This window comes from Puntigrus tetrazona, chromosome 7 (genome assembly GCF_018831695.1).
Source record: "Puntigrus tetrazona isolate hp1 chromosome 7, ASM1883169v1, whole genome shotgun sequence".
NCBI lineage: Eukaryota > Metazoa > Chordata > Actinopteri > Cypriniformes > Cyprinidae > Puntigrus > Puntigrus tetrazona.
The window spans coordinates 33,699,360-33,973,497 of NC_056705.1; the positions used below are offsets into that span (position 1 = coordinate 33,699,360).

Genomic DNA, 274,138 nt, shown 5'->3' on the forward strand with positions numbered 1-274,138 from the left:
ACACAGTGAATATTAAAAAACTAATTGTAACTGTTAAATAATGTTTGTATGCTTTCATCAATGTGTTTCATCTTTTTGTTATAAAAATAACCTATTATGGCAAAACTGACCAGTGCATATAGTGCGTCTTGCCTTAAATGAATTGACAGGACCGTTCAGTTCTCTGGTTTCTTGTGTGATCTCTTAAATTCTCCATCATTAATTCATTTAAACTGTATCCTTTCCTTTTCCCTCCCCGCATTTCCTCTGCTCTCCACCTGTTGCTGTTTCTCTTCTCTCCAGGTTGAGCTATGACGGGAATTACTCTTGCTTCCTCGAGGCCCAAAGAGAGCACCCCTAACCCTCTGTTTCAGGAAAAAGAATTGGTCTTTACGCATGGGATTTATTCTGATGTAATGTCTATATGTTTAGTTTTCCTCCCGGTTCTCTGTGAACTTCCTAAGCTTTCTTCAGCTTTTGTTTTCTTCTCATGGCAGTGGCTGTCATCTAAAGCAGCTTTTAAAAAGGACTAGTACTCCTCACACGTATAAGCACTAGGCTACAAGGGACTCACGGGATCTTTTTTGTGTAGATTGCCGCTTTTATCGCCGAGTCACTGCAGAGTTGCGGAGGGCAGGTCATTCCTCCAGCGGGATATTTCCAGAAAGTGGCACAGTATGTACTACTAAGTGCTTGCTCCTCTCCTTCATTGAAATAGTTTTAAGCTTACTTAAAGTTTCTGTCAGGTTCTGCCGCTAATTCAGGACATATGAGTATATAATTTTACCTATAACTGTTCGCCCATTTATAAACACCTTGGATCCAAGTGTGCATTTATGAGACTATTGAAATGTCTTAAAACGCATGCGTCGTGTGAAATATTTTTCCGAAACATACATACATTTGAATTTGTGCACAACCTTTTGCTGCGCCACAGGCATGTGAGAAATGCAGGAGGCATTTTCATTGCTGATGAGGTCCAGGTGGGCTTTGGCAGGGTGGGCACCCACTTCTGGGCCTTCCAGCTGCAGGGAGAAGATTTTGTACCAGATATTGTTACAATGGGCAAACCTATTGGAAACGGCCATCCGATGTCATGTGTGATCACCACCAGAGAGGTCGCCGAAAGCTTCATGTCATCTGGAATGGAGTACTTCAACACAGTGAGAAGAAAATATATATATATATATATATATATATATATATATATATATATATATATATACTTAATACAAATTAAGACCGAAACAACAACAACCGATTTAAAAAAAAAATGATCAGATGAGCAACAGATATGTTCCGTAGATTTTTTGATGATGCTGAAGAATGTGTTTGTGTCCTCTAGTTTGGTGGTAACCCAGTATCATGTGCTATTGGACTGGCGGTGCTGGATGTAATTGAGAGGAAGATCTCCAAGGCAATGCCCTGCACGTCGGAGGTTACCTGACTCAGCTTTTGGATGATCTAAAGAAAAGACACCCTTTGGTGGGTGATGTGAGGTTGGTTAACCTGGTCTTGACTTCTAAAATAATAATAAAACCAGATGGAAGACTATAGTTAGATCATAAATTTGCAGTGTGAATTAAGGCCATGTAAGTGATAATGTCCCACAGTGGAACCTTGAACCTATGTTTGCATAAGTTGAAGTTACCTGGCCTCTTTATGTTGCAAGTTGTGTAAATCATTTCCCCAGGGTTGTTTGTGGCAGTAATATGCGCGCGCAATAGTGCTGATGAAAGTGTGCCGAGAACACACGTTACCGGGTTCAAAGCTGAAGGTCATGTGTGTTGTTTTCTAGGGGGCGTGGCCTGTTTATTGGGTTGGAGCTGGTAAGAAACCGGGATAAGAGGACACCTGCCACAGCTGAAGCTCAAGATGTTATTTACAGGTCAGAGCAAGTCATGCTATAAAAGAGGAATTTCTGAAACTTTTAACAGCAAAAGCAAAGTTTAACAGGTTATTAGCATACCGTATAATATGCAATTTTGTGACTTTTATCTTTCCAAACTTTTTTGTTATTTATGTTACCCTATATATATATATATATATATATATATATATATATATATATATATATATATATAGGCTCCAGGGCCTGTACCACGAAGGTAAATGAACAAATTCAGAGTTACAAGATTAGTTTCAATTTGACAAAACCAAACAACTCCAATCTGGTACTATGATACCATTCTCTTTGATTCTGAGTTTGTGGAGTATGTGCACATGAATGTGTGACATCACTGGTGAACAGCCAATCACACGCCTTGGTTAAAGATTAAGAGACTAAAAAATTTTTTCGTTTAAATTCATCATTCTTCAAAGCATTATCTATTGATTCTATAGCTTATTTATATTACATACAAACTGTATATATTAACGTCTATTTAAAATAGATGCTTTAATAACTGTTAAACTAAAAATGCTTGTGTGTAATGGATTAATAATATAATTATATAAATCACACAAAATAAAGTAATTATCATTAAAGGCAGACCATTTTTTGTACTAGTGGCCTTTAATTTGGAGCAAGTGAAACTGGGGGATTTTTTTTCATGTGTCACACTTTGCTCACATCTGATTGGTCCAATTTCAGTTTGACATCTCTAACATAACTCGCCCCGGAGCATGTTGTTGTGCGATGTAAGTTACTATGGTAATGAGCGCAGCTAAAAACTTTTTAAACTTTTTTTTTTTTTAGACTAAAAGAGCAGCGGATACTGCTCAGTGCTGATGGCCCACACCGCAACGTTCTGAAGTTCAAGCCTCCCATGTGCTTCTCCAGAGAGGATGCTGAACTCGTCGTGGAGAAGATTGACCAAATTCTGACAGGTACTTTTGGTAACTCGAAACTTAGTTTAATACGTTCACGCTCCTCATGGCAATTTGTGTTTTCTTCTTTTATCTTAGACCTAGAAAAGACTTTGGGCCTCCAAATGTCTGAAGCGGTAATCTCAGAGAATGGACACACCAAGAGAAAGGTAATATTGCAGGTTATGTAAAAGCTACAAGAAATCAAAGCAAATCAGACATCTAAGATATTTTTTATTTACATTTTGGTCTCAAGGAACCCAGTGATGAAAACGGCCTCGTTCACCCTTCGAATGGCAGCAGCCACAAGCGCACCGGCACACTACCTCATGACAAAAAAACCAAAAGGCTAAAATCCAAATGAAACGTCAGGGGACAGGCTAACGGTTTTCAATTACAGACTATTTTAATTACATCTGTAACCATTTTTTCCATGTTTTAATGGATCTAAAATACACTGTATAAGGATTGTTTTGCCATATACTGTATTTTAGTGGTGCCAGTCAGAACTGTATCAGTGTTTTTGATTTATGAGTAAAAATGACCTCAGAGCAAAATAAACCTATTCAATATTATCATTAAGAGCTGTTTTAGCTTTTCACGCGTGCTTTTGGAAAGCTATAAAGCACTAAACCATAAGAATTTTTTCTTTACATGGCTTTATCTGTGTTGTGGCCATCGAATTGAAGGACGTATTTTTAGCGCTGAGCGGTTTTGTGGTAATGGTTTGCATGCATCTATGCCAAATCAGGCACTTTAAGTGCACCTTCAACACTGCTTGTTTTGCAGCGGCCTGCTCAACTGTATGCATACCTGAGGAAACGCTCACTCAGCAGGTCCCGCTGATGTCTGCCGCAGTAAAACAGCTAATAGAAAACACTCTACACGACATAAAAGGCAGCACAGTAGGAAGGAGGATGTGGAATCTAATATCTTTTCTTACGATATTTAGAAAAAAAAATGTGGAAGACAACTACACCACGGATACATAACATCAGTGTCACCACATTTAAGCTTCTGGCCTCTAATACATTTCCCATTTCCCAAAAAAACATTTGTTAAAGCGTGATTAGAAACACGACGAGGACATAAAGGCTGTGTTGGGTTATTTGAATTTTGTCACGGAAATTGCGTATAAACCAGTTAAACGTTTTCATGGTCGTACAACGAATTTGTACCCGTGTCGTATCACGCCGTGGACGAGCGCTTTGCTTCGATGGAGGCCTGCGCCATCTTCTGGCAAAACGCGGGAATTCATTCGGCGCGCGACACTCATTATGGGGGCTCTCTAGCCTCGAGTAAATCTGAACCTTTAGCACGTGTACGTCTGCAAAAAGTCTGTTAAAGATCTCATGGTCGGGAAAACACCTGCTGTCTACAGACAACGTGGCAGACATCTTTCAAAAGATTTACATACATTCGAAATCATCTCGAAGGAGAGGTCCAACAGACATATTGCAAATAAGTGAACAACCTAAATAATGTCTTGCAGATGTAAATGCAGACAGCTCCTAGATGTACGTGCGCTGTCAGGGAGTGTATAACGGTTGTACACTCGTTTTTGCAGTGCATTGTGGGATTGTATGAGCGCACTCCAGATAGTCAACTATAGTTTTGGACACCACTTTAAAAAGGCTGTCCTTGCAAATAGGGGGCGATTTCGAATGCATCCCAGGAACATATTCTTGGGTTGGATGAACTCGGATGTGTTTTTGGAACTACATACCTTTAGTAAGGACGGTTTAGGGTTAATCAATCGAAAGTTCAGGGCTGACGGTAAGTTAAGCATGCTTTCTGGAATACACCCCATTCCATCCCAGATCCATCCAGTGAGCTCCCTAACGGTTGAATGTTTTAAAGCATTCCAGGTGACTTCCGGTCTTTGCACTTGTCCGCATATGACATATTACCTGTATTTGTACAAAGCGTCTTAAGTAAGGATGAAGACCTGATGAAATTTACCCGATGGGGCACATGTATACTGTTGTAAAAATGAAAGTGTTATGCAGAATCGAATATCTTTTCTTACAATTTTGAAAAAAATATATACGGTTCTGCATATATATGTGAGAGAGAGCGAGATAGATCATCGGTTTATATTAAAATAATTAAAAACATAACCAAGACCCGGTATAGTTCATCCGTCATGGATCCCACACCTTCAAATGTATTTCAAAGCAAACATAACATCGGGGGCTTTAACTCTACAGTATTCTATGCATTTTTAAATAGGATTTTATTGTAAATAACCAATTTATTTTTGTTATAAAATAAAGTATTTTAAAAAAATAAAAACAAATGGTTTCAAAGTTGTGTGTGTTGTGTGTTTATTATAGAAAAAAACTGCACATCAAGCAGCCATATTTATGAACAGGCCGTCTACAAAATAACAGTTATGCAAAATGGATATCAATACAATATTGACCATCCGGTGGACTTTTTACAAGAAAATGTTTTAACAACGCTGAGAAGGAAATGTAGCACATTTTCATGCACCTGTATGGTGAGGGTCCTTCTAGACAAACGTGTGCACAAAATAAAAAAAAATGAATGAAATTCTGCAGTGGGGAAAAAAAAAAAGATCAGACTTTAAGACTGTAGTCCTTGGCACCGAAACGTTGATTTCTGTAGGTTTTCATTCATCTCATCCTGTAGAATCTGCGATACTGCAGCTTTAACCCATGAGATAACCACTGCAAAACAAACATTCAGATCACCAGAAGAAGAAGAAGAGTGTCCAAACCTCAGTCTGGTAGTGTAATACAATATAAACATAAATAATGTTTAGCGACTTACGGTAGTTTCATTCTCATGAAGACTCTGGCCATAAAGAAGCTCAGAAGCACACTGACGAAGCCGATGAAGAGCAGAAGGAAACGGTTGAGCTTGGGAATGTTGGGCGCATTAGACCGATCCAAAATGATGAAGCCAAGGCCTCCCATGGTGAAGAGGAAGCTGGAAGCCAACCCCTCCATAATGTACTGTCCATTCACTCTTCAAAAGACAACACAAGCATTCAGCGCTACACTTTCACGTTACAGTTAGGAGATATCCTCCAATAACTGGGATGTACGTGTTTCGATCTTGCTTCGGTTATTGTTAAATGTTCTTCAAGCATGATTGTGCTTCAAATTCATCTAAAGCGCCATCATCCGGCAGATATAATGACGGCTCGTATCAAAACATTCACCTGTACGCCAGGAAAGCCACTGGCCTCTGGTGCCCGTGCTCATCCGTCATGGATCCCACACTTGGAGGTTCAACGATCACATCATATATGATGCCTGAAGGAATTAACAGATCACATCGGTTCCATTGATCCCAACCATGTAAAGACTTAAAAGCATTTGTCAAGTTTTACATGAATGAATCATAATAAACAGCTTATTCGCGCTCATGCAGACAGAAGCAAAAGAACAACGAGTCATTCTGTCTACAGTGTGGACAGATCATTTAAATTAATAACGACAACGATCATTTGATTCATTAACCACAACAGCACTGTCACAGAAAGTAAGCTAAGATCATTTAGCAAAACACGAAAGCCCGCGTATATTCGCGTGAAGTTAAACTAATACACAAAAACTGTACGGGAAACTTACACTAGCGGATAAAAGATTATGCTCCGTGCACACACATAAACACAACAGGATAAGAGTTAGCTGAATGCTAGTTCAGCCTGAGATGGGTTTAATATTCTTACCACCGGTAATGAGAAAATATGAAACGATCACGACGGCATATACGGTCATTGCAGAAGGCATATGTAGCCATGAGGGTTTTTTGAGTTTGATGTTCGGACATTCCAGTACGGTGAACGGTAGGCTAAAGAGAGTCTCCATGGTTGAACTGATCCTGGGGCTGCCCGGCTAGTGCCTGCGTCACGTCAGCCGTAAAGCGACGTGTACAGGAAGAGACTGCAGAGACTTACAAACCGGTCCTCTTCGTTTTTCATGCCCTTCTCTCGTCGTCTTCTTCTTCTTTAGGGTTATTGGCAGATCACTTAATAGAGCATTACCGCCATCTACTGTGGGAATTGGATGAGAGACTGAAATCTCGAGGCCAGTCGAGTTTCGCGCCTTGAATACAGCTGCGCGTTCAGCTCCTCCATCTACAGCACAGAGAACAGGAATACTGATATTAGCTTTAATACTATAGTAATAAACCTATCTATATTATCTGTATGAACCGATTCTACTCAGAAACGCTGTTAATAAACTATCCACTCCTGTTAAATTCTTTAACGTTAACTACCCTTCAAAAAGCCTTCAGTTCATCTGCTTTTCTCTTCAGAATATTTATCATAATGTATAAGTAGATTCATCACTGTTCCTCTACTACTACACTCACACAACCCTGTTTCAATATTACTTGCAGTGAATTAGTCAAAAATATTGTAATTTAAGCTTGATTAGTTTTATTGATTTTGAGTGTAAATGCTGGGCTGGTCACAGTTATGACAGTGGTCCAGAAGATGATCACTGGCACCCTCCACAAAGAGGGAATAAAATCCAAGTTTCTCGAAGTCCAGCGTGAAGCTTCTGAGATGATTTGAGGTGCCATATCATCTGCTGGTGTTGGTCCACTGTACTTTGTGTTTGTGTTATGTTAATAAACAATAATAATATGTATAAACTTCTGACAGAACTCTTACAATGAACTGAATTGGGATGATTTTGCATGGTGCAGCTTTCTATATCTATAGGTATGGTTAGGCTGTTACAAAAGTAAAAAACAAACAAACATATATTATAAAGTTATTTGGGGTGGGGATAAATTAAACACGTATTGTATTTTGGAGTGGCCTAAAGTGTGCATATGAGGGAAACAGACTGTCAAAATCGAGGATCGAGGGTCTGTCCGTATAAACTTGCCTCGTCCACTTCGCCAAGTGAAACACTTTCAAAATGGGACCGAGGATTGTCCGAGGGGAAGTGCTTAGGGAAGGTCGCGAGTGCCTGTCTAAAAGTGGAGCGGAACACAGCCAAAGAACGCGCTCTAATGTTGTGATCTTTTCAGGCTGCCGTAGTAAGGAGGATACGTAACCGAGCAAGGTCCCGCCCAAACTGATGGGCGTGTTTAAATACACGCAACACCCTCGAGCTCTCGTATTTTCGTGCACTTAAATGCAGATATATAAACTAAGCGAACAGGCCTTCGCCATTTGCCTCAGCCTATCAAGAGTAGGTATAAATCGGGCTGAAAGGCTGTCCTCACAAAGTTTTGCGACGATTAGCCGCGACTCGCTCAAACAATTTGGCGGTTAGAAGGAAGTTGCTTGTGCTCTTAATACATGTAAACACTTTTCAGTGTGTTTCGTAAGCCTGCCGTATCTAGACCAAACGTTAAAATGATTATCGTGGTGTGATCGGGCTATTGTTGATAGCTTGCGAACTGTTGAGTAAATCTTAAGCGTCTGCTGCTCTACTATGAGAGATGTCTAAATTACAGAAAACAAACGGTAAATACTTGTGGTGGTGTCTCCTGTGCCTCGAGTTCAGACCGGACACAGTTAGCAAAAACATGAAACATCTCAATCTAGGAATGTAAGTGTTATCCTTTTTTTCCCTCTATTAACTGAATAGCTTCTTCTTTATCTCGCAATAACAGAAGTCTGAGGGCTAACTAACACGATTTATTTATACAACAGTTAACATTTATAACAGTCTTAATACACTGATCACGCTGCTTTTTTTTTTCTTATTTCTTTTCTTTTCTTTGCTGTGTCCTGATCAATCTTTGTATAGAACTGAGCCGACTCGTTTCTCAATTAACACAGCAGCAACAATTAATAATATCATTATTGTTGTTGTTATTATTACTGTTGTTCAAATATTTAAATGAGGTGTTCTCATTAGATTTCAGAAATAAAAAAAACATTTTATTAAAATTAAATAAAAATGTAAATTAAACGTGTGTTAATATGTGACACCTAGGGCTATTTTATTTAACTGCACGTTTAATCATAAAAAAAGAAAGCCTCCCTTCATTACTGTTGCTGTGTCCGACAAGCTACACCTTTCTCATGCTCCACAACACAGTGGTTGTACACAGTGAAAAATACATTGAGGGGGGAAGAAATGAACTGATAGCATGCTGACAAAGTGAAAATCCTAAATGTTTTTAAGATTAATGTGTGTGTGTGTGTGTGTGTGTGTGTGGACTAGGAACAGAGTAGTATTGTCTGTAAGTTAGGGTGCAGGTGTATACTGTGCAAAAGTGTTGCTTGTTGAATAACAGCAACAATGACACATGTATCACAATCTAAAAATCAAAGTGCTGAAATGATCTCGGGTGTATTCCAGAAAGCACAATTAACTTATGTGTCTTTTAAAAATACACAATAATAATAATGATGCTAGTAATTTTGGTTATTTGTTTTTGTTTGTTTGACAGGAACATGTTTGATAAACCAAACAAAGAGGCGTTCTACGTTGTCATCCACTTTTTATTTAATAAACTGAATCCCACACGTGCCCAAGAGGTTTTCAGGTAGGAAACATATATTTTTTAAACAAGTTGTAAGTTGAATTGTGTATTTGAAAGTCTTCTTGTGTTTTTAGACACTGCTGGCCAATTTGGGATCGCAAAGGTGATGCTGAGTTTCGAAAGGTGGCTTTTTCATGGCTCCAAGAGATAGCGGTATGTTTGCTTGATGTTTAATACATAACTTTTTGTTACTACTGTGCCTTTTACATTCCAAATTTTTTACATTTGTTTCTGCTTTTAATGTTTTTGTTTTTTTTTAATAAATATGTTTAGAGCGAAGAAGGTAATGCTTTTCCTAAAAGGTGGCCACCTCACATTTACTCTCTGCTTTTGGACCACGGTTTATCAACTTGATGCTCCACTTATCTAAACATGTCATGCTGAAAACACTGAAGACGTTACGACAGGTATGCCATTGTTTTCCTAAACAAAATATTAAAAAAGACGATTTTGAAATGTTGCACGATGTGTCCCCATGAAACAGATGCTAAGAAAAACCTGCCATGTTTCTTCTGCATGCTGTCTTAATAAATTGATAGAATATGATAAATTAAACATTACCTTGTCGTAATAGTGTTTTATAATGTATACAGATAGCTATTATATATGCCAATAAAATAAATATAACAACTATATTAGAATAATATAACCTTATTGTTTATGATACTTATGATATATATATAAAGCACTATATATATATATATATACATGGCTATATTTCATAACTATATTGTAATATATAATTGTGTGCGCTGAAGTGAACTAAAGGTGAAGTGAAGTAACCCTGCTACTGAACAGGTTATCTTCAAGTTACTATGGTTACTTGCCCTGAAAGTAACCTCCTGATTTAGGAGCCAAATACTGAGGCTATTCGTTTCACAGGTATGTCACATAACCTGCTTTCTGGAATACACCCCTGGTAAAACAGTCCACGTGGCATCAGTGGCTCGAGGTGTCAGGTTATCACAGACTTTGTTTGGGTAAAAAAGACCCTCACTAATCAGAATTATTGCTGAATTATTGTGAAATACACAAAGGCTTTATGGACAGGTAAGTTGTGAGCGACTCTTGAAGGACCAGCATCACATCTTCTTGAACCTCTGTATGAAGAATTTATTTTTCAGAATCTGGCAGTAAGTATTAGAAACTGATTTTTAGTTAGAGACAGACTCTCAAAACTTACTGCGACATGGAACAAATGTAGGAACATTGAAAAAAAGCAAAAATAAAGCCCTAGAACATATATAAGGTTCAAAATCATTTGTAAAAAAAAAAAAAAAAAACGACATAATTTTTGAAGCTGCAAAGCCCTGCATTCATTTCAAAGATTGTTTATCATTTTCACATTTTTGATGTTTTAATATTTTAGAAATTTTATTAAAATTATTTCTTAATATTATTATTTTAATAAATATTTGTATTGAAGGAAAAAAATCCATTGAAAAAATGGACATAATTTTGAAAACTACACATTCAGATGGTGTTACTCTGAAATGTTTAATGTAAATGTTCAGTGTAATTAGATTAAATGTTAGCGCACTTGCTCTGCAGCTGCATTAACGTGATCTAGGTCCACTATGAAGATGGGGGTTACAAGGTTGTGATTTTATTGTACAATGAAATGGCCAAGTTTCTTTAGAAAAAATATCATGATTTGATGTTTTAATTAAACAAAAAGGCTACCTGTTATAATTGAGTTCTACCTAGGCTACACAGCACGTTAGCACATCCTCACATCAAAGGAATGACATGTTATCCATGTAGAAACATGTATGTTATTGTTTTGTTAAAATTGGAGCATATTGTCAAATTTATAGCAATTTATAGGGCTCCACATCTCCAGAAAGCCAGACCAGTTCTTATTCTGGTTTTATTCATTCTTTCTCTAATGTTTTCTTTGGACATTTTCCAGAAAGCTCCACAGTGCACTCCACCATCCCTTTTTACAGATTACTGTGAGAGGTCACTCTCAGTCTGACACAGTCTTAGAGTATGCAACAATTTCAAAAGGAATATTTGCTCAAATTAAGTCTGTCCTTGTATATCACCAATGTTTGTGTTGTTTAGGGCTTAGGGCGTTGAGGGTATTCTAATTGATATAACTGTGTTTTATGTGTGCACATTAACAATTAGATGACACTTGGGTCCCTGAAGCTGCTGCTGTTCCAGCGAGTTCAAAGGAGCTGGAGATGAAAAGATTTCACCTGGTGAAGAGACAATTCCAGAGAGTGACTGTAGAGCAGGACGTTTTCATTCAAGACTACCAGAAAAGAGCTAAGTGAGTGGCTGCAAACCTTCTTACCGTTTCCGAGGCACTGTGCATCTTTTGCGTCGTCATCACCATCTTCAGATTCCGTACTTTTCAGGAAGCAATCTTTGTTGCTGTTTCAAATAGTAATTAATTTAGCAATTTACACCGATTGCACAAGCCATTGGTTTTGGTTGTCACAAAACAGCGACTATTGCAGTGGGTAAGGGATGCAGTTTCTGTTGAAGTTAAAGGATTGATAGAATACCGTATTCCCTATATAACACAGATGACACACAACCTTGAGAGACTTGATTTAGCTTGTTTGTGTATTCAAACAGTTGTCACACCTGGGGGTGATCCTACAATGTAATATCTTATTCTCTACTCGGGGAAGAATTACATATGTATACATTTTATCATTATTTATTTTTACATTTCAGAGGTTTGGAGACATCTTTGAGGACCTTGATGCAGAAGATGCCAAATATGATCACTTGCTAAAGTAAATCTCTAAAGAAATTTGATTTGACAGCTCTTTTGAGTAAATTGAAATCGCACAGACTATTGGTTTCATGTTCACTTCACTTAAAACAGTGTTTCTTTTTTGTAGAGAACATGACTGTGACACAGATTTAAAAGAAGACATTCATGCAAAAAACCGAAAGGTTTGCACCAAGTTTATTTTTTTAAGTTTTTCTATCAATTATGAGTTTAATCATACCTACTTGTTACATTTCTGATCATTTACATTCTCAGGTGCGAGGCTTTTGGACTGAGACAGACAGAGTCTTATCCCCCCTTGAAGTAGATCGAAAAGTGGTGGAGAGTGTGATACATGGACAGGTAGACCAGTACATCTTGGGTGCACAGGACTTGAGCGTGAAGATACCTGCGCTTCTGCGTGAGAGGATGGAGAGCTTATCCCACCAGGTGAGAGCTATAGGAAGAAAGGGTAAGGAAAACCTTTTTAACGTGTTACAGAAGGTATGCATTTTAATGAATTTTTCTCAAAGTTTGATAGGTCGGCATGACATTTTGGGGTTGAAACATCTGACAATGAGTTCTGTCTGTGTCCATAGTCTAGTGTTGGTAGCTTATATAAAGGAGGGCAGCCTGTCCTTTTGTGTTTGCTGGCGCTTCTAAATGAGGGATTACACATCCTAAGTGAGGAGAGAGAGAAAATGATAGGCCCCGGTGTACAGCTCCAACACCAAGACCTCCAAGAGCATGCCTTGCTCTTCAGCCGCTCAAAAGAAAACCTCAAGCTTATAAGGTACCATAAATGTGATATTAAACATTACATTGGGTCTTTCACATTTACGATTTTTAAGTGTCATTTAATAAAGTTGTTTGTTAATTATTGCAGTAAAACTCCTGGTTATTTATCATACAAATAATTGGGGATTTTATTTTTTTTTTTTTGTCACTTGCGAGTTAGACTGATGATTAATCAGTGTGTGATTGAATTCATGTGTTGGCAATTTAAATCTGTGACCACTCCCTCTGGGATCAGGCACCTGAAGTATAAAGGCATGTGAAGCGGTGAATGGTTGGGATTAATATGGGGACTTATATTGGTTGTTTACTATTTGATTACAATATTATAGTGTTTCAGTTTGACACTTAAATGTAATTGTTTGTTATATATATATATTTTTCCCTCCCTCCTCCTAGGCGGAAACTAATCAAAGAGAATGCATCAGAGCTGAAGGTCTCCATTAGGAGGCTGGAGGAGGACTGGGAGAACAAGTGGGCAGAATGCTTGAAAAAACATCTCTGATCACTTCTCTTAAAGAGGATCCTGTAAGTGAAGTCATAACAGCTTTTGTTTGGTTTTATAAGGACAGTTCAGCCACTGTTGTTCCAGGCCAGTATGCATTTTTCTCTTTTGCTAAAATGAACATTGGAATAGTAATTTTTTTTGAAGAATGTGGGTAACTAGACATTTGTCACTGGCCCTCGTAATGTGAAAAAAGTACTGTGGAAGTCAATGGCTGATGTCAGCTGAAATTCATACAGGTTTGGAACAACATTCAGGTTGAGTAAGGAAGGCAGTGTTCTTCTATTTAGGTGAGCTATATAAAGTTGTGATTCTATGCAATGAGTTATTTAGCTATTGAAGTTATTTATGTCACACGTTACACATCTCGTTTGATGCAAGTGTTATTCTGTTTTAGTTTGTATGACTGATTTGCTATCTGTAACCTTCAACAGGTTCTTGACTTCGTCTCCCCAATGGCTCCTCTCTCTTTTGAGCCAGCTTCTAAGGCTAGCTTTGAGGCTAGTATCATCTTACAATATCCATATAGACTAGATGGTAAGTTAGCAGCTCGGATGGTTGAATTTATGTAAATTTTTTTTTCTTCTGTAGATATGGTGTAACCTCTGTACTGTCTCTCTTTCTCTCACTTAAGAACTGCCATCACAAAGAAAACTGGAGAAAATGGAGGCAGAAATCCATTTGGAACCAGAAGTCCACATGGAGCCAGAAATGAAAATGTAAAGCACAAATGAAGTGTTTCTAAATGGAGAAAGCCTGAGAAGATAACATTTGTTCCATGTTCATGTAACTTTTTTTTTTTTTTCCTCCAACAGCATTTCTGAGGAAGATGACCATAAAGGGGTCTTGCTGTTCTCTGACAGCTGCTTTTCTCCAAAACCAGTGACTTGTGATGCACCACCATGTGAAACTCCTTTGACCTACCCAATTAAAATGAAGTCTGTGACTCAGACACCCAGTCCAATACAGGTAGTTTTGTATTGCTAAACTTCATACTTTCCTGTTTGTACCTCCCCTTCTTTCTATATTAGACACATCCCTGCTTGCTGTTCATCTCTAGCAACATGGGTTATCGCGCAAATCTAGTTATGCTACATATAGTTAAGTGTATGGATAGGTAATCCAATAATCTCAGGGTTTTTTTTCCAGAAAGCAACTTATTCATGGTAGGTTGTTTTATCATTAGTTTACTTCAAAGATGTCAGTGTATACATGCCCTATTGAAGGGGCTTGCATCATAGTTAAGAGTGATGTGCCCTAGGAATGTAAATAAATACTTTAGAATGAGTTGCTTCTTAGCCTCTGTTTCCATGGTGACTCATAGATCCAGTGCCCTATTGAAAATGTTTTCACTGTGAACATACCCTGAGCTATACAAGGTTACTCCTTGTTGCCTTTAGAGGTTAGTGATGGTAAGTTAACTCTGCTCTTTGAAATAACCCCTGAAGGTCATGCAAATAATGGGAGGTATCCTCAAATTATACCTTATCTGAAAATAGTATAGAAGATGAGGGCAAGTTTGTAAACTGGTCATTATATAATATTACACAAACCCTTTTATACACAGGCTTCCTACAGGAGAAATCTGCATTCTAAGATGAAGACTCGGTCTTAAAGAACAAGGCTGAAATTCTAGATTTGGAGTGTGACAACTTGGCAAGTCAAGTATGTGAATTTTTGCATCCTTATCATTTGATTTTGTATAATTTGCTCTGGGAAACCGATACATGGGTAGTCCTGAGCAGTGCTCTACCCATCACAAGATTTCCCTACATCAAACCTGCTCTCTGATGACCGGTGCATAATTGAGAGAAATCGCCACGGACAGATACGAGCAGACAACTCTCGGTTTAAGGTTATACAAATGCATGTGCAATGTGAAAGGTTTAATTTGTGGGTTTTTGTTTTTAAGTTTGCTGAGGCTGTGATTTTGAGTCCAGTCAATGGAAGGAGTGACGTGGACCTAGGGCAGTTATTAAATGTCATATCAGATCCCTTTTCAGCAAGGGAAACAGCTGTGCCGCACCCCTGAGAGTCTGAGTATGTCTTTTTGATGACGTCTACACTAGTGTTTGAGTTCTAAATGTTGTTTGTGAAACTCGGGTGTATTTAAAATCATTTAATTCTCCTCTAGTCAAAGATGTGAGAAGTTCATGGAGAAAAGCTGTGGAGGAAGGCATGGCTGAGAAGAAACAAGCTACTTGGAATCCACAAGACAGCCTCTCTTGGCTTAAGACGCCCATGGCTGAGGTGACTGGCCCTTGCACCAGACCAAGTCCAGAACCGTCCCTATTATCTTCTGTTACTTTTGCCCATTGCACTCCTCCTGTCCAGCAGGGGTCATCCCTCAACTCAACTGTGCCATGGGACTCCTCACAACTGGAGGCTCTTAACAGCCAAAGGTCAAGTGATGTTATTAACTTCAGCATTGCTCAAGAAGAGCTCCCAGACCTCTTTGAGGATGACTTGTCATTTAATAGTGATTGCTCAGCAGAGGTGCGTAGTAACAAGGGAGCGAGAGGAAGAACTTATCCGGTCTCCTGTTGAATCTGATTCTCTTGATGGAAAAACTGCTCAGGTGTGCAATGAGGCCTCTTTAGATAAATCTCCTTTCTACGACTGTAATATTGAGAAGACCCTGTACATTCGAGGAAGAGCCCAGGCCAGTGGACTGATGAGAGGCTTTTTCTCTTGATTTGGACAAGCTCAGAGTTTTTCCCTCTCGTCCTGCAGGGAACCTCACCCTGCCCAGTTTTAGTGAATGTGACGCTAGATGAATACTAGCATCTTCATGTTCTTTTATACATGCTAATGATTCAAAATGTCCGCCACGAATTTTGACTTGCGGCTTGATGCGCTTTTGATCAGTCTAATTAACGAAGTTAACATTTTTAACATTTGTCTTACGACTTCAGTATGTACAAACTAATTAAGGATAAATATCGAACAAAAATATTGTTTGCGTTCATGTTTTGTAATAAAATATTTTATTTGCAAGAATTTGTGTTTCTTCTGACTTCGCTTCTGTGTACATTTTGCATATGTCGATCAAAAACTCACAAACGTTGATACGCTGAGGAAAAAGTATAATCGTATGTGTTGTGGGTTGAACAGAGTGGGGAAAAAACTATCCCAGCCACCTGTTAAGCACGGTGCGCGCTGGTCTGTGGATACGGGGCGTTGTGATGTGAAGAGGAAATGTGAAACAGCGAGTCATTTATGGGCGGGTCCATCCGCCTCAGCAGTCAGTCCGAGAAACCCGAGAGCGCACCAAAGTAACAAAACACAAACATGGCGCCTACGTACCGCCGTACAGACTAGCGCTGGGCAGAAACAAAGTTTCCAGGAATAAACCCAACGCGCTCGCGTCGCGTGGACGTTTATTTTCGCTCGAGACCGAGTGGACGGCTTGGAAGTTGCAGTTGGCCTACATGTCAACGCGTTTTCTTGGAGTGCTTTGAACAGCTGGTATGTATTGCTGCGTTTGAAGTTGTTTTAATGCAGTCAGACGCCTCGAGCTTGTTACGTTATCCCGGGCTTGTCGTCTCGTAATGTGATATTTTCTCGCTGGTTCTCCGTAGCGCTTATTTGTTTCACGAGCCGCTCGACGTTTGTTGTTAAAACGTGAATTGCGCTTAGCTTTCTGTTGCCTCGGAAAGTAAGTGTGCTGCGGTCGAGCTGTGTGTGAAGTTGCTCGCGAAGATGCAACAGATGCAACGAAGCTCGTCACAGGCCACGTTTGGAGGGTTACTGGCTGTATGTCAGATATAGAGTGCTGTGTACCTAGACAACACTAAGGGCTAAAAGTACTCGCACGTGATGGTTTAACAGGTTGTTCGCTATTTGAAATCTAAGCGTGTAGGTGATATAGGGTGTGTCTGCGTGCAGGTAAACCTCACTAATAAGGGAACCGCCTGTTTGAAGTTACTCAATGACTGAGAAGTTACTGTTCACCTATATATGTGTGTTTATGGAGAGAGTGGAAAAGCGCCAACTCGGTCGTATTAAAATGTTCAAACATTTATAATGTGGGATACATTTATCTGGGGCATTGTTAACCCTTTCGGTGTTAGCTTTGTCTTGGTCAGGGGGTGATTTTTGAGTGCTATGTTTGTTGGTATTGGTTTATAGGTCCTCGTGGTTTGCCGCTCTGTAGCAGAATGCCTGTCTATAATTATACGTAAATACATTGGTAAAGCTAATGTAACATGTCAAAACAGGTAAAAATGTTTATTAGATATATTTACAGAAATTCTAGTGTCAAAACACGTTATATTTGTATGCCATGCAGGTGTTTTATGTCAAGCAGTGGTATCAAAAAATAATATATATATATATATATATATATATATATATATAAACAACATTAAACTGTTTATGAACTAAACATGCTGTACACAAATGGTAACCAGTTATAAAATATATGCATATATATGTATTTGAAATTTTTAATTTAATGTATTTTTTTGGAAAAGAAGTAGGCCTACATGTCCGTTATTTGCTAACAGACTGAGAGAAAGAGACATGCTTTTATAAGACGCTTGTGAAGGCCAGATGGTTTACATTTAGGTGACTGATCAATACGTGTAGTGACCTTGATCTTGTCTAGATTTTACCTTGTGTCTGTGCATTATACTGAATTCTGATCACTAGGTTGAAGGTTTTGTGTGCATCTCTATTTTTGCGTGCATGCGCGCACTGACCTTGTGCCTCATTGCATTTTACTCTGCTGCACTTCAAGGTTGCGTCAGGTGACTGTGCAATCATAAAAGGAGCTGTCCTCAGGAGTGTCAAAGGTAACCGTGAGGCATTATGGGTATGACAAAGGCAGGCCATGTGGCAAGAGGGCAGGGCTGCTCAAGTGAAAGGGAAACCCAAAACCACATGGTTATACTTTTGGTGTGCTCACTCTCCTCTAGTTTAAAAATATTTAGCCTTTGTTGTGTTGGAGATGTGGAATCAATAGTCATGTGGCTGTTATTTTATTATTATTAACTTAAAATAATGTGTCATTTCTTGTGTTATAATATTAATGCTTGGTTGTGGTTGGTCTGTATCTGGTCTGGATCATATTTCACTCAAAACTTCCTCCAATATTGTAAGAAAGCTGAAATAGGATAATAAAAAGCCTGCAGTGTAGTTATGTTTGTGACACTGTTGCCATGACAGTAGGGCTGGGCGATAATTCGATAACGATAATTTTCACGATATAAATTTTCTCGATAACACGATAATGACAGTTCGATAAGCGCTCGATAATGTTTACGCACTATACGCAACGCTGCGCACGCATTTTGCAGCCTGCGCTTCTGGATGCCACACGCAGTGTTAGTACTATACAGCCATACACAGTGTCAGTTGCACGTGTTGGAGGAGTAAGAAAAATGAGCGACAGTGAAGAAAATGCACCGTCCACGACTAGCTCGCAGGTCACAGACTTAGTTGACAAGAAAGGTCACTCAACTTCAGTAGTCTGGAGCTATTTTGGTTTTTGCAATCCGACACAAAACAGAGCGACGTGCACTGCAAACTGTGCAGACGACTCGTGCCATCAAAAACAGGCAACACCACAAACCTCTTTCATCATTTAAAACAACGTCACCCTTCAGAATACGAAGATGCAAAGAAATTACAGACCCAAACAAGTGTTGGTAAACGTCGTGGACCATCTACAAGCATCAGCGCAACTACCCAGCAGAGTCTCATGTCGTCATTTTCAAAGCCGTGCCTTATGAGAAAAAAAAAAAAGACATGGAGACATCACAAAAGCAGTTGCATATTGCATTGCAAAAGACATGCTTCCCATTAGTCTTGTCGAAAATGAAGGATTTAAGAATCTTATCCACGTTCTTGACCCCAGATACGAACTACCGGCCGAAAAACATTTCGCAGACAGCGCTTCCACGGCTATATACTGAGTGTAGGGAGACGGTAGAGCGGCATCTGCAAAATATACAATTCTTCGCTACTACTGCCCGGATATATGGTCCAGTCGCACATCGGAGCCTTATCTGAGCCTTACAGTTCATTTTATAGACGAAGACTGGAATCTTCAGAGCAAATGCCTTCAAACAGCTTATTGTCCTGAAGATCATACAGAGTGAAGTTATTGCCTGGCTGAATGACTGAAGCACTCACCTCCTGGGGGCTGAGTGAAACCAGACAAGTATGTATCACAACTGATAGTGGTGCAAACATGGTAAAAGCTGCATCGCTCAATAAATGGACACGACTTCAGTGTTTTGGACATCGACTACACTTGGCTATTGGTAAGCATTAGTCTCCGTATTCCATCTAATAACAAAAAGTTATAGAAATAATAATAATGATGATGAATTTTAAATCAATATTGTATTTAGGGTTGCAACAACGAATCGATTAAATCGATTAAAATTGATTACTAAAAGTAGTAACTTTTGGGAGTAACGTTAACTTATGAATTTACGTGCTGAATCTTGGCGCTATGTGTTAAAATTTTGAATTAAAACGGAAAAATAAAATAAAAGGGATACATCTGTCATACAGCGTTATTGTGGCTGCGTGTGTCACGTGACAAACATGACGTAGCTATGCCATGGAAACATTAAAGGTGAACGTTCTAAAATTACGGTCGCCTAAAAAAATTCACTCTACACTGCAAAAAAGCTTTTACTTAGTAATTTTTGTCTCGTTTCCAGTCCAAATATATTAAAAAAATCTTAAATCAAGATTACTAGACAAGAAAAAATGGCATGAGAAAATTAAGAGATGCTTAAAACTTCTGTTTGAGATGCTTTAAATTCTTTTTTGGAGTGCACTTTCTAAAGATTTTAGTTCTGTTTGAATAAAAATTAATGCTTTAATTGTTTTTTTTGTTTTTATCCAATTGATCGATTAACCAAAAATAATCGACTGACTAATCGATTATTAGAATAATTGTTAGTTGCAGCCCCAGTTGTATTATTGATGTGTTCTTAAATGTTAATGATTACAAGAAAGAAGCCATATTTAAAACTGAAATGCATAATTTAGCCTAAATATTTAATGTGAGTAGTAGTAGTAATGATGCTGATATAAAAGCTAATTTATATAGTGCTGATGGCCTTGTGCTGCTCAATTGTTGCTACAGTATATTATATATATTTTTCTTTACATATTGTGGATACATTTGAAAAATATTGTGTTGAAAAAGACAAAGTAAGTATCTATTTCATTCCTTCCTCAGAGAAAGCGGGAAGGACAAGAGGGTGGAACGAGCTGTCGGGCTGTGTAAAAGTAGTGGCTGCCTTCTCTTTCTCTTGAAAAAGAAAAGAGACCTTTGTGACTGCTCAGGAAGAACTTAAACTGCCCAGACACAAGATGGTGACAGAATCACCTACCAGGTGGGGCTCACGTCAAAAGATGGTGGCCAGGGTGATTGAACAGCACAAGGCTATCAGTCAGGTACTCACTGCTGACAAGAAAACCAGACACTTGGTGCCTACCTGGCAGGACATTGACGCTTTGGAGTCAATAAATGAGGGCTTGAAACCACTTCTTGAGTTCACAGATTCACTGTCTGGTGAATCTTATGTGAGTGTGTCCTACCTTAAGCTGTGCTGCACCTCTTCAAAACAGAGGTCCTGAAACATTCTGATGATGACACACAGCTCACAAAGGACATAAAGACAGTAGTCATAGACTATCTCAGTGAGAAGTATGATGAGGAGATAACAGATGAACTGCTTGATATGGCATCCTTGGTTGATCCGCGCTTCAAGACTCAATATATCAGGCCAGAGAAAATTGAGGGAATCAAACAAAGAGCAGTTTCTGAGATTCTGAATATGGAAGGAGACCAAGGTCCATCCACTTCACAGGCTTCATACAGAACAGAAGAAATGGAGGCAGAGGGGGAGCTGCTGCAGCTGTTCCTGCCAAGAAGCAGAGGAAGTCACTTGGCAGTTTTTAAGAGGCCATCCCCAGCAACACAGGACTCACTGACATGCAGGTAGTGGAGATGGAGCTGGAGCACTACCTCATGGCTCCAGATGCAGACAGTGAAACAGAACCCTGGATTGGTGGAAGATGTATGACAAAAAATTTCCAAAAAGTAAGCCAACTAGCAAGGCGTTACTTGTGTATCCCTGCTACCAGCTCCCCTTCCGAGAGGCTTTTAGTACTGGAGGAAACATTGTGACCTGTCATAGAGCAGCTTTAAAACCTGAGACTGTAGACAGACTTGTCTTTCTTGCACGTAACTTGTAGGAAATGTCTTTGGCTGTTGAAAACTTGAGCAGTAAATGCTGAAAAATGGTTAAGATTGTTCTTTTGTTTATTATTTTTTTATTTATATTGTCAGACAGCTCAAACATTTTACAAAATGTGTTAAATCAGCTGCACAAAAGGGATTGGCATGCTGAAAAGATTTGTCTATTCTCATTTTTGTTGGAAGATAAATATACTTAATCACTTTAACTCTACATTTACAGTCAGAGCCATGTTACAAATGTTGTATAATTTTACAGTTCTTATTTTTTTATAAAAACGTTTTATATATTCTATTAATATTAATAATATTATTCTATTGATGTTGATGTAACTAGTAATATTCAAATCTGTATCTACCTCAATTGATCATTGTTTGAAAATTATTTGTCATGTTCTGACAATAAACTATAAATAATAATTAATTGTCTGGTTTTCTTTTATTCAGGAGAAAAAAAACCTGCCTTTAAAATCGCTTAGATATAAAGATTTGACATTTATCGTGATAATTATCGATATCGATTGATAATGAAAAAATTCGTGATATTTTTTTTTGCCATATCGCCCAGCCCTACATGACAGTTTATTACAATTATCTTTTCTGTAAAACAAATGGTCCTGTTTTAACATGGCCTACATACAGAGGGTTTTGAAAGTCATGCTCAACATTTTTCCACGTAGTATTAAAACCAACAAAATTCCAAAATTCATTCAGCTGACAAATAGGGATGAGCGATATGGTTACGATATAAAATATATCACAGATATAAAAATCTATCACAGTAATTTCAGGTATTTTTGGCAATAATATTACCAATGACGGTAATTATATATATATATATATATATATATATATATATATATATATATATATATATATATATATATATATACACACACATTTTTTTTTATTATTATTATTATATAAATAAATTATTTTCTTCTGTAATAGCAGATAATTTTCCAAGTCATGTTCCAGCAAACAACAATTACACAATAATAATTAAAAGTTTAAAATATATACACAGATTCTGTATTTATACTCTCAATTTAACTTAAAATAAATAAGTTAGGAAAACAATTTTGGGGCATTTGAGACCCTCTTCTTGAATCAAGAATGCATTTCTTTTTTTACTGTACAAAAGACAATTCTTTGAAAACACTGATAAATATTACAGATCCCAATTTAAACACTACGTGTGACTGTTATAGTAAATGTATTGTAATTATTATTATCGTCATACATTTCTTATTTTATTTTAAAACTGTATAAAAATGTTACCTAGCGGCTGGCGAAGTAACATTCTTTTAGTGCAGCTTTGGACTTTGAACCCTGTCTAACAAGCTCGTGCAGCGCCGCTGTGATAGACTACATCATAGAGGGCTACATGCAGCTCTTGCGTTTATTAGAAAACATAGCGGTCTGCAGTTTAATTGCTAATTGTTTTAGGCCATTTCGCTAATACGGTCATCAACCAGCATGAAAAAGCTGTGACAGGCATGTAAAAGTTTGAACACATGTGGAAGAACAGAGCTTAAATGTGACTTTCTTCTCATATGTTCATCTATATTATTATCAAAAGTACCTCTAAATAAATACAACAAAACATTTTCTATGACCTCTCATGAAATATGACAGTTTATGAGATTAATAGTACACTTTTATTCAAAACTCACTTTAAACTACGACACTTTTAGGGGTGTCCTGACTAAGAATTGTTATAGTCGAATCAGAATTTTCCAGTCTTGCTAATATTCGACTGATCAATCAATCAATCTCATATTTGGGGCCAGGGGCAAAAAATATAGCTGCCAAGATCCTCTGTCGGTCACAGATTATGGAAAGTGAAACCTAAAGGGGTGGTTGGATTCATTCAGGCACGTTGAAATATTTATTTGAAGCTTCTTTCTTTTCAGATTCATATTTACAGCATTATTTTAATAGGCTGTAAGTTAATTTGCAGAGGTAGTTCTAAGTGAAATCAGATATTGAGCACTCCCATATAGCCAAAACGGCATGATCATAACGACCGAATCAGGCTCGTCCTATCGAAGAATATCAGGTCACCCCTAATATATATACATAATATACACACAGACAAAATATATGACAAGAATAAATTTGTGAATTATTCAGCAGCAAAATTGTTCATAATCGTGAGTGTACAATAATTTTAGAAAAAGAATTTACATGTGAAAATACTTTTGTTTTAAATGTTTGGGGCAGGTTTTATATAAGACAGCAACATATATAGATACAGAACTTCTATTGAGTTGTAGGTGCGTGTTAAATCTTAAACTCTGTGTTTCTAGTGTCCTGCGTCGGCTGGTAAATGTCCAAACGTCTTCCTGTTCCTGAGTTTTGTGTGTGAATCGCTGGGTAACTCGCCATACTAAATATAATCATGATACATGCCTCACGATAACAATTATACTATGATAGTTATTATAATCAGTATATTGCAAGACGATTACAATGATACATTATGATCTGTTTAACAGTGAAAACAAAGATGCGAAAATGTGCACGTTTTCTCAATTCAGTTCAAACTGATAGAAAACAGCCTAAAAAGGTGATCTGTAAATCAATTAAAAAAATTTAAGTAAATGTAGCATTTTATTCTTGGGGTATACTTTTCTCTGTGTGAAAACCAACACATTTAATTATATAGCCTGGTACTTTTTAAAATTGACCTGAGTCAAGTCCCTTTTATTTATATATAGTTTTTAACAATACAGATTGTGTCAAAGCACTTAATAGTATCAAATGTGTCAGTAATGTCAAATGAAAAGAATAAAGTTATTTTACTTTAACTTTTCAGTTAAAGGCGTTTCACCATTGAATGCAAAGAGATCGTTGTCCAGCTCAGTTGAGTTTATGTAGTATCTGTGCAATCAAATCGACAATAATCACTGGAAACCAGGTTTCCCCAGATTAGCAAACCAGAGATGACAGCAGCAAAGGAACCAAATCTCTGTTGGTGATAGAATGGAGAAAGAAACCTGGGGAGAGGGCAAGTTCTCCTCTGGCCAGACCAAACCAGCAATTCCAAGCACAGTAAAGTCAGATTGTGTAAAGGATTCACTGGTAAAGGAGTGCTTTCTCAACCTTGTTTCTTATCATAAAAACGGTGCCCTGCACATGAATGCAGGGAGGAATTAACCATTTACGTTGCTTCTTTTGCACGCTGGCTTTGCTACAACACCACTGCTTCAGATCAAACATTTCATCACCTTTTCACAGCGATCGGTTATCATTGGCTGTTTTTTTGGCTCCGTATTTGCATAAAGTCAAGGAATGGCCAAACTTTTTGCCACTCTCAAAGCTTTCTCTGCGCCACTTCCTATCCCATAATGCACCACTCAAGAATTTAAGCTCAACATCTGTAGGAACTGATTGAAAACTCTCACTCTGTTGCGCTCGCTACGTTTCAATGGAAATGTTTAATCACTCATAGTGAGGGAAATCATTCAGTCCTAGCAGAAAGGTTACTCACGGGCCGAATACAAGCTCTGCAATAACTACGTGATCGACACTGATAGCTGTTTCAAGACACTTTTGTTTTTCATACATAGACGTGAACTAATACACTGGCAGTAAATCAGTTTATCCTGCAGGTCCTTGTGCTTCCCCGTCTTATTGTATTAATTAAAAATATAAATATCTGGCCTCAGATACAGATTCCTGTGTCGCATAAAGTAGGACAATATCTATCACCAAATCGATATATTGTCCCACTCCTAGAGCAAGACAGACTGTGAATAATCTTTCATTATTAAAATCTGTTCTAATAAGAATAGCTCCAACTGACACATTGTTTATGTGCATTCGTGCATGAAATGATGAAGTCACAGCATGCAGGCGTTCCAGCTGAAGATTTAAAGGGACACACCGAGCCGACGGTCAGGTCTAGTTTGTTGGGTGTGCGTTCCCCTCGGGGCTCTTGTCAGGCTCACGTCGTCGGGAGTTTGCCCAGTTCAACATTAGGACCGTCGGGAAGGTGACAACTCTGATCGGATGCCTAGTTTTGCGAATGAGTCAGAAGTTAGTCCTACCAAAACTTAAAATTAGTCTTTTACTCACGTTCAAAGCATCCTGGATGCATGTGACTTTCTTCTTTTAGACAGATCCAATCAGAGTTACATTAAAAATTGTCCAGACCCCTCCAAGCCTTTCTGTTGAAATAAGTCGGTGTTTGTTGTCCGTGGCACAGCTCCGGGGGAGTCATTAAAACCCCCCGTAAGTGAATCCATGGATTTTTGTAGGATAAATATCCATGTTTCAAACGTAAAATACACTGTTTTTCCCCTCACTTCTGCTGACTCTGGCAAGAAGAACGTTGCATATGTTATCTTTCAAAACTGCACGGATTTGCTAAAGGGGGCATTATTCAAATTGTATCATTTTTTCTTCACTTCAAATCTCAGCACTGTGTAGTATTCACAGCTTTAGGTAAGATGGGGAACGTATGAGTGGGGTTGTAGTTATGTTTTTAAAAATAATGCAAAAGGAACTATAGTTTAATTTTCAAGTTCATTACTCTGTGTGAGTGTTTTCTCTTTGTTTTGTTGTGTTTAAAGGAGGTTGGTGAATGTCTGACCACTCGCTGTGTGTGACAAGTACATCCTGTATTTTTCATGTCTGAGCTAGGTTGGCCAAATGGAAACCATTACTCATGGAAAAAGAAAGAGAGAAAGAAAGAAGAATAAAAAAAAAGTGTCTACATTTTGCTAAAACTACGTGGCAAAATGGTTTATGGTCTTATAAAACTAAACTGAACTTTTGGGCTATAATTTTAAAAGGTATGGCACAAAAACAAAACTGCTCATCAACCCCCAAAAAACCATATCCATAAAGAAGCAAGGTTGTGCAAGAATCATTTTTTGGGGTCTCTTTAGCTCAAACTGGGTCAAAGCAGAAAAATGACCAGTTCTGTCCTGATTCCATCGAGGGTTCTTCTGCTTTTGCCGAAGCTGCAGTGAAAGGGTTAGACACACATGCGCACTAATATTAAGATACTCCACAGCATTCCGTGCATGTTTATGTATGGGCTTTTTCAGTTACATGGACAAAACAAGCTCACGCTTACTGCCGTACAATCACAAAACGAAGACCACGGAAAAAGTCATGTCCGTAGGCAGAAGGAGGATTTGACCACATGTGCATCTACACTACAACAGAAATCCAATCAGATGCATTTTTGACCACCTCTAGATGTGTTCAAGCTCTAAAGGTTCTACAGATATTACATCTGCTTGTACTTACTTTTTTGTGTAATCAGAAAACAATACTTCTGATTCAGCTTGTCAATGCTTAAATACCATCTGATAAGCACACGTTCTTGTACGTTTTAAAAGTTGTGGCCGCTTGAACCACATCCGCATCTACACTACGAGTGTAATCTGGTCAAATGCATTCTCGAATACTTCTGGAAATGGAGCTCAAAACATTTTTGGACCCTGTTGATACCAAGTCTCTCCTGTGCGGAAATAAAGCTCAATTAAATAAGTTGGTTATTTTCAATAAAAACATATATGTTAGAATGAAATAAACAATAATGGAGGTTTTTGACAGTACTTTAAAAGCTTATATTAGCACGTATTAGATTGTAATCAGAAGTTCTTTCAAACACTTGATGGTGGTTAAAAATAACTGTAAATAAACTATATATCAATTCCAACAGAAAGATGACAATTTCTGAAAATCTTTCAGAGTTTATGATTTGTTTCAAAAAAATTAAACACATTCTACATGTCATGTTTGTAGTTTTTTTTTTCCCATGTAAGCTATAGCTTATGACCTTTAAGTCAAAACATACTCATTATTTTATGATTTCAATTACTAAATGTTAAATGTAATTTATTAGGGCATTAGGACCTGTCGAGGGGTCTGTTTTCACAGATTCAGTGACCCAATCTAATCATCTTTCAGACATAACTTTGTTTCAATGATGAGCCATAGGGCTGGGTATCATTCCAAAAGTTTTATATCAATACTGGTTCCTAAACGATACCTTTTTCGACGCCCATTTTATGAAATCGGTTTCTACACTATCTCAAAAAAATTTTCAGCTTGTTGACATTTATACGCACTCAACGCCTCATCGTCTGAGACACTGCACAATGGAAGAATATATACAATGATAATATACAAAGAAAAACTGATTCTGATCATTTGTATAGAGTTTAGGTGCACTGAGACACATCCACCTAACACTAGATAGCACCATAATAGGAGAATTTATGTTTTGAATCATAACCTTGTGGTCCAAAATATAATACAGATTCTAGATTTATAACTTTTGTCTGTTTTTGTTGGCTTTGATTAGATTAATCTTAGTAGATTCTGTGTCCGATGTTGACAACAATATATATGTTTACATGGACACTTTTTGTATTTTTGGAATTCGTTCTGATTCCAACGAATCAGAACATAGTTATTACGTGAATTTCGTCTTTTGATATGCGTACTCTGCATGATTTTCCTCACTTCCGATTAGACCAGAAGCATCTCATTTAAAAATGTTTTTCCTATTTAAAACTGTTCTGTACTTACAGTGTGTATTAATCCTGACAGAAAACGAGTGGCGGTTTTCTAGGCTGACATGACTAGGAACTATACTCTCATTCCAGCATAATTATCAAGGACCCTTGCTGCTGTACCATAGCCGCAGTAGGCAGAGTGATATCACATTTCAACATGGCACTAAAGCGCTCTCGTACGTTCGAACCATTAGCAGTTTACAAATATCGTAAAGCTTTTGTAATATATGAATATATTTCTAATTCTCATAGGGCACTAAATTATTGCAGAACTTTTCTAAACGTCTCATTGTCTTGTGATTTTGTTTTCTGTTCCAACAAGTTTATTCAAACCCTCATTACTGCTGTTGATGGTTGTAGTGCTGCTGCATTGTGTGTTGTTTTTCGGTGCCATTCCTCTCAGGCCTAGCCTTTCTGAATCGAGCCGTTTCATTCTGGGGCCTATTCTCGGCCCGGGCAAGTGAAAGGCTGTGCATGACACAAAGCTACCAGGTTTCTGTCCAGCCCTCTGCCTCCGTCCTGCAGCAGAAAGCACTCGCTCCTTTTGTTCTAGGAGGAGTTTCTGTGGGGATGATCACAAGGATCTGTAACAGGGTACACGGTATGGAATATTTAGATTAGACAAAAACATTTCCATTCACTGCAGCTCTCCGATATTATTCTTGCTTGCTTTCATACATGCGACAGAAGTTTTATTTCTTCTGTCTTTAATGAAAACATTCTGTACATGCCTTTTAAGATTGGTGTTGAGGCTTTTGAGAGAAAGCTAGGTTTAGAGGTGGAGCTAGACAAACAAAAGTATGACTGACTGAAATGGTGAAGCAGTGCTGATATTGAAATTAATAAAAGGTATTTATAACTTAGTAGATGTGGAAACAATATGGCAGAAAAGGCTTTAGATTTTCCATCTGCCAATGCAAACAACCCAGCAAGAAAAAAAAAAAAGCCATGTAGCTAAATTTGGGGACGTGTGTATGTCTATTCAAATATTATCAAGTCATGTGTTCTTCGGTTCACAGAAGTTGAAAAAATAACACAGAGTAAGTGCGCTTGTTTGTTTGCTTGTTTATATTTACACATAACTCTTTGCTATATAGAAGAAGTCCTGCCTTTGTCTGGAGGTCTGGTGTGCGTATTCTAATGTGGCCAGTACTGGCAAAATAAGATTCAATAAGCCAGTTTCTCATTTTTCTGAAGGTTCCAAAGAAAATCACCTCCTGTTAGTACTAGTGTCCCTTAGGACTCATTACTTGGTCCCTTGCTTCTCAGCATCTATATTTTGTCCTCTTTGTCAGTTGTCAGTACCTCTCGAACATAACCACAATTTTTATTCTGACAGTATGCAGATGTACAATCAAATCTCAAATCTGGGCCAGGATATTTCCCATGTGTCACACTGTCTTTGTGAGATGAAGTTGTCTTTGTTTTATCTTTGAATAGTTAGCTCTGACCTATGCTGTCTTTCTTTGTTGCTGAAAGTTGAATTATTCCTTTGACCTTTTTTAGATTTTTGTAACACCTTATTGGAGTCTCAAAGTCTTGTATTACCAAACTTCAATATTTCCGTTTACATTATAATTCAGCAGCTGGAATTCTGTGAAGGGGCAGGGTTGTTGATCATATTACTCCTGTTTTGGAATATTACTCCAGGTTAGATTCTGCATTGATTGTGAAGTTCTCAAGTTAACATAAAAGGCACTGCATTTTCTGGCTTATCAGTACTTGGCTGAACTTGTAATTCCCTATACTTACTCTATTTTTGGGCTAACCTATTGAATGGTGATTGGGCTAGCCATTAGTATTAGCACAGAATGGTATCTTAATCTTAAAATTATTAGTAGTTTATACTTCTTATACTAGTAAATATAATAGTTTCATGTTGGCTTCGGTTCACTCCACTCATTTTCTATAGGGTTCCTGACAGAGGACTGGGACGTCCATGGCAGAAGCTTCATTTTGTGCCCAGTGACAAATCTTTTGTGATTTTGATTTTGATTTGGATTGTTGTTTTATCCGACCATAGAAGCAAGCACCATTTAAAGATTTAATCGTCTCTGGAAAATGATGCAAAAGAAGCATTTTTCTTGAAACCCTCTGAAAACATGTGGTGATGTAGGGGCTATTTGATTTATTTTTTTTTTTTTAGCTATTCTGACCACAAGACTCAATGAATCTCTTCAATTCTACAGCTGTGGTCCTTGGAGAGTCTTTGGCCACTCAGTCTCTTCACAATTAGAACAATACAAACACACGTCCTCTTCCATGCAGATCTGTAACATTTTAGTTGATTGAACTCTTCTAGCCACTTTCTATTTCATAAAGCTCCAAAATGATGTTCTGCACATCCGAACTGTACTCTTTGGTTTTACTGTTTGCGATGGTTGATTTAAGGGAACATAGCCTAAAGGGAATGTGTTGCTCATATTTCTAATCCTGTGAAACAGGAAGTCATGACTGGACAATTTAATGCTCCTAGTCACGCTGGCGTGCTAAAAAATTATAAATAGTTGAAAGACGGGATGCCATCATTTTGGTGTCCACATCAGATTACATTTCCAAAAGTTATTTTAAATGCACAAAAACTTACCCAATCTCATGAATGTGCTTTACAATGGCACAATATTATGTTTATACATGTTTATTTCATGCTATTTACATGTGGAAACTTAACATTGGTTACATGGTTATATGATATTGGTAATTGATATCAATTAGTAGGTTTAGAGGTGTGGGGTAGGTCCATATTAAATGCAGGGCCACAATACTTGTGTCATATGGATGCAAAAACCTGCTCATTCAGGGCAATGCAAATTCTCTCTTACACCACGGTCTTATACATTACAACCAATTAATGTAATATGCAATTGTAACATCTTATTGATATTACAGAAAAAATAGGATTTTTTCACATTGACAGATGTAAATATAACTGTTAGCTTCTACACAAATAAAATACACACTTCCCACTTGCCTAATACGATCATATGCAACCATATGTAAGCGCCCTCTGCGCTGTGGATAAATATGCTTTGTGAAAACACAGGTTTACTTCCGTTTCAGTATACTATTCTCAGTAAAGTGTAATTCAAGAAGTGCTGGATGTTTATCTGCTTACACCCAGGGCGTCCAAGACATGGGTGCCTTTGTTTCTTCAGTAGAACACAGACAAAGATTTTATCTGTCGTATAACGCAAGTCAATGGGCACACAATCTTGAAGATTTAAAAAAAAAAACTTAAAAATGAAACTCTGCAGCTTGTGATGATGCATTGATGTCATAAGAAACAAAACAATCGATTTGTGCGAGAAACTGAACAGGATTTATATGAAGTTTTACCTCTGATACGCCACAATTGCATTTAATATGCTTTGCAACAGCAGTTTTGTGAACACCCAGCCCTATCAGTAATGACCTTCTGTTACTGTCTTCTGACCACTGCTAAGTCAGCAGTCCTCTCCATTAGTATGGTTTCAAAGAACAAGAGGTACCTGCAATTTATACCGTAGGGATGGAGATTTAACAGAACTCAAGAGTAAATATTCTAATATTTCACTTTCAAGAGCTGTAAACTCAATCATCAAAATGTAAAAAACTTTTGAGGTCTTTTACTGTACAGGTAATACATCTAGAATGTAATGTAAACTTTTTTAAATAGTTTGTTTACTTTTTCTAACTTTTCACAATGCTATATATGTACCTGTGTAAATATATAAGGTATGTAATTTTATAATGCTCACTTTTTATTAGACAGAGGATGTAGGCTTCAGGGAGAAGCAGAAAAAGAAGATAAAACATTGTAGCTCAGTGCACGGAAAGGTTGGAGCTGTTGCTGTGGTAACGGTAAAGGGCCAAACTATTGTGTCAGATTGAATTGGGGATAAGGATGCTGAGTGCTTCAGGGTGAATTATTTTGACACGTTTCATCTCTGTTTGTATGCATTAACATTTTGCACTAAGAAAATAACTAAACATGGTCCATCATTAGACATTGGCTGGTAAACTCACCAGTGATTGAGCTAGCGGTGTTAATGCAGCAGGGATACATTTAGGTTCATATATATCGGGACACTGACACAACTTTCATAAGTTTACTTTGTATGCCACCAGAACAGAATAATAAAAAAAAAAACAATCAAGATGAAATTGAAGTGAAGACTTCAAAGGGCTGAACAGAAAAAACAGGAGTTAGGAATTACAACCAGTTTATACACAGTCCTCATTTTCAGGGGCTCAGATGTAATGAATAATGGCCCTGGATTGTCTCCCAAAGAAGCCCACCACAACTACAGACAGGTGCTACTATCTAACAGTATTACAGCAAGCCTGTCACATTTATGGCAAATGGCATCACAAAACCCATGCTGACAGAAACAATAGAAACCATCACAGAAATTCTAATGATTTTTAATACTAATACCATTAATTACATATAGACATTACAGATCATCAACTTTGAACCATTAAAACCATTACGTAATGATTAAATAGAAGTGAGTTTGGCACATGATTTACTATCTACTCCACTGGTCTTATTGAACAATCACCTTTTGTAGTAACCTTACTAGATTCTGCCACGAAGATACATCTTTCTTTTCATCAAGCTGAATGCAGATTATGTGAACTGATAGTCATCACTTTTCTACTGCACTGTGTTAGGTTACTATGGTCCATATAAACCAGCAGATGTGCTCCAGTAAAAGAGGTCTAGTGACGCCCTGGCTGAGGCTTTTTCACAATGGAGGCAATGTGACACTTCAGGCTCTGAGAGATTGTGTCCAGGAACCTGAGTGACTACTGCAGGCACTGTGCTGTTTATGACGCTGAGTTGGGCGAGAGCGGGTTCCTCCTGAAGTCCACTATAATCTCTACACTTTTGAGCGTGTTCAGCTCCAGGTTGTTGTGACTGCACGGACAGCCAGCTGCTCATGATTTTTGTCCAGATGTTGGAGGATGTACTGCAATCCCATGTTGACTGCATCATCCACAGACCTGTTTGCTCTGTAAGCAAACTGCGGGGGGTCCAGCAAGGGACCAGTAATGTCTTTCAGGCCCAACACAAGCCTCTCAAATGACTTTATCTCCACAGACATTAAAACAACAGTTCTGTAGTCCTTCTGGCTTTTTATCTTTCTTGTCTTTACTTATTCAAGCCTGCAGTAGAACTTGCTCTGAGCTTCAGCCAGCTATTGATTGGGCTGATAATGAGTTTTAAGCATAGTCTTATTCATATAAACTTGGCAAATACAGGTACAAGTTAGGGTTGGGCAGTATGATATAGATTTTGATATGTATTGTTTTGTGCACTTGAAAAATGCATTTAACAGAGACATCAGTAGCAGTATTGCATTTTTGTATAAATACTGGCCATTGTTAATAATAGGCTACTTAGTAAAAAGATGCCATTGAACACATGTAATTTACCATCTTTAAATTGCTTCTGCATTAATTTGGAGGTACAATTAATTACAGTTAACTACAGAAAAAATCTGTGAATAGTTTTTTTTCTTATTTTAATAAATTCACAGACAGCACTAGTGTTAACCTTTTCATGGATGTTGGTGTTGATAATATTAGTTAATTTCTAATTTTACAGGCCTACAAAAGAGATAAAAATGTCATTGAAATTTCAATTTGATTATCCGTCCTTTAAATGAAACTAATTTAATCGCCCTGTGTTAAAGAGTTAATTGCAAAAAGCCTTTCAAAACCCAGGGTATTACCTAATTTTATAGGATTTATTTGTATTCTTGAGTTGTCTGCTTGCCGCAGTGTGATTGATAAGTTGTTGGAGCAGAGACTTACTTCTTTTGACTGAATTGAACAGTCAAATAAACAAGTAATGTAATGCTTTAATAAAGATTCATGTATAATTCATACAGTGAAGACTATCAAAGCGATTACTTTTTTTTTTTTAACAATTCATTATTCGTTTTCTTACTTCAATGCTATTTTTAAATCTATTCTACATAAAAATGTTTGTATTTGTATTGTGTCATAGATTATTATTGTGAATTAAAGACTGTATTTGTAGTCATATAATGTATAGTCCTGACCCTGTTTTTACTTCTTAATGGGGCTTCTTTCATCAGCTTTCACAAATTGTGTAAGCGTTTGGGGACACTGGTGTTTGTGAATACTTGGATGTCCTGTTATCAACTTAGCTGAGAACCTTGTCATGGTGCCAGCTTTTCTTATGTCCTTTGGAGAGCTGCTGAGGAGATGTTCTAATGAGCTTTTCTTGAGACACAGACAGCTGTCAGGTGTCTCTACACATGGAGGTTTTCTGGTATTTGAAAAGGAACTTGACATTGGAGGTCATGGAGGAGGACTATGGGCAGGCAGAGGAATACAGGGAAAAAATGTAGGTGGGAAGAGCCAAGGTGGAGATGGAAGATGCAGCAGTATGGACCAGAGCTATGATATGATGGTCTAAGTTATCCTTTGTGACAAACGAAGGTCTGGAAGGTCACAGTGCTTTGTGGAGCTTAGTGAGGTGAAGGCTTGGGCTTGGCAAACTGGGGTGGAAATAATGGGCATGAGGACCATGACAGAACCGGAGGGAAAGCAAAGCCAGAAGGTTGCAGGTTCATGGGACAATGTCGCAGGTCTATTATGGCTCATCCTACTGAAATGTCCCTTGCCCTGTATCTTACTCCCTCATTGCCTGCAGGTCTTCGCCAATGTCAATTTTGGTGTCCGAAACCATAATGAACATTCTTGAGTGCACTCATTCAATCCCACAATGCACTACAAAAATGACAGTACAACCGATGTACACTCATTAGCTAGAGATTTTAATTTACTGCTTCAGAATGAGTGGACTATTGTAGGGAATAGGGGGCAATTTCAGGTACAGCCACTTTTTGGAAATTTTATGTCTTAACTTACATAACTACAGCATTGCATACTTTTTTCATTTGCACATGCTATGAGTAAAGTATAACGGCTGACAGGACAGGAAAATAAATTTTGTCTCGTATATGGCCTGACAACCACTCATCTGTCCACAGTTCACCGTCGTTCCACTGAAGCTCCCTCATCACCTGTGCCTTTTCCATGTTCATTTGACTGGTGTCTGGTGCTGAGGCAAAGTTTAAGTGCATGTCTGAAAAATATATTTAAAAAATATTTGTATGCGCTGAACTGAAAATTATATTGCATACGTTAATGCCTTAAACTTACAATTGAAAGCGAGTATACATTGAGAAACAAAGAAAAGTGGATGCATTTATCCTGAGGCAATTGAAAGAGGTCTAAGCATTAGCATTATGAACATCTATGATGAACATCTATTGGCATTAGAGCACAGACAAACTTTAATTTAGAGACCCAGTACTGCATTTCAGCTTGTAGTTTTGTACTTTAATGTCCAACTCGCTGCCGTTCCAGAGTTCAAAGGATAAATGTCCCATAGAAAAGTTCATCCTGCGGTCACACTATTTATCACAAAATTATATTTTTGAGAGTCATCCCTCCTGGAGCAAAGTTCACAGTTTTTACTACAGCAACATAGGAACTTTATAATTTAGTTCTGTAGTTGTGTCCAGAAGCAATGCATTTAACCTCATGGTCAAGGCAGGCTAAACCTGGAATTAGTGCTCAGTAAGCTACTGCTACATGGCACTTAACCAAGTAACATCTTATTAGTAAGATGACCTTAAGTTGCACTCAGGTTTGGTAAAATACTGATTGGTCGCTAATTAACTATTAGTTCCTCACGTGCCAAGCTAACCATATTTGTCATAAAATATATTTGGGTCTTTCATAAGCATTGCTAGAACTGAAATTTAATTGTGTACAAATGTGTGAAGCACAGCAGGTTTGTAGTGTATTCTTGATTGCTGCTACCATATACATAATAACCTCAACAGCAAAAATAGGGTTTTTTCACATTGGGGTAACAGTAAGTGTATACTTATACATTTTAATTCAAAACTGTTTGTTCATTTAAGACATGAACGTAAAAATCACAAAAAGATATGAAAGAGAGCTCAATTTAGTGTTCAAGAGCAATCTGAGAGGCTTAAAATAAATTCTAAATTCAATTCAGTTAATTTATTGAATTCATTTGGCATGTTTGTGTGCTGTAATAAGCAGAGTGTATGCAAATCGTGGACCCACTTACAGGTTCATATTAATAACGTACTCTTTAAATAACAACAACATACTGTGCCATTGACTTTAGACCAGGCTTTAGTTGGTCAGTGGCACAGTCTACTTCAGTTCCTCAAAATAGCAACGCCCTAACGATGCACCTGAACACATCTTGTTTTCAGACCAGCACATTTAGAGCGCACAAATGGGCGCAAATGTATTCGCTAATTTAAACAAGGTGGCACAGGACATGAAAACTAGAACTGCATCACACTGAAACTAGCAAAAATAACTGGCCACGTTGCGGCAACTATATTATAGCCCGTAGTGTTCAAATTAGGACGTGGGAGATTTTCTGTTTTAAAAGAGGTCTCTTCTGCTCTGCAAGTCTTCACATGTGGCATGTGCGTTGCCGTGGACTCAAAGGAGAAAAAAAAAATCCATTCATATATAGAATCAAACTTCTGATTTTATTTATGATGTAGCCAGTTTTAGAGAAAATGCGATCTGATAGAGTTGAGGTGGCCTGAATGCAAAGGAGGTGTTTGACTGCAAATATGAGTTTAGGATAGCGGTCACTGCTCACCACAGCTCAGGACTTCTCCAGAGGTCATGACCTACATGACGTTAACTCATGGGAGATTCATATTCAAACATGACTGAGAACAGTTTCGTGGTCTAATAAATATTCATTTAGATTTTATACACGAGTGCTTGCATGTCAAAACAATCATTTATCCCAATTCAGACTTTAGAGTTAAAATAGAGTTCATTCCAAGTAAGTTTACTCGTGTCCAATTGTGAAATAATAATTGCACACTTCCTGACATAGTAAAGCACTTTGTTGGAAATAACAACCACCTCACAAATGTTTGAATTCTTCAGAAGGTAATTTGAGGACAGTGTTCTTAGAGGCATACACCTTTTGGAACGTCAGAATATTTCAATTGGTTTCAATAAAAGCTAGCTTTGAACTAACTAGGAAGTACACAATTCTGTCTACCCTGTTTACAGAAGCATCATATGCTGGTTAGGTAGGTTTTGAAGCTGGATTAAGCCAAGCATCTCATATAATTTTGGTCGCGTGATGATGTACTGCTGTGTTACAATAAAAGTAGATACATTATTTTTTTCTTTAATCCTATGCTGTAGTATACAGAAATTGGTATGAAAAGTTGTGAAATTCAATGTCATATAAAATGTTGCCGCATTCCAACTATATTTACAACAATAATATACTTGTTATATAGATAATTAATTATTATGAATTTTTTGTCAAGTAATCACAATTTCTAATATAAATATTACCAAATGTTAGATTTATTCACACTGATCATGTGTTAATAAATAACTATTAAGACTAAAGATTGATCCAAATGCTCCAAGATGTCTGTGATGAACCACTCGATGAAGGACTGTAAGCAGAACATATCTCTGTAGGTTTCAGTGTTTTAATGTCTTTGGTGGCAGTGTTACAAAATCTAAATGTTCAGCTCTCAGTGGTCCCCATCCTGCACCATTCAGCCAGGATGCTGTAATCAGCTACAGTTTTGGCTATTTGGTTTATTGGTGTCTGCTCAGCTTAGAATCTGTTGTGTATTTTTCTTGATCGTTGACGAACTTTGGTATGACAGTGCATGCTATAATTTTTTTCTGAAATTATATATAATCATATATAAATTCTACATTTAGTGAATGTTTGTAATTAGGTGAATGGCGTAAAAGCGTACAAATATGGTCTGAATCCTATGAACACATAAAAATCAACAGTTTCTTCTCTCTAAACAGGTCTGTCCAGCCATGATTGAGGATAAGGGTCACCGTGTCACAGATTACTTCGTCGTGGCTGGCCTGACAGACAAATCCACACCACTAGAGCAGGATCTGTCTGAAGCCAAGTCCAGTGGGCCCAAGGCACCCATCACAGACCTTGCCGTCATCAACAAGTCTGCAGGAGAAACTGTGCCTGAAGGTTTCACATGCATTGAGAGTACCTACAGTGGCCAGCCGGCCAATCTCAACCATGGCAGCCTCAAGAGCCCGGAACTCTTCCTGTGTTACAAAAGGGCTCGTGGGAAGCCTCCACTCATTGACATCGGGTACGTTTGAATGGGTGTTCCTCTGTTTAGCTGTGCTCTTGAATTATGGCAAACAGAAGTCTGTTTTAAAGTTACTTCAGGTCATAGCCTTACTTTAAAATTAAGATTGATTCCTATTGATGAACATTTTGCTTCTAGCTGGAGGTGTTGAGTTTGTATTAACTAAGGATGTGTGCGTCAATTATTTTTTTCATTTTCAGTCTCCCTGAAACACACCTAAACTTAATAGATGCTCAGGGAGAAAAGCCATAATAAAGTTTTCACAATATTCTTCTTGTATGATCATTTTTTTAGTAAATATAACATTACTACTGTTATTAATGTGGAAGAACACATGATTATAAATCATATGTTGACAGAACGTTATTTCAGACTTCTTTTAGTCCTTTTCACTACATTCCCTCTTTTTAATGTATGTAGTTTATACTGTGAGTCAAAATAAACCCTCTCCCAGGCCTGCCACAGCTGTGTTTTGTCTACTTACTGTGCCACAATATTAAATATCATGATGGTGCAGTGTACTTGCTGGTAAGGCGTTGATAGCACTTAGCTTTTAAAGCTTTACCACGCATCCCATTTGGGCTCACTAGATTTTAGAGATGGAGACTTGAACAGATTTTAGAGATGGAGACCTGAACATCACACCACCTATTATTTAGGACTATAGTGCTACAACAGATTAACATATGTTTTTGAAAAAATACACTAACATTAATATGATTTAAAAGATTCTGAATATAAAAATGACACTTCCATCTCTAAATATGTCTGTGCACTTTTCAGCAACCCAACAACACTTTTCAGAAGGCCATCAGTCAAATGCAATTCACACGACGAATGCTAATACACTCAGTTTAACTGCTTCCCCAAATCTCTTCCACTTGATCCATATAAACACTGGTGTAGCGGTGCCTGGAGAAACGGGGGTACGTTTAATTTATGGACCCTTGGAAGGAAATGTTTACAGGGCTTGGGCTCATCTATTGAACTGTTAACACAAGATTTAAATTTATAGTAGCCATGCATGACTATGATTCTATCAATGAATGAATACATGTCCTTTCGTATGTCCTTCACAGGACTAAAGTGCATCTTAAAATATAAACAGCTATTTTGATTGATTTAATAGTAAAATAAGGGAAGCATTGGTGTTTTGTTATCATACTATTTTCTATTTATTTTTTTGTCAAGTAAATGCAGCCTCAGCTGGCATAAAAAACTTCTTTCTAAAACATTAATTTAAGTTATTTAACCCTCAAGCATTCTTTGAATAGCAGCCCTTAATTTGCCTCTCCAGGGTCATAAATCACTTCAGGTGATGAAAGATTTTTATTGCCATTTATATACAATATCCAATGCGCTTAGATCATTTGTCTCCACATTTCCTCTTCTTTTCACTGTCTTGCCTACAAACCGTTGTACCGCGATTGAACATGTTTACACAAACCTTGATAATGCTAATGTAATCCAATGGCATCGCAAGAAGAACATAAGGGTGCTTGTTAATAGGTTCTCTTCCTTTTTCTGTGGGTCGTTGCTGATCAGTGTTTGTTCTTTGTTGTAGGGTCCTCTACGAGGGTAAGGAGCGTCTTATTCAGGGTTGTGAGGTCATTGAGGCCACACCATTTGGCCGCTGTGCAAATGTCAACAACAGCTCTGCCACATCGCAGCGCATATTCATTACATACCGCCGTGCACCCCCCGTCCAGCCCCAGAACTCGCTGGCTGTGACTGACATCTGTGTCATCATCACAAACAAGGGAGAGACTCCTCCTCACACTTTCTGTAAAGTGGACAAGAACCTCAACTGTGGCTTGGTACGTTCTGCGTGGAAGTCGTGTTCCAAGTAACAGAAAGTGGTTACTTTAGGACGTCTTTGTTATGGTGTAATTATATAAATTACAATATTACTAAATAACTACGTGTACATTATATATTTTAGTTTAGGTATGTAATTCATTTTTGCATGTAATAATGCATAATTAATTTATTAATTATTATAGTAAGTAACGCATAACAAGGACACCTTAAAATCGTGTTACCTATAAATTGTACTTACTGTTGGGTTTCAAGGCTGCTTTACAGATGGACGCAATATAGTTTTAAGTGTTTATGTGTATTAATTCTATGTTAAATCTAACAAAATAATGACCCTGTTTGTGGGGTAATTTCAAGTCAGAATTGATGTGTGATTAATTTGGGATTTAATTGATTCTTTAATCAGCAAATCATGTATTTTCATTAAACATAAAAAGCACTTGACAGCCTACAAATAATAAGTATGTCACAAGAATAGTGACAGTTAGCAACTCAAATATCAGCGTGGTGGCTTTCTCAAGCCAAAACGTATTACTTTGAAGTCTTTGAGCAGTACTTTTAAAGAAACATATAACTGATTTAACTGATTCAGATTAATTTAGTTTTATGTGCTACTAGCTCTTTTATAAACAAGATAAAATTCAGTAATTCAGTTCTTTTTGTTTCTTCTTATTTTTCTTTTTCATGCTCAGTGGGGATCGAGTGTATTTTTGTGTTACAAGAAGTCAGTGTCTGCGTCCAACTCCATTGCTTATAAGGCTGGTAAGTCTCCATCTGCCTACATTATTATTTTTTTATTAATTTCTCTGATCTCAGGTATTTAGATTTTTTTTTCTTGCAGGAACTTTCTAACATCTCAGAGACTTGTAAAAGTCAGCACTTATTTCACAGTGAGCAGCATTTGCTGTCTGCTGAAATTTCCAGAAAATAATCACTGACTCTGCAAACTGATTGGTGCATTTTGCAGTGATTTTTTTTTTTTTTTTTTTTTTTGTCTGTTTGTAAAGCAATTCCAAAAAGGTCCCAGGACTATGTAAAACTGTCTGACGGGAGTCTGTTAATATGTTCACCGCGTCACTGTGCACATAAATAATGCACATAAATAATTGACATTGTTACATTTTTGCCAGCAAACAGTCATGTGACAGGAAGTGATGCAACACGGAGATAGTGTTAATCACTTAGAAACAGCTCAACAACTTCCTCTCCCATCACTTTCAAGAGGATGTTTTTGTTTGGTTGTTTGTTTTAAATAGCAGAATTCAAATGAGACAGGTTGTCAATGATAATAATAGAAACATGGAACACATTTAAACACTATGCTTCTAAGAAACTATTACATTTGCAGGTCTGATCTTTCGCTATCCTGAGGAGGACTATGAATCATTTCCCCTATCTGAGTCTGTACCCCTCTTTTGCCTCCCTATGGGGGCGAAGATTGAGTGTTGGGCTCCTAACACACGCTACCCTTTACCTGTCTTCTCCACATTTGTCCTCACCAACTCCAATGGAGAAAAGGTAAGGTCAATTCTCTTGATGTCAGTTAAAGCCCAATTTATACTTCTGCATCAAACTTACAGTACATTGTACCCTATGCATAAATACACACCGTAGCCTACACCATAACCTGGCTTTCTAAATCTAACATTGTGTCAGTTCCAAGCTCTGTGATTGGTCTGCTAGAACCGCTCCACCTGTATTTATTTTGAGAAAGCCATATGTGTGGTGTGACGTGTGAAAGACAGATAATTCTATCTGGATCCGTTCAGATTTAATGGCTGACATATGCTGAGATTGCAAAAAATGTTTTAAGTAATAATTAAAAAATGATCCTATTTTTGTTCCCCTTTCTGCAGGTGTATGGAGCTGGTATACAGTTCTACGAGCCATATCCTGTGGACGGTCTCAGCGAGAAGCAAAAGATCCAGCTAGGTCTGGTGTCCACTGTGGACAAAAAGGTCATACCCGACCGCACAGTCAACACCAACAAGTGCATCTGCCTGCTCTCCCGCTGGCCTTTCTTTGAGTCCTTCAGGAAGTTCCTAATGTTTCTTTACAAGCTGTCAGCCAATGGAGTCAACCCTCTGCCCATTGAGAAGTACAAAAAGATTCTTACTTCAACTGCACTTTACTAACATTTTTTAAACCATTTCTTTTTTTATTGCAGTAATGCTGTCCCTATTCTTTTAAAGATGTCAGTAACAGTATTTTGCACAATATGAGTCTGTTTCAAAACCTAATAAACTATCTACATAGGCAGCTTCTTCCAAGGCAGCATAATGACCTCCATGGAACCTCATAAGTGACTGATTTGCAAAACTCTACATAGACTTTCATTATATTTGTAATAGTAGTAAATCAACTAGTGTTGTCTTTAATAAAAAGAGGTCATTTTTATATTGTTTCATTGTAATATCAGTCTATGAGTTGGGTTAATATGATTGACTTTTGTTTTTTTTAGACACATATCCCATTTCATGCACAATGTCTCATTCCCTTCTCCTCAGAGGCCAAGAATATTGGTCCAGGTAAGGAGTACAGTTATTTATTTTTTTCTGGATATGCTGGATTTCAAAGTTATACATTTAATACCTGTAAACGTATAGCGATGAGCCAAAAATTATGACCAGACGCAGGTGATGCAAATATTGTTGATCATCTCCTAACAATTAAATATTAAGGTCCGAGTAGATTAGATGGTAAGCAGACAATCAGCTTTCATAATGGATGCAGGAGAGATGGGCAGGAATAAAATCGGTGTATGACCCCTCACCACCATTGACGGTGGGAATCGGCAAGAAGCTGGCGATGCGATGCATATCACGATACATGGGTTGAGATACGATTGTTGCAATATATTGCGAAGCAATAAGCCAATCGAGAATTTGCTACTTAACAGATTCAGAGCTCAGCGACAAATATGTTATATCTCAAGATACGCTTCTTTTACACAGAGCGATCTCGAGATCAACGTAATGAGCGCTAATTCAAAAGAGATAACTATTAATAGCTGCTCCCTGATACGCGAAAATTATATGCAAAATTATACAAAACGAAAAAAAAATTTAAGTATCAATATTGCTCTTTTGAGAATCCATACATTACACCCCTAATCGACAGCAACTACAGCAGGTGCAAGTGTAGGAACTGAACATTGGAGAAGTGGAAGAAGGTTGCTTTTGGAATTGTCTAGCTAGGGAAGTGATGGAACCAGGATGCTCTGAGGGACAATGACAAGACGGCGGAGAGAGCGATGCTGTAAGTAATATTCTTCTGGGAAACTATGTCCGGCACTTCACATGGTGATAAATTTGGCACCTAAATACTATTCCAGACCGGGTGGAAGTTCATGGACCAGTTGGACCTCTTTTAGCAGAATAATGCACCCTGCCACACTGCACACATTGTTCCGGTTTAAAAAAAAAAACTAACTAACAAAAAATAATGGAGCGTTTTAGATATTGGCCTGACCTTCCAATTCCTTTGATCTCATTCAAACTGAGCATGATCTGTGAATGTGCTGGACCAGCGAATTCAATCCATAGTAGCTCTACCTTTCAAACCTAAAGGACTTCACATCATGGTGCAGGATACAATAGTAAACCTTCAAGGGTCCAGTAAAGTTCTTGCCTCGTCAGGGTGTCGCTGTTTTGGCAGCACACGGAGGACCTACAGTATATTTAGGAGGTGTCATAATATTTTGGCTCATCTGTGTTTATCTGAGTTATATAATATGAGTTGTATATTTATGTGACTTGTTTAGACTTAAAGTAATGCCCGATCTATTTTTCCCCCATAAGCTCTCGGCACATGACACCTTAATCCTGTCCCAACCTGTCTGTACACCTTTACCACTAAGGTAAATGATTTCTGTTTAATTAAGGTATGTAGGTGAAGATTCTTTTGTAACAAGTGGCATATAATAAAAGTGAAACTTAAATGTTTCCCACAGTATTTATTGAGACTTTGGACTGACATATTTTAGTATTTAACACTTTTTGTTCGTTATTAAACTGTAGTAGGACATGTTAGACACACACACACACACACACATATATATATATATATACACATATATATATATATATATATATTTATTTGTTTATATATATATATATATATATATATATATATATATATACACTCAAACAACGTTATTTTAGTTTAGTTTTTTTTTTTTTTTTTTTGCACAAGCAGCTGAACTATTGATATTTATTTTGATATTTTTTTAAATGATGTTATTGTATATGTTTTGTTTCCACTGTATATCATTTCATGAATCCAGATATCATAATGTAATTACTTTTATATGTCCTTTTCTATTTTAGAATCTAATTTTTCTCATTCTGGCCAGCAGAGCTGCAGTGCAAGAACAGCTGGTCATTTTTAACATCCATGTAATTTTTTCCATAGGAAATGCTTCCATCTTTTCCTTTCAGTTGGAGTGGTGGTAGTTTTATGAGCTCAGATCAGGGACAGATCACTTTAAACTGCCGTTAAAGGGATAGTCCAACCAACAATGTATTGTGATGTTTCAAGCTTGTACGATTTTTTTGTACAGATTTTTTTTTAAGATATTTAAAAGAATGTTGATAACCAAACTAATTTGGTTCCAACTTCCATGGTACGGGCATAAAATACATGACCTGTCACATAATCTGTCACAAGATCCTCTCTATAGTTATTGCTTGGGTTTCTGGGTCTCTAAAGCATACATTTGGCAGTGTGGCATAATACATCACACATATTTTTCTAGTATTAAGCTATATAGTAAAATAACTTGTAACTTGTGTTACAGTGTCTCTTGGACAATGAATTACTTTGGGATCATGTCCAAACACAGAAATAACCCTGGTAACACTTCATTTTAGAAAATAGTTCCACTGTTAAGGTCTGCTTTAGACAAAGGAAGATAACTATAACAATAACAGTAAATATAAAGTTTTAATGTTCATTTTAATTGCTTGAGAATAGAGAAGTCCTCAGCACATTATACAACTCATAAAAAATCAGTTTACGTTTCTCAAATCTTTCTTAAATTAATATATAATAATAGATTTTAGGCAATACGAAGGAATATTCACCTTTCAGAAGTATAAAACCTTGTAGAGTGTTTTCAGATCAATCAGTCAATATAAAAAGAAATGTCCTACCATGGACTAAAACCACTTCTGTAAAATTCTTTTCACTCTTCCTCTTCTATGCCCTTCAGTGGAGCAGACTACAGCACACTGCTGATGAATCTGGGACCAGAGAATTGCGCCACACTGCTACACTTCATCCTGCTGGAAAGCAAGATCCTGTTGCACTCATTGAGACCAGCTGTACTGACTGGAGTGGCTGAGGCCGTCGTGGCGGTGAGTGTTTTGGTTTGAAAAAAAAAAAAAAAACATTCCTATTCATTCATACAAAACTTTCTACAGATTCAGAACCATGTAAACTGATTCTGTGCAATTTTAATAAATTATGCCAGATTGCGAAAGTCTGCTGCATCCTCTGTAATCAAGATTATACATGGACGATTGCAAAATAGAGATGCACCGAATTTGTGGCTGCTGTAAACGGCATCTGACAAAAGGGTAAAAAAAGGAAAAGATCAAACCGTGCCACATCGATCAACATTGTTCAGTATACAGGTTTCACTCTCCCTCAAGCCGTTGTCATTGCTCGGTGTGACACTCATGGTCATGTACCACTCATGTTCAAATAAAGTGCCAGGACATTTTGTAGTAGTGTAGTACAGCAGTACTGGGCAACACTGGTAAAGTACTGCTAATCTCTTCACAGATTTGTTCCCTGCTATGCTGTGCTCACATGCTCTAATAATAATAGCTTTGTAGTAGAACTATACATTGTTTGGAAAATTGTCAAAATTTTCTGCTGCATATATCTGAATTAAAAAAAAATACATTGCTGTGTATAATTTTCTGTGCATTTTATTGTATTTCAATGAAAGTGTGGTTATTTTATTGGCTTGTGTTTTTTATTATTATTCATGCATTGAAATAAGTCATTTAATTGAAAAAGTCTTACAAAATTACATTGTTATTTAATAACATTATAAATAATTTTTACAAAGCATTTTCAGTTTTGGTTTTCTGTCAAGTGCATAAAGAATTTGGGGGTTTTGGTCCAGAATTTTAAGTTCGGTGCATCCTTGCACAAAATGTATGCTAATGTAAATTGCAAATAGGCTAATTAAAAGTAATGTAAAAGCATTTTCTCATCGTTAAAAGTAGGATGGAAAAAAGTTAAATGATTTGTTATATTAATGAATGGGACGCCATTGTCATTTTCATTTCCTTCTAGATGATCTTCCCATTCCAGTGGCAGTGTCCTTACATCCCTCTTTGCCCTCTGTCTCTGGCGGGGGTCCTCAATGCACCATGTCCCTTCATTGTGGGCGTTGACTCTAGATACTTTGACCTCTACGATCCCCCACCTGATGTGGTTTGTGTGGACTTGGACACCAACACTATATACTTGTGAGCACATTTGTGAATTTATTGCTAGTTGTTATTTATTTCAAAGCATGGAGCTTTATTTATTTTTGGTGATTTAGTCATTAATTAAATTTTTTTTGTGTTTGTTTTGTTTCAGATCTGATGAAAAAAGAAATAGTAACTGGAAGAACCTCCCAAAGAAGCCCTGCAAAAGTCTCATCAACTCTCTAGGAAATCTTCACCACCAGCTTATCACTGGTAAGATCTGCTTTCACAAATGATCCGAATCTCTGAATTTGAAATGTATGACTATGGGTGCATGATTTCTTTTTTTTCCACTACAGTTCGGCGTACAGCTCCAGAAGGCTTGGCGGTAGAGATGACTCCTATTGAGGCAGACTTTACCTGGCATAAGAAAAAGACAGAGCTGGAGATGGAGATTCAAGAGGCGTTCCTGCGCTTTATGGCATCCATACTGAAGGGCTACCGAACCTACCTCAAACCAATCACACAAGCACCTTCTGAGAAAGCCACTGCTGCAGACTCACTCTATGACCTGCAAGGTAACTGTTTCAGCAGAATAGTGGCCCTGTGTAGTGATACGAGATCTTGGTTTCTGTGTCCAATGTCCACAAGACTGTAGGACGTCCCATTACTTATTGTGGCATATTTTTATAATAGCTAGTAGTCTTTAGTTAATATCATCACCATAAACAAGATTTGCTACCTTCTATTGCTAGTCAGGTGGTATCAAGAGACGGACATTTTTATTCTAGAATGTTTATTTCATAACTCATCTTGCGTTCAATTTATCCAACCTCTTTGATCCATTTGTTCACTCAATAAAGGAAAGGTGTTTAAATGTGTTAAGCTTTTAGGACTACACTTGCATACAGCTAGCCTCAAAGCTAACCGACACGGAGGAAAAGTTATAGCAAGGCATGTGCCTTGTATATATGCCTGAATAAAGTGGTATTATTGCCAAAGTATTGAGCTACTGCAACCGATTAGTTGCTGAATAATTCTAATGTCTCTTCATTAGGGTTCTTAAAGAGTAGAGATCGTGCACATCAGAAGTTCTACTCTCAGCTCACCAAGACTCAGATCTTCATCCGCTTCATTGAGGAATGCACATTTGTTAGCGACAAAGACACCAGCTTGGCTTTTTTTGATGACTGCATTGGAAAAGTAAGATTTTGACTGCCTTGTAATGCAGACGCTTGTATTTCTCTCTCTTTTCGTTCAGCTGCTTCCATTTGGGTCATCACAGAATTATCCACACAGTCATTTGGAAAAGGTTTTGGCAAAGGCAAAATTGTTTCTATTTGTTGTGCATGCTAATGTTACTGTTGCTCATACTGCAATTTTTGCCTGGTGGATGATAAAATGCACAGAAGGAAGACCCTGAGCCTCCTCAAGGGATCAGAATATCGTGGTTTGGATGTACTCGTTTGACCTAACAACCACCTAGACACTCTAGCACTGCATATACATTTTCTAAATCTTATTCAAAATACATTAGCAACCATATAGCAATGCCCTGGTTTCTAAACTAGCAACACAAACTCTTAAAATACCCCATAACAACATGGCAACCACTCTGAACAGCCACCGTCATACAGAGAATTTTTCGTAGTGAAACACCGCATTTTTTACAAAATGTAGAGGAAAAAAAGAACTACAAAATTGTAACTTTCTGAAGCACTAATAGGAAGCTTGTATCCCTATGGGAAGAACAACGGATGCAGAGTTTCCTATTATTGAATTTGTTTCCCACGTCTCTCTTTCAGCTTTTTCCTTCCGACAAAGGAACAGAAAAGGGTACAAAGGTGAGCCACTCCTATCAATTAGGTGTTTCTGTGTCATGCCTGATGTCATATTAGTGTTACACCCAAAGTAAGGCAAAGACCCATGATTTACTGGCCACAGATCTGTTTTGCTGTGGCAGCATTAAAGACTTTGATAAAAGACATTTAGTCTTAGACCTGCAATTATGGAGATGTAGGAACAGATGGTTTGTTGGTCTTCATATGCAGAGCAGTTGGTTTAGTGGAGTAAATAATTTACTCTGCCATCTGCTGTTGGGTGCATTGACTCAACATTTATACAAACACTCTTAGCATGGCAGTAATGTGGAGAGAATAATGGAAAGTTCCAGGAACTGTCTGCAAGCTGATGGATATTACAAGCCAGAGTGCTTGCTTTTGTTAAAAATGAAAGCAGCAAAAACAAACAAACCAAAAAAAATAGTTTGTGTTGATTATGTTAGTCAGAATGTGAGTTCTTTAAACTGCCAAGTGCTATTTTAGAATAACGCGTTTGAAAAATTGATGCATTAAGACTATAACTGCATTGCATAGGTTGAAGGCGAGTCATCTGAGGACACCAGGCTGATGGAACTAGATGAGTCACAGAAGAGTGAGCACACAGTCTTCGTCATGCCTCCGGAACCACCCCCAGAAGATGGTCCTGACCCCCCTCTTAAATATAGGTATACACACAAAGCAATATTACGGTTCCATCAATTTAGTAACAATCCTGGTGAAATCCCATGATTCACAATATCAGTTTCAGTACCAGAGCAAAGATTAAGTTAAATATAAAATAACGTACCTTTTAAAGAAAGAAAGCTTGTGAGATCTGGCTCACATTTATTTTTTAAAACATATTTGGTCAAATTTGGGCTTCTAAACATTAGTTCACTTTCGTTGAAATAACTAATTAAAAAATAAATGATCACATAGGAACTGCCTGTAACCATTGCAAACGTTCATCTGCTGATCACCTGCACATGTTTTGGACATGCCCACAGTTGGTTGCTTTTTGGTCAGGTGTATTTTATGTACTCTCTAAAGCTCAACATCAATATAGACCCTGATCCCTTGTTAGCTCTCTTTGGATGACATATTAGACAATTGTATATAAGAGAAGAGTGAGAAGGTTTAATTAGCAGACTAATAGCACCATATTGCGTAAAATATTGTAATGCACACAACATTATGGGTGACATATCAGAGTTCAAAAGAGGACAAATTGTTGGTGCACGTCTTGATGGCGCATCTGTGACACAGACAGCAAGTCTTTGATGTATCAAGAGCCAAGATATCCAAGATAATGTCAGGATACCACCAAGAAGGATGAACCACATCCAACAGGAGGAACTGTGGAACGCAAGAGGAAGCTGTCTGAAAGGGATGTCCGGGGGCTAACTCGGATTGTATCCAAAAAACAGAGTTACGGTGTGGAGAAGCCCCTAAGAAGCATACCACCCAGACTGTTTTGTTCCCAGAGTGAAGCATGGGGGTGGATCAGTGATGGTTTGGGCTCAATATCATGGCATTTCCTAGACTCTATACTTGTGCATCACTGCCAAGGACTACTGAACCGTTCTGGAGGACCATGTGCACCAAATGATTCAAACACTGTATTCCTGAAGGCTGTGCCGTGTATCAGGATGATAATGCACCGATAATGATCGGTTTGATGAACATGAAAGTGAAGCTGAACATCTCCCATGGCCTGCACAGTCACCGCATCTAAATATTATTAAGACACTTTGGGGTGAGCAGTGAGTCAGAAAAGTCCTCCATCAGCATCATGTAGTGACCTGGTCACTATTCTGCAAGAAGAATGTCTCAAAATCCCTCTGGCCACTGTGCAGGACTTGTATCTGTCAATCCCAAGAGGAACTGATGCTGTACTGACCATAAAAGAAGGCCCTACACCATACTAATGAATTATTATTATATTATATATTATTATTATATTATATAGTCTAAAAACATGTATAGAATGCACTCCAAATGATGAGCTTACTTGCTCCTCTACGATTATTCTTTTTGCAGGGAAACTTGTTTATTGAACTGTGTTGCACACACCCACTTTTTCTGGCTGCATTCTCTATCTCCTTTTTCTCCCTCAGCCCTAATCACATCTAAAGCATCTCTATCCATTAGCACAAGGGTATAATAATCAATTCCCATTCTTCCGTTTGGCTCATTTGAGTGCCTGTCCGTTTCTCAAAGTCCAGCCTTGAGAATGCCCAAGCACTTAGCTCACCACTAGCACTTTTTGTGCTATGATAGTCTTTCTGCTTTTCTATCTACAGTATCATTCTTCCAGTCCCACCCTCCCTGAAATAAACCCCATATACAACTTTTTTAGTTTCATTCAAGGCTGTTTTAAGTGGTATTTTGTGTTGAGCTGAGAAGAACACTGACATTTATATTTCATAATGGAGATTGTGAAATGTCTACAAAATGTAAATAAAATATGTTACTTTTAAATAGGAAGATTGCAAAGCAAGAATATAAATCAAAAAAATAAAGTCCTTTTAACCCAACATATCAAGCAGCTAAACCTAAGCAATATATACAACAACATCCAAACTACTTGCATCATATCATACCATCTAATAAAAAATTATTTTCAACTTTATTTTGCACATGGATGAATATTCCATTATATCCACACAGCAGTGTACCTATTTATTCAGTATATTTTCAGATTTTCTTATATTGCTTTCATATATTTATTGTGTATGATAGCAAAGGTCAGTGAACATTTGTCTTTTTATAATCACCATTTAAACTCTTCTATGGTAAGCAAAATGCACCTAGCGAAATCCATTTAGTATATGTGGAACCATGAAAATGACTTGTTCCTGAATCCCCTCAATCATGCCAACTAGTACCTATTCTTAGCACTACTCCTTGCACTCCCCTTGAATCACTAAAAAGCTGTCATTCATCTCAGTTTAGCATAATGCTACGATGTTCTGTTGTACTCTGTGAAGCTCTAAGCTCTACAACACTGCACAATTAATCTTCGTTTTAGTGAGATGAATGCATATGAAGAAAACATATTTTAAGCCATTTTAAATGTGGAATGGATTCTGTCTGAACACCTCTAACTGACTGTTGCATTAAAAAAAACAACAACAGAAATGTTGCTTGTACATGATTGGCTCAACACTGCAAAAACACATTGTAAATCTATGACCAGTGGAGATAATAATCTGAAAGGTCTTGTATTGTGTTTCTGTTTGTACTGTATTGACGAGGCTCGACCATTTGATTGACCACAGACTCATTTTGAGGCTGATTTTATTCTTTGTTCCTCTAATTATAAGTCATCTGTTTTCCCACAGTTATAAAAATTTCCCTAGTTTACGGTTGGAGCTGTTCGATCGTCCGCAAGAGCTGAGACCAGCACTGAGTACAGGAGCCGCAGGGGCCAGTGTGTCCAGCAGCCCTGCCCTGTTAGCCAAGAGAACCAAACAGGTGAGGATTTTTTATGTTTATATACTTTATTTATGACAGCTTTTTCCAAAAACACTAAACAATTCCACATTCTGTGTAAAAAAAGTATGCTATACGTGAAGAATTTCTTACAGAAATTAATGTATGCTGTACTAATGCTGTAATATTGGTATGCTTTCATACCCAGACGTTTCCAGATTATACTGTACATTACAGATTCACATTACATTTACTCAAGAGTCTTAAAAATGTCATTTTGTTTTTAACTTCACACCTTTAACCTCTTAAGACTCTTTGTCCTCATATGAAAAATCTATTTAATTATTTTTAAATGTTTTTAAAAAGGTTTTTGCCTGTCCATGTTCATTCATTTCTTCTAATGTTTTTTTTAAAGAAATCAACCGAGGACATAGCATAACTTATGGATGAAATATCAGTAGAATTTTTTTTTTCACACAATATAGTTAATCCTCTAAACAATTAAAACATTTTTCTCAGGTCTTAAGCAGTTAAAACAGGACTCATATCAAGGTGTGACATAATGACTATAAACTAGAACTTTTAAAATGACCGCAGAAATATTACAACAAAAAAATTCAGTCCGTCTTTATATTATGTAGTCTTATACTATGAAAAAATGTTAATAAAAAAAATGCAAAAAATGTATACAATGCACTTATTGTGTACATTTTATATATAAGTACAAAGGTAAAAACAAGAAATAGTTTCTGTGATTACATTAATAATTACACTGTTGACTCTTCCCTAAAATCTTAACCCACCCTTAAACCTACCCATATCACCAATCCTTGTTTTAACCTTACTTGCATATATTGTACCTATATGTATATTTTACATACATGTACATAGTAGTGAAGGCCACCTAATATACTTTTCTAACTTTTCAGTCTCACTAATCGACTAATCATTTGTTAGATAAGTCCTGAACAAAGAAGAGACAAGAGAAGTATGAACCTGTTCTGTACTGTAATAAATGCTATATTGGTAATCAGTGCATTATAAATTGACTTATCACTTAATCAATCAAAGCATTTCTGTGTAATAGTAATATCTGAATGCATTTTATTGATTTCCTGGCACCTTTGTAAGTTATTTTACTTTGCTGAGACGTATTTAGATTTATAGTGCTCTATAATGGTCACACCACCCTGTTTTTGGTAAATAAATAAATAAATAAATAAACAAACTGATGGAAAATAATAATTGCCTCTAAAGAAAACTGTAGTAAGTAAGTAAGTAAGCTCATCTGTTTTTCTCCAGAGTTTTACCACTTCAAGAAGTATTGACTATAGTTATTATTTTTATGGAAACTGTGATACACTACAAATAAAACTATTTGTTTGGGGTAAGATAAATTGCTATTAATTAAATTAATAATCCATAAATATATTGCAAATGAATGGCAAATAAGACCAGATTAAAGAAAAAGGTTAAACCGATCCCAAAATTGTAACTGGTAGTGTAGGGTCAATAGTAAATTTCTTTATTCCAGAATGTCTGTGTGATAGTCATACCATCAGTTCCTCAAGCACTCTGATTCAAGAAGTGCTGTGCTCTAACTGACTCTGTTCTGCTTGCAGCACTTAAAAAGTAAACAAAGGTCAGCTGATTTTAACAAGCTACAGAATAACTTCCCCAAACACAGCTGTTCTTATTTCTGTTGTCAATGCATGCTGCAGTATCTCCAATTCTCAGTATTAACTCTTTGGTTATTAACTTGATTATTACAGCAATATTGGCTTTTTATTACTTCTTAAAAAGCACATATTAATGTGTTATTGTGAAGGCCTTATTCTAAAACCTAAATCCTGCCCAATTCTTAAACTTTAATTGTCAATTACTACTTTAATAAATATCAATACGCAGTTATTGGTATACTGAGGCAAAGTATAGTTAATTCATTAACTATTAATTCAAAGTTAATACCTGTACCCTAGTCTAAAATGTGACCAGAAAAAAATATGTAGTTATGTATTATTTATTTGAAAGTATGTAAAAAAAAAAATCTATCCTTGAACTTGTTGTGGTTGAGGATTTAAAATCTAATCAAATACTTTTTAGAGCGATGTCTTTTGTAAAGTAATCTAATTACACTGTTGAAGATGTAACTAGTAACTAGTAATTTAGGAGGAACTTAGGTGGGTAAAGTAGGTAGTGTGCATTACAGCTGCATGTAAATGCCCCCCAGTCAGTAGTGAAAATGTGTTCATATTTAAGATCATATATTAAAATAAAACAAGCCACATCAACTTTCAATATCAAGCACCGCAAGCTAGAACCAAAAAATGACAAATGTGCTCCACACCCATTTTTATATAAAGAAAAAGGTGGATAGGCCAGGCCTAGTTTTCTAAACACATATTTACATTCATTTAGCAAATTAAAGTTATAAAACTACGCTGCATTTAGTAATTATATTTTATCAGCAGAATTTTCTGTACACATTCCTGTATTTGTGACAATAATGAAGAAAACGCAAGGAAAGCTCAAACCAGGGTCCTGATAGCAACACTAAAGGAATGTCTTTATAGTATATACAAGCTGTTCTGTTCAATATATTGGAAGTGGATGGTAATTACAGCCGTTGAGTCAAAAGAAAGATGCTGCCCAAGAGCACAAACAGTGGATATAGGCTTGATCTAATAATTGAGACAAAATCGTTTGTTCCACCTGGAATCAGTTTAACAGAGAATACCCTTCAGTACCCCTTTGTGATCTCTGAACCTGAAGCATTACTTTTTTGTTCCACACAGGAAATCAAAATGGCCTACAAGCTGGCAAAGCGTTTCTATTCCAATCCACCCCAGTGGGCAAAGTGTCTGTTTAGTCACTGCTACAGCCTGTGGTTCATCTGTCTTCCTGCCAGTATGCGTACAGCCCAATCCAAGTCTCGCACCATGCAGCAGGCCTTCAATGTTCTGCTCAAGATGAGGAGCTCTGAGGTGGAGGTGCTTGATGAGGTGTGTAGATAGCTTCAACTCTGTTCTTTTTTCATTCTTCATGCAAGTTTTAAGTGAACCTTGAATTTATTAAAACAGTTTCATTAATTAAACACACTTGCATCCCTGACCACCACCAAAGATGGTTTGTGATCAGATTACAATCTCAATCTAGTATGTACGTATTTAGCGCCGTCTATTTGTTTTCAGATCTTAAACAGATGTAAAACAAGGTCATAAGGTTCTAAAACTATAGTTGAGCTTTACACGTTTCTTTAAGTTGCCTCGCGTGACTTGTGTATTCATTCATGTACTTATATGTATGTCAAGAATGTCTGTGGACCTTGGTGACCCTACAGCACAACCATTGTGTTTAACAGGTCTGTTACCGTGTGGTGATGCAGTTGTGTGGTTTGTGGGAGATGCCCGTCATGGCTGTGCGTGTCTTAATGGAGATGAAAAAGGCTGGTGTTGAACCCAATGCGATTACTTACGGATACTACAACAAGGTGATGAACTTTCCCTCACTTAACATGCAAAACAGCACTGAACAACACAGCAATGCAATACAGACCTGGGAAGACCACTGTACCGTGACATATATTTGTATACAATAGCCAACAATAAACTGTATGTGTCAAAATGTTAGATTTTCTTTTTTGACAACGTCATTAGGATATTAAGTAAAGACAATTTACATCAGTGGAACCATTCATCAATGGAAAACATATTCAGCTTTCATGTGATGCATAAATATCAATTTAAAGAAATTGACTGGTTTTGTGGTTCATGGTTCATCACCAAAAGAATGTTTCTGTCAAACAATTGTTTCGTTGATGTTGTTTTTTCCCCTCCCATGCTGATTCCTTAGTCATGAACGAGACAAATACACTTATGTGTTAAATCATAATGGTTTTACTGCTGAATTTGGTGAAGATCATACCAGTGGTCTGGGAGAAGTGCAGTTGGTTTTACACAAAATTGAATGAAGGGATATTATTCTGTAATAAGGGATAATTAGAGGCCAAGTAATGAAGCTGTGCAGGCACGTATTGTAGTCATTAGCTTTCATTCCATCACCCTGGTTTTATTCGCATTTTCAAGTATCGTATCAGAAACGAGTGAAGGAAACACTGAATTTTGAATAAAAACGCCTTAATTAGCAAAAAAAAAAACACGTTTGACTATGAAAAAGGGTTAATGCAAATAATGGGAGATGAAAATGCATTTTGTGAATAAATTCCTCTAATCGCATTAAAAATTCATGTGACTTTCTGCTGTGGGATGGCAAATCCTGACTAAAGAGTGGATGGATCTTTTTCCACAGCATCTGAAATGTTGTTATGATCATTTGGAAATGCACCATGACCATAACTATTAGCATTTCGAAAGGCATGGTGTCACTGACACATAAAGACTTTTGTAGAAAAACAAAATCCCACATTTTACTACAAAGTTCAAAATGATTGACCATTATTTTGGGTCTTTGGAAAAATGCACTATTAAATGCAAATTCTGCATCTAATGTAAGTAGTCTTGTAAGAAGTTTTGTATGCATCTATTTTGACATGATCTTGTCACATTGGTTCAAATTTCATAACTTTTTGCTATTATTGTTCCTTAATTGATCTGTAGACAAAGCTCTGACAGATGAGAGTTTTAGCGCTCACGATTGACTTCTACTTTATAGTTAGGTTTCATTTGCACATAACTGATGTATTTTGCTAGATCTTTTATAACTTGATCTTATTAACAATCTTTGTGTTTTCAGTAGAGCTGCTTATTAACCTTGTTTCCTAGTTAACAAACTTTAGACACTTACTGAACTGAACTGAAGCAACACCGTACTTACTGAATAATGATGTCATCATCATCCTATTCTAATGTCTTTCTTATTTTCTTTCTGTTTGTATCATTGATTCTGAAAAATCTGAATTCAATAGCATTATAAATGTCAATGTCTTATCATTTTGAAAAAAATTGTCATGGTTAATGTTGACACGTAAATGTCTGTGCTCTGTCCAGGCTGTTCTTGAAAGTCCTTGGCCAAGTCGTAACCGTAGCGGACTCTTCATGTGGACCAAAATGCGGAACCTGGTGCGAGGAGTGGTACAGTTTAAACAGGCATTGCGTGGAAATACACTTAAAGGCGGACCTTCTCTGATAACTACAGGTTTGACACCTTTCCTTTTGTATGCTCGTGCATTTGAAATTTTTATACATGGAGAGTTCTGATGCAAAAACCACTAAAAATGAGTGAATGCTCTCCATTGTCTATGTTTATGAAATACTTTCACTTAAAATGTGCTAAATTCCAGCCTCAACCCATTTGGAAGTACCAGTACTTACATAGAAACCTATACATAGTAGCAAGAAAGAAATGCCAATTTTAAAGAAAAATGTCAGATGTACTTCACCTATTTTAGTATAGTCTGGGCTTTGACCCGTAGTCTCTAGCCAGCTGTTTGTTTATTTATTTTTGATTAGCAAATGCAACTTTGAAGTTTAAAAAAAGGTATTATAAATGTAGTACTAATTTTATTTAGATGTGTGATCGAAAAGATTTAATAACATAAAAAACAAGTACTGATATTCACTTGGATCTTACCATTATGAAATGCATGGTGTGTTTTTGTATAGAGCTCTCAGCGAGTGCAGCAGCTGCTGCTGATGGAGACAGACTGAGTCATGGCAGTATAGACAGCTCAAATGAGCCTATTGCAGAGCACATTCTGTTCCCTCACAGCCATATAGTTGAGGACGCTATTGACAGTCACTATATTACAGGTACTGTAGGTGTGACATTAAATATCATTTTACTTATGTTTCTGTTTTGTTTTGGTGATTGAGTATGTTTTGTATTTATGATCTCATAAGCCGGTCAGTCTGATCAGGGTTATGGATCTAAGGACGAGCTGCCCCAGGACCTTACCGATGGACCTGTAACTTCTCCACCTCTCTCCACCAACCACACTAGCAGTAGCAAAGCAACCAAGACCCAAAATGGTACTGTATTGGATTGAAATTTAAAGCTACGCTAATTCCAATAGTATAGTATACAGACTGCCATGTGTAACTAAAATTTTATTCTTATTGCGGTTAATGATAATTAAACCACTGAAACAGAACAAAACAGATATGTTGTTATTTACAGCCCTGCATTGTCTATTACACACTGCTGTCAGGATTGTTTATTTAATATAGTGTCATCTTTTTGTCTCTTTAAAGGGGACGATATTGCTAGTTCTGTGGACAGTGTTGTAGCTGTGACGGAGCCCCCCAGCCCTGCTGAGACAGCACCTTCTGTGGCCAGCATTGTTAAACTATCTACTGAGATCCCCGTTCACTTTGACAGCCCTGCGGACAGGGGAGAAACTGGTCAGTCACTGAAAAGTACTCTTTGATTTAACAAAAAAACTAGGTACAAATTTTTTTACATTTTTTTTCTGCTTTTTGTTTTCACAGAACAGAAACCTGAAACCTAAGCTTACTTAAAATTATAGCATTGTTATTTTTGTTGCCTCACAAGCACTGTATTTTCTCTTTGGACTAAAGCTTCATAAAAAAGTAACATTTGTTTTTGTTTATATATATGTCTCCAGCAGGTGTATGTTCAGCTAAGCTCTTCATACCCCGTAAGAAAAGTGAAGATGTGTCCCTGCCACTGGAGGACGACTCTGCAATCCCAGTTTCACAACTCTCCCAGGCTGGACAGCAGCAGAGGATGAAAGCCTTTGTGGAGCGCAGCTGCAGCTTCAGTGCAGAGAGCAAAGCTGGCATGCTACAAAAGAAGGGCAGTCTGGAGCTCAGTGCTGATCACATGGGCGCAGATGCAAAAATCCTTGCATCCGCCTTCTCCGGCAGTCTGACGCCTCCTCCATTTACAAGCGTCGCTCCCTTTAAAGAGTGTAAGATGGATGTTACGAGCTCTGCACTCCAGCAGGAACATGAAGATATTCAGAAGGAGCGCCAAGCATTCAGTTCTACAGAAGAGAAAGTAGGGAAAAGTAGAGAGCAGAAAGATTCAGTAGACGCACCCCTGGAGAGCGAAGCTGGCCGAACTATAAGCAGTGGCTCTTCCTCCTCTAAAACTGTGGAAAGGGAGGATGTTGAGGTGGGGGCAGATCCTCTTTCACTCTTTGCATCAGAAACTGAGGATGCAACCTCCATTCAGAGCCAGGAGTCCGCACGGCCCTTTCCGCCCGTGGTGTCAAGGAATCTTGCAGATGAAATTGAGATGTACATGAGCCTCCAGAGCCCCTTGAATGGTAAATCTTCCAGCATGGAGTTGCAGCAGGGATTAAACCACAAATCTGTTAACTGTCCAGACTCTCCTGAAATAAAGCAGTCTTTGGAAAGAAGATCGAGCCTTCCGATCGGTCCGGTTAAAATAGCTAGTTTAACAGAGACTCCGAAACGTAGCCCCGCCGTCACGCGCTCCAAGACATTTGCAGTCAAGTCCCCCAAAACCCCAGGCTCTGCTGGTCAAAGGTCATCATCGCTGACTGCGCTTGTGAAGTCATCACAGAGCAGTTCACTGGGATCTGTCATCAACTCCATATCGGGCATCAAGATGGACTCTCTGCTGGTAGGGCCTAAAGTAGATATGCTGAAGTCAGGCATGAAGCAAGCAGCCAATGTGGCCAGCAAAATGTGGGATGCGGTGGCATCAGCGTACTCCTACTCAGATGATGAGGTGAGAGATCTTCATGATAGGAGATAACATAAGCTAAAATATGAGTCACACCAACGTCTCTAGAGAAAAAAAAACTAAAAGAGTAATTAGGTCAACAAACAGCTTTAGTGACAGTCTTCCACTTCACTAACATTCATTTTCATGTTAGAAATGTTCCAAGTAGTCTAAAATATACCAGTACCCCTACCTACTGCTTGTTGCTTTTTTATAATGCAGGAGTTTCCATTAAACACATAGAAATAAAAATAAATTTATACCTATTTTGATTAAAATATCCACTAGTTTCAGTACTAAAACTCCTTGAGTGTGTTTTGTGTCAAAGCTAACCTCTTAAGCATTCCAGTTTTCCCTCATTGTAAATGTTGGCCATATGTTTAGTCTGTATTTTGGATGTCTTTGATTCAGGAGGACAGCTCACAGCCCCGAGACAGTTTCCCTGCTAGGCTGGAAGAGCAGTTGCTCTCTGCAGAAGGAGCAATAGAGAACACATCGCCCAGAGGTCTAATGCCAGGCCTGGCCTCAAACGGGCTCACACACAGCAACACCAGCCTGGGCAGCAGCAGTGGAAGCAGCGATACCAGCCGTGCACAGCTGTCGACACGTAAGACTCATACATACATGTCCACTCCTAAACACACATATCAGCATGAGGCCAATAAAGATAAGTTTCCAATTTGAAGATAATGTGTTGTCATTGCAAGGTTAACTGGCTGTGCACAGTGTTTTGTTTGTTTGAAAATGTCTTTTTTTTTGCCATTCTTTACAGCTTTGACTCCAGGCCGCTCAATGAGAGGTGCAGACTCGGAGAGGTCTGAACATAGTTCCTCTCATCATGCCAGCACCTCCAGCATTTACCAGAATTGTGCTTTAGAGGTGAGAGCAGCGCCCTCTGCTGAAGTACAGTATCACTTCAGAATTAAGTGGTAAAATTGAACTTCACGTTTCTTTTGGTGCAGGTTCTAATGTCCAGCTGCTCTCAGTGTCGGTCTTGTGAAGCTCTGGTGTATGATGAGGAGATCATGGCAGGCTGGACAGCTGATGACTCCAATCTCAACTGTACCTGTCCTTTCTGTCAAATCTCGTTTCTCCCTCTACTCCATGTCGAGTTCCACGACCTGCACTCTACACCAGTTCCTAAACCATGTGATGCTGAATTATACGCTGCAAGTGCATTTTCTCCATGGTTTTTTTTTTCTCCATGTTGTATGCATGGGGTTTTGTTTCCTTGCCGCTGTCACCTTTGGCTTGCTTGGTTGGGGACACTTAACTTCTAGTGATTATCGTTGAATTGACTACAGAACCGTCTCTGCATTTAATAAGAAATTGGTCACGCATTATACATCCCTGTCATTATACTGTACAGTGCTTTGATGCAAACTGTGTTGTTAAAAGAGCTATATAAATAAAAAAAATGATTGATTTTGCTTGCTTTTACAGTGCAGAAAAAAAAGAAAAATGCATTTTTGTAGTATTTTTATAATGACACATTATGCATGCACAACTAGGAAATTAAACTTATATGTGCTTGTTCATATAACTGAGGTCACATAAGTGTCTTGTTTAGTGTTTTCAGTCAGATGCTATTTTGATAATAATCAACTACTGTTGTGTATTTTTGGTTAACAGTTTCTACTTGAAGTCAAGCACATCAGGAGACAGTATTAACAGCTCCAGCACACATCCAGCCACCTCTGGCTCCTCTGAAGTAAAAGTGGGTTGTTCTAGTGACCCTCCAGATCTCATGAGCTTCCCAGAATCTCCTGAGAACAGCAAAGGTCCTGTTGAAATGCCTGTCACTCAAACTGGAACCCCAAAGATGTACGTGAACGCATTCTTGAAATTAATCAAAACCATTTTTTTGTGGTGTATGAGTAAAAATCAAAAGCTTGATTTTTTTTTTTTTGAGATCAGTAGCGATATTAAAAGTTTTTATTGTTAAATGACCACCGAAATATTTTGTTAGTAGGTTAAATGGAAGATTAGTAGGTTAAATGGGGATGTTTGTGTCATAAATCTCGAATCCCATTGTGATTTCTGACTTTGTACCGTAGCCTTGTACCAGAGCCAGTACATTCAGACCCCCTGGGTCTAATGGAGAAACAAGCCGAGAAACGAAACACTTTAACTCGGAGCAACAGCGTGGGCGGCCCATTACAGAGTTTGGACTCGATCCAAAGACCCAATCATGGCATATCCACTACCAGCCTGCCCAACAGCCTGCAAGAGGTAGCGGTGAGTTAAAAACATCCCGTTTTAATATTCTGTAGGCTTTACGCTGCAAAAATGCTTTTTTTATCCTAGATTAAAGCCAATATATCAAAAAAAAATTTAATCTAGATGGATCTTTCAGAAAACAATTATTGTCTTGTTTTCAGAAAAGAGAAGTCAAAATTATGTTTTTACTTGATACAAGCAAAATCATCTGCCAATGACATACACAAAATATTTCTCTTTGATATTTTGGCTGGAAACAAGACTACAACATCTAGGCTAGATGAAGACTTTTTGCAGTGTGTGTATTATGCATATTGCTCACAAGTGATTCATTCTGTATTTTGATGTTCCAGGACACCCTGAGTCAAAAGTGGCCGAACCCAAAACCAGTTTCTGTGCCGTATCTCAGTCCACTGGTCCTTCGCAAAGAGTTGGAATCACTGTTAGAGAATGAAGGGGATCAGGTATTCAAGCTTGACCAGCTTTATATTCATCAACCAGTCACAGTGAATCACAGTGAACCTTCTTTTTGTGTTAGTCTCTAGTTGTGTTAAGTATCCATATGTACAGCCCTTTGCCTTCTATTGTGGTTTTGGCTTTATGTGTAAACCTTATGGTCTCTAATTCACCCATATCCAATATCACAGGTAATCTATACTCATAAGTTCCTCAGTCAGCACCCCATCATCTTCTGGAACCTGGTTTGGTATTTTCGCCGTTTAGACCTGCCCAGCATTCTGCCCGGACTCATTCTCACATCTGAACATTGCAACAATGGAGTGCAGGTCCTTGACATTTATTCACTCTGACTAGTGAAAGAGTTATTCAGACGACTTTTTCCTCAAATTGTGTGTACTGTGATTTCATCCCAATAAGTGTTTGCTAAATGTTGAACTGAACTCGTTTTTCTCTCATAGCTGCCACAGACGTCTCTGTCTCAGGACAGTAAGCTGGTGTATGTGCAGCTGCTGTGGGACAATGTCAACTTACACCAGGAGCCCACAGAGCCCCTCTATCAGCTTTGGAGGACCTTCTGTGAGTACAGCAGGGGCACCTATTCATTTGTTCAATATTGTCCCATTTTTAGAAACAGCAAATGAGAATGTGCCACTTGACTTCATGTGCGACACTGAATGTGAGTGTCCTTGTCGTACAGTGCAAAAGAAGGGCACACTAGCCCCCACTGACCACCAGGAGACTCGGACTCTGCTGAACAGCATTGTACGCAGCATTCAGACCAATGATGTTTACGGCCCCATCAACATGCTCCTCAGGGAGATCAGGAAACGGCCAGAAGTTAAACGGCAGAGGTTAGACATGCATGCGACATCTTGTATATATGACTAGTTTAGGCATGTAGCTCTAAGCCCAAAGGCTTTATAGATAATCTACACGCAATCTTAAATCAATCACATCGTTTGATTGATTTAAGCCTGTTTTGTCTTAATGTTTTGCATTAAACTGCAAGAGCTCACATCACAAGCAAGGAAGAATATGAACAAGCAAGTAACGAATATTTGCAGTGTTGCGAATGTGTTTTAATTATATTTTTGTAAAAAAAAATATTAGTAATATGTAAAAATGACATACTGGTCATCACTTACTAAGTGCATGTAAACTGTTTTCTAAATTTTTATATCAAGCAGTCAGTCACAAAATGCAACATGCCGTGACAAAGTGTGTTTTCTGTGTATTTCTTCAACACCTGTGACTAATCTAAATGCTTGTAATTGGTCACTGCAACCATATGCTCAACAGAAACGTCTGATGTAACGCTGAACACTACAGAAAAAATGTTGATTTAGGTTCATTCAGTGGATTGATTCAGCTAATTCCACTAGTGTGTCATGAGTTAGATCATTTCAGCTAGGTTAGTTTTCTCATCCGACAGTACAGTCAAATTGTATTAACTCGATTTAAGGTGACAGCAGCAAAGAATCCAAAGGTGGCAGATACATCAAGTAACATACATCAGGTGCTATAGGAAGTGTTCCTGGTTACAGTAGACCTAATCAATGCAGTCTAGCAGTGAACTCCGAAATTTACTAGACTGTATGTATGCTAGATTAAAGAGATGGGTCATTAGGTTTAAAGTGTGTCTGCCTCTCATACGGCATTAGGAAGACTGTAAGTATGAAGAATTATAATGTTATAGGAGCTTGCATACACAGTTACATTGTCATTTTCATTTACAAATTCATTTCAGAATTACTGGGTAAGTGAGGTTGTTCCAGTGGCACTCACTTTGTAATGTTGCTCACTTTTCTTCATTTCCAGGAGTATCTACAGGGAAATCATGTTTCTGTCACTTGTTGCCTTAGGAAAGGAGAACATTGATATTGGTAAGCATGAAAGGGCTTTCAATTACTGTTGCTAAATTAATCCAGTACCTATAGGATGGATGTCAGAAAACATGTCAAGAGCATATCAAATGGAATAATAATAATGCATTTTAATAAATAATACATTTAGTAATATTTGAATATTTCATGAAGTATTATGAAGCGTTTCTTAAAGTCATCTGGCAAACTGGTTCTTCTAACTATCTCTGCTCGATGTTTCGTCCACAGAGGCCTTTAATCGTGAATACAGGCTTGCATACAGCGAGCTCAGCACAGAACAGCTGAAAGTCCTGTCCCCCATTGACAGACCACCTAACAACAGCGTGCAGTGGTGCCTCAAGTGCTTCGGAGCCCCCTTCATCTGATCTCGGTGACCGTAAAAGTCAGCGAGAGAATTGTACAGTCATTTAATTCGTTTGCACCGTCACCCGAAATGGTCATTTTTATCATTCACCGGAATAAAAACTGGCTTCTTTTGTTCTGAAATTCCTGAAAGCGTCGTGGCACCAAGCGTACAGCGGTTAGACACTGTATTTCACCGGCGGTTTTCAGATGTTGAACACTGCCTCTTGTGTGTGAGCCCGTTTCAAACTGCAGTGGAAGTAAACGAAAGACTGAAAAATCTATTCACTGTGAGACGTTTCTCTACACTGCCTTCGCTGGCCTTTCTCTTCAGCTGAGTGTGTGTTCTGGAGAGGTGGCAGTGACAATGGTCTTATTTGATGTGCACTTTTAGAAATGGTTGCTTTATCATTCTCCATTGTTGCCATGTCTTTTTATATATATATATATATATATATATATATATATATATATATATATCTCTCTATATTTTTTTTCTATATTGGGATATTTGTTTTTCTCAACTTGAGCGATCTTTGGCTAGATTTTCGCGGAGTCTTAACCCTTTAATGTGGGCTTTGAGCGTCACAGTGCAAGGTGAGAGGTTTGTGTGTGTGTGTGTGTGTGTGTGTGAGAGAGTGTGCGAGAGAGTGTGTATTAGGTAGACCAGACCTTAAAGCGATACACTGTGAGAGAGGACAATCAGATGAATTTCAGAACATTCCAGAAACCATCTCTAATGTCTTTAACAGGCCAGAAACAATACAAGTGATGGTATAGCGATAAACCGTTATTTCTTAAAAATGGACACTTTTATCCTAAATGTAGGATTTTGATGTATCGTGGGAAATATTGTGACATGCATCCAGAATGGAGATGATTTATGAAGTGAAATAACTCCTTATTAATGCATTCGTGCAGTTTTTTCGGTTTAGTACAGACACTTTGATTCATTCGTAATATGTATGCAGAAAAAAAGTCTTTAACACAAAATGGAAAACGTCCGTAGAAACTCAAACAGGAAATACATAGAAATATTTTTAAAACTAGCTTTTTAATCTACTAGATGACTTTAGTTATAGCAAGCTAGTGTCCATTCATTTTATTAAAATCTCGTTCCATTGTACATGCGAATCCAAAGGATGTTCATTTACTGTCGTTAGCGAATGAATCATTGAAGAAATCAAAATAGATCTTGTGCCTTGTTATCAGTTGAAGATAGGACTTGTAAAAGATTTGTAAAATATGCGATTAATTTACTACTAATAAATTAACATGAAGAGTGAAATTGGTCTGATTTTATTTATCATTTTTACTTCCACTCTTACTTTTCTATTTAATTGAAATTGTACATTTTCAGTCGCTTTAAAAGAGGCATCTTATCGTTTCTGGAACTGTTATATCATTACCAAGAAAATATTACTGCATGTGTTGCATGATAGGGCTCTCTTTGACTCCATCGCTGTTCTCTCAAATGATAAAACCTACATATTACAAAACAACAGCACACAAAATACTAGTTTAACCCATTAAATACTGTTATTCTATATCTATACACAGCAGAAGTGGTGGTGTTGTTTTTCTGAGAACGAGACAAGTTTAGTATATCGTGATGATGCAGGAGTTCATGTTTTTTTAGTAGGTGGATATACTGTATGTCATTGTTAGTCTTGGATGCTTGCATTGCATGGTCACATTAAAGAGGAAAAACTCTGATGCACCAAACTGTTTGAGATTTATAACCACCTGGAACTTTATCGTTTTATTTAACTGTTCATCTGAAGTCAATAATGTTTTAGTCGTTTCATGCAGAGAGGATCTGACCCGTAAACAGCAGCCTCGTTCAGCATTAAGTTTCATGTCATGTCCAGGCTAAAACAGAGCCTTGATCTCACTATAAATTCTCAAGTGACGTGAAACCATATATATGGATATCTTAGTTTCCAGCAGGCTGTTCTCTGGTCACACAGGCTGGACTTATCTAATCGTTCAGTGCCTTTAAACCCTGTCCTGCATGCTTATTCTCACCTGCCTCCACTTTTGAATGCAACACCCACAACTCAAAATCAAACACAGATGCATACGACCAAGTCTCACCCTATTTTACGCTACTTCAGTTGCATTGTATTATCCTATCGTAGAACTCCATCCGATCTCAGATATATACGCAATAATATCATTGTACTAGAAAATCTTTACATGTAGATATGTGTGTAGACACTGTTGTGACGGTTCTTACCTGTGGTACTAAAATATACTTGATCACGTGAGTGTGAAAGTGTCAGGTGACTATCCTTCTTTAACTGCAGGGCAATAAGATGTACAATAAAATAAAAAAATAAAATTGTTGAATAAATAAAATGTCAATTGAAGGGAATTTGCCAGCTGTCCCCCTCCCTGCCTGTTTTTGTACTGATTTAAAGGAACTATTATTCGTGAACCCAGTCAGTGTTAGAATGTATGTTTTAAAGCAATATTATGTATGATAAAGAGGTCAGGCCTGGCGGTGTTTAATCTGCTTTTTTTGTGATTACAAATGCAAATAAAGTTGAAAATCGATATGTTCTAATAAGGATAAGAAATGCCACACATTTAGATGCTTTTATTTGACTAATAAGCAAAACATAGTGTGTTCATTTATGTTTAACACGCCGCTTGTGAATATTTTATACAGATGACAAGTGATATTAATGCTGAATCGGTATTTTACATCTATATGAAAAAACAGCTGACTGTTTATGAAGGAAATATTAAGAGATGATCCAATGAAACTTAAAGAGATCATTTTGTGCATGTTGTGTTTTTTATTGCATGCAGATTCGCCATGATTGATCCATACTTTAAATAAACAGTAATCTGTGATTTATTTAACATTTTTTCATAATTCTATTATATAAAAAATCCGGACGAATACAAGTGATTCATTTCAGTTTTATTAATAGTAACGCAGTGAAATATAAAACTAACCAGGGAATCGTTTTTTGGGTGTTGGTTTCCTTCGAGACCACCGCCACCTAGCGGCAGCCGTGGGGGTTTCGAAACAGTAATCACGTGATTTGTCCAATTTGGTACGCGCTACGAACAACGGATTCAAAAATAAAATATTCATAACGTCTTGGAAGCTGAGCGAAGCAGCGTTTGAAAAAGTGACAGGACGCGACGCGACACGTCGCTTGCTCGTGACGACCGGACGCGGCCTGTGGGGATGCCCCTTCTGGACGTCATGACGTCGCTACTTCCGGATACTTCCAGGCTGTGTTTTGTTGTCGGGTGGAGGTGGAGAGACTGTTTTCTTCTTTTATTTTTGATTATTTGACCTGCTCGCTTACACCAGTGTCGACATGAATCGTATCTTCGGACGAGGAAAGGCCAAAGGACCGCCACCGAACCTGACGGACTGTATATCGGGTGTATGTTTGTTTTCTATATAACTTCGGAGAAAGAAACAAAAGGCGGCTGTGCTGAGAGCCGAACGCTTGTCAGTGTTGATTGAGTTTCTCACTGAGTCGTGTTTCTTCATATTATCAGCCTGTGGATTCTTCCTGTTCGTGTTTTGTTCTGAGGGGTGTTGTGTCATGTGGAGAAACGCTGCCTTGATTTTATACTTCTCTCGTTGATGTTAAAGAAGTTTCGTAGTATTGTTGTGTATGACGACGAGACGTGTGATTCTGAACCAGTCTTGCTGGTTTCTTTAGAGTTCAGGGACTGAACACTGGGTGTCATTTTTTCCTATTTTACAATTACAGCTTCTCGTATCCTAAGTAGATGAAGCACGTGTGTGTTTGGGTTTATGTGGCATTCTTTATTTCCCTTAATTCCAGGTTGACTCACGAGCAGAGTCTATCGATAAAAAGGTAGCCAGACTTGATGCTGAACTGATGAAATACAAAGATCAAATGAAGAAAATGAGGGATGGCCCATCAAAGGTAAGAACCGGCTCAAACTTCACCTGGGTAGTGTTGTGTGTCTCTGCCATAGATCACACAGTTTTAAAAAAAAAAAAAAAAAAAAAAAAAAATATATAAATATATATATATAGATATATATATATATATATATATATATATATATATATATAATTTTTATTATTTATTTATTTTTAGGTAAAAGAGGATTAGATGGCAAAAAAAGTTAGTAGATTTGGGCACTTTCATGTGTTTGAAAGACAAAGGCCTTCCAAAGTAATACTTGGTGTATATAACTGATATTCAAAATTCAAAGAAAAAAGTCACGCGTTAATGTCATCATTTCATCCAGCAGGTCTTAAATAGAAATGATTGTAAATCCAGTGGTCAAATGTGAGTGTATGTAAGCATAGGCCTATTTAGAAAGCACAAGTTAAGAGGAATTGGGGAGAATCGGTAAATTATTAATAAATTATTGCTGTTGTGTAAATATTATGTAATCGTGTAATCCATAAAAAGTAAATGTAGCCTGATTAAAAGTATTTTAAATGTAATTGACTTATATTTTGGATTCTGTAAGTCTGATTCCCTAATCCAGATCAGATGTAATGAGGTAATGACCACAGATGATACATGATGGAAATCATTCCCTTTGCTACAGCTCTTAAATTCCATTTATACTGTGTATTTAAACCTGAGGTGTTTTCTGACATTAAACTTGGTGTGACACTCTTATACACTAGATATGAATATCTCCAAATGTTTCAAAGAAAGCTCTTGTGTAGGTTCAGAAGACACGTGCTAGAGCTACAGCTCTCAATTTTCTCTTACTTGATTTTGCCTTGAGTTTTGGTTACTCAAAATAAATACCTTTTTTAGTTTTTTTTGGTTTAATTTGGTTATCTATTTCTTTCTCTCTGGTGTCTGACAGAGCTGACATAATGCAAACAAGACATTGGGGAAAATAAATCAATTCTTCTTGTGTTGTAGAACATGGTGAAACAGAAAGCCATGAGAGTCCTCAAGCAGAAGAGAATGTAAGTGCTCTTGTTTGTAGTAATGCTTAATGTTCACGCATACGATGCGTTTTCACATCGGTGCGCTCTCGGGGGGTTTGAACATCCCTAGCTTCTTAGAAATTCCATTTTATTTTGCTAGGTTGTGTTTAGCTGGATGTTTCTAGCATGTTGTATCAGATGGGTATTACTAACATGCACTTACTGAAGTTATACTAGCATGGTTGTGCGTGTTTATGGCATTTTGCTAACATTTTTTGTGCTTTCTGGTATATTTAGAGCCCAAGCACTGAAAGTGTGAAGTTCCTAATTAAACTACGGCCTCATCCTCGCTTAGTCTAAGTCCTGTCTGTGAAACCAGGGGCATGTTTCCTAAACGTTTTATCAAATAAGCCAGTTTTACTCACTCCTCCTAGGCTGGGTTAATCTTCATCTGATTCAGCAAACAGAAGTGAAGTCATTACACTTGTTCTCCTGAAGAAGCATACTAGTTTTTAACATACGGTTTGAAGCATATTGTTTTGAAGTTATAGTGGGTTTTCTACAAAACATTTTGTGGGCAATTGTCAGAATGCCCTGTTCTCTATAGCAGAATTTTTTTAGAGCTTGGTCATTGTTTTCAGCATAAGTCAGCTTACATATAAATTAAATAGACATGCAATGCCCATTTTTTTATCTTAACATATTAAGTTTAAGCTTTTGAAAGTGTAGGGATGTGTGCTAGGTTTCATGTGAATCAGATGAACAAACTAGAAGGGCGTTTCTTTTTTTTTTTTTTATTGTAGCGCATGGTTCCAGACCCAAACACAGATTGTCTTATATCTAATATACTGTTATATTTATTTGCTTATTTGTTTTGTGACACTGTTAATATGTTGTATGCTGTGTTTTCTTCTTGCAAGCAAGTTTGGTTAAGAGTTATCCAAATGAAGAAATGAAAGTACATAATTGTGTTTACCACAGGGGTGTCTAACCCTTGCTCCTGGAGGACCGCTGTCCTGAGGAGACATAGTGGAGCTAAACTATAGGACGGTGGTCCTTTAAGACCGAGTTTGGACACCACTGTTTGACTAAGAGCACACACACACACACACACACAAGCCGATACAAGCCATTGAGGGATACTGTTATATCTCCAGGTATGAGGGGCAGAGAGATCAGTTGATGCAGCAGTCATTTAACATGGAACAAGCAAACTACACCATCCAGACACTAAAAGACACCAAGACCACTGTAAGAACTCAGTCCTAAGAAAAAAAGCGTCTTATGTTTCAACATTAGCAATATGTAGCAAGCGTACTTCTCTTCTGTGTGTGCATGTCATTTCGAACATAGGTGGACGCAATGAAAATCGGTGCCAAAGAAATGAAAAAAGCATACAAGAATGTTAAAATTGATCAGATCGAGGTAAGATTCCTTTCATGTGAACCACTAAATCGTCTGAACTGATTAAATGATCATCGGTTTTGCTGTTCCTGCTGCAGGATCTACAAGATCAGTTGGAGGACATGATGGAAGATGCTAATGAAGTGCAAGAAGCTCTCAGCCGCAGCTACGGGACACCAGACATCGATGAAGATGACCTGGAAGCAGGTTCGTTCACAGCGTGTCCAGCTAGTTCCGTTTATTTTGTGCATTTAGCAGTTTTTGATATATTACTAATAATTCTGTGTATTTACTTCGTTCACTATGAAATGTTGGTATGGCAACGCATGATTGTTTGTCTGTATCATAAGAACTGGACGCACTCGGTGATGAACTCCTCTTGGACGATGACAACTCCTACCTGGATGAGGCTTCTTCTGCTCCAGCTATACCCGAAGGAGTACCAGGAGACAGAAGCACGAATCGGGTAAACACGGACATTAATCAAAAAAAACAACATATTCATTTAGTGTTTCCTAGAAAATGTGAAAACTTGTTTTATGCAGTTAATGGCAAACGCAGGAAGCAAACAAATCCGCATTCACACAAGTTCTAGTAGTGCTGTCAAAAGTACTGGTGCATCAGTATCAAGCCATTACTTTCATTTGAATCTTAAAAGTGCTTTCAGATGCTCTCAGGTATATTTGTCTGTAAGGATAACGACGGATGGGGTCTGAAGTAGAGTGCTGTGGATCTGACCACTGTTTTATTCACATGCTCTTTGCTTTGAGGAGATGGGAATAACATCCACTGTTACAGAAAATGATTTTTGCAAACTGACATAAGAATTGCATTTGTTCTCTCAAACAGGACGGTGTACTGGTGGATGAGTTTGGCCTTCCTCAGATTCCAGCCACATAATGAAACCAAAGGACAATACATCCTAAACCCTCGAAAGATTCGGACACAAACACTGGGACAGACCTTCAACGTCAAGATGTTATCAGTTTTTAAAATCAGTCTTGATCGATGTATAATCTTTTGCTTCATAAGAAATATATCAATGCTATCTTTCAACATTAATAATTGGGTTCGGAATTTGTTGGTTGGTTTCTTTCTGACCTTGTAGATAGGATTTATGTTCTGAAGGATATACACCAGAAGGTGGTTTACTTTGTACTGCAATACACTTTATTGAAAGCATAAATAAATATAATTTACATACAATCTGTTCACAAATCAATATAATTTCTGTACACAAACTTCTGTATACATATTGATCTACAATTCATTAGTTTTTTTTTATTTGGTAATCTAGAGATCACCAGCTGAGTCTGTAGCTGTGAGGAAAGATCTTCTTGTGCAGATATTCCACGGCCTCTTTTTTATTCTTGAGTGTCTCAAATTCAGAGTATGGAATCTAGAAACAGAGCATACGCAGGTTTTTAACATTGTCATCATACAGGACTGCATTTAAAGGAATAGTTAAAGAAACATTTGTTTTGGGGTTATTTGTTCCCCCTAGACTTGGAGACCACTGGAGTTGTATGTGTAACTTCACACTACATCAGGTTTTTTTTTTCCAGCGCTTGAAATGTTATGAAGCTTTTGGATTGAAAAAACAACAATACTTATATAAAAACATCGTCTTATATTACACCTTGTGAAACCAGCAGGTTTTCTCTCAGGTCTTTGAACATTCTTCATATTTGTAACTTATTAAACGGGGACTTTTTGTTGAAATGCATGTAAAATTATGACCATATTTAAACAAACAAATTTATATTCCACACTGGAACCCAAAAGTGGCGAGTTTGGAACAACAGTAGATTAAATGACTCCTTTTATTTTGGAGAACCATTCCTTGAAATAAATGTTATCTCTTGATTTATAAAACGTGCAAACACACGTGGAAAGGCATGGAAGAACAAATCTATTTTAATGAAGCACAGTCGGTGAATAAAAAGGCAAAGGAAATTGAGTTTGTTTTACCTGGACAACTTCATATCCCAGAATCCTCAGGTGCCGCTGCTTGATGGATTCCTTGCCTAGCAGTTTGTCTGAATTAGCTGCGAAGCGCTTAGACCCATCAATACAGAGAGCAATTCTGATAAACAAATTAATATCAATATCCCAAAACGCATGTGTTCTCAGTCGACGAATCATCACTTCCACCTTTACTTGCAAACAGCAGGAAATGCCTTACCTTTTATAAACCTGATCTCTATGCGAAGCAGGCAAGACGTAGCCTTCTTCATCTAGTTTTATCTCAATGTCTGCACACACACACACAAAACGAGAAAACAGGTTCACACGTGTCGCTGTAAGACATCGACAGCTCTACAGTTTAAGGATCGAACTGGATGCGTGATATGTACCTAGCGTATAACAATACGGTGTGAGTACTCTGGAAGCAAAGAACGACTGAGCCCCGAGCAGATCCACCAGAGCGGACCTCACAGCGTTGTAGAAGTGAGGCTGGACCGGAGTCTCCAAATCCAAAAATGACTTGACTTGAAACTTCTGCGGAAGTCGTGGTCCCTTCGTTTAAAAGGAAGAAATACGTGAAACACGTTTTGTCGACCACAGAACAATTTTGACGCGCAGTTTTAATACTAAAAGTGATTATTATTAGGCTGCAGGTTCACTCACGTCGTAAAACGGACACTCAAGTTTTACAGTCATGTAAAGTTGGGTCAGCTGTTCAAGCACTTTGTGATCTATCCTGCTGCCCTCCTCCCCTTCAACAGAGAGATGGAAACATGACTTCAAAAGTATGTTGCATAGGAATATTAATGATTACTTGCTAAATCAATTTTAGAGGTGGTTTCCCGAACGGGATTTAAATTAAGACAGGAGTAGGTCTGATGTAGATTAGTATAAAAACTAATCTTCTGGTCAACTTTTCATCAAAATCACATTCTGAAATGTCTTTCTCTCTAATGCACACTGAAATTATAAGAAGCGAAATCCCTGAAGATCTATATTCCAGTTGGTATTTACATATACATTTACATTATATATTTTTAAAACGCCAGGGTGACTAGGGATACAAATGATCCAGCCCTGACTTCCTGTTTCACAGGAATAGTAAGGAGGAAGCAAATTGTCTTCGTCATCCATCACAATAAAAAAAAAGGTGTGTCTTGAAAAATTCATTGCTGGAGCAATCATACAAAAGGACCATCAAAATCATAATAATTATTGCAATTTTAGTCTAGGACTAACCATTTCTTTTGTCAGTAAAAATCACAGTTTCTCAACCAATCTGTATTTTCTATATCCCACACTAATCATAGTAACAAATGTAATTATTTCAATGATTAGCTAAATACCAATACTAGCATTCGAGCATATTTAAACTAATGTATAAGTAGGACGTGTGTATATAAACAAGGATAACCCCAAAATATCACCGTACCATATAAATGGTAATGATTAATGAATGAATTAACATTAAAATAAACGATGAATTAATCGCGGACCCAGGTACTATATAGAAAATGTTCCATTGTTTCTTACCCTGTAGCTGCTGCATGAAGTAAGGACTGAAGACTTTTGAGACAAAATTAAGTGGATATCTCTGTAGAAGGGTACAGGCATACAGTAGGTCTAGCAGGGCTCTGGGATGAAATTGGGAAAAGCGGGCATGCAAAACGGACTCCACTTTTTGGAACAACCTCCCGGCATCAGGTGGCAGGTATCCCAACGCTCCCAGAGCGGCGATCTGTTGCGACACCTGGCACGTCGAGTACTCCTCAGCACGATACAAGAAGCTCTCAGCCACCGTGTTAAAAACGGGTGGAGAAAGAATGCGCCATCTCCGGAAAAACTGCATCACCTTGGTAACGGTCTCTGGATGAGCAGTGAAGGCGACCTTGGGCACGTGGCGCTCGAGAGCTACCACCAGAAAGTGGTCATTGTGTCCGTAGTGCATGAGTGCAGACAGCACCACAGTCAGTTCCTCGTCTGCAAAGTTTTTCACGTGATGGACAGCTTGCTTGCAAAGTGCAATTACGAGCGGCAATGCTTTATTATGTCTCGATTTTAATAAAGCGGCTAGAATTTCACTAATCATGCTTGGGCCCATTAGTGGCGCTAACTGACGTGCCCGAGCGTTCATTTTATTTAGAAGCTCCTGATAGCAATCATCTTCACCCAAACCTGTTGAAAGCATCGAGTAAGCAGCGACTAGCTCTGCCATATTCCACTGACCCGTATCTTTACTTTGGATCTGACTCATAGCCTGTTTTAGAACGCCGCTGTTAGGTCCTTCCAACGCAAATAAAGCCCTTGATAACCCACACAGCGTTTCGACGCCGAGCCGCTCCAAATTCAGTCTCTTTCGACTCTCGGACACCAGCTTTAGCACTAGGCTGCTGTGAGGGTCAAGGTAGAGACGCGTACAGCCCAGGAGAGCTCTGACCAATACCTCATCCTGCAATCCTGCTGAATCGTGCTCCAGGGTTTGACAAAGTTTATTAAGGCCCGCATCGGACAGCAGAGCATCTGATAGATCGTGCGTGGAATGGTGCTCCAGGTCCGCGAGCCGGTGAAGTATCGATGCTGCCGTTGCACCTGAGAGGTAAGGGTGAGATCGCAAGAGGCGAAGAACTTGCTGAGACGAAGTACACGAGGCGAGTCGTTTCATAAAAGCGCGGTCTTCGTCAGAAGGCAGGTAGTGCAACAGAGACAGAGCAGTTCCACTGGGGAGGAGCTCCTGGTAAGGGCGAGAAGATCTGGCGGCGAGGAACACCGAGTCTCGTTCTGCGGCGCATGCACCCCTTGGACCGAGGCTGGAACATGAGGAAAAGCAGACGGTAGAGGTTCGGAGATGGGAAGAAGACGGAGGCTTACCAGCACACGCTTTCAGAGACTGAAGGAACCATTCGTCCAAATAGCTCAGGAAATGCTGCCTCAGTGGTAGCGTTCTGGCCATCACCAAAAGCGCCATCATATCCTTAATCTGCAGAACATGAACGTTAACGTTAAACATCATGGTCTACTTAACTAGTGATCACAACTAGTGAAATATTTCTGCTTTTCCTGTTGATGAGTTTTAAAACTAAACAATGCTTTCTTTTTTTCTCCCACTCTCTCCTTCAAGCCTTCAAGGGTTACTCCAATCCAGAAGGAACATTTTGTCATTGGCCTGAATCAGTTTGTTCAAGAATGGGATTTAGAGAAAGAGAAAAAGCTGTGCCTGTTTATAATATACTAAATATACTAAAAGCAGTCACTCTGAACATGTCTTGCTATGGCCACTGCGCAGCTGAAAAAAGCAGCTAGCACTCAAAGACGCTCAAACAGAAGAACTCGGCCTCTCTACACAAACTTGTGACTGAATCATCATGCCTTGGAAGCTTTTTCAAGAAACCAGCTGCTGATCTGAACTGTCTTTCTGACACAAATAAAAACTACTTCTGTAGTCTACTGGAAGACGGTGAGATCAAGGTGAATCAGAATCAGTCCCTAGTATCAGTTGGTTAGCAAAAACCTGCCATAAGATTCGCATCGCCAGCAGTAAGATTTGTTCCCGGTGCATTCTGGACTCTGGCAGGGCTTCAGTATCTTTATGGACTAGATTTCTAAGCGCGGCCAGGGCTTATACCCTCGCATTGAGAAATGAAGCATCACATTTTTATAAACACCTAAAACGAGTGACCTCAACTCCTTACATTTAAAGCCCTTAGAAACCATGAAGTGAACCCTGAAAAGACTCCCTGATTCAGATATTCCTGTTGTAAAAAAAGGCACTGAAACAGCCAGTTCATCATAAAATTTGGAGTAACCAAATTAGAAAAAAGAAAAACACAATATTGTATCTTACCAGCAACAAGAAGCATTAATGTATATCACTAAAAAGAGTCAACATCAGTGCGTCATGTTAGCAGTTCAACTAATCTCTAATAATATGAATGAATAACGGTTACCTCAGAAGCATGGGTTCACTGAAGATTACACACTACTTATAATAATGACAAAATAACTACGGTGCTTACACAAAATAATGTATACAATGTAGCTGAGAGGAACTTAAGTTTCACATCCTCTCGAGTCAAATTTTCTGACATACGCTAAAAATGCAAACCATTTAAAGGGACAGCGGTGAGCTTATACGAGGCAGTGATGCTAGTTATTATTTCTAATAAATTGCTATGAGGTCCACTCAGCCACTAGCCCCGATGAAATGTGGGTTCGACTTTCTCATTCTCGCCATGCTATGCTCTTCTTCGCCTTCTCCAGAGATTTGTGTTCAGGAGCGTGTCGCTGCCCTCTTCCGTTGATCCGATGAACTACGTTTAACCCTATAAGCCCCGAAGAAAGGCGGTTATTTTACGAGTAGCAAACACAAAATACAGACTCGTAACGGTAGCAGGGAGAGATAGAATTGATACAAATGGTAAAGAATTTTCTATATTTTAAGGGAAAATCTTTACATTTGGACATTCTCATGCTGAGATTAGTTTGCTCAAAGGAAATTTTAATTCTCATTTGACATTCAGTATTTAAGGGAAGAAATAAGAAATCTATTTTTTATCTGTAATTTAATATACATAATTTTTGTTCACCAAGTTTCAATGTAACCCAAATATGCAACCTATTATTTTTGCGCCCTGCGTGTGCTTCCGGTTTAGAGTACCACGTGGTACCCCTGTGTCGTCTGCCCTTGCAGTAGCAGTTCTATGCTATAGCGTTTCGATTTATAATGTCTATAACAAAGACAACGGCGGGGAAAACCATCGACATAGTAAAGAATCTACCTCGTATTACCCTCGCAAACCTTCGACCAAACCCGGGGTCGAAAAAAAGATGTAAGTTTCTTTATTTAAGATGTGGAAGATCAGTGGTTTAGCTGTTAGCTGAGGAGCGGCATGACAGTCAGATGAACAGAATGTAGGTTTATAGTGGCCACATCCTACCATTTTCTCAAATCACCGAAGTAGTGTCACAACTGGACGTTATAGGTAGTAAGTCTACTAGTGACAATTGTTAATACTAGCTAGCTAATACCTTGCTTTAAAAAGAGGTTCCCAAATACTATTATAATTTACAGTAAATACTATGGTGTTCTTGAACCGTGAAAGCGTATTATACTGCATATATTACAGTATTTACAACACTTTAATTAATGCTGTAGGATCCTGTTATTAACTGTAGTGAACTGATAAACTGTAAAAATACTGCAGTATACTTTAGGTTTTTAATACAGTAAACTGTAATATATTGTACTATAATATAACCTATAGTTGACAAAAACTATACCATATCAACTATAGAATAACCACGACAAATTAATTCAAGGTTCAAAATCTAATTTTAAGTTGAGCTCCTGTGGTAATGTGTTGACGATGACGATTTGCACATATTATTGATACTTTATACATTTCTTGGAAGATTTATTTGCAGAACAATTATGATTTATATAAACGTAAGCCACTAAATTAGCTAATAAGTGCATTTTACTTTAGCTAATTAGCAAGCTACAGAGCCTGTCACACTGGTAATTGTCAAGTGATTTCATAAGTGTACCGTATTTTATCACTTTCAAGGAAAAGCACAGAGGTCGTGGAATGCATGGAGGCAATAAAAGTGGACGGGGGCACACGGGTGAACGGCAGCGTGGTAATCGACCCCGACTGGGCTTTGAAGGTGGACAGACTCCGTTCTATCTGGTCATTCCAAAATATGGCTACAATGCCAATCACAGGTATTATGGTTCATATCGGCCGAAATATATTGTTACGTGTACATCTTTTACATTCATGGCTAAAAAACGCTATGTGTGTGTTTTATTCATCCAGTCGTCGGCTGCAGTATCCCCCACTATCCCTACGCAGACTCCAGTATCTAATAGATTTAGGTCGTGTTGACCCCATGCAACCCATCGATCTAACCCAACTCGTCAATTGCAGAGGGATTGCAATCCAGCCTATGAAACGAGACTATGGTGTTCAGCTGGTTGATGAGGTGTGTGTGTTAAATGGCTGAATGTTTTGTTGTGAACTCTGTCACATTTGCATTGGTGACAATTGTTAGTAATTGACTGCGTTGATGGACGGGATCTCGCTCTCTTCGTCTATGCCTGCGCTGGCACGTGCTTCTGGGAGTAAATCGGTAAGAAATCTGACTGCAGTAACAAAAGAATTTATTCATAAAAGTCATTTTCATTGGCTCTGTTGCAGGGGGCTGATATATTTCGTGCTAAAGTAAACTTGGAGGTCCAGGTTGCTTCAGAGAAAGCTATTGCTGCAGTTGAGCGAAATGGTGGTGTGATCACAACCAGCTACTATGATCCTCGTAGTCTCCGTAAGTATGCCTGCACTATTCCTGGGCATATCGTGAACCATGACTTCTGTGAAAATCCAATCTAACTCAACAATACAGGGATACTTGAAATATCGTTGGCATTGGGTAATTGTCATAGTAGATAATATCAGTTGCTCAATAAGATTTGTGTGTGTGTGTGTTGTTTTAGAAATCCTCACCAAACCAGTACCCTTTCTCATGTCTGGAGATCCTATACCCAAGCGCCTTCTCCCTGGGGAAGACCTTCTTCCATATTACACAGATGCCAGTAACCGCGGCTACCTCGCAGACCCAGATAAAGTCCGAGCTGCGAGGCTAGGTCTGGCTAAAAAGTATGGCTACACCATACCTGACATCACAACAGACAAAAGTTTTGAAATGCTGGTACAAAGAAAAGATCCTCGTCAGATTTTTTTTGGGTTGTCACCCGGTTGGGTGGTGAATATGGCAGACAAGAAGATCCTCAAACCTACTGATGATAAAGTCTTGCAGTATTATGGCAATGTTAAGTCTTTATAGCTCTTCACATTGTGAATGTCTATGGAAATAAGTTTGTGTATATTTATATAGTGAAAGTTGTAAAAACCTAAATTCAGTGTCTGTTAATAAAAAAAACCTGATTCAACAAATAGTCCTTCTTCATTTATTTATTTTAACTTGAATATAAAGTTGCGGGCTGCTATAGCCAAACCTTTGGAGAGTTACGGTGTGGAGAATCCCCTAAGAAGAGTACCGCCCAGACTGTTTTGTGCCCAGAGTGAAGCATGGAGGTGGATCAGTGATGGTTTGGGCTCAATATCATGGCGTTCCCTAGACTCTATACTTGTGCTAGATGAGCGCATCACTGCCAAGGACTACTGAACCGTTCTGGAGGACCATGTGCACCAAATGATTCAAACACTGTATCCTGAAGGCTGTGCCGTGTATCAGGATGATAATGCACCGATACACACAGCAAGACTGGTGACAGAGCGGTTTGATGAACGTGAAAGTGAAGCTGAACAGCTCCCATGGTGAAGTAGAAAAAAACAAGCCACACACTCTGTTTTTTTTTTATTTTATTTGGTTTTTCTCTGAAGTGTGTCACAATACCGAAGTAAAACTTCCAGTTCACCTGGACACCTTGCTCAACATCAGATTGTAAAGGCTTTGCAAATCTCATAATCTACAGTGCATAACATTATCAGAGATTCAGAGAAACTGGAGGAATCTATGGGACAAGGCCAAAGACCTTTGTTGGGTGCCTGTGGTCTACGGCGTCACTCATTGATGCATGATAACGCTTGATTCTGTTGATGTTACTAAATGGCCCTGGGAATGCTTCATGAAAACATAATTTAGCATCTGAATAGGTCTAAAGACGACAAGAAACTCAGCAGCTGGAAACCTATATCAGGCAAGAATAGGACCAAATCCCAACATCAAAACTCATAACCTCGATACTTAGAGCTGCTTAGAAAGGAAGAGATGCTAAATCATGGTAAACATGCCCCTGTCCCAGCTATATTGAGATCTGGTTTTCAGGTTTTACTATGATAAATGACTTTTTTTTTTCTTCTATATGCAAATGTTGGTACATTGTAGAAAAGGAAAGAACTTTAGAAGATCCCTATCTCAACTACTCAGGTGTATATTTATTATTATAAAGCATCATAGAGTATATTATGCAAAGAGTATATTTCTAAATATGATATTAATGCACAGAAACAAGGACGTATTATATAATGTTATTTAGCGAGAACAGATTTCATAAGGGTTGTTGTCCCCTTTAATTTTGCTCTTTATCTGAGCTTCACACTCCTTCCCAGCAGGTGGCAGGATTTTTCATAAATCTGGTTTAACAACCTCCAGAAAACAAAAGAAGAAGAAAAAGACAGCGTTTACCAATAGTATTGTGTTTTGGTGAGCTGTAGGGCGGGACATCCGGTGTCGAAAGTTTGTTGTGGTGATTTAATACCGTTCCAGGAACAGCTGATCGTGTTTCATATCCATTTTTTAAGACTGTAATCTGACCTGGAATCTGTCACACGTTTAATATGGGTCAGCGTGCTGATTTATGCGATGCAGAATTCAAACACTTTCGCGAGCTGTTGTTATTAAGCTACAGGAACCTCGTTTTCTGTTATTGACTGTAACCTTTAGGTTCTTTTATGTGTGGTAATATCATGTCAGCACCCCTGCCAGTAATCGTGCCAGCCGCTTGTAGAGCCACGGCCGCGGTAAATCATATCAGCTCAATGACACCAACTCCTCATATTTCGGATTTGACATATTTTTTAATTGCATGTGCGGTTTTTTCCCCGCCAGGTGATATTCCTCCATGGCCTAGGGGACACGGGGTAAACGGCAAGTTCGTTATAAGCCATCACACGTTTTGTCAGCTTTTACACTAAAGAGACTTTTTTTCAGGCACGGATGGGCAGAAGCTATGGCTGGGATCAGGACACCTTATGTAAAGTACATTTGCCCTCATGCGTACGTATTGATTTTTTAAAATTATTTTTTGCTTTTGTGTTTGGCCATTTTTTGACTCATTAAATCAAAACCGTAATAATCTTTGATTTAATATTGGAATATTATACTTTAAAAACGGTTTTCAATCCTAGTATTGGGAACCCAGCACACGTTTAGTATGCCTTTCTTCTCTAATACACTTTTTTTTTTAAGTCCGTGAGCTCTCTCCTAATGAACTTAGTTTAGAGTTTAACATTTTAAACCACCTGGGTGGTATTCTAGAAAGCAAGGTTAAACCCTGAACTCTTGGTTGATTATCCCAAACCTTGCTTATGGTTCCAAAAAAGTATTATATTAGTTTTATTGCAGTAACACCAGTAGAGCACACACACACGCATGCACTGCTAGTTCTGAGGTAAACTAACCTTGAAGCAGAACCCATTCCAGAGCAGGTTATCTTCAGAGAGCTTGCTATAATTGGGGAATTACTCCAGTTATTAACAGCTCTTACAGAACGGACATAGTACAATATCCCATAGAAATAACTACAGTTTGTTTTCTTATACGTTCTCTGTTCTCATTTATTTTTGTTCCCTCTTTTTTTTTATGCCTCTGACCCTGAAAGACCAATAATGCCTGTCACCCTCAACATGAACATGGCAATGCCTTCCTGGTGAGTTACAAACACTATCTCCATCCGCTTTCTACAGCGTGAGCTTGCATAAGTCTTCATCTGATACGTATTACGTGGTAAAAGTTTGTTACTTTTAGGTTTGACATAGCTGGTCTCAGTCCTGATGCAGAGGAAGACGAAACTGGAATTAAAAGAGCTTCTGAAAGCAGTGAAGTATTATATGAAACCGCAGTGCATGAATAACAACAGAATCTGCCGTTAAATGAGTAAACTTGTTTTAAATCTGTTTACAGTCAGAGCACTGATTGATCAAGAAGTTAAAAATGGAATTCCGTCTCATAGAATTGTGTTGGGAGGGTTCTCTCAGGTGAGGAAAAGCTCTTCTTTTTTTTCCTCTGTCACTCTATAAAAATTAAACACTGGGTTTAGTATAATAAAATATATTTTTTTAATTAAAATTTTGTGTGTGTGTGTTAAAAGGGTGGAGCCCTCTCCCTCTACACTGCTTTGACCAGTCCTCAGAAGCTGGCAGGTGTGCTCGCTCTCAGCTGCTGGTTGCCGCTCAGGAACTCCCTCTCAAAGGTGCTCGTTCCATCAGACACCTTACAGAAAGTGTCCTATGTCTGTTGAAGAACCATCAAAAGAAAGTGTTAGCATATATTTAGCAGACACGCTACTAATACTGACTAGCTGACATGTAGTTGAAGAGTTGCCGTCTAAAGGGCATCATCAAAATAATAATAATAATAATCAAACTTACATTAAAAAAAAGTCATATTACGCATTCGTCTGATCTGATATCTGCTCTTCTGGCTGTTTGAGAAAAACATAGTACTGTCGTTAGTACTTTAGACTTGTTTTGTCCTTAAAGTGGACAAACACCACTTAAAAGTAATAATAAAGTAACCAAAATGGCAAGATATGAGACTTGCATTATAATTCTAAGAAATGTAATCCATTGTAACTTGATGAATTGTTTATTGCGTTATAAATCACCATACTCGTAAAAGCTATAAGCACAAATAATTAAAACCGTTCTCATGAATATTCATTAGATGATACAACATATTATAAAGTAATTTTTAATAGATTGTGCTTTCGTTATAATGCCTGAAGGATACCCTATAATGGGTAGAAATGGATAGAAGTTGTCCAGCAAATACAACATCGTTTCAAATCTGGTATGAAATGTCCAGTTTCATTGGTTTTAGGTTGATAAGTATTCTTTACTAAGAAATATCAGTATATTTCGGGACATTAGTAATACAGATGATATTCATACATGTTTCCCACTCCCTCTTCTTTCCGCTCTCTTGCTGTCTCTGTTGTGTAGTCAGTGATAAGCAATAAGGACATATCGGTGCTTCAATGCCATGGTGAAGAAGATCCTCTGGTTCCTCTTGTGTTTGGCTGTCTCACAGTAGAGAAACTCAAAGTCCTGCTGAATCCCTCCAATATCACCTTTAAAACATACTCTAGAATGCCTCACAGTGCATGTCCTGAGGTCTGCATTAATCAAGTGTACCGTTTACTCTTGCCATTTTATTTTTAGAATACAGTAGCTCTGTTCCAGAAACAAAGGTGCCTTGCCGTCCACTGCTTAATGTCTACATAGCAAGCTGTTTCCAAACCATCGTTGAACCTCATAAGTGATGGTTAAGCTAATAACGTGGTAATAACTTCAATGTGAGGGCGTATTACTCGCATGGAAGAACAGAGCAAGTATTTGCACTAGGCTTTCTAAGCAGGCATTTCTTTTCTTTCCTGGTTTCCACCAGGACTTAGCGTTAATTAGCCCTGTCTTAAAGATTACACTGGGATAGCTCTATTTTATGTTAGTCTTTTTTATATACATAATGTTCTGAAACATTTTTAACTGATCCCCTCCTTCTTTTCTTTCAACAGGAAATGATGGACATCAAGCAGTTTATCGAGAAGCAGCTCCCCAAAATCAATTAATTGTTTATTTATAATGTAATTTTCATTGAACGAAAAAAGCATACAAAAGATGTTCTTACCTTCTTAGAGTACTTGTTAGCAAAATACAATATTAAAAATATGCTAAAGTGCATGTTGTTAATAATAATTAAATGAAAATGTACTGCTTTCCAAATAGACTGCCCCAGGTGATTCAACCTCCGCTCCTGGAGGGCTACAGCCCTTTAGAGGTTAGATTAAACCTTAATTAAAGAGTATTTTAATTGATGTTGATATTTTGTCCAATTTACACCTGGTATTAAAATGTTTTTCATCAGTCTGATCATAATTGGACAATGACCCCATCTATAAGCTTGTGCTCTTTCGACACCTACTAGGGGTAAGGGAAAACTTATTCGTCCAGATTGCGTTCCTAATGAGGATGCTCATGTGATTGGATGTGTTCCAGCAGCCACTAAGGTCCACCTGTTCTCCAGTGACCTTTTTTATCTGTTAATCAACAAGTTTAAGGAAACGGCAAATAGCTTTTTTTTTTGCTTTATTTTACAATGCCATGTTTTTGTTTTCATTGTGAGTAAAAAAAGGGGTATAATATGTCACCTTTCAAAGTGTAATACTAGTCTCTGGTGTCCCTAGAACGTGTCTGTGACGCTTTAGCACAGATCATTTATTATATAGTTTTGAAAATGCCTGTTTTGAGTGGAAGCATAAACGCTTTGATTTTGGTGCCTGTTTCTTTAAATGCAAATGAGCTGCTACTCCGCCCCCTTAACCTGATTGCATCCCCCTGGTGCTGACACGTGGTGTCTCATTAATGGACATTTGTAGCGTTATGGGTGAGCGACCCCCGACATTCACTGGATTCTATAGCCTCCCGTATCCTCCTGTGTTCTTGACTGAAATAGGTATAAGGTCAGAGAGACTTGGGCTTAGTGTTGACTTGCTACGTCACAAATCATGCTCCAGTTGAGCTCCTCCATCAGCCTCAGCAGCCAGTGAGTGTCTCACACTCAGATGTATCCATGAGAACCAGTTGCAGCTTGTACTTAACACAAATAGAAAGGCAAACATGTAGCATCAAAAGTCATTTATTTTAGTTATTTACTATGATAAATGTATTATTTTTGTAAAGTAATAGAACATTATGGTGATAATACATGGGGCAATTTTTCATCAGCCTTAGGTCATGAATATTGTCTCAAAAGTCATGGAAAATCCTGGAAAGTATTGATAAAAATGTGTATGAATCCTGTACTTTGGGATGAGATGATATTAAAAAAATGAACAGTAATTTTTAACGTTTATGAATAGATGTCTTTGATTCAAAGACTTCCTTAATGTTAAAATTACAAAGCAATTTGCTCCCTTTTCAACATATGACGATCTGATGAAATATTCTTAAAATATATCTTAAAATACATCATATCTGTTACAGTATTTTCAAATTAAAGACTGTAAAACAGATTACTGGGACACAGTTCTGCTTTGCACTTTACAGATATATATATATATATATATATATATATATATATATATATAATATATAATTGTACATTAAATTCATTTATGCATTAAATCATACACAGATGTCACCACAGAGCTGGACTGAGTTGATAATCTATTTGTATTATTTCACATTTAAAATCTAACCCATCTAGACTGAAACTATTTGACAGCACCAGTATTTTAAGCTGTATCATCTTCTAGCTTATCCTAATGTGAGGCAAGGCACAATTACGGCTCTGCTATCTTAAGTGCATATCCATGTTCTGGGAGAATTAATAAAATACATTGTATTTGAAATAAAAATAGAACTAGCGCACCAGTGTACATAGACCCCCAAATTGTAAAAGACTTGTTATTCCAGCCATTTCATCTAAAAAAATGTATATTCAAATATTTAATAACTAAATACAGTAACAGGTGGTCACAGGAGATGCAGTTTAGATGTGTAAATAAAACAGATGTGTATGCCAGTCTTGGCTGACCTGATCACTTGGGATGGATGGTAAGTCTAAACAGAGCCAAAAGGATCCATCTGGTCTTCAACGTAGATTAAGAGGCCTTGTGCATATTCGCTGATGTATGTTAAGACTCGTTGACTTGTTCAAAGCTCTGTATGAGGTCTGCGTACAGGCTAGAGTTCATATATCGTGAGTAGGAGTCTCGCTGCATTAGCGTGTAGATCTGCTGTTGTGCCTCCTCAAACGTGCATGATGAGGGTTCCAGCATGTTCCTGCTGATCACTTCACGTGCACGTGAATCCAGACTTACCTATATATGCAAAGACAGGGTTACACTTTATTTTGACAGTCCACTTAAATATAAGTAACTAACTACGTCAACTACAAATCAACTAATTCTCATTCATTTGCCACTACATGTCTACTAACTCTCAGAGTAGACTGTCAGGGTAGGTTCAGTGTGGAGGCTCGATTGCTCCTGTCTGCTGAGAGGTTGGTTTGTTTGTAGCTGCGCGTGTAGCTTCGCTTTTCAATTTATCACCTCTTCTCTAACGATCAAATATAATTTAACTGTGTACATATCGTTGATACTATTAAATTAATCTAACTAATTAGACTGCTGTTAGTTCGTTCGCTTTAATCTAAAACTCGGCGGTGAGTTAGTACTCGTTAGTGATTCACTTTCGCTCCCACCAGCGTTTCGCGCGCCGATTGTGGGCTTTTTTCCCCGCTCCTGTTCATTTGTTCCTCGCGCTCGTTCGCTCCATTTTCACAAGCTCATCAAAACAAGAGTGGTAAGTGAATCTTACGGTGAGTAAATGGCTTCTCCCTGCATCGTCACTTGCACTGTCTGTCACATGTATAGCTTGTCCTTCTCTGTTAGCGATCAGGATTCACGTGTGATAAATGCAGGGAAATAGCTAGGCTGACAGAGAAGGTTTTAGAATTAGAGACACGTATCCAAACTTTAATTGAGGACAGTAAGAATGCGAGGCTGTAGATACTGCTTTGGATGCGACTAGTACAGTGAATCATGTACATTGTTCGGTTCCAGCTTCAGAGCCCGTGCAGCAGGGCAATTGGGTGACCGTGAGGCGGGCTAGTCGCGGGTCAAAACACCGCTCATCCGCTCCGATCAGAACATCAAACAGGTTCTCCCCACTCAGTGGCACCCACTGAGAAACCTGATCAAAGTGCCCTAGTAATTGGCGATTCTACATACGGAACGTGAAAATAGAGACACCAGCCACCATAGTCCAATGCTTACCGGGAGCCAGAGCGTCTGACATCTTGTCAAATTTAAAAGTGCTGGCTAATGCTAAACGTAAATTTCGTAAGATTGTTATTCACGCCGGCGCTAATGATGTTCGACTTCGCCAGTCGGAGATCACTAAAAATAATATTAAAGAGGTGTGTGAATTTGCAAGCACGATCGGACAATGTAATCTGCTCTGGTCCCCTCCTGCTTACGGGGTGATGAGATTCACAGCAGATTGCTGGGTCTCAATGGCTGGATGTCTAAGTGGTGCCCGCAGAACAACATAGGCTTTATAGACAATTGGATGAGTTTCTGGGGCAGACCTGACCTGTTGAAAAGAGATGGTCTTCACCCCTCTTGGGGTGGTGCCGCTCTTCTATCTAGAAATATGGCATATAGTCTTATGGCTCCAACATGACCAACTAGTGCCCAGGTCAGAAGCAGACAGACCGGCTAAACCGACCGCTCTGCTAGCTGCCTCACGTCACAGAAGGCAGTTAATTCTCAGCACATAGAGACTCTTTCACCTAGATATCACACTATAGAGACTGTGTCTGTTCCCGAATTAGAATATGCAGAGAACGTCCAAACCTAATCAAAAGCAATAATTTAATTAATGTCCAACAAATTAAAACTACCTATAATTCAAATAACAAACGATAAAACTTGCTCAAGCTAAATATTAGATCACTTTCCACAAAAGCACTTTTGTATATGATTTGATCAATGATCAGAAGCTAGATTTGCTTTGTTTGACAGAAACCTGGCTAAAACCAGATGATTATATTACTCTAAATGAATCTACCCCCCAAAATTATTTCTATAAAAATGAGCCACGTTTAAAAGGTAGAGGGGGAGGTGTTGCTACAATTTATAACAATATTCTTAGTACTTCTCAGAGGGCAGGCTTTAAGTATAACTCATTTGAAGTTTTGGTGCTGCATATAACATTATCTACAGAATCATGTGCTAGTGATAAATCTTCTGTCATGTTTGTACTGGCTACTGTATACAGGCCACCAGGACACAGCACAGATTTCATTAAAGAATTTTCTGATTTTCTAAATGAGTTAGTACTACGCAGATAAAGTCTTAATTGTTGGCGATTTTAATATCCATGTTGATAATGAAAAAGACTCATTAGGATCAGCTTTCTTAGACATTTTAAACTCCATTGGGGTTAGACAACACGTCTCTGGACCTACTCATTGTCAAAATCATACTCTAGATCTAATACTGTCACATGGAATAGATGTTAAAATGGTTGAAGTACTGCAGCAAAGTGATGACATTTCAGATCACTATCTAGTCTTGTGTGAACTCTGTATGGTTAAACCTGTAAACTCTGCACCTTATTACAAGTATGGTAGAACCATCACTTCCACCACAAAAGAAAGCTTTCTAAATAACCTTCCTGACTTATCTCAATTCCTTAGTTCATCCAATACGATGCAAAAACTTGATGATGTAACAGAAACTATGCACTCTCTTTTTCTAGCACTTTAGATACAGTTGCTCCTTTGCACTTAAAAAGATAAAAGAAAACAATCTGACTCCATGGTATAATGACAACACACGCACCCTAAAGAGAGCAGCCCGGAAAATGGAGCGCAGGTGGAGAAAAACCAAATTAGAAGTATTTCGTATTGCCTGGCGGGAGAGTATGCTGTCATACAGAAAAGCATTAAAAATAGCAAGATCTGATTATTTTTCATCCCTTTTAGAAGAAAACAAACACAACCCCGGTATTTATTCAGTACAGTGACTAAATTAACAAAAATAAAGCATCAGCAGGTGCTAATATGCCCCAAGAGTATAGCTGCAATGAGTTCATGAATTTCTTTACTTCTAAGATTGATACCATCAGAGATAAAATTGTAACTATGCAGCCGTCAACTACAGTTTCACATCAGATAATGAGCTTTAGATCCCCTAAGGAAAAATTACACTCTTTCTCTATTATAGGAGAAGAAGACTTGTACAAACTTGTTAAATCATCTAAACCAGCAACATGTATGTTAGACCCTATTCCATCTAAACTATTAAAAGATCTGCTTCCAGAAGTCATAGATCCTATTTTGAACATTATTAATTCATCATTGTCATTAGGATATGTTCCCAAAACCTTTAAACTGGCTGTAGTTAAACCTCTCATTAAGAAACCACATCTTGATCCCAAAGACTTAGTAAATTACAGACCAATCTCTAATCTCCCTTTTCTGTCAAAGATACTAGAAAAGGTAGTATCCTCACAACTGTATTCCTTTTTAGAAAAAATGGTGTCTGTGAGGATTTCCAATCAGGTTTTAGACCGTACCATAGTACTGAGACTGCTCTCATTAGAGTTACTAATGACCTGCTTCTATCATCTGATCGTGGTTTTATCTCGTTATTAGTGCTATTAGATCTTAGCGCAGCATTCGATACTATCGATCACAACATTCTCTTGGATAGACTAGAAAACTATGTTGGCATTAGAGGAAGCGCCTTAGCATGGTTTACATCATATCTATCTGACCGCTATCAGTTTGTGGCATTAAATGAGGAGGTATCATATCGATCAAAAGTGAAATATGGAGTTCCTCAAGGCTCAGTGCTAGGACCGTTACTTTTCAACCTGTACATGTTACCTCTGGGAGATATTATCAGGAGTCATGGTGTTAGCTTTCACTGCTATGCTGATGATACTCAGCTCTATATTTCAGCGCAGCCTGGTGATACACACCAAATTGAGAATCTAACAGAATGCATAGTCGATATAAAAAGCTGGATGATGAGTAACTTCTTAATGTTAAATTCTGAAAAAACAGAGGTGCTAATAATTGGACCTAAAACCCCACATATAATAATCTAGAACACAGCCTATCACTTGATGGCTGCTCTGTTAATTCTTCATCATCAGTTAGGAACCTAGGTGTGCTGTTTGACCGCAATCTTTCCTTTGAAAATCATGTTTCTAGCATCTGTAAAACTGCGTTTTTCCATCTTAAAAATATATCTAAATTACGACCTATGCTTTCAACCTCTAATGCAGAAATATTAATTCATGCGTTTATGACCTCAAGGTTAGATTATTGCAATGCTTTATTGGGTGGTTGTTCTGCACGCTTAATAAACAAACTTCAGCTAGTTCAAAACGCAGCAGCCAGAGTCCTTACTAGAACTAGGAAGTATGATCACATTAGCCCAGTTCTGTCAACACTGCACTGGCTCCCTATCAAACATCGAATAGATTTTAAAATCCTATTAATTACCTATAAAGCCCTGAATGGTTTAGCTCCTCACACTTGAGCGAGCTCTTATCACATTATAGTCCTGCACGTCCGCTGCGTTCTCAAAACTCTGGCCATTTGATAATACCTAGAATATCAAAATCAACCATGGCGGCAGATCATTTTCCTATCTAGCTCCTAAACTCTGGAACAATCTCCCTAACTCTGTTCGGGAAGCAGACACACTCTGCCAGTTTAAATCTAGATTAAAGACACATCTTTTTAACTTAGCCTACACATAACACACCAACACACCTTTTATTATTCAAATCCGTTAAAGGATTTTTAGGCTGCATTACTTAGATTTGCTGGAACCAGGAACACTACTTCTAAAATACGATGTACTTGTGACATCGTAAAAAGAATGGCATCTACGCTAATATTAGTCCTGTTTCTTTCTCAATCTGTTTTCACAGTTTGTATCCAGACTAGATGGTGGATCAGCACCCAGAGATTATGTTCATCAGAGACCAGAAAACCTAGATGCGCCCGTGGACAGATCACCAGATCCTGATGCACACACACACACGCACACACTAAGTCATTTACACTACCTGACACAGCTGCGTTTAAAATTGAACTGGAAAGTAAGTGCTGGGCGTCCGGTCAGAGGAGAACTGACCCCAACTGAGTCTGGTTTCTCCCAAGGTTTTTTTTTTCTCCATTCTATATGCATGGGGTTTAGTTTCCTTGCCGCTGTCGCCTCTGGCTTGCTTGGTTGGGGACACTTAACTTCTAGTGACTATCGTTGAATTGACTACAGAGACCGTCTCTGCATTTAATAAGAAATTGGTCACTCGTCGTCACTATATATCCCTGTCATTATACTGTACAGTGCTTTGATGCAACCTGTGTTGTTAAAAGCGCTATATAAATAAAATGATTGATTGATTGATTGAGGAGTCTCAATATGTGATGATTCTATACACACTTCAGACAATCTCCAACTTGGTAGAGATTACCATAGTGTTAGCTATATATGTAGCACTACATTTTCTCCTTGGAGATACATGTCTATATACATAATGGTGAGAAATACACTGCCTTTCCATAAAAAGGAGTACACTATATTATTTGGACTTAAGCTTTGATTATGGTTGTTTGAGAAATAAAAAGCTATGCTCGTCATCAGTTAGGGTTAAAAGAATGGTTCCCAAACATACAGCATGCCAGTGTGAGTAAAATTAAAATGCGGTGCGTGGAACCACGTGAAACCATATACCTCTTTAGGTGACAATACAGAAACGTAGTCCTCATATATTTGTTTCACAGTCTGTTCTACCAAGGTTTTGTTGGTCTCTTTCTTTAGATCCTCACAGGCGAGCCAGAACATCAGGTTTTCTTCACTAAACTCAGTCTTAAGAAACTGTCTGAAGTGCAAACGACCTTGTGCACTTTTTATTAACCGCTCAAATGACTCTCCCCATGCTTGTACCTCGTCCAGAGTGAGCTCGGGCCTATAACATCAGAAAAGAAAGGTTAAATGTATTTCTAAAGCACTGAATAAAATACCAATATTAATCATAGTACTTTACAAACAATAGAGCATTTAGAAAAGATAAAAAAATCTCACACACACATGTACATATAATATATATATATATATATATATATATATATATATATATTAGTGCTGATTAATTGAATCCAAAATAAACGCTTTTGATGTGTACATTGTATATATTTATGTATATATAAATACAAATACATGCACATATATTAAAGAAAAATGCTTATATTTTAAATATATATAATATACATGTGTATAATATTTTATTAATAAATATTGTCAAAATATATACTGTATGTGTGTGTATTTATATATACATAATACACTGTACACATGTAATAAACAATTTTATGGTTTGACAGAACTTGCAAATGTTTTGGTATTCACATGCTTATTTTTGTTTGCAACGACACACAGAAAAAAGTCAAACTTGATCATTTTACACAGAACTCAAAAATGCACTGGACAAAATTTCTGTCAGAACCACTATTGTCTTCATTTGAGTGAAAAGAGATGCTGTGGTAAGAGACCCAGGAGGATACCACTGCTGACACGAAGACATAAAAAAAGCAAGACTGGAGTTTGCCAAAACGTACTATGAACAGATGAGACAAATGTAGAGCTTTTTGGTAAAGGACATTATGTGCTGTAACGGAAGCAGACTCACACATGAGGTAGGTAAAATGATAAAGTTTATTTGAGGAATAACCAGAGGAATCCGGTGAGTGTATAGTTCTATGAAAGTCTTTAGCTGAAATCACAGCGATACCGACTACAGGTCTTACTATTTCCAGAAACCAGGAGTAAAGAGGAGACAAAGGAAATCCTTGGAGCACACACCACAACCACAGAGGACACTGTCAGAGACTCAACTTGGACTTAAGGAGAAACACAAGCGGTAAGACATTCACCAATACTTCAGAGACTTCATACATACAAGCCCAGACACTGACTGAACTGTGGTGTGTGCTTTCATAGTGCTGTAGATGAACGTGCTGATGAGGTGCATGTGTGGCCAGTTAGAGCTCAGGTGAAGGAGATCCATGACAATGGCTTTGTTTACAGAACAAGAAATGAGGCCCTCAAAGAAATGAACAGTCCCTACAGTCAAACACGATGGAGGTTCAAAGATATTTTTGGGGTTGTGTGGTATCTAGCAGTATAACGAATATGTAAAGCAGACGAGACAGTAGTAGCGAACATCTTAGCGCTAACTTCCAACTCACGCTTACGTCACGCTTACTCATGAAAAACATTTTGGTGTAACTGGACAGCAAGAGCATTGGTACAATGACCAGCATGCTCAGCAGGAGTTGTTGTGCATTCTAAGTTTTCCCATCACTAAGAACATATGTGCCCACCCCCAGTTTTTTTTTTATCTTGGAGAGGGTCGGTGAACTTCTTGTGTTCTTTATGAACAAGCAGATGGTTCCAAACTCAAGAAAAATAAAAAAGCAAGAAGTCGACGACAGACCAAGGCGGAGCCGGAGGGATGAAGGAGCCCCGCGGAGCCAGTGGACATATGGGCCATGGCAGAGAAGAGAGAGCTATTGTGGAGTTGCTGGGTCGATGGGCCGAGCCAGAATTCAGGGCTTTTAGGCTGGACGTGGAGGCAAGGAATTTTCCAGCGACGGTGATGATAGAGTATGGCAGACCCGTGGAGCTCACACTGCAGAGATCATGGGCTAAGGATGATGAGCAGAGGGGCTGCCAGACAACAGCAGATGAGGAGAGAGGAGGAAACCAGATCCCTCTCTGGGTGGAAAGTGGGTCACGGTAAGCACACGAGGAGCAAAAACACACACAGACAGTGCAGAACTACCTCCATGGTAAGTTGGGGTGACAAAATATATAAAAATATCCTTAAAAATAGTATGCACACCACCTCTCCTTCTTGTTTTAAAAAATATTAAAAACTGTAAAGTCACTAGAAACTGAAGTTCTCGAAAAAAAAAATCAAAATTTCAAGCTCTGATGAACTTGTTTAAAATAAAGGACTTATTTTAAAATGTATGGATGTTTATCAGTGCAGTCAATCGGACAGTGACAAGCCTCCTGGTTTTCATGTGCATGAAATGTTTTAAAAGCTTCAAGTGTTAGTTTGTGGTCTAATTGTAAATCACTGTACTGGCAGAATCGATGTTGATGATAGATGGGAAAACTGATTTTCTACACTGTAATGACAGCGATATTTTATATTATACAGCATATTTCTGTAAATCTTTGGATTGGCGATAGGAGTGATTCATAAGTAACTTATTTCCCTTTTTGTTTTTCTGTTTGATAATTGTAGTAGTATCTACATTCATGGTTCATGGAGGATGTGTGTCTCATGTAGATTCTGAGCAGGGGTGCTAACCTAAACAGCGAGATGTGAACTTGAGGTCATTTTCGTTGTTTTTTTGGTAATGCCTCTTTTTAACTTTGGTAATTGTGGTAGTGTAGGTATCTACGTTCGCGGTTCATGTCGGTGAATACAGACTCGAAGAGCACTTTGCTTGGTGTAGCGTTGTGGTAGGATTTCAGACTTCCAGCATTTTACAAAGTAAATATAGCAAGTACACACGTTACAGTAGTTTACTGTAAATAAAAATACAGTGATTTTTTTTTAAATACAGTTGTTCACTGTAATCTGAGAATACAGGAAAATGCTCCAAATTAAATTACAGCAATGCTGCTATAAAAATTACAGTATCCCGCTATCAACCCTACTGCCAGCATTTTGCTGTAAAATGAACAGGTTGATTTTTATAGTGTAGATGCCCAGACCAGACATCAGAATGTGTTTACTGATGAATTATTTGATCACAAAACCTTTTTTAACTGACGTTATTCGGATAAAAAGGGAACTGAATGTGGAAATCCACAAGGGAGCTGATTAGAACCAGGTTGTATTACATTTTTATAAATGAATTACATCTGGTTTTTAAAAAGTGATAAATTAACAATGTATGCAGACGATAAAACATCTGCACAAACATTGGTTGAATTAATTTTGAATGAAGAGTATAGAAAAAAGGTAATACTAAATACATCTAAAAGAAAGAGCATAGTATTTGGGTCTAATTATTTTCTGAGATCCAAAACAGAGATGAAATTATATATAAATAAAACAGTTATTTAGCCAGTTAAGGAATCCAAACTATTGGGTATCACCTGGATAATAAATTGTCATGATCAACGCACACCGAAAACACAGTGAAGAGAATGGGAAGGGTGGTAGCTGTGGTAAGGAGATGTAGACAATATTTTATGTTTGATGTAATGAAAATAATATTGGATACTCTCTTCTTCTCACAGCTGGACTATTGTCAGCTAATATGTTCATTGAAAAATCACTTTGGTAAACAGATTCAATAGACTCCACTCACAGAAGTAAATCAAAATTCCAACAATTAGAAAGAAATGTAGGTCGAAGCAAAAAAATAATAAAAATCAAGTAACATTCAAGAAACATATTAAATAATAAAATAATATAAAAGACCCCACTCAAAATTCCTAAAAGAAAAGTTGTTAAAAGTGAATCTCCAACTCACATTTGGTTGGTATCGATGTCCTCTTGTTTTTCAGAGATCGTTGAGAGAATTCTTTCCTCCTTAGCAGAGCGTACTGAAAGACTACACACACATTATGAAAACATGTTTTTTTGTGACGCATGAACATCCACTGTGTGACACTTGTAAGTCTCAGGAGAAGTTTCTAAAGGATAATAGATGAGCACTTCTAAGATCATTCTAATTGGCCTTAATGAAGTTTCCTAGCGCACCTTTAATCTCAAGAGAAAATCTCACAACCATGCTAGAAAAAACAGGAACGATTAACCCAAAATACACTGCAGAACAATTCGAGGGTTCAAAAACCTAGTAACTAACGGAATTTTCATTTTTGGGTAAACCATCTTTTGACAGTTTTCAATTTACTACACTGTTTTACCAATTGTTTCAGGTGTACTCTCAAACCTTTGGCACTACTTTAGTGGTTTTGCACAAAAGTCTTGCTTCATTCTTTAATCTCGAATCAACCGTCTGAACGAATCATTTGAACGCTTGAACGACTCATTAATTAAGATGAGTCATTGAAGATGTTGCCATCTACTGGTGGTTTAGTTTTATAGTTGCCTATTATTTATCAAGTTTTAAATGTATAGCATAAATATGAATGTAATATAATACATAATTGCTCACGGCAATTAAGTTGTTATAATTCTGCATGCATTGTAAATGCATTCATGCTATATTTGGCCATCTGCATCTTATATAATATGGTATAAAAGATGATTTTGGTCTATAAAGCTAATTTTGCCCTTCACAACAACTGTGAGGGGGTTCCAGCTCCAACTACATCCTGCATTTTTGCCCATTTTTTATTATCCAGGAGTGACATGCAGCTGAGATGGCAGTGGCCGTCTCTGCACAGTTTGAGCTTCAAAAACGCTTTCCAGAAGCTTACGGGTGAAGTCACGGAAGCTATGTCCATGTTGTATTTTTTTACAGTATACGGGTTTGGAGAAAGGGGTCCGTGGATCAGCCTTATTAATGGTTACTAGTTACTAGCTCCCTTGAGCTTCATGTCCATCATGTGCTCCACTGGTGTTTTCCATTGGTTTCTTGTCGGGCTGTGTTCATGGCAAAGTAAAACTCTACATAATCAATAATCCCAGACTTTATAATGCTGTCCAATGTATGATGCAATCATATTGGTTTTACAGCGTTACCTTTTGTGAAAATTCTTTCATCGTTCACGCCATTCTAAACCTGAGACAAGTAGCTAAATGTACAGCTACTGCCTTCAGCTGTATGCTAGAATTATACTCTATTGAAGAACATCACAAGGTGCCCTCCAGAATCTGTGGACAGTTTTTCTCTCTTACATATTTTTCCCTCCCAAGAAAAGGCAACACGTGAGAGAAAGAAATGTTTGGTAGCTTAAGTTACATGTGCTTCGTAAGGAAGGGAAAGATAAAGGGAACTGCAATAAATGGAAATTAAGGAAAGTATTAATGACAACGAAACTTTGGGTGTGCTTCAATATCTCAACCAGTGCCCAAACTATTGCAATATATTAATTCATTACCCAATATAATTCATATGTGCATCTTTTATACTCATGTGTGAACATCTCCACATTTCCCCTTTGCTTTGATTTCTCATTTATCCAGTCAGCTGTGTAAGCGTCTTATGCACTATAGCATAATTTTACAAACCTACAAAATTAAAAGTCAAGTGATAATTCAAACAACTGCTCATGCCACATTGCACAGCATCTTTGTTTAGTGAGCTGGGCTATTGAGCTATTAAGAAACCAAGCTCTCTTTCATTTAAAACACTTAAAGATGTTTCTCACCAAGAACAGCTGCAGCAGCAACACCAACAGAAGCAGCAGGCATCTGAGGGGGAGTTAAACAAGCCCACTGTTTGGTTGTTCACACTTCCCAGGACGTGAGAGTTGTGAGGAGTATTCTGCACTTGGGTTGTATTTCCAGCATTCTGTGGTGGACATTTTTCCATCTCCAATTCAGACCCCATTAGCTACAGAGAGAGCTTTCAGTTTACCAGAATACTTTAGACAAGTGAAAGGAAGTACATGAACACAAGTTGCCAGGTCATTCCACAAAACTGATGCCTTTTCCACTTGAAAAAAAAAAAAAAAATCAACATTTTTTAAATGTCCATGAAATGAAGACACCTTAAAATGACAAGAAATTGTATTGTGCCATCTCAGGCTATGTAATGTCTTTTTTTGATAAACCCTGTTATCGACACAAGTTGTGTGTTTTTTTTTTTTTACATCAAGTTAATGACAGGATTGACATCATAGTAACAGGACTGACCAGAGTAACAGGGATGAGAGGACATGTCCTTCAACACACTGCACACATTTGTGTACTGTACAGATATATTGATCTGATTCAGTTATTAGGCAAGGAAGATGATCAAATCTTGGTCTTTGTGATCTCATCTGAAACTAGAACTTTTCTGAACACTGTGAAACTAGGCTGAGGGTCTGCAGTCACCTTGCTGAACTTGTGTGTAATTTAATGTATTGACATCATTGGTAATGAGTTATGGACAAAAATAAATAAATAAATAAAATTATCCTATCCAATCTGTAACAACAACTCTAATAGTAACAGTACCAATAATACTAAATAAAATGGAACTTGTGCTATATGCATGAGCTCAATAATACAGACAGACTTTTAAACATGTTTGCATTTTACACAGACAATCTTTAAAAACAGCACAACACCTAATTTATGTCACCCCTGTTACCCACGTCAAAATCTGTTACCGGTTTGATCACTTAAAAAGATTATAGATTATAGTCAAGTTCACAAAACTTTGAACACTTTAAGAGGAATTTACTTGTAGATACCGAGTATATTAAATGTAAGAAATGTAAATGACCATGGTACCAGTATCGGGTTTTCTAAAGAAGGTAACATGGCTCATATGAAATCACAGAACACAAATAAAATACATAAATGCCTACTTATGCCAAATAAACATTGACCAAAAAAAATCTGTATTTAAATATATATATATATATATATATATATATATATATATATATATATATATATATATATATATATATATATATATATATATAGTTGCTATATTAACTATATATTTTTCTGTATGTTACATTATTTCTTAGGGACGCAAAAGGCACTGATTTCTTGGAATGACCCAGCAATATAACAAAATTACACATTCACAGTTGCAATGTTTAATTGTGCTTAATTAATTTTTATCAGACCTCCAGGTAGGAAAAAGCAGTGCATGCCACAATACACAACAGACATGTAGCAAACATTTATATCCAATGAGACCAATTACAACAGAACACCTGAGCTCCTCAGGACACTTAAGAAACATGCACATCACTGTGATGTTTATATTCATAATAATAATAATAATAATAATAATATTTTTATGCTATACAATATTTTATTTTTGTATAGCCCCTTTCAAGAACACAAGGACAACTGTCACACAAAATATACCAGACATTCGGGCGGACATTATGTGGACATTAACAAGAATAACAGCTAATTAACAAGAGCTCAGGCAATCATATGATCAAGAAGGTGTAAAGTGAGAGAAGATAGGTACTGATCAAGTATGCCACATATAGATAGTAAATCTTAATATACAAACCACAAAAAAATGGTATGATATAAGTGTTTTGTTTGGGGTTTTTTTTCCTATATTTGGACGCACAGCTGCATCCATTACATTCATATTACTCACGCTTATCTTTCATTAAGGACATTATTCATTGCACATAGACTACATTTCTTGCCTCTTTTTCATCCTTCTATTTGTATAAGAAAGGCTCGCGATATGCAAAGCCTCTGTATCAGACTGCACGCATACAACTCTTATCTATACGCAATAACGCGCACACACACACACACTCACTCACATAACTCACACGCAGTAATAAAACTCACCGTTTCTCCATTGGTGTCCGATAAAGACTAACTCTAGTACTCGTTCACACACCCATCACTGCAAACCCTCGCTCTGCTCCACTGCCCCGCACGCATGCGCAGCAAATCTACGGCTACACTCTGACGTGCACATAGCCTAAAATCAGATCCCACCTTAATACAAGGTTTTGTGTAGCGTAATAATCAGAATTATATATCTATATATTGGCTATATGTTAGTGCTGTCAATCGCTAAATAAACTATAATAATAGTCGCACCTAAGACTAAAATCGCGATTAATTCTTGACTTTTGTATTGTAATAATTCAACATTAAATATTATATATAAGTATATTTTGAATATTTGTTTAATAGAATCATTTTTTATAAATGAAGGAAAGTGATGCCTCTATAAATGAAATGTTAAGGTTACAAAGTACAACTGATATGAATTGTGACAGTAGATTTGTGTAATACTTTTGATATTGTAAATATATTACAGTACTTTTGTAATAAAGCATCAGTAGGTGCTGACGTTCCCCAAGATTACAGCAGTAATGACTTTAATGACTTTACTTCCGAGATCGATGCTGTCAGAGATGATATTGTATGCAGTGTCCTACAGTTTCACATCAGAGAGTGAGCTATAGTTCCCCTGAGTAAAAATTACACTCATTCTCTATTATTGGAAAGAAAGTATTGTTAAATCATCTAAACCAGACCCTATTTTATCGAAACTATTAAAAGAGTGTCGTGGTTCTTTTCTTTGTCGCGGAGAATCAGACTCAGTCGAAGGGTTTTGATGCCAAAAGATAGATTTTATTAACAACAGAAATAAAGCGGAGTATCTTTCTGCAGATGAGACCTCCAGAGTGTTCTTCTGCTGTGTCTTTTATACAGATTTATAAGGCGTGTTCCATACCTTTACCACAATTGCCCTTATGTTTACAATAATGGACAGAAGGTGGCCAGCCACGGGTTATGATAAAGAAAGAAATCCTTTTACATGCTACCCATCCCCAACGCATGGTAAAGAAAGAGGCCTTTTACAGTTAACTCGTGTCGTGTGTCCACACACTTCAGGCTTCAGGCTTCCCCTTATGCCAGCATGTGACCGTGGCATGATTTTAATGGAGGAGACCCATGACATATACCTGAATAGTTTCACATTGATTACACTTGATAAATCCATATTTTGACTGAATAGAAATCTTCTACAAGAGCTGCTTTCAGAGGTCATAGACACTATTTTGAAAATGATTAATTCATCATTGTCATTAGGATATGTTCCCAAAACGTTGGCTGTAGTTAAGCCTCTCATTAAGAAACCACATCTTGACGTAGTTAATTTCAGACTGAATCTCCCTTAGTATACTCACAACTATATTCATTCTTAGAGAAAAATGGAATCTGTGAGGATCTCCAGTCAGGATTTAGACCGTACCATAATACTAGTGCTATTCATCATATTGTAAGTGAAATATGGAGTCCCTCAAGACTCAGTACTTGGGTGGTTACTTTTCACACTTTACATATTATCAGGAGTCATGGTATTAGCTTTCACTGCTGTGTTGATGATACTCAGCTCTATATTTCTTCATGGGCCGGTGATACACACCAAATTTGAAAACTAACAGAATGCATAGTAGATAGTCCTATGCTAAGTTCTGAAAAAATGGAGGTGCTAATTAACAGACCTAAAAGCCCCACATGTAGTAACCTAGAACACTGTATAACACTTGATGACTGCTCTGTTCATTCTTCTTTATCAGCATTAAGTGTACTGTTTGATAGCAATCTTTCCTTCAAAGTCCATGTTTCTAGCATCTGAGTGTTTTTCTATCTGAAAAATATATCCAAATTATCACCTATGCTCTCAACGTCAAATGCAGAAATGTTAATTCATGCGATTATGACCTCAAGGTTAGGTTATTGTAATGCTTTTTTGGGTGGTTGTTCTGCACAATAAACAACCTTCAGCTGGTCCAAAATACAGCAGCAAGAACAAGGAAGCATGACCATATTAGCCTGGTTCTGTCAACACTGCACTGGCTCATTTTCCAACACTGGATAGATTTTAAACTCTTGTTATTTACTTATAGAACCCCGAATGGTTTAGCTCCTCAATACTTGACCAACCTCTTATCACATTATAGTCCTGCACGTCATCTTCATTGTCAAAACTTTCTGATAATACCTAGAATATCACAATCGACTGTTGGCGGCAGATCCTTTTCCTATTCAAGTCAGGTCAAGCTTTATTGCCATTTCTGCTAAATATGTGGACCTATAGTGAAATGAGATGTCTCGCAGGACCACGGTGCTACATACTAGTTCCATATAGATAAACATACAACAGTTAACCATCTATACATGAAGTATAAATGTTATAATTACTATACCAAGTTGAGTACACATACACAAACTGAGACTGTACAAGAACCTTACATATATACTGTACGTGAGATTGTGCAGAATATATAATTGTACAAGTAATTGAGAGAAAATGGGAAGCAGCACATAGTGCGAAAAGATTTTGCAGTGCAATGCTCAGTAAACATTATTTTGTAGTACAGTACAGTGTACAGTGCTCAAGTAGACATGTGTTATATTATTGCGTCTTTGTAGTAGAGAGTGTTTATATAGTGTCTAGTGTGCATATAACTGAGTGCCTTACTACAGGTGGATTGTATAGCCCACTCACCTGTGTGTAGTACACTCAGAATAGCACTCAGAATCAGCAGTTATCAATGAATTGGGGGAGAGGGGGGCTGAGGTGTTCATGGTTTGAGAGGAGGACAGGGAGTTTGGAGTTTCTACCTGATGGTAGAAGCTGAAAGAGGTTGTGGGAGGGTTGGGTGGCGTCCTTCACGGTGCTGGAGGCCTTGCTGGAGCATTGTGCAAGGAAAATGTTCAGGATGGAGGGGAGAGGGGCACAGATGATCTGCGCGCAGTGTTCACTATCTGTTGTAGAGTCTTGTGGTCAGCTGCACTGGCGGCTGATGGCACTGTACAGCTCGCATGTTTGCACACAGGTGGGTGTAAACCGCAAAGATAACAATGGACATGAACTCCCATGGCAGATAGAACGGTTGACACTTCCCCAGCAAGTCTTACCAGACAAGTGATGAATCTAGCAGTTTAACCCATGCAGCTGAATGGCGGAGTACGGAATGTTGTCATTTAGCAATGTTTCAGTGAAAACAAACATACTTGCTGCATGCTGCGTAGATCGATTGAGTTTTGATGAAGTCCAGTTTGTTTTCCAGAAAGCAAATGTTTGAGCGCATGAGTGTTGTAAGAGTCCTGTGGGGTTAGCCCTTGTAATATCTTGTATACCTCCATGCTTCTTGCTTTCGATGCTGCCTTGTGTGGGTAGCACCAGTAGACAAGAGTTCTCAGGGTCCGACTTCAGCAGTAAACAAACACCTCATAGTTTCTCAGTAGTCGCCATTGAGAGTAGGGTAGGGTCCCTCGATCTCCACAATTATGGTTTCAGTCTACAGACCAAATCAAAAGTAGACTTTTAACCAAATTTGCTGATCTGCTGTACTCTCATCCTGGGGGATTTTAACATGCATATCGATAAAACAGACTATGGTCAGGGACTTTCTATCTCTTTTGGATTGTTGACCTAAAACAACTGGTGGACTGGCCCACCCATATCAAGGGTCATACTTTAATTTGGTCATTACCAATGGTTCATTTTTGTCACAGTTATCCATCTGGAAGACAACATTTCTTTGTTAAATTCAATCCTCTTTTCTGGTTTAGATTCATTTTCACCACTGAAATCCCGTTCTGTGGCCTTTGTACGCTCAGCTCCAAGATGCAGGCAGCTTGTTATAAGTTGGAGCGCAGGTGGTGTCTCTTTGGTCTTAGTGTACGCCATCAAGCTTGGAAGGAACACTTACACAATTACAAGGCAGAAATTGTATCTATTAGGTCTCAGTATTTTTCTCAAATTATTGCCATGCAGTAATCAATAAATCAAATCATTTTTATTTACATAGCACTTTTAACAATACAGATTGTGTCAAAGCGCTGAACAGTATCGAATAGAAGAACAGAGAGATAGTAATGTATAATGACAAGGCTAAACACATTATAAACGCTTAGAAATTAAGTTTACAATTAAATGCATACTCTGTATAATCAAATCAATTATAAACGCTAGAAATTAAGTGTTCAATTTTAATTTCAACTATGACAGCAATGTGTGTGTGTGTGTGTGTGTGTGTGCATGTGTCCAATTCCAGTGATGGTCCACAGGGCTCATCTAGATGTTCTGGTCTTCTCTTGGTGCTGATCCCCATCATCTATGAATAAGAAACAGACTAATATTAAAATAGATGCCATTCTTTCTTTTTTTTCGTAATTTAGATATGTTCTTAAGATGGAAAAACAGTTTTAGCATTATGAAATGAATCGTTATGCTGTTTTTATATTAACTATCATTGTTAGTTTCTCCGTTTGGTGTGTTTCTTTGGACAGTGAAGAAATATAGAGCTGAGTATCATGAGCATAACAGTGAAAGCTAACACCATGTCTCCTGATAATATGGTAACATGTAAATCATGAATAATAATGGATAGAACTGAGCCTAATACTCCTATTTCATTGTGATCAATTATACCTGATTTCTACAAAGAATGGCAGTTTTACATAATTTTTAGCCTATTCAAGGAAATGTGGTGATAATAATAAAAACATATGTTGCTAATAAGAACAGTATCATAAATGTATGGTCTAAATACTGACTGGAAATTTCATAGAGGCTTAACAACAGCCAACTTTCATGTTTTGGGGACATATCCTAATAATAATGATAAATTAATAATAGCTAAAATAGGATTTTTGACTTCTGGAAGAAGGTATTTTAATATTTTAGTTGGAACAGGGTGTAACATAATGTTGTAATATAACATAAATGTTGCTGGTTTAGATGATTTAACAATTGAATGAGTGTAATTTGTCCTCAGATCTATAAAATCATGACCTAGTTCATAAAATCATATACTACTGTAGCTGGTGGCTGATCTTGGGGAATATCAGCACCTACTGATGCTTCATTTTTCATTAGTCGGTGTATTGAATAAATACTTGGGATTATGTTTGTTTTCTTTTAAAAAAGATGAATCATAATCAGATCTTTCTGTACGATAGTGTACTTTTCCACCAGGCTATAAGAAATATTTCTAGTTTTGTTTTCCTCCAGCTGCACTCCATTTTCTGGGCTGCTCTCTTTAGGATGCGAATGTGCTCATTATACCACAGAGTAGACAGAAATTGAGATACATCAAGATTACTTACAAAGCAGTCTTTTGTGGTCAAAGTGATGATTATACCATACTTGTAACAAGGTGCAAAGTTAACAGTTTAATAACTATATTGAATTCAAACAAGGTTAGATAATGATCTGAAATACCATCATTTTGCTGATATCTGCACCCAGTACTAACTCAGTTGGAAAATGAGCAAATTCTTTAATAAAATCTGTGTGGTGCCCTCCATAGGCCTGATGGCCTGCATACAGTAGCCAGTAAAAACATCACAAATGATTTATCACTAGCATTTGGTCCTCTAGATAATGTACCATTAATTCAAATGAGTTAAGCCCTGAGAAGGTACTGATAATATTGTTCTAAATTGCAGCAACACCTTCCTCTTTACGTTTCTGACAATGCTAATTTTTATAGCAGTAATCTTGGTGGGGAAAACTAAAGTAACGTATTTGTCTGATTTGATCCAGGTTTTTTTCAAACAAAGCAAATCTAGATTAAGATCATTAAATAATTTATATAAAGTGCTTTCAGAAAGGGAGCCAAGTTTTATCATTTGCATCTCTGTATTATAATGTTGTTATTTGTTCAACAGTAATTAAATTGTTGCTCTTAATTTGGTTTGGATGTTTTGTACTGTATTTTCGAGTCTTGGGAAAAGACAGTGTCTCTATCGTGTGATATCTAGGTGAAAGAGTCTCCATGTGCTGAGAATTAACTGCCTTCTGTGAATGTGAGGCGGCTAATATATGTAATAGTAATTATGAAAGAAACCCTTAGTACCGCCAATGTGTCTGTTTCTACAGACCTTTGTAACAGATTTCTTGACTATTTCAGTGCTAAGATTGACAATGCCCGCAAATGCATTACTTCAGTCACACCTGTCTTTTCCTGTTACGTCTCTCACATCTCTGACACACCTGTCTAAATTTTCCTCTGTAGATTTGTCTTCTCTATGTAAGAATGTTTTGTCCCTCTAATGAAAGTAGTCATCTCCATTATTGTTCCTATTCCCACTAAAGCTGTTTCAATCATGTTTTGCCTCATTAGGCCCTGTTGTTCTTAATATAATAAATGATTCATTGTGCTGTGAAGTGGTGCCAGTTGCTTTGAAAATCGCTGCTGTAAGCCCTGTCCCTAAAAAGAACTTCTGATGATTTTGATGATCTTAACTTTAAACCCTAGTTGATCATGCTGTCTTACTTACTCAGAAACTGTATTTGGTGTTACTGGCATTGTTTTAAATTGGTTCAAATCTTACCTTCTAGAACGGAGACAATTTGTTCCCCTGGGTGGATGTTGTTTTAAAATCCTTTGAGTTATTTTTGATGTCCCACAGGGTTCCCTTTTTAGTATGTACATATTTCCTCTTGATCAGCTTCTTAGATACTTTGGTCTTGAGTTTCATTTTTATGCAGACAACACACAGATTTACATTCACACTAAACCTGGTAATACCACAGCGAAGGGGATTATAGCATTTCAGATAAAAAAATGTCCTACCAGTGATAAGACTAATAGTGATAAGAGTTAATGCCCTTTCTCTGAAAACTTGATAAACACTTTTGTTTTCTGCCGTATTGATTACTGCAATGCTTTGCTTGAAGGGGTTTCTAAAAACCACCTTAAGTAAGCTTCAGTCAGTTCAAAAGGCAGCCGGTAAAAAGGACCAGAACAAATGAACATATCTCTCCAGTCTTTATTGTATTATTGAGTTATTGTATTGGCTTCCTGTCTAGTTTCAGATTGATTTTAAGATTATCATGCTGACCTATAAGGCTTTGCAACTGTTTATACTCCAAGTCGAGATCTCAGTTGCTCTGATTCTTTTAGTGATACCACCTAGTAATTTACGATCTATGGGGGATCGGGCCTTTTCCGCCTGTGCACCTACGCTCTGGAATTTTCTTCACTTTTGAGAACAGACTCTTGAATCTTTTAGTGTTTTCAAATCTGCTCTTAAAACATTTTTTTAATAGAATAAAGTGATTTATTTTGTGTTTTAGGTCTGATGTTTATTTTCCTATTTAATTGTTCTTATTGTAATTAAGATCAGTCTGGTATCCAGTACGAGGGATGCACACCACATGCACGGGAACTCTAGGTATGGTGGTTGCCACGTTGATGTCTTCAGAGGTGGAGATGGCACACGCTGCAGCTCTAGGTATGGTGGCGTTGATGTCAGAAAGTATTGCAGGACCTCCATAGGCGAGTAAAAGTATTGCAGGACCTCCCGTGTTGGAGTTTCCAGCAATGCCTGTCATGTTACGGTCGAAGGAACAGTTGCTGAACTCTCCTCGCATCCTGATGGTGCTACCTCCAGAATTGGTGGCGTCCGCTGAAGAACCTCTAGAGATGACAGTGGTATCCAGTAATGAACTTGTCAAGATTAAAATGGCCGTCTGTGAACTCTTGTTTCTTTCTGTCACATCACGTCACGGCTAAGGAGGCTGTCAATGATTTCTCTGAAACTCTTTTTCACCAGTTTCTGTCAACGAGTCTGAGTATGAACTGTCAATCCATCCAGAATCACAGTTGAAGTTGAAGGACCTGATTATGAACAGTTTGTCTATCCAGCTTCAATCACTGAGTTTGCTGCCTTGTCCAACACAAAAGCCTTGCTCTAGTTTCCTGCTCTGTCTGCTCTGCTTCGGTTCCCAGTCGTCTTGTCTTTTCTATTACTGTTTGCTGTGTGTGGACACATCTTCAAATAAAGCCTTTGAAATAGATCCGCACACCTCCTATCTCTTCGATCTCGTAACAGGTATCTTAGTACAATGGTAGGTATAGGGAGAGTTTTTAATATTATTCATGTATTGTTGGATTTATTATTTCTGGATTCAACATATCGTTATTGTAAATGTTCTTTGAGTCCAAGATATATTTGCTCTTCAGGATAATAATTTTCTTTTCAGTGCCAGACATTTTAAACATTTAGTGTATGTATTAAGTCATGAATTTAACAAATAAAACTCTATTCTTTGAGATTGCTTAACAAACGTATAAATGAGAAAGATGCCCAAGATCATACTGTTAATTTGTTTTATTGTTTCTTTCATTCGCTTTTTCACAAGATCCTTATTTATCCAGTTCAGTTACCAGGTATTACATTAAATAACATGAAAAGGTTTGTTTGAAGACTTCACAATTCTATTTAATTATATCAATTCCTCCACTTCTCACTCCAAATCATGTCCTTTTCTCTACCCAGCTGCACGGAAGAATTAAATATTGTAGCACCTTAGAGAGATAATCTATTCAAAAACAGAGCATGTGAACACAAGTTTCTTACAAAAAGGAAAAAAACCTAAATCAACAACACAGAAGTTCTGATAGTTAAGGTTTTGGCAACAAATATCTAACCAATCTAAGATGATTGTTTTCTATAGCACTACCTGTACAAACTTTTCCAGTTTATTTAGTCTAGTTTGGATTGTAAACACTGAAGCAACAAAGGTAATCATAGTGCATACTGAAATGTAAAAAAATATATCCTAACAAAGAACGTTACAAGTAATTTTCTGTCCATACCTTCTGCCTGTTGAGACAAAGTCACACCCATATTTGATGGGCCATCTGTATGAGGATATAATCTATATTTTGGACATAGGATACTCAATCACAAATCTAGAAACTGATCAGTGGACAAAATGTTCTGTTGCTTTTCACAGTCTCGGATGGTTTGAACCCCAAAAAAATATTTAAATAAAAACATGGGTGTGATATTATAACTTGTTGCTTTATCACGTTTCACCTTGTTAGAATATGGTGTTGGTATGCATTTTAAAAATACAGTTCAAAAATACAGGATTTTTGACTTTGTAAAACCTAGGTTGTTAAACATAAGAACACCGATATGATATCTAGATATTGTCATGACAGTAGTTTTCACAAATACTAAACTGATAGAACCCTTAAAGATTTATATTAATGTATTTATATTGTATTTTAATGACAATGTTTCTTCTGCTTATACCAAATCAATGTGAATGTGTGTGTGTGTGTGTGTGTGGGGTGGGAGGTTGTACATGACAGTTTCATCTCTTCATAGCTAGTCTGCAATTTTACTGTCAATTGTAACAGTACCTTAACCATTCTGATAAAGAATGTAAGATATATCAATATTAATCCCTTATCTTATCAAAGAAGATAAATGAAAAAAAAGTGAAGATCTAGAATTTTCAGGATGGTTTACCGTAGTATCTCTGTAATTACACAAATGACTTATTCAGTCCAAATCCCTCTAGGTATAGATAATTGTTTGTTAAACCAGATCCCAGTTCAGAGCCGGCCCAAGCGAACTAAGTGGACTAAGTAAGAGTAGCCTACATGAAATGACAAATTGTTTTATATTGTTTATTTTATGTCAGTGGACAGTGGTATTTATATGAAAGCACAATATTAAATAAATAAATAAATAATCTATACATATCATTTTATTATTTCCATAGCAGCTTGACCATGTTGAGAATTTGCACTGAACGCTGCCGTGTGGTTCTGCCGGATTAACATTACGCAAATGTACCTATTTCTCCCAAAAAAAAAAAAAAAAAAAAAGTAAGTGGCCAGTTAGCTGGGACGAAGACGGATACTGTTAAGACAACTTAATTGTAACCTACACATTGTGTATTTGATAGGAATAAAACACGTCGTCCATAACTGAAAGTATTGTTAGTGCTATTTTCCATAGAAATCAGTGTATAGCTTATTTGACTAACTGAATGTATTTTTTAAGTATATTTAAATGTCTGAAACCTAAAGTATAATTAATTCGACTGAAAACACTGAACAGATATGATATGTTAAAAGCACTGAGCTCATCTTTCGTTCTTTTTTTCTCTTTCTTAAGCAAGTCAAAGAGTTCAAATCCGTCGTGTTTTAGGGTGGAAGAGGAACAAATTCAACATGGGTGCGTTTCTCAAAACCATTCTTAGCTAACTATGGTTGTTATTTCCATTGAATTCTATTGGGTGACGGAACTTGCGAGCTGCTTTTAGGAAATGCACCCCTGGCCAGTTCAGATCAGACCACTCCAAGTTTGTAAATGACTATATAACAGGTGTTAGAAATTCTTTTTTGGGCCATCTAAATGAACATTTGTAAATTAACTTGTTTTTACAAGTAATTAGAAACAATAACTGTAAAAAAAAACTTCATTTCATTTCATTTCATCAGAAACATACAACATACAAGTTTAGGTAATTAGCATAGCCAAAGTAGGGTATCTTTTTTTTTTGGTTCATGTTTAAGAATTAAAACATCAGCAACATCTCAATAACATTTCACTTAGTTCTTGTCTTGCGTTTAATTTTTTTTCCTATGCATATATTTTTGTAATAAAAAGTTCTGTTTCAGAAACTGATAACAGCTTAACATTATTAACTTAAAATAATTAAAAAATTGGACTTGTAATAAAAGTCGAACAACTTTGATTAATATTTATGTTGTTAAAATAACATTAACATTTTCTTCTGTAAATGTATTGTCTGCTGGTTTATTTAGCTACTTTGGAGCACACCACATTAAGAGTGCTATTTAATATGTTATGGCTTTTAATGTTAAAGTGTAAATTAAAACCTGACCACTCTTGTAAGTTTGCAAATGTTACAATTAAAAGGCACAAACAACCAGCCATATTGGCGGCACAGAAGGGCGCCCAAATTCTGCTTAGGGCCCCATGAAGGCTTGGGCCGGCCCTGTCCCAGTTGGTGATTTATGATTACCCATAACACCGGGGTACCCATTGGTTCAGATTCCCTTTGAAGATTGTAGTCATCCCAACCTTGTGAAAAACACAGCTGGAAAAGGTTCTACTAAGAATATATACTGCAACTAATAATTGTTAAATTAATTAGTATTTAATGTTTTCAGTTTTCTTTTTGATCATAAACTGATGCAGAAACATTTGTTAAATAACTGATTGCTATTTTGTTGTTGTTTTTTTAGTGGTGTCTTTCTACTCATCTTTCTCTACTATAATTTCTCCATGAAGTACTCTCCTCCTCTGACGTAGCATGTGGAAGTACAGCTGAGGAAACACTAAGAGAAAGAGACAAAAAAAGCATTAACCATTAAACCATTAAATTCAGCCCCAATTTCCAAAGCTTTAATTCCATCTCACAAGTTATTACACAATAAACTTAACCTATTGCAAAAAGCAATAATAATAGAGAAAATATATATCCTGTTGTGATTCTGATCTGGGTTCATCTGTTAAATTATCTGGTCGGGCAAAGCAGAGAAAGGGGAGGTAACCTTTCCCCGTATGACGACATCCAGGGAAGATTTCAGCTGGGGCTTAAAGCAGTATACCTAGGGCTTGGTTTACACTTATCTCCATTTCTAGCCACTTGGGACCATTTGCAGGCTAGGGGAAGTTAAAAACCCTCAAAGGGAAATTTTCATGCCATGGGACCTTTAAAAGCTTTGTGGATGTGGCTGTGCGTGAGACTGAATGGAACGCGGAAAGCGAAGTGATTGTGGGTAACAGTTGTTGTCATGACCGATTTATTTTAGAACCAGCCCGTATCAAAATAATTTGCAGGCGTGGGCCAGATATTATTGCTGGCAGGCATTTATATATGACGCTAGGAAAATTTGCATTTCAAATTTTACTGGTTTAAGGGGTTATCATTTGACATAAAAAAGTTGTCGGTTGAACCATTAATATTGTATTTTAATTTATTAGCCATGTGCTTAACATTTTTGGTAACGAAGTAGTAAAAGAGATATTAGTAGTGATCTACACAGGAAAGATGCCAGTGTCTGTTGGCATTACTATACTGATAGACAGACAGTCTGCATCTATTGATGTGTGGGGTACACTGAATAAGAAGAGTCTGGTTGACTTGTGTTAAGATTTGAAATTTCAAGATGAAATACAATGATAAAGTTGTTTTAATACTTAAAAAAAAAGACATGGTTTCATGCTGTGAAATTACAATCAAATTTGTGTCAAGTTTTAGTTTTCTTGTTCAAGTACCAAATCAAATATAGCCGCACAATAAAAAAAAATATATATATATAGATTTTTTTGAAACAGCAAAACCTTTTCACTTCTTTTCAGATAGTGAAAAAGCATTTGATTGTGTGGGAAGTTTCAGACAATTTGCCAAAAGTTATAAATGATGGATCCCTAAAACAACGGTCAAAGGTCAGATGCATAAAACAAATGACTTTACTCCTGAATGTGTGTAAAATATACAGTCAATTAGTTTTTAAGCTGTAAATTTAAAATTAGTCCTATAGAGGGTTTTTGGCAACTTTTAGATGACCTTACAGATTTTATTCTAAAAACTTTTAAAATATATAATAACATTAAACTGTTATTAAGATATTTCATCTAAGCAAAGCAATGCTTTTTTTAGGTATCACGATCAAAGGCAGCCTTTAAAATTATATATATAAACTTCACTTCACTGAATATTCTAATGATTTTGGCATAAAAGAAAAAAATATCTAATTTTGAGCCATGCAATGTATTTGTCAATATTGCCACAAAATCACCTGTGGAAATTTATATGTAGTATCCACCTTTGGATAAGTAAGCCTATGGGTGAGGCTTCTGGTTGCACTTCAAACCAGTGTGTTCATAATTAAGACAATACATTAAGATTACATGATAAGACAAACCAATGTCCAATATCAAGCAGCAAAACAAAATGTTTTGTACAGCTAAAAAAACGTAGTATAGAATCTACAAATGGCGGCGCCCATTTTAACTAACTAGACAAAACAGTTTGGGATGTCAGTGTGTCCATTTTATACTTACACCGCTCTATTAACTGTACGTCAATTTATTCCTTCCAACAGTAGCAGGGTTAACATGAAAGACTGATTTAGCTGGTCTTTTGACAGAAAAGTAGCAACCCCAATAACGAAATAGTAACATGCAAGTAGAAGTTTTATTAAAAGTTGAGCTCTTACATGGGATGTAGGACAGCATGACGATGATCAAGAAGTAGTAATAGTCAAAGGACACATTGTATTTGTTGGGAAGCCTCAGGGAATACATGCCAGATCTCCGCACATAAGGTAAGGAGGCATGTATAGTCAGCAGCTCTCCGATTACTCCCAAGGGGTACATGACAATAAACATGTTATACCTGAAGAAGATAGAAGAAAAGACAAAGAAAAGAAATAAATGAGACTCAGCTTGACATGAGAAGTCTACCTTTTGGAAAAAGGTTTGTCGGTATCACTGGAGGGGTGGGGTTAGTGCTATAAACACATGCAATGTGTGTCATTCATAATTGAAGCAGAATGACACCTTACGATGTAGAATATATATTTCTGGCTTATTGTGTGGTTAGAAGTCACATAAGATAACAGAAGTAAAGCATTTTCAATATTCAGAGGATGTTGTTTAGTAGGTTATAATGTTGTTTTGTTGGACAATAGGTTTAATTCAATTCAATTTAATTCAAATGCATATTATAAGTGAGAGGAATGCATAGACTCACAGACGCAACACAACCAGAACCAGTTTGGAGAAAAAAAACTGAAAAAACACACATAAATTTAAACGTAACACTGAAAAAAGAAAAATAGTTGTTTGATTTGAGTACTGCATTTGGACAAAGGTGTAACCAGGCTTTTGCATAGAGTGATAAATCATACCAATGTACTTTGAGCTCAAAATGGTAGTTAAATAAATGTTTAATTGCTACCAAAATCTGATTGTTACCAAAAACAGATTATTATTATGTATATATTACTATAAACGCTGCAAAGAACAGAGAGTGCATGGTAGAAGGGAGAGGACATTTGGGCAGCTATGTCAAGTTCAATACCTGCATAGGAGACCTCCTGAGAGGTCAGCAGGGGGTGCTCACCCTGTGGTCTGTGTGGGTCCTAACGCCCTAGTATAGTGACGGGGAAACTAAACTTTCAAAGAGCACCGTTTTTAGTAAGATGTTAAACAGAGGTCCTGACTCTCTGTGGTCATTAAAAATCCAAGGTTGTCTTTCGAAAAGAGTAGAGGCGTAACATCGGCATTCTGGACAAATTAGCCCATTGGCCTATGACCATCATCGCCACATAACAATCTCTATATCTACTGATTGGTTTCATCACTCAGTCTCCTCTACACCAGTAAACCGGTGTGTTGTGGGCATTCTGGAGCACTATGGCTGCCGTTGCATCTTCCAGGTGGATGTTGTAAACTGGTGGTGGATGAGGAGAGAACTTCAAACCCTCAACTCGGAGTTACACAATATTGCTCCAATATTTGGGCTACATAGTCTTTACATATGACAAAGACACATTGATCTTAACTGTATGACCAAAAATGATGGAGTATTTTAAGAGCAAGTAACCACACCTGTAAAAAACCTGAAATTTTACTTTTGGTATACTACATTGGTATACATAAAGATAGCTAAATTGGATCAACTAATCTTATACTTTATGCACTTTAATTGTGTGGAAGTAGTGCTTAAGTATATCCAAATATACTTTTGAATATCTTGCATTTAAGACCAATATCATTCAAAGATCATATGGTCCTCAACAACACGGACAAAATACATTTTAAGCTTAATATTAAGAAATGTGTACTCCAAAGTTAGTTATAAATTTGTATGTCTCTAAGTCTCAAGCAATATGTCAGTACATGTTAAAAGATTAAAACATACCTAGTATGAATAATACATATTTTTTTTCTCCTAGGGTCTGAATAGGTTCTGAAGAACCAAAGAGGATCTAGGATTGACTAGGTGTGTGATTGCCTCGAGCTGCTATTCTGAGAGGTTTGTGTTCGTTGCTCTGTGTAGATTCACTTTTCTGTTTATCACTCCGTTATTTAAAGCGATCTAATGTAAATGGCTTCTCCTTGCACTGTCACCTCCTGGGGTGGTGCCACTCTTCTGTCTAGAAATATGGCATATAGTCTTAGAGCTCGTACTAACTTGACTAAATGGGGCCGAGGTCAGAAAGCAGACAGACTGCCTAAACTGACGTCTGCCAGCCACGTCGTGTCAAAGAAAGGCAGATCATTTTCAGCACATAGTGACTCTTTCACCTACATATCGCACTATAGAGACTGTGTATCTTCCCACAAAATTAAAAGCAACAACTTCATGTTCAATGTATAAAAACTATTTATAAAACAGGGAAGCAAATGATAAAACTTGGCTTACTGAATATCAGGTCATTATCTAGCATCTAAAACAGAACGAGAGGCATTTACAGTACAGTATCATATAGAAAAGTATTAAAAACTGCTAGATCTGATTATTTTTCATCTCTTTTAGAAGAAAACAAACATAATCCCTGGTATTTTTTCAATGCAGTGACTAAATTGACAAAAAATAAAGCATTGCTTTACTGCTGACATTCTCCAAGATCACAGCAGTAATGACTTTTATGAATTACTTCAAGATTGATACTATTAGAGATCAAATTGAAACCAGCTTTAAAGTGAACATCAGTAGAACATCAGTAGAATATATATACTGTATGGACTAACAGTCACATTTGCCATTCCAAACATATTAGAAACAAACCCAAAAACCATTTAAAAGCCAAATTAAAGTCATTACTTTAAAGGTGGCCATGTTTAAAGAGTTTGGTCTGAATGATCAGTTTCACACGGAGATTGCTGATCCTTCTCCCTTCTAACAATTACAATAGGGTTTTAGTGCTATATCCTCTTGCAACAGAACCAGCTGGATGGCAAAAAAAGTACTAGCAGTATCTGGAATCAAATAATAACTTTAGATTTACTAATACTTCTACTACTACAAAATTTGCAGAAAGCAAATTAAAATAGCTGTGTGGATCATAGGGCTATTCTATTAGTGGAAAATTGCAAAGGTACTGCAAAACAAGCTATAACTTAATTTACTACCACATTGTAAATAATATCTTACTTTTTGCTGAAAAAAAACGACTTGTTGAAACCACACCATGCAGTTCAAACCAAGCCATGCCACTCTGCTGTTGGGATATTTCATTTAGACACATGCCACATTTGTACCTGGCCCACTTGATGAAGTATGGCAGATGATTGAGCAAGTTGAAAGTGTAGAAAGAGTAGCGAGTGATCTCTGTAATCGTCCAAACTACTACGAACAAGATCACGCTTTCCTCGTTCTGAATCTTAGCGCATGTTTCGAATGAAAGAAAAAAAAAGTTAAACGTGTACGCCAATTTAGAGATTGCACGCAGGTTAACAGTGAACAGTTTCCATGATTCACACTGACCTGTCTGATGCTGTTTGTAACGAACCAAACCATGTATATCCGAGAACATACTTGGACCCCGGTCACAATTACAGATGTCCGCACAATTCCTTTAGCACACCAAAAATAACACCTGGAAATCTCTTTATACATCTGCAATTATATGCTTATTAACTTCAAAATTCAGTACATACCAATAGCACAGTGTCCAACCTGAAATAAAAACAGAATTAATGAGCTAAGGACATTTACTTTATAAAATTGAATGAGCACAAGAAATTAAGACAGATTTAGAACACAGATGTAAAAGTCCTATAAATGATTAAATATCATTAATAATATTTTAGCCAATTTGCCTTGCAATATTGCGTTTGGTTGACAGTTCTGAATAACGAGTGAAAAACATACCATACTACATAACCAGCATGAATATGTAATATTGAATGTGAGGCTCTGATGAGATTATGGTCACCTTTTGATCATTCCATAGGTTTAGAACGCACTAACAGTACAACTGGAAGTAAACAGTCTGTCTTCTATATCTACTTCTATATATGCCTAGGCTGACTCAGAGGTAAGGTTACAATGCTTGAATGACACGCACCATCTAATGGTCACACTTAACATAACACTTACATTCACTGCAGTGAACTAGCGGGACCACACAAATCACTGGATAGGCAATTCACTGTTCAACCATTTACAGTGAGTCGAGTGTTTCTACGCACAGATTCATTTATGTAAAACTTCCCCAGAGTTCACAATGAATGGTAAATAGCATTCACAGGTAAGCATAACTATGCACTGCTCTCTTTAGATGGCAGAAGACCCTTAAGAACACTCTTAAGGGTGTATAGCACTACTTTCTCAAATATGGCTATTTACAATTACCCACAAAAAATCTACTGCACCTTTATTTTTGAAGAATCTAAAGTTTCAAAGAATCTCAACTAGGATAACAAAAAAGAAAAAAGAAAGAAAAGAAACAAAGTGTTGAATATTTTGGCTATCAAGCTAACATTGTGTCTGTGAGAAAGCATTTCATTTGAATGTTAACTTGAGCAACCATATATATATATATATATAGCTATTTTATATTTATAGTAAAAAAAAAAAGTCTCTGTGTCAAATTTATTTACATTTATTTATATGTCTGCCTTTTGTGTGGGGCTTGGTAAATGCACATTTTAATAAAAGCACAACATTTCTTAATGGGTTTTTCTGAAAAGAAAAAAAGGAAAATGAACAATGAGGATGAACCTCTCAAGATTTCATTGATCATAAAGACCCTTTGTGTGAGAGAGAAGTTTTTTTTTTTTTTAAGTACTGTCACTTTCTGTGCAAAAAATGCAGTATGGGTATTATATAGTAATGCATATTATTTGAATATGTGTGGAAGAGTGAGGAATTCCAACATTAATAAAATAACTTGCTAAATAAATAGAATGTTCTTCCTTTACCCAAGTGACTACAAGCTAATACGTTTGAGAAGATCACGTGACTGATTTTTTTTTTTTTTTTAATTCAGAAATTAAGACCACTTATGGTTACCTGAGAGTAAATCATTCAACAACTATTAATAAAAGTTAAAAAAGCAAATCACAAGAGAAGGTTTTTGTTTTTCTCCAAGGTGGTGTCCATTAACCAATACATGAAATGATTCTGCAAAATTGGAGTAAAATAAAGCTCACGTTTATATCACAATGATGAGGGCAGCTGATCTTACCTCTAGTAGTGCAAATGTCTGGAAAAATTTAAGTGTCCTGGCTATATTTCTGTACAAGCCTCTATGGGTGCCTTTCTGAAGATAATAGCGGACCATGGCGACAGCCAAAACAAGCCACCTGCAATGAAATGAATTAAATAAATACATAACGCCCAAACTAATTAAAGCCTACGATACAAGGCTGCGTTTTTCGCCTTCATCCGCACTTTTAAGCACGAAAGGAAACGCACAGGATAATAAATAAATACATTGGTCGACGCTTCTTTTTCAGAAGAACGTGCTCTATTAAGTCCACGTAAGTAATGGTGAATTGAAGCGGGTTCGCCGCACTTTATTCGTTTTTTTAGTTTGTTTGTCGAGCATTTCGCCATGCCTGAGCAGAGTTTCGGTGTCAGCGCTAAACATATCACTGCGACAGTTGAGGAGAAGGGGACGACACGTGCGGTACAGTCAACCGTATTAGGAAAGGCTGAGCACGCTTCGGTAGCTCTGAAGAATATTCCGGTTACTTTGTAGCAGCTGACCCTTTATAAATAAAAACGAACGAGTACGTACTCGCGCTTTGAGCGTTAAGCGCCATAGCCTATCTCGAAGCTTTAAAAGTTGTCCTCGGTAACCTAACAATCGAACGGTTTAAAGTGGTCACACACACTATAAACAGACACACGGCTGCATTCAGCCAGTACATTAAATAAACGCAGTTGAACGCGGCGAGTACCCAGCTGTCATGGCGATATTGTAGAACGTGAGCCATGCCGTTGCGATGGCGCCTTTCGTCCGCTTCTTGTTGTTGGTTTCTTTCTCCTCAACAGTTCCGTCCTCCTCGCCAGACGCCATGGTACCGGGTACAGACTGCAAAAGTCACAAAAACATTGCGCCAGCACAGCTGTCGACGGGGGCTGGTCATCCTTCCGCGGGACCCCTGTGGAGGAGTCATTGGCTACTTCACGAGTGTCAGAACATGAACCTACAAAAAGTAAGGATTCATTTAATCACTAAAATACAATAAATCAAATCTAAAAATACATACATGAGCGCAATTTTTCTTTGTTTTACGTTTTTCTATGCTTTGACCAGAAAACACAGCAACGTTGCAAAAACGTTTTTTTTACGTTGTAAGGGTGATAACGTTTTCCCTACGTATTTAATATTACAAATGTCTTTATCACGTTCGTCTACTTCCAACGTTCAAAAAACGTATTTATCACGTCCAAACATATTGCCAGCAAAATGTTTTTCTTTAGAATGTTAAATCTGAATATTCACCTTATTACCAGCGCTTTTTACATTTCAGTCTACTTGTAGCATACGTTTGGGGTTGGTATTATTATAATATATTATTATGTTTTTTGAAGGTCTCTTATGCCCACACAGTTTAATGCATGAAATGGATACAATTTAAAACAATGGTTTTCTATTCGAATATATTTAGAGTAGTAATTTGTTTCTGTGGTGTTAAAGCTGATTTTTCAGCATCATTACTCTAGTCTTCACATAATCCTTCAGAAATCATTCTAATATCTTCATTTGCTAGTCAAGAAACAGTTATGGTTATTATCTATGTTGAAAAACTTTATTTTTGGCTTCTTTTTCCTGCATTTTCTTTGGATGAATAACGTTTTAAAACAGTACAGAGTTTATTTGAAACAAAAATTTTTAATAGATAAGACGTTCATAATAATCAGTTATGTTTCTTGAGCAGCAAAGCAGCATGTTATGATGATTTCCGAAGGATCATGTGACACTGATGACTGGAGTAATTAACAACATAGAAAACTGTTGTGTTAAATTGTAAAAATATTTCTTAATATTACTATTTTAAATTAATTTTGATCAAATAAATGCAGCTGTTCCTCAAATATTGAGGACAAATAATACATTTACTAAGGGATCACATGAAACACTGATTTTTGAGAGCATTAGTGGTAGTGTGCCAATTTCTGTTCATTGATAGTTGAAGTGTTTCATGTGATGGAGCACCTACCTAATGTTCCTGGATGTATGCATATTACACTTTGTAATTAAACGAATCATATATAGCAAAATTAACAAAACTAGGGGTAGCAGTAGCTCTGGTGATTGGCCTGTAATGAGGACACAAAATTATAATATCAAGGTTTTATCAAAGTCCACTGAAGTAAGTAGAGTAAGTAGTTTAATAGCCTTCCTGATAATGTTTTGGGGCTCAGACACTTTCTTTTAACTCCAGTTATATGCAATGAAATGAAAAAAACTTTTGTCTGGAATAATATTAACAGCAGCTATGCTAAACTCTGTCTTTTTGTATTTCTGTTTTCATCTCAGGAGGGCCATATCAAGTTTCTTAGAGATTACTCCAGGTCCAGACTGAATCCAGACTCACTTGTGAAGACTTCAGATGATGCCAACACTCATAAACTCTAAAGATGATGGCAACTATACATGGACACACAATATATTTCCTATAAGGGTATGTTTGATGATTTTTAACCTGCTTTTGTGTTATGGCAATGTCTCGTATATCTGTAAATGAAGTATATGCATCTTAATCAGCATCTTCAAAAAGATGGTCAGCAGAAGGAAGCATGAAGTATATGTAAGCAGTACTCCTCGGGATGATGCACAATGACAAAAAAACCCACTTGTTGCTGTTTTGCAACACTTTTCTTGTTTATTGTATTTCTCTTCTGTTTGGTCTTTCGAATAAAAATCTTCATAAGTTACAATTAGTTCAAAAATGTAGCTGTCCGTATTATCACTCTTCTACAGCAGCTTGGCTCATCTGGCTTCCCATTAAATATTGTATTAAATACAAAATACTTCTCACGTTCAAGGGCATTCATAAAGTTGCCCTTTCAGATCTTCTTGACCTTCTTCGTATTGTTACACAGGCTCGTACTCTGAGATCTTCTACTTCCATTTATCTCAACGTTCCCGTGTCCGTCCTGTTATTATAGGCAGCAGAGCTTTTAGTTTCTTTGCTGCCCAGCTCTGGAACTCACTCCCTTCCACATTTTAAATCCAAATTTACAGTAAAGTTAATTTGTTCAGTATAGCTTACTACTTCTCATAACTTCATTGTTTTAATTGTATTCTTTCTTTTTATTCTTACTGTCTTGTCCTGTTAATGATGTACAGTGACCATGAGTGTCCAGAAAGTTGCCTCTAAATAAAATGCATTATTATTATTTATATATTTTTTGTATTATTATTAAATGTCTAAATTCATATAATTTTGGTTTAACTTCTGCATAATGATTTATTTAATTTTAGTGCTTATTTCCATGAGAGTTTAATATTTACTGTAAATGTGTACTGTATATTGACATGAAAACAGAGCTTCAAACACCTGACTTTGTTGTTGCTGCTACCCCTACCTGTCTCAGCCATGAAAGACATCAGTGAACTTTCCTTAAGCCCTGTCAGTGTCAAAGAGACCATTAGTGAACTGTCTTTCCTAGTCAATCTATTTCATTCTGAGCTATCTGTGTATTTCTATTAATAAGTGTGATTCTTCAGTGTCTGTCTGGGTTCCACCCATAAGTCTGAATTTGTCTGTTCGGTTGCCATCAGTACTCTTGATTTGAATCATCTGTCTGTCCTAATCCATGTAATGTGTCTGATTCTAAATGGTCTGTATGTCTCGTTCCAGTCTGTAAGTTTGTTAGTAAAGTATCTGTTTGTAAAATTCAACAATAGTTTGCAAATTAATAATTTGCTCTATAAAAGCATCATTCACAGTATTCAAACATATTCAACAAAAAACGGTGCCTTACTGTAGGAAAATGTTTACAGTTTTTTTTTTTACTGTGAACAACATCCATCAGTCAAAATAAGTATTGTATTGATTATAATGTAATGTAAAGTTTGATTTATGATACGTATTCTGTAGGTTTCATAGTCGTTTATGTGCTCTAGTAGTAGTCTAGTGTTCAGGTCCTGATTGTACAAAGGTGAGTGCAGAGTAAGCAGTAGTCCCCCCGCTGCTCTCTGCTCTATTGTTACGGATGGAATATGCCAGTGCTTTGACACAATATAGCCCCACCCCACCAGTTTAGGGACCGGAGGACAACAACTCCTTTTTCCCCTTTTCTTTTCCTTTCTTTTCTTTCCTTTTTCCCCCGCATCCCTTCCACAACATGGGCTCAGGGAGCAAGATTAAGTTTGCTGTTTGTGAGGTGCTGCAGTTTGCTAGTTTTTGCGTTCCGCTTTTTATCATAATGCAACGTTTTGCCCTGATTGTGGCTAGAGTAAAAAGCCAGTTGCAACCGACCGGTGGAAATTCTACAACAGCGTACTGGCTAATCGTGGCTTCGTCTGTGGCCTATGTAACCTCAGTGGCAATGCTCATTTGGCTACCTATGAAATATATGGTGTTCATGAAGAAAGCGGCACTGGTTGCTCGGAAGAGATGGTGAGAGAAATCTTCTGGATTTTATGAAAAATACAAATAGCTGCACAGAGAGTTTAATGAAAAAGCTTACCTTTGTCTCTTTTGGATATTTTACAATGGTATAGTCAAATTTGCGCTAGTACCAACTTTATGATGCTGTGATTAAAAGTAATTTGTTATTATGGTACTAAATATGATGCTATAATAAAGCAGTCCCATGGCAGTAAATGATTGTTATGATTATCATGATTATTCTTATTATCAGTACATTTACTTTGATTATATATTTATTTATTTTGGTATTCATTTATAAAATTGATTATTTGTCTAAAGAATATATTACATAATCTTAGTAATTATCAGCTATATTGGTGTTTATGTGATGTTAATGTTTTTTTAATCAAATGTCATTATGATGTTTTTCACTTTTCAGGAGACCTGTTGCTTTGGCCTTCGTGTTGCTCTCAACGCTGCCCTGTTTTGCCTTCCTCATCGCCAGCTCTGAGGTAAATACATACTGTAGACAGAGGATATTAAAATGTTTTGTAACAACATACACTGTTGTTCAAAAGTTTGATTTCATAAATGTCTTATATGTTAAATTTGAAATTTAAATAAATGAAAGTTGATGCCCCATCAAAGAATCCTGAAAAAATGTATCACAAGCTCCCAAACATATTAAGCATTGTAACTATTTACAACATTGGCAATAAATAATCAAATTCGCATGACTTCTAAAGGATCATGTAATATTAAAGTGTAGTTATTTTGGTAATATTAACAAATGTTAATGTTTTTACTGTATTTTTGGTCAAATAAATGCATGTTTAATGAGCATAATAAACGTATTTAAACAGAAAAAGTTTCATTTACAAACTGCTTAAGAAAATGGTCTTGCTGAGCTTACTTTTTAAAGTATTTTTTAATTAAAATTGATTTAAAATTACTGGGATAAAACCTTCTCAATTTTGTTGTTAAGGATTTAGTTATTATTTACAAGCATTTCCTGTTAGAACACGCGGTTTAAAACATGCTTGTGAGCGCGAGGCACGTATGCGCTGGAGTTTCCTGCTGACAGCTTGGAGGCACAGCTGATCGCTTCTCATTTTCAATTAATTTTACAAAGGTAAGTAATACTACTTAATTTATATATGAAAAAAACACTGGTGTAAACTGTTTGAATTGTACACATTATATAATATGTGTCAATCAAAAAATACTAATGTTAGTTAAGGTCTGCGATTTAAAATCTGAGAATTCTACACAAAGTCAGTGGATTCTCCACAAGACCAAATAAACCTATAAAACTATTAAAAATGTATTTATTTATTTAGCAATAAATTGACACCTCTGCAGAGGACATTATTTTTCTTTTTTTCTTTTTTTAGGTTGAGCAGTGTTCTGTTGATATGGCCAGAGGTTGTTATGGAATTCATTGGAGAACATGCAGTAGACATCATCAAAGAATTTAAAAGTATGAAATCTTAATTTCAATATTCCAGAAGTGTAAATATGTACTATATTGGCAAGAGTATTCGCTCACCCATCCAAATAATCGGAATCAGGTTCCAATCACTTCCATGGCCACAGGTGTATAAAATCATGCACCTAGGCATGCAGACCATTTTTATAAACATTTGTGAAAGAATAGGTCGCTCTTAGGAGCTCAGAGAATTTCAGCATTGAACTGTGATAGGATGCCACTTTTGCAACAAATCCAGTCGTGAAATTTCTTTGCTCCTAAATATTCCACAGTCAGCTGTATTATAAGAATGTAGAAGAGTTTGGACAGCAACTCAGCTGGGGTCAACGGATGCTGAGGCGCATAGTGCGAAGTCAATCGCTACAGACCTCCAAACTTCATGTGGCCTTCAGATTAGCATCAAGAACCGTGTGCAGCATGCATCTTTTGGTCTCTTATTTTCCTCTAGACAATACCCCATAGATTCTTAATGGGGTTCAGGTCTGGTAAGTTTGCTGGCCAGTCAGTCACACCAGTGATATTGCAGTGTGGGCAGGCGCCAAATCCTGTGGGAAAATTTAATCAGCATCTTCAAAAAGAAGGAAGCATGAAGTTCTCCTTGGTAAACGGGTGCAGTGACGTTGGCTTTTACAATGGACCAACACCAGCAGATAACATTACAAACCCCAAATCATCACGGATTGTGGAAAATTAACACTGGACTTTAAACAACTCAGGCTATCGGCTTCTCCACCCTTCACCCAGACTCTAAGACCTTGGTTTCCAAATGAAATACAAAACTTGCTCTCATCTTTGGACCACTGGGCAAAAGTCTAGTTCTTCTTCTCCTTAGCCCAGGTAAAACACAGCTGATGTTGTCTTTGGTTCAGGGCCCACATTCATGAAAAATCTTAGTGCCAAGAGTTGCTCCTAGTTACAAAATTCTAAGAAAATTCTTAGAATTGTGGGTTTCCTCTTAAAGTTAAAAAAAGATCCTAGTAAAGAAGAAAATTCTGAAAGCATTACCCTTAAAAGAGGACTTTTAAGGTCCGAAGGTTAGATGTAAAGACAAGGACTTTTAAGACACTTTCGTTTCATTAGCAGTGAACAAAACTGATGAAACATGAAGAGGGAGAATGTATGACAGTGAGTTAATAACACGCTACAGAGATCATGTTTGTGGCCGATCTTATTAGAGACACGCTAACATCTCTGACAATGCGAAATGCCATAGTGTCAAAAATAGAAATAATACACGGAGAGAGAAAAAGACAGAGATAGAGGGAGAGAATGGTAAAAGGTAAAAGCACTCTTTTCTTTCTTTCTTGGACAACCAAACTAATCACAGTCTTCAAAAGACTGTGTCAAAGATAGCAACAGGGCCAACCACCTACTCACTAAGATAAAAGTCCTGAATCACTTTTAAGCTAAAACTAGAAATTAAGCTAAAATAGGAGCACTCTGAGAGGATTCTTAGAATCTTTAAGAATACAGGCCCAGGGGTGGCTTAACAAGAGGAATATGCCTTGACCCCAGCCTCAGTCCATAATCCTCATAAGGCTCCTTCCACTCAACTTTGTGTTAACATGCTTGGATACAGCACTCTGTGAACAGCCAGCTTTTTTGGCAATAATTGTTTCTGGCTTACCCTCCTTGTGAAGGGTGTCAATAATTGTCTCCTGGACAGTCTTCCCCATAATTCCGTAACCTAGTTAACCAAACTAAATGACCATTTTGAATGCTCAGGTAACATTTGCAGGTGTTTTGAGTTGATAAACTGATTGGCAAGTCACCATATTCTAATTTGTTGAGATTTGGTGAGTTTTTGTTTAATGTGAGACAAAATGATCACAATTAAAAGAACCAAAGACTTAAACTACTTTTTTTTAAAACATAATTTTCACAATTTGAGTTGAATTACTGAAATAAATGAACTTTTCCACTTCTAACTTCATTGTATGTAGATGCTATTGTAACTGCTGTTGGCAATAAAGGAAAAACGCCTTTAACATCCGTGTTTGTTTTTCATACCTGAGATTATTTTAATCCATTTTATTACCATATTTCTCTGATTAAAACAATATTTTTGTTTAAATATGTGCAGAATGGAGAAAAAAAAACTTAGGCTCAGTTGGGGCAAGTTCTCCTCTGGCCAGATGCTCAGCCATAAATTTCCAGTTAAATTCTAAGCACAGCTATGTCAGATTATGCAAAGGACAAGTATGTCTGTGTGTGTGTGTGTGTGTGTGTGTGTGTGTGTCTGGTTCTGGCGATCTGTCCACGGGGCTCATCTTGGTAAGGCTCGTGGATGAGTGGGTAAGAGAATTCTGAGCATACTCAGCCCAGGGCAAGAATTCTGACCACTTGTGTTTCTCCCGACTACAATAATGTCCTTAGGTATCTGCCGATTTCCTGGTTAAGCCGTTCCACTTGGCCGTTAGATTGAGGGTGGTGTCCTGATGTTAGATTAACGTTTATATCGAGTTGTTTGCAGAATGCCTTCCAGACTTGAGAAGTGAACTGGGAGCCTCTGTCACTGACAATGTCTTCAGGGAGACCGTAGACTCGGAAACATTGTGGAAAAGGGCTTCCGCTGTCTCCGTGGCGGTGGGAAGTCCTTTCAGGGGTACTAGGTGGTAGGATTTAGAAAATCGATTGATGGTGAGCATAATTGGTTGTGAAGTGATCGGATGGTGGCAGGTCTGTTACAAAATCTATGGATAGGTGGGACCAGGGTCATTGTGGCATGGATAGTGGCTGAAGAGGACCGGAGGGTAATTCCTTGGAAGTCTTGGACTGTGTGCAGACTTGACAGGACTTAACATAGGCCGTGAACTCTTTAGACATTGCTGGCCACCAGAAAGAGTTTTGTGATAGCTCCTTATTTTCTACATCATAATTGCGCTCTGCTGCAGTTAGCTTCCAGGAAAAGAATGCACAAGAACGTAATTTGCCTGTTGTTACTGATCTTTGGGAAAGCACGGCTCCGATCCGGCAGTCAGATGCATCTACTTTCACAAGGAATGGTAAATCAGGATTGGGGTGTTTCAGAATGGGCGCTGACGTGAATCTTTCCTTTAAATTGACGAAAGCTTGGTTGGCCTCCTTGGTCCATTTGAGTTTGGCAGGCTTTCGTTTTAACAACGAAGTCAGGGGGATTCGATTGTACTATAGTTGCAAATAAATTGGCAGTAGAAATGTGCAAATCCGAAGAATCTTTGCTGTTCATTTACCGTAGTGGGTTGTGGCTAATCAATAACTGCCCGGACTTTTTGTAACATTTTGACTCCATGGTGACTTATGTGATACCCCAGGAATGACGTTTGTTTAACATGAAATTCACATTTCTCAACCTTGACGTAGAGCTGGTTCTTTAGAAGTATGGACAGGACTGTTCTTAAATGGTGGACATGGTCAGATTCAGATTGGGAGTGGATGGGAATGTCATCAATGTAGGCTACTACATAGCAGTCAATAATATCCTTGAAGAGCTCATTGATGAAGGTTTGGAAAATTGCTGGTGAGTTGGCCAGGCCATACGGCATAACCTGATATTCATAGTGCCCTCTGCTGGTGTGAAGAAATGCGGTCTTCCATTCATCGCCCTCCTTTATCCTAATAAGGTTATAGACACTTCTGAGGTCCAGCTTGGTATAAATAGTTGCCTCACGTAGCTGTTTGAGTGCGGATGGTACTAGCGGAAGGGGGTAACGAAACTTTACTGTGACACTGTTCAATCCTCTGTAGTAATGAAAGGTCTCAGTCTTCCATCAGTCCTTCAGTACTCGGGTGAAGGCTCCCTCTGCTGGTGTGACATTGTGTTATCTTTGATTAATACGTGATTTAGCGTTTAGTTGTTAAATCTTTGTGCACAAATTACATGTTACTGGTTCTGCCTTGCAAATTAATGTCCCTTTATGATTTTGAAATCCTGCTACATGCTCTAATGCACTGATACTGTAAGAAAGTATTTTCTGTGAACAGATTAGTTTATGGCAATGTAATTCTGCTATCGTTACTACTGGCAGCTGATATAAATAATTGCAATTAATCATACTTATTGTAATGATTTATGAACATTTCCCTACTTTAAAAAAAAAAAAAAAAAAAGGAAAAAAAAAAGTTTTAATTTCATTCAAATTTAAAAAAAATGCCTCATCATTTACAGTTTACACTACAAGCAAACAGGCAGTGAAAAATGTGAAAGGTGTAGATTTTCTGTTTAGCAATAAATAAAAAGTTTTTGTTTTGGCAGATTGGCCTCAAAATAAGCTGTTTAGACTTTGAGTTCTTAAAAAATTAGAGGATCTTACAATTAGATCTACCTCTTAAATGTCAAAAGATCAATGAAATTTTGATTTATCACTTCATAACCACTGTCACATCAACCCTAATCCCCATCTCATTGCACTTTATGCTGCAACACTTATATTAAAAGGCAATTCTAAGACAAAATAACCATATATGAAGCTTACAAGTTTTTACTATGCATAAATGTATCTGCTTATCATTTCCATGCATATTCCCATCCACGTGATACCATTTAACATCATCAAAGATACAAGGGCAAAATAATTAAATAAAAATAACCATAGGGACCTGGAAACATTATTTTAGGGTTGGGGGAAAATTGGGGGAAAGGTCATTTCTAGAACATTTATTATTTGGTTATTATGCAAATAACCAAACAGGTACAAAATACTAATGTTAGGAAAATGTGTTATGTTCTGGGTTTACTTTATTCATCACTGAATTTAAAAAAAACACCATGGGGAAGCATTCCAAAATCTTAAATTCCAAAGCTTGTGTTCGCACTGGTGTGCATAAAGAAAACCACACATCTGAAAAAAATACTAAGCTCTATGTCTTACTGTCTTTTTCTCTCTCTCTCTCTCTCTCTGCCTCCCTTTTTAGGTACAGATTAGACATAATCTGAGGTTGGACACTTTTGCTGAACTGCCAGTTTCATTGGTTCTGTTTTCCCTCATCTGCATTGATATAGTGGAAAGAATCAGACATTGCAGACTTACTGGTCAAGGTAAAAAAAAATTAAAATTACATTTTCATTTAACTATAACACATTCAAACTATAAGCACAGTATGCATGCATATGCACAGTATGCACTGCCTTTATGGGAACCTACCTTACTTGCTTATACTGTGTGTACTTTTTGGAACCTGACAGACCCTGCTCCATCTTGCCAATTAAAATGTAAAAATCATAGTGATACACATGCACGTGTGGTTGTAGTACTGTAAAGCTTAAGCTTAAAAATATATATTAAAAGCTAACAGAAACAGTAGCATTTACAGACAGCATATCTAAAAGTACGAGAGACATTTTTTGTTTAAGTGTTCCCAAATGTAACATTTCATATAACCAAATCATACAACCAGAAGAATTTTCATTACAAACATGTAGAGATAATTTGAACACACATTTTCATTACACAGAACTGTTTCTCTTTAACTGTGAGAATTCTGAAAGAAAATTGCTAAATGGCTGATAAAAGTTTTACCGTGAGGGTGTGTTACAGTTGTTATTCACCGATTTAGATACTGATGGTGAGTATTTGTCTTAAGAGATGACGACCAGACGTCTAATGTGAAGGTGTCTCCTTGTGTTCATGAAGCACAAACATGCGATTTCAACCCATTGCCCAATGGGGATGGGGATGGCAGAGGTGTTCATTGACGTAGTTGCCATAGGACAGCTTTTGCTAGAAGTAGCGCTCCGGATTCATTGCCCCAGAGAGGTGGGAGTGGCCGCAGTTTGCGCGGGAGAGCGGGAATACGTGGTAGAGGCAGCAGGGGTGATCTAGATGTAAGTAGGGCTGTAAATAGCGATGACAATGATGTCTGGGGTTTTCAGAGAAATTAAGAAGTGTTTCAGGACTGGATCAAATGCTTTGATGAGCATGTTGATTATCTAGTAGATAAAGACCCTTATACTGCACCCTTATACTTTTTGTCTCTCTTTTTGACTGATTGCGTTTAGAATCTCATTACAAATTAAACTAACAGATATGCTCATCAGTTTTTAAACCCACAACAGCTGAATCCCAATTCCAGATTTCATAACTGGTATGATGTCTTGGTCTCAGAAATGAGCTTCCTAGCACTGTATTTATCAGTAATTCACCTGATCGTTCCTGTTTTTACCATTATGGTCCATTGAAGGAGCTTTCTTGGAATGAAATTACCATAGCATTCAAGGTAAAGTCAACACTGAAACAATACATCCATAAAAAGCCTGACAAATATGGCTACAAGGTTTTGAGTGAGGCCAGCTCAGGTTATGTTTTACATGGACAGTTACTAGCAAACAAGTTGGTGAAAAATGACACTCGTATGTCTGGGAGATGACTCATGAGAAATGACAAACTGTTAGCTAGTGTCTCTTCATGGGAACTCCTGTGTTCGAAAATGTATCAGGTCAAAGCAAAGCAACATTGGTTTTTGTGAAATAAACAGACCTGTGTGCATTGACAGGTACAACACTCATGGGAGGAGTAGACACAGCTGATCAGAGGATTCTCTTTCCACACCATTCACCGAAATGGTAGCAATCAGTGGGGTGAACTCCCATATAATCTACTCCAAGTGTGCTCCTGGTCCACACAAGCCACTTCAAGGCCTTTTTTTCAGGACATTATTACTGTTTTGCTTGGCAGCTATTTTGGACTGAAGCTCCTTAATGGCCTGCATGTTGTTCAGGAGTTCATCAATGGCCCATATGGTGAAAGTAGGCTCTGAGTGGGAAGGAGTGACTTGAGCAGAGCCTGAAGTGGCAGGCATTGGTGACCTCAGGGTTGGCAGACATGGAATAAAACTTTGACATGGTAGTAGATGGACCATGAGAAATCTAGAATTATCTGAGATGATGGGAGTAGGTCTGGTAGAAGCAGGCATGGCATGAGCAGGCTTAGGTGTAGCAAGCTTGACATAACTTGAAAAGACATGACAGCAGGGGTGGCAGACATGATGTGTGCAGACCTTGACAGAGCAAAGGTGATGGAGGCAGAACTTGATATGGCAAATGTGTCATTAACAACTTTTGTTAATGTTTGCAACACAGAAGCCTACTGTGTAGACTGTTTATTTCAAACATAAAGACTACATAGAAAAAATCTTTATTAATTTTGAATCAATATAATAAACAGAATTATGTCTATTTGTAAAAAGAAACATTTACTTTTATTGGTCTGACTGTATAAAGCAACTGTGTGCTAAGGATTGCAGTAAGCCGTAAACTGAGTGAACTATTTAAAGATTGAAAAAACCCTGTATGGGAAAGACTTTGTTCAGGAGCTAGAAATACATGCATGGCAAGATATTAATCACCTTCAAGGACACATATATGTTAAAAGACATCGGTCTTAAAATACAATGCTGCATATGGAATACTATGGAACAACCTCAGGCATATATAATGTAAAACAGACATGAAGTTACTTTTGACAAACTTTAACAAAGCTTTTGGTTAACCTATCTGGCTTCAAAACCTCCTCAGAGCAAGAAAAATTCTACAATGCTCTATCAGACCTCAGAAGTAACCAGGACCCATATTTTAGACAAGGCAATATTATTTATATAGCGCATTTCATACACAATGGTAATTTAAAGTGATTTACATGAAAGGATATAAAAATAATCCTAAAATAAAATGACATGAACCGGCATGGAGTGGTTGGTGTTGGAGAAGGTTTGCAGACCTCCTTCACGACACCCACAGTAAAAGCAAATCATCTTAAACTTAACGCATAGTCAATATATCGTTTAACGGACCAGTGAAGGGTATTGCGTGGCATGTATGTTGTGATAAAAATGTCTTTCAGAAATGAGTCTTTTTCTACATGGTCACATAGTTCGCAGAAGTTCTCCACAATATCTTTTGTGGTTCCATTGCCTTGATGGAGGCACACCAGACAAACTGCTGGGTTCATTTTGTATTTCTGTAATGATACACTCCACTGGAGGTGGGTGTAGATGAACTCAATTGCAGATTTGTGTTCAAACATGTCATGTTTGTGCAGAAGTGATCAAACATGACATGGCATGTACATGACATGGCATGAACATGACGCAGACGCAGACGCATGAAGGAATAACTACAATTAATGCTTTTTATACTGGATACAGAGGGTCACAAGACTTGAACAAACCAATGAGAACACAGAAATGAGAATCACATGATCAAACATTAAACCAATGAAAACATGACACATGGATAAGGCGGAGAAACGTGAGGGGAAGGGAAGCATGATACAACAGACAAAGACAGATTTCAAAATCATGGAAACATGAACATGACAGACCAGACCTTACACTAATATAGTTGTTTTTTTTGATTGATTGTTTGTTTGACTACTTTCTCCTGTTGATTTTTCACATGCGTTTTACTACAATATAGTATATTAATATAGTAATAATTTTGTATATTCTGTTTTATTGTTGGTTTCCTTTTTTCTGACCAAATGTAATGAGGATAAAAATAGAAAAACAACAATAAAAACAAACCTGCAAATAAGTTTCAGTATCTACTATTTCCTGAATATTGTGAAATTCAAGATGGACGTCCCTGATTATGTCATAATGTGCAAATTAGATTAATATGTTTACACCCCACATGAACTTTCAGTCATGCCCTAGACATCGCGTAGGTCCATGTAATCTTCCTCACATGTAAAACACATATCTTAACAGGCCCTTTCTCAAGGAAGAACTGCTCCGCTGCCAATTACTTCCATACCATGACTAACTAATTGAGTGGCACACACTGCCTGGGTCACTGAATGAAAATGATAATCCCATTAACACATATTGCCATTTAACCTTACAACATAAAAGGAACTTGCCAAAATGTTCAATAGCGATACATAGCAGATGGGCAATAAAGCCTGGTTTATCTCTTGATCCTTCTTAAAGCTGAAGATCGTAAAGCTTGTGTTAGTGATTCTTAGTGTGTTTGCTTCTGTTCGTGTTTAGATAGTGTCTCTGCCTGCCAAATTTGCTATTTAATTAGCTATTGAGCAAAGCAAAAATGATGACACTGACAGACCTTATGTATGGACGCTTAGATAGGTGTCGTATTCCTATAGGTAGATGGGGGTCAGCTGAGAGTCAGCTGACGTGGGCTTCACTTACTTGACCTGCCAGAACTAACACTACTCTAGATAACTATTTCCAAATCACAATATCAGAGTCTATATTTGATTATAAATTGTATCACAATGTTTTGTATTGTTAATGTTTGCAACACAGAAGACTGCTGTGTAGACTGTTTATTTCAAACATAAAGACTACATAAAATTTTTTTGAATCAATATAATAAACAGAATTATGTCTATTTGTAAAAAGAAACCTTTATATGATCTACTTTTATTGCTCTCTATTATTGGTCTGACTGTATTAAGCAACTGTGTGCTAAGTAAGCCATAAACTGCAGTAAGCAGTAAACTGAGTGAACTATTTAAAGATTGAAAAACCCTATATGGGAAAGACTTTGTTCAGGAGCTAGAAATACATGCATGACACGATATTAATCACCTTCAAGGACAAATATATGTTAAAAGACATCTGTCTTAAAATACAATGCTGCTTATGGAATACAGTGGAACAACCTCAGGCATATATGATGTAAAACAGACATGAAGTTACCTTTGACAAACTTTAACAAAGCTTTTTTGTAAACTTGTTAATAAAGGTCTATCTGGCTACAAAACATCCTCAGAGCAATTTATTTTGAACGCTCTGCCAGACCTCAAAAGTAACTAGTATATAAAAAGTATATAGCACATTTCATACAATATACATACAATAATACTCACAAATCCTAATTATGTGCGTGCTCTGTTAGGTTTACATTCAGTGAGAAAATCTGCAATAAGTCCTAGGCCATTAAGTCTTATTAACAAGTAAAAGTACTTTAAAATCAATTCTAAATGTTACTTGAAGCCATTGTAAGGACCTGAGGGCTTGTGCGATATACTTTATATTTTCATTTTTCCCAGGACACGTCCTTGCTTTGATTCAAAGTACCTCAAGAGTGTTTTAAAAACATAAGGATCCGATGTCATATACCGATCAGGCTGCACACGAACAAATCCAAAACCCAGATATTTTAGGCAATATAGATATCCTGGCCAGGACCAGACCAGGAAAAATGCCTATTACCCTGCATTAGTGCCTTTACCTTTTAATATCACTTACATGTTTTAGAGGTAAAAAAAAAACATTTTGAAAATGTCGTAAAAATATATTTTCAAATTATGCCCACTATCATCTAGGTGTCCTGGTCTCTGCTGATGTTCAGGGCTGTAGATATCATCTCTAGGTGCTGATCCACGGGTTTTTTATATAGACTATGCATTCCATTAGTTTCTCTATTTGGTGTGTTGCACCAGGCCATGAAGAAAAAGCTAATCCAAAGGTTGTGGGTTTCAAGTCCCAGGTCCGGGAGGCATTGTAGGTGGGGGGAGCGAACAACCACCTTCAAAACTAAGACTGAGGTGGGACCCTTGAGCAAGGTACCGAACCCCGTCTACCACTGCCCCGGGTGTGTGTGTTCAATGCTGTGTGTGTGTGTGTGTGTGTGTGTGTGTGTGTGTGTGTGTGTGTGTGTGTGTGTGTGTGTGTGTGTGTGTGTGTGTGTTCATAACTTGTTTCACTGTTCATAACACCATGTCACCTCATGTAAAGCGTAAAAAGTAGCAGCCCTAGCTTTCAAGTCTAATCAAAAAGTCTTGTGGTCAATATTGTCAAACTTTATTAGTAGCACTAATAAAGAGATAGAAGTGCATCTTAATAAATTACAATGCCGTAGAAAAGTTCATTCATTTCAGTAATTCAGCTCAAATCGTTAAACTTGTGTATTAAATAAATTCAATGCACCCAGATTGAAGTAGTCTACTCTAAGTCTTTGGTTCTTTTATTGTGATGATTTTGGCTCACATTTAACAAAAACCCACCAATTCTCAACAAATTAGAATATGGCGACATGCCAATCAGCTAATCAACTCAAACCACCTGCAAATGTTTCCTGAGCAATCAAAATGGTCATCATTGACACCCTTCACAAGAAGGGTAAGCCACAAACAATTATTGCCAAAAAATTGTTGTTCACTGAGTGCTGTATCCAAGCATGTTAACACAAAGTTGAATGGAAGGAAAAAGTGTGGAGAAAAAAAAGATGCACAACCAACCAAGAGAACCGCAGCCATATTAGGATTGTCAAGCAAAATCTTTTCAAGAATTTGAGTGAACAAGGAATGGACTAAGGCTAGGAGGCAAGGCTTCAAGAGTCAGCACACACAGACATCTGTCGTATTTCTCTTGTTAAGCCACTCCTGAACCCTATAGAGAAACTATGGGGTACCGTCAAGAGGAAAATAAGAAACAAGTGGCCAAAAAATGCAGATGAGCTGAAGGCCACTGTCAAAGAAACCTGGGCTTCCATACCACTTCAGCAGTGCCACAAACTGATCACATCCATGCCACGCCGGATTGAGGCAGTAATTAAAGGAAAAGAAGCCCCTAACAAGTATTGAGTATAGTGTACAGTAAATGAATACTTTACAGAAGTATTATTATTATCTCATTAGGTACTCTAATTTGTTGAGATTGGTGGTTTTTTTAAATGTAAGCCAAATTCATTACAATTAAAAGAACCAAAGACTTCTTCGGTCTGTGTGCACTGAATTTATTTAATACACAAGTTTCACCATTTGAGTTGAATTACTGATATAAATAAACTTTTTCCATGGCATTCTAATTTATTGAGATGCACCTGTACAACAACGATCAGATGGTAATATTTAAAATTTTTTCATGGGCCGAAGACTTTTTCTATGCACACAAAAGGCCTATTTCTCTCAAATATTGTTCACAAATCTGTCTCGATTTGTGTTCATGAGCATTTCTCCTATGCTGAGATAATCCATCCACCTGACAGGTGTGCAATATCAAGAGGAGTTTACCGATATTCCACAGGCCGCAGTCAACAACCTGATTAACTGATGCATGAGACAAATGATGGTCACACCAATACAGTAAAACTGCACATTTTAGAGTGGTCTTTTATTGCGGCCACCCTAAGGAACATGTGCAATAATTCTGCTGTCTAATCTTGATGTGGATGGATTATTTTGGCAAAGGAGTGCTCACTAACACATTTAGACAGATTGTGAATAATACTTGACAGAAATAGGCTTTTTGCGTACATAGAAAAGGTTTTAGATTTTTGAATTCAGATTCAAATTGTTCCTACAGTTTTATCTCTTATAGCATAGATCTTGGAAATGAAGTTCTTAAAGTCTTTACTGCTGTGCTCCTGGGAAATATTAACATCTGTTGATGTTTTTTTTTTTTAAATTAATTTAGTTACTGTATTGAATAAATACTGGGGGTTGTTTTTGTTTTCTTCTAAAAGAGATGAAAAGTAATCAAATCTAGTACTTTTTAACATTTTTCTGCAGGATATGGTGCTTGCCTGCCAAGCTAAATGAAATATTAGAGATATTATAGATTTGCTGCATTCCGTTTTCTCTTTAGGGTGCGAGTTTGCTCATTATACCACAGATTCAGACTGTTGTCTTTTATCTTTCTTAAGTGTAAATGAGCAACTTTATATGAAGTGCTAGAAAATGGCCCATAGTTTCTGTTACTTCTGTGCTGAAAATAATAAATCACAAGGATTATTTCAGTAGTCATTCATGGTTGAAATGATGGTTCCACCATACTTGTAACAAGAAGTAGAATTTACAGTTTTAGCTCTTTGGAGTTTATGCAACACCACTAACATCTATTCCATGTGACAGTATTAGAGTATGATTTTGTCAATGAGTAGGTCCTGACACGTGTTGTCTAACCCCTATAGAGTTCAGAATGTCTAACAATTCTGATCCTAATGCATTTTTCCCATTATCAAAATCACCAAAAATTAAAACTTTACCTGCAATCAGATAGAAAATGAGCCAATTCCTTAATAAGGTCTGTGTGGTGTCCTGGTGGCCTGTATACGGTAGGCAGTATATTACTTGTAGCAACACCTCATCCTTTACCTTTTGGACTTGGCCCATTTTTGTAGTAGTACTCCTGGGGGTAGACTCATTTATGTACTCATCTGATTGTAGTTATGTTTCTGTCAAACAGAGCAAATCTAGGTTATGATAGTTAATCAAACCATTTACAAAAAGTGTTTTCGTAAAAGGGATATTTCTGATATTCAGAAAGCCAAATTGTTATTCTTAATTTTGGTTAGACATTGTTTGTATTTTATAGTTCAATCTCTATAGTGTGATATGTACAGTGCCTTGTAAAAGTACTCATACCCATTTAAATTTTCCACGTTTTGTCATGTTGCACCCACATTTTATTTCGTAGATCAACACAAAGTGACACATAACTCTGAAGAGAACGGAGCGAGAAAAAATAGAAAAGCAAATGACAAACTACTACACAGAGATAGAAAACCCTTCTAGGCTCACATGAGTGGAAACGCAAATGACAAGCTAACTGGCTAATGAATGCTAACGTACTGCATGCACTTTAAATAACAGAGATGAACGGCAGACCAGAGCCTAAACATGGTGATTATCTCTAATATTGCCACCCACCATAATGTATATTTACTATCTGAATCTATTAATCACCATGTTAATTATTGTGTGCTTTAACCATAATTTTACATATTGTTTTGTTGTTTAAAACTGCTGCTTTAATTATCTTAAACAAAACTAAAAATGATAAAGAAGACTCAAAATAGTCACAGATCAGACAAATATACAAGTGCATCTTAAAAAAATGTTTTTTGGAAAAATGCTACTCCACGTTTATTTTGCCATCTAGTGGTTTAGATGAAAATAATATCAAAGGTGCAATTTTCCCTGGGGGGCCTTTAGCCAGTTGTACCCTACAACTACTATTACTACCATTAGCTTAGGTGTGTTCTTCATTTATAACAGATAAATCTGTTGGCCATTGAATATTCAGTATTACTAGCTTATTTATCTTAAGAATTTGGTACATAAACTAATTTTACTTCTTTACTTCTCTGTAATAACTGATTGATATACAAGTCTTCCCTGAAGCCTCTCACTCCCCTCTTTATCACTTAGAGGTTTGTAATTACATCAGCAGATTCAGCACATTCACAATAGAAAAATGGCTTCCAATTTTCCAACAAAAAACACACATTCTGACACATGAACTGAGACGGTTTACAGACTCAGGACACTCAGACTCACACACATACACACACACTGATCTTTGATTTTGTTTTATTTCATTGTGTTTCAATATAACTCAAGTTAAAGAAACTGAACTGACATTTGTGCTCAAACATGCCCGAGCCTGTTTATAAATGGAAGCAAGCATATCCAAGCCATTAAAGCTTCCTTATTTTTTCTACATTTTGAGATTCTTTAGTTTATTCTTTTTTTATTATCATTTGTAGGTTTCCTCTTGTTTTAATATTTAAAGGCCGGGACACACCAAGCCGCCTTCAAAGAACTAGCAGCGACGAAAGCCGGCGTTGTTGTCTCCTCGTGTCGGCAGATTCTGGACCAAAAAGCTGTAGTTGAACACACCACTCAGACTGCAGCCAGCTGCAAACAAACACGTGAGTTCTGCGCCTGTGTGAGAGGAATCAACTGTCTACATCAGCAATAATATATATAAATGGGATGCTTGGGTAGGATCACATAGTATTAGAACAGTCTTCTCTCTGTGCTAGTTAGTAAGACAGCCACGACGCAGATTCAACACGCTGAATCGGGCAAACTGTTGTTGATGTGAGCTAGCTAGAGCAGACGAGTACAAAACACCACACAAACTAGATAGATAGATGGCTGCCGGTGGTCAGCTTGGTGTGTTCTGGCCTTAAAGGAAAAGTTCACCCAAAAATGAGTAGTTCCAAACATGTATGAATTTCTTTGTTCTGCCGAACATAGTTAATAGGAAGATAGGAAGATAGTTTGTAACCAGGCTGTTTTCGATCGCCATTGACTGCCTGGTAACAAACCTTCTTCAAAATATCTTCATTTGGGTTCCTCAGAACAAAGGAACTACCTGAGGGTGAGTAAATGATGACAGAATTTTCATTTTTGGGTGAACTATTCCTTAAAGACTGTCATGTAATGTTGGGACTACTTTAAATTTGCGAAGGAACTTGAAAAATGCTTCCTGGGTTTTCATTTAATTCACACTCTTTTTGGGTTTTTTTTGCTATCGGTAGTTTATTTGTTTGACAGGGGTAAAAACTGTGACTGTCTGCTTTGGTCAGATGAGACTTTTGGCAACAAACACTCTATGTGGCTTCTGGCATAAAACAAAAGACGAGTGTGTCAGAAAAGCAGCACACTGAGGACCTGTAATGCTGTGGGCCGGTTTCTCTTTGAAAGGCCCTAGGAACCTCGTTAGGGTGCATGGCTTTATGGACTCTTTAAAATCTCAGGAAATTTTAAATAAAAACCTGAGGAGAAAGCTGAAGATGGGTCATCATTAGGTCTTTCAAGAGCATAATAACCCAAAACATTTGGCAAAAAATTAGGGTGGCAATAATTATAGATTTTGTTAGTACAATTATTGTCTGAGGGAAAATCAGTTTTATGATCATAATGATTATTATACATTTATTTGTTTCACAACTAATGTATAAAATCACAAACACTTTTTAGATATTAAAGTGTTATTTGTTGCTGGCTTTTGAAACAGTAATAACCAAAACACAAAATAGTAATAAACAAAAGTCCATCTCTCCCATTGGAATTTTAAAAAAGTGTAAACATCCACAAAAGTATTGGTTTTGAAAATAACAAATAGAAATAGATCAGTTATGTATTCAGTTTTTACATTCTTTACATTTCTTTTTGGACCTGGGGTAAAGAATTTGTAAACATGGTGAAAAATTGGTTCATAATTATGGAAATTGGTTCTATTATTTTGGTTTGTAAGATGGAAGAACGCGCTGCACATGTATACCAACATTCAGGAGAACACAAACTTCTTCAGAAGGGTAACCCGTAACTTTTACAGTTACCTTCTCTGGATCTGACCATAAAAGTTATTGCTTTCAAATTTTGAAGAACACCGTACAAAGACATGTAAATGATAGTACTGCAAGTATTATAATCCTGCTGTTGTGGATCTCAGGAAATGTTTTACGAAATTCTGCTCCTTATAACAGCTCCTTTCACACCGCGTAGTTCTAGCAAGTAGTCAGTCAGGTGGTCCCCCCCCCAGGCTGGTTGCTTTTGCACCTCCCAAAGGAACCCAGAAGTGACGTAAGGCGATGCTTAAACTTAAACAACAAAGGATAATAAAAAATAGAATATAGATGTATAAGTTATGTGATACAAAAAGCAAATTGGAGCAAATTGGAGCAAATCTACTACAGCAACCTTTCTACATTTGATCGAGTCTGCGAAAAGAGCACAACAGCGCAAACAAAGACAACAGGTAAATGCTGTTAACATTTACTTTATTTTTCTATTTATGTCTTGTAACGTTTTAGAATATTAATAAGTAACTACACAGGAAGAAATTAGTAATGCAGTAGTAATATTCTAGTTATTATAACATTATCATGGTCTTCGCTTTAGAATGAATCCTTACAAAAATTAGCTATGGAGGATCATTTATTTTTGTGTTGATAACCAATTGTATAACCAAAAAAATACCACAGTTAAGCTATGGTTTTTGTAGCAAAACCGAATTTGTGGTTACAATGTTTTAAGTACTGTTTTGTTTTAGTTTTTTTTTAAATGTAGTAAAAACCATTGTTAAGTTATGATAAATTATATAAATCATAAATTATAAAGATTATTGCAGCTTTTAAAATGTACTTATTGTGTTTCAGACGTAGCAACGTGTCATTGCTCTTCAACATCAGACTTTCCTGATTTTACAGATGATCTGTGGATCCAAAACGTCCAGAGAGTCAGTACATTTGTCACCATCTGAAGCCAGCATTAGAAAAAATGGACACAAACTATCGTTGGTCTGTGCTCCTCCAAAATAAAAGTTGCTTTTGCAGTGTGGAAAGTGGCAACTAACGGTGAGTACAGAAGTGTCACTATCTCCCACATCCCTGTTCTGGCTCCCCAAGGAATGCCACACAAAATATTTAAGTTGAAAGGGTGGCAGTTGTTGATATATTTGTTTTTTATTCTGGAATGATTTTTGCATGATGCCAGGGTTTGCATTATAGGAGCTGGCTGAAAGAGAAATATCAGTGGACAAGAAGTTGGTCATTACATCATTGGAAATTCAGCATATCCACTTATAAGCTGGCTCATGAAGCCTTTTCCTGACAGTGGTGTCCTGACACAACCAAAAGAATTATTTAACCACAAAACAAGCAAAGTAAGAGTTGTGGTTGAAAATGCAACCTGAAAATGGTTAAGTACATGATGGTCACCAGCTGTGCACTTCACAACCTCTGTGAGAGCCATGGTGAGGAGTTTAGAGAGGAGTGGAGTGTTCCTGTCTCTTTCCCCCAGTCATATGTGCAGCGACAGACTGAAAGGGTCAGAGTGCGGCCTGCAGCATCTCAACCAAATACAAATATACACTTGAAACTGTTTTTAACTCAATTGCAGATTGAGTTACCAAAGTTTATAGACAAAATAGACAGATATAAGTGGGTAGTGAGGCGCACACGTGATACAACATCAGAACACAGTAAACAAAGATGACAAGGAAAACCCTGGAATGGTCTTGGGCAGGATCTGGCAGATTAGAACAGCGGCAGGAGCGGCAAGACCAGGCAGATAGAGAGGCAAACAAGGCATCATAGAGCTAAAGCTCAGATACTTCTAGACCATCAACTCAGAAGCTGACCTAGTACCAGACAGGGAGAACCGGGGTCGAGAATGGGTCCAGATAGGAGCTCTAACAAACATAGAGACACAAGACAGGACAACAGCTCTAAGCAGGAAGGGGGATAAATAAAACAAACAAGAGAAAAAATAAGACATTATTAACAATTTTACTAACATAATTAACTTAAAGAATATGCAACATGCAAAACAAAAGAAAAAGGCAAAAACAAGCGACACAGGGAGCAAGAACAAGGGTACAAGACCAACCAGGCAGGGACATAACAACACACATTCAGCCATATCCAAAGACAGTGACAGAAGGGGTAAGAATGACAAGGAACCAGCAAAAAGGATACACACACTGACTCAACAAGGCTAAGGAGAGGGTGTGGTCAAGAGGAAACGAGGAGGAGGGACTAGGGAAGAATATGGCTGACAAAAACAAAGCCATGTGTTGACACAAGACAACAAAAGAAAAACAGAGTGCTAGGGCAGAACACGGATATTCTGTTGTTCTTGCAAAACTATTTGGACTGATAACTTATGGGTGTTATAATTTGTTCCTATAATCATTTGTATAGGATGTTACTTGATTGCCTGCCCCCACTAACACAAGTAATTAGATTGTTATAGTTGTCATAATTGTTTGCCTAGGCCTAGTATTTTCACCGATATGTGACAGGACATACTTTAATGTTACACATCCTAATTCCTAAACAAGTAACTCCAATAAGTAAAACCGAATTACAAACGTGTATTTGAGATATAAAAAAAAAATTCTGTACAATACACACAAATGTCTTTGTCTTTGTTCAATGTGAGATTGCAGTACATAATGCAAAACAATGTACAAAGAGCAAAAAGACAAAAAGCCTGTTGGTCAGCTCTGCAGCCACTCACGCTCTTCCCCTTTTCTCTGGGCCTGTTCCTTCAGCATATCAACAAGGCTATGCATTTTTATGTGGGTTTGTCTGCGGTCTATCTCCTCTTGTTCCATCATTTCTTATACGAGAGTCAGAGCACTCATGTCACCCTTTTTTCTCTTTCCTGGAAGAGAGGACATTTAGTACATTGTTATACATTCTGTGAATAAATTTCAGCATATATACTTATAAATAACATGAATTCAATTTCATTACCTTGTTGAACAGGTGAAGGGCAGCCAGAGCGTCTGGGAGTGCTGGACACAGTGGGACGACTAGGGATGCATGGAGTAGCAGAGAGATCCGATATATCGGCATCTACAGTGAGGTTTTCTCAGCCACCAGAAAGGACTGTGGTGCGATCTGTATAACAAAAAACAAAAAAATAAACAACCAAGTTATGCTCAGAATCAGAAATCACAGGTTTTTTTTATTGTACACAGGTTATCATGTAATTGCTCAAAAGATTAAGCTTAGCATCTTGTTTATCATGTATATCATGGTCTTCTAGCTAGTAAAAAGGACTGAATCTGTTAATTATACGTGAACCACTAACTTTTAGCAATAGCTTCAGTTGATAAAGTCGAGCTTGCTGTGTGGAGTGCCTCCACAAGCCCCACAGAAGAATCTTTGGTCCCTGCATTACCAACATAATCTGGTCTGTGGCCAAGGATAACATCAAGAAGCAGGTCCCTTTTTTTTTGGTCTAAACCACTCTGGTTGTAATACCACTAACTGAGCAGAAATACAAAAATTTGCACACGTGAGTTTCGGCCAATCAGTGTATGCGTACGTCACTTGTAATACCTAGAACGGTTTTAGTCCCTTCTCTAAAGTTGGAGCTAATTGAGTTCCTATAAAAGGAGCTACTAGAACTAAAATCCTAGTTCCTGTGGTGTGGACACACAAGCATCCGAGTACTTCCACAGTTCTAGGAACTATGAAAAGGTTCATCAGGTGTGAAAGGTGTTAATAAAGGTAGTCATTAACCTCAAAAAATACAGTCCACCCAATGTGCTTACTGACATTTATTTAAACTTAATTATATCCTACAGATGACATTGGTTTAGGCAAATAAGGCAATTACGTCTGTGCATGAAGCAATAAAAAAAAGTTGAAAAAAGGTTTTTCGTCTTTCACAGAGATGCAGAGGAGGTGTATGTGGTTGTTTTGCAGTCATTTCAGTACTTTATTTAGATTTATTTATTTAGAAGGAGACTATTATTCAGAATGCACTGAAAATATACAATAACACACTGTACACAGCATATGCTGTAGGAAACCATAATACTGTGAAAACAAATATGATTTACATTGACGCTGTTTGCTAGCTTTGATTAGGAAACTGTGTCTGATCATTCAATTAAAGGACAAGAAAATTCTGACATTATCGTAAGCCTGCAAGATGGCTCTGGGGCTGCCAACTCAAAATCTGATCGGTTAATTCAATGTTTTCACTGTCATTGATTTTAAAATACAGTAGCCTGCGCTGCTGATTCTGAAGGCCTTGTGCTGATTTCTTTGACCCTGGCAACATTGCTGAAGTGTGAAAAATATGGTGTTGGATAAAAGTATTGGATAAAAGCTCTACTATAAACATACACTACTGGAAGCAGCGCATCCAAGAGAAAAGCTATGAAACAAAGAGAATAGATTATTAGAATTAATTTAATAAACATTCATGAAAAATGAAGTAAAATTAAGTCAGGGATACTGATAATGTTTAGGCCAGCAGAGAAGGTTTTGCTGTCCCTGACGGCTCATCACTGCTTTTGAAAAGTTGAGTTTTAAAACAGCGTGAAGATAAATGTGCCAGTGAAAAAATAGTGTGTGGTATTAGTAAGGGTGGGCATCGTTTGAATTTTAATGATTTAATGGTCAATTTAAATATTTTTATTTAATATAGTGCTTTTAAAAATACAGATTGTATTAAAGCACTGAACAGTATCAAATAGAATAGACTAGAGTGATAGTAATGTATAATGACAAGATTTTTTCATTTTTTTCAAATTTTTTCAGATTTCATTTTTTATTAAATGCAGAGATGGTCTGTGTAATCAAATCGATGATAATCATTAGAAATGAAGTGTCCCCAACTAAAGCAAGCCAAAGGCGACAGTGGCAAGGAAGCAAAACCAGATTCTTGACAGAATGGAGAAAAAAAAAAAAAACAGGCTCAGTTGGGGCCAGTTCTACATTTACATTTACATTTAGTCATTTAGCAGACGCTTTTATCCAAAGCGACATACAAATGAGGTACTCCTCTGGTCAGAAGAACCAGCACTTCATTTCCATTTCAATTTTAAATGCAGCTGTGTCAGTTAGTGTAAAGGACTTATTGTGTTTGTGTGTGTGTGTGTATGTGTGTGTCTGATACCCGCGATCTGTCCACGGGGCACATTTAGGTGTTCTGGTCTCCGATGAAAATCATCTCTGGGTGCTGATCCACCATCTGATTTGGATACGAACTGAGAAACAAAATAAGAAAGAAACAGACTAATATTAGCATAGATGCCATTCTTTTTACAATGTAACAAATACATTGTGTTTTATGAGGAGTGTTCCCGCCTCCAGCTGACCTAATTAATGCAGCCTAACAATCCTTTAATGGATTTGAGTAATAGAAGTGTATTAGTGTGTACACACTGACAGAGTGTGTATGCTTCCCAAACAGTGTTAGGGAGATTGTTCCAGAGTTTGGGTGTTAAATAGGAAAAGGATTTGCCGCAGTTGATTTTGATATTCTATTATCAAATGGCCAGAGTTTTGAGAACACAGCGGACGTGGAGGACTATAATGTGATAAGAGCTCGCTCAAGTATTGATACATCACCTTATTGCAAAACATTTTATAGTTAGCTAAATGTGAGAATCAACAGGCCAAAGAACACTTCTCTGCTGGAAACAGCCCATGAGTCGTCTTGACCTGAATGTTTTCACACATTAAAAGTGCTGTTTGTCATAATGACAAAGGTATTTTATTTAACATGTTAACCCATACCTATGCTTGGGAATCCAAAATATATTCCAATTCTGGAATAGGATTCTTAAAGTGAGGAATGAAGAAATACGGGATAATGCCGGGAACAATGGGATGGTTGATATGTATGTTGCTATATTTCATTTATTGTTAAATGCATCAGTAAAGGCAGTAAATTTCTGTAATTTACACACTTTGCAAAGTGACATAATTTTTTTCAGAAATAACACATTTCTGTTTACTTATGTGTACCCATTTTTCATAAATGATGATTGTTGCTTTCATTTTATCAGGGTCAAGCAGGTTTCCGGTTGGTTCCCTTTTGTAATGTAAATTTATTGAGTTTTAAGTGTTTTTATTCATCTAACTGTCCTGCTTATTTTTTTATTTCTTTATTTTTGTGTGTCTGTGTACAGCAAACGAACTGGCTCGGGATGCAGACATTCCTACCTTGGTGACACATGTTGGAAGAATTAATCCTATTGTCACTCCTTTAACGGGTCCTTTTCCTTCACAATCTACTGGCACCGCTGGCACAGAGCATGCAGGAGCAGCAAACACGATTGTGCGAGGATTGCCCGGCAATACCACGGTTTCAGGCATACCCGGAAACGGGACACTCCTGGGTCTCTCAAGCAACACAACGGTTCCAGGATTGCCAAACAATGGTGCGGTTCCAGGCCATCTTGGCAACACAACAGTTCCAGGGTTGCCCGGGAATGGTGTTCTTCCAAGAGTCCCGGGTAGCCATGGACAGCAACTTGGCATTACGGGAATTTGTCCACATTCTGGAATACCCTTCCAAAACATCGCCTCTTCGTATTCTGGACCACTCAGCTTCCTGCTGGCTAGTGACTCTCGTGCGAAGTCTTCGCAGACAGTTTCCTGTTTTGGCTGGACACAGCAGAGATGGTTCGGGTTGCAGGTCACACTCCTGTATATTTTTCAGGCTGGGCATTACCAATTTACCTTTTCTGCTTTCTCTCCACTACGCGATTGGCCCTAACACCTCATAGTCCCCTCCTCTCACCGCTGGGTGTGGTCTTTCAGGACCTCCCATTTCTAGTCTTGAGGATGGCACTGATTGGCATTTTTGGATTTGTAACACCACTGCTTTATGTGATGAAGAATCTTCTGGTCTGTTTGGCCTACATTTATTTCAACTTCATGACAAAACTCAGAGTTTTCAACACTGAGAGGATGTTCTAATGGAACTGTTTAGGAGTTTGTTGGCAGAGGCCTGAACAAGACATTGGCTCAATGTGAGTTTCAACAAGTCATTCATTTAGCACAATTATCTTTACACTTCTGTTTGGTTTACTTTTGGCCACTCCCGGGTAAATACATTTATTATCATTGAGGGCTGGCTGATTTGACCCAGTCTTAAAGGGGTCATATGATGCGATTTTAAGTTTTCCTTTCTCTTTGGAGTGTTACAAGCTGTGTATGCACAACATTCCTAAAGTTGTTAAGATAAAGTCTCAAACCCAAAGAGATGTTTTTCTAAAGGTTAAGACTCAACCACACTTTCCTAAAATGCCTTGTTTAAACCTCATGTTGTGTTCGGGTCTTTTTTTGTCCAATATTTTTCCCAAAAATAGTGGTTCATGTTATTGCATTTAGTGGCTTTGTTTACAAAGGGTATAAACTACTTCTCTTTTTTTTTTGCTCAAATTTTTGGGGGGAGATTTTTTACCTTGTCACACTTGTGGTGTTTGTAAGCAAAAAAGACCTGGCCTTATAAATATATATTTAAATATATAATGACTTATAAATCAGTCATTATGCTTTATTATCACCTAAGATTGGAATCAATTTTTTTGTAATTTTTTTTCTCTCATTTAGGACTGGTTTTGTGTTTCTATGTGCATCTAATTAATCGGAGGCCTCATTTATCTGAGAATATGTATCTCATATTTTGAGTGAAAAAAAGCATTTTTGAATTAATAATTTTCTGTAAGTGTTCGAGAGCATTTTGTGTTTGAATGCTCAATGACAATGTTTAAAAACTGTAAAAATTATGTTTTTGCATGGATGAAACACAGATTAAGCAATTTTGATAAGCAAAGTCTTATTGCGATTTATTGAATGGGAGGCGTTCCATTCATTAACTGAAAAGAAACTAGTCTGTTGGAGCTGCCTCGCTACTTGCCTCTTATGAGTCTCTCCATGTCCCCGGTGTCTCCAGTGTCTCTGTCAGCGGTCTCTGTGATTGGTGTGTGCTTCAAGGATCTCATTTGTCTTCCCTATACTCTTGATTCCTGAAAAGATAAGAACTGTGCTCAGTATAGCTCTGAGTCCAGTCAATGGCTTTCTAAAGACTATATACTGACCTGATTCCTCTGCTACAGACTTTCTATTGCTCATCTGTGCAAATAAAGCTTGTTATCAGTTTACATACTTCCTGTGCCTGCTTCCGTTACAGCTACAAAGTAAAGTCAAAGCTTCAACACTCCATATCGAGTTTTGCTATCACAATACCATATTGATAATACCATTACAATACATCCCCTCTGCTGTCTTTGCTTTACCACTGCAGACATTTTAAAATATTACAACAGAAAACATAAAACAATTTAAATTGTAAGACTATTTTTCAATGTTAATGTTTTTACTGTATTATTTTAAATAAATAAAGCCTTGGTGAAACTCAAAATACTTCCAAAAAACAAACAAAAATCTTACCTACCTAAACTTAAATGGTAATGTAAATAAAAAAAAAAAAATTACAATTACTTCCTGTAGTTGTGTCAAATCAGTCATGTCATACTGTTATAACCAACAAGCATGACAAAAGACCACAGTGGGTCTCCTAAAATATTATCATTATAATAAAATATATCATTGAAGTATCGTAACATAAAAAAATTATACAGGTTTTCAAATACAGCTATACAGAACAAATAAAGAGGTATAGGTATAAAGATAAAGTATTATTTAATAATTAAAAAACTAAATAATCAAACACAATCCATGAAATATTTATTTAAATGTAGCTATTAAAATATTCCCTTGGATATCTGTATTTATAATTATTTACTCACATATAAATTCATTTTTAAAGCACTACACAAATCTGAACCAAATGCATGTAGACCTTAGGTGTTACATATTCATGGACATAAACTGATAAAAGATGAACCTAATTTTTTGACTTCTTCTCATCAGTTTATGTTGCCATGTGCAACCTGGTGCTTGTTTACTGGCAAAATAACACTTTTTTTTTGTTTAAGAAAATATAATAATCACATTCATTTCTGAAAACCAAACATAAAAAAAATTAATCAGTGTGACCTGTAAAGAGTGAAGGATACTGTGCCTCCAGCAGCATGCTCTTAATGGTGTGTTAATGTTCTTATCGCTGATGAAGTGCACACAATAACAACAACAAATCAGATACGGTTGTGTCACAATCGTGTATCAATGATAGTCAGAGATAATGACAATACCAGATGTCTTTGTTGATAATCAAGACAATATTATTATAAAACTATTATTATTAATAATATTCTTATATAGGAGGCCTATTATTATTGGGCTATTATTATCAGATTGGCTTGCTATATCACCACAGCTCAGCACATACACAAGTGAGGCTTCTCCTGTCATGTTTCATAGGTTCGTTGTCTCATCCTTGTGTTGTATGTGTTCAGATTAGTGGGTGTGTCTGAGCGTGGGCGAGCTGAGTGAGATCAGCTATGGCTCGTTCACGCTCGCTATTTATTGTGTGCGTTTGGTCTTATCTTTGTCAGTTCCTCCTGTGTTGTCTCCAGTCCGTCTCACTCGGTCCCCTGACTCTTGATCACCTTTTCCGTCATGTGGTTGTGATCCTGTTTCTCTGGGTGGACTCTGAGATTTGGTGCCTTGTGGATTCTCTGTGAATATGAAGATGCAAAAAATTACCATATCATGCAACCCAAAATTAGTACTTTTACAGTGTTTTATCGTTTCAGGGTGAGCTAACCCTTAAAATCCATATTACTCTACCAGTATACTGCTGTTTGTCTTTGAAGAAGATTGTATGTATTGAGAATCTCAGCATTGCACAGTGTGTTTACAGAAATTAATTCACAAATGACAATTATGGAGTAAATGATTATAGAAGATTCAAAAGTTAATAAAAGATATGCAGCCTAATAATAAAGCATTATTTAATTTAGAATATTTACCCCTTGTCTGGTCACCCTTATGGAACCCCTCCTTGTGTCTGTACGCGATCAAAGTCATACCTGTTCCATTCCAAATCTCTAACAATCTCCTATACTGACCTAATCTCCAGCGATCAAACGTGCAAAGTTTCACGCTAAGTGGTTTTCCTATAAAAAAGCCTTCATATTCCGGCCTTATCTGCTTTCCTATGTAAACTATGCATTCATATTTCAAATTTGATGTTGTAATATTACAGTTTTAAACATATAAAGGCACTTGTGTTTCTACAACATTCCACTGTGCAGTTTAATAATTTAAAATATTGTTGCAGGGACTTAATATGGATTGCATACTCACCTTCAAGTCTCCAGCGATCCACGATACTCATCTTCAAGTGTCCAGCAATTTTTTATAATCTTTTTAAGGGTCCAGTGATTTCCCAGTATTTATCTTCAATCTCTTGAGCAAACTTCTATACTCACCTTCATGTGTCCAGCGATTTACCACACTCACCTTCAAGTCTCCAGTGATTTTCTTTATTCTTCTTCAAGTCTTGAGCAATCTTCTGTACTCACCTTCATGTGTCCAGCAATTTACCACATTCACCTCAAATTCAAATTCAAATTCAAATTTTATTTGTCACATACACACATACATGGTACGAGACGTGAAATGTTTTTTACAACTGTCCAGCGACTCCACTGTCCAGCGGATGGCTGAGGTCTTCCATGATCTTCCTGGCCCTGGTACAGCACCGCTTGTTGTAGATGTGTTGCAGCACAGGGAGCTCAGCTGACTGCACCACCCTCTGAAGGGCTCGCCTCTCCTGCATGGTGCTGTTCCCGAACCAGGAGGTGATGTTTCCCGTCAGGACACTCTCAATGGTGCAGGTGTAAAAGTTCCTGAGCACCTGAGATGGGAGTCTGAAGTCCCTTAAGCACCTCAGATGGTATAGACGCTGCTGGGCCTTCTTCACCAGGGTGTTGATGTGACAGGACAAAGACAGGTCCTGCGTGATGTGAACACCCATGTGTCCACTATTAACTCCCTTGTTTTGCTGACATTCAGGAGCAGATTGTTCTCCTGACACCATCTCTCCAGGTTGTTTATCTCCTGAAGGTAGGCCATCTCATCGTTGTTGGAGATCAGGCCCACCACGATAGTGTCGTCAGCAAATTTAATGATGGTGGTGGAGTTTGTAGTGACCTTCAAGTCTCCAGTGATTTTCTTAACTCTTTTTCAAGTCTTTAGCAATCTTCTATATTCACCTTCAAGTATTCAGCCCTGTTCTATATTCTCCAAGTGTTCAGTGATCTCCTATATTCATCTTTAAACCACCACTGATCTCCACACTAGGGTGACTATATGTCCTCTTTTCCCAAGACATGTCTTTTTTTGGACCTTTCTAAATTACCCAAATTGTCCCTGATTCAGATTTTGAGCTCTACAGTCGGCCTTTATTGTTTGCAATATGCATAATATTTGAATAGCTTTGGATGTGTTTAGATGTGTAATGTAGTAAGGCTGCCAAAACAGTATTTTTTTTCATTGAAATAGGCAGATTTTAAATTGTTGTTGTGGGTTCATTTTCTCCTGTAGGTTAAAAGTTTGAAATTTTGCATTAATTACATTTGAATGACATGTTTGTATTAGAACATTTAGCATTCTACCCATAATAAAACTCTGCTAAATGTGAAACTGTGACTGTAAAATATATTTTACTTATTGTGGCGGGAGGAGCTAACAACAGACACAGTGGGTGTGGTGTCAAGCCTTGGAGAGGCTTTTTATTAACAAAAATACAAAATAATAAAGTCCCTAGAAAAAAGAAAGTGTCCAAATAAAGGAGGAACTGGTGTCCTCGTTGTGTTGCAGGGGGAGTGCAGGTAGGGCAGTGTTCCAGGGGAAAGGGTCCAGGGGAAAGGGTCCAGGTAAGGGACGGAGTCCGGCGGCCACACGCGCTCCCCGCGGCTTCTCATCTGCTACTTCCAAACGGCAGTCAAAAGGGATAAACAGCCCGGCATCCTGGCCCATTAGTCAATCGTCGCCGGGACTACGGGTCCGAAAGCCCCTTCCTGGACCCACGAGGACACCAGCGTGCATGCACGGGGGAAGAAACTGGTCTCTCGAAAAGAAACGTGCTCTGCATTTAACTGCGGTGATGATGAGGCTCTATTCACTTCAGGTGTGCCTCGTCACACGCCGCCAGACCTGTCCAATACCATGCCTCTCCTCTCACACACACTTACTCCCGTTGGGAGCTTGGTGAAGGGCGGTGAATAAAGAAGAAAGGTGATAATGACAATCAAGGGGAGGGGACTGACTTGTCACAATATTTTGAGTGGATATGGTCATTTTGCTACCTTGGGGGCTCCAGCAATCTCCTATACTCACCACTGAGTCTTGAGTAATCTGTCTCTGTCACATACAAGGAAGAAGGAAGGAAGGAAGAAGAGGATCAGTGAATGATTTTAGGAGGGATATGTGTAAGGTCGGTGAGATGTGATACTGAGCAGGCAGGTCCAGTTCATAGGTGACTTTGTTGATGCGTCTGGTGATGGTAAATGGTCCAATGTACTGGGGACTCAGCTTTCTGCTGGGCAGCCGGAGACGAATATCCCAAGTGGAAAGCCAGACATGATCTCTAGGTTGGTACTCAGGATGGGTAGATCGGCGGTTGTCCGCATACCACTTGTGTCTCCGGACTGCCCGCTGAAGATGGATGTGAGCTGAGTCCCATAACATCTCGCTCTCCTGGAACCAGTAATCTACTGCTGGGACTTCTGAGCGTTCACTGTTCCAAGGAAACAGAGGTGGCTGATATTCTAGAATGCACTGAAAAAGAGTCAGTCCCATGGCTTCTTGTCTTAAGGAGTTCTGGGCGTATTCTGTGTTACTGCGTGTTATTGGCTCCAGATAACCTCATATTGGTGACAGTAGGCCCGGAGGTATCAACTGATTTTCTGTATCTTTGATTTGAGAGCGGTACCCCGATGACAGGCTTGACTGACACTCCTAATAAACCGGAAAAAAATCCCATCCAGACTCTTGACATAAACTGAGTATCTCTGTCGGACACAAGGTCCTCTGGCAAACAAAAAAATTTCTAAAGACATATTGAAAAAGAGTATCTCAAAACCCTTGTAAGGGAATTAATTTGCAAGACTTGGAGAAGTGGAGCAGGTTCGGAAAGAGAAACGGCACGAATCTGGTCGGTGACAGCCTATTAATTGGGACTCGAAGACTTAGGTAGGTAAAATTCTGTTTGACAGTGAATAGTTTCTTAGAGAAGAAGGCACTAGGATGTAGTACAGGTGGGCTCCCCTGCCATTGAGACGCGGCTCCAACTCCCAGCGTGGCTGCATTGACCTGTACTACTAATTGTAGATTAGGATTTGTATGGGTAAGGATGGGTGTTGAACAGAATGCTTTTCGGCGTCAGGGGTCCAGGTAAGCTAAACACATCACTGGTTGCAACAAAACTGTATGGGATGGCGATGAACAATTAAAAGAAGTGACAGTTGCCACCTCCAATAACATTTAGAGCAGCCTGGCATGAAGCGCAGTTGCGCTTTGTTTGTCCTGAGTCCCGAGTTTAAGTGAGAGCTCGAGGACCTTTCTCGATCACACCCTGGTGTTTTCAATGTAATGTTAGAATTGAAGAGTTTTAATTGAATCGTTACAGTAATTGAATCTACTGAAGTGGACCCCAGCCGTCACCCACCGAGCGAAGCGTCACTATTGATCTTCACTCCCAGTGAGAGATATAAAGCAGGTATTCGCTATGGTAAGAGTGACTCAGCTGAGCAAGGGCGAGAGAGAGCGTCACACCACCGGATGCCCAGATCCTTCCCATGGATATGGTGTGGAGGAACACCTCAACATCACCATCCAAGACAGTGATCTTTTGGGAAACTAAACACATCACTTGGTTGCAACAAAACTGTATGGGATGGCGATGAACAATTAAAAGAAGGGACGGTTGCCACCTCCAATAACATTTAGAGCAGCCTGGCATGAAGCGCAGTTGCGCTTTGTTTGTCCTGAGTCCCGAGTTTAAGTGAGAGCTCGAGGACCTTTCTCTGTCATACCCCGTTGTTTTCAATGTAATGTTAGAACTGAAGAACATTAAAATTGAAGAGTTTTAATTGAATTGTTACATTAATTGAGCCTAGTGAATCTGATCGCAAAATGCTAGCAAATCACGCATCTTTTAAATATTTATTAGTGTATGTGTGATGTAATTGCTATACTGATGGTGCAGTCTCTACAGATTCACTAGTTGTAACAAAGCTTTATGGGATGGCGATGGACAATTAAAAGAAGTGACAGTTGGCACCTCCAATAACATTTAGAGCAGCCTGGCATAAAGCGCAGTTGCATTTTGTTTGTCCTGAGTCCCAAGTTTAAGTGAGAGCTCGAGGACCTTTCTCCATCATACCCTGGTGCTTTCAATGTAATGTTAGAATTGAAGATTAATTTATTGAACATCTTTTATTTAATTATTAGATAAATTGAATATAAAAATACATGTCTCGTTCCCCATACGCTTCTTCTAAGTTTTTTGTTTTGTTTTTTGGTCGTTCTTATTGAATTTTAAGCAGGAGACCACACTAAAAAGCGTTTTTTTACGTCCACCAATGCTATTATGTTTCTATTATGTAATCTTTTATGTTTGATCGACTTTATAAATACTGCAAATGGAGTTTTAGAACAGGACTGCAGGGAAAACACAGCACAAGAACATAACAAGACACCACTCAAGACCACAGAACTAAAACAGAAACACAAGCAGATATAACATGACATAATAAAACAGAAAAATACCAAGAAATTAAAAAGTAAATTAAATCAAATGAGTAAAGGAAATATGTAAGATTAGACAAAAAACAATCCATGAACAAAAATACAAAATAGAGACAAATGCACTACAAGTAAATATGAGAAAGATAACTGAAGATCAAAATGGAAACGCAAAAGAAAGAATTCAAGAGCAAAAACTACAACAGGGACATACAAATACAACAAATAACAGGGTAAGACTGGAAAACCGAGCAGCAAGTCACTAACTGTCTCTAAGGTACAAGACAAACAAGAGAGGAAAGCACACATGGGCCGGATGAGGACAGTTAATGAAACAAGATCAATGGTTCAGATATATCGTATTTACACCGAGTAAAGCCACCTCAAAGGTACATTTTCTTTAAACCATGAATTTCTCAATTGAAGGCGTGTCAGATGCAGATAAAGCCCATATACAGCACAGCATCTGTATTGATGAAAAATTTGTTGAATTTTTTTTATATATATATATATATATATATATATATATATATATATATATATATATATATATATATATATATATATATATAAAATGTACAATAAAACTATATGTCACATATAAAGAAATTATATTATTGTATAATTATCACCACAGAATATGTAGCTTAATGATTCAGTTTGCATCACTTTCATAAACTGCATAAAAAGCAAAAACACAATGCACATTCTCCCTTCATCATTTTGTAGATTGTAGATAGGAGAAAACGGTTGAATACCATGCAATAAAGTTAAATTGTCATCTTATTCTGACCAAAGTGACTTGAATCAGCCTAACATCACAATTATGACTTGTCAACTTGTAAGTATGAACGCAGCATTAGACATATTATAAAAGAGAGCATGACCAAAGGAAGAAATGAGGTAGGACTACAACAACTACAACACCATGGCAGACACAAACAAAGACGAAGCTAAGTGTTAAGATATAAGACAAAGAAACATTAAGCAAACACAATACATAGAAAGTCTGAATCACCATCCAAGACAGCGCTCAAGCGGGAAACTGAACACAGAGCAGTGAAACTCTAATGCAAAGACTACAAAGACCACTGATAAGACTCCCTGCTTTTTTAGCATTATACTTATCATAAAGAAGTCACCGAAGACTCCCTCAGTTCTTTGTCTTCTTTGTCTGGGGACTGTTTTTTTGTTTTTTACATTTTTGTCTATTTAATATCATAATTGTGGTAATTAATCAAATTAATTGCATATTAATCACACACTAAATTTAGCTAATAAAATAACCATGAAAGCTCATTTAAAGCTGTTGGTAAAGCCATTATAGTGTAACATGAAAAAAGCATAAAATCAATGTTACAAAAAATAAAGATATGAAGTATGTGTTTAACAATTTGTTTTTACTAAAACTGATTTTTCAGAATATGTATTATTTTATATTGAAATGACACTCTAAAAAGAATCTAACACTGCCAGTAGGTGGCAGAAAATGTCTTAATGAAGAAATGTTTGAGGCATTGATTCATACGCGGAATCGTCAAAACGCGGATTCATTCAGAAATTGTTTTGTGAACAGCGGATCACTGAGCTAAAAACAGTATTGTGCTAATAATAGAAAAAGCTATTGACTCATTTACTTGAAATCACTTATGAAAATAACGTTTGCACTCGTGCTATTAGGGATAAAACAGCAATGCTGATATCATGTGATATAAATATGAGACGAAAATTCACATCACAGCATTTTTTTTATTTGTCTTATATCTTCATTTTTAGGGCAATTTAACTGCATTTATAAATTACAGTTGTCCTGCATCGCGTTTGTCAACAGTCAACTATATGAAACATAAGATGATGATCGGGCGTCCAAGGCAGGGACCAAGACTAAACATATTTTAATCTCTTATTTATCCATAACTAATTAAGGTGGCTACAGTTCGTGTGATCGGGCCTGAAGCTTAAGAAAGCAAAAGCAGCTCGTATTCAAAAAGCCTGCCTCGCGCGACTGATTGGTTGATGGGAAGCGCATTTTTTTTGTAATTGACCATGGTTGTTGTTGTTTTTTCTTAATTATTGTAGGTTCCTAAGGTTTCTTTGATGTTGACAAAAAAATCCCTCCTTATTATTTTCAATCGTATTTTGACCATCTGTCCGAAATTATACATTTTAATGAGTAGGTTAACCTTAAGGTAAAAGACCTAATTCGATAGGTAGAAATCCTCTATGAACGTAACAAGCCTAGTTTTTTTTCATTCTCCAAAACAAAACAGCCATTTAAAGACAATCATTATGAAATTATTTACTTACGTGTGAGATGCAGCTGCTGTCATATCCAATACAATTGGCTGCTTCATACTTCAAAGAATGTTTCTTCCTTTGAATGCTCCTTTACACTGTTCCTCTTTTTGTTTTAAACAATCTGCAGTCAAATACCTCAAACTAATGCCCTGGAAAATTAAAAAATAATCTACTCCTTCTAGAGCTGCAACCCGTGGTCTGTACAAAGTAAAATGAACTATTTAACAGATTTAGAGCGACTTAATAAAGTAGGAGTGGCCAATAGTGGGACCATGTGATAAAATGATTGGTCAATGCCTTGTCGTTACCAAATATGGTCATCCACAATAACTGATCTTGGGGTTAGTTTTAATTTATTTTTAATAGATAGTTGATTGTTCTAATTGTGATATTTTCCAAACCCTGAGTTCTTACCACAAGGTAAACTACGAGCCATGTAAACACCACAAAAGTGAAACTTTATTGCATATTCAAAATTAAATGACTATGCCCACAAGCTAAACTGTTAGAAAGCCGATTGAGGATTTTCTAGAAGCAAGGGTAGAAGCTTTTATAGCTTTTAGTCTTGGTACTTGTATTTACAAAATTTCGGGAAAAAACATTGTTTTGTAAAAATTATATTGGTCAACTTCAGTTGAACAAAAATCTTTATTTTCTTTTTTCTAATTTATTTATTTATTCATTCATTCATTTTCGATAGTCCATAACCAGATATGTGATGCTAAGAGTCGAATAGCCTACAAAGTGACGTCATAATTCCACAAACAGACGTCCTCCGTCGATGCAGAAAGAATAAAAGGCGAACAGGATTTCATCAAAAAAAGAGAAGAGGAGCTGAAACGTCGTAACGTCCCTTCTAAACCGACACGAAGCGGCGAGAAGAAAGACTGTGACAAAAAGACGTATGTTAACGTTGTTGCTTTTCCAAGCTGGACAAAACTTTGAGATGCACTTCTTTTTGGTCAGGCAATCACTTGACCTGTTTCATTTGCTTTTGCTAGTACTGAATTACTCAGCTTAAGCAGTTTGTGTATCTTTACAAATTATATCAATGCTAACATCACCTAAAAGGAAACTGTTTTTATGTTTTCAAAGTTACTACAACCACATCTTTGATGTATGAATTTATAATGACACCCCCACCCGAAGTTTAGTATATATATATATATATATATATATATATATATATATATATATATATATATATATATATATATATATATATATATACATAAGTATTGTCATATGTGTTTCAACACTTTCATCTTTATATATATATATATATATATATATATATATATATATATATATATATATATATATATATATATATATATATATATGTATTTTTAAATTGTAGTCTGTTTTGTATTTATCCTAATTGGTCTTGAAACAAATCATTCAATGTTTTGTTTCATATCCAGTGAATGTTAATTTAGTTAGGCAATTTGACTAATTTAGTTAAGCAATTTGAGAAAATAAAGTAGCCTGTATCACAGGATAAACGGGTACAATGTCCACGATCTGATGTGTAATAAAATATGGATGAAAGTATCTACATCCCTATTATTCAGACTAGAGCAGAGATCTGCTTTTGGAGAGCATCTTCAAGTTACTCTAAAGACCTTGATCTGAACTTTGAGCTGAACTCTGCAGGACTGTAGCTCAATAAATAATTTAAGATAATAAAAACAGAAAATACATTTGATCGACAGCAAACAGCCTGCTCTGTTTTGAACTTGATGTACACAGATTCAATAAACAGAATACCCAAAACGTTTGTGGAAAATGATTACCTCAATCCATTTAAGTAAATGAAGTAAATGATCATTAAAAATGACAGTTGAGTCATTTGGTGTAAACACTTTAGTACGGTTGCATTATTTATCCGGTTATGCCAATCCAACTTCATTAGTTGACCAGTAGACATGATTTTAAAAGGCGAAAAACATCCAGATGTTCATCACTTAATGGCTATAACACACAATAATTGATAGTTTTTATACAAAGTTTTGTGGCTTTTTTGTCTTGATGTATTTAGATAGATCTTCACTGCACATAATGCAGATACAGTTTAACAAAGAAAAACTCACATTTCAGTTCATTGGCTTAAAAAAAGATTCATTCATATTTATTCCTCTCGATGTAAATGTTAAAATATGTGTACAAAATTATAGAAATTTATTAAAAACACCCAGTCAGGTTTGTGTATCTGGGTATGTTTCGTCAGTGGACACAGACATCTATGCCATTATTCATCGCAAAACTACACAAATTCTGTCTGGTTGCATATTGTAAATTACCATCTTAAATCTGGACCTATTATAAAAAACAATCAAAGTAAATGCAGTTATTTATGTTTTTGTATGACAGGACATGTCTTGGACACCACCAGAACATATCTGCCAAATGAAAAGGTTAGTATCTTGTATTATTGTATGTTTTCTCTTCACACAATGTGTCTTTTGCTACAGGTTACTCTTTACAATAATTATTATGATGGATTATGTTATCACAGGCTGACCCATTGCCAGATGAAGGTGATCCTGTGTGTCCCAGCGTACCTCTGACAAAAGGACAATTTTTTTTGTATTAAGGCACAACCTTACAGCTGTTTCACTCGACCATCTATTAACAATTTTTAATGAGCATCTTCCTGGCATGGTACCAGTATGGAAATCACGAACCCCATTTCTTCTTTCCAATATGTGAAAACTACCTAGGAAAAATATTGGTGAGCTACAGTTTGACATTTTCCACACAGTAACTGATTCAGATAGCTGTCCTAAAAGTGGGTGCTTTTTACTGATTCTTAGTTTGGCCTCACAGATCAAAACATTACTTGAAGAAACAAGTTTGCAAAAAGATTGGCCAATGTCAGATTGAGTTTCAAAACCAATGTGTAGAAGATATTTAGAAACCTAATGAATATGGTGCAATGGATGAGGATGACATCTTTAATCTGGACCTGTGAGGGAATCCCACCAAATCTGGCCCATACATAAGTCTTCTGTGTCTTTGGTTTGGTGAAAAAAGCCTTATGATCACATTTTTGAGGCCATTCATAAATGAACTGCCAGTTCAGTATTAATCGTCAAAAAGATTATTAAATGGAAAGACAAACGTAGAGCACACTACCAAGGTTTTTGCTCTCGTATGTAGTTCTGATTCAGTCTAAGGAACACTGAACAGTTTGATGGTTTTTTTAAGTTTGTCTTCTGTGACCATGTTGGGAGAGGTCCCTACACAAATAAAAGCCCAAAACTTAGAAGTAAAGCTGAGCACTTTAATCACGCCTCGGCTGTAAAATCATTTCAATCAATCATTTTTATTTATATAGCGCTTTTAACAACACAGGTTGCATCAAAGCACTGTACAGTATAATGACAGGGATGTATAATGTCAGGGATGTATAATGACGAGAGTGACCAATTTCTTATTAAATGCAGAGACGGTCTCTGTAGTCAATTCAACGATAATCACTAGAAGTTAAGTGTCCCCAACCAAGCAAGCCAGAGGCGACAGCGGCAAGGCAACAAAACCCTATGCACACAGAATGGAGAAAAAAAAACCTTGGGAGAAACCAGACTCAGTTGGGGTCAGTTCTCCTCTGACTGGACGCCCAGCACTTAACTTCCAGTTCAATTTTAAATGCAGCTGTGTCAGGTAGTGTAAATGACTTAGTGTGTGCATGTGTGTGTGTGTGCATCAGGATCTGGTGATTGGTCCACGGGGCGCATCTAGGTGTTCTGGTCTCTGATGAACATAATCTCTGTGTGCTGATCCACCATCTAGTCTGGATACAAACTGTGAAAACAGATTGACAAAGAGACAGGACTAATATTAGCGTAGATGCCATTCTTTTTACAATGTCACAAGTACATCGTATTGTAGGAGTAGTGTTCCCGGTTCCAGCAAATCTAAGTAATGCAGCCTAAAAATCCTTTAACGGGTTTGAATGATAAAAGTGTGTTGGTGTGTTATGTGTAGGCTAAGTTAAAAAGATGTGTCTTTAATCTAGATTTAAACTGGCAGAGTGTGTCTGCTTCCCGAACAGGTGCTAGACAGGAAAAGGATCTGCCGCCCGCAGTTGATTTTGATATTCTAGGTATTATCAAATGGCCAGAGTTTTGAGAACGCAGCGGACGTGCAGGACTATAATGTGATAAGAGCTCGCTCAAGTATTTAGGAGCTAAACCATTCAGGGCTTTATAGGTAATTAATAAGATTTTAAAATCTATCCGATGTTTTATAGGAGCCAGTGCAGTGTTGACAGAACCGGGCTAATATGATCATACTTCCTAGTTCTAGTAAGGACTCTGGGTGCTGCGTTTTGAACTAGCTGAAGTTTGTTTATTAAGCGTGCAGAACAACCACCCAATAAAGCATTACAATAATCTAACCTCGAGGTCATAAACGTATGAATTAATATTTTTGCATTAGAGGTTGAAAGCATAGGTCGTAATTTAGATATATTTTTAAGATGAAAAACGCAGTTTTACAGATGCTAGAAACATGATTTTCGAAGGAAAGATTGCTGTCAAACAGCACACCTAGGTTCTTAACTGATGATGAAGAATTAACAGAGCAGCCATCAAGAGTGTTAGACTGTGTTCTAGATTATTATATGTGGGTTTTTAGGTCCAATTATTAGCACCTCTGTTCTTTCAGAATTTAGCATTAAGAAGTTACTCATCATCCAGCTTTTTATATCGACTATGCATTCTGTTAGATTCTCAATTTGGTGTGTATCACCAGGCTGCGCTGAAATATAGAGCTGAGTATCATCAGCATAACAGTGAAAGCTAACACCATGACTCCTGATAATATCTCCCAGAGGTAACATGTACAGGTTGAAAAGTAACGGTCCTAGCACTGAGCCTTGAAGAACTCCATATTTAACTTTTGAGCGATATGATACCTCCTCATTTATTGCTACAAACTGATAGCGCTCAGATAGATATGATTTAAACCATGCTAAGGCGCTTCCTCTAATGCCAACATAGTTTTGTAGTCTATCCAAGAGAATGTTGTGATCGATAGTATCGAATGCTGCGCTAAGATCTAATAGCACTAATAACGAGATAAAACCACGATCAGATGATAGAAGCAGGTCATTAGTAACTCTAATAAGAGCAGTCTCAGTACTATGGTATGGTCTAAAACCTGATTGGAAATCCTCACAGACACCATTTTTTTTCTAAAAAGGAATACAGTTGTGAGGATACTACCTTTTCTAGTATCTTTGACAAAAAAGGGAGATTAGAGATTGGTCTGTAATTTACTAAGTCTTTGGGATCAAGATGTGGTTTCTTAATAAGAGGCTTAACCACAGCCAGTTTGAAGGTTTTGGGAACATATCCTAATGACAATGATGAATTAATAATGTTCAAAATAGGATCTATGACTTCTGGAAGCAAAACTTTTAATAGTTTAGCTGGAACAGGGTCTAACATACATGTTGCTGGTTTAGATGATTTAACAAGTTTGTACAAGTCTTCTTCTCCTATAATAGAGAAAGAGTAATTTTTCCTCAGGGGTTCTAAAGCTCACTATCTGATGTGAAACTGTAGTTGACGGCTGCATAGTTACAATTTTATCTCTGATGGTATCAATCTTAGAAGTAAAGAAATTCATGAACTCATTGCAGCTATACAGGGAATATTAGCACCTGTTGATGTTTTATTTTTTGTTAATTTAGTTACTGTACTGAATAAATACCGGGGGTTGTGTTTGTTTTCTTCTAAAAGGGATGAAAAATAATCAGATCTTGCAATTTTTAATGCTTTTCTGTATGACAGCATACTCTCCCGCCAGGCAATACGAAATACTTCTAAGTTAGTTTTTCTCCACCTGCGCTCCATTTTCCGGGCTGCTCTCTTTAGGGTGCGTGTGTTGTCATTATACCATGGAGTCAGATTGTTTTCTTTTATCTTTTTTAAGTGCAAAGGAGCAACTGTATCTAAAGTGCTAGAAAAAAGAGAGTGCATAGTTTCTGTTATATCATCAAGTTTTTGCGTCGTATTGGATGAGCTAAGGAATTGAGATAAGTCAGGAAGGTTATTTAGAAAGCTATATTTTGTGGTGGAAGTGATGGTTCTACCATACTTGTAATAAGGTGCAGAGTTTACAGGTTTAACCATACAGAGTTCACACAAGACTAGATAGTGATCTGAAATGTCATCACTTTGCTGCAGTACTTCAACCATTTTAACATCCATTCCATGTGACAGTATTAGATCTAGATCTATGATTTTGACAATGAGTAGGTCCAGAGACGTGTTGTCTAACCCCAACAGAGTTCAAAATGTCTAAGAAAGCTGATCCTAATGAGTCTTTTTCATTATCAACATGGATATTAAAATCGCCAACAATTAAGACTTTATCTGCGGCCAGTACTAACTCAGTTAGAAAATCAGAAAATTCTTTAATGAAATCTGTGGTGTGCCCTGGTGGCCTGTATACAGTAGCCAGTACAAACATGACAGAAGATTTATCACTAGCACATGATTCTGTAGATAATGTTGTATGCAGCACCAAAACTTCAAAAGAGTTATACTTAAAGCCTGCCCTCTGAGAAGTACTAAGAATATTGTTATAAATTGTAGCAACACTTCCCCCTCTACCTTTTAATCGTGGCTCATTTTTATAGAAATAATTTTGGGGGGTAGATTCATTTAGTGTAATATAATCATCTGGTTTTAGCCAGGTTTCTGTCAAATAAAGCAAATCTAGCTTCTGATCTTTGATCAAATCATATACATAAAGGGCTTTTGTGGAAAGTGATCTAATATTTAGCGAGCCAAGTTTTATCGTTTGCTTATTTGAATTATAGGTAGTTTTAATTTGTTGGACATTAATTAAATTATTGCTTTTGATTAGGTTTGGACGTTCTCTGCATATTCTAATTCGGGGAACAGACACAGTCTCTATAGTGTGATATCTAGGTGAAAGAGTCTCTATGTGCTGAGAATTAACTGCATTCTGTGACGTGAGGCAGCTAGCAGATGGTCGGTTTAGCCGGTCTGTCTGCTTCCTGACCTGGGCACTAGATGGTCATGTTGGAGCTATAAGACTGTATGCCATATTTCTAGATAGAAGAGTGGTACTGTCACAAACACACCCGCCAGATCACCGTCTCCCACGCCAATCACCCGCTCATCATCCCCATATATCCCCGCTCATCATCATCAATTCACCCCCATATATACACCGAAAGCCCAGTCGTTCTTCGGCTGGGATTGAGGTTACAACCACAAGCTTCTGTCTGCGCTCTCTCTCCGAACTTCCTGAGGAGAACCCTTTCTAAACGGACTTTATTCACTTGAGTATCCTTACTGTGTTTTGCTTTAAATTGAGCAGATGTTTGCTCGGCGTAACGCCACTCCTAAGTTTCATTAAAAGCTGTTAAAGTATTTCCCTGTCTGCCTGCCTCATCTCTCCTCAAACCGTGACAGAATCCCAGCCCCAAAACGAACGAAATGGAGGAAAGCGCCAACGCGGAAACCGCCAGCTCGCCGAATCCAATGCACGAGCTCGCTGCAGCACTCCACACGGCTTTTTCCCGACCCACTGCAGCTCCCGCATGTCCCGTCGCTCGACCACCACCATACTCCGGTGAGAGAGAAACATGTAACGGCTTTGTACTCCAATGTTCCATGTATTTGGAATCACAGGCTCACCAATTCGCCTCCGAAGCAACGAAGGTGGCCTTCATAATCACGTTGTTGCAAGGACGAGCGCTGCAGTGGGCGGAGGCCCTCTATTCCGCCCAAAACCCTGTCGTCAACTCAGCTATTTTCTATTTTCTGGCTCATCTAAAGAAGGTATTTGGACCCATAACTTCACTTCTGTCTATACACAATGAACTGTTTAACCTCCGGCAGGCAGACACGGGTATCCACGACTACGCCATCCGATTTCGCACTCTGGCGGTGGCTAGTGGCTGGAACGAGCTGGCACTGCTCTCCGTATTCCGCCGGGGATTACAACCGACGCTTCGCCAACAAATGGCGATCTACGATGACACAGTGGGACTAGAAACCTTCATCATCAAAACAATTCGTATTTCTCAGCATCTAAATGCCTGTACAGCGCCCCGTCCACCGCCAGAGCTGCCTACCTCACCACCACCGAATCCATCCGACGAACCCATGATCACGGACACCTATCGTCTCACTCCCTCCGAACGCATCCGCCGACTTGCTGCCAACCTGTACCTATACTGTGGACAACCGAATCTATACCTCAGCAGCTGAGAAATGCCAATTCCACCAATCCTCCGTTCACTCCCTGGGCTACAGTATCTGATCCCTGCATATATCTCGAAATTGATCTATTCCAGAAGATCCGGGCAGTGCAGGAGTGGCACACGGAAACCATCTCCTCAAGAAAGGACAGATGCAGATCGCCTTTTAGGCTAATGCTAACTTCTATCGTCAGATTCATACCTGCTTATAGTAACCTGTCTGCGCACTTAACCTCTCCACCCGTTCCTCCAGATCGGTCTGTTTCACCTGGAGGAACCCGAGGCACAGCAAGCTTTCCAAACCCTGAAGGCCGCTTTCTGCAGACCCCCCAGAGCTCCACCATCCAGACCCCAACAGGCGCTTCGTGGTCGAGGTGGATACTTCGGGCTTCCCACTGAGTCGGTGGCGTCCTCTCCCAGTTTCACTTCCATGCCTATAGGCGTGGAGAGACACCCCAATTCCCGAACCCTCCCGTGACTCCGTGTGCGTTTTCTCCCGCAAACTGTCCCGGCGGAGCAGAACTACGACGTGGGCAACAGGGACCTCCTCGCCATCAAGCTCCGCCTGGAGGATTGGCGGCACTGGCTGGAAGGATCCCAGTTCCCCTTCAAGGTTATTACGGATCACAAGAACTTGCAGTACCTCAGAGAAGCTAAACGCCTGAATCCCGACAAGCCCGCTGGGCAAGGTTTCTTCATCCATTCAATTTCACCATCTCCTACCGACCTGGCTCCAAGAAAAGAAAAGCGGTGGCCTCGTACCCAACAACCAGATCAGAGCCCCCGACTCAATAGAACCCATCCTTCCTCCTCATGTCTTTGCAGCACCTGCTAGTATGGGAACTGGAGGACCAGATCCGTGCCGCCAGCCGCCAGTGGAAGACAGCCCGCTCCGACAGGAGGTCCGTGGCCTTGCTAACAGTCCTCAGTATTATGTTCCATCTCCCCTGCGAATCGCCCTCCTGGACTCCGCACACACCTCTCCGGGAACCGGCATCCTGGCAGGTACCGAACCCTCTCCCTTCTCTCCCAAAGGTTCTGGTGGCGCGGATGGCCCAAGACGTTGCTCGGTATGTTCGTTCCTGCCCAGTCTGTGCTGTGACCTCCACACCTCGTCCGGCTCACCGGAAGGCACAGCTCCAACCTCTCCCCATGGATCCCCAGCGATCCTGGTCCCACAGGAGTATCAACCCACCTCAATAAAGGAAGTGCAACGCCACCGACTTGCCTCTAACTTCTCTGACAGTCACACCACTATATTAATAATAGACCGTTTTCAAAAATGTCCAAATTTGTACCTCTGCCTGGTATTCCCACAGCTCTGGACACCGCTCTGGCCCTCTTCAACCATGTCTTCCGTGGTCGAGGTGGACTGCCGAGGACATTGAGTCGGTGGCGGTCTGCAATGGCACACATCCAGTACTCGTAAGGGTATGGCGAGTTTTTTTCCGTCTACTGGGGTGACAGTCAGCCTCACCTCCGAATACCATCCCCAAGCCAACGGCCAGACGGTGGCGGCGCGAGTCAGCTTGAAGGTCCAAGAGCTACGCCGCTACCTCACGAGCTTACTGCCACCAGAACCAGAACAGCTGGAACCAGTACCTTCCCTGGGCCGAATATGCCCAAAACACTCTCCGCCAGACCACCACCGGGCTCACCCCATTCCAATGCGTGCTGGGCTATCAACCTCCTCTGTTTCCTGGTTGGGTGAGCACCTCTTCGGTTCGGAACTGGTGGACTACTGGTCGCCAGCCGGGAGAGCGAGAGGAGGTGGGACTCAGCACATGTCCATCTCCAACAGGCAGTCGCGACTCCATCAACACCGCCATCGCCTGCCCTGGCAAAAGCTGAACCCGGTACATCGGTCCTTTTCCGTGGTCCGCAAATCACTCCTGTCACCTATGTTCGGCTCCAACTCCCCGTCAATGCTGTGCATCTCACCTTCCTTCCATGTGTCACTTCTTAAGAAATACACTAATCCTGTTCTTCCTCCCTCCACAGACACCGAACTAGCCCCCTGACAGTCTCCCGAGATTGAGCCCACCGAGACCGTCTACAGGGTACAGGAAATCCTTGGCTCTCAGCGACGGGGTGGCCGCCTCCAGTACCTAGTTGACTGGGAGGATTTCGGCCCAGAGGAGCGGTCATGGGTAAACCGCAATGACATCTTGGAGCTGACACTCGTCCGAGACTTCCACCAGGCCCATCCGGAGTGCCCAGCTCCACGTCCCCGTGGCCAGGAGGCGCCCGTGGAGGGGAGGGTAGTGTCACAAACACACCCGCCAGATCACCGTCTCCCACTCCAATCACCCGCTCATCATCCCCAGAATTCTAGCCACCTGTTCACCGCACCTGTCAGTAATCAATTCACCCCCATATATACACCGAAAGCCCAGTCGTTCTTCGGCTGGGATTGAGGTTACAACCACAAGCTTCTGTCTGCGCTCTCTCTCCGAACTTCCTGAGGAGAACCCCTTCTAATCGGACTTTATTCACTTGAGTATCCTTACTGTGTTTTGCTTTAAATTGAGCAGATGTTTGCTCGGCGTAACGCCACTCCTAAGTTTCATTAAAAGCTGTTAAAGTATTTCCCTGTCTGCCTGCCTCATCTCTCCTCAAACCGTCAACAGGTCAGGTCTGCCCCAGAAACTCATCCAATTGTCTATAAAGCCTATGTTGTTCTGCGGGCACCACTTAGACATCCAGCCATTGAGACCCAGCAGTCTGCTGTAAATCTCATCACCCCGGTAAGCAGGGAGGGGACCAGAACATATTACATTGTCTGACATCGTGCTTGCAAATTCACACACCTCTTTAATATTATTTTTAGTGATCTCCGACTGGCGAAGTCGAACATCATTAGCGCCGACGTGAATAACAATCTTACAAAATTTACGTTTAGCATTAGCCAGCACTTTTAAATTTGACAAGATGTCAGACGCTCTGGCTCCTGGTAAGCATTGGACTACGGTGGCTGGTGTCTCTATTTTCACATTCTGTACAATAGAATCGCCAATTACTAGAGCACTTTGATCAGGTTTCTCAGTGGGTGCGTCACTGAGTGGGGAGAACCTGTTTGATGTTCTGATAGGAACGGATGAGCGGTGTTTTGACCCGCGACTAGCCCGCCTCACGGTCACCCAATTGCCCTGCTGCAGGGGCTCTGAAGCTGGAACCGAACAATGTACATGATTTACTGTACTAGTCGTATCCAAAGAAGTATCTACAGCCCTCACATTCTTACTGTCCTCAATTAAATGCGTGTCTCTAATTCTAAAACCTTCTCTGTCAGCCTAGCAATTTCCCTGCATTTATCACATGTAAATCCCTTATCGCTAACAGAGAAGGATAAGCTATACATGTGACAGACGGTGCAAGTGACGATGCAGGGAGAAGCCATTTACTCACCGTAAGGATTCACTTACCACTCTTGTTTTGATGAGCTTGTGAAAACAGAGCGAACGAGCGCGAGGAACAAATGAACAGGAGCAGAAAAAAGCCCACAATAGGCACGAAAACGCGGGTGGGAGCGAAAGTGAATCGGCTAACGAGTACTAACTCACCGCCGAGTTTTAGATTAAAGCGAACGAACTAACAGCAGTCTAATTAGTTAGATTAATTTGATAGTATCAACGGTATGTACACAGTTAAAGTATATTTGATCGCTAGAGAAGAGGTGATAAATTGAAAAGCGAAGCTACACGCAGCTACAAACTAACCAACCTCTCAGCAGACAGTAAAACTAATGGGAGTAAAAGAAACTATTTGTCTTTCTGCCTTGGGCTGGCTACATCTGTGGTTTGACTCCAGAAATCATGAACAAGGGTGGTACATAGGGACAAAATCTGACCTTATAGGCAAAGAGCTAGTTAAAATCAAACCACCTGTTGAGATGATCAGAGTACCACGATCTGTGGCAGACAGAGAGTATTGGAAGGCTTCAGAGCGAGGGTCGTTCCTCTTATTCTATGCTCTGCCTCTTTTTTTTCTCAGAATGTTCACTTCGCAGTTTGAGAAGTTATATGAAGCAGGAAATATGGCTTTCAGTGTTCCTTTACTGACACACATTACAACAAATGTTAGGAACTGGGGACCTCTATGGACCACATCAACCTTTCCTTCAAATTATTTAATCGCGGTCTGTTAAAGTACTTCCATGGAACCACCCATGTTCCTGAACAAATTCTTAGAAGGTTTCTTTGCTTGAGGAAAGCTAAAGAGGTGATGGCAGATGCAAATGATGGTGTTTAAAAAAATTTCACCATCCTCCCACTTGCTGGGTGTTAGTTATTTTTTTAAATAAAATGTTATGCAATATAAAGCAAACAGTTAGAGACTTACTGTTGTCATGCTCATCCTAAATATTAACTAATATAACAGACTGTGCAGTGTTTTATATTTTATTACTGTGAAATGAGTCAATTATCAAAATGTCCGTTTTCATTTCAATGACAATAAATGTGAAAAATATGTAATAGAAGGTTTGCTATTTTGTATTGCAAAAGCACACTTTTATGTAAAATGCTGATATTAGTGCAATTATAGTAGCCTAAGCACCTACAAGGTTACATGTTTTTTCCCTTCATGAGAAAAAAATAAAATAATAATAATATATATATATATATATATATATATATATATATATATATATATATATATATATATATATATATATATATATATTAGATTTGAACACACTCTACTCTCCCCCCTTAGATTCTTTAGATTCCATAGATTCCCTCCTCCTGACAGAAGTGCTTTTCTTTATATCTCCCCCTAGTGTTCTGTAGTATGTATGATCTATACATCCTTCTACATGTTAGAAGTGTTCAGTCAGTCACTGGTGTGTGCGCAACCTTTGTTGTATCCATGCCATGGATAAATTTTTTGTTTCATTGTCTAGAGGGGTGAAACTCCCCTCTGAAAATGACTATATAAATCATTGTATTCTGGAATAAACTTTGGAGTAAGGAAATATACGTCTCTGTGTGTCTTCTTGCTCCCCGGCCGTTATACCCTATGAGATCGAGAATTCGTCTAGAGGTATTCTACGAGAATTAGCGGGACCTTAAACTTTGTTAATTATATATTCAGAATGTTTAGTATTCAGGTGAGGCCATTGGCTATCGGAGAAAGCTACAGAGGCAAGGTTCATAACACTACTTACACTTTAAATAAATTTAAGTGTTAGTGCTATTTAGTGTATTAATATAGAGTACTTAAATTACACATTTGTGAATACATTTCTATGTTTGGTCAAATCTATTTAATTTTAACTTAAGATAACTATCTAAAAGTATACTAACATATAACTATTTTTTAAAGCATTCACACTACTTTTAAAACTCTTATTGCAGAAGTACATTATATTTCTATTTACTAAAAATATATTTAAATATCAGTGCTATTTAGTATTCTTTCAAAATTGCAATTTTTGATTAGTGTATTTATAGTGTTTAATTTTTATAGTTTTATTTAGCACACTCAAGTACACTTTATTTCCTCCTGGGAACATTGTGATATTCTTGGAACTATTTATATCTATAGCTTATCTATATATTATGTTGGTTTTTTTCTCTTCAAAAACATATTATATAGCATATTTTAGTTATACAGCAAACCTTTTAAAATAGGCTAATTAGATAAGTATTAATTGGTCGAATTTCTTACCAGTTAATGAACATACATTACATTTACATTTACATTTACATTTAGTCATTTTGCAGACGCTTTTATCCAAAGCGACTTACAATTGAGATACATACATAAGCAAGTAGTACTTTTTAAAAACAATAACAACAACAACACACAACTGCAGCTGTACAACTGAACATTTCTTTTTCTTTTTTTTTTTTAATTCAGTCTTGTTTTGGCATTGATGTCTGGCTCTTCCTACCTAGAATAAACAGAGGGTCCAACTTTAAGGTTAATTCAATTGAAAAGTAAACCGTTGCATTTACTGACACACAGTAGCAATTTTGTTAATGCACTGAATTCTTGCATTTCAAGTCTCGAAGAACAGTTGGTGCTCTTCACAAATGTACAGTAGTACAGCACGGAAATTCTTTTTCATTTTGACATCATGTATATCTTTCTGTGACAAAGCAAAAATGAACAAGTTAACTTGCTTGAATATATAGTAAAGATAGTGATGGAAGTAGCTAGTGTTGACAAATTTAGACAAAATTCACCTGAAGATCAAAAGATTTACGCAGTGTCTCTAAAATCTACAGTAGAGACACATGGTACAGTGGGGAGTACAGAAAGTATTCAGACCCCCTTACATTTTTCATTCTTTGTTATATTGCAGCCATTTGCTGAAATCATTTAAGTTAATTTTTCCTCATTAATGTACACACAGCACCCCATATGGACAGAAAAACACAGAATTGTTGACATTTTTGCAGATTTATTAAAAACAAAAACGTCTCAGGTTACGAATGTAACCATGGTTCCTCTAGGAGCGAGGCGCTGCGTCACAAACTCTTTGGGAACGCCTTCAGCGTGAGCCGCTCTGAACCACGTGTGAAATCTGTCCAATGGAGGGGAGCGACGTCATGGACGAGATGACGTCACCGACCAGGAAGTATAAAGTCACACTCTGCGAGGCCAGCGCCAGCCTCTGTAGTGAAGTAAGCGCCGGGGTGCGGGAAGTATGGCATCGGGACACAGCGTCTCGTTCCCTAGAGGAACCATGGTTACATTCGTAACCTGAGGCGTTCCTCTTCAGGAACTCGAGCTGCGTCACAAGCGCTTTGGGAAGCGAGATGCCCACGCCGCCATAATTCCAAGTCCTGCCTGGAAAGGGGTCCTCAGACCACGCATCAGGATAAGACAGAGGAGCCAGGGTGGCCCTCATGTCTAGATTGTAAAAGCGGGCAAAAGTGGAGGCGTGGACCAATCAATCAATCAATCATTTTTATTTATATAGCGCTTTTAACAACACAGGTTGCATCAAAGCACTGTACAGTATAATGACAGGGATGTATAATGACAGGGATGTATAATGTGAAAGTGACCAATTTCTTATTAAATGCAGAGAGCGGTCTCTGTAGTCAATTCAACGATAATCACTAGAAGTTAAGTGTCCCCAACCAAGCAAGCCAGAGGCGACAGCGGCAAGAAACAAAACCCCATGCATACAGAATGGAAAAAAAAAACCTTGGGAGAAACCAGACTCAGTTGGGGTCAGTTCTCCTCTGACCGGACGCCCAGCACTTAACTTCCAGTTCAATTTTAAAGCGCTGCTGTGTCAGGTAGTGTAAATGACTTTGTGTGTGTGTGTGTGTGTGTGTGTGCATCAGGATCTGGTGATCTGTCGACGGCGCATCTAGGTGTTCTGGTCTCTGATGAACATAATCTCTGGGTGCTGATCCACCATCTAGTCTGGATACAAACTGTGAAAACAGATTGAGAAAGAAACAGGACTAATATTAGCGTAGATGCCATTCTTTTCACGATGTCACAAGTACATCGTATTTTAGGAAGTAGTGTTCCCGGTTCAGCAAATCTAAGTAATGCAGCCTAAAAATCCTTTAACGGATTTGAATAATAAAAGGTGTGTTGGTGTGTTATGTGTAGGCTAAGTTAAAAGATGTGTCTTTAATCTAGATTTAAACTGGCAGAGTGTGTCTGCTTCCCGAACACAGTTAGGGAGATTGTTCCAGAGTTTAGGTGCTAGATAGGAAAATGATCTGCCGCCCGCAGTTGATTTTGATATTCTAGGTATTATCAAATGGCCAGAGTTTTGAGAGCGCAGCGGACGTGCAGGACTATAATGTGATAAGAGCTCGCTCAAGTATTGAGGAGCTAAACCATTCAGGGCTTTATAGGTAATTAATAAGATTTTAAAATCTATTCGATGTTTGATAGGAGCCAGTGCAGTGTTGACAGAACCGGGCTAATATGATCATACTTCCTAGTTCTAGTAAGGACTCTGGCTGCTGCGTTTTGGACTAGCTGAAGTTTGTTTTATTAAGCGTGCAGAACAACCACCCAATAAAGCATTGCAATAATCTAACCTTGAGGTCATAAACGCATGAATTAATATCTCTGCATTAGAGGTTGAAAGCATAGGTCGTAATTTAGATATATTTTTAAGATGGAAAAACGCAGTTTTACAGATGCTAGAAACATGATTTTCAAAGGAAAGATTGCGGTCAAACAGCACACCTAGGTTCCTAACTGATGATGAAGAATTAACAGAGCAGCCATCAAGTGATAGGCTGTGTTCTAGATTATTATATGTGGGGTTTTTAGGTCCAATTATTAGCACCTCTGTTTTTCAGAATTTAACATTAAGAAGTTACTCATCATCCAGCTTTTTATATCGACTATGCATTCTGTTAGATTCTCAGTTTTGTGTGTATCACCAGGCTGCGCTGAAATATAGAGCTGAGTATCATCAGCATAGCAGTGAAAGCTAACACCATGACTCCTGATAATGTCTCCCAGAGGTAACATGTACAGGTTGAAAGTGTGGTCCTAGCACTGAGCCTTGAGGAACTCCATATTTCACTTTTGATCGATATGATACCTCCTCATTTAATGCCACAAACTGATAGCGGTCAGATAGATATGATGTAAACCATGCTAAGGCGCTTCCTCTAATGCCAACATAGTTTTCTAGTCTATCCAAGAGAATGTTGTGATCGATAGTATCGAATGCTGCGCTAAGATCTAATAGCACTAATAACGAGATAAAACCACGGTCAGATGATAGAAGCAGGTCATTAGTAACTCTAATGAGAGCAGTCTCAGTACTATGGTACGGTCTAAAACCTGATTGGAAATCCTCACAGACACCATTTTTTCTAAAAAGGAATACAGTTGTGAGGATACTACCTTTTCTAGTATCTTTGACAGAAAAGGAGATTAGAGATTGGTCTGTAATTTACTAAGTCTTTGGGATCAAGATGTGGTTTCTTAATAAGAGGTTTAACTACAGCCAGTTTAAAGGTTTTGGGAACATAACCTAATGACAATGATGAATTAATAATGTTCAAAATAGGATCTATGACTTCTGGAAGCAGATCTTTTAATAGTTGAGATGGAATAGGGTCTAACATACATGTTGCTGGTTTAGATGATTTAACAAGTTTGTACAAGTCTTCTTCTCCTATAATAGAGAAAGAGTGTAATTTTTCCTTAGGGGTTCTAAAGCTCACTATCTGATGTGAAACTGTAGTTGTGGCTGCATAGTTACAATTTTATCTCTGATGGTATCAATCTTAGAAGTAAAGAAATTCATGAACTCATTGCAGCTATACTCTTGGGGCATATTAGCACCTGCTGATGCTTTATTTTTGTTAATTTAGTCACTGTACTGAATAAATACCGGGGTTGTGTTTGTTTTCTTCTAAAAGGGATGAAAAATAATCAGATCTTGCTATTTTTAATGCTTTTCTGTATGACAGCATACTCCCGACAGGACCACCCGCAGCGTTGCAGATGTCCCAGAGGTCACACCGTGTGCTCGCACTGGACACATGGATTTGGACTTTTGCTGGTCTGGGTCTTGGAAGGGGGGAGGACAGAAGGCCTGCAGTACGATCGGGTTGCGGTGAAACAGAGGGCACTTTAGGTGTAGATGCAGATGTCCCAGAGGGTCACACCGGTGCTCGCACTGGACACATGGATTTGGACTTTTGCTGGTCTGGGTCTTGGAAGGGGGGAGGACAGAAGGCCTGCAGTACGATCGGTTGCGGTGAAACAGAGGGCACTTTAGGTGTATAACCCACTCGTGGGTATACAAAAGCCTTGCCCATGCCTGGGGCAAAGTCCAAGTAAGTAGGGGCCACTGAGAGGGCCTGTAGATCTCCCACCCTCTGAAGAGAAGTGATGGCGAGGAGAAATGCTGTCTTATAAGATAAGACAGGTAAGGGAACCTCTTCGAGGGGCTCGAAGGGTGCCTTACACAGAGCCTCTAACCCCATAACCAAATCCCAGGGGGGAACTCTGGTCCGCACTGGAGGTCTCAGCCTCAGCACACCGTGGAGGAATCGTGTAACTAATGGGTGTCTGCCCACTGAGTGGCCACCAATAGGGTCATGATATACAGATATGGCTGAGACGTAGACCTTTAGGGTGGAGTGGGATAACCCGGTGGAGAATCTCGCCTGAAGGAACTCCAGCACTGAGCCTACTGGGCAGTTAACTGGGTTTAAGTGGCAGTCTCCACACCAGGAGGTGAACATTTCCCACCTCCTGGCATACACGCGCTCCTCGTAGAGGAGCTCTGGATTGGAGGATGGTCTCAACAACCCACAGCTTCAATAACTCTGGGCGAGGGTGAACTATTGTTCCCCCCGCCTGAGAGAGTAGATCCGACCTCAGGGGGATTCCCCACGGATGACCGTCTACTAGGCCGATCAGGTCTGCGAACCATACTCGGCCCGGCCACTCTTCTTGGCGTTCAGTCTCAAACCCAACTCCCCCATGTGAGACAGAACAACATCTCGATGTTGAACTGCCATCTGCTCTGATTGAGCTAATATCAACCAATCGTCGATATAATTGAGTATGCGGATGCCTTGGAGTCTCAGTGGAGCCAGAGCTGCGTCCATACACTTCGTAAATGTGCGGGGTGAGAGTGCTAGGCCGAACGGAAGTACCCAATATTGGTATGCTACGCCCCCGAAAGCAAATCTCAGAAACTTCCTGTGTTGAGGAAGGATAGATATATGGAAGTATGCGTCCTTCAGATCTATGTTGACAAACCAGTCCTCGGATCTGATTTGAGCCACCACATGCTTGATGGTAAGCATTTTGAACTTCAGTCTGTTGACTGAGCGGTTCAAGACCCTCAGATCTATGATGTGACGCAACCCCCCATCCTTCTTCGGAACAATGAAATAGCGGCTGTAAACCCAGATTCCACAGCATGAGGAAGAACCACCTCGATGGCCTCCTTCCTGAGCAAGGATTCTACTTCCTGTTCCATCACCAGAGCCTGCTGGGGGCCAACTAGTGTCGGTGTGACTCCCCTGAATGTCGGTGGTGGAAAACCGAACTGAATTCGATAGCCTTTCTCTATTGTTTGCATGACCCATTGAGATACATTTGGCAGAAGTTTCCACGCTGCTAAATAATCTACTAAGGGAATCAGCCTCTCGAGGCTGACCTCTGGTGTGTGAGATACAGGTAACTCGGTGGCCTGAAGCGGCTGACCGGCAGGCAGACGCCGGGCTAGCTGTAAACGGGACCCCCGCAGGGGTGGCGCGCTTCCCGGCCATGACACACCCTCAGGTGAATCCGGCTGGGGAAACATGCTGGAAGGCTCCACGCTCTGGCACGAGGGCAGAGACAGCGGAGTTACTTCCTGAGGGCCCTGAGGAGGAACGGGTGCCGACTGACAAGGCATAACCTGATCCTCCCCAGGAGGGGCAGCCCTCAGAAGCCCTGGGCCACTACCATCAGGGCTTCTTGGCCAAAGACTTCCTGTCCAGATCTTTGGACCCAGAAGTCCCCAGCCCAGAGTGCCGCTTCGCCCCCTGCTGTTTCTTAGGGGGGGAACGAGAGGCGACGCTCTGTTTCTGCACTCGCCTGTACGAGGAGCTGGCACGCAGTGGGGGCATCTCTCGTCCCGATGCCCCCTCAGATCGTCGCGGGAGGAAATTGTTTACGGGCCTCCTGGTACCTGTCGACGACCTTGTTGACAGAGTCGCCGAACAGGCCAGAAGGCTGCAGGGGGGCGTCCAATAGGCAGACCCTGTCTCTCTCTTTCACATCGGACAGGGTCAGCCAAAGATGCCTCTCCGCGGCCACAAGGGATGACATAGACCGCCCCACAGCGCGGGCGGTCTCCTTTGTGACGCGGAGGCAGAGGTCAGCGGTCCGACGCAGTTCGGCAATATCATCAGACCTGACCCTCTCTCCCTCGTCGACCTCTTTCAGCAGGTGAAGCGATATGCCTGCAGCACCGCCATAGTGTGCATGCAAGACCTGGCCAGACCCGCTGCCGCGTACCCCTTAGCCACCAAAGCCGGAGTTGTTCTAAGCGGCTTTGATGGTAAGGTCGGAGCCTTCAAAGACGACGCCGCACCGGGGGACAGATAGGTGGTGAGAGACTGTTCTACCCGGGGCAGCGGTAGCTGCAAACAATGCGGGCAATCAGTCCCCTCGAGGGCTGACGCCGCGTGCTCCGCTCCCAGTCATGCCACCCACAAGCTGTGTGTGTCCCCACCCGTGATATAGCAAGGGCAGGGATCAGCACACCGCTTGAAACGCGGCGGATCACCAATATGTTTTTTCTTTGACTTTCTTTTAAGCCCCTCATTTTCAGCCATGTCTTATCAGTTAAAATGATATATTTAAACTGGACAGACAAATAATAAATAGACAGACAAATCACAAAGAGCGCTTACTGAACAGCAGAAAGCTGGCGCCGGCCTCGCAGAGGGTGACTTTATACTTCCTGGTCATCTCGTCCATGACGTTGCTCCCCTCCATTGGACAGATTTCACATGTGGTTCAGAGCCGCTCACGCTGAAGGCGTTCCCAAAGCGTTTGTGATGCAGCTCGAGTTCCTGAAGAGGAACTGAAATATCAGTATTCAGTATTCAGACCCTTTTGTGACCCTTTGTGATATTTAACTCAGGTGCTGTCCATTTTTTCTGATCATCCTTGCAATGGTTCTATACCTTCATTTGAGTCCAACTGTGTTTGATTATACTGATTGGACTTGATTAGGAAAGCCACATACCTGTCTATATAAGACCTTACAGCTCACAGTGCATGTCAGAGCAAATAAGAATCATGAGGTTAAAGAAACGGAAGAGTCAGAATTGTGGCAAGGCACAGTCCTGTCCAAGGTTCCAAAAAAAAAAACCCTGCTGCACTTAGGTTTCCTAAAAGCACAGTGGCCTCCATGATCCTTAAATGGAACATGTTTGGGACAACCAGAACACTTCCTAGAGTTGTCCGTCTGGCAAAACTGAGCTATTAGGGGAGAAGAATCCAAAGATCACTGTGGCTGAGTTCCAGAGATGCAGTCAGGATATGAGGGAATGTTGTAGAAAGTCAATCATCACAGCAGCCCTTCACCAGTTGGAGCTTTATTGCAGTGTGGCCCGACGGAAAAAGTGAAGCATGGTAGTGGCAGCATCATGCTGTGGGCGTGTTTTTCAGCTGCAGGATGACTGGTTGCAATCGAGGGAAAGGTGAATGCGGCCTAGTACAGGGATGTCCTGGATGAAAACCTCAGGACCTCAGACTGGGCTGAAGATTCGCCTTCCAACAAGACAATGAAGCAAATAAAAAGTAAATAAATTACAAAATTGCAATTTGAGAATTAATTAACCAAATTAAGAATTAAGAATTAATTTAACAAATGGCCTAATGTCTAAATAGTCATATTTTTATTTATTTATTGTTATGTAAAAGTTCATAGTGAGGATCAGTCCTGACGATTGAGTGCTTCTCAAAGGTCCAGATCAGTAGAAGAAGTTGGAAGATTGAAAAATCTGTCAGTTTAAATACTGTGGATTTACATGTATTATCTTATCGGACCTTAAAAACATTAAATTAAGCGGCATGTTTTTAGGGTTTTTGTTTTTCCTAATGAATGATCCCAATGTTCTCATCCTCCTGCTGCATCTTTATGATTGCATGTTCCCACTCAGTATGCAGTCTCCGAAGATCACCCTCAGGTAAAATCCAGGCTCTGCTCACCTTGTGCCAGTTCACGGGCCCCAGTTTCATCATTAGCAGCCGCTTAAGCTCTTAAAGGGACCAGCTGAATTCCTCTTGCTCCTGTGACATGGTTGCAGCCCAGCGGCTGTCAGTGTCATTGCTGGCTCTTGCACTGTGGCCGGTGGCTATGGGACCATGGCAGGGATAAATGCTGTGGCTGCTCTATCATTCACGGTGGTGCGTATGGTCTTCTTGGTGGAGAGAAGTCGAGATCCTCGTCCAGTTTTAGGGCTTGCAACTCGATAGTGGAGATAGGGCAACGGTACGTATGGGGAAATACAAACATCAGAGGGGTTAGTATTGCTATGTGATACAATTAACTTCTCATTGTTCTCTTTTTAGAGGTTTCTTACTTTTTCCTTTATTCTTTTTCCTCTATTGATTCACCACATTTAACCTTGCTAAACTCAGTGTTCCCTCTTTTGGAAATTTGTGGTATTTTATTAGTTTCCCCAGGCCTTGCATGCATTTTTTCACCATAGCGCTTTTTCATCTGATCGTACACCTGTGTTTTATACTTTCTCTTTATACTTACTCGATTTCCCCTTATCCCGTTTCTTTTCTGTGGGTTTGGGCACAAATAATCTGCTGAACGTCTTCAGGACAGATCCGACTGTTTACCTGGATACAGACAGGTGGGGCGCACCGAGATTTTGGAGCACTTCATGCTCCTATTGGCTGGCAAGTTTTATACAGATGCTGATTTCCTTTTCTAGCAGGACCTGCTCAAAGTGACAAAATGCTATTACTGTGCTTAATTGGCTCAGCCAGCATGCTTAACTTTAACCCCATATGGAATCTATGGAATATTTTCAAAAAAGAAAGATGAGAAAGTCAATACAACAATACAGACGAGCTGAAGGCAGAGCCAGAGGCTGTTCGCTTCCATGCAACAAACTTAAAGAACTTAAACATTTGTGTTTTTTTTTTATTGATCTTAGGAAATATTCAAATATTTTTTGAGTTCTAAGCTGTAATTATAAAAAAACGCTTTTTTTACTCACGAATATATTTTACTCACGTATATGAGTTTCACTTTTTTATAGCTACAGAAAGAAAGAAAAAAAACAACTAATAAAAGTATTTTTCAAGTTCAGTAGCCTATGTAATTGAGATCCAATGTGAGATTTAAGCATCTCAGACACACACACCAAAACACACACATTTATATCTAGATTAAGAGAGGTTGAAAGAGAAAGTTGAACATTTTTGTTTGTGTTCAATTAGTATAAATAAAGTGCTATAGCTGAAATTTGCAAATTAAACAAAGCAGATTTGATTCCAAAAAATGCAATTTCTAAGATGTGACAGAAATGACAAAATTCAGAATTCTTCCTCGGTATAGGTTTATACACTGTTGAGAGTCAAGAGTTTTTAAACCTGGCATTATTATTCTTTCCAAACCAAAAATACCCGTATTTTAATAAAATAAAAAACATGAAAATGTGCCACTCTCACATGCTATTTGTTATTTTTCACCTTGTCTTTCATTTCCTTTTTTTCTGATGTTTTGTGCAATTTCAGGGATTGGTTTTTCGTAGGACTCAATTCTTTCTTACTGTTCGCAGGAAACAGGATTTCCCTCTGACCAAATTTCAGACCTCTGAAGCTTGTCCCTCTCATTTCCTTCTTGCTGAGCTTCATTTTCTCTAGAATTGCCATTGTGTCTCCATCCTACTAAATCAGCATTTTCACAGTTTAGAAAAAAAATAATAACAGGCATCCATTTTCCACTCTCTCTCTCTCTCTCTCTCTCTCTCTCTCTCTCTCTCTCTCTCTCTCTCTCTCTCTGTCTCTCTCTCTCGCTCTCTCTCTCTCTCTCTCTCTCTCTCTCTCTCTCTCTCTCTCTCTCTCTCTCTCTCTCTCTCTCTCTCTCTCTCTCTCTCTCTCTCTCTCTCTCTCTGTGTGTGTGTGTGTGTTTTAACAGGCAGCCTTTCAACAGCAATTGTGTATTTCTCCTAGGTGACTAAAAGGGAAGGGGTAACTCACAAATCAGTTGCACACCTGTATAACACTTGGCATCATTACATCTGCAAATGCCAGGTTTGTCTTTGCCAATGCAGGAAAGATACAAACAAAGAAAAGAGCAGTACGTGACCACTGTTGTTGACTCATTCTTGCCACATAGACTCATATGCAGATTAACATCTAGCATTTTATACATATATACACTTTATGTCTGTACATCATGTAGTTGCTGGCCTGGAGAATCACTCCTGCTCCTTCTTGTCAAATACGTAACGCTCACTTACTACAAGTTTATCGAATGCACCCAAAATGTATACTTGTGTAACAGATTTAAACCTACCAAAAGTACTAATAAAAATAAATAAATAATAATTATATATATATCACACACACACACACACACACACACACACACACATATATATATGTGTGTGAGTGTGTATTCTAAGTATTATGTTGATACTGTTCTTGATTTTTTTATCACGTGTGTTCTGTGACCTCCACTCCCCCCAAACACATGACAGGATACACAAGATTTGGAGAAATGTGTATATAAGCTTCACACTCTTTAAACACAGACTGGTTTTTCTACGCTTGGAGTACAAGTTCAAGGACAAACATGAAGATATGTGACATTCCTTTGTTTTTGTTGCTCTCTTTATATAGTGCTTTACAGCCTTCAATTCAAACAGGTATGTCACAGATTTAACTTAATTATTGGCAATGGCAGCTCACTAATTATACTGACACACTAATTATTTTGTTGTGTCTTTGTTCAGCTTTTTTTCCTTTTTTATTTCACTTGTTAAAATGTACAAAGCTACTGGCCCAAGGAACCTAAAAGAGTTCTCATTTATGCATAATCTCACTATGTTTCATTGTATATAATTCACTTTATCCCGTTTTTGTTCTTTTGGAAAAATGCTGGATTTTCACATCATGATTTCAAAAGCTTGTGGCTTGAAAGGACTTAAAGATAAAGATCTAGTGAAAATTGAAAAAATGTTTTGCATGACCCATAGTTTATATTCATGTAATTTGCATATTATGACATCATCAGGGGGCTGTCCATCTTGAATTTCAAAATGGTTAGGAATTTTAAGGATATTGAATTGATGTTGGAACTTATTTGCATGTTTTTTATTCTTTGTCTTTTTATCCTCATTCCAAATGACCAGAAAATACAAAATCAAAAATAAAACAGGAGAAAGTACTAAAATATTACTATATTACTATAATAAAACAGTAGACTACTTTTTGATCAGTTTATTAGTAATATTCAGGAAATAATAGACATTGAATGGATGTGTTTAACTTATTTGCTCGTTGTTGTTTATTTCTGATCAGTTCTAAGTAATATTCATGAAATTATACATATTAAGCAATTCTCCCTGGATGCGTCCTTGGCAGGATTTCTGCATTGCTTTGATTCAAAGTGCCTCGAGAGCATTTTGAAACCATAAGGAACGATGTCATACACTGTTCGGTCTGCATGCAAACCATAGGCAATATTTTAGGCAATATAGAAATCCTGTTCAGGATGTGTTTGGGAAATTGGCTCTTATGGTCACCCTAATATATACTGATAACATGCTCTCCCACACACAGTACAGACACTTGTACTACTCTGCAGTTTTCAAAAAAATGCCTACAGCTTGAAACCTCAGGCACACAATTCTGTGGGTATACTATGTGAATTTTCTGTATGCGCGAAATGGCCGGAGTACCTGCTATATTGGATTAAATTTAATGTATGCATCTGAAGACACTGCGTGGAATACTGTTTCCCAGAACACAGCTCACTCCATGTCACTTTCATCTCCAGACATGCGAATGAACTGGAGGAAGGAAACGGTAATTATGAATGTAACACTTTTATATGTATATGAATATGTGAAGTACAAGCTTTCGCTCTGTATTTAAAATCAATATTGTAATAACATAAATTGTACTTTGCACGTTTCCGAGCACGTTAAATGACGTCACGTTTATCTGTATAACGCTTTATACAGGAGCCTACTGATTGTTTCAAAGATATTAATTAATATTAATCCTAATATTGCACTAAAACAATGCAAAAAATATAAATATAAATTTATGAATGAAAACAGAAAAAAAACTTGAGAACTTATATATATATATAAAATAACATATATATATATATATATATATATATATATATATATATAATTTTTTTTTTTTTTTTTTTTTCTTTCACAATTTGACACCCTCCGAGTTCATTTGCATGGGATAATGTGTTGATGATAGCCAGATATAAGCATCAAAAATTAAGAGGATTTAGCATTTCTATTTGATATAGACCTGGAAGTAAGCACGATGCATTTGAAAAGCTCACACAAAGAAAACTGATTAGTGCATGGAACGATAGCTATGAGATGCTAGCTGTTAAATAAACAGTCCTATTCCCATTTTATTCCGTCATCTTTATTTTTACAAATACAAACGCAACAGTTATTCTTTTTCTTTACTATTTTTAAAAATGCATCCAATACTTGACCATCCCCTCTTCATCTGTCAGTGCTTAATTTCAACACTCCATTGAATCGTGACTTTTCAAAGTGTAGTAAGTGAGACTCACGTCATCTAAGACATTGTGATTCTTGGATCGCCCATCACTCGAGAGTGTGGTAATTAATATATCAGATAGCCAATCTTACTTAGTTTAGTGCAACAATCAAAGATTGTCAATGTGAACATGCCCATGTTTCCCACAATCCAGGAATCTGCCACCTCTCCATTCCATAAATGTGCTGGTCACTTGTGTCCGAGGTGGCCTTGGTGCAGTGGAGTGCATCCGGACCTCTGGAAATTTTGAAGGCAGTCATTTCCTAAACTTTAGGGTTGGATGCGATGGTGAAACAATACTTCAAACAAACTACGTTCTTCGTTTGAGGGCAAATAGAAACACACCTGCTGGAGGCGGAGTTTATATTAATATAAATATGACGCGACGCTCACACGTAGCCTATACGTTTGATTAAAAACGGGTTTATTTATTGTATACCTTTTAAATTTGCTTTGAAAGGACAAAAACGCGACAGCAGTAGTATGGTGTAGCATTTATTTGCTTGCTACCTTTCCTTTTATTCTTTTCTTGGGAAACTTGTACCAACTTGCTTTTGCGTAACTCGGTCGTTTTAAAAAGTTGATAGTTAATGCATACTGTTAGGAAACATGTATATTTGTGTGCAACATGACGATATTTGATTGATATAAAGCTGTGCATGCACAATTTTTTCCAGTATCTTTGATATAAAAGGCAATTTTGAAATGGGCCGAAAATTATTCATCTCAAAAGGGTCTAAGCCATTTTTAAGAAGAAGCTGTATAACAGCATGCTTAAAACTCGCTGGAAGCACACCAGATGACAAACTAAGATTCAGAATAGAACACTCAGACCAATAGAATCAACTACCTGCTTCATATGAGCAATTATTTCTTTGAGCTGATACAGAGAAACAGATGTAAAACAGGTCAGTTGATTAACAGGGTCAACAGAAGCAATAGTGTCTAACAGAAGAAATTTGAGATCTAATTCCAGTAATCTTGCCAATGAAAAAAGTTTAAAAACTCTCCTACACTCCTGTCTAAGAGCACGGGTGATATTATTCCACCAGGGCTGTGATTTGACTTTAAAGGAGCCACAACGTTTAAAATGTCTTAACAAGAAGAGCTAAACTGGTTAACCAACTCTTCTAAACCTATAGAGGAGAAGGAGACTCAAACAACGCAACTGAAGGAGAAACCTCAAGAAACGCTGCAAAAACAGCAGTCAGTATCAAACAAAAAATATCAATGTATGGGGTTTTGTTTTGTATTCATGGCACAAAACAATTGGGATGCAGACTCTTGTTCCGTTTCTTATTGAATTAGCCGTTTTGAATGAATCATTTGTTTTGAATGATTCAATAGATCATTTATTAAACACAGGGACTTGCTGCTACCTACTTGCCTTTTTTTTTATCAATGACAGATCTAAACCAGCCAAAAACACATTTGGCAAAATATTTTTATTTATCAATATTGCCAATAATTCCTTAATTTCAGTCAGAAAAAAAAAAACACTTACAAATAATAGTTCTTTTAATACACTATTTGTATATGAAATAAAACCTTTTAGTCCACAGGACCCATAACCCCCATACAATTAGGGTATCTGATTGGCTGGAAGTTTAAAGTGAAAAAAGGGAAAAGTGTCCAAAATAAACGGGGGAACTGGTGTCCTCGTCGTGCTGCAGGGGAAGTGCAGGTCAGGTAGTGCTCCAGGGGGAAGGGTCCAGGGTAAGGGGCGGCGGCTCCTCCACTATTTCCTAACGGTACAGAACGGAACCCGTCAGCGGTACACGTGTGCAATCTTCACCAGGACTACGGAGTGTGACAGCACGCTTCTCGCTTCGGCATTTAACGGCGGCGGTGACGAGGTTCGATCCACTTCTCGTCACACGCCGCCAGACCTGTCCAATACCACGCCCCTCCCCTCGAACACGCCCACTTCCGTCGGGAGCCTGGTGAAGGGCGGGGTGATGATGACAATCAAGGGGAGGTGCAGCCGACTAGTCACAATTTATTAGTAATTTCATTATTTGGTTCTGAATAATAAGTCTAACTATATTCTGTCAAGTATTCGTGCTGCTTTTTTCTCTGTTTAGATAAATTCATAAGTAATTTAGCCCCAAACAGGTTTATAGAAAGCGTATGGAATGTGTTACTTTTTACAGCATCTGATATAATTTTCTATACATGCAGACTCCAGCTACTTCCTCATCTACAACGAAGATCACAACAAATGTGTGAATGTTGTGAGCGCTTCTGTGGTACAGACAGCCCCGTGCGATGTGTCTTCTGAGGCTCAGCGTTTCCGATGGATTTCTTCTTCTCGAGTTATCAACCTCTCTTTTTAAACTCTGCTTGGGGGCCCAGAACATCAAAGACTGGGTCAAAATTCTCCTTGTGCCCTGCAATGAACTCAGTCCTCTACAAATTTGGGAATGTAAGAACGATACGTTATTCGCTTAAAGGGACAGTCGTTGCACCTGAATTATGGAAACCAAACGAGCCAAATATGATGTTGTATAAGGGAGCAGGTGTCTGGAGTCGCTGGCAGATTTATGGGACCAAAGAGGATTTGTGCTCTCATGGATATCAAGGTATGAACAAAAGTCCATCTAATAGACAGAGAAACTGAAAAGCTATTAAGACCCTATAATAATTACATGTAGAAGATATGTTTAATTCATATTTAAAAGGTTTGTTTTTTGCTTGTTTTTAAGAGGTCATCGCTCATTTCTTCTGATTTTAGGCATTAATCATGGTTAGGTTTATTTGTAGAAATATGTTTAAAATTACATTTTGGGATCAAAATGTTGTTTCAGGGTCAACAACAAATATTGTTCCAGGAACACGTAGAACTTAGTAATGTCAGGGCATGCTGTCACAGAGCATCTTTTGGGCATCGTTCTGTTTTGTTGTTTTTTTTTCAGTGGTAAAAGTTCACCCACACTGGGATATTGAAACAGATCTTGTATCACAAGAATATCTCCGCTACCGTATAAAGAAGTGTTTGTTTACTGCTATCATTTGAGGTTCTGATGATACGGTGCTTTAATTTTTTTAAGGGAATATGACCCCCAGAAGTATATGTTTTGCTTCCACCTAAAATGTGGGCATTTACAGAACAGCATTATAAAAAAATTATGTTGGTGGAAGACCTTATTGCATTAATTTGCATTGTTAATATCAAATATTTACATTCTCTCACTATTGTCTAATTTAATTTCCTGCTGTTCTGTAGCGTTATATACAATAGGTGGAAATTCATTTGGAAAACCATGCCAGTTCCCATTTAAATTTGCTGACAAGTGGTACGCCGAATGCATTGTGGAGGGAAGAGCAGATGGTCAGCTATGGTGTTCAACAGAGGCCGACTACAACACAGACAAAAAGTGGGGCTTCTGCCCAAATAAAAGTAAGACAACATAACACAACTATTTCTGTGTGTGTATAGCATTTTGTATTTAGTAATATTAAAGTTCAAATCGAATCAGCAGATGCAGATTAATATAAACGTTTGGTCAATACTTTTTTCGTATTGGTAATACTTTTAACATTTAAGTAGTAGTAATTGAACAACTCTAAATGATTTGGGTTTCCATAGTGTTTAAAACATTGTTAAATAATTACACTGTGCAAAGTGTTTGTTCTTGCTGATTTGGGAACTAACTTCAACCGCTCTATATAACCCACTGTGTGCAATAGTCGGCTCAGGTTGGGACAGTGATCCAGTGACCGGTGTGTTATATCAAAGGAACATGCAGTCTGCACTGACTTGGCATCAGGCGCGAGCAAGCTGCCAGCAACAAGACGCTGATCTTCTCAGCATTTCAGAGCTGCATGAGCAGACTTACATATCAGGTAGACTCAAGTACTTTCCTTCACTAAGAAAAAAATATATTGCATGCTTTAATGTTTTAACAGTCACATATAAAGAGTGTGCTTTTTATACCAAAATATGGTATAAATAAAGTGGCATTTCAGTATATCAGACACTTTATACTTCAGGCTTGACAAATATCTTTGACTCCACACTATGGATTGGGCTTAACAGTCTTGATTTTGAGAGTGGCTGGCAGTGGTCTAACGGAAACCCATTCAGATATCTAAACTGGGCTCCTGGTAAATAAAATCCACGTACATACAACTGATTTATGCATGCACCCATACAAAGGCATTCCGGGTTTAGTTGTGGAATTGATTTGCCGCATGCTCTAACTTTAAGGTCACCCTTCCTTGGAACCAGGCCTGAACTGTGCTGCATTAAATGCTGGTAAAGCATCAAAGTGGGAGAGTTTAGCCTGCAATAAAAAAATTGGTTACATCTGTCGTAAAGGCAATTCTACAGACGACACACCTCCACCAGGTAGGCTACAATTGTCCTAGTATGAAATATGTGTGTTATTTAAATAAAACGAATTAATGAATGAATATAGACACGCTGTATGTGTCACACACTATACTAAAGGTAACCATTTATACATCGTGTGCAGGTTTTTACAAGGACATGTGTTCTTTTCTGTTAAAAGCTAAAGACCAGCCTACCTTCTGTCCTGCTGCATGGGTTCCATATGCTGGTCATTGCTATTATCTGCAGCGGAACAAGATGGCGTGGAGTGATGCGTTAGAAGCATGTCACAAGGAAGGAGCAGACTTGGCCAGTATACACAACATAGAGGAGTACAGTTTCATTATATCACAGAGCGGGTACTGTAAGTATGTGCAATCTTAGAACCCATTATACACAAACACATGTTTCTATATTCTATCAATTAACCCTACCCTCACAAAACAAACAAACAAGCCATTGAAACCAATGTGAGTGCTTGTTCTGCAGTGCCTACTGATGAGCTCTGGATTGGACTTAATGATAAGAGGGTCCAGAACCTGTTCGAGTGGTCAGACAGAACGCATGTTACCTTCGCCAAGTGGCTTGTTGGAGAACCTTCACACATCATAAATCGTATGGAGGATTGTGTTCTCATCAAAGGAAAGGTGGGTCCTTTCCAAAATACAGAAACGCACTGTAAATACCTAAAACACAAAGAAGTATTGTAATGTGCAGCAAATACAGAAATGTGCTATAAAATATATTTCATGTTGTGACATACTTCTGAGTGCCGCACACTTTCAAACAGCACCTGATTACTAGACTTAGGTTTAACATTTGACTCAACTTCCCAACAAACACAGAACGCTCCCTAATGTTCTAGGAACATTCCCTGCAGGTTATTTTTAGATTTTATTTTACAACCTAAAGAGAACATTTCCAGAATGTTGCCTGCAGGTTATTTTTAGGTTTAATTTTATAGCTCAGATCGAACATTCCCAGAACATTTCCTGCAAATTATTTTTAGTTGTCCTATAACTGTGTGAACTAATTAAAACTTTACAGAAGATTCAGATTTTTATAATGCTGAAATGTGTATTTTTTTAATCGTATACTATTTTTGCAGAATTTCATGTCTGAAATAAACTTAGGCTGTAATAAAGTGTAGACATCAAAGTAGTCAAAAAGCAGCAGCAGCTTAAACACATTCAAACAAGGTAAAGCTTTAAGCATGAAAGGTTTATTGTAGGCTAAATGACTTTACAAATATTTGACATTAAATTAAAAAAAAACCTACTATTTAAAATGTTACCACTCAAATAAAAAAAAACATGCGCAGAGAAATCATGTTGGTTCTTTTCCATAACATTAAATGTGGTAATAAAATGTAATACGTAGTTGTATATTATTATTAGATATTATTATTATCAAGTTTCTTTCTGGCTCAGACTGCATTGCATAAGCTTATGGGGCTGCCATGCGATGAATGAACAACTCAAACCTAAAGCCTCAAAGATGAACTAATCAGTTCTCTTTCCATCTCAGACTTCATTAGATAAGGTTATGAAGCTGTCACGTGATGAACGAACGACTCAAACTCAAATACTCAAAACAGATGAACTATTTTCAGCACAGAACCTAACAGATGAATGACGCATTCCCTGAGATGACTCGTTCTTCCCAGATCATATTAAAGATTCATTCAAACTGAACAAATCGTTCAAGAACGACACACCCACAACACATACGTGAATGGCCCTGAAGTCTGCCTACCCTGGACGTGACAAAGCTACCGTTGCCAGTCATTTGAACTCTCTGTCTGTACGTCATAAATAGGACGAGGCATCAGTTTACTGTCGAAGAGAGAACACTGAATTCCATTCACTTCTACTACTATTTGTGCCTGAAATTACACATATTCACAAAACTATGTCAAAATGCATGTCGCTGCAAGTATCCTTGTAAAAAAACAATTGGTTATGTTTTAGGTGAAGGCAAACACTTTAGAAGGAAAGAGGAGAACAATAACTGTAGTTTAATGTCCCTGTTGATTTCTGTTTCATATTAACCAAACAACAAAAATAAGAGAAAAATCACTTATTAGATTTAATTTATACAGTGAAGACTGTGCAGTGTTATTTTACACTTGACTGTTCAATGTGTGCACCTGAATACTGTGAGATTTTGTTTTAGAATTTGTTTATTTTCTATGCTGATTTAATCCCCGGTCATTGATTTTTATTTATTTATTTATTTCCAGATAGAGCTATTAAAATCATCTCTATTTTTTTCTTCCCATATTGCAATATGTATTTCAAAAAACAAAATATCGCAATGTGAGTTTTTTTCTAAAATAATGCAGCCATATTTGGAGGTCTTTCCCAATGTTTTATCCCCAAGCCTTTTCCATTCAACCTTCATGAGTTTGGTTTGATCCTGATGCTTCTTTGTCTTGGAGAGCAATTGAGGAATCTGTTGTTTTTGGTCCACCTTTCTCCCTTTCTTCCATAATAATAATCTTTTGTCAAGCAGTACTCCATTTCATTCTCCACAATGGACTCATAATAAAGTAAACACTCTGGGAAATCTTCAACGATAACACAATGAGAATCTGGATGAAAAACGGGAGGCTTTCCCATTGAAACAATTACCACTGACATGGTGCAGAAAAGTCATTGACTGAATGCTCCATCTGCCATCAGTGGTTCAACCGTACCATTATGAAGCTACGATAATACTTTTACAAGAAGGAAGACAAATATAACTACTTTATTCAATAATTTGTCACTTGTAGCATTATACTAATGCCATTTTTGGACACTGTGAACAGTCCAACTCTCTAGGGAGGCAAAAGAGTCTAAATGGCAAGGCCAGAAGTTCAGTATCTCTGTCTTCTATTGTACACTCTCTTGGTAATTCAAGTAAAATTCATCCATCCATTGTCTCATTATGTTGGTTAGCTGTAATTTAGTTTTTTACCTCTGTAATAGGAAGGCACATGGGCGGACCATATGTGTGAGACGGAGCATGGCTACATCTGCAAAAAAAAATCATCTAGAAAGACTGATGGCACCCCAGAGGTTGTCAGTCCTGGATGCCTAGCTGTGAGTCTACTGTAAATTATACTATGTTTTCATTTTTAATAAACAAAAGAGAAAATACAATTTCACAAATACATCCATCCATCATTATTTTGGAAAGTCTTCCAGCCTTCTGATATCTTAAATAGCTTCCAGCCTTCTGAAACCTTACATACATGTACTACATTATTATAATCTTGAATTATGTAAATTACACCCGTTCTCCACTTCATAAATCAGGACATTAGCATATGTGATTTATTGTGATTTCATTGAAGTTTACTTTAATTGAATTTTGTTCCAAATAATCTTTAGTTTTAATAGTGTAAGATGTATGAGGAATTGTTGTTCTGATTTAAGTCGTGTCTGTCTGCCTTCCATAGGGTTGGGTTAGGTACAACTCTTACTGTTACATGATTGCCATGGAAATCAAGTCTTTTAATGAGGCCAAACTGAAATGTGAGCAGGCAGGAGCTCGTTTGATCGACGTTGCCAACAGGTAATGCAGATTATATTTTAGGTAATCATACAGGGTGCAACTAAACTAAAAGTACACATCATAGAAATATGTGTTTTTCACTACTGCATAGTGTATGATTGCAAAGAATATAGTAATTTTATGAGACATTGATAGAGCAGCACATGTGCTGAATTAAATCATAAAAAATGGGTGGTTTGTAAAATATAAAATGTTAAAATATTTAGTATTTACCTGTTTTGGAAACATTACAGTAAACAATGCTATTAGAGATAACAGGAGCGAACCTGGAAAAAAAAAGCGTGATTTTGGGGAGAAAAACTGATTCTTAGTGAATTCCTGGAAATTATTCATGGGATATAAATATGGCACCTTTGCAATTCTGTCAGAAAATTTAACCATTCTCTCAGAAAATTGTTGCAGTTGCAAATGTTTTAGTACTGTTTGTTTGTTTGGCATCGAAAAAATAATAATAAAAATAACAGAGTATAATATTTAGTATAATATTAAGTATAATATTTAACCTGGTTGCTGTGCTATTTATTATAGATATGCAATTATCAGTCATTTATTGTGCAGTTCAGACCATTTTTTGTATAGTTTTTTTGTTTGTTTTTCTTCCTTCATTTTAATTTTTTTTCTATATTAAGAATATCCCTACAGTACTTTAATTGTGCACATTGCAAATCATCTCTGTTCATGCAGCATTATTATATTTGTCTTTGTTTACTAGTAGACATTTTCCATTACTGTCTGTATACATACGTTCATATAACATTCTTAATGCTGTTTCTTTAATTAGGTATGAGAACGCTTTTCTCATTAGTTTGGTGGGTCTTAGGCCTGAGAAGTATTTCTGGATTGGCCTAAGTAATACTGAAAGTCTTGAGCGCTTCCAGTGGAGTAATGGTGAAAAAGTTCAATTCACACACTTTAATGTTGGCATGCCAGGTATGTTGATTAAAGACATTTTTGAAGTTGTATTACGCTTGTATTAAATCCATGATGTCTAAATCTACCTGAATATATTTTTTGATCTTTTTTTCTTTTCGCTTTGTAGAAAGGCACAGAGGTTGTGTTGCCATGTTAACAGGAACTTCGGCAGGATTATGGGACGTACTGAACTGTAACAGTAAACAGAAATACATCTGTAAAAAACTGGCTGGGGATGTTACTACCACGCAAGAGCCCCCAACTACACAGGCTCTCAGCTGTCCAGCTGAGTGGATTAAAAAAGATCCAAAGAGCTGTATTCAGGTAAACGTGCACAAATACATCTCTTCCTGAAAGAGTGACATGTAACACTCATGCCAGAGGTAGGTTTAACAACATATGTTTTGCCATAAAAACATATAAACTTAACTGCAACCTTCAATGAAAACACAAGGTCTTCTCAATTTAATGTCACAAAGGACTTTAGTTGACGCTTTACGAAAGTAATGTAAAGTAACATTCTCTCCTAGCCTCAAATCTTTCAGGGTGTTTACAATATATTTAACACATGTAGGATGTGACATCTGTGCATGCATTGCAATCGAATCCTGTACAATCCCTAAATCCATTGTCCCTGGAAAAAAACATCATTCTTGTCAATGAGTCTCAGAGACTTGAGATGAGCAAGAACAACATCCCAGCGTGAATGTGCAAGCTCTTAAGACTGGACAAAAGTCATCAGTGCTAATGCTGCATCCATTTATTTTGTTTATGTCGGGGGTGACAAGGCTAGGCTGGATGTAAGAACTTGCCCTTCAAAGTGAACTTCTTTGAACTTCACAAAGTTCTTACTCTAGGAATTTCTATGTGAAAGTATGCATTCATTTTTACCTCCAATCCCCTGATTTAATCTGAAATAACTAATATTGATTGTCAGCGTTTAGAAAGCCATTCAGTCCGCAAAGATCTAAAATTGGACGCTTAACTCCAGTCATGTCTGGGAACCAGAAACATTGGCCATTGCAGCCTGACTTAAGGGACAATGAATTATAGTTTTCATAGTTAAAATGCATTACAAGTCTCAAATTTAGCTAACGATGTGTAAATACATTGTTGTACTGGGCCTTGTTCGTTAAATGTTCATCAAACAAACACACTTATGAAACTCTGTTGCCACCCTAGAAAAGTGTATCCACTATTCACGTAACGCTGGGTACTTTTGGAAAGCTTAACAAGGTTATCTTTCCCTTATATAAAGGTTAACTGATGACCAAATTTAGCTGCAGTGTGTACTTGGACAATGTATCCTTGTGCTTTTGAATCCACAATAGTCAAAGAGATAGTTGGCATAGAAGAAATCCAGTTATTCAAAATTATTCAAATTGCCCCTCTCTGACAAATGTTGTTTTGGTCAAGAAAACAAAATGCCTTTGAATTGTAATTAATATGACAGTTTTTACAAAACAGTAACTACTCCTTCAAAAGTCAAAAAATTTCTGTTTATTGTAGCAAATCAGCTCATTAAGGGAAATGTATATCAATAATAACAATTGATTATGATGTACTGCAATTATTTATAGCAATAACAATGTATTTACAATGCATTTATATGTATTGTACATATAATCATGCATATAATCATTATCATGCTTATTTATAACAATGTACATAATGACCTGAAGGATATGTGTGTTCATTTGAAGAATGGTTTTCCTGTGAATTAATTAGAGAAAAGTCCATTGTTGATGACATGTGTCTTTCTCCCGTTTTGGTTCTGCCACACTGGCCCACTTGGACTTTTCTTGGGTTTTCAAACTCAATCTCTTTGCAACAGGCCCTCCCTGCCGCATTCCTCTGAGGAAGGACCTCCTTTCACAGGAGCTTGGCCTCATGTGGCACCCGCGTCCAGACCTGTGGAACGTGGCAGACATAGTGATTTGCCACAGGCTGTGGTGAACACGACTAACCAGGCTAGAGCTCCCTCTACGAGGCAAGCCTATGCCCTAAAGTCGAGTCTGTTCATGAACTGGTGTTCTCGCTGAGAAGACCTCCGAAGATGCATGATCAGATTAGTGCTCTCCTTCCTGGAAGAAAGGTTGGAGCGTAGGCTTTCATCCTCCACCTTGAAAGTGTATGTGGCTGCTGTTGCAGCTCACCATGATGCAGTAGATGGCTGCTCTTTGGGGAAGCACGATCTTGTTGTTAGGTTCCTGAGGGGTGCCAGAAGGTTAAGATCCCTCATTGGGACTCTCTATTGTCCTGGCTGGCCTTCAGAGAGGTCCCTTTGATCTGGTGGAGTCAGTTGTCTTGTCTGACATCACTCCTGATCACACTCTCTTCCATCAAGAGGTCAGCAGAAAGGGAAGGCTGTCTCCAAACAGAGGTTGGCCCACTGGATAGTGGATGCCATCACCTTGATACACAACCCATAAAACACTTTCTAAATGTTCATTCGTTTATTAAAAATAATCATGAATATTTTGCATGATTTTCTCATTAAATTTAGTCTAAAAATAACATTTATGGAGTGGGACTTGGGGCGTAAACTTGATAAGATGGCGGCGCTGTGTCTTCTGCGAAGACACTTAGGCGATTGCACGGTTAGAATGATCTCGGTGTTCTGGATTCGTTTTTATTAGTTTAGTCAACATTTAGCAGTTGGAATGTTGAATGTTGGGTTTGAAAATAAAGAAGAAGAAGAAGAAAATATATTTTAGTTTTCTCGGATAGTAATAAAATTAGTTCAACTAACGTTTTTCCCCCTTAGCATTTTGTCTTTTTTTTTTTTACAGTGTAGGCAGTGTTCTAGATTATTACATGTGGGGTTTTAGGTCGGATAATTAGCACCTCTGTTTTTTCAGAATTTAATGTTAAGAAATTACTTGGCATCCAGTTTTTATACCGACTACGCATTCTGTTAGATTCTCAATTTAATGTGTTTCAACTGGCCACAAAGAAATAAAGAGCTGAGTATCATCAACATAACAGTGAAAGCTAACACCATGTCTCCTCATACACCACACATAGTCATGCAATGCTAATGTTGTTGACATTATAATATAATTTGCATGGTTTGATATGATATGAGCTCACCGATAGTTCGATTTAATCACCATTGGTAGTGCAATTTATTTTAATCCTTTTTTTAAACTTGGCAGACTTATGTAGGTTAAAATCTGTGATTTCTAAGCAGAGTCTCCACGGTGACTGACAGTCACACATACTCCTCAAAACATTCGATTCATCTTCGCTCAACTCAATTGTCCACATAATTGCAATTGCAGGTTTACAATCATGAAATAAACTCTTTTTCCTTTCTTCCAGACAATCTCAATTTTGATTTCTGCTTTTCAGATATTCTATAAGCAAAGTGATGAGAGAAAGACTTGGTTTGAGGCTCGTGATTTCTGTAAAGCCATCGGTGGTGACTTGGCAAGCTTCCACGCTTCACAACAAATCGGCAGGTTAACGTGAGTGCTCATGAAACGTTTTGTACTGGTATAATTCTATATTATTATTTGTGACACAATGATAATTTTTTAGGGTACACCAAGAAACTCCATAATGGTGGGAAACATGTTTTTATTCTGCAGGTTAATGCATGGAGACCCGGCATGGATAGGTTTCAGTATGCTTGATGGTAATTCTGGTTTTGTGTGGAGTGATGGAACCCCTGTGAGTGTTTTCTCATTGCTGCTCATATTTTTTTTAACCCTATTCGTGACACTTTGAGGTAAAATTATGACGTACAGTTGTGTTCAAAATAATAGCAGTTTATTTTTAAAAATGAATAATGCTTTGGGTGTATTGAAATTAGTTGAAGTATAAAAGGAGGGTCCTAGAAAGCCATAATTGTCATTATTTCAAAACAGCCCAAGACAGGGTGATCAAGATTGGTGTGTGTAAAATGATTGGTTAACTACGAAGTTATCCTGCTTTCACCCAACAATTATAAATAAGAACAACAGATACTGAGTTGATATTTGAGTTGGAATTATTTTTAGGTGCTTTCACACCTGGTTCGTTGTTTCGAGCATGGCGTGTTTTTCCCCTTAACTTGGTTTGTTTGCACATATGTGAACATGGAAAAGCGCTCGGAATCGTGCAAAAACAATCAGTCGACTGAAAACAAACTCTGGAGAGGTTCAGGTGGAGGAGAAAGCAATCCCATCCAACGAACCGATGAACCAGACTATATATAATCGCAATGTATGATGATGTGAATATGTCTTCTTTTTAGTCTGATTTTGATAACTGGGGATACGGAGAACCAAACAACTACAACAATGACGAGCACTGTGCAGAAAGCAGCCTTTATTATGGACGCTGGTGGAATGACCGTGCTTGTGAATACTATAATAATTGGATTTGCCAGATACCAATAGGTATGCATGGATAGAATTATGAATTAAGTCATAATTTGTTCTTTTGATTCTTCCTTATCTTTATTTTCTTGCTTTGTTATTTAAAACTACCACAAATTGTTGTTGTTTTGTTTTTTTGATTTTTCATATCATTTTCATATCTTCTGTAAGATTTTACATTTTTATGTTCATTTAGTAGGAAAAAGTGAGTGACAATTAATTTTATTATTATTATTTTGTATTATTTTTTTTTTTGAGAGAAATGACTTAACCTATAAATTAAATGTATGTATAATGCATAGCTCACGCAGCATTGATTTATACGTTATATTCTGACATAACTAGATCCATACAATATGCATGTGCATCCACTTTTAATATGCACATTAACAAGTGCCCGCCCAATTAGATAATTCAGTATTCTTTTTTTTAATCCTTTTCTTTTCTCCAATAGGCACAACTCCCAAACCACCACCAACTTCTGCAACCCAGGGTAAGGATATTTCTGCATATTCATTATTCAAATTCATTGTTCCTTACATTTACTTCATTACACAACTGTACTGTTTTCCACTGTCTTAACAAGAAGAAAATCTCATCATATAATAAACTATTTATGATTATATAATGTAACCCTGCTGCTAGTGGACACACTTTTATAACATTCTCATGGACATTTAATTATTTATTTATTTATTTATTTTAATTTGGTATAACTCTTTTTTAATTGTTTGTTTACCTGTACAAGAAAACCTGCCTAATAATTATGCAGATCTTAGTATAAGGTTAAATTTTTTTGTAACAATCACATATAATTTATGAATAATTAGGTAATACTTTACAGTAGGATGTCATTTGTTAACGCATAGTGCATTAACAAGCACAAATAGTTTTATTAAGATTTATGTGCTGTAGAAGTATTACTGGTGGAATACATTGTTATTATTAAACATTTAACACTAATCTACACTATTTTAATGTATCTGGGACAATGTGAGAGATTATCAAACTCAATATATTGTTGTAAATATTATCGACTCTCCATGGACACTTTGGGAATAGAATCACCACACTATTTTTTTTATATGCTTAAGATATTGTTTATCCTACTAATGATTACTATATAAAACGCATTGTAACGGGGAAACTCATTCAATTACTTGTTACTGGAATAAAATAATGCTGTTAATAATGCTGTTTATTTATAACAATGTTATTTCCATCACCCGTTTTGACTGATTACTATTAATATTTTTAAAATGCTTGTTAAATGAGTTTAAATGTAAGAAATATTGTATACATGTAAAATAAAAGTTATGTTAAAAGAATAGTTCACTTTGAAACTAAAATGTGAAGTTTATCAGCTTACCTTTTTTTCTTCATTAGATTCAATGTTGAGATTTTTAAGTTAACCCATTGTATTCTGTCGTTCATATAATGGTCGGTATAGGGAGCTTTCTCTATGAGAGGAAAAAAAACATGCACAAAGAAATCCAAATTAAACCATACCCCATCATAATGATACACTGAAAACCTAAGACATAAACAAGCGATTTCTGTGAGAAAACAAACTGAATTTATATGGTATTTTACCTCTTGTATGCTAAAAATTTGGTCTAATAAAAAAAAAGACTTTTTTTACGGTTGTTTCTTTCAATCAATCAATCAATCAATCAATCAATCAATCACTCAATCACTTTTTATATAGCACTTTTAACAACACAGAGTGTATCAAAGCACTGAACAGTATAAAATATGAGAGTACAATGATAGGGATGTATGGATTTAAAAAAATAGAAGTGTGTTGGTGTGTTAAGTGTAGGCTATGTTCAAAATATGTGTCTTTAATCTAGATTTAAACTGACAGAGTGTGTCTGCTTCCCAAACAGTGTTAGGGAGATTGTTCCAGAGTTTGGGTACTAAATAGGTAAAGGATCTGCCGTCCCGCAGTCAATTTTGATATTCTAGGTATTATCAAATGGCCAGAGTTGTGAGAGCGCAGCGGACATGCAGGACTATAATGTGATAAGAGCTCTGTTAAATATTGAGAGCTAAACCATTCAGGGCTTTATAGGTAATTAATAAGATTTTAAAATTATCTGATGTTTGATAGGGAGCCAGTGCAGTGTTGACAGAACCGGACTAATATGATCATACTTCCTAGTTCTAGTAAGTACTCTAGCTGCTGTTTTTGGACTAGCTGAAGTTTGTTTATCAAGCGTGCAGAATAACCACCCAATAAAGCATTACAATAATCTAACCTCAAGGTCATAAACGCATTAATCAATATTTCTTATTATATAATATTAATTATATTTTCGAAGGAAAGATTGCTGTCAAACAGCACACTTAGGTTTCTAACTGATGATGAAGAATTAACAGACCAGTCATCAAGTGTTAGACTGTGTTCTAAATTATCACATGTAGGGTTTTTAGGTCCAATAATTAGCACCTCCATTTTTTCAGAATTTAGTATTTAGAATTTAGAAGTTACTCATCATCCAGTTTTTATATCAATTACGCATTCTGTTAGGTTCTCAATTTGGTGTGTATCACCGGGCTGCGATGAAATATAGAGCTGAGTATCATCAGCATAGCATGAAAGCTAACACCATGTCTCTGATAATGTCTCCCAGAGTTAACATGTAAAGTCTGAAAAAAAGTTTCTCTCTAGTCTGCTCATTTTGTAGTGTTTTACCACAGCTGTCATTTTTTTGTCAGGCAGTAACATTGGTTATGCGATCATATTTCTAATTTGAGGCTGTATTCTGACACCCAACATTACAAGAAGATGATATTTTAAGCTCCTTATGTAGCCGAATTTGTGTTGTTTTGAATGAGCTTCCTCATTTTCCCTTTGTTTTGCATCCAGCTAGTGCTGACATAATTGTGATGTTGTTACATATGATGGCCTGGTTTACGTCCCTCAGAAAAAAGGCCAATCAGAAGAGAGGCTCATAAATAGTAATTAGACCAGAATCGTTTTTGGACAGCATTAAAAACATAATGAGATGTTTTTGTTACTTATACCACAAATATATATTCTAAAGGACATCATCACCTAAAATAAAACTCCAAAAAGGTGTCCAACGTGGGAACTTTAAGCTTTCCACTTTGCTGGCCTGTTGGCCCAAAAAGGCCGCCTCAAAACTTGCTCCAGGCGGGAGACCTCAGAGATCACTCCAGATGCTGCTTCAGTTTGGGAGCCTTCAGAGTCCACACCAAATCCTACTCTAGTCTGGAAGGCGTCAATGTCCACTCCAGAGCTTGCCCTTCAGGGCCTGCTCAAGTCCCTCCCAAGGTGGTGGCTTCTGCTGCAGAACCTCCTGAAGTTTCTCTCAAGTGGTACTTATCTTCTCCATCTGCTCTACCTGCTCCTACCTTGTGGGTCCGCCCTGGCTTTCTGCCTTGTTGGCTCCACTTTGGCTTCTTGGTCTACCTCTGGTTCCAGTCGCTCTTCTACTGCACATGCCTGGCCTGCTGTCCTTCCACTTGGTCCACCACAGTTCCATCTCCCTCATCCGTTATGTAACAGCCTTCATCTGGTGTGCACTAGATGGCCTCCAGAGGCTGTCTTCTGTGTGAGCACATGGCTTATTGTGTGTTCGTTGGTTCCATCTGCTCTCCTGTCCCATCACCTCATTGTTTCAATAGTTCCATTACCTGCTACTTAGTGTTTGCTGTCATATTCTGGTTCATCGTTGTTTTTAGTACATATGTCATATGTATTATTGTTGCCCTTAGCTGTGCTCTATCCCGGCCTGCCTGGCTGTTTTCCCCCTTTGAGGTAGTTTTTGTTTTTGTTGTTGTTGTTGTTGTTTTATTTATTTATTTTTTATTAAAAAGCCCATATTTCCTGTATCTTGAGTCCTCGCCTCATCTCCACCCTGACAACATCTTTTGACTAGATCTTTTGAATATAAGAAAGCAACGCATTAGAATTGGTAACACTTGTTAACTATTAATTATGACTTTTCACCTTAATAAATTCTTAATTTGCTGTTTATTAATAATAAGGTACTTGTTAAGTTTAGGTATTAAGTAGGAAAAGGGATAAAGAATAAGGTATGTGCTTAATTAGCACTAATAAATGACTAATATTCTAGTAACCATAAAAATAAAGCATTACCAAATATTACTATTCACCGGTCAGAAGATAACTGAGAACATTGTGCAGCCTTTGCTTATCTGATTAATAAAAATCACACAATTGTAAGTGAAGACAATTAGAAGTAATGCTCTTTTTATCTTACAGGGGAATTTAACAAGACATCTGATGGCTGGACCATGTTTAACGGCAGTCAATATTTTATTAATGAGGAGCTCCTACCCATGGAAGATGCTCGATCATTCTGCAAGAAGAATCATGCAGATCTTGTTGTCATTTCTGGTCGAACAGAGAGAAAATTTATATGGAAACAGGTACTTTTATTTGTTTATTATGTGTTTTCATTGTGTTTTAATTTTGATATTTGACATGAATTATTGTTTAGACCAGTGTTTTTCAGCCTTTCCCAGAGTCCCCCTGCTTTTTGTACGTCTCGCTCATTTAACACACCTGATCTGGTCCTCAAATTCAATTAGAAGGCCTTTCAAAAGTGCTGATAGGGCTAGTATCTGCCGTTATTTAACAGTTGTATCAATCCAATTGTCTGCACATTCTAGACATGCTCTAAGCTCGATTTGTGAGGTTAAAATTAAGTTACCTCAGTGAGAACACGAACACGGCCCGGTGGAAAATTGACGAGGTAAAACTTTCAGATGACAAGCAGCTCATTTCTCCGTTACTGTAAGTTACCGAAAACAATGCATGAAAGCAAGTAACACACGGCAGACGTGCATTTGTGTGGCAGAGTGGCTCTCTCTTGCACTGTATGACGTGATAGACAACTAGTTGTCCAGTCCTATTCTGTTCGTACAGCTCTAAAAAAACCAAACTGTGTGTGAACGTAACCATACTGATTCATTCAAACAACCATTCTTGAGACATGGGACAAATCAGGTTTTAAATGTAAAAAATACAAATATTTGACATTTTAAATGTTGTGAGGGATTGATAATAGAATGTACTTAACACAATTACCCCCAATTAAATTTTCTCATTATTATACCAAATGACTGTCCTCCTACAACATCTAAAACGGTGTGTCCACAGAGAGGAGTTCAATCATTCATATGCTTTAAAATTTGTAAAAATGTTTTTTTAATGATAAATTTAGACAAGCAACACTTGATAATCTCATATCAAAGCAAGGTTGTTTTTCAGACACACACGCTTGCCACAGTTCACTTCTGCAGAGTACATCACTGTCAGACAGCCTCTGCTAAATTGTATAGTTTTAGAATATTTTCAAGAAAAACTACATGTTTCTTTGAAATAAATTCTCAGGCAAGGGAATAAAAAAACAGAAGCCCACTTATTGTTTCTAATGGCTTTTTACAGCAATGCCGCACAGCTCAAGACAAAGAGTAGCTCAGATGGAAACATGCTGTCATAGAAGTTTTTCTACATCATAGCATAATTATTTGAACAGAGCCACTGATAATGTTTTGTAGATATCTAGGAAGTCAGAGAATCAATACTACATTGGGTTGATGGTGGAACTGGACAAATCATTTAGGTGAGTACGAAGGACACTGTGCATTAACTTATTATGCAACACCATCACCAATAACAGCCTTTGCAAAGCATTGTTTAAGTGAAGTACATTTGTGCTTGTTTTATACTTGGATTTTTGTTGTCTATTTGTAGCTGGGTGGATGGTTCACCCGTTGTTTATACATCATGGGATCAAAATGAACCAAATTTTGCCAACAACGATGAGAACTGTGTTACCATTTACAAGAATATGGGTAAGCACTCTTCATCATAAATATTCTTTTTTTGCATGTGTGTTGTCAGTGCACGCTATATCACTTTCATACCTTAAAACAAGGGTATATAAACCTGTTTCTGACTGACTTTCTTCAACTTAACCTGACATACCTGCCTGGAATTTTATAGTAAGCCTAAATATCCTGATTAGCTGGTGGAGGTGTATCTACTTGGGGTTAGAGCTCCAGTTTGTACCCCCTGGCTTTAAAGGTGTATTTTGCCCAAAATGTAAATTAGCCTCTATTATACTCAACTGTGAAGCATCTTAGGTGTATGTATTCTTTTTTCAGACCAATCAGAGTTATAATAAAAATTCCCTTGGATGCTCCAAGCCTTTTGATTGGACTAAGCAAGAAAAAAGTGTTTACATTCAAAATGTGGATATTTGTCTTTCAAAAACACTTTTGTCTTACAAAAGTCCTTCATTCAGCTCCCATAGTCATGTGAGTGACTGTCGTGATTGAGGGGTCTGAGGCGTGCGGATCCATTCGCAGACTTTTATTCGATAAAGGCATGGCCAAAGCAGGCAGACGTCAAAACACAGCAAACAGGAATATCAGAAACAAAATCCAAAAACAAGCAGGGTCAGGCAGCAAACAATCAAAAAACCAAAAGTCAGGCAGAGTCAAGTCCAGAGAATATCAACCCGAGGAGCAAGGCAAGAACAAACAAGGCTTAGGCTAACTATAATGCTACATGCCAGAGAAAGGCCTGCTTCAGAATTTATAGTCAGCTGTTCATGGAGAGGTAAGTGCAGTTGCTTCTGCTGGCTTGGTGTAACAGTGACAACAAACACTCGCTTAGTCCCACTGCATGGCTACATATATATACTCCACCTTTAGGGTTTACGTGGCAGCCATTGCGGCCTACCACACCTCCCTCGGAGGCCAGTCAGTGGGCCTAGTGACACATTTCCTCCACGGACCTTGGCCTGAGAAGCTTATGCTAAGTGCTTGAGCAGGATGCTATTCCATAGCCTAGAGTCCTCTGATCTCCCCTCTCCTTGGGGGTCAAGGCTTACAGAAGTCGGTCTTGAGGATACAGGTCTCCGTCTACTTTAGCCACACTTGGCCACCTTCTCTCCCTAATGGTGCTCGCTTCGTGAATAGAAGCTGAACCCAGTTGCACTCCAAATGCTTCTAAAGCTTTCTGGCCCATGACATCACCCAGTTTTGACGTCCTGCCCTTCTATTGGACAGATTACACACATATTCAGAGCGTGAAGCTGAAGGCAACCCCCCATAAGCGTCCCTCGAGGAACCATGGTTAAATTCGTGGAAATACCTAGAAATGTCTTACATGGTTTCCTGAAGAAAATCACTTGAAGGAAAGCACTGAACAATTAAGCAGATTGCGTTTATATTCGGGCCTCGTTTGCTTGCTTATGTAAACAGTGCATCATGATATTTAATACTTAAACATATTAAGGCACTTTTGTTTTTACGTTTTGTCACGATGTTTAATGATTAAAATATTGGCCCTCAAAAATGTGATGTTTGTAGAAAAGAATAAATAGTTGTTGATTCTTCTGGAATTATAAAATGAATTATAATTATTGGTAACACATTACAGTAAGGTTACATTAAATAATATTTGTTATGTATTACCCTAGTACAGTGGTTTTCAAACCTGTCCTACAAGTTAAATGTGAGAATGTTTCTAATAGAGTGGCTGTCGAAATGTGATGGTAAATTTGAAATCAGTCTTTTTTCTGAATGCCATTATCAGTCTCTCTCTCTCTCTCTCTCATTCTCACTATTTCTTCTGCTGTTTGATCAGTTAGGAATGCAAAATATATTCGTAGTTTTTAATTTACAGCTATAAAGATTTTAGCATTTATTCATTCTTTTTATTTTTGTTTTTTTAAGGATTCTGGAATGATATTAACTGTGGTGTGCCACTGCCGTCTATCTGTGAAAGACGTTCTGACTTTGTTAACGGCACCGTGTCCCCCATCACTGTGCAACCTGGAGGCTGTACTCCCGAGTGGAGCCTGTTTCAAGGGAAAGTAAGAACTATTGTAAAAATTAAATAGATAGATAGATAGATAAGCAATTTAAAATTCAGCTTTGTTAAAAACACAATAAGCAGCTTCACATTCTAATTCAAAGCACTTTTTAAATAGTGTTACAAGCATTTTAATGAGAAGATAAAATGGCATAATGCTCGGGACCAATGCATTTTGCATGGAGGCAACCTGGTGTCCATTCTGAGTCACGAAGAGCAAGGTGAGTATTTTTACTTGGGATATATATTTGCATTCACATACAAAACATGGATACTTTGGATATTCAGGTGCCCCCATAAAATACCCCTTGGTTTGAATTTTGATCCAAAATATCTCTGGCATGGTTCACAGTAAATCATTTAAACTGTTTCTGTGTAGCATGGTTGATGGCTCCTTTTCTCTTGTCCTTTTGTCATGAAGTACTTGTAGTTTGCTTGTTTGTTTTACTCTTGTTTATTGAAAAGAGGTGGTTTGGATTCAACAGAACTCTCTGAGTCAAGGAAATGTCAATTACAGAGCTCTGATCTTTTAAGCATGTGTACATCCTGCGAGATATTCAAGGGTAGTTTGGCCAAACACCCAACATCTCACAGCTTGCACCCTGAAGGTCCACGTATCTCTGGTCCACAGTTCACATTCCAACCTGGGTTACACTCAATCGATCCACTTGTTGTTGTTTTTAACGAAAAAAGGTTAAAGAAAGGAGCAAATGTGTAGCCTAACAAACCACCTCCGCACCTATTTCAACCAGCGCAGATTTTGTCGCTCTAGTAGTAGTGATAGTGGACTCGCCAACTGGCGGACTTTCAATTTTCGAACAACCTTACACACATGCTATAGTTAATCTAAGCCGTGCATTCGAGCGACAGATATTATGGGAGTGGCTTGGTGGAGCGCAGGAGATGCAGATAACATGATCTTGACCCTTAAGAAACTTTAATGTCACATAACAAATCTTTTTCAGAGAGAAAATTCAATGCAATGCTAATTACAACATTACAATCAAAATGTAAAGCATACGCAAATACTAGAAATTGTGAATATTAATTATAGGAAATCATGTAAAAAAGAAAAGAAAAACAATTAAATAAACAGTACATTTATCTACTATACCATTTATGTACTTTTGTTTCCTTATAAAATTCTATAAATTTTTGTCAGGTGTCATTTTTAGTTATGTGATGTCATCACTTTGCCGTCTTGACTCCAGCCAATCACAGCGCAGGAATTTTTGTTTTTTTTGCTATTTTTACAAACTAATTTAACTAGTTAACAACAAAAACAACGTTACAAGGGATTTAGAGTAAGATGTTAAACATAACATATATAATTATATAAGTAAATAGAAAATATCAAGACAAAAAACTAAATGATGATCTTACATATGTAAACAATAATAATTACAAATAAAATGCATTACATAAACGTAAAATGTCTACTTTTCAGTTTGACTTAAGTAGGGGGTAGGAAACCTCATCTAAACTCTGTATCTCTGCTCACCGATGATTCAATAATCATATTTAACGTCTGGTATGTTTTAACTGCTTTTTTGTTTCTTTTTAATTTACATAAAGAATCAGCTTTTTTTTAATCAGAGCAGAATACAATGAAATTTTGTTTAGAAGATGTAACTTTACACTTACGAATATGACCTTTTCCAAGCAAGCACAGGATTTTAACAGCTGGGTAAGCCATCCTTGAGATACCTTCCGCTTTTGAGAGCAAGTTAAGTCCCTTTGAAGCCATCTGTTAAAAATGCTCTTTGTTTTCTGTAGCTTAGTGGTAAAGTTGTCATCTTATATCCTATATGCTTGACCTTATATCCGCTGATGACGATTTTATTAGAGGCATGAACAGTATTTTTCACTCTTGTCTGTATTGATTTGGAGGCCTGAAGCTCTAGATCTAGTCCTTCCAGAACACTTCCAGAAAAATACACGTATCTAAGGCTGTGTATATAAATTCATGTTCAATAGAGTCTAGGAACAGAATAATGGCACCTTCTTCAATAAAATCTGAATAATCTATCAAATCTAATACGAGGTGTATATTATTAGAAATATGTCTACTCTTAATAAAGCCTGATTGGGTTATTGATATTGATATTCCCTCTCTCTCTCTCTCTCTCTCTCGTTTTCAGCATTCCTTACTACTCTAATGCTTAGTTCAGATGATGATGTATGGATTGGATTAAATGATATCAATTGGGAGATGACATTTTTGTGGACCGATGGTAAAGGTGTCAACTACATAAACTGGGCCAAGGGTCACCCTACATCAGAGCCTTCTAGGCAATACTACACGGAATCAAAGGCAAGTATTCACACCATTGCTATTCAAATGCTATTCAGCGTGTATAAATATTACCACAATCTTCAACTTCTCTTTCGAGATGAGATGTTTTATCTGAATATACTAAATCTTTACTGTTCACACCTACATAAACCGCACTCGCAAGTTAATCGGTGTTTCTATCTTGTGGAACAACTGATTAGTGCAAAACAAATTCAATGTACATGTGTGAGCTACCCATTTTGCGAAAATCACAGTATCTATGTACTACTCTGGCAACGAAACTCATGTCACATGGACTGCATGCTACCCTTTAAGTATACATAAAAAGTTAAGGATACTTTCATATTTAATAGCTTTTAACAGATGATTGCCTAGCCTGGAACCTGTTATTGTAATGGTTCTGGACATTTCTGTTGTTTTTCATGCTTTATGTGCTCTCTATGCCTGACATAGCTTGTGCTTATTGCACATTAAATGAAATTGCTTTGCGTCTTTTTAAAGATGCCGTTTTGGCCGTGTCTGACGATGCCTTAAAAGTAGACAATACCGTCTTTTTTGGTATTTGTTCAGATCGCGCTATATGTGAAGAATAATGCACGGCCATCTTTTTTATTATTATTTTTTTTAATGAGCCGTTGTACAGCCTTCGTAATTGTTTTCTGAACTGTTTCTTTCAGGTCGACTGTGTTGTCATGGTTAGGACCCCTGAGAGGATAACAGGTGTGTGGAAAGACAAGAACTGCGAAGAACAAAAAGGTTTCATCTGCAAAAAGAAAACAGGTTGGATCAATGATTAAATCAAATCTTGGCAAAATTTTTATCTGAAATAATGCACTGTTTACAGCTCAAGCTAATCTCTGCAGTTTAATGTTCAAAGCAGAGTACTGGAAAGCAGGCATTTTTTCACCAGGTTATCGTTTATTTGACCTAACCGTATGCTAATGCTAACCTATGTGTTACAGACTCTCAGCTTGCTCATCCCGTGACAACAGCATTGCCACAGCGTTTCTTTACACTGGCAAATGATTCATACAAGGTTCAGATGGAGAAGATGAGCTGGGATGAAGCTAGAGACAGTGTAAAGCAGATGATGGTGACCTTGCCAGTGTGCGTAATTCCATCAGCCAGGCTTACACCATCCTTAGAGAGTCAGCAAACTTAAGGAGCCTCTGTGGATCGGTCTTAACAGCAACCTGGTACAAATATTTATACAATGTATACAATGTCAAGCTAGCATAACGTGGCGTGTGACTGTGCTCAAACGGGTAGCAAGGTTTTGCCATGTAATAAATGTTCCTAGACCAGTATTCACGTGCGTCACGGCATAATGCTGTAAGATTTCGAAGATTATTGAAGCTGGGTCTTCAACAACATTCTCATCCATGTATAAATTGCCTCTAAATTTAGGTACAGGTTGTGGTTCAGATCAAAAATTAGGATAAGCGTGAAGACTTTTGACAGGGATGTTGTTCAGGGAATGTGACAAAATCATAGTCACTGCAATGGTGAGACGTACTGATAATGTCAGGAATCTTAACAGTGAAATTTGTTTGCTTTAGACGAGTGGTCAGTACCGCTGGGTGGACAACTGGTTTTTAAGCTACAGTAAATGGGCCATAGGCGAGCCCAAAAATAATTTAGCCTGTGTATACATCGACACGGACGGTGACTGGAAAACTACAGCGTGCAGCGACAAGTATTATTCCCTGTGCAAGAGATCCACAGGTATTTCATTCAACATTATGCCGGCAATAAACATTAAAATAATGTTAAAAATAAAAATGCTTTAAACAACTGAATTTCTAGTTCAAGACAAAGTTGATATGCTAACATCTTTGCACCGCCCCAAAGTCATTGCTCCTACAGATCCACCTCAGCTGCCAGGGAACTGCCCTGAGTCAAAGAGGCATAAAACCTGGATCCCTTTTGGAGGACACTGTTATACCTTCATGACCATTAGGTCTGAAAACTGGGCCCATGCCACTGTGGAATGCATGAGAATGGGTAGGCATCACATAGTTTGCTCAAGAATAAATGTATTAGTTTTGATTGAGTGTTGATCTATTTATATATTTGCCCGTTTGTCTGTCTGTCTGTCTATCTATCTAGATACTCAAAACTGAGTATCTGCGGCGTAACAATGTTTTCATTTGAAGAGAGGTCACTGTGCATCCCTGAGAGTGAAAATGCAAGATCTGCAATTGCGTTTGCATTATGTCGCCCACGTATGGAAAATGCAATCGAAAATACAGTTAGAAAAATGAATGTTGTTCTTCAAATCAGGTTCCGCTCCTGCAGGTGGCACGTCGTTCAATTATAGCCTGTTTTCAGAGCAGCCGGAATAATTCGATGTCAAAAAAATCGTTTTGAAGGCAGATTACAATCTAGAAAGAATTATATGAAACACACGTGAATGCAATTCAATCATATTCCAGTGCTTTTTCCGTTTGACGTCTGAAAAAGTCCCTAAATAACCCTTTAATAAAATTTGAGAGAGTACTTGTGTGAGAGTATTTTTTTTCTTTTTCACAATGTTTGATTGAACCACTTTTAGTGTGCTTTTTTTGATAACTGAAAAAAACTAATAAGACCGATTTCTCATTTTTAGGAGCATCACTGGTGAGTATCGAAAACCGACTAGAATCCGTGTTTATTAATCGGAATATCGAGATGTTGCAGGACGGAATCCAGTCATTCTGGATCGGCATGCACCGCAGTCATATTGGTTAGAAATGTATTTCATATATATTTTATAATACATTTAATTCAAACAAACGATACTCAAAATGATCTCAGAAGCGCCGTCTGATATGTGTGTGTGTTCGTGTCGCAGGAGAGTGGATGTGGATTGATAATATGGTGATAGATTACACAAACTGGAAAGCCCAGATGCCCAATCCTTTTGGTAGCTGTGTGGAAGTCCAGTCACACACCGGTATGTGGGCTAGCACACACTGCAACGACATACAAGCCTTACATCTGCAAGACTCAAAAGGTGAGTGCTCCAAACTCTATTTTTTTTTTTTCAATTCTGCTCAATATTACAAATGACCTTTCATAAACATGTACAAATGTTTTTTTGGTTTTTTTTCATATTTCAGTTATACCACCAACGGAGAAACCATCTATACCACGTATATATATATAAAATAACCACACATATATCTCTAAATTCATGTTCTAGACATATGTGAACGTTCTGCTTCTTTTCTGTCTCTGCGTTGCAGTGAAGGTGGTGGAAGAGGCGTCCCACGGCTCCGCTGGCATCGCAGTAGGGGTCGTCTTGGTCATCGTTGCCATGGCGGGGCTCGTCACGTTTCTGTTTTTTAAGAAAATCCCCAGGCCTGTGATCGGAGAACGTACGTTCGACAACAGGCTGTACGTCAATTCCGACCTCATCCGTTCTCCGGCCACAGTTGATACGAAGGGACTTATCGCTAATATCGAACAGAACGAGCACGCTTAACACAAACACACACGCACTCTCACACACGGACAGACAGCGACGCACACACACACACACACACACACATCGCTGCGTCTGGGGAGGGCTTATACAATACATGTGAAGAATATAAGCCCACCTGAGTTCCAGATGTTTGAATACTCTTTATTTTATTAAAAAAACATTGTTGAGCTGTCATTCCAACTAATTAAAGAACTGATGATAGTGGACAGATATGGATTACAGTTTTAGATAGAAATCTGTACAGACTGAATACGTTTTATATATGATTCCTTGATAAGAGTTCCTGTAACCTGTTCTTTGCTTTATAAACATCTGCAAACATCTTTCTTTTCACTCCTTTCTTTGAATAAAGATTTTATTAAAACACACTACATCTCTCTCTCTCTCTCTCTCGTGACAATGTACATGTCGCTGTGTGAGTTTAATGTGATTTTAAGGAATTTAAAAGTGTATGATGACTTTAAAGGTCCGTTCAAATTTTAATTCTTTTTCTTGAAAGATTAGGTTTCTGATGGCTCCTTCCTTGAGCAGATAAACTATAGATGAGGCTAGATTTTGTCATTTTAAAGTTGTAAAAATAAGTTTCTTTTGTTTTACACAGATTAACGTAAAGTGATCGGTTTTTATTCAAGTCTGTTTATGAAGTGTTTGCATAGACATTAGTTATGGAATCAAAAGTTAACATTTATGCACTATGAACTAACAAATAATTCATTAATAAATGTATTACTCATTTACATATTTAATACAATAATATTAACTAAAGGAACCTCATTGTAAAGTAATAACTGTTTTAATACAATAATTGACTGATCCAGTGTATTTGATTATTAAAATGAATACAAATACAGGTTCCCAGCTCTGCAGGTGCATCAGTTTAACATGTTAGTAATATTTCCTCATAACATTTTTAATTTGTTAAGGACGTTTTGTTCACGTGTTGAAAACCTAACCTGTCTGCTGACACGAGAATGTGTTTTGAAGTATTAAAAACATTTTGATAAAGCTAAAATTACATTAAACGGTCCAGTTTAACGCCTTTACTGTCAACCCCATTTACTTGAAGCGTTGTAATTGATGAACACACGAGGTCTGAGCTTCATTGGGGTCATCAGGTGAGGTGGAAAAAAGGGATGTTTCTGTCAGAATTAGTTTAGGGAGATATACCACAAACAGCCGCTAGGTGTCATCAAAACGCCGTCTACATTTTAAAAAATAAATAAAAATTTGCAACTTGTCAAAATGGTAAAATGGCATTTTTAACGTATCCTGAAAGCCAGCTGAGATATAGCACATCCAGGTGGGCCAATACTGCAAAGGCGCTTCAAACTGTGTTGTCAGGTTGTGTTTAGAAGTTCAAGAAGATACAGTAACCAGCAATGCATTGGCTCTTTTACCTGAGATTAGTTCACGTCTAGGCTATTTTACGTACGTTTCTCTGTTACAACATCATAATAGTCTATTATGAGATTATATAAGAAAGTACCTTACATCTGGAAGATGCTACAGATTAAAGTATTTACAAATACGATCCATTTAAACGAAATTAATGTGCGTTGTACAGCGATGAACAATGAGAATAATTGAAAATGCGAATCTTACATTTTAAAATAGTTTATTCTTTTTCTAAAAAGAAAAATTTGCCGAAAAAACTACATGGTCGTGAAATGATGACAATAACTAAATAACACTGCAATTATGTATGTGTGGGGAGGGGGTATTTACTTGGAAATCCTGTTCTGAATCAAATGATTCGCGATACGTGATCCGATTCGAGCGCTTCGAATCATTTTGCGAGGCAATGGTTTAACTGAGTCTGAGTTAACTGAGAAAAAATACTCCGTTTATACATTTTCCGTCGTATTAAAAACGCTTCATGACATTTACTCGCCTACGTAGAAACTAGTTTAGGCTATATAACCTTACTCTACATTTTTTTTTTTCAGAAGTATCACAAATCGCATCCTGTGCCTTTAAGTAAATATCGGGCTTATTTAAATTTTACAATAATTTATTATTCTGCCGTTCTAAAAAAAAAAAAAAAAAAAACAGCCACAAAAACAAGAAGGTCCTTTAAAAAAACATTAAGAAAAAAAACGCGCAAAAAAACATTGAATGCGAATGCGGAAGCGTCGCGTTTTCATGGTGAAATGTATAACGTCAATATACGTTCTGAAAAAATTATAAAAATAAAAGTCTGGAAGAAGCAGACTCGTTGTGTGGAAATATTTTAAAACGATCTGCTTTTCAACGAATCTGCTTTCTTGAGTTCTTATTATTATGTGCTCTTTTCACTTTCCTTACCTCTCATTCAGTGTCATATTAAGAGCACTTATGACACTGAACGAGAGTTGAGGAAAGTCTGGTAAAAATAACATGAGATACATTTTATGAGGATAATATGACTATAAATATTTTATAAATAGGGTAGAATAAACAGTAGACTAACTTTCTGATAGTCATCCATTAATAATAGGCAGCCGAAATATCACAAACATATTTTTAACAGAATTTGTGTATAGCATATGTGTAAATGTGACTTTTATCATAACTGTAACAATTAAACAATCTGTCATAGCAATAGGACACTGGGTACAGCTGATACATTGTGTCTAAACCATACCCTCAAGTTTTTCCAGATTATGAAAGGACCTTGCATTGCACAACGAAATAAAATGTCTATTTTAGAGCACAGAATAACCTTTGGAATTATTTTTGTTAAGTTATTATAAGGGACATGGTGAAATGAAAATCTCATGTTGGAAAAAAGAAACTTTGCCGGTATCTTTGGAGTGGACAGAGGCATACCTTTTAAATTCCCCAAGGTTAAAGAGAACACATGCACACGTGTGGAGCAAAAATCACGGCTCGGGGTTCTCGTGCAAGCGAATTATATGAGATTTTTCGAATGCACGCATGTCCCAAATGTATTTAGCCTACCCCTATGTCAAAGTCAAAGGCCTGAAACAAATGTCTGTTTGATATGTAGGTGTCAGGATAAGAGCAGAATACAGTGCATTGGCCTGCTGTGACATACAGTAGTTCATCACAGTTTGCTGAGAACTGAACAATGGACGGCGCTGATAACAGTCTTATCACTTACCGAAGAATACAATCAAGCAATAAGCAAAACTGTAAGTTATAAAATTTCTGTCCCTTTCACAAGAGTATGCATACTAAAACGACGAGCCGCTCCCTAGCTAGAAAATCGGTTTTATGTATTGGGTTCTGACCCCTGCAAGGGTCAAAAAAATCATACCGTATTCAGAGAAAGGATTGCACGTCTCATTAGATTAAACTGAAAAAAGAAATAAACATTTCAGATCTATAGGCGTGTTAAGCTGTATTATGAACTGGGTTCTATTTTGTCAGCTTATAGGAATATATGTATAAATTACATCGTCATTTATAAATGATCATGTCATCTATGGAGATTCTGTTGAGTCTGTTACTTGAATGATCTTTAAGAGGCGGGGTGCCATTGTGTTTCACTAATGAGGGCTCTGTAAGCACCGAGGCCCCACAGGGGTCTTGTAATCCATTGTATGTGTGTGTGTGTGTGTGTGTGTGTGCTTTTCAGACCAGACTTCTGTTTGAGGAGGAGGCGTGGGCAAAACATTCACACGTGTGTGTGTGTGTGTGTGTGTGAGTGTGTGTGAGTGTGTGTTCACTTTGACAGACAGTGAATACGAGAGATGGAGAAGAGGGAGAGAGACTGTGCGAATTGAATACTGTGTGTTATCTGTCAGTTATCTGTCTCTTCTACCTGCTGAGCCAATACAATACTAAGTACACACTGCTTATTTAATGCGCTCCATCAGACAGCACTGTATGTAAGCTTCTGTATTCATAATTTAATCACTGAGGATGTTTTTCCTCGTCTTCTTTGTTATTCTCCACACAAGGCGACAGTGCGCTTGGGACAGCTAACCATCCACACAGTAATTACAATTAATACAATCCAGCTAAAGAGTATCACATATTTAACAGATATAAATTGCCACACACAGGCACTAGACAGAGGCTGCCTTTGCTAACCCGTGCTAATACACTTGAACTACAATCACGAACTGCTATCACGGAAACAAGAATAGAAGGTTTGCCGCGGTTCGAATTCGAACTGAAACAATAACTGGACGAAAACAACCGAAACTAACGTTATTGTATTCACGCTGAGCTGCTCAAACTAATGAACTAAGCCCATTATCACTCTTAACTACAGCGAAGCCCAACGCGAGCGATGTAGTGCTCGGATGTGGATTCCAGCCGTAAATAACAGAAGAAAGGAATCATTTATTAGTGTAAGCATTAATTCACAAAAGCTGTATGTTTATTGGTGGAGCCATTTCGCGCCATTCGGATGTAAATTTGACATCCTATTAAGTGTATTCTCAGCTTGGCATCAAAAGACAGCAGGTTTAAAAAATATATGCATGTGTTGTTTTAATTATTAATTTAATTTATAATTAAACGCTAAAATCCGCACAGCGGTTAATTGTTACAATATTAAAAAAAAACGATTAATTCTAGTGAAATTTAAATAGAGCGCTTTATTGTTGTTACGCAGGGGTCTTATGATATACTGTTGCTTTTAAGATCGCTTTAATTATAACAGTTATCGTATCATTTGGTGAGCCAGATGATAAATAATATTAGGACTTCACTGATACTCAGTAATAGACAGTTCAACATGTGTTATTTTCAGATCGTATCGACACGAATCAGCCTCTTCGCTTGTCAGGCAGGTGTCATGGTTTCGTTATTGTAATAGATCGTAAGATAACTGAAACTCTGATCATTGCGGTCATTGAATTAATTTTCTTCAGATAGCGGTTGGTTTTCGATTGAGATACCGAGTTCGTGTTTAATCACAGTGTCGCGTTACGAGCCCATTGCGGTTGCCGATGAAGCGACGTTCTCATCGAGGTTATTATGCTCGAATTACGAGGCAATGGTGCAGCCAGATCGTTTCAGCCTGCAGCGTGCCATTGCGTACGAATAATGGCTATTTGAAGACCGCGACATTGCCCGCTAACGATTTTTCTCGAGCGCCAAATAACGATTAAAGCGTGTTTTAAAGATTATTAGCCAACACGCGACTAAATGCTCATGCATTCATTGTTTTAATGATTTTCAGCCTTCAATTTCCATGTTCTGTTAATTAGAATTTTCATGGATGTAAATTGCGGTATCTTTAGTTATTTTCTGCTTGTTGCTTTTAGCAGCATGATCATCTTTTTTTCTGAAAATGGATATTACAAAAACGCATATTCACTGTGCAATGAGTTGACGTTGAAACCGCACTTAAAAGACGCGTTTGTTCAATACAGTGTTTCTTACCAATTGTATACTTGCATTGCAACTGATACTGATTGCAGGGGGTGTATCTAGTTCATAGTAGCCTATTTGCACGCATTTTTTTTGTTGTTTACATTTGCTTTATAACGCAATCTAGTTTCCATTTTGATTTTTATATGCATTTGTGCTTGTAGCATGAATACCGGCGCTATCGTCAAGGTGAAATTTTCTGGCGTTTCTCATTCTTTTAATTCACTTCATTGCTATTGCCGTCTTAAAGCCGCTTCTGACTGATGTGCAGCGGGGAGATCAAGCCGAAGAGAATACCGACCAGATGCTCTAGAAATGGACTTCACGATACGCTCGATCAGCAGCGCTGCGCGCATCAGGAGAAAGAAAGCAATGTACAGCCATTGTTCGGCGTCGGGTTCACGTCGGAAATGCAGAGTTTTATTCGTTGCCCAGCCCGAGAGCCAAACGCTGCGGAAACTGAGCAGACGCCTTCAGTTCCGCCGCTCATCATCGACGATAGCAGGGCGCCGGTGCAGTTGTGACCTCGGCCTGAAACAGCCACCCACAGCAAATATTTGCGAAAGGACACTTCTTCCAACAGCGCTTTTAGAAAAAGGTGCAGTGCCAGTCACACTGTACTCAAAAGGTAATACCTTTGTACTGTTAGGCCAAAGAGCGTACAAACTCGACAGCCGTTGTAGCTTAGGCATTCAGCAGGCATTTCAGTCTGAGCAGAATGTATTGCAGATGAAAATCGAAAACTTTGTTGTTCAAACATTTTCGTTTGAGCCGTCAGCAGGTAAGACGTGGAAGGTTGAGCAGAGAAGCGTCTCCATACGCAAGAAGCAGAAAGATCGATGACCAATGAGGCACGACATTCCACCATAGTCAATGATTGCCGTCGACGAGTGTAGCAGTCGCGAAATGAAGACGAGCTTTAAGAGACCTTTCCAACGTTCTTCTTTCTTCCATATATGCTGCTAAATGTCGCTACAGAAATTACGTTTTATTTAAATGAATTTCAGAGCCGAAGCTACACGCGGGCTCTCATTTGTTATCGCATCGCTTTGAACATCATCAAACGAAACACGACGCATTCAGCCGCCGCCGACGTTATAGCCGAACTTCTTTCAGCCCATTGCCTTCGCCGTTATCAGTAGTTCTGCCGTATTCGGCTGCATTTATGCAACAGAACGGGAACTTCCGCGATCGTAACGGAGGTGCGCGCAGTGCTGTGTTTCTGAGTTTCACGAATAAGTGAGACGTGGACATGTAGTCGACCGCAGCATCAGCAGCCACCCAGACCGCTTAAACACAACGAGCGGTTACGTTGTTAAATCTCGAATGCCGTTGTTCAGAGACTTTGAGTTTTCACCTCCAGCGCGATGGCTTGTCATATATTTGCATGCAGTGAGCAAATAGCGCTATTTTAGTATGTAACGCAACGTTGCTGCCATGTACCAATCTCTTGCTTTCAGTGATGATAATTCTGCTTTATTTCATTGAAAGTTGCGTTTTTCGAACATATAAATAAACTATCGTCAATATGGCACGAAGATGTTATTTGTGCGAGTTACTGGGCATGCTAAAGATGTCGTTAGGGCCTCCAGCAAAATGATATTTTACAATAACAGAATGAATCAACGGTCAATAAAGTCATTGTCATCGCTAGCTAAAACATGATATTAATAAATATCAAATTATATTAAGATACAAATAAAGTCTCGGTTTTCGATTACGAGATGTGCCAACAGTTAGTTGTTTATTTACGATGGGACGTATTTTCCATTTATAGGTTATACCTTCAAGATTATATGGTGATTTTTACCGAGCTATTTTCTGGTGTGTTAAGTTACATACATTACACGCGGTTTGCGTGAAAATAGTAAATAAAGCCGTGCAAAGAACCGAAGTAAAAATCAATCTGCTTCAATTTTCACAAAGAAAAACATTTCAAAGTCGGCCAAACAAGTGTTTTACTTCGTAATTTCAGGTCCGCTGTCGTTAAACCCACCTGCTCGGATAACGTTGAACGCTATGGTTAGTTGTAGTGGGCAGAGGTGTAGCTGTGGAAGGTCGCCTCACCGCCATCTCTCAAATATTCGCTCAGCGGGAATGTTCACGCGCTTTCATGAGAGTGTTTCGAGAAGCAACTCTGCTAATGTCGCTCTAATGCTCTTTCCGTGCCTTAAACGCATAAATCTAACACCCATAATAATATAGTAAATCTTAATTTAAAAATTGTCAACAGTGATCGGTATTAGCTTGATATAGTGAACAGCTTTAGCGTATCATACCTTCGTGACGTTCTTCGCTCGATTGCCGAGAAGGTGTGCTTGAGCCATCAATTACAATACGGCGCTGGTGTAATTGGTTGTTGTTTCGCTAGCCGTTCTTCCCAATAGAGTCTCAGACGCTTTTCTGGCTTATATACTCGCTTATTCTTCTCAGAGACAGACGAAATTAAAAGCTCATGAGTGCGTGTCATTCGTACTTAATTACGAATTGCAGTCAGTAAAATACGCATATTTACAAAAACGCATGAATATGCGAGTGAAAGATATGTCAATCGCACGAATATACCTTCGCTCCTCGCGAGATTAAATATTTACACATTTGATGTTTTGTACACAGCCATAAAAGAGCTGAGGTTTCACTACGATGCTTTCGTAAAATGAAGGATCAATGCACTTACCGATAACCCGTGCGCACGTACTGCATTGCCCGCTTATATAGGTTCCAAACTATGCACCATTTCCAGTAACTTATTACGGTCAGTATTTTACAAACTGAATAATCAGAATAACAATTCAGTAAATGGCAGCGGCACGAGTGATACTGGCCTTCTTGCTTCATCAGTCCTTACGTCTGAGTATTCCGTTATTGCAGCCATTAATACCTGGTGCCATTTTTGAAACTTTCATGTTGGGCAGAATGTGACCAGTTCGAAGAGCACGCTCGAAATAGACGCTCATAGTACTCGGTCTCGTTCTGCTCTCAACAGTGCCGAATAATTTCAAATCATTATATTGACTACGTACCGATGCTCAATTATGCGTTCGAAACTTCATTATCACCACGACTCAGCCACTGTGTTGCACACTGCCGATTGATTTCAACATACCTTCTGTCACTTCTAGCCTTCAGCCTTCGACTGTTTCAAAACACACATCAGATGCCGCAGAACGAGAGCACGCCAGGAACACATTCGTGCGAAGTCTTAAATGACAGATCAGCAATGAATGAGTGACACTTATTTCACAAGATAACATAAAATACATATTTGCCGTGTATACTCTAGCGCCACAGTTCATTATCGTGCTGCGTGGTTATACCAAACATCTACGCATCGAAGGCGAACATGGCAAACTTGACTCACATAGTACAGTCCGAAACAACTCGAATGCGTGCTTTTTAGAACATCTAAAACATCACGCTTCTTGCTTTAAACACAGTTTCCAGTATGTTACTTGCCGCCAAAAATTACATAGCAGTTGCTCATCACAGATAAATACTCGAAGAAGTGTTTTTGAGAGGCTTTGTGAGATCAGTGAGCTCTGGCGTACTTATCAGACACGTTTCTCCAAAGTTTGTTCCGACAGAGACTCCGATTTCACTTGTGCTTTCTCCTTCAGATTGTGGAGTTTTCCACAACATAATGGTTTCATTTTTCATTAATTTATCATCTTCTTTATGAATATTTTTAAGAATGATTTGAGGAAGGGGGCCTTACCAGCGCCCTTCCTCCTGTGAATCATTCTTAGTAAAGTGTATTCATAAAAGAGACATAAATAATGAAAAAATGAAACCATTGTAATTGTGCGGAACTCCACAATCTGAAGGAAGCTCATGTAAGCTAGTCCTCTGTCAGGATACAAGCTTTTGGGGCGTCTGATAAGTTACATAAAACGAATGATCCTCGAAGCAAACCTCAAAACACACTTCTTCGGTGAGCATCTGTGATAAACAGCCGTTGCATGTTCATTTTGGGCAAGCGGGAAGAATCATACTGGAACTGTGTTTAAGCCGAAGCGTGATGTTTTAGATGTTCAGTGCCATTGCCATTCGGCGGTTGTTTCCGGACGCATGTGCCCAACTCCAAGAGTCAGACTCGCTGTAGGTCACTGGTCGACGTTTAGCCTGCATTTCAGCACGATGAGAAATGAACTGAGCTGCTCTGAAAAACACAGAATATGCACAGCAGAGGTGCGATTTGTGTTTGTGAGCCAGGTGAAATGCGTGGTCACTCAATTCAGCTGTGATCATTCAAGACTTGTTGAATATCATTTCAAACGCATCACTGGTTTTCTGCTACGCAGCATCGATGTCCGGGGCTGTACCGTGAGCAGATCAGGAACAGAAGAAGCTTAGCGCAGTACGCAGGTTATGTGTATGTTAACAACTAAGTCATGCAATAATTGAGGCTGAGCCATTAATGGTTATTAATGAAGTTTGCATGGCAGTGTTTAGGCATCAGTAAGGTCCCAAGGTCGGGATCAATATAATGGATTTGAAATTATTCCAGCTTGTTAGAAGGACAGAAACTAGAGTGCTATAGGCATCCTATTTCGAATACGTGCTCTTTCAGAAACTGGTCACATTCACTTAGTATGGAAGAGAGTCAAAAGAAGCTTGCAGGACGTAAATTGATGGAAAAACACCCATGCTAAGCAGATTCTCAGACATGGGTTTGATGAAGGCAAAAGAAGAAGCCATTGTTCGAACGCGCCATACCCACATTTACTCGAATTGTTTATTCCTGATTATTCAGGCCAGGCAGAAAAATGCAATGCATGTATATTGCAAATAAGCTGGGTGTTGTAGTTGGTCGAGACGAGTTTGACACTAATGCAGTACATTACGCCACAGGTTATCAATTAAGGTGCATTGATCCTTCATTTCAGCAAGCACGAGAGTTTCCAAAACACTTTTCGTATTTACATCATGCACAAACCCATCGCGCAAAGCAACAAGTGACTCTAATTCACGGGAACGTAGGTATAATTCGCACTTATCTTGAGCATACTCACTCACGCACCCACAACATTTTGCCAAATCAGACGATGGCTTAGCCATAATTCCTTTAAGAATTAGTAATAACGACTTACACTCACTGGCTTTTAGACAAATCTCACAGTTCCACAAGTGAGGTCGAACGAATTAGCATCTCGGGAAAATACTTAAATCGGCCGAGACCTATTGGGAGAACGTGGGCGCTGGTAACTGTGAACTAACTCAATTACTGTAGCGCAAGTATTTGTAATTAGTCAAACCACTCGCTCGTAATTGCAATCAGATTTGAGAACCATAATTTGATGCAATTACCTCCGCAGTTCGCTGCCTAATGCTTCCTTCCCACAGTGCTTGTTGTTGTTTTTAAAATCTAGATTTAATTTTCATTATTATAGATTATTGTTAGATTTGTCGACGTAGACTAAAAGAGCAGTCGAGCTGACATTACGCCTAGTTAACCATCCAGCCAAAACATCTCCTTTAAACGGTATCTTGTAGATCATTCCACTGAACGCATTTGGCGATTCATGGATGATTAAAAGGGCGACTTCTACAGCACACCGCCTCACCCACTTTAAGCTGGCCTGGGCGACGCTTTATCAGGCGGGATGAGGACGGCCTACTGGAGAAAGTGATAGAGTTAATAAAGAAGTAAACCTAATTTGTTTGCCAGTGAGAACTAAATGCGAAAGAGAATTGTAGCCAGACTTGATTTTACTTCAGCTTAACGCATAACCTTAATTTCCACTCGCATTGCAAACCACGTACATCTTGTAAACAGCACACAAAGAAGAGTAGTATTTCAAACAAAATCACAACATAAATATTTAAATTATATTATTTATTGGGAGAAATACGTCCCATCTAGAAGTGATAAGCAACCTGCTGTTGCGAAAGCATCTCAGCCAATCAGAATACAGGACTTTATTTGTTATGTAAATATAATTTGATGGTATTTTTTATTAATATCAATGTTTTTAGCTGTGATGATTGTGGCTTTATTTATTGATTGATTCATTTATATATTTATGTAGAAATATAGTGTTTTGCTTTTAAGATTTGCGGGCATGCTGCTAGCCCACAGCCATAGCACAAAAGTAATCATAAATAACTCACTAAATAACATCTTCGTGCCATGTTGATGCAGATAGTTTATTTATATCATCTGAAAAAGCCAACTTTTCAAGTAAAAGTAAAAAACAAATTTATAAATACACACTGAAGTAAAGTTGAATTTATGAGCAGTAACGTTTATGTTATATAAATAAACGCTATTTAATATACATACAAATATCGCAGTAGAATTCATACGTGACTGGAGTGTAGAAAAATAAAGTCCTGGACAGCAGCATTTTCAAGTTTAGTGCTTATGGCAGCTCGTTGGCAGGCTCGCGGGCAGTGCCGGATTGAGGTACTGGTCAAATTCACTGGTGGTCGAGCTGGTCCAACATGTCCGATCTCACTTGTTCTAGGTAGAACTCCGAGAGAAGGTCCAACCAAACACAGCACACGCACACCATACCTGCTCCCACCGACGCAGAGTTCCTCCCGTTCTGTTGCGCCAGAATGCTGTGAATACAGCAGGGACTCTGAGTAAGCAGCCAGGGGCAGATGAACAGAAGAAGAGTTCAGTAACGTCGGCACCGCTGTGGAACGTCGTGGTTTCCATTTGATGATGTTGCTTCAAAGCGTGTACGATGAAGAGTGGTTTCAAATGAAAACCCACCGCGCGGAGCTCGAGGGGGTTCATTTGATCGTTATGGTTTCTGCGCGACTTGACCTCGCAGCATAGCTGAGGGTGAAAAGAGGCGCTGGGAGAACCGGACGGTGTCTCGCTTAAAGCCGCCTTGTTTCCACGCTTGCTGCACTTTCGTCGACGGGCCGTATTTGTAGTTGGGATAATCAATGGTGTGTTGGATTCGTAGTCTTTCTGCTTCTTGCATGTAAGGACGCCTGCACTGAGACATGGCCTTCCACGTCTTACCTATGACGAACAAGCAAAAAGTGTTTTAGTTTAAACAAAGTTTTCAGTTTTCATATACGAAAAAAAGTACATTTAACAAGAGCTGAAGTACACTGGCAGATATAAAGCTACAACAGCTGTCAAGTTTGTACATACATAACCTAACAGGTACAAAAGTGTACCTTTTGAAAGGTACCGCAAAGAGTGACAGCTTTTTGCACCTTTATTTCTAAAGCGTAATTACAGGAAAGTGTCACTCACCACTAAGTATTTTGCTGAGGTCAGTGTTCTCAGGTCAGGTTTAGCTGGCACAAGGCGCCTGCGCTCTCTTTGGTCCAGATGATGAACGCGTTGAGAGGACGTCTCACCCGAGTTTCCACGGGCGCTTTAGCTCCGGGCTGGAGCAGCTGGATTCAGACTCTATCGACACCGGGCTTGATGGACCTGACGCGGGCAGTGAAACGCGCCACGACGCTCTTTCTCCTGATGCGGCGCGTAGCGCACCGCTGATCGAGCATCATCGTGGAGTCCATTTCGAGTTCTGGGAGCATCTGGTCGAGGTACATTCTCTTCCGGCCGGTGAGACGTTCCTCCCGGGCTGCACATCAAAGATCAAGAGCGGCTTTAAAAGGACGGCGACCAATAGGGGCGCAGAGGAGTGGATTAAAGGTGTGAAGCGCCAGAAGTTTCACCTTGGTGATAACGCCGGTGTTCATGCTGCAAACGAAATGCATATAAAAAATCAAACGAAATTCATTGCATTTTATAAAGCCATGTAAAACAACAAAAAGTACAGTACAGAAAAAAATAGGCTACTGTAGGTCTTCGTTACACATGCAATCAATCGGAACACAATGCAAAGTATACAATTGGTAAAACACCTGTAATGAATAAACACGTCTTTTTAAATTGCGGTTTAGCGTGTGCTCTATTTCAACACTGGTGAGTGTGCGTTTTTATTAAATATCCATTTTCGGAGAAAAAAAGATGATCATATACTGCTAAAGCAGCAAACAGAAATAACTAAAAGATACCATAATTTACATCCATGAAAATTCTAGTTAACAGGAACACTTGTGATTGAAACAAAGAAATCATTAAAAAATAATAAAATGCATAGGCATTTTTTTGGAGTCCGTATTGTGTAAACGTCTTTAAACCCCCTGCTTTTGAATACAATTATTTTTGACACTCGAAGGAAAATCGTTATGGATGTGTCGCGGGCCTAATAGACCGTTTCGTGTACATTTGAAATTCATTTACACTAATGGCGCACTGCCGAACAGGCGAGTCTGGTGCACCTGTTGCCTCGTGTTGTGAGAGATTCGGGCCGCTTGTAAATGCCCTCGGGCAGGGCAGTCAGCTATGGCAGCCATAATAGAATCATGAAAAGCTTTGACACCTTGATTAAACACAGACTCGTCTGATCAGTAAATAGCCGCGCAGTTAATTCAATGACCGCAATGATCAAGGTTTAGATTTTATCTTACGGTCTGGCCTACGAAGTAAGCGAAACCCGCGGCCTGCCTTTGACAAAGCTAAGAGAGGGCCGCTTCGTTAATCGATACGATCTGAGAATAATACATGTTAGACAGTCTAATGGTACTGGAGCTAATCGAATTGAAGTCGAGCGTATTGTTTTATCATCTGGCTCATACGGACCCACGTGATTGAGCATTTGTTAATTGGAGACTAATTCGATCTCCTGATGATTATGATGAAAAGCTGTTACAATTTAAAACGGTCTTAAAAGTAGCAAAGGTATATCATAAAAGACCTCATGTAACAACATTAAAGCGCTCTATTTAAATTAATAAATTAATAAATTAATCGTTTTTTATATATATTCGTTTCAAAATAAACTGCTGCAAGTGGATTTTAGCGTTTAATTATAAATTAAATTAATAATTAAAACCCCACATGCATATATTTTTAAACCTGCTGTCTTTTGATGCCAAGCTGAGAATACACTTAATAGGATGTCAAATTTACATCCGAATGGCGCTGAAATAGCTCCACCAATAAACATACAGCTTTTGTGAATTAATGCTTACACTAATAAATGATTCCTTTCTTCTGAAAACCTTAGGTTATTTACGGCTGAATCCACATCCGAGCACTGCACCGCTCGCGTTGGGCTTCGCTGTAGTTAAAGAGTGATAATGGGCTTAGTTCATTAGTTTGAGCAGCTCAGCGTGAATACAATAACGTTAGTTTCGGCTGTGTTCGTCCAGTTATTGTTTCCAATTGAACCGCAGCAAACCTTCTATTCTTGTTTCCGTGATAGCAGTTCGTGATTGTAGTTCAAGTGTATTAGCACGGGTTAGCAAAGGCAGCTCCTGTCTAGTGCCTGTGTGTGGCAATTTATATCTGTTAAATATGTGATACTCTTTAGCTGGATTGTACATAATTGTAATTACTGTGTGGATGGTTAGCTGTCCCAAGCGCACTGTCGCCTTGTGTGTGGAGAATAACAAAGAAGACGAGAAAAACATCCTCAGTGATTAAATTATGAATACAGAAGCTTACATACAGTGCCTCTGATGGAGCGCACATAAATAAGCAGTGTGTACTTAGTATTGTATTGGCTCAGCAGGTAGAAGAGACAGATAACTGACAGATAACACACAGTATTCAATTCGCACACAGTCTCTCTCCCTCTTCTCCATCTCTCGTATTCACTGTCTGTCAAAGTGAACACACACTCACACACACTCACACACACACACACACACACACACACACATCGCAGTGAATGTTTTGCCCACGCCTCCTCCTCAAACAGAAGTCTGGTCTGAAAAGCACACACACACACACACACACACACACACACACACACACACATACAATGGATTACAAGACCCCTGTGGGGTCTTCGGTGCTACAGAGCCCTCATTAGTGAAACACAATGGCACCCCGCCTCTTAAAGATCATTCAAGTAACAGACTCAACAGAATCTCCATAGATGACATGATCATTTATAAATGACGATGTAATTTATACATATATTCCCTATAAGCTGACAAAATAGAACCCAGTTCATAATACAGCGAACACGCCTATAGATCTGAAATGTTTATTTCTTTTCAGTTTAATCTAATGAGACGCGCAATCCTTTCTCTCTAATACGGTATGATTTTTTTTGACTCCTTGCAGGGGTCAGAACTCCAATACATAAAACCGATTTTCTAGCTAGGAGCTGCCTCGTCGTTTTAGTATGCATACTCTTGTGAAAGGGACAGAAATTTTATAACTTACAGTTTTGCTTATTGCTTGATTGTATTCTTCGGTAAGTGATAAGACTGTTATCAGCGCCGTCCATTGTTCAGTTCTCAGCAAACTGTGATGAACTACTGTATGTCACAGCAGGCCAATGCACTGTATTCTGCTCTTATCCTGACACCTACATATCAAACAGACATTTGTTTCCAGGCCTTTGACTTTGACATAGGGTAGGCTAAATACATTTGGGACATGCGTGCATTCAAAAATCTCATATAATTCGCTTGCACGAGAACCCCGAGCCGTGATTTTGCTCCACACGTGTGCATGTGTTCTCTTTAACCTTGTGAATTTAAAAGGTATGCCTCTGTCCACCCAAAGATACTGCAAAGTTTCTTTTTCCAACATGAGATTTTCATTTCACCATGTCCCTTATAATAACTTAACAAAAATAATTCCAAAGGTTATTCTGTGCTCTAAAATAGACATTTTATTTCGTTGTGCAATGCAAGGTCCTTTTCATAATCTGGAAAAACTTGAGGGTATGGTTTAGACACAATGTATCAGCTGTACCCAGTGTCCTATTGCTATGACAGATTGTTTAATTGTTACAGTTATGATAAAAGTCACATTTACACATATGCTATACACAAATTCTGTTAAAAATATGTTTGTGATATTTCGGCTGCCTATTATTAATGGATGACTATCAGAAAGTTAGTCTACTGTTTATTCTACCTCCATTTATAAAATATTTATAGTCATATTATCCTCATAAAATGTATCTCATGTTATTTTTACAGACTTTTCTCAACTCTCGTTCAGTGTCATAAGTGCTCTTAATATGACACTGAATGAGAGGTATGGAAAGTGAAAAGAAACACATAATAATAAGAACTCAAGAAAGCAGATTCGTTGAAAAAGCAGATCGTTTTAAAATATTTCCACACAATGAGTCTGCTTCTTCCAGACTTTTATTTTTTTTTTTTTTTTCAGAACGTATATTGACGTTATACATTTTACTATGAAAACGCGACGCTTCCGCATTCGCATTCAATGTTTTTTTGCGCGTTTTTTCTTAATGTTTTTTAAAGGACCTTCTTGTTTTTGTGGCTGTTTTTTTTTTTTTTTTTTTTTTTTTTTTTTAGAACGGCAGAATAATAAATTATTGTAAAATTTAAATAAGCCTGATATTTACTTAAAGGCACAGGATGCGATTTGTGATACTTCTGAGAAAAAATTTTTTTAATAAGGTTATATAGCCTAAACTAGTGTCTACGTAGGCGAGTAAATGTCATGAAGCGTTTTTAATACGACGGAAAATGTATAAACGGAGTATTTTTTCAGTTAACTCAGACTCAGTTAAACCATTGCCTCGCAAAATGATTCGAAGCGCTCGAATCGGATCACGTATCGCGAATCATTTGATTCAGAACAGGATTTCCAAGTAAATACCCCCTCCCCACACATACATAATTGCAGTGTTATTTAGTTATTGTCATCATTTCACGACCATGTAGTTTTTCATGCAAATTTTTTCTTTTTAGAAAAAGAATAAACTATTTTAAAATGTAAGATTCGCATTTTCAATTATTCTCATTGTTCATCGCCTTACAACGCACATTAATTTCTGTTTAAATGGATCGTATTTGTAAATACTTTAATCTGTAGCATCTTCCAGATGTAAGGTACTTTCTTATATAATCTCTAATAGACTATTATGATGTTGTAACAGAGAAACGTACGTAAAATAGCCTAGACGTGAACTAATCTCAGGTAAAAGAGCCAATGCATTGCTGGTTACTGTATCTTCTTGAACTTCTAAACACAACCTGACAACACAGTTTGAAGCGCCTTTGCAGTATTGGCCCACCTGGATGTGCTATATCTCAGCTGGCTTTCAGGATACGTTAAAATGCCATTTTACCATTTTGACAAGTTGCAAATTTTTATTTATTTTTAAAATGTAGACGGCGTTTTGATGACACCTAGCGGCTGTTTGTAGTATATCTCCTAAACTAATTCTGACAGAAACATCCCTTTTTCCACCTCACCTGATGACCCCAATGAAGCTCAGACCTCGTGTGTTCATCAATTACAACGCTTCAAGTAAATGGGGTTGACGGTAAAGGCGTTAAACTGGACCGTTTAATGTAATTTTAGCTTTATCAAAATGTTTTAATACTTCAAAACACATTCTCGTGTCAGCAGACAGGTTAGGTTTTCAACACGTGAACAAAACGTCCTTAACAAATTAAAAATGTTATGAGGAAATATTACTAACATGTTAAACTGATGCACCTGCAGAGCTGGGAACTGTATTTGTATTCATTTTAATAATCAAATACACTGGATCAGTCAATTATTGTATTAAAACAGTTATACCTTACAATGAGGTTCCTTTAGTTAATATTATTGTATTAAATATGTAAATGAATAATACATTTATTAATGAATTATTTGTTAGTTCATAGTGCATAAATGTTAACTTTTGATTCCATAACTAATGTCTATGCAAACACTTCATAAACAGACTTCTTGAATAAAAACCGATCACTTTACGTTAATCTGTGTAAAACAAAAGAAACTTATTTTACAACTTTAAAATGACAAAATCTAGCCTCATCTATAGTTTATCTGCTCAAGGAAGGAGCCATCAGAAACCTAATCTTTCAAGAAAAAGAATAAAAATTTGAACGGACCTTTAAAGTCATCATACACTTTTAAATTCCATAAAATCACATTAAACTCACACAGCAATGACATGTACATTGTCACGAGAGAGAGAGAGAGAGATGTAGTGTGTTTTAATAAAATCTTTATTCAAAGAAAGGAGTGAAAAGAAAGATGTTTGCAGATGTTTATAAAGCAAAGAACAGGTTACAGGAACTCTTATCAAGGAATCATATATAAAACGTATTCAGTCTGTACAGATTTCTATCTAAAACTGTAATCCATATCTGTCCACTATCATCAGTTCTTTAATTAGTTGGAATGACAGCTCAACAATGTTTTTTTTTTAATAAAATAAAGAGTATTCAAACATCTGGAACTCAGGTGGGCTTATATTCTTCACATGTATTGTATAAGCCCTCCCCAGACGCAGCGATGTGTGTGTGTGTGTGTGTGTGTGCACGTCGCTGTCTGTCCGTGTGTGAGAGTGCGTGTGTGTTTGTGTTAAGCGTGCTCGTTCTGTTCGATATTAGCGATAAGTCCCTTCGTATCAACTGTGGCCGGAGAACGGATGAGGTCGGAATTGACGTACAGCCTGTTGTCGAACGTACGTCCTCCGATCACAGGCCTGGGGATTTTCTTAAAAACAGAAACGTGGACGAGCCCCCCGCCATGGCAACGATGACCAAGACGACCCTCTACTGCGATGCCAGCGGAGCGTGGGACGCCTCTTCCACCACCTTCACTGCAACGCAGAAACAGAAAAGAGCGGAACGTTCAGATATGTCTAGATCATGAATTTAGAGATATATGTGTGCTTATTTTATATATATACGTGGTATAGATGGTTTCTCCGTTGGTGGTATAACTGAAATATGAAAAAACAAAAAACATTTGTACATGTTTATGAAAGGTCATTTGTAATATTAAGCAGAGTTTGGAGCACTCACCTTTTGGAGTCTTGCAGATGTAAGGCTTGTAATCGTTGCAGTGTGTGCTAGCCCACATACCGGTGTGTGACTGGACTTCCACACAGCTACCAAAAGGATTGGGCATCTGGGCTTTCCAGTTTGTGTAATCTATCACCATATTATCAATCCACATCCACTCTCCCTGCGACACAACGACACACACACACATATCAGACGGCGCTTCTGAGATCATTTTGAGTATCGTTTGTTTGAATTAAATGTATTATAAAATATATATGAAATACATTTCTAACCAATATGACTGCGGTGCATGCCGATCCAGAATGACTGGATTCCGTCCTGCAACATCTCGATATTCCGATTAATAAACACGGATTCTAGTCGGTTTTTCGATACTCACCAGTGATGCTCCTAAAAATGAGAAATCGGTCTTATTAGTTTTTTCAGTTATCAAAAAGCACACTAAAAGTGGTTCAATCAAACATTGTGAAAAAGAAAAAAAATACTCTCACACAAGTACTCTCTCAAATTTTATTAAAGGGTTATTTAGGGACTTTTTCAGACGTCAAACGGAAAAAGCACTGGAATATGATTGAATTGCATTCACGCGTGTTTCACATATAATTCTTTCTAGATTGTAATCTGCCTTCAAAACGATTTTTTTGACATCGAATTATTCCGGCTGCTCTGAAAACAGGCTATAATTGAACGACGTGCCACCTGCAGGAGCGGAACCTGATTTGAAGAACAACATTCATTTTTCTAACTGTATTTTCGATTGCATTTTCCATACGTAGGCGACATAATGCAAACGCAATTGTGAGATCTTGCATTTTCACTCAGGGATGCACAGTGACCTCTCTTCAAATGAAAACATTGTTACGCCGCAGATACTCAGTTTTGAGTATCTAGATAGATAGACAGACAGACAGACAAACGGGCAAATATATAAATAGATCAACACTCAATCAAAACTAATACATTTATTCTTGAGCAAACTATGTGATGCCTACCCATTCTCATGCATTCCACAGTGGCATGGGCCCAGTTTTCAGACCTAATGGTCATGAAGGTATAACAGTGTCCTCCAAAAGGGATCCAGGTTTTATGCCTCTTTGACTCAGGGCAGTTCCTGGCAGCTGAGGTGGATCTGTAGGAGCAATGACTTTGAAGCGGTGCAAAGATGTTAGCATATCAACTTTGTCTTGAACTAGAAATTCAGTTGTTTAAAGCATTTTTATTTTTAACATTATTTTAATGTTTATTGCCGGCATAATGTTGAATGAAATACCTGTGGATCTCTTGCACAGGAATAATACTTGTCGCTGCACGCTGTAGTTTTCCAGTCACCGTCCGTGTCGATGTATACACAGGCTAAATTATTTTGGGCTCGCCTATGGCCCATTTACTGTAGCTTAAAAACCAGTTGTCCACCCAGCGGTACTGACCACTCGTCTAAAGCAAACAAATTTCACTGTTAAGATTCCTGACATTATCAGTACGTCTCACCATTGCAGTGACTATGATTTTGTCACATTCCCTGAACAACATCCCTGTCAAAAGTCTTCACGCTTATCCTAATTTTTGATCTGAACCACAACCTGTACCTAAATTTAGAGGCAATTTATACATGGATGAGAATGTTGTTGAAGACCCAGCTTCAATAATCTTCGAAATCTTACAGCATTATGCCGTGACGCACGTGAATACTGGTCTAGGAACATTTATTACATGGCAAAAACCTTGCTACCCGTTTGAGCACAGTCACACGCACGTTATGCTAGCTTGACATTGTATACATTGTATAAATATTTGTACCAGGTTGCTGTTAAGACCGATCCACAGAGGCTCCTTAAGTTTGCTGACTCTAAGGATGGTGTAAGCCTGGCTGATGGAATTACGCACACTGGCAAGGTCACCATCATCTGCTTTACACTGTCTCCTAGCTTCATCCCAGCTCATCTTCTCCATCTGAACCTTGTATGAATCATTTGCCAGTGTAAAGAAACGCTGTGGCAATGCTGTTGTCACGGGATGAGCAAGCTGAGAGTCTGTAACACATAGGTTAGCATTAGCATACGGTTAGGTCAAATAAACGATAACCTGGTGAAAAAAATGCCTGCTTTCCAGTACTCTGCTTTGAACATTAAACTGCAGAGATTAGCTTGAGCTGTAAACAGTGCATTATTTCAGATAAAAATTTTGCCAAGATTTGATTTAATCATTGATCCAACCTGTTTTCTTTTTGCAGATGAAACCTTTTTGTTCTTCGCAGTTCTTGTCTTTCCACACACCTGTTATCCTCTCAGGGGTCCTAACCATGACAACACAGTCGACCTGAAAGAAACAGTTCAGAAAACAATTACGAAGGCTGTACAACGGCTCATTAAAAAAAATAATAATAAAAAAGATGGCCGTGCATTATTCTTCACACATATAGCGCGATCTGAACAAATACCAAAAAGACGGTATTGTCTACTTTAAGGCATCACAGACACGGCCAAAACGGCATCTTTAAAAAGACGCAAAGCAATTTCATTTAATGTGCAATAAGCACAAGCTATGTCAGGCATAGAGAGCACATAAAGCATGAAAAACAACAGAAATGTCCAGAACCATTACAATAACAGGTTCCAGGCTAGGCAATCATCTGTTAAAAGCTATTAAATATGAAAGTATCCTTAACTTTTATGTATACTTAAAGGGTAGCATGCAGTCCATGTGACATGAGTTTCGTTGCCAGAGTAGTACATAGATACTGTGATTTTCGCAAAATGGGTAGCTCACACATGTACATTGAATTTGTTTTGCACTAATCAGTTGTTCCACAAGATAGAAACACCGATTAACTTGCGAGTAGTGGTTTATGTAGGTGTGAACAGTAAAGATTTAGTATATTCAGATAAAACATCTCATCTCGAAAGAGAAGTTGAAGATTGTGGTAATATTTATACACGCTGAATAGCATTTGAATAGCAATGGTGTGAATACTTGCCTTTGATTCCGTGTAGTATTGCCTAGAAGGCTCTGATGTAGGGTGACCCTTGGCCCAGTTTATGTAGTTGACACCTTTACCATCGGTCCACAAAAATGTCATCTCCCAATTGATATCATTTAATCCAATCCATACATCATCATCTGAACTAAGCATTAGAGTAGTAAGGAATGCTGAAAACGAGAGAGAGAGAGAGAGAGGGAATATCAATATCAATAACCCAATCAGGCTTTATTAAGAGTAGACATATTTCTAATAATATACACCTCGTATTAGATTTGATAAATTATTCAGATTTTATTGAAGAAGGTGCCATTATTCTGTTCCTAGACTCTATTGAACATGAATTTATATACACAGCCTTAGATACGTGTATTTTTCTGGAAGTGTTCTGGAAGGACTAGATCTAGAGCTTCAGGCCTCCAAATCAATACAGACAAGAGTGAAAAATACTGTTCATGCCTCTAATAATGCCTCTAATCGTCATCAGCGGATATAAGGTCAAGCATATAGGATATAAGATGACAACTTTACCACTAAGCTACAGAAAACAAAGAGCATTTTTAACAGATGGCTTCAAAGGGACTTAACTTGCTCTCAAAAGCGGAAGGTATCTCAAGGATGGCTTACCCAGCTGTTAAAATCCTGTGCTTGCTTGGAAAAGGTCATATTCGTAAGTGTAAAGTTACATCTTCTAAACAATTTCATTGTATTCTGCTCTGATTAAAAAAAAGCAGATTCTTTATGTAAATTAAAAAGAAACAAAAAGCAGTTAAAACATACCAGACGTTAAATATGATTATTGAATCATCGGTGAGCAGAGATACAGAGTTTAGATGAGGTTTCCTACCCCCTACTTAAGTCAAACTGAAAAGTAGACATTTTACGTTTATGTAATGCATTTTATTTGTAATTATTATTGTTTACATATGTAAGATCATCATTTAGTTTTTTGTCTTGATATTTTCTATTTACTTATATAATTATATATGTTATGTTTAACATCTTACTCTAAATCCCTTGTAACGTTGTTTTGTTGTTAACTAGTTAAATTAGTTTGTAAAAATAGCAAAAAAAACAAAAATTCCTGCGCTGTGATTGGCTGGAGTCAAGACGGCAAAGTGATGACATCACATAACTAAAAAGACACCTGACAAAAAATTTATAGAATTTTATAAGGAAACAAAAGTACATAAATGGTATAGTAGATAAATGTACTGTTTATTTAATTGTTTTTTCTTTTTTTACATGATTTCCTATAATTAATATTCACAATTTCTAGTATTTATGTATGCTTTACATTTTGATTGTAATGTTGTAATTAGCATTGCATTGAATTTTCTCTCTGAAAAAGATTTGTTATGTGACATTAAAGTTTCTTAAGGGTCAAGATCATGTTATCTGCATCTCCCGCGCTCCACCAAGCCACTCCCATAATATCTGTCGCTCGAATGCACGGCTTAGATTAACTATAGCATGTGTGTAAGGTTGTTCGAAAATTGAAAGTCCGCCAGTTGGCGAGTCCACTATCACTACTACTAGAGACGACAAAATCTGCGCTGGTTGAAATAGGTGCGGAGGTGGTTTGTTAGGCTACACATTTGCTCCTTTCTTTAACCTTTTTTCGTTAAAAACAACAACAAGTGGATCGATTGAGTGTAACCCAGGTTGGAATGTGAACTGTGGACCAGAGATACGTGGACCTTCAGGGTGCAAGCTGTGAGATGTTGGGTGTTTGGCCAAACTACCCTTGAATATCTCGCAGGATGTACACATGCTTAAAAGATCAGAGCTCTGTAATTGACATTTCCTTGACTCAGAGAGTTCTGTTGAATCCAAACCACCTCTTTTCAATAAACAAGAGTAAAACAAACAAGCAAACTACAAGTACTTCATGACAAAAGGACAAGAGAAAAGGAGCCATCAACCATGCTACACAGAAACAGTTTAAATGATTTACTGTGAACCATGCCAGAGATATTTTGGATCAAAATTCAAACCAAGGGGGTATTTTATGGGGGGCACCTGAATATCCAAAGTATCCATGTTTTGTATGTGAATGCAAATATATATCCCAAGTAAAAATACTCACCTTGCTCTTCGTGACTCAGAATGGACACCAGGTTGCCTCCATGCAAAATGCATTGGTCCCGAGCATTATGCCATTTTATCTTCTCATTAAAATGCTTGTAACACTATTTAAAAAGTGCTTTGAATTAGAATGTGAAGCTGCTTATTGTGTTTTTTAACAAAGCTGAATTTTAAATTGCTTATCTATCTATCTATCTATTTAATTTTTACAATAGTTCTTACTTTCCCTTGAAACAGGCTCCACTCCGAGTACAGCCTCCAGGTTGCACAGTGATGGGGACACGGTGCCGTTAACAAAGTCAGAACGTCTTTCACAGATAGACGGCAGTGGCACACCACAGTTAATATCATTCCAGAATCCTTAAAAAAACAAAAATAAAAAAGAATGAATAAATGCTAAAATCTTTATAGCTGTAAATTAAAAACTACGAATATATTTTGCATTCCTAACTGATCAAACAGCAGAAGAAATAGTGAGAATGAGAGAGAGAGAAAGAGAGAGACTGATAATGGCATTTAGAAAAAGACTGATTTCAAATTTACCATCACATTTCGACAGCCACTCTATTAGAAACATTCTCACATTTAACTTGTAGGACAGGTTTGAAAACCACTGTACTAGGTAATACATAACAAATATTATTTAATGTAACCTTACTGTAATGTGTTACCAATAATTATAATTCATTTTATAATTCCAGAAGAATCAACAACTATTTATTCTTTTCTACAAACATCACATTTTGAGGGCCAATATTTTAATCATTAAACATCGTGACAAAACGTAAAAACAAAAGTGCCTTAATATGTTTAAGTATTAAATATCATGATGCACTGTTTACATAAGCAAGCAAACGAGGCCCGAATATAAACGCAATCTGCTTAATTGTTCAGTGCTTTCCTTCAAGTGATTTTCTTCAGGAAACCATGTAAGACATTTCTAGGTATTTCCACGAATTTAACCATGGTTCCTCGAGGGACGCTTATGGGGGTTGCCTTCAGCTTCACGCTCTGAATATGTGTGTAATCTGTCCAATAGAAGGGCAGGACGTCAAAACTGGGTGATGTCATAGGCCAGAAAGCTTTAGAAGCATTTGGAGTGCAACTGGGTTCAGCTTCTATTCACGAAGCGAGCACCATTAGGGAGAGAAGGTGGCCAAGTGTGGCTAAAGTAGACGGGCACCTGTATCCTCAAGACCGACTTCTGTAAGCCTTGACCCCAAGTAGAGGGTAGATCAGAGGACTCTAGGCTATGGAATAGCATCCTGCTCAAGCACTTAGCATAAGCTTCTCAGGCCAAGGTCCGTGGAGGAAATGTGTCACTAGGCCCACTGACTGGCCTCCGAGGGAGGTGTGGTAGGCCGCAATGGCTGCCACGTAAACCCTAAAGGTGGAGTATATATATGTAGCCATGCAGTGGGACTAAGCGAGTGTTTGTTGTCACTGTTACACCAAGCCAGCAGAAGCAACTGCACTTACCTCTCCATGAACAGCTGACTATAAATTCTGAAGCAGGCCTTTCTCTGGCATGTAGCATTATAGTTAGCCTAAGCCTTGTTTGTTCTTGCCTTGCTCCTCGGGTTGATATTCTCTGGACTTGACTCTGCCTGACTTTTGGTTTTTTGATTGTTTGCTGCCTGACCCTGCTTGTTTTTGGATTTTGTTTCTGATATTCCTGTTTGCTGTGTTTTGACGCCTGCCTGCTTTGGGCCATGCCTTTATCGAATAAAAGTCTGCGAATGGATCCGCACGCCTCAGACCCTCAATCACGATACAGTCACTCACATGACTATGGGAGCTGAATGAAGGACTTTGTAAGACAAAAGTGTTTTTGAAAGACAAATATCCACATTTTGAATGTAAACACTTTTTCTTGCTTAGTCCAATCAAAAGGCTTGGAGCATCCAAGGAATTTTTATTATAACTCTGATTGGTCTGAAAAAGAATACATACACCTAAGATGCTTCACAGTTGAGTATAATAGAGGCTAATTTACATTTTGGGCAAAATACACCTTTAAAGCCAGGGGTACAAACTGGAGCTCTAACCCCAAGTAGATACACCTCCACCAGCTAATCAGGATATTTAGGCTTACTATAAAATTCCAGGCAGGTATGTCAGGTTAAGTTGAAGAAAGTCAGTCAGAAACAGGTTTATATACCCTTGTTTTAAGGTATGAAAGTGATATAGCGTGCACTGACAACACACATGCAAAAAGAATATTTATGATGAAGAGTGCTTACCCATATTCTTGTAAATGGTAACACAGTTCTCATCGTTGTTGGCAAAATTTGGTTCATTTTGATCCCATGATGTATAAACAACGGGTGAACCATCCACCCAGCTACAAATAGACAACAAAAATCCAAGTATAAAACAAGCACAAATGTACTTCACTTAAACAATGCTTTGCAAAGGCTGTTATTGGTGATGGTGTTGCATAATAAGTTAATGCACAGTGTCCTTCGTACTCACCTAAATGATTTGTCCAGTTCCACCATCAACCCAATGTAGTATTGATTCTCTGACTTCCTAGATATCTACAAAACATTATCAGTAGCTCTGTTCAAATAATTATGCTATGATGTAGGAAAACTTCTATGACAACATGTTTCCATCTGAGCTACTCTTTGTCTTAAGCTGTGCGGCATTGCTGTAAAAGCCATTAGAAACAATAAGTGGGCTTCTGTTTTTATTCCCTTGCCTGAGAATTTATTTCAAAGAAACATGTAGTTTTTCTTGAAAATATTCTAAAACTATACAATTTAGCAGAGGCTGTCTGACAGTGATGTACTCTGCAGAAGTGAACTGTGGCAAGCGTGTGTGTCTGAAAAACAACCTTGCTTTGATATGAGATTATCAAGTGTTGCTTGTTGCTTGCTCTTTTTATCATTAAAAAACATTTTTACAAATTTTAAAGCATATGAATGATTGAACTCCTCTCTGTGGACACACCGTTTTAGATGTTGTAGGAGGACAGTCATTTGGTATAATAATGAGAAAATTTAATTGGGGTAATTGTGTTAAGTACATTCTATTATCAATCCTCACAACATTTAAAATGTCAAATATTTGTATTTTTTACATTTAAAACCTGATTTGTCCCATGTCTCAAGAATGGTTGTTTGAATGAATCAGTATGGTTACGTTCACACACAGTTTGTTTTTTTTAGAGCTGTACGAACAGAATAGGACTGGACAACTAGTTGTCTATCACGTCATACAGTGCAAGAGAGAGCCACTCTGCCACACAAATGCACGTCTGCCGTGTGTTACTTGCTTTCATGCATTGTTTTGGTAACTTACAGTAACGGAGAAATGAGCTGCTTGTCATCTGAAAGTTTTACCTCGTCAATTTTCCACCGAGCCGTGTTCGTGTTCTCACTGAGGTAACTTAATTTTAACCTCATAAATCGAGCTTTAGAGCATGTCTAGAATGTGCAGACAATTGGATTGATACAACTGTTAAATAACGGCAGATACTAGCCCTATCAGCACATTTGAAAGGCCTTCTAATTGAATTTGAGGACCAGATCAGGTGTGTTAAATGAGCGAAAAGCAGGGGACTCTGGGAAAGGCTGAAAAACACTGGTCTAAACAATAATTCATATCAAATATCAAAATTAAAACACAATGAAAACACATAATAAACAAATAAAAGTACCTGTTTCCATATAAATTTTCTCTCTGTTCGACCAGAAATGACAACAAGATCTGCATGATTCTTCTTGCAGAATGATCGAGCATCTTCCATGGGTAGGAGCTCCTCATTAATAAAATATTGACTGCCGTTAAACATGGTCCAGCCATCAGATGTCTTGTTAAATTCCCCTGTAAGATAAAAAGAGCATTACTTCTAATTGTCTTCACTTACAATTGTGTGATTTTTATTAATCAGATAAGCAAAGGCTGCACAATGTTCTCAGTTATCTTCTGACCGTGAATAGTAATATTTGGTAATGCTTTATTTTTATGGTTACTAGAATATTAGTCATTTATTAGTGCTAATTAAGCACATACCTTATTCTTTATCCCTTTTCCTACTTAATACCTAAACTTAACAAGTACCTTATTATTAATAAACAGCAAATTAAGAATTTATTAAGGTGAAAAGTCATAATTAATAGTTAACAAGTGTTACCAATTCTAATGCGTTGCTTTCTTATATTCAAAAGATCTAGTCAAAAGATGTTGTCAGGGTGGAGATGAGGCGAGGACTCAAGATACAGGAAATATGGGCTTTTTAATAAAAAATAAATAAATAAAACAACAACAACAACAACAAAAACAAAAACTACCTCAAAGGGGGAAAACAGCCAGGCAGGAGCACAGCTAAGGGCAACAATAATACATATGACATATGTACTAAAAACAATGATGAACCAGAATATGACAGCAAACACTAAGTAGCAGGTAATGGAACTATTGAAACAATGAGGTGATGGGACAGGAGAGCAGATGGAACCAACGAACACACAATAAGCCATGTGCTCACACAGAAGACAGCCTCTGGAGGCCATCTAGTGCACACCAGATGAAGGCTGTTACATAACGGATGAGGGAGATGGAACTGTGGTGGACCAAGTGGAAGGACAGCAGGCCAGGCATGTGCAGTAGAAGAGCGACTGGAACCAGAGGTAGACCAAGAAGCCAAAGTGGAGCCAACAAGGCAGAAAGCCAGGGCGGACCCACAAGGTAGGAGCAGGTAGAGCAGATGGAGAAGATAAGTACCACTTGAGAGAAACTTCAGGAGGTTCTGCAGCAGAAGCCACCACCTTGGGAGGGACTTGAGCAGGCCCTGAAGGGCAAGCTCTGGAGTGGACATTGACGCCTTCCAGACTAGAGTAGGATTTGGTGTGGACTCTGAAGGCTCCCAAACTGAAGCAGCATCTGGAGTGATCTCTGAGGTCTCCCGCCTGGAGCAAGTTTTGAGGCGGCCTTTTGGGCCAACAGGCCAGCAAAGTGGAAAGCTTAAAGTTCCCACGTTGGACACCTTTTTGGAGTTTTATTTTAGGTGATGATGTCCTTTAGAATATATATTTGTGGTATAAGTAACAAAAAACATCTCATTATGTTTTTAATGCTGTCCAAAAACGATTCTGGTCTAATTACTATTTATGAGCTTCTCTTCTGATTGGCCTTTTTTTCTGAGGACGTAAAACCAGGCCATCATATGTAACAACATCACAATTATGTCAGCACTAGCTGGATGCAAAACAAAGGGAAAATGAGGAAGCTCATTCAAAACAACACAAATTCGGCTACATAAGGAGCTTAAAATATCATCTTCTTGTAATGTTGGGTGTCAGAATACAGCCTCAAATTAGAAATATGATCGCATAACCAATGTTACTGCCTGACAAAAAAAATGACAGCTGTGGTAAAACACTACAAAATGAGCAGACTAGAGAGAAACTTTTTCAGACTTTACATGTTAACTCTGGGAGACATTATCAGGAGACATGGTGTTAGCTTTCATGCTATGCTGATGATACTCAGCTCTATATTTCATCGCAGCCCGGTGATACACACCAAATTGAGAACCTAACAGAATGCGTAATTGATATAAAAAACTGGATGATGAGTAACTTCTAAATTCTAAATACTAAATTCTGAAAAAATGGAGGTGCTAATTATTGGACCTAAAACCCTACATGTGATAATTTAGAACACAGTCTAACACTTGATGACTGGTCTGTTAATTCTTCATCATCAGTTAGGAACCTAAGTGTGCTGTTTGACAGCAATCTTTCCTTCTGGAAAATATAATTAATATTATATAATAAGAAATATTGATTAATGCGTTTATGACCTTGAGGTTAGATTATTGTAATGCTTTATTGGGTGGTTATTCTGCACGCTTGATAAACAAACTTCAGCTAGTCCAAAAACAGCAGCTAGAGTACTTACTAGAACTAGGAAGTATGATCATATTAGTCCGGTTCTGTCAACACTGCACTGGCTCCCTATCAAACATCAGATAATTTTTAAAATCTTATTAATTACCTATAAAGCCCTGAATGGTTTAGCTCCTCAATATTTAACAGAGCTCTTATCACATTATAGTCCTGCACGTCCGCTGCGCTCTCACAACTCTGGCCATTTGATAATACCTAGAATATCAAAATTGACTCATGACGGCAGATCCTTTACCTATTTAGTACCCAAACTCTGGAACAATCTCCTAACACTGTTTGGGAAGCAGACACACTCTGTCAGTTTAAATCTAGATTAAAGACACATATTTTGAACATAGCCTACACTTAACACACCAACACACTTCTATTTTTTAAATCCATACATCCCTATCATTGTACTCTCATATTTTATACTGTTCAGTGCTTTGATACACTCTGTGTTGTTAAAAGTGCTATATAAATAAAAGTGATTGATTGATTGATTGATTGATTGATTGATTGATTGAAAGAAACAACCGTAAAAAAAGTCTTTTTTTTTATTAGACCAAATTTTTAGCATACAAGAGGTAAAATACCATATAAATTCAGTTTGTTTTCTCACAGAAATCGCTTGTTTATGTCTTAGGTTTTCAGTGTATCATTATGATGGGGTATGGTTTAATTTGGATTTCTTTGTGCCTGTTTTTTTCCTCTCATAGAGAAAGCTCCCTATACCGACCATTATATGAACGACAGAATACAATGGGTTAACTTAAAAATCTCAACATTGAATCTAATGAAGAAAAAAAGGTAAGCTGATAAACTTCACATTTTAGTTTCAAAGTGAACTATTCTTTTAACATAACTTTTATTTTACATGTATACAATATTTCTTACATTTAAACTCATTTAACAAGCATTTTAAAAATATTAATAGTAATCAGTCAAAACGGGTGATGGAAATAACATTGTTATAAATAAACAGCATTATTAACAGCATTATTTTATTCCAGTAACAAGTAATTGAATGAGTTTCCCCGTTACAATGCGTTTTATATAGTAATCATTAGTAGGATAAACAATATCTTAAGCATATAAAAAAATAGTGTGGTGATTCTATTCCCAAAGTGTCCATGGAGAGTCGATAATATTTACAACAATATATTGAGTTTGATAATCTCTCACATTGTCCCAGATACATTAAAATAGTGTAGATTAGTGTTAAATGTTTAATAATAACAATGTATTCCACCAGTAATACTTCTACAGCACATAAATCTTAATAAAACTATTTGTGCTTGTTAATGCACTGAAATACTGCGTTAACAAATGACATCCTACTGTAAAGTATTACCTAATTATTCATAAATTATATGTGATTGTTACAAAAAAATTTAACTTATACTAAGATCTGCATAATTATTAGGCAGGTTTTCTTGTACAGGTAAACAAACAATTAAAAAAGAGTTATACCAAATTAAAATAAATAAATAAATAAATAATTAAATGTCCATGAGAATGTTATAAAAGTGTGTCCACTAGCAGCAGGGTTACATTATATAATCATAAATAGTTTATTATATGATGAGATTTTCTTCTTGTTAAGACAGTGGAAAACAGTACAGTTGTGTAATGAAGTAAATGTAAGGAACAATGAATTTGAATAATGAATATGCAGAAATATCCTTACCCTGGGTTGCAGAAGTTGGTGGTGGTTTGGGAGTTGTGCCTATTGGAGAAAAGAAAAGGATTAAAAAAAAAGAATACTGAATTATCTAATTGGGCGGGCACTTGTTAATGTGCATATTAAAAGTGGATGCACATGCATATTGTATGGATCTAGTTATGTCAGAATATAACGATAAATCAATGCTGCGTGAGCTATGCATTATACATACTTAATTTATAGGTTAAGTCATTTCTCTCAAAAAAAAAAAAATAATACAAAATAATAATAATAAAATTAATTGTCACTCACTTTTTCCTACTAAATGAACATAAAAATGTAAAATCTTACAGAAGATATGAAAATGATATGAAAAATAAAAAAACAAAACAACAACAATTTGTGGTAGTTTTAAATAACAAAGCAAGAAAATAAAGATAAGGAAGAATCAAAAGAACAAATTATGACTTAATTCATAATTCTATCCATGCATACCTATTGGTATCTGGCAAATCCAATTATTATAGTATTCACAAGCACGGTCATTCCACCAGCGTCCATAATAAAGGCTGCTTTCTGCACAGTGCTCGTCATTGTTGTAGTTGTTTGGTTCTCCGTATCCCCAGTTATCAAAATCAGACTAAAAAGAAGACATATTCACATCATCATACATTGCGATTATATATAGTCTGGTTCATCGGTTCGTTGGATGGGATTGCTTTCTCACTCCACCTGAACCTCTCCAGAGTTTGTTTTCAGTCGACTGATTGTTTTTGCACGATTCCGAGCGCTTTTTCCATGTTCACATATGTGCAAACAAACCAAGTTAAGGGGGAAAACACGCCATGCTCCGAAACAACGAACCAGGTGTGAAAGCACCCTAAAATAATTCCAACTCAAATATCAACTCAGTATCTGTTGTTCTTATTTATAATTGTTGGGTGAAAGCAGGATAACTTCGTAGTTAACCAATCATTTTTACACACACCCAATCTTGATCACCCTGTCCTGGGCTGTTTTGAAATAATGACAATTATGGCTTTCTAGGACCCTCCTTTTATACTTCAACTAATTTCAATACACCCAAAGCATTATTCATTTTTAAAAATAAACTGCTATTATTTTGAACACAACTGTACGTCATAATTTTACCTCAAAGTGTCACGAATAGGGGTAAAAAAAATATGAGCAGCAATGAGAAAACACTCACAGGGGTTCCATCACTCCACACAAAACCAGAATTACCATCAAGCATACTGAAACCTATCCATGCCGGGTCTCCATGCATTAACCTGCAGAATAAAAACATGTTTCCCACCATTATGGAGTTTCTTGGTGTACCCTAAAAAATGATCATTGTGTCACAAATAATAATATAGAATTATACCAGTACAAAACGTTTCATGAGCACTCACGTTAACCTGCCGATTTGTTGTGAAGCGTGGAAGCTTGCCAAGTCACCACCGATGGCTTTACAGAAATCACGAGCCTCAAACCAAGTCTTTCTCTCATCACTTTGCTTATAGAATATCTGAAAAGCAGAAATCAAAATTGAGATTGTCTGGAAGAAAGGAAAAAGAGTTTATTTCATGATGCCAAGTAACTTCTTAACACTAAATTCTGAAAAGACAGAGGTGCTAATTATCCGACCTAAAAGCCCACATGTAATAATCTAGAACACTGCCTACACTGTAAAAAAATGTACAAAATGCTAAGGGGGAAAAACATGTTAGTTGAACTCATTTTATTACTATCCGAGAAAACTAAAATATATTTTAAATACATTAAATGAGTGGTTTATTTTCAAATCCAACATTCTGACTGCTAAACGTTGACTAAACTAATAAAAACGAATCCAGAACATCAAGATCATTCTAACTGTGTAATCGCCTAAGTGTCTTTGCAAAAGAAAAAGCGCCGCTATCGTATCAAGTTTACGCCCCAAGTCCCACTCCATAAATGTTATTTTTAGACTAATTTTAATGAGAAAACCATGCAAAATATTCACATTTTTTTTATAAATGAATGAACATTTAGAAAGTGTTTTATGGGTTGTATATCTGAAGAACCGTGGGTATAGGACAGAATAAATACTATCAGACTAAATTTATCAAAATGTATATTGAAAAGGTGTAAATGTTTATATTCATACAAAAACGGGCAACATAGACGTAAATGTTACACATTGTTTCTAGTCTCGTCAATGACGCATCGTAAGGGAAGTTTGTCCTTCCGAATAAAAATGAACAACTAAATGGTGTTACAAGACAAGCCAAGGTGATGGCATCCACTATCCAGTGGGCCAACCTCTGCTTGGAGACAGCCTTCCCTTTCTGCTGACCTCTTGATGGAAGAGAGTGTGATCAGGAGTGCTGTCTATCAGACAAGACAACTGACTCCACCGGCTCAAAGGGACCTCTCTGAAGGCCAGCCAGGACAATAGAGAGTTCCCATGAGGGATCTTAACCTTCTGGCACCCCTCAGGAACCTCACAACAAGATCGCGCTTCGCCAAAGAGCGGCCGTGCTGGAGCCCCCAAACCCCCTTACTCAAGTTGGTGACTCGTGCAGATTAAAAAAAAACTCTGAACTGGATTTCTGTCAGGGTATTTTAACACATTTCTTTGCGTCTTCTATGCGAACTATCTCTTTGACTATTGTGGATTCAAAAGCACAAAAGGATACATTGTCCAAGTACACACTGCGGCTAAATTTGGTTGTCAATTAACCTTTATATAAGGGAAAGATAACCTTGTTAAGCTTTCCAAAAGGACCCAGCGTTACGTGAATAGTGGATGCACTTTTGACAAACAATGAATGAAAAAAAAAAATGAATGCATACTTTCACATAGAAATTCCTGGGTTCACTTTGAGGGCCAAAGCTTACCAGTAGCAAGTTCTTACATCCAGCCTAGCCTTGTCATCCCCGACATAAACCAAATAAATAGATGCAGCATTAGCACTGATGACTTTTGTCCAGTCTTAAGAGCTTGCACATGCACGCTGGGATGTTGTCCTCGCTCATCTCAAGTCTCTGAGACTCAATGACCAGAATAATGTTTTTTTTCCAGGGGACAATGGATTTAGGGATTGTACGGGATTCGATTGCAATGCATGCACAGATGTCACATCCTACATGTGTTAAATATATTGTAAACACCCTGAAAGATTTCAGGCTAGGAGAGAATGTTACTTTACATTACTTTCGTAAAGTGTCAACTAAAGTCCTTTGTGACATTAAATTGAGAAGACCTTGTGTTTTCATTGAAGGTTGCAGTTAAGTTTATATGTTTATATGGCAAAACATATATTGTTAAACCAACCTCTGGCATGAGTGTTACATGTCACTCTTTCAGGAAGAGATGTATTTGTGCACGTTTACCTGAATACAGCTCTTTGGATCTTTTTTAATCCACTCAGCTGGACAGCTGAGAGCCTGTGTAGTTGGGGGCTCTTGCGTGGTAGTAACATCCCCAGCCAGTTTTTTACAGATGTATTTCTGTTTACTGTTACAGTTCAGTACGTCCCATAATCCTGCCGAAGTTCCTGTTAACATGGCAACACAACCTCTGTGCCTTTCTACAAAGCGAAAAGAAAAAATATAAAAAAAAAATATATTCAGGTAGATTTAGACATGACATCACGCATTTAATACAAACGTCATACAAATTCAAATTCAAAAATGTCCTTAATCCACATACCTGGCATGCCAACATTAAAGTGTGTGAATTGAACTTTTTCACCATTACTCCACTGGAAGCGCTCAAGACTTTCAGTATTACTTAGGCCAATCCAGAAATACTTCTCAGGCCTAAGACCCACCAAACTAATGAGAAAAGCGTTCTCATACCTAATTAAAGAAACAGCATTAAGAATGTTATATAAATGTTTGTATACAGACAGTAATGGAAAATGTCTACTAGTAAACAAAGACAAATATAATAATGTCGGAACAGAGATGATTTGCAATGTGCACAATTAAACATTTGCAACATTTGCAACTGCGACAATTTTCTGAGAGAATTGCAAGGGTGCCATATTTATATACCATGAATAATTTCCAGGATTTCACTAAGTTTTTTTCTCCCAAAAATCATGCTTTTTTTTTTCCAAGTTCGCTCCTTTTATCTCTAATAGCACTGTTTATTGAAATATTTTATTTAAAATATTTGAACATTTTATATTTTACAAACCACCCATTTTTATGATTTAATTCAGCACATGTGCTGCTCTATCAATGTCTCATAAAATTACTATATTCTTTGCAACCGCACACTATGCGAGTAGTGAAAAACACATTTTTCTATGATGTGTGCTTTTAGTTTAGTTGCACCCTGTATGATTACCTAAAAATATAATCTGCATTACCTGTTGGCAACGTCGATCAAACGAGCTCCTGCCTGCTCACATTTCAGTTTGGCCTCATTAAAAGACTTGATTTCCATGGCAATCATGTAACAGTAAGAGTTGTACCTAACCCAACCCTATGGAAGGCAGACAGACACGACTTAAATCAGAACAACAATTCCTCATACATCTTACACTATTAAAACTAAAGATTATTTGGAACAAAATTCAATTAAAGTAAACTTCAATGAAATCACAATAAATCACATATGCTAATGTCCTGATTTATGAAGTGGAGAACGGGTGTAATTTACATAATTCAAGATTATAATAATGTAGTACATGTATGTAAGGTTTCGTGCTATTTAAGATATCAGAAGGCTGAAGCACTTTCCAAAATAATGATGGATGGATGTATTTGTGAAATTGTATTTTCTCTTTTGTTTATTAAAAATGAAAACATAGTATAATTTACAGTAGACTCACAGCTAGGCATCCAGGACTGACAACCTCTGGGGTGCCATCAGTCTTTCTAGATGATTTTTTTTTGCAGATGTAGCCATGCTCCGTCTCACACATATGGTCCGCCCATGTGCCTTCCTATTACAGAGGTAAAAAACTAAATTACAGCTAACCAACATAATGAGACAATGGATGGATGAATTTTACTTGAATTACCAAGAGAGTGTACAATAGAAGACAGAGATACTGAACTTCTGGCCTTGCCATTTAGACTCTTTTGCCTCCCTAGAGAGTTGGACTGTTCACAGTGTCCAAAAATGGCATTAGTATAATGCTACAAGTGACAAATTATTGAATAAAGTAGTTATATTTGTCTTCCTTCTTGTAAAAGTATTATCGTAGCTTCATAATGGTACGGTTGAACCACTGATGGCAGATGGAGCATTCAGTCAATGACTTTTCTGCACCATGTCAGTGGTAATTGTTTCAATGGGAAAGCCTCCCATTTTTCATCCAGATTCTCATTGTGTTATCGTTGAAGATTTCCCAGAGTGTTTACTTTATTATGAGTCCATTGTGGAGAATGAAATGGAGTACTGCTTGACAAAAGATTATTATTATGGAAGAAAGGGAGAGAAGGTGGACCAAAAAACAACAGATTCCTCAATTGCTCTCCAAGACAAAGAAGCATCAGGATCAAACCAAACTCATGAAGGTTGAATGGAAAAGGCTTGGGGATAAAACATTGGGAAAGACCTCCAAATATGGCTGCATTATTTTAGAAAAAAAACTCACATTGCGATATTTTGTTTTTGAAATACATATTGCAATATGGGAAGAAAAAAAATAGAGATGATTTTAATAGCTCTATCTGGAAATAAATAAATAAATAAAAATCAATGACCGGGGATTAAATCAGCATAGAAAATAAACAAATTCTAAAACAAAATCTCACAGTATTCAGGTGCACACATTGAACAGTCAAGTGTAAAATAACACTGCACAGTCTTCACTGTATAAATTAAATCTAATAAGTGATTTTTCTCTTATTTTTGTTGTTTGGTTAATATGAAACAGAAATCAACAGGGACATTAAACTACAGTTATTGTTCTCCTCTTTCCTTCTAAAGTGTTTGCCTTCACCTAAAACATAACCAATTGTTTTTTTACAAGGATACTTGCAGCGACATGCATTTTGACATAGTTTTGTGAATATGTGTAATTTCAGGCACAAATAGTAGTAGAAGTGAATGGAATTCAGTGTTCTCTCTTCGACAGTAAACTGATGCCTCGTCCTATTTATGACGTACAGACAGAGAGTTCAAATGACTGGCAACGGTAGCTTTGTCACGTCCAGGGTAGGCAGACTTCAGGGCCATTCACGTATGTGTTGTGGGTGTGTCGTTCTTGAACGATTTGTTCAGTTTGAATGAATCCTTAATATGATCTGGGAAGAACGAGTCACCTCAGGGAAATGCGTCATTCGTCTGTTAGGTTCTGTGCTGAAAATAGTTCATCTGTTTTGAGTATTTGAGTTTGAGTCGTTCGTTCATCACGTGACAGCTTCATAAGCTTATCTAATGAAGTCTGAGATGGAAAGAGAACTGATTAGTTCATCTTTGAGGCTTTAGGTTTGAGTTGTTCATTCATCGCATGGCAGCCCCATAAGCTTATGCAATGCAGTCTGAACCAGAAAGGAACTTGATAATAATAATAATAATATCTAATAATAATATACAACTACGTATTACATTTTATTACCACATTTAATGTTATGGAAAAGAACCATCATGATTTCTCTGCGCATGTTTTTAATTTGAGTGGTAACATTTTAAATAGTAGTTTTTTTTTATTTAATGTCAAATATTTGTAAAGTCATTTAGCCTACTATAAACCTTTCATGCTTAAAGCTTTACCTTGTTTGAATGTGTTTAAGCTGCTGCTGCTTTTGACTACTTTGATGTCTACACTTTATTACAGCCTAGGTTTATTTCGGACATGAAATTCTGCAAAACTAGTATACGATTAAAAAATACACATTTCAGCATTATAAAAATCTGAATCTTCTGTAAAGTTTTAATTAGTTCACACAGTTATAGGACAACTAAAAATAATTTGCAGGAAATGTTCTGGGAATGTTCGATCTGAGCTATAAAATTAAACCTAAAAATAACCTGCAGGCAACATTCTGGAAATGTTCTCTTTAGGTTGTAAAATAAAATCTAAAAATAACCTGCAGGAATGTTCCTAGAACATTAGGGAGCGTTCTGTGTTTGTTGGGAAGTTGAGTCAAATGTTAAACCTAAGTCTAGTAATCGGGTGCTGTTTGAAAGTGTGCGGCACTCAGAAGTATGTCACAACATGAAATATATTTTATAGCACATTTCTGTATTTGCTGCACATTACAATACTTCTTTGTGTTTTAGGTATTTACAGTGCGTTTCTGTATTTTGGAAAGGACCCACCTTTCCTTTTGATGAGAACACAATCCTCCATACGATTTATGATGTGTGAAAGGTTCTCCAACAAGCCACTTGGCGAAGGTAACATGCGTTCTGTCTGACCACTCGAACAGGTTCTGGACCCTCTTATCATTAAGTCCAATCCAGAGCTCATCAGTAGGCACTGCAGAACAAGCACTCACATTGGTTTCAATGGCTTGTTTGTTTGTTTTGTGAGGGTAGGGTTAATTGATAGAATATAGAAACATGTGTTTGTGTATAATGGGTTCTAAGATTGCACATACTTACAGTACCCGCTCTGTGATATAATGAAACTGTACTCCTCTATGTTGTGTATACTGGCCAAGTCTGCTCCTTCCTTGTGACATGCTTCTAACGCATCACTCCACGCCATCTTGTTCCGCTGCAGATAATAGCAATGACCAGCATATGGAACCCATGCAGCAGGACAGAAGGTAGGCTGGTCTTTAGCTTTTAACAGAAAAGAACACATGTCCTTGTAAAAACCTGCACACGATGTATAAATGGTTACCTTTAGTATAGTGTGTGACACATACAGCGTGTCTATATTCATTCATTAATCTGTTTTATTTAAATAACACACATATTTCATACTAGGACAATTGTAGCCTACCTGGTGGAGGTGTGTCGTCTGTAGAATTGCCTTTACGACAGATGTAACCAATTTTTTTATTGCAGGCTAAACTCTCCCACTTTGATGCTTTACCAGCATTTAATGCAGCACAGTTCAGGCCTGGTTCCAAGGAAGGGTGACCTTAAAGTTAGAGCATGCGGCAAATCAATTCCACAACTAAACCCGGAATGCCTTTGTATGGGTGCATGCATAAATCAGTTGTATGTACGTGGATTTTATTTACCAGAGACCAGTTTAGATATCTGAATGGGTTTCCGTTAGACCACTGCCAGCCACTCTCAAAATCAAGACTGTTAAGCCCAATCCATAGTGTGGAGTCAAAGATATTTGTCAAGCCTGAAGTATAAAGTGTCTGATATACTGAAATGCCACTTTATTTATACCATATTTTTTGTATAAAAAGCACACTCTTTATATGTGACTGTTAAAACATTAAAGCATGCAATATATTTTTTCTTAGTGAAGGAAAGTACTTGAGTCTACCTGATATGTAAGTCTGCTCATGCAGCTCTGAAATGCTGAGAAGATCAGCGTCTTGTTGCTGGCAGCTTGCTCGCGCCTGATGCCAAGTCAGCGCAGACTGCATGTTCCTTTGATATAACACACCGGTCACTGGATCACTGTCCCAACCTGAGCCGACTATTGCACACAGTGGGTTATATAGAGCGGTTGAAGTTAGTTCCCAAATCAGCAAGAACAAACACTTTGCACAGTATAATTATTTAACAATGTTTTAAACACTATGGAAACCCAAATCATTTAGAGTTGTTCAATTACTACTACTTAAATGTTAAAAGTATTACCAATACGAAAAAGTATTGACCAAACGTTTATATTAATCTGCATCTGCTGATTCGATTTGAACTTTAATATTACTAAATACAAAATGCTATACACACACAGAAATAGTTGTGTTATGTTGTCTTACTTTATTTTGGGCAGAAGCCCCACTTTTGTCTGTGTTGTAGTCGGCCTCTGTTGAACACCATAGCTGACCATCTGCTCTTCCTCCACAATGCATTCGGCGTACTACTTGTCAGCAAATTTAAATGGGAACTGGCATGGTTTTCCCAAATGAATTTCCACCTATTGTATATAACGCTACAGAACAGCAGGAAATTAAATTAGACAATAGTGAGAGAATGTAAATATTTGATATTAACAATGCAAATTAATGCAATAAGGTCTTCCACCAACATAATTTTTTATAATGCTGTTCTGTAAATGCCCACATTTTAGGTGGAAGCAAAACATATACTTCTGGGGTCATATTCCTTTAAAAAATTAAAGCACCGTATCATCAGAACCTCAAATGATAGCAGTAAACAAACACTTCTTTATACGGTAGCGGAGATATTCTTGTGATACAAGATCTGTTTCAATATCCCAGTGTGGGTGAACTTTTACCATTGAAAAAAAAACAACAAAACAGAACGATGCCCAAAAGATGCTCTGTGACAGCATGCCCTGACATTACTAAGTTCTACGTGTTCCTGGAACAATATTTGTTGTTGACTCTGAAACAACATTTTGATCCCAAAATGTAATTTTAAACATATTTCTACAAATAAACCTAACCATGATTAATGCCTAAAATCAGAAGAAATGAGCGATGACCTCTTAAAAACAAACAAAAACAGACCTTTTAAATATGAATTAAACATATCTTCTAAATGTAATTATTATAGGGTCTTAATAGCTTTTCAGTTTCTCTGTCTATTAGATGGACTTTTGTTCATACCTTGATATCCATGAGAGCACAAATCCTCTTTGGTCCCATAAATCTGCCAGCGACTCCAGACACCTGCTCCTTTATACAACATCATATTTGGCTCGCTTCGGTTCCATAATTCAGGTGCAACGACTGTCCTTTGGCCGAATAACGTATCGCTTCTTACATTCCCAAATTTGTAGAGGACTGAGTTCATTGCAGGGCACAAGGAGAATTTTGACCCAGTCTTTGATGTTCTGGGCCCCCAAGCAGAGTTTAAAAGAGAGGTTGATAACTCGAGAAGAAGAAATCCATCGGAAACGCTGAGCCTCAGAAGACACATCGCACGGGGCTGTCTGTACCACAGAAGCGCCACAACATTCACACATTTGTTGTGATCTTCGTTGTAGATGAGGAAGTAGCTGGAGTCTGCATGTATAGAAAATTATATCAGATGCTGTAAAAGTAACACATTCCATACGCTTTCTATAAACCTGTTTGGGGCTAAATTACTTATGAATTTATCTAAACAGAGAAAAAAGCAGCACGAATACTTGACAGAATATAGTTAGACTTATTATTCAGAACCAAATAATGAAATTACTAATAAATTGTGACTAGTCGGCTGCACCTCCCTTGATTGTCATCATCACCCCGCCTTCTTCACCAGGCTCCCGACGGAAGTGGGCGTGTTCGAGGGAGGGGCGTGGTATTGACAGGTCTGGCGGCGTGTGACGAGAAGTGGATCGAACCTCGCCACCGCCGCCGCGAAATGCCGGGCGAAGAAGCGTGCTGTCACACTCCGTAGTCCTGGTGAAGATTGCACACACGTGTACCGCTGACGGGTTCCGTTCTGTACCGTTAGGAAATAGTGGAGGAGCCGCCGCCCCTTACCCTGGACCCTTCCCTGAGCACTACCTGACCTGCACTTCCTGCAGCACGACGAGGACACCAGTTCCCCGTTTATTTTGGACACTTTTCCCTTTTTTCACTTTAAACTTCCAGCCAATCAGATACCCTAATTGTATGGGGAAGTTATGGGTCCTGTGGACTAAAAGGTTTTATTTCATATACAAATAGTGTATTAAAAGAACTATTATTTGTAAGTGTTTTTTTTTCTGACTGAAATTAAGGAATTATTGGCAATATTGATAAATAAAAATATTTTGCCAAATGTGTTTTTGGCTGGTTTAGATCTGTCATTGATAAAAAAAGGCAAGTAGGTAGCAGCAAGTCCCTGTGTTTAATAAATGATCTATTGAATCATTCAAAACAAATGATTCATTCAAAACGGCTAATTCAATAAGAAACGGAACAAGAGTCTGCATCCCAATTGTTTTGTGCCATGAATACAAAACAAAACCCCATACATTGATATTTTTGTTTGATACTGACTGCTGTTTTTGCAGCGCTTTCTTGAGGTTTCTCCTTCAGTTGCGTTTGTTTGAGTCTCCTTCTCCTCTATAGGTTTAGAAGAGTTGGTTAACCAGTTTAGCTCTTCTTGTTAAGACATTTTAAACGTTGTGGCTCCTTTAAAGTCAAATCACAGCCCTGGTGGAATAATATCACCCGTGCTCTTAGACAGGAGTGTAGGAGAGTTTTTAAACTTTTTCATTGGCAAGATTACTGGAATTAGATCTCAAATTTCTTCTGTTAGACACTATTGCTTCTGTTGACCCTGTTAATCAACTGACCTGTTTTACATCTGTTTCTCTGTATCAGCTCAAAGAAATAATTGCTCATATGAAGCAGGTAGTTGATTCTATTGGTCTGAGTGTTCTATTCTGAATCTTAGTTTGTCATCTGGTGTGCTTCCAGCGAGTTTTAAGCATGCTGTTATACAGCTTCTTCTTAAAAATGGCTTAGACCCTTTTGAGATGAATAATTTTCGCCCATTTCAAAATTGCCTTTTATATCAAAGATACTGGAAAAATTGTGCATGCACAGCTTTATATCAATCAAATATCGTCATGTTGCACACAAATATACATGTTTCCTAACAGTATGCATTAACTATCAACTTTTTAAAACGACCCGAGTTACGCAAAAAGCAAGTTGGTACAAGTTTCCCAAGAAAAGAATTAAAAGGAAAGGTAGCAAGCAAATAAATGCTACACCATACTACTGCTGTCGCGTTTTGTCCTTTCAAAGCAAATTTAAAAGGTATACAATAAATAAACCCGCTTTTTAATAAAACGATATAGGCTACGCGGTGAGCGCCGCACATATTTATATTAATATAAACTCCGCCTCCAGCAGGGTGTTCTATTTGCCCTCAAACGAAGAACGTAGTTTGTTTGAAGTATTGTTTCACCATCGCATCCAACCCTAAAGTTTAGGAAATGACTGCCTTCAAAATTTCCAGAGGTCCGGATGCACTCCACTGCACCAAGGCCACCTCGGACACAAGTGACCAGCACATTTATGGAATGGAGAGGTGGCAGATTCCTGGATTGTGGGAAACATGGGCATGTTCACATTGACAATCTTTGATTGTTGCACTAAACTAAGTAAGATTGGCTATCTGATATATTAATTACCACACCTCGAGTGATGGGCGATCCAAGAATCACAATGTCTTAGATGACGTGAGTCTCACTTACTACACTTTGAAAAGTCACGATTCAATGGAGTGTTGAAATTAAGCACTGACAGATGAAGAGGGGATGGTCAAGTATTGGATGCATTTTTAAAAATAGTAAAGAAAAAAGAATAACTGTTGCGTTTGTATTTGTAAAAAATAAAGATGACGGAATAAAATGGGAATAGGACTGTTTATTTAACAGCTAGCATCTCATAGCTATCGTTCCATGCACTAATCAGTTTTCTTTGTGTGAGCTTTTCACAATGCATCGTGCTTACTTCCAGGTCTATATCAAATAGAAATGCTAAATCCTCTTAATTTTTGATGCTTATATCTGGCTATCATCAACACATTATCCCATGCAAATGAACTCGGAGGGTGTCAAATTGTGAAAAAAAAAAAAAAAAAAAAATTATATATATATATATATATATATATATATATATATATATATATATATATATATATATATATATATATATATATATATATATATGATGTTGTTTTTTCTTCAAGTTCTCTTTTTTCTGTTTTCATTCATAAATTTATATTTATATTTTTGCATTGTTTTAGTGCAATATTAGGATTAATATTAATTAATATCTTTGAAACAATCAGTAGGCTCCTGTATAAAGCGTTATACAGATAAACGTGACGTCATTTAACGTGTCTCGAAACGTGCAAAGTACAATTTATGTTATTACAATATTGATTTTAAATACAGAGCGAAAGCTTGTACTTCACATATTCATATACATATAAAAGTGTTACATTCATAATTACCGTTTCCTTCCTCCAGTTCATTCGCATGTCTGGAGATGAAAGTGACATGGAGTGAGCTGTGTTCTGGGAAACAGTATTCCACGCAGTGTCTTCAGATGCATACATTAAATTTAATCCAATATAGCAGGTACTCCGCCATTTCACATACAGAAAATTCACATAGTATACCCACAGAATTGTGTGCCTGAGGTTTCAAGCTGTAGGCATTTTTTGAAAACTGCAGAGTAGTACAAGTGTCTGTACTGTGTGTGGGAGAGCATGTTATCAGTATATATTAGGGTGACCATAAGAGCCAATTTCCCAAACACATCCTGAACAGGATTTCTATATTGCCTAAAATATTGCCTATGGTTTGCATGCAGACCGAACAGTGTATGACATCGTTCCTTATGGTTTCAAAATGCTCTCGAGGCACTTTGAATCAAAGCAATGCAGAAATCCTGCCAAGGACGCATCCAGGGAGAATTGCTTAATATGTATAATTTCATGAATATTACTTAGGAACTGATCAGAAATAAACAACAACATGCAAATAAGTTAAACACATCCATTCGATGTCTATTATTTCCTGAATATTACTAATGAACTGATCAAAAAGTAGTCTACTGTTTTATTATAGTAATATAGTAATATTTTAGTACTTTCTCCTGTTTTATTTTTGATTTTGTATTTTCTGGTCATTTGGAATGAGGATAAAAAGACAAAGAATAAAAAACATGCAAATAAGTTCCAACATCAATTCAATATCCTTAAAATTCCTAACCATTTTGAAATTCAAGATGGACAGCCCCCTGATGATGTCATAATATGCAAATTACATGAATATAAACTATGGGTCATGCAAAACATTTTTTCAATTTTCACTAGATCTTTATCTTTAAGTCCTTTCAAACCACAAGCTTTTGGAATCATGATGTGAAAATCCAGCATTTTTCCAAAAGAACAAAAACGGGATAAAGTGAATTATATACAATGAAACATAGTGAGATTATGCATAAATGAGAACTCTTTTAGGTTCCTTGGGCCCAGTAGCTTTGTACATTTTAACAAGTGAAATAAAAAAGAAAAAAGCTGAACAAAGACACAACAAAATAATTAGTGTGTCAGTATAATTAGTGAGCTGCCATTGCCAATAATTAAGTTAAATCTGTGACATACCTGTTTGAATTGAAGGCTGTAAAGCACTATATAAAGAGAGCAACAAAAACAAAGGAATGTCACATATCTTCATGTTTGTCCTTGAACTTGTACTCCAAGCGTAGAAAAACCAGTCTGTGTTTAAAGAGTGTGAAGCTTATATACACATTTCTCCAAATCTTGTGTATCCTGTCATGTGTTTGGGGGGGGAGTGGAGGTCACAGAACACACGTGATAAAAATCAAGAACAGTATCAACATAATACTTTCAGAATACACACTCACACACATATATATATGTGTGTGTGTGTGTGTGTGTGTGTGTATATATATATATAATTATTATTTATTTATTTTTATTAGTACTTTTGGTAGGTTTAAATCTGTTACACAAGTATACATTTTGGGTGCATTCGATAAACTTGTAGTAAGTGAGCGTTACGTATTTGACAAGAAGGAGCAGGAGTGATTCTCCAGGCCAGCAACTACATGATGTACAGACATAAAGTGTATATATGTATAAAATGCTAGATGTTAATCTGCATATGAGTCTATGTGGCAAGAATGAGTCAACAACAGTGGTCACGTACTGCTCTTTTCTTTGTTTGTATCTTTCCTGCATTGGCAAAGACAAACCTGGCATTTGCAGATGTAATGATGCCAAGTGTTATACAGGTGTGCAACTGATTTGTGAGTTACCCTTCCTTTTAGTCACCTAGAGAAATACACAATTGCTGTTGAAAGGCTGCCTGTTAAAACACACACACACACACAGAGAGAGAGAGAGAGAGAGAGAGAGAGAGAGAGAGAGAGAGAGAGAGAGAGAGAGAGAGAGAGAGAGAGAGAGAGAGAGAGAGAGAGAGAGAGAGAGAGAGAGAGAGAGAGAGAGAGAGAGAGAGAGAGAGAGAGAGAGAGAGAGAGAGAGAGAGAGAGAGAGAGAGAGAGAGAGAGAGAGAGAGAGGGAGAGAGAGAGAGAGGAAAAATGGATGCCTGTTATTATTTTTTTCTAAACTGTGAAAATGCTGATTTAGTAGGATGGAGACACAATGGCAATTCTAGAGAAAATGAAGCTCAGCAAGAAGGAAATGAGAGGGACAAGCTTCAGAGGTCTGAAATTTGGTCAGAGGGAAATCCTGTTTCCTGCGAACAGTAAGAAAGAATTGAGTCCTACGAAAACCAATCCCTGAAATTGCACAAAAACATCAGAAAAAGGAAATGAAAGACAAGGTGAAAAATAACAAATAGCATGTGAGAGTGGCACATTTTCATGTTTTTATTTTATTAAAATACGGGTATTTTTGGTTTGGAAAGAATAATAATGCCAGGTTTAAAAACTCTTGACTCTCAACAGTGTATAAACCTATACCGAGGAAGAATTCTGAATTTTGTCATTTCTGTCACATCTTAGAAATTGCATTTTTTGGAATCAAATCTGCTTTGTTTAATTTGCAAATTTCAGCTATAGCACTTTATTTATACTAATTGAACACAAACAAAAATGTTCAACTTTCTCTTTCAACCTCTCTTAATCTAGATATAAATGTGTGTGTTTTGGTGTGTGTGTCTGAGATGCTTAAATCTCACATTGGATCTCAATTACATAGGCTACTGAACTTGAAAAAATACTTTTATTAGTTGTTTTTTCTTTCTTTCTGTAGCTATAAAAAAGTGAAACTCATATACGTGAGTAAAATATATTCGTGAGTAAAAAAAGCGTTTTTTTATAATTACAGCTTAGAACTCAAAAAATATTTGAATATTTCCTAAGATCAATAAAAAAACCCCACAAATGTTTAAGTTCTTTAAGTTTGTTGCATGGAAGCGAACAGCCTCTGGCTCTGCCTTCAGCTCGTCTGTATTGTTGTATTGACTTTCTCATCTTTCTTTTTTGAAAATATTCCATAGATTCCATATGGGGTTAAAGTTAAGCATGCTGGCTGAGCCAATTAAGCACAGTAATAGCATTTTGTCACTTTGAGCAGGTCCTGCTAGAAAAGGAAATCAGCATCTGTATAAAACTTGCCAGCCAATAGGAGCATGAAGTGCTCCAAAATCTCGGTGCGCCCCACCTGTCTGTATCCAGGTAAACAGTCGGATCTGTCCTGAAGACGTTCAGCAGATTATTTGTGCCCAAACCCACAGAAAAGAAACGGGATAAGGGGAAATCGAGTAAGTATAAAGAGAAAGTATAAAACACAGGTGTACGATCAGATGAAAAAGCGCTATGGTGAAAAAATGCATGCAAGGCCTGGGGAAACTAATAAAATACCACAAATTTCCAAAAGAGGGAACACTGAGTTTAGCAAGGTTAAATGTGGTGAATCAATAGAGGAAAAAGAATAAAGGAAAAAAGAAGAAACCTCTAAAAAGAGAACAATGAGAAGTTAATTGTATCACATAGCAATACTAACCCCTCTGATGTTTGTATTTCCCCATACGTACCGTTGCCCTATCTCCACTATCGAGTTGCAAGCCCTAAAACTGGACGAGGATCTCGACTTCTCTCCACCAAGAAGACCATACGCACCACCGTGAATGATAGAGCAGCCACAGCATTTATCCCTGCCATGGTCCCATAGCCACCGGCCACAGTGCAAGAGCCAGCAATGACACTGACAGCCGCTGGGCTGCAACCATGTCACAGGAGCAAGAGGAATTCAGCTGGTCCCTTTAAGAGCTTAAGCGGCTGCTAATGATGAAACTGGGGCCCGTGAACTGGCACAAGGTGAGCAGAGCCTGGATTTTACCTGAGGGTGATCTTCGGAGACTGCATACTGAGTGGGAACATGCAATCATAAAGATGCAGCAGGAGGATGAGAACATTGGGATCATTCATTAGGAAAAACAAAACCCTAAAAAAACATGCCGCTTAATTAAATGTTTTTAAGTTCCGATAAGATAATACATGTAAATCCACAATATTTAAACTGACAGATTTTTCAATCTTCCAACTTCTTCTACTGATCTGGACCTTTGAGAAGCACTCAATCGTCAGGACTGATCCTCACTATGAACTTTTACATAACAATAAATAAATAAAAATATGACTATTTAGACATTAGGCCATTTGTTAAATTAATTTTAATTCTTAATTTGGTTAATTAATTCTCAAATTGCAATTTTGTAATTTATTTACTTTTTATTTGCTTCATTGTCTTGTTGGAAGGCGAATCTTCAGCCCAGTCTGAGGTCCTGAGGTTTTCATCCAGGACATCCCTGTACTAGGCCGCATTCACCTTTCCCTCGATTGCAACCAGTCATCCTGCAGCTGAAAAACACGCCCACAGCATGATGCTGCCACTACCATGCTTCACTTTTTCCGTCGGGCCACACTGCAATAAAGCTCCAACTGGTGAAGGGCTGCTGTGATGATTGACTTTCTACAACATTCCCTCATATCCTGACTGCATCTCTGGAACTCAGCCACAGTGATCTTTGGATTCTTCTCCCCTAATAGCTCAGTTTTGCCAGACGGACAACTCTAGGAAGTGTTCTGGTTGTCCCAAACATGTTCCATTTAAGGATCATGGAGGCCACTGTGCTTTTAGGAAACCTAAGTGCAGCAGGGTTTTTTTTTTGGAACCTTGGACAGGACTGTGCCTTGCCACAATTCTGACTCTTCCGTTTCTTTAACCTCATGATTCTTATTTGCTCTGACATGCACTGTGAGCTGTAAGGTCTTATATAGACAGGTATGTGGCTTTCCTAATCAAGTCCAATCAGTATAATCAAACACAGTTGGACTCAAATGAAGGTATAGAACCATTGCAAGGATGATCAGAAAAAATGGACAGCACCTGAGTTAAATATCACAAAGGGTCACAAAAGGGTCTGAATACTGAATACTGATATTTCAGTTCCTCTTCAGGAACTCGAGCTGCATCACAAACGCTTTGGGAACGCCTTCAGCGTGAGCGGCTCTGAACCACATGTGAAATCTGTCCAATGGAGGGGAGCAACGTCATGGACGAGATGACCAGGAAGTATAAAGTCACCCTCTGCGAGGCCGGCGCCAGCTTTCTGCTGTTCAGTAAGCGCTCTTTGTGATTTGTCTGTCTATTTATTATTTGTCTGTCCAGTTTAAATATATCATTTTAACTGATAAGACATGGCTGAAAATGAGGGGCTTAAAAGAAAGTCAAAGAAAAAACATATTGGTGATCCGCCGCGTTTCAAGCGGTGTGCTGATCCCTGCCCTTGCTATATCACGGGTGGGGACACACACAGCTTGTGGGTGGCATGACTGGGAGCGGAGCACGCGGCGTCAGCCCTCGAGGGGACTGATTGCCCGCATTGTTTGCAGCTACCGCTGCCCCGGGTAGAACAGTCTCTCACCACCTATCTGTCCCCCGGTGCGGCGTCGTTTTGAAGGCTCCGACCTTACCATCAAAGCCGCTTAGAACAACTCCGGCTTTGGTGGCTAAGGGGTACGCGGCAGCGGGTCTGGCCAGGTCTTGCATGCACACTATGGCGGTGCTGCAGGCATATCAAGCCGACCTGCTGAAAGAGGTCGACGAGGGAGAGAGGGTCAGGTCTGATGATATTGCCGAACTGCGTCGGACCGCTGACCTCTGCCTCCGCGTCACAAAGGAGACCGCCCGCGCTGTGGGGCGGTCTATGTCATCCCTTGTGGCCGCGGAGAGGCATCTTTGGCTGACCCTGTCCGATGTGAAAGAGAGAGACAGGGTCTGCCTATTGGACGCCCCCCTGCAGCCTTCTGGCCTGTTCGGCGACTCTGTCAACAAGGTCGTCGACAGGTACCAGGAGGCCCGTAAACAATTTCCTCCCGCGACGATCTGAGGGGGCATCGGGACGAGAGATGCCCCCACTGCGTGCCAGCTCCTCGTACAGGCGAGTGCAGAAACAGAGCGTCGCCTCTCGTTCCCCCCCTAAGAAACAGCAGGGGGCGAAGCGGCACTCTGGGCTGGGGACTTCTGGGTCCAAAGATCTGGACAGGAAGTCTTTGGCCAAGAAGCCCTGATGGTAGTGGCCCAGGGCTTCTGAGGGCTGCCCCTCCTGGGGAGGATCAGGTTATGCCTTGTCAGTCGGCACCCGTTCCTCCTCAGGGCCCTCAGGAAGTAACTCCGCTGTCTCTGCCCTCGTGCCAGAGCGTGGAGCCTTCCAGCATGTTTCCCCAGCCGGATTCACCTGAGGGTGTGTCATGGCCGGGGAGCGCGCCACCCCTGCGGGGGTCCCGTTTACAGCTAGCCCGGCGTCTGCCTGCCGGTCAGCCGCTTCAGGCCACCGAGTTACCTGTATCTCACACACCAGAGGTCAGCCTCGAGAGGCTGATTCCCTTAGTAGATTATTTAGCAGCGTGGAAACTTCTGCCAAATGTATCTCAATGGGTCATGCAAACAATAGAGAAAGGCTATCGAATTCAGTTCGGTTTTCCACCACCGACATTCAGGGGAGTCACACCGACACTAGTTGGCCCCCAGCAGGCTCTGGTGATGGAACAGGAAGTAGAATCCTTGCTCAGGAAGGAGGCCATCGAGGTGGTTCTTCCTCATGCTGTGGAATCTGGGTTTTACAGCCGCTATTTCATTGTTCCGAAGAAGGATGGGGGGTTGCGTCACATCATAGATCTGAGGGTCTTGAACCGCTCAGTCAACAGACTGAAGTTCAAAATGCTTACCATCAAGCATGTGGTGGCTCAAATCAGATCCGAGGACTGGTTTGTCAACATAGATCTGAAGGACGCATACTTCCATATATCTCTATCCTTCCTCAACACAGGAAGTTTCTGAGATTTGCTTTCGGGGGCGTAGCATACCAATATTGGGTACTTCCGTTCGGCCTAGCACTCTCACCCCGCACATTTACGAAGTGTATGGACGCAGCTCTGGCTCCACTGAGACTCCAAGGCATCCGCATACTCAATTATATCGACGATTGGTTGATATTAGCTCAATCAGAGCAGATGGCAGTTCAACATCGAGATGTTGTTCTGTCTCACATGGGGGAGTTGGGTTTGAGACTGAACGCCAAGAAGAGTGGCCGGGCCGAGTATGGTTCGCAGACCTGATCGGCCTAGTAGACGGTCATCCGTGGGGAATCCCCCTGAGGTCGGATCTACTCTCTCAGGCGGGGGGAACAATAGTTCACCCTCGCCCAGAGTTATTGAAGCTGTGGGTTGTTGAGACCATCCTCCAATCCAGAGCTCCCTCTACGAGGAGCGTGTATGCCAGGAGGTGGGAAATGTTCACCTCCTGGTGTGGAGACTGCCACTTAAACCCAGTTAACTGCCCAGTAGGCTCAGTGCTGGAGTTCCTTCAGGCGAGATTCTCCACCGGGTTATCCCACTCCACCCTAAAGGTCTACGTCTCAGCCATATCTGTATATCATGACCCTATTGGTGGCCACTCAGTGGGCAGACACCCATTAGTTACACGATTCCTCCACGGTGTGCTGAGGCTGAGACCTCCAGTGCGGACCAGAGTTCCCCCCTGGGATTTGGTTATGGGGTTAGAGGCTCTGTGTAAGGCACCCTTCGAGCCCCTCGAAGAGGTTCCCTTACCTGTCTTATCTTATAAGACAGCATTTCTCCTCGCCATCACTTCTCTTCAGAGGGTGGGAGATCTACAGGCCCTCTCAGTGGCCCCTACTTACTTGGACTTTGCCCCAGGCATGGGCAAGGCTTTTGTATACCCACGAGTGGGTTATACACCTAAAGTGCCCTCTGTTTCACCGCAACCGATCGTACTGCAGGCCTTCTGTCCTCCCCCCTTCCAAGACCCAGACCAGCAAAAGTCCAAATCCATGTGTCCAGTGCGAGCACCGGTGTGACCCTCTGGGACATCTGCATCTACACCTAAAGTGCCCTCTGTTTCACCGCAACCGATCGTACTGCAGGCCTTCTGTCCTCCCCCCTTCCAAGACCCAGACCAGCAAAAGTCCAAATCCATGTGTCCAGTGCGAGCACCGGTGTGACCCTCTGGGACATCTGCAACGCTGCGGGGTGGTCCACGCCCTCCACTTTTGCCCGTTTTTACAATCTAGACATGAGGGCCACCCTGGCTCCTCTGTCTTATCCTGATGCGTGGTCTGAGGACCCCTTTCCAGGCAGGGACTTGGAATTATGGCGGCGTGGGCATCTCGTTCCCAAAGCGTTTGTGACGCAGCTCGAGTTCCTGAAGAGGAACGTCTCAGGTTACGAATGTAACCATGGTTCCTCTAGGGAACGAGACGCTGTGTCCCGATGCCATACTTCCCGCACCCCTGCCGGCGCTTACTTCACTACAGAGGCTGGCGCTGGCCTCGCAGAGTGTGACTTTATACTTCCTGGTCGGTGACGTCATCTCGTCCATGACGTCGCTCCCCTCCATTGGACAGATTTCACACGTGGTTCAGAGCGGCTCACGCTGAAGGCGTTCCCAAAGAGTTTGTGACGCAGCGTCTCGTTCCCTAGAGGAACCATGGTTACATTCGTAACCTGAGACGTTTTTGTTTTTTAATAAATCTGCAAAAATGTCAACAATTCTGTGTTTTTCTGTCCATATGGGGTGCTGTGTGTACATTAATGAGGAAAAAATTAACTTAAATGATTTCAGCAAATGGCTGCAATATAACAAAGAATGAAAAATGTAAGGGGGTCTGAATACTTTCTGTACTCCCCACTGTACCATGTGTCTCTACTGTAGATTTTAGAGACACTGCGTAAATCTTTTGATCTTCAGGTGAATTTTGTCTAAATTTGTCAACACTAGCTACTTCCATCACTATCTTTACTATATATTCAAGCAAGTTAACTTGTTCATTTTTGCTTTGTCACAGAAAGATATACATGATGTCAAAATGAAAAAGAATTTCCGTGCTGTACTACTGTACATTTGTGAAGAGCACCAACTGTTCTTCGAGACTTGAAATGCAAGAATTCAGTGCATTAACAAAATTGCTACTGTGTGTCAGTAAATGCAACGGTCTACTTTTCGAATTGAATTAACCTTAAAGTTGGACCCTCTGTTTATTCTAGGTAGGAAGAGCCAGACATCAATGCCAAAACAAGACTGAATTAAAAAAAAAAAAGAAAAAGAAATGTTCAGTTGTACAGCTGCAGTTGTGTGTTGTTGTTGTTATTGTTTTTAAAAAGTACTACTTGCTTATGTATGTATCTCAATTGTAAGTCGCTTTGGATAAAAGCGTCTGCAAAATGACTAAATGTAAATGTAAATGTAAATGTAATGTATGTTCATTAACTGGTAAGAAATTCGACCAATTAATACAGTTACATCGTTTTTATCTAATTAGCCTATTTTAAAAGGTTTGCTGTATAACTAAAATATGCTATATAATATGTTTTTGAAGAGAAAAAAACCAACATAATATATAGATAAGCTATAGATATAAATAGTTCCAAGAATATCACAATGTTCCCAGGTAGAAATAAAGTGTACTTGAGTGTGCTAAATAAAACTATAAAAATTAAACACTATAAATACACTAATCAAAAATTGCAATTTTGAAAGAATACTAAATAGCACTGATATTTAAATATATTTTTAGTAAATAGAAATATAATGTACTTCTGCAATAAGAGTTTTAAAAGTAGTGTGAATGCTTTAAAAAATAGTTATATGTTAGTATACTTTTAGATAGTTATCTTAAGTTAAAATTAAATAGATTTGACCAAACATATGTTAGAAATGTATTCACAAATGTGTAATTTAAGTACTCTATATTAATACACTAAATAGCACTAACACTTAAATTTATTTAAAGTGTAAGTAGTGTTATGAACCTTGCCTCTGTAGCTTTCTCCGATAGCCAATGGCCTCACCTGAATACTAAACATTCTGAATATATAATTAACAAAGTTTAAGGTCCCGCTAATTCTCGTAGAATACCTCTAGACGAATTCTCGATCTCATAGGGTATAACGGCCGGGAGCAAGAAGACACACAGAGACGTATATTTCCTTACTCCAAAGTTTATTCCAGAATACAATGATTTATATAGTCATTTTCAGAGGGGAGTTTCACCCTCTAGACAATGAAACAAAAATTTATCCATGGCATGGATACAACAAAGGTTGCGACACACCAGTGACTGACTGAACACTTCTAACATGTAGAAGGATGTATAGATCATACATACTACAGAACACTAGGGGGAGATATAAAGAAAAGCACTTCTGTCAGGAGGAGGGAATCTATGGAATCTAAAGAATCTAAGGGGGGAGAGTAGAGTGTGTTCAAATCTAATATATATATATATATATATATATATATATATATATATATATATATATATATATATATATATAATTATTATTATTTTATTTTTTCTCATGAAGGGAAAAAAACATGTAACCTTGTAGGTGCTTAGGCTACTATAATTGCACTAATATCAGCATTTTACATAAAAGTGTGCTTTTGCAATACAAAATAGCAAACCTTCTATTACATATTTTTCACATTTATTGTCATTGAAATGAAAACGGACATTTTGATAATTGACTCATTTCACAGTAATAAAATATAAAACACTGCACAGTCTGTTATATTAGTTAATATTTAGGATGAGCATGACAACAGTAAGTCTCTAACTGTTTGCTTTATATTGCATAACATTTTATTTAAAAAAATAACTAACACCCAGCAAGTGGGAGGATGGTGAAATTTTTTTAAACACCATCATTTGCATCTGCCATCACCTCTTTAGCTTTCCTCAAGCAAAGAAACCTTCTAAGAATTTGTTCAGGAACATGGGTGGTTCCATGGAAGTACTTTAACAGACCGCGATTAAATAATTTGAAGGAAAGGTTGATGTGGTCCATAGAGGTCCCCAGTTCCTAACATTTGTTGTAATGTGTGTCAGTAAAGGAACACTGAAAGCCATATTTCCTGCTTCATATAACTTCTCAAACTGCGAAGTGAACATTCTGAGAAAAAAAAGAGGCAGAGCATAGAATAAGAGGAACGACCCTCGCTCTGAAGCCTTCCAATACTCTCTGTCTGCCACAGATCGTGGTACTCTGATCATCTCAACAGGTGGTTTGATTTTAACTAGCTCTTTGCCTATAAGGTCAGATTTTGTCCCTATGTACCACCCTTGTTCATGATTTCTGGAGTCAAACCACAGATGTAGCCAGCCCAAGGCAGAAAGACAAATAGTTTCTTTTACTCCCATTAGTTTTACTGTCTGCTGAGAGGTTGGTTAGTTTGTAGCTGCGTGTAGCTTCGCTTTTCAATTTATCACCTCTTCTCTAGCGATCAAATATACTTTAACTGTGTACATACCGTTGATACTATCAAATTAATCTAACTAATTAGACTGCTGTTAGTTCGTTCGCTTTAATCTAAAACTCGGCGGTGAGTTAGTACTCGCTAGCCGATTCACTTTCGCCCACCACCCCGCGCTGCGTGCCTATTGTGGGCTTTTTTCTGCTCCTGTTCATTTGTTCCTCGCGCTCGTTCGCTCTGTTTTCACAAGCTCATCAAAACAAGAGTGGTAAGTGAATCCTTACGGTGAGTAAATGGCTTCTCCCTGCATCGTCACTTGCACCGTCTGTCACATGTATAGCTTATCCTTCTCTGTTAGCGATAAGGGATTTACATGTGATAAATGCAGGGAAATTGCTAGGCTGACAGAGAAGGTTTTAGAATTAGAGACACGCATTTAATTGAGGACAGTAAGAATGTGAGGGCTGTAGATACTTCTTTGGATACGACTAGTACAGTAAATCATGTACATTGTTCGGTTCCAGCTTCAGAGCCCCTGCAGCAGGGCAATTGGGTGACCGTGAGGCGGGCTAGTCGCGGGTCAAAACACCGCTCATCCGTTCCTATCAGAACATCAAACAGGTTCTCCCCACTCAGTGACGCACCCACTGAGAAACCTGATCAAAGTGCTCTAGTAATTGGCGATTCTATTGTACAGAATGTGAAAATAGAGACACCAGCCACCGTAGTCCAATGCTTACCAGGAGCCAGAGCGTCTGACATCTTGTCAAATTTAAAAGTGCTGGCTAATGCTAAACGTAAATTTTGTAAGATTGTTATTCACGTCGGCGCTAATGATGTTCGACTTCGCCAGTCGGAGATCACTAAAAATAATATTAAAGAGGTGTGTGAATTTGCAAGCACGATGTCAGACAATGTAATATGTTCTGGTCCCCTCCCTGCTTACCGGGTGATGAGATTTACAGCAGACTGCTGGGTCTCAATGGCTGGATGTCTAAGTGGTGCCCGCAGAACAACATAGGCTTTATAGACAATTGGATGAGTTTCTGGGGCAGACCTGACCTGTTGACGGTTTGAGGAGAGATGAGGCAGGCAGACAGGGAAATACTTTAACAGCTTTTAATGAAACTTAGGAGTGGCGTTACGCCGAGCAAACATCTGCTCAATTTAAAGCAAAACACAGTAAGGATACTCAAGTGAATAAAGTCCGATTAGAAGGGGTTCTCCTCAGGAAGTTCGGAGAGAGAGCGCAGACAGAAGCTTGTGGTTGTAACCTCAATCCCAGCCGAAGAACGACTGGGCTTTCGGTGTATATATGGGGGTGAATTGATTACTGACAGGTGCGGTGAACAGGTGGCTAGAATTCTGGGGATGATGAGCGGGTGATTGGAGTGGGAGACGGTGATCTGGCGGGTGTGTTTGTGACACTACCCCCCCCTCCACGGGCGCCTCCTGGCCACGGGGACGTGGAGCTGGGCACTCCGGATGGGCCTGGTGGAAGTCTCGGACGAGTGTCAGCTCCAAGATGTCATTACGGGTTTACCCATGACCGCTCCTCTGGGCCAAATCCTCCCAGTCAACTAGGTACTGAGGCGGCCACCCCGCCGCTGAGAGCCAAGGATTTCTGTACCCTGTAGACGGTCTCGGTGGGCTCAATCTCGGAGGCGGGAGGGGGCTAGTTCCGGGTCTGTGGAGGGAGGAAGAACAGGATTAGTGTATTTCTTAAGAAGTGACACATGGAAGGAAGGTGAGATGCGGTATTGACGGGGGAGTTGGAGCCGGTAGGTGACAGGAGTGATTTGCCGGACCACGGGAAAAGGACCGATGTACCGGGGACTCAGCTTTTTACAGGGCAGGCGATGGCGGTGTTGATGGCGTCGTACTGCCTGTTGGAGTTGGACATGTGCTGAGTCCCATACCCTCTCGCTCTCCCGGAACCAGTAGTCCACCGCCGGAACCGAAGAGGGCTCACCCAACCAGGGGAACAGAGGAGGTTGATAGCCCAGCACGCATTGGAATGGGGTGAGCCCGGTGGTGGTCTGGCGGAGAGTGTTTTGGGCATATTCGGCCCAGGGAAGGTACTGGTTCCAGCTGTTCTGGTTCTGGTGGCAGTAAGCTCGTAGGTAGCGGGCAAGCTCTTGGACCTCGCGTTCCGTCTGGCCGTTGGCTTGGGGATGGTATTCGGAGGTGAGGCTGACTGTCACCCCCAGTAGACGGAAAAACTCTCGCCATACCCGGGATGTGAATTGCAGACCCCGGTCCGACACAATGTCCTCGGGTAGTCCGAAGTTTCGGAAGACATGGTTGAAGAGGGCCAGAGCGGTGTCCAGAGCTGTGGGAATACCAGGCAGAGGTACAAATTTGCACATTTTTGAAAAACGGTCTATTATTAATATAGTGGTGTGACTGTCAGAGGGAGGCAAGTCGGTGGCGAAGTCGATACCGATGTGGGACCAGGGTCGCTCGGGTATGGGGAGAGGTTGGAGCTTGCCTTCCGGGAGCCGACGAGGTGTGGAGGTCACAGCACAGACTGGGCAGGAACGAACATACCGAGCAACGTCTTGGGCCATCCGCGGCCACCAGAACCTTTGGGAGAGAAGGGAGAGGGTTCGGTACCTGCCAGGATGCCCGGTTCCCGGAGAGGTGTGTGCGGAGTCCAGGAGGGCGATTCGCAGGCGAGATGGAACATATTGGCGGCCCTCCGGACCTCCTGTCGGAGCGGGCTCCTTGCGGCTGGCGGCACGGATCTGGTCCTCCAGTTCCCATACTATAGGTGCTGCAAAGACATGAGGAGGAAGGATGGGTTCGGGTGAGTCGGGTACCTGATCTGGTTGTTGGATACGAGAGTGCGTCGGCTTTGCCGTTCTTGGAGCCAGGTCGGTAGGAGATGGTGAAATTGAATCGTGTGAAGAACAAGGCCCAGCGGGCTTGTCGGGGATTCAGGCGTTTAGCTTCTCTGAGGTACTGCAAGTTCTTGTGATCCGTAATAACCTTGAAGGGGAACTGGGATCCTTCCAGCCAGTGCCGCCACTCCTCCAGGGCGAGCTTGATGGCGAGGAGCTCCCTGTTGCCCACGTCGTAGTTCTGCTCCGCCGGGGACAGTTTGCGGGAGAAAAACGCACACGGAGTACGGGAGGCTCGCCGTGCCACTGGGAGAGGACGCCACCGACTCCCAGGGTAGCCCGCATCCACCTCGACCACGAAGCGCCTGTTGGGGTCTGGATGGTGGAGTACTGGGGCAGTGCAGAAAGCGGCCTTCAGGGTTTGGAAAGCTTGCTGTGCCTCGGGGTTCCAGGTGAAGGGTCGGTTGGAGGAACGGGTGAGAGAGGTTAAGGGAGCAGACAGGTTACTATAAGCAGGTATGAATCTACGATAGAAGTTAGCGAATCCTAAAAAGCGTTGCACTTCCTTTATTGAGGTGGGTTGTGGCCACTCCTGCACTGCCCGGATCTTCTGGGGATCCATTTCGAGGCCCGCAGGGGTGACGATGTAGCCCAGGAAGTGAACGGAGGATTGGTGGAATTGGCATTTCTCCAGCTTGAGGTATAGATGGTGATGTCTCAGGCGTGCTAGGACTTGACGTACGTGTAGTTGGTGAGTTTGCAGATTGGGGGAGTAAATGAGGATATCGTCGATATAGATGATGAGGAATTGGTTGAGCATGTCTCGGAAGATCTCGTTCATAAAATCTTGGAATACTGAGGGACTGTTAGCAAGGCCATACGGCATGACGAGGTATTCGTAGTGCCCGGAAGGAGTGATGAATGCTGTCTTCCACTCGTCACCCCTGCGGATACGTATGAGGTTGTAGGCGCTTCCAAGGTCGAGTTTCGTGAAGACGGTGGCCCCACGAACGTTCTCCAAAGCAGCAGGGATGAGAGGAAGTGGATAGGCGAATTTGACTATTTGAGAATTGAGGGCTCTGTTGTCGATGCAGGGTCGGAGGCCACCGTCTTTCTTCGCCACGAAAAAGAAGCTGGAGGCGGCTGGCGAGGTAGATGGATGAATGAAACCTTGTTGGAGGGCCTCCTCCACGTACTCCTCCATCGCCGCCCTCTCCGGAACCGATAAGGGGTATACGTGACCTTTGGGAATTTTGGCACCTGGCAGCAGGTCGATGGCGCAATCCCATGGCCGGTGTGGAGGAAGGTGAGTGGCCGCCGACTTGCTGAACACGTCCTGGAAATCCTGGTAGGGTTCGGGAATTGGGGTGTCGTGCTCGGGCTCCGGACTCTCCACCGAGGTGGATCCTATAGGCATGGAAGGAGAATTAGAAACAGGCAGGGGTAGATCTCTCAAACAGTGTTGGAAACAGGAAGTACTCCATTTTCGGATTTCACCGGATCTCCATTGGATGTCAGGCTGGTGGCGCTCCAGCCAGGGTCTCCCGAGCACGACATCCACCACAGCGTCCTCCAGGACGAGGAGTTGGAGTTCCTCCAAATGAAACAGACCGATCTGGAGGTTGAGTGGTGGTGTGGTGCGATGTACGTGGCCCCGGCCCAGCGGTGTTCCCTGGATGGTGCAGATACGGTAGGTAGTGTCATTAGCCTGAGAGGGGATCTGGTATCTGTGGAGGGTCTTGGAGGAGATGAAGTTTCCGGCAGTGCCGGAGTCCATGAGGATATACACTGGGAACAGTTGGTTTGAATAGATCAATTGACCAGATATATGTGGAAGATCAGATACTTGGGGTGTGAACTGACTCGTACTCACCGCCGGGCGCGGGGGTCGGACAGGACAGGTGCTGAGGCGGTGATTCGGTTGTCCACAGTATAGGTACAGGTTGGCAGCAAGTCGGCGGATGCGTTCGGAGGGAGTGAGACGATAGGTGTCCGTGATCATGGGTTCGTCGGATGGATTCGGTGGTGGTGAGGTAGGCAGCTCTGGCGGTGGACGGGGCGCTGTACAGGCATTTAGATGCTGAGAAATACGAATTGTTTTGATGATGAAGGTTTCTAGTCCCACTGTGTCATCGTAGATCGCCATTTGTTGGCGAAGCGTCGGTTGTAATCCCGGCGGAATACGGAGAGCAGTGCCAGCTCGTTCCAGCCACTAGCCACCGCCAGAGTGCGAAATCGGATGGCGTAGTCGTGGATACCCGTGTCTGCCTGCCGGAGGTTAAACAGTTCATTGTGTATAGACAGAAGTGAAGTTATGGGTCCAAATACCTTCTTTAGATGAGCCAGAAAATAGAAAATAGCTGAGTTGACGACAGGGTTTTGGGCGGAATAGAGGGCCTCCGCCCACTGCAGCGCTCGTCCTTGCAACAACGTGATTATGAAGGCCACCTTCGTTGCTTCGGAGGCGAATTGGTGAGCCTGTGATTCCAAATACATGGAACATTGGAGTACAAAGCCGTTACATGTTTCTCTCTCACCGGAGTATGGTGGTGGTCGAGCGACGGGACATGCGGGAGCTGCAGTGGGTCGGGAAAAAGCCGTGTGGAGTGCTGCAGCGAGCTCGTGCATTGGATTCGGCGAGCTGGCGGTTTCCGCGTTGGCGCTTTCCTCCATTTCGTTCGTTTTGGGGCTGGGATTCTGTCACGGTTTGAGGAGAGATGAGGCAGGCAGACAGGGAAATACTTTAACAGCTTTTAATGAAACTTAGGAGTGGCGTTACGCCGAGCAAACATCTGCTCAATTTAAAGCAAAACACAGTAAGGATACTCAAGTGAATAAAGTCCGTTTAGAAAGGGTTCTCCTCAGGAAGTTCGGAGAGAGAGCGCAGACAGAAGCTTAGGAGTTGTAACCTCAATCCCAGCCGAAGAACGACTGGGCTTTGGTGTATATATGGGGGTGAATTGATGATGATGAGCGGGGATATATGGGGATGATGAGCGGGTGATTGGCGTGGGAGACGGTGATCTGGCGGGTGTGTTTGTGACAGTACCACTCTTCTATCTAGAAATATGGCATACAGTCTTATAGCTCCAACATGACCATCTAGTGCCCAGGTCAGGAAGCAGACAGACCGGCTAAACCGACCATCTGCTAGCTGCCTCACGTCACAGAATGCAGTTAATTCTCAGCACATAGAGACTCTTTCACCTAGATATCACACTATAGAGACTGTGTCTGTTCCCCGAATTAGAATATGCAGAGAACGTCCAAACCTAATCAAAAGCAATAATTTAATTAATGTCCAACAAATTAAAACTACCTATAATTCAAATAAGCAAACGATAAAACTTGGCTCAAGCTAAATATTAGATCACTTTCCACAAAAGCCCTTTATGTATATGATTTGATCAAAGATCAGAAGCTAGATTTGCTTTATTTGACAGAAACCTGGCTAAAACCAGATGATTATATTACACTAAATGAATCTACCCCCCAAAATTATTTCTATAAAAATGAGCCACGATTAAAAGGTAGAGGGGAAGTGTTGCTACAATTTATAACAATATTCTTAGTACTTCTCAGAGGGCAGGCTTTAAGTATAACTCTTTTGAAGTTTTGGTGCTGCATACAACATTATCTACAGAATCATGTGCTAGTGATAAATCTTCTGTCATGTTTGTACTGGCTACTGTATACAGGCCACCAGGGCACACCACAGATTTCATTAAAGAATTTTCTGATTTTCTAAATGAGTTAGTACTGGCCGCAGATAAAGTCTTAATTGTTGGCGATTTTAATATCCATGTTGATAATGAAAAAGACTCATTAGGATCAGCTTTCTTAGACATTTTGAACTCTGTTGGGGTTAGACAACACGTCTCTGGACCTACTCATTGTCAAAATCATAGATCTAGATCTAATACTGTCACATGGAATGGATGTTAAAATGGTTGAAGTACTGCAGCAAAGTGATGACATTTCAGATCACTATCTAGTCTTGTGTGAACTCTGTATGGTTAAACCTGTAAACTCTGCACCTTATTACAAGTATGGTAGAACCATCACTTCCACCACAAAATATAGCTTTCTAAATAACCTTCCTGACTTATCTCAATTCCTTAGCTCATCCAATACGACGCAAAAACTTGATGATATAACAGAAACTATGCACTCTCTTTTTTCTAGCACTTTAGATACAGTTGCTCCTTTGCACTTAAAAAAGATAAAAGAAAACAATCTGACTCCATGGTATAATGACAACACACGCACCCTAAAGAGAGCAGCCCGAAAATGGAGCGCAGGTGGAGAAAAACTAACTTAGAAGTATTTACGTATTGCCTGGCGGGAGAGTATGCTGTCATACAGAAAAGCATTAAAAATTGCAAGATCTGATTATTTTTCATCCCTTTAGAAGAAAACAAACACAACCCCGGTATTTATTCAGTACAGTAACTAAATTAACAAAAAATAAAACATCAACAGGTGCTAATATTCCCTGTATAGCTGCAATGAGTTCATGAATTTCTTTACTTCTAAGATTGATACCATCAGAGATAAAATTGTAACTATGCAGCCATCAACTACAGTTTCACATCAGATAGTGAGCTTTAGAACCCCTGAGGAAAAATTACTCTTTCTCTATTATAGGAGAAGAAGACTTGTACAAACTTGTTAAATCATCTAAACCAGCAACATGTATGTTAGACCCTGTTCCAGCTAAACTATTAAAAGTTTTGCTTCCAGAAGTCATAGATCCTATTTTGAACATTATTAATTCATCATTGTCATTAGGATATGTTCCCAAAACCTTCAAACTGGCTGTGGTTAAGCCTCTTATTAAGAAACCACATCTTGATCCCAAAGACTTAGTAAATTACAGACCAATCTCTAATCTCCCTTTTTTGTCAAAGATACTAGAAAAGGTAGTATCCTCACAACTGTATTCCTTTTAGAAAAAAATGGTGTCTGTGAGACAGATACCATAGACCATACCATAGTACTGAGACTGCTCTTATTAGAGTTACTAATGACCTGCTTCTATCATCTGATCGTGGTTTTATCTCGTTATTAGTGCTATTAGATCTTAGCGCAGCATTCGATACTATCGATCACAACATTCTCTTGGATAGACTACAAAACTATGTTGGCATTAGAGGAAGCGCCTTAGCATGGTTTAAATCATATCTATCTGAGCGCTATCAGTTTGTAGCAATAAATGAGGAGGTATCATATCGCTCAAAAGTTAAATATGGAGTTCTTCAAGGCTCAGTGCTAGGACCGTTACTTTTCAACCTGTACATGTTACCTCTGGGAGATATTATCAGGAGTCATGGTGTTAGCTTTCACTGTTATGCTGATGATACTCAGCTCTATATTTCAGCGCAGCCTGGTGATACACACCAAATTGAGAATCTAACAGAATGCATAGTCGATATAAAAAGCTGGATGATGAGTAACTTCTTAATGCTAAATTCTGAAAGAACAGAGGTGC

At 38.3% G+C, this 274,138-nt stretch overlaps 11 protein-coding genes, 2 long non-coding RNA genes, 1 other non-coding gene and 2 pseudogenes across 24 annotated transcripts in view; 8 read left to right on the top strand and 8 right to left on the bottom strand.

Annotated features, from left to right (window-relative positions):
- The window catches only part of LOC122349278 (ethanolamine-phosphate phospho-lyase-like), an 8,893-nt gene extending 3,538 nt beyond the window's left edge, over nt 1-5,355 (top strand). The window contains 8 exon segments of the mRNA XM_043245258.1: nt 572-654; nt 917-1,142; nt 1,325-1,379; nt 1,382-1,478; nt 1,778-1,867; nt 2,678-2,808; nt 2,887-2,957; nt 3,044-5,355. Of these exon segments, the coding sequence (XP_043101193.1) occupies nt 572-654; nt 917-1,142; nt 1,325-1,379; nt 1,382-1,478; nt 1,778-1,867; nt 2,678-2,808; nt 2,887-2,957; nt 3,044-3,151 (861 nt within the window). The 3' untranslated portion in view covers nt 3,152-5,355.
- Nucleotides 5,098-6,751, bottom strand: LOC122349279 (oligosaccharyltransferase complex subunit ostc). Its single transcript, XM_043245259.1, has 4 exons — nt 6,491-6,751; nt 5,978-6,071; nt 5,584-5,781; nt 5,098-5,480 (listed from the first exon to the last, which is right to left on the bottom strand). The coding sequence occupies exons 1-4, from the start codon at nt 6,627-6,629 to the stop codon at nt 5,462-5,464; spliced, it is 450 nt and encodes a 149-aa protein (XP_043101194.1). The 5' UTR covers nt 6,630-6,751; the 3' UTR covers nt 5,098-5,461.
- Nucleotides 6,752-15,020: 8,269 nt separating this feature from the next.
- Nucleotides 15,021-15,151, top strand: LOC122349830. The gene has a single exon (XR_006251523.1).
- Nucleotides 15,152-16,565: 1,414 nt separating this feature from the next.
- Nucleotides 16,566-65,633, top strand: dennd4c (DENN/MADD domain containing 4C). Of its 3 annotated transcripts, none has more exons than XM_043243595.1 (34): nt 16,566-16,775; nt 37,959-38,269; nt 39,834-40,086; nt 40,780-40,849; nt 41,436-41,605; nt 41,944-42,185; nt 42,549-42,615; nt 43,888-43,946; nt 45,300-45,444; nt 46,397-46,572; nt 46,688-46,788; nt 46,875-47,093; nt 47,573-47,718; nt 48,321-48,359; nt 48,891-49,021; nt 51,680-51,812; nt 54,566-54,772; nt 55,132-55,260; nt 56,777-56,924; nt 57,392-57,538; nt 57,629-57,757; nt 57,980-58,129; nt 58,354-59,447; nt 59,853-60,048; nt 60,214-60,320; nt 60,404-60,578; nt 61,073-61,265; nt 61,499-61,679; nt 62,015-62,125; nt 62,309-62,446; nt 62,579-62,696; nt 62,818-62,971; nt 63,939-64,003; nt 64,232-65,633. In XM_043243595.1, the coding sequence occupies exons 2-34, from the start codon at nt 37,971-37,973 to the stop codon at nt 64,366-64,368; spliced, it is 5,829 nt and encodes a 1,942-aa protein (XP_043099530.1). In that variant the 5' UTR covers nt 16,566-16,775; nt 37,959-37,970; the 3' UTR covers nt 64,369-65,633. The 3 variants fall into 3 exon arrangements, with proteins under 3 accessions (XP_043099530.1, XP_043099533.1, XP_043099532.1); XM_043243598.1 differs by having other exon boundaries at nt 61,499-61,673; XM_043243597.1 differs by having other exon boundaries at nt 58,357-59,447.
- Nucleotides 65,634-67,566: 1,933 nt separating this feature from the next.
- Nucleotides 67,567-71,858, top strand: chmp5b (charged multivesicular body protein 5b). The gene is made up of 8 exons (XM_043244701.1): nt 67,567-67,755; nt 68,167-68,271; nt 69,241-69,287; nt 70,406-70,499; nt 70,602-70,673; nt 70,751-70,859; nt 71,003-71,118; nt 71,502-71,858. Exons 1-8 carry the CDS (start codon nt 67,687-67,689, stop codon nt 71,550-71,552), a joined length of 663 nt encoding a protein of 220 aa, XP_043100636.1. The 5' UTR covers nt 67,567-67,686; the 3' UTR covers nt 71,553-71,858.
- fastkd3 (FAST kinase domains 3) lies at nt 71,800-76,863 on the bottom strand. 7 transcript variants are annotated; one of them, XM_043244699.1, is made up of 7 exons: nt 76,565-76,863; nt 74,154-75,427; nt 73,284-73,372; nt 73,010-73,172; nt 72,838-72,907; nt 72,624-72,738; nt 71,800-72,051 (listed from the first exon to the last, which is right to left on the bottom strand). In XM_043244699.1, the coding sequence occupies exons 1-7, from the start codon at nt 76,573-76,575 to the stop codon at nt 71,953-71,955; spliced, it is 1,821 nt and encodes a 606-aa protein (XP_043100634.1). In that variant the 5' UTR covers nt 76,576-76,863; the 3' UTR covers nt 71,800-71,952. The 7 variants fall into 7 exon arrangements, 5 of the variants coding, with proteins under 5 accessions (XP_043100634.1, XP_043100632.1, XP_043100633.1 ...); XM_043244697.1 differs by having other exon boundaries at nt 74,154-75,597; XM_043244698.1 differs by lacking the exon at nt 76,565-76,863 and adding an exon at nt 76,462-76,521 and having other exon boundaries at nt 74,154-75,597.
- A 400-nt stretch (nt 76,864-77,263) lies between these two features.
- On the top strand, nt 77,264-79,572 carry mrpl15 (mitochondrial ribosomal protein L15). 2 transcript variants are annotated; one of them, XM_043243297.1, is made up of 5 exons: nt 77,264-77,478; nt 78,185-78,342; nt 78,437-78,602; nt 78,818-78,941; nt 79,111-79,572. In XM_043243297.1, the coding sequence occupies exons 1-5, from the start codon at nt 77,341-77,343 to the stop codon at nt 79,458-79,460; spliced, it is 936 nt and encodes a 311-aa protein (XP_043099232.1). In that variant the 5' UTR covers nt 77,264-77,340; the 3' UTR covers nt 79,461-79,572. The 2 variants fall into 2 exon arrangements, with proteins under 2 accessions (XP_043099232.1, XP_043099231.1); XM_043243296.1 differs by having other exon boundaries at nt 77,265-77,446.
- A 1,340-nt stretch (nt 79,573-80,912) lies between these two features.
- On the top strand, nt 80,913-84,451 carry lypla1 (lysophospholipase 1). The gene is made up of 9 exons (XM_043245739.1): nt 80,913-81,160; nt 81,249-81,280; nt 81,351-81,416; nt 82,021-82,068; nt 82,167-82,237; nt 82,323-82,396; nt 82,510-82,611; nt 83,363-83,533; nt 83,935-84,451. Exons 1-9 carry the CDS (start codon nt 81,092-81,094, stop codon nt 83,986-83,988), a joined length of 687 nt encoding a protein of 228 aa, XP_043101674.1. The 5' UTR covers nt 80,913-81,091; the 3' UTR covers nt 83,989-84,451.
- Nucleotides 84,452-85,039: 588 nt separating this feature from the next.
- LOC122349626 (regulator of G-protein signaling 20) lies at nt 85,040-99,529 on the bottom strand. 2 transcript variants are annotated; one of them, XM_043245740.1, is made up of 5 exons: nt 99,431-99,529; nt 97,315-97,499; nt 95,508-95,588; nt 91,684-91,918; nt 85,040-86,241 (listed from the first exon to the last, which is right to left on the bottom strand). In XM_043245740.1, the coding sequence occupies exons 2-5, from the start codon at nt 97,494-97,496 to the stop codon at nt 86,056-86,058; spliced, it is 684 nt and encodes a 227-aa protein (XP_043101675.1). In that variant the 5' UTR covers nt 97,497-97,499; nt 99,431-99,529; the 3' UTR covers nt 85,040-86,055. The 2 variants fall into 2 exon arrangements, with proteins under 2 accessions (XP_043101675.1, XP_043101676.1); XM_043245741.1 differs by having other exon boundaries at nt 97,315-97,511; nt 99,431-99,513.
- An 8,190-nt stretch (nt 99,530-107,719) lies between these two features.
- hacd1 (3-hydroxyacyl-CoA dehydratase 1) lies at nt 107,720-118,551 on the bottom strand. Its single transcript, XM_043245037.1, has 7 exons — nt 118,319-118,551; nt 117,601-117,718; nt 116,069-116,087; nt 115,896-115,984; nt 115,670-115,791; nt 112,618-112,796; nt 107,720-110,730 (listed from the first exon to the last, which is right to left on the bottom strand). The coding sequence occupies exons 1-7, from the start codon at nt 118,435-118,437 to the stop codon at nt 110,648-110,650; spliced, it is 729 nt and encodes a 242-aa protein (XP_043100972.1). The 5' UTR covers nt 118,438-118,551; the 3' UTR covers nt 107,720-110,647.
- On the top strand, nt 118,442-146,958 carry LOC122349108 (transmembrane protein 236). Its single transcript, XM_043245038.1, is given in 6 exon segments — nt 118,442-118,576; nt 119,905-121,993; nt 122,406-122,478; nt 128,349-128,472; nt 145,575-146,021; nt 146,024-146,958. Coding segments are annotated over 5 exon segments (1,263 nt in total). The 5' UTR covers nt 118,442-118,576; nt 119,905-121,718; the 3' UTR covers nt 146,368-146,958.
- LOC122349109 lies at nt 141,194-144,616 on the bottom strand. Its single transcript, XR_006251420.1, has 3 exons — nt 144,557-144,616; nt 142,396-142,542; nt 141,194-142,303 (listed from the first exon to the last, which is right to left on the bottom strand). It is a non-coding gene; the product is annotated as an uncharacterized LOC122349109 (long non-coding RNA).
- A 389-nt stretch (nt 146,959-147,347) lies between the features above and the next one.
- LOC122349110 lies at nt 147,348-156,596 on the bottom strand. The gene is made up of 3 exons (XR_006251421.1): nt 156,418-156,596; nt 147,492-149,033; nt 147,348-147,419 (listed from the first exon to the last, which is right to left on the bottom strand). It is a non-coding gene; the product is annotated as an uncharacterized LOC122349110 (long non-coding RNA).
- A 24,292-nt stretch (nt 156,597-180,888) lies between these two features.
- LOC122349657 (macrophage mannose receptor 1-like) lies at nt 180,889-210,087 on the top strand. Its single transcript, XM_043245782.1, is given in 36 exon segments — nt 180,889-181,008; nt 185,084-185,232; nt 185,234-185,345; nt 185,348-185,383; nt 185,386-185,484; nt 186,129-186,302; nt 186,593-186,748; nt 186,896-187,009; nt 187,113-187,253; nt 187,417-187,599; nt 187,725-187,882; nt 190,208-190,321; nt 190,681-190,796; nt 191,578-191,726; nt 191,836-192,032; nt 195,063-195,178; nt 195,302-195,383; nt 195,949-196,093; nt 196,527-196,565; nt 200,328-200,494; nt 201,629-201,693; nt 201,825-201,925; nt 203,816-203,955; nt 204,073-204,175; nt 206,096-206,268; nt 206,928-207,030; nt 207,213-207,317; nt 207,320-207,393; nt 207,396-207,446; nt 207,810-207,975; nt 208,102-208,254; nt 208,859-208,975; nt 209,084-209,211; nt 209,213-209,249; nt 209,352-209,384; nt 209,478-210,087. Coding segments are annotated over 36 exon segments (4,308 nt in total). The 5' UTR covers nt 180,889-180,935; the 3' UTR covers nt 209,717-210,087.
- Nucleotides 210,088-221,402: 11,315 nt separating this feature from the next.
- Nucleotides 221,403-222,571, bottom strand: LOC122347989 (annotated as a pseudogene).
- Nucleotides 222,572-228,028: 5,457 nt separating this feature from the next.
- On the bottom strand, nt 228,029-255,762 carry LOC122349766 (annotated as a pseudogene).
- Nucleotides 255,763-274,138: the final 18,376 nt, after the last annotated feature.

Coding starts and splice junctions, on each gene's coding strand:
- LOC122349279 (XM_043245259.1), bottom strand. CDS start 6,629: ATGGAGACTCTCTTTAGCCTACCGTTCACCGTACTGGAATGTCCGAAC. Junction 6,072..6,490: donor ATATTTTCTCATTACCGGTG/GTAAGAATATTA, acceptor TAATTCCTTCAG/GCATCATATATGATGTGATC. Junction 5,782..5,977: donor GTGGCTTTCCTGGCGTACAG/GTGAATGTTTTG, acceptor TGTCTTTTGAAG/AGTGAATGGACAGTACATTA.
- dennd4c (XM_043243595.1), top strand. CDS start 37,971: ATGATTGAGGATAAGGGTCACCGTGTCACAGATTACTTCGTCGTGGCT. Junction 40,087..40,779: donor AGAACCTCAACTGTGGCTTG/GTACGTTCTGCG, acceptor TTTCATGCTCAG/TGGGGATCGAGTGTATTTTT. Junction 45,445..46,396: donor TGGCTGAGGCCGTCGTGGCG/GTGAGTGTTTTG, acceptor ATTTCCTTCTAG/ATGATCTTCCCATTCCAGTG.
- chmp5b (XM_043244701.1), top strand. CDS start 67,687: ATGAATCGTATCTTCGGACGAGGAAAGGCCAAAGGACCGCCACCGAAC. Junction 67,756..68,166: donor TGACGGACTGTATATCGGGT/GTATGTTTGTTT, acceptor CCTTAATTCCAG/GTTGACTCACGAGCAGAGTC. Junction 70,860..71,002: donor TGAAGATGACCTGGAAGCAG/GTTCGTTCACAG, acceptor CTGTATCATAAG/AACTGGACGCACTCGGTGAT.
- fastkd3 (XM_043244696.1), bottom strand. CDS start 75,630: ATGATGTTTAACGTTAACGTTCATGTTCTGCAGATTAAGGATATGATG. Junction 73,173..73,283: donor TTGAGTGTCCGTTTTACGAC/GTGAGTGAACCT, acceptor TTTTAAACGAAG/GGACCACGACTTCCGCAGAA. Junction 72,739..72,837: donor AGAGATCAGGTTTATAAAAG/GTAAGGCATTTC, acceptor TTTGTTTATCAG/AATTGCTCTCTGTATTGATG.
- mrpl15 (XM_043243297.1), top strand. CDS start 77,341: ATGTCTATAACAAAGACAACGGCGGGGAAAACCATCGACATAGTAAAG. Junction 77,479..78,184: donor ATTTAAGATGTGGAAGATCA/GTGGTTTAGCTG, acceptor ATCACTTTCAAG/GAAAAGCACAGAGGTCGTGG. Junction 78,603..78,817: donor GTGTTCAGCTGGTTGATGAG/GTGTGTGTGTTA, acceptor GCTCTGTTGCAG/GGGGCTGATATATTTCGTGC.
- lypla1 (XM_043245739.1), top strand. CDS start 81,092: ATGTGTGGTAATATCATGTCAGCACCCCTGCCAGTAATCGTGCCAGCC. Junction 81,161..81,248: donor CTTGTAGAGCCACGGCCGCG/GTAAATCATATC, acceptor TTTCCCCGCCAG/GTGATATTCCTCCATGGCCT. Junction 82,397..82,509: donor TGTTGGGAGGGTTCTCTCAG/GTGAGGAAAAGC, acceptor GTGTGTTAAAAG/GGTGGAGCCCTCTCCCTCTA.
- LOC122349626 (XM_043245740.1), bottom strand. CDS start 97,496: ATGGGGTCTGAATTGGAGATGGAAAAATGTCCACCACAGAATGCTGGA. Junction 95,589..97,314: donor TGCTGCTGCAGCTGTTCTTG/GTGAGAAACATC, acceptor ATGTGTGTGTAG/TCTTTCAGTACGCTCTGCTA. Junction 86,242..91,683: donor CTGTATTGTCACCTAAAGAG/GTATATGGTTTC, acceptor TTGCATATATAG/GTAAGTCTGGATTCACGTGC.
- hacd1 (XM_043245037.1), bottom strand. CDS start 118,437: ATGGCGTCTGGCGAGGAGGACGGAACTGTTGAGGAGAAAGAAACCAAC. Junction 117,719..118,318: donor AATATCGCCATGACAGCTGG/GTACTCGCCGCG, acceptor ATTTCATTGCAG/GTGGCTTGTTTTGGCTGTCG. Junction 110,731..112,617: donor CATGCTGTCCTACATCCCAT/GTAAGAGCTCAA, acceptor TCTTTCTCTTAG/TGTTTCCTCAGCTGTACTTC.